The sequence below is a fragment of the Lissotriton helveticus genome, chromosome 5_1 (genome assembly GCF_964261635.1).
Source record: "Lissotriton helveticus chromosome 5_1, aLisHel1.1, whole genome shotgun sequence".
In the NCBI taxonomy this organism is placed as follows: domain Eukaryota; kingdom Metazoa; phylum Chordata; class Amphibia; order Caudata; family Salamandridae; genus Lissotriton; species Lissotriton helveticus.
In genome coordinates this window covers 74,004,485-74,248,277 of record NC_136065.1, presented here as the reverse complement: position 1 = coordinate 74,248,277, position 243,793 = coordinate 74,004,485, and the positions used below count along the sequence as shown (strand labels likewise).

Sequence of the window (243,793 nt, the reverse complement as noted above, 5' to 3'; positions counted from 1 at the left end):
GGGCCAACATTAGATAGCAGGGGTATGCACACTAGATGGCATGAGTATGCACAGCGTGTGTATCTACAGCCACAAATGCCTCGAACATTTATTTACAAAATGCACCTGCGAGTCATATTAGGTCTTGTATCTTATTAAAAAAATGAGTTAAAACTAAAATAAAACCACTCATGCTACAAACACACACACACATATATATCTCCAACCACACTACAAGATTTTCTCTCCAATTCCCTGGTGATGTCCTCAGAAAAGAATGCCAAGCGATAGAAAGCGCACAGATCTTCAAGAAAATGTAGACAGACTCATATCATACATATTTATTTCACAAGACACATGTGATGACATCAAATGTATGGCGCAGACCAAGGAGGAGGGCTGCCCTGGAGAGCTGGAGAGTGGAGAAAGGAGGCAGGCTGTAAATGTATTAGGTGGAGAGCAATGAAGAACCTGGGATAAACGATGAAGGGACCGCCATCTTGTATAGCCAAGCAAGGACTGGTGCTCCTGGGGGTCGGGGCAAAACTGAGGCCAGTGTTGGTGCAGAACAGCCACTGATTCATCTTACACTCCGGCCCCTCCAATGAATCTTACACCCCGCCTCAGTCCATCTAGTCAATCTTACAAAACCCAACCCCACCAACCCTCCGCTTAACTACATTAATTAGATCTTATCCCACCTCCCTCAGGGCAAGCTTTCCTACCTACTATTAAAGGCCTCACTTCTCCACACACCCAGTTTGTCCTACATACCCTTCGGGTGTGAAGCCCCACTCCTCCCACCACTCCAACTAGGGTTCTGAGTTCATTCATAGTGCCAGCACAGAGTTACAGCCCCTTACCCCGTTGCGATAGTACAGTCCTGCACCACCGTCCACCTTTCCCACCATTCTGCACCCCTCAGTTCTCCTTTGTGTCAGCAAAAGGCTCAAACTAAGATGAGAATTCTAGAGAGCGGAGAAAGGGCAGATCCTTGGGTGCTCAGTCAACATTTGGAGAATTCTGGTTTGTCATCTCTCTATATTAAACTCAGTAAATCTGGCACACTATGAATTATGTTGTACAACAATAATCCTAACACATGTATAGTCATATACAATAATATAAAAGACATTGATACATGTAATGTTCCTTTAAAAAGAAGGCTCCTTCCAGCTTCATAACCTGGAGACAGCGGCGCCCTCTGGTGGATGCTCCGTGTAAGGCAGGCAGGCAGAGACTCCAGCAGAACCAAGCACACCCCTGGCCACAAGGTGTCAGGCAGAAGGAGGGCGCAGAGAGGCCCCTCCACCCACGCCTTAAACCAAGATGGAAAAGGGGTGGGTAGAGATGGGGTGGCTTGTGATCTACCCCTGGCTGAAAGGCGTATTAGAGGGGCATGGATAGGAGTGGTCAGCACCCAAAATCAGACAATTAAAGGAGAAGGCAAAGTAGGCATGCAGGCTGCAGCTTTTACAATCCATGAAGCCCAAAACCGTGGTTGGTGAGAGGGGCCTGGAGGTGATATGGAGGCAAGGGAATAACAGTAAGCAAGCCAGAACAATCCCAGCCTTCTTTTGATCTGTCAGCTAAATTGTATGGCACTAAGGGTGGAAGTAGTGAGAAAAAAAAACATCAGAAATAATAAAAGCACAGATTCACATTGTAATTAGGGCGGTCGTGCTAGGTGTCGTGTGACCTTAGGGCAGTGGGTGTCATGTGACTTTAGAGCAGTGGGTGCAGAGGTGTGCCTGTGCACAGTGGTTACATTTATTCACAGAGGGGGCTGATAGGCGATGCTTGGGCTTGTGGGAAGGGTTGCCATGGGCCAGTTATAGCGGTAACTAGACTTGCGGGGAGGGTCGTTGTGGTCCTGAAGGGTGACAGCCCCATTGGATCCTTTGAGTGCTCCCCCAAGGCGGCATGGGTCCCATTGATGAAAAATGCCCAGTTTTCTCTGTCTTGGTCCCTGCCACCAGCTTCTGTGTAGGCAAACCTTAAAATGGTGAGAAGCACCGAGTGTTTAGGGTGGTCATTGTGTGGGATTCGTCATTCCTTCTTGTTCCTACACCTCAGAGTCCATTAGCAGTCACAGCAAATGGAGGCATTTAATACCCAGATGGTTAGCACACCATGTACAGTTTGGAAAAAAAGGGAATCCTGCCGCCCACCCCAGTTCTGTGACAGAGTGAAGGGGAAGTCTTTAGGAACAGACCGATTGGGGTCTTCAGAAAACATACAGGCCACAAGGGTTTGCAGCAGTTTGCACCAGGTTTAGCTGAGGTAGGGTAGTCCAGCAAGGGTAAACCACCTTTACAAGTGGGTTTGAGGGGGAACTCAGGAGATGCGGTAAAACCATGCACCCCCGCATGAGTTGCAGCATCCATCTGCGACCAGTCTGATGAGAACAGTCCCCAGGGGCCTGAGGGGTACTCAGTAAGGAACAAGTACTTTGGTGTGCACATACATGGGGTGGGAGTGGACATGAGGAAGGAGTCAAGGTACGTGAAGTAAGTGTGACGAGGGTTGAGGGGTTCACATGCATAAAGGCACCACGGAGACACCGCTGACACCTCCTTCATTAGGCCATCCTTCCAGGCTTCATCTGAGAGCACTGCAGAGAGAGAGAGATGGGAGGATAAAAGAACATTAGATCACAAAATGATATTCTGCAGACAACGTCCCTGGCCCTATGAGGAGGAGGATGGAAAGGAAACAGGGACATCTAAACAAGGCAACACATCCCATGATGTACAGCAGAAAGCCCACCAAAAACTCTGCTTCAAGAGGAGTTTGTGCAAGTATTTACAAAAGATAAAACAGTAGGAATGGTAACACGATGACAAAGAAAAAAGGATGGCTTGGATGGAATGCGCAACTTACACTGTAAGCATCTGTTTGTTGTGGGTAGTGCTGTAGATTCACTTGTTCTGCGTACTCCAGCCATCTAATGTTGGGCTCAGACGTTTTCAAGTTGTGTTTTTCTCAAATAAGTCTTTTGAGTCACAAGGTATATAGTGAATCTTCCCTTAGTTGGCAATGTGCCTAGGCACCGAAATCCATATTAGATTGTTTTTCGCACAGCGGGTGTGAGTAGTATGGAGTGATGAGTAAACACAGTATGGTGCTCATGAGAATTGTAAAATGAAGCTAGTCAATAAAGGAAGTGATCTGTGATCAAAGCTGCACTCTTCTGGAAAGCAGGATGAGCGCATGTGAATCTACAGCACTACAGGCTATGAACATATGCTTACAGGGTAACTGACATTTTCTGTTATAAGCATGAGATGCTGCAGATACACACGCTCTGCATTGGCTGTAAAGCAGTATCCCCTACAAGCGGCCAACCATAGCTTGTTGCCTTGCTAGGGATATACAGACAATAATACTAAGCAAAGGTGTTTGGGGTTGACCAAGTGGTATCTTTACATATGTCAGCTAAGGGAACATTTCCCAAGAAATCCATGGTTGCTACCGCTTTTGGCGTCGAAGAATCTCTCGGTTTCGGTGCCGAAGAGTCTTTTGGCTTTGGTGCCGAAGGATCTTTGGGCTTTGGTGCCGATGGAGGTGGTGGAATCGGCACGTGTGGTTTGCTCGGTGCCGAAGCACCTGAAGGCGTAGTTGTCTTCCTCGGAGCCGTGTTCGAAGTCTGGGCTTTAGGAGGGAGCACTTGGTCTCGACTGGGCCCCTTGGGCGGAGTGCTGACCTTCGTCTTTGGCTTGGGCAGTGTGTGCGGTGCAGGGGCAGAAGTACTCACGGGTTGACGTGATGGAATCGAGTCGTCCGAGTCCTCTGCCTCTGATATGATCTGGAGATCCGGCGAATCTTCTTCTGGAACGAGCAGAACCTAGCCATCGAAGATATTCTCCGGTGCTGGGGCTGATCTCCTCATCTCGTGTCGACGGGCCCTCCGATCCCGGATGTCTTCTATGATCGGAAGGACGCACAAGCTGTGCAGGTCGACTCGTTGTGATCCGGCGATAGACGGAGGTTGCAAACCTCGTGATGATCGCTATGCGGGAATTTTGCTGCCTGGCATTTCGGCATTTCTTTCCATGTGGTGTAGGCCGCTCGGCGTATATAGGCCCAGCGTCCCACGTCGATGATCCGGAATCGAGGTGATAGCGTCGAAAGTTGTATAGTCGACGTCGATATTGTTTGTAGGAAGTTTTTGCGCTTCGAAGTTGCTGGAAAAGTTTTTCTAGCAGGACGGAGAAACTTTCATCAGAACCCAGAGGCGGAAAAAAACAATCTAAGGATAGAGCCGATGCCCATGCGCAGTATTGTCCAAGGGAGAAGTCACCTATATCTAGACTACAAAGACTTCACCAAGAAGACAACAACATGCAATCATCCGAGCCCAACACCAGGTGGCGATCTGATGCAAAGTGTACGATCTGCAGCTCATATGCCTCGAACTATATGCTACAAACTAATAGTTACAAAAATTTCAAAGGCTCACACGGCAACTAAGAGGGCGTGCTTTTCTAACCCATGTGTGACATATGCACAATATGTAGCGATGAGGAAATGGGGTGTAATATATGGTGTGGTTGTGTGACCTCACAGTGTAATACACTACCAACCCCCTTTAGGACGAGTTCGGTTTCTTTTGTTAAACCTTAGCTCGACCCTGGGTTGCTGTGGCTCTGAGCAGGCAGACTTAAGCAAAGAAACAAGTGTAAATCATTTAAACAGTACCAAAACAATTGAAGAAGAAATAATTGAGACACTCATGGAATATAACGCCAATTGATAAGGAAAATGCTACTTACCAGTATGCATCTGTTCTTGGCATGTAGGGCTGCTGACATTCATATCTTTGCATAGATCGCCGCCTAGTGTTGGGTCCGGATGATTGCACTTTGTTGTCTTGGAAGAGTCTTCGAAGTATCACGAGATAGGTGACTCCTCCCTTGGACCACAGTGCGCATGGGCATCCACTCCATCCTCAGATTGTTTTTCGCCATTGTGGCAAAGATGGAGTATAGTAGAGTAAAGATGGCCATGCAAAGAAAACCTTGCAGGTGCGACAGGCCCCGGGGAGGCGGGTGGGCGATATGAATCTCAGCAGCCCTACATGCCAAGAACAGATGCATACTGGTAAGTAGCATTTTCCGTTCGAGGCATGTGGGCTGCTGAATTCATATCTTTGTATAGACTGTACAGCAGTACCTCCTCTAGCGGTGGACGCCTGTCCCAGCTGCAGCAATTTGAAAAAGAGTTTTGAGGACAGCTTGGCCTACAGCAGCTTGCTGCTTTGCTTGCACATCTACACAATAGTGTTTGGTGAAAGTGTGTATTGTAGTCCATGTGGCTGCCTTACAGATGTCTTCTAGTGGGATGTTTCCCAGGAAAGCCATAGATGCCCCCATTTTGCGCGTGGAGTGTGCTCTTGGGGGTACTGTTAGAGTGCGTTTAGCTTTTTGGTAGCATATTTGAATGCATTTAACTATCCATCTAGCTATTCCTGATTTAGAGATGGGGTTACCTTTATGTTGTGGTGAGAAAGCAAACAGTTGCTGTGTCTTTCTGACGGTTTAGTTCTGTCAATGTAATATAACAGCCCTCTTCTTACATCTAGTGTGTGCAAGGCGCTTTCAGCTACTGACTGCGGGTTTTGGAAGAAAACGGGCAGTTCAATGGACTGATTGATATGGAAAGTGGAAATGAACTTTGGCATGAATTTAGGGTTAGTACGTGGTACCACCTTATTTGCATGTATTTGCATGTAAGGTTCCTGAATAGTTAAAGCCTGTAACTCACTTACTCTTCTGAGTGAAGTGATGGCAATTAAAAAAGCCACCTTCCATATTAGAAATTGCAGTTCACATGAGTGTAGTGGTTCAAAAGGAGGTCCCATAAGTCTGGTAAGTACTATATTTAAATTCCAGACCGGTGAAGGTGGGTGTTTGGGAGGGATTATCCGTTTGAGCCTTTCCATGAAAGCCTTGATTGCTGGAACTCTGAACAGAGACAGGTGTTCGTCTGTTTTGGAGGTAAGCTGCTATAGCTGCAAGATGAAGTCTTATTGAAGAGTATGCTAGATTGCATCTTTGAAGATGCAACAGATAACCGATAATGTTTTGTATTGAAGCGTCTAATGGATTGATTTGGTTATTGTTGCAATAAATTACAAATCTCTTCCATTTGGCTGCATAGCATGCTCTAGTGGTTGGGCGTCTTGCCTCTTTGATAATGTTCATGCAGTCAGGAGGCAGATTGAGATATCCAAATTCTAAGACTTCAGGAGCCAGATCGCTAGGTTCAGTTGATTGGAATCTGGGTGCCTGATTTCTCCATGGTTCTGAGTTAGGAGATGTGGTGATAGGCGCAGTCTTTGGTGTGGAACCACAGAGTTCTAGGAATGTTGTGTACCATGGTTGTCTGGCACATGTTGGAGCAACCAGGATCAGTGTCAGAGACTGCTGACGTAGTTTGCGTGCCACTAGCGGATTCAGTGGGGCTGGTGGAAAAGCGTACGCAAATCTGCGTGACCAGTTCATCCATATCGCATTGCCCTGTGACACAATGGATGTGGGAACCTGGCGGCAAAGTACCGGCATTTTGAGTTTTCGTTTGCGGCAAACAGATCTATCTCTGGATGCCCCCATTCTTGGAAGAATGGTTGGAGAACTTGAGGGTGAATTTCCCATTCGTGTATCTGTTGGCTGTGTCTGCTTAACAGATCGGCTATTTGATTGTCTTTCCCTGGCAGGTGTTCTGCTAGGAGAAATATGTTCTTTGGAATTGCCCACCTCCATATGCTCTGCGCTAAGTGAGAAAGCTGTGGAGAGTGAGTCCTTCCCTGTTTTTGGATGTAATACATGGCTGTCATGTTGTCCATCCGGATCAACACCGGTTTGTTGTGTATGTGGTTTTGGAACGCTTTCAGTGCCAGAAAAACTGCTAGCAACTCTAATTGGTTGATATGCAGTGTATTTTGCTTGACTGTCCAGAATCCCTGGACTGTGTATTGATGTAGGTGGGCTCCCCATCCTGTTAGTGATGCGTCCGTTGTCAATACTACTTGTGGAACTGGCTCATGGAACAATCGCCCCTTGGAAAGGTTTTGTGGATTCCACCGCTGCAGAGAGCTGTATGCGTGACTGTCTACCAACACTAGGTCTTTTAGTTGTCCTTGAGCCTGGTTCCACTGCCTTGCTAGGCATTCTTGTAATGGACGCATTTGAAGTCTGGCATGGGGGACAATGAATATGCAGGAGGCCATCATGCCTATGTGTTGCATGAACACTCGAGCTGGTAAGGAGTGTCGTGGCTGAAACCTTTGGATTAGTGTCTGCATGTTGGCTATCCTGACTGGATTGGGATATGCCTTTGCTACTGATGTATCTATTGTAGCTCCCAGATACTGTTGTATGTGGGAGGGTTGCAGATAAGATGTTGGATAATTTATTGAGAAACCCAGACTGTGTAGCAGCTGGAGGGTTTGAGACGTATGACTTGCACATTGGACGTCTGACTTGGCTTTTATGAGTCAATCGTCGAGATAGGGAAACACGTGGATGTGTTGCCGCCTGAGGTGTGCTGCCACTACAGCTATGAAAAAAGGGAAGTTTACCTAAGCCTCTGATATCAATTTAAACAATAAATGCGAAAATACGGATAAACACAACTTTATTGGTTTATCCTGACATTGATTTATGTCACTTTTTTTTTAATGAATCATCACATTTTTTTTTAATCTAGGCAGCAAAAAGAACGTAATCAACTTCATGTGTTGCTATATACATTTTAGGGTACATTTCAACACAAATAAAAAAAATATTTACACTCGTGAAAACATGACAATGAACATGAGACAACAATGTGCATACAATTTACAAAAACAAGGAAATATTTACAAGCTGAATCATCAAGTATAAATCTTGAAGGGATGAAGGCTAGTGGAAATCACCCCATGATGGGGTGATTTCCCTTCAAGATTTATACTTGATGATTCAGCTTGTAAATATTTCCATGTTTTTGTAAATTGTATGCACATTGTTGGGTTCGTCATGAGCACAGTGGCGCCTCAGACCCCCTCCGCACTGTGAGGGCATTACCCCTGCAGAAAAGGGGTTAAAGATATCTGGCGTGTGCTTGAGGACCCCTTTAAGCATTGGAAGAGTTCTGACATTTTTCTCAGAAGTGGGGAAGGTGTCGAACAAGAAATCTTCCTCTATAGGGTCATTGTACATATCTACCTTGTGTTATTTAGCTGCCCTATCTATAAGCTGATTAAACATGATTGTGTCGTCTGTAGGTGACGGTTTTGTTGGGTATGGGGTGTCATGTATTCCTATCGGTTCTGAATCGATCCCCCTATTCCTGACCCTATTCTAGTTAAACAAACCAACAAGTTAACTAGCAGTCAGCCCATGAGGCAGAAAACCCCCATGATGCAGATACCGTTATCTGACGCAGTCACACTACGGCACAGGATTGTGTTATCTGATTAGGTCATAACGCTTGCGATCTAATTAGACAAGCGATATTCCTCCAGCCCCTGATAAGGCATACGGAGTTCTCATAACAAATCAAACCTATGACAACCTGGGCAAAACCCTGCGGCCATTGTTTTGATTTCACCGAGAACTTTAGTAAAAGAATGTGCTAACGAGCAAATCGTATGACATCTTTATTGACGTATCTATGTCCATCCGTACGTCAATCTCGGCACCTTAAAGGTATAAATATTACCGATCTTGCCATATGCAACACACGCGTGGTGACGAGACGGAGCAGCCATACTTGCCGAAGCCCAGAGCAGAGCAGACCCCGCTGGCAGCAGCCCCGCCTTTCTGACGCGCTGAGAGAAGCTGCTTTCTCCTGCCGAGAGACCCAGCACCGGCGTTTCCGGGTAGCCCTCGCAGGCAGCCTGGAATATCGAGGCCAGAGAAAGAGATACCATTCCTCATTCATCCTAACTTCCAGGTACAGAACTGAATAACCCCTCACAGAGAATTCTTTAGTTATTCACTTGGCAAAAACAAACTTAACTTAAACTGTAACTTTCTATTCCCGCCCACGCATTAGACTTAGGTCAGGTACACGGGGTAGGCGTATTTAGAAACACCAGTTGAGTACGTTTAGTCAAATGTATATGTGTATGTAATATATTTTATTCATTTTAAACATCATATGGCTTAGAAACCATATCAATGTTTTTACAGTATTACTTTATACTATTGCTTTTAATGTATGCACTTTACTTAACTATAAGTATTGCAATAATATCGATCCATTTCTCTTGTATGAGAAAAGAGACTGATCAATAAATAACACCTTTTTATTGAACACGCCCGTCTCTTCCTTTTCTCTACATTCTGATGAGACTAAGAATGCACGTACTGACTGAGTAAAATAATTTGCCTTTTGTTCACACGACTCTCGAGATTGACTCTTGATTAGGGGAGAGCAAAGTTGTCATGTTCTATGGTTGTCGGAAACTAAATCCCTTCTTGTCTAATCAGGGAAGTTAATTCCTCCTTGAACATTCGAGAAAGTTTCTAGCGAACTCTGAGCTATGCTGGCAAACCCAAAACTTAAGTCTAGTATCGACAGTAGTAGACCTAGTTAACGTCTGGCCTAGGCCTTTACTGCTGTAGGTATTATTCCAATGCGCAGAGCCTATTGGGAAGATAGGAACTACACTACATGGCGCGCAACGCGTTTGGAAAGGGCGATAAAACTAACGTAAGACATTTAGAGTAACTCAGTCGTGCTTTCTCACTCAGACCCCTTTTCCCATTATACTCCAAAGACGTCTGGAGTGGGTGAAAGGTAATATCCTCCAAAACCTCGCAGGAGGTAACTCCTATGTATGGTTCTTGGTATAGTCAACGTTGAAGGATACACTGTTCCAAAATATTGTGCATCTAAATTTTGTTCCATAAGAAACCTGATCTGCAAACAAACTAAATAACCTTCCTGTCGGTAAAATGGCAGAGAGTGATGATGAAAGAGAGGCAGTTAGATTAGCAACTGAACTCGCAGCAGCTGATGCTACCATGCAAGCAGCAGACGAGGATATAATACTCATCCCGGTCATCAAAAGGAGATCTATAACTCTAAAACTTATAGAAAATGGACTGACACCTAGAGGTGGCACAGTCATATTCGTAATTGAGGCACACTAATATCGGCAGACAGAGGTATATTATTCATGGATACATTTTCCAGCAGCTAATGCTGTAACAAAGTACTTCCACTATTACAAAATAGAGGAACCTCCTAATGAGTACACTCCTTTCGAGGAGGTGGAAGTACCACTCAAATTCCAAGAGCATTTGCTCTTATTTGATGGCGCCCTAAAACATAATAATCACATCACCAGGCTCGGTCCTTTAGGTAGACCAGGAGCAACGTGGCCGGTCCTAGCCGGATACACACCACATCCAGACTTCGAAAGAATGCCTGCAGCAGATCTTTTAGTACAACTAAAACAATTAATAAAAATACAAAACAACCTTGGACATCTCCAATGGATTCTTTTGTCAAAACATAGCACCAGAGAGCAGATATTTAACTGCATTCTCAGTAAATGGCACTCAAAAACAATTCTGTCGGTTAGCCCAGGGGTACAAGAACAGCCCGGGAGTATTCTCAGCGAGAGTAACAGAATTACTACAACTATATGATGATGAAGCATTATCTTATGTCGATGACATTTACTTAACAGATGATGACTTGGAGACTCACTTGAAAAGAGTGAACACCATAATACTTGGGTTCGCAGCAGAGGGTTACAAATTCAACTTTAAAAAATCCAGAATTGCCCATCTGACAGTCCTGTTCTTAGGATATGAATTATCAAGTGAAGGCAGAAGCCTGGCTGACAATTTCCTAGAGAAATGCGCCGTAATCCAAGCACCTAGAACACTAAAAAATCTTCAGTCGATTCTAGGCTTCCTAAATTTCGGAAGAACATACATTGCAAATTACGCAGAAAGGGTCAAACCCCTTTATGATCTAATTAAACCAGATTTTAAAAGATCCAGTTGGACTCAAATACACACAGAAATTCTGAGATCCTTACAAACAGACATGCTAATTAAAACAAAATTAGAAACACGTGATAACTTTTAATTTTTTTAAATTTAATTTTAATTTAAAAACATTTGTACAGCGCTCGTTTACCAGGCGGTTTCATGGCGCTAATGGCGGACGGTGGGCGGCGGTGACAAGAGAGGTCTATGTCAGATGGGCTTGCGTGAAGAGGAAGGTTTTAAGGTTCTTCCGGAACAGGAGGGAGGAAGGAGAAGTGCGCAGGGTGACAGGGAGGGAGTTCCAGAAGGTAGGAGCCAAGACAGCAAAACTGGATCCACCCGCTTTCTGTTTTTTAAAGCGGGGAATAGCAAGAAGAGCTGAATAAGTGGAGCGGAGTTCTCTGCCGGGAAGGTAGGGCTTAATGGCCGAGCAGATGAACTCAGGGGCAGTGCCTGATCTGGCTTGATAGGTGAGGCAGCCGAGCTTGAAAAGGGCGCGTTCTTTTATTGGAAGCCAGTGCAGGGTTTTGAGCAGTGGGGTAGCCCGATGGTATTTAGGCTGGCCATAGATCAGGCGGGCCGCCTGGTTCTGTACCAGTTGCAGGCGGTGGATTGCATAAGCCGGGGCCCCATTATAGACTATGTTACCATAGTCTATACGGGACAGAACCATGGCCAGCACGATGATTTTTAGAGCAGGGGTAGAAAAGAAACGGGAACCTTTCCTAATAGTTTTAAGGGAAAAAAAACAAGAGGAAACTACGGAACTAACCTGTGAATGGACAGTGAGTTGGGAGTTAAGGTAGATGCCCAGGGTTTTCACCTTGGGCACAGGGAGTGGGGGGGCACCAAGGGAAGGGGGCCAGAAGGAGGGGGACCATGGACTGCAACCACCTCCAGTCAAGACCAGCTCGGTCTTGTCTGGGTTAAGCTTGAGGTGGTTGCAGTTCATCCAATCGTGAATGAAAGTCATTACTGTCTGGACGTTCAAAGCAGATGAAGGTGAGTGAGATAGGTTGAAGATTAGCTGGAGGTCATCCGCGTAGTTGAACACAGTGACCTCCAGCTGCTGTAACATAAAAATGAGGGGAAAGATATAAAGGTTGAACAAGAGGGGGGAAAGTGATGAGCCCTGGGGAACCCCGCACTCTACTTTGCGTGAGGCCGCAGCATAGCCGGCCAAGCGTACCGCTTGGCTTCTCCCCGCAAGAAAGGACTCAAGCCATGAAAAGGCCAGGCCTTCTATGCCCGCCGCCCTGACACGATGGAGAAGGATGGAATGGTCCACCGTGTCAAAAGCGGCGGACAGGTCTAGGAGTATCAGGGCTTGCGGAAGGTTGGTGTCAATACCTCCACGCAGTTTGTCCATTACTGAGACGACCACCTTCTCAGTAGAGTGCATGGGGCGGAAACCAGCTTGACAGGGGGAGAGACAATGATTTGTCTCAATATGTGTAGTTAAGGTAGTGGTGATGTGGGTTTCTAGGACTTTTGCAAGGTAGGGCAGGAGTGAGATGGGACGATAGCTGGCAGGAGCCGATGAATCGGCGTCTGGTTTTTTTAAGAGTGGTATGACAATCGCCGATTTATGTGAACTGGGAACGGAGCCGTATGTGAGTGAGTCGTTAAGGAGAGTGAGAGGAGGTGTAGGACAGACTGAATAAATTTCTTTAAGAATGTGGGCAGGAGCAAAGTCCAGGGGGGAACCGGATTTGACCCGGTGAAGAAGGGGAAGGAGAGTGTCATTGGTCTTGTGATTCGAGTCATCCCAGGGAGATGCGGATTCACATACCTGACCTCTAATGAGGGAGAAAAGGTACCAATTGCATTCAAATCACACTTGTACACAAAAGCTGAACAGAGATTCAGCAACAAAGAAAAAATTGTTCATGCAGTTCAAACCGCAATAGCTAGAGAAAAAGATCAAGCGGACGGTAGACACATTACAGTCAGAACAGCAGAACCAGCCTTTGAGGCACTAACAACACCGTGTAATTTACCAACAACAACATTGAATCCGGAATGGATACAATGGGTGAATTCTATCACAACGGACAAAGTATACTACTACTTTGATCCAGAACTAGAAGAATTGAAAAATCTAGAATATGAAGAAACATATCCTCTGCCAATCGACATTCTGCCTTTACGACATTACGCCTGTGTAATCTATACAGAGGGACATGCTCAACCGTCCGTTTGGGGAGAACAAGCATACAACCCCACATGTGAGATTACAAAAGAAGTGTGGCGCGGAGGTAAACTAAAACCTCTATTAACAAAATCACACTCAGTAGAAACTAATTCAGAAAAACAAACTGAAATAATAGCATTGAAGATGGCGCTAGATAATGCGGATCGCGAATTCCCGACACTTATAGTGTCAGATTCATATTACTGCGTCAAATCATATAACAGCGATTTGCAGGCATGGATTCAAAACGGTTACAAAGATGACACAGATGCACCAATAAAGCAGAAACTGCTCTGGGAACAAATAGCTCTTTTACAAAAAGAACTACCAAAGACTCACGTGACTCACTCACTGAGTCATCAGCGTGATGGTGTTCACGTTGTAGGGAATTCATTGGCTGAAACAGCCGCAGCGGCAGCCACTAAATCGGCTCCCGTAGTTCGAAAAAAGCGTACATTAAAATACATTGACGGTGAAACAGTGCTGGCGGTGAAAACGTCATCAAAAGGCGACTGCTCAGCGTTACCGATCAACTATCCACTCAATTATACATACATAATAGATGCAAACTCCGTCCCTTTTGCTCGAATCCCTGGAGTGGGGGATAGAGTGATCCCAAACATGGACAGGAGAAACTTGTTAATCGCAGACGCACACATGGGCGAGGGTCTCAGACACCTTAAATTAAAAGATTCTCTGGAAGAATTACAATCACGGTACTGGTGGCCAGGCATGAGCCTGCGTCACACCATGTTTGTAAAACGCCGCCCAAACTGCAATAGAGATCGCAGTGGGGAGAGAAACAGTTTGACACCTCGTCGTATTACGGCAGATAATATTACCAGTAAAAAGAATGGCTTGCGATTAACATATACAGGCTAGTTTCCACTTATAATGTAAATCACCAGCACTCGGCTGACGTCCGGACTGTTATACAAAGATTTGCGAGTCTAAATGGCATATACGCTAAGAGCATGCTACGTTCGACCATTGTTTTCACTCAAGCCCACCAGCCTGGGGGGAAACATGGCCGAATGAGCACAGTCCAGCGGGAATCTTCTCACTTCCTTCCTGAGGGTACGGGATGGTGTAAAGAAAAAACCAAGGCATAAAGCAATCTATAGCAGAAAGGATATTAGGTTCGGGAGCTGGGTGGGTCAAACATCTAATAAGTGTCCAACGTAGTCTAAATAACTTGCCAAGAAATTCTCTGAAGGGATTCAGTGCGTACGAATTATTATTCGGAACTAGGATGATGATCTCTGACATTGATAGTCAGACTTCAGTGGTGAAAGAAAAAACCTTTGATATCAAAGACCGTTTGGCTATTTTGCAGGACTTAAACAAAACAAGAAAAGACCTGAGCAACATAAAGTTGAAACAACAGCCAACAACCACTGAAGAACCACCACCTGTCCCAGCAAGACCTGTCTGGATTCCAAAAGTCGGGGATCTAGTCAGGGAAAAGATCGCGGTAAAGAAGGAATTTGGGCCTTCTTACAGAAAAGCAGTTCCTGTCTTGTCTGTCAACGGGACAAGATCAGTTGTACTACCGCCACTTGCTGGTAAAAAGGAGAACCGAGTTGTATCCATCGACCTGGTAAAACCACAACATGTGGCCGATAACAAACAGTAGGCCAAGTGGACTCCCAATAAGTAGCAGAACACCAAGGTTTGCTACCAGTACAGAGGTCCTAACGAAGAGGCTCATCACATTCGAAACGCCTACAGAAGAACAACAAGGACTATGCAACAATGCAATAGAACTCAGACCTCTGAAAACCCAAATAAAAACATTTAGCAGAGACACACCAATCTATACTGAAGTACCAAGTGACAATGCAAGAAACAAAAATCCTGAACCAATTGGAACAATTGACAGAACTGCATCCGGCTACTTCATAAACTTCGATGATTCCTCTGAAAACTTCAGTGAATCAAAGACACAGCCATCATCAAACTCCTTTAAAGACAAAGCTAAGGAACTTTTGAAACAACTGAAAGAAACATATCTGATTTCTCCATGGATTGAATTTTGGGTGGGTTTTGGTGCATTTATCCTCATACTTTGGCTCATCATGATACTAACATTGGGACGCTTCATTGAGGGAAAATATGCTAAAATGGACACAGCAAGTCAGAAAATCAACTTGATCCTCAAACCACACACATCTTCACACGTCGAGAAAAGAGAACTTTCTTCAGCCAACTTCACAGCCAATCCGATACCTGGTGGGGTAGCCTGGGACAACACTGACTATGAAATTTATGGTCCGGTCGAGATCCTGAAATATCCACACCAAATTAAGATCTCCTTGAGTGACTTTGCAAAACCAAACTCATTTGCTGATGATTGGGACTTCGAAAGCATTAATAATATGATGTCTGACTTAGTAATGTCTGCTAAATTTACCAAACATGATTATTTGCAGGGTTCTACAAATTATGACAGTATGTATTGCTATAACCACTATGGTAACCGCTTTTTACATAGATCTGCACAACCTAGAAATGTTTTAAATTATAATCAATGGGAACATTGTGCAACACCTCCAAAAGGGAGCTCAAGAACCGCTTACGACAAATATTCATATTTTTCAGGTTTTAACACAAGTAATGCTGAAACATTTTATTTTAAATTGTCAAACAAGACAGGGACCAAGACCATGATAACCAACACAAAATTGATATATTCAGACTCATTTTTTGAACAAATGAATACTTTTGGATTTGATTATTGGGACAAAAATGTTGAATTGAAAAGTGTTTGGGGTACAAAAGAATGGCAAGTACAGGGTATAGAAGCTTTGTTTAGAGCCTGCATGATCCCAGAACAAATGATATTTTTAAATGACACTGTTCAACAAACCACCTGTCTTGGCCTAGCCAAAATCAAAGATTTAAATAAACCGTCTATTCCAAATCCAACAATATTTAGCAACACTTCTACAGATGAAGAGATAGACGTAAACCATATATTAAACCAAAACAGAACACATCCTGATTGGAAACAGTGGTTGATCTGGCCCACAGATACTAATAACTGTCAAGACAGATTCCTGAACAAAACACAGGGGTTCAAAATGACCAGGCCAGACCCTAGATATCCCCAAAGACATCACCCAGGGATAATAACCACCTACAGTGTGGGCAAATTATGCCTTCAATGGCTACAAACCTCCACACTGGCAGAAATTAAGCAACACCTAACTTTACTTACTGATGGTGCTGACTTGCGTGATTTCACTTTGGGACCACGCAAACAGCGTCAAAAGCGTTTCATAGCAGCCTCTGTATATGCAGCATACAATGAGGCCTGGAAGGTTACTCAAATTGAAACAGCAGAGAGAATACGGGAAATTGACCGTATTAATTTGGAAAAATCACTTTCTGTAGTGGACAATGGGTTAATGACTCTGTCCTCCAGAATTTTTTCTTTGGACAGCATTGTGTCTTCAGCAATCGATATATTATCGCAAGACTTACTGTTATTACAACACGGTCAGTCACAATTGCGCTCTATTGTACAGCTTGGCTGGACGTTACAAAATTTGCCTTCAGGCTATGTGCCTTGGCGTTTAATCAACACAACGTCACTATTCCAAATCTTTAACCTTACTGATAGACAAATCGGTATGGCGCAAAAGGGTGCTGATTATACAATCTTGAGCATTGAAAAACTAGAAAGATTACCAATGACAATGTCAGAACGACCTGTCAGTGAATGGATAATACATGGAATCATAAATATTCCAATCTCAACCTTCAGGTTTCAATACTGCCAAAAATATATACAGGCTGGCATGTACGAGAAATTGGGAAAGGGGTACCTTAAAACAACATGGAACCTGCCCTATTCACATGCATGTGTCAGTAATAAAGGACAGAAAGTGTTTCTTAGTGGCAACAATTGTGCGATGTCACTAAGCGGCACGCTTCTGTGTAACGGAATTAGTTTGCATGGAGCCTGCGAAGGGAATTCATACAACCTTTCATGTCACCAGCAAGGCGCACCTGCAACTGAGATAGAACCATTCTTTCAAAGACTCTATAATGGGAGTTACATTCTTATTGTAGACCGCAGATGTTGTAGTCTTATGCCCGGGACTCCTTATCTAGTAACTACGACTGCGAAGGTCAAGTGCTGTGGACGCTCATTGTTCCCCAGCTCCTTTCCAGACAGGGAGGCAAGGGCATGGCCCGATTTGAAAATTACTTCTATTCGAATAGATACTTTAAGCAGAATGAAAACAGTCCTTCTTCAGACGCCTACCAGGCTCTCGTCATCAAAAGAAACGTATGATCTACAAGTCGCAAGGACGACTGCAGAGATACATACATTATTATCAACTAATTCCCCCGTACATTTCGCGGAAATCCTGAATGAAATCTTAAATATTTCGGATACCAATGGGATCTCAGGGGTATTTAAGACAGTATTTTCGATGGCATTAACACCATTCAAAGCCATACTGGGTATTTTTCCAGATTTCGTCCATTCGATTTTTGGCGGACTTCCCCTGATCCTGGGACTAATTGCAGGAATCCTATTCTTAGTCCTTATTTTTCGTTATGGCAACCCATGTCACAGACAAAACTCTTGCGACAAGGGAAGAAACAATCCTAGCCATTGGATACCGGGACCGGATATCAAAAATCCTGGGACTCTCCCGGCTTAGAGACCTGAACATGACTTGGTTTCTATCATTTCGACCAATGTGGCAAAGATGTGTTTTACCTGTATTGAGGTGTCTGCTATGCGGAGAAGAATGCGTGTTAGACACCTGTCTGACGCTACAATCGGATGCGCCGATGGATGCAGAAACATTGTTGAGCCCGATCAAGGTTCATGCTTTGTGCTGCCCTCAAAGGCTACCAATCCTGATGACGGCATTCGTGGAAGCTTCACCACTACGATTGATGGGTAGTGAAGTTCAAGATGAAAGCAGCATTGAACAGGTACGACCTTCTGTCAGTAATGCAAATCAGAATGTCAATGGAGACAATCATGCGCAAGAATGCATGATTACACCTATTTCCGAGTTAGTGGAACTTTCCCAGGAAGCTGTTGACAGTTTTTTCGAAAGCCTAAATGATATGATGTTCTCACCCGAACAGAAATAGAGACTTTTGAGCAAGCTCGCACACGGCGTTCCCTGAATTCGGCCTTCAACTTTAAAAATAAAGTCACATGAACATTTTCGCTCCAGTTCACGGACAGCAGTTTTTTCAGCAGCCCCAAATATTTTTGCATATTTTTCGGGACACTATCTTCTGCTTAAAGTAAGAACTATTCTTAGAGAACTAAGGTTTCTAAAATTTAGATAGCTTATAGACATTAGCTGCCCGCTGGCATGTTCATAAAGATATTTTATTCTGTGATGGAATGGTCTCGAAACTTTTTTCTGTCAGAAACCATTTCATGTGTAATTCTCATATACCAAATAAGCAATAATGTATATAAATGCAATTACTTTGGCATTTTTCTACAGCTTGAGTGCATACCATATATATATGTCTGCAATTTTCCGTATATTTGAAAATTTCAAAATGCATTTATGTATTTTGGGGTGGTAAGGTATACACACTACTCTATAGTATGTTGTACTATGTTATACTATGCCTAGATTAGTAAATATGTCCATAGTTAGCGTGGAGTGGGTGTCATGTATTCCTATCGGTTCTGAATCGATCCCCCTATTCCTGACCCTATTCTAGTTAAACAAACCAACAAGTTAACTAGCAGTCAGCCCATGAGGCAGAAAACCCCCATGATGCAGATACCGTTATCTGACGCAGTCACACTACGGCACAGGAACGTGTTATCTGATTAGGTCATAACGCTTGAGATCTAATTAGACAAGCGATATTCCTCCAGCCCCTGATAAGGCATACGGAGTTCTCATAACAAATCAAACCTATGACAACCTGGGCAAAACCCTGCGGCCATTGTTTTGATTTCACCGAGAACTTTAGTAAAAGAATGTGCTAACGAGCAAATCGTATGACATCTTTATTGACGTATCTATGTCCATCCTTACGTCAATCTCGGCACCTTAAAGGTATAAATATTACCGATCTTGCCATATGCAACACACGCGTGGTGACGAGACGGAGCAGCCATACTTGCCGAAGCCCAGAGCAGAGCAGACCCCGCTGGCAGCAGCCCCGCCTTTCTGACGCGCTGAGAGAAGCTGCTTTCTCCTGCCGAGAGACCCAGCACCGGCGTTTCCGGGTAGCCCTCGCAGGCAGCCTGGAATATCGAGGCCAGAGAAAGAGATACCATTCCTCATTCATCCTAACTTCCAGGTACAGAACTGAATAACCCCTCACAGAGAATTCTTTAGTTATTCACTTGGCAAAAACAAACTTAACTTAAACTGTAACTTTCTATTCCCGGCCACGCATTAGACTTAGGTCAGGTACACGGGGTAGGCGTATTTAGAAACACCAGTTGAGTACGTTTAGTCAAATGTATATGTGTATGTAATATATTTTATTCATTTTAAACATCATATGACTTAGAAACCATATCAATGTTTTTACAGTATTACTTTATACTATTGCTTTTAATGTATGCACTTTACTTAACTATAAGTATTGCAATAATATCGATCCATTTCTCTTGTATGAGAAAAGAGACTGATCAATAAATAACACCTTTTTATTGAACACGCCCGTCTCTTCCTTTTCTCTACATTCTGATGAGACTAAGAATGCACGTACTGACTTGAGTAAAATAATTTGCCTTTTGTTCACACGACTCTCGAGATTGACTCTTGATTAGGGGAGAGCAAAGTTGTCATGTTCTATGGTTGTCAGAAACTAAATCCCTTCTTGTCTAATCAGGGAAGTTAATTCCTCCTTGAACATTCGAGAAAGTTTCTAGCGAACTCTGAGCTATGCTGGCAAACCCAAAACTTAAGTCTAGTATCGACAGTAGTAGACCTAGTTAACGTCTGGCCTAGGCCTTTACTGCTGTAGGTATTATTCCAATGCGCAGAGCCTATTGGGAAGATAGGAACTACACTACAGGGGAAGTATCTGGGATGTGCTGTTGCTCGTCATCATCTTGGTCAACCCATGTGTTATCTTGTTGATCAGGATCCCCAGTGTCATCATAATTGTATTGAGGATCTTCCCCCATGTACTCTCCCTCATTGTGATCAGAGTGTGTGGGAGAGTAAGGAACGAAAGGCATATCAGGCAGAAAAGGAGGAGGAGTGAAAGGCCTTGAGGGGGATCTGCCACAGTCTTTTCTTTGGAGGAACTGGAGAAGGAGGGTCTTGTGGTAAAGGCCTCTTCTTTCTGTGGTAGACTATGACGTGTCCTGTATCTGGATCGATATATAATTTAGCCTGCTCCTCGGACACTGGATGTGGGTGGAGTAGTTCTTCCTCAACAGTCCGTGGCTTTGGCGTCGAGGGTTTAGGTTTATGAACCTTTTTTGGAGTCTGTGGCTCTGTGTTTTTCGGTGTCGGCGCTTTATTGGGCTCGACAGCTGAATTAGGTCCGATAACCTTTTTCGGTTCGACTCGTTCTTTGTCTTTAGAGTCTTTCTTTGGATTGGTGGCCTTTTTAGGCTCGGCGACTTGTTTTGGATCGACCAGGGCTTTTGGTTCGGTACGTTTTTTGTCCGAAGCCTGGTGTTTTTCCGGGTCGATTGTCTTTTTTGTGTTTTCGGCAGCCTTTTTAGGTTAGCTTGTATCAGTTGGATCGACATACCTTTTTCGGTTAGACTATTTTCTTCGGTTCTGATGGTTTTTTGGGCTCAACTGCTAAGCCTTTTGGTGCCGAGTGTTTTTGCGGCGTGACGCTCTTTGGTGCCGAGGGTTTCCGTGCCGATGGTTTGTCGGCGTCGACAGCTTTCTTAGGCTGTACACCCTTTGGATCGAGGACCTTACTTTGTGGGTCGATGATCTTCGGTCGGGCCGCCTCTTTTGGTTGTGCGCCCTTCGGGTCTACCAGTTTTTTTGGTTCGATGACCTTTGGCTGGAGAACTCTTTTTGGCTCGATGACTCTCTTCGGGCCTAGGCAACCTGAAGGCGTTTGTGCTTCGGAGTTCGGCCGAGAGGTGGGGTCTCTGAAGGAATGTCTCGATCTTGGCTAAGGCCTTTCGGCGATGCTTCGACCGGAGCCTTCTTTGTCGGGCTGGGTGGAGTGGGGGGCTGGGTACTCACAGTTTTTTGCCCCGGCGTGATCTGGTCATCGGAGTCCGATTGGTCCTCAACGGTGACGATCTTGAGATCGGAGTCGGCAGCTTCGGGAAGCTCTTGGTCGTCCTCGACGATATTCTCCGGTTCCAGTGCAGACTTCTGCATCTCTCGCCTGGCAGCCCGTCGATTCCGGATCGTTTTCTTGGATCGAAATTGGCACACGCCGGGCAATCCTCTTCTTTGTGTTCAGGTGACAAACACTTGTTGCATACTGTGTATTTGTCAGTATGTGGGAACTTTGAGTGGCATTTTGGGCACCTTTTAAAAGGACTCCTTTCCATCGACGGAAGTCGCACGTGGGGTCGATAAGGCCCAACGGCCCGCGTCGACGACCGGATCAAGATGAAAATCTGGATGGAGTCGAGGGATACCGAGCGAAAACAATACCATCGAGTTTAAAGGCCTTTTGTCCTTAAGGAGTAGCTAGTTTCGATTCCGAGCTGGAGTATAGGAAATAACATCCGAACCCAATGGCGGAAAAAAACAATCTGAGGATGTGGATGCCCATGCGCACTATGGTCCAAGGGAGGAGTCACCTATCTCGTGATACTTCGAAGACTCTTCCAAGACAACAAAGTGCAATCATCCGGACCCAACACTAGGCGGCGATCTATGCAAAGATATCAATTCAGCAGCCCACATGCCTCAAACATATGAATTCGATTTTTCCAAAGTGTTTTACACCTACATGAAAAAGAGCCACCAGAGGGTTTCGAAGATACAGAATTTACAAGGTATAGTAAATCACAGCTTTTTACTTAACCATGAACAAGCATTGGCAAATTCAACAAATTTGAAACTTGGGTAAGTATCAATGCGGTTACGTAAGAGTAAATTCTAGGAGATCAACTCTGGCAGTGAGCCAGTCTGGGGCACCAGCAAGGTCCACAGATACAGTTACCTAAATAATAAAAGCAGTTTTCAGTCCAGTTCCAGCATCAGTGATTCTTTGCTATTGACTTCTATAGAGTTGTCCTGATGCAAGGGATGCATGATGCTGTGCGATCGACAGGGTTGTTCCTGTGGCTACGCCTCAGTGAGGCGATCCTGGCCACAGGAGGAGGGGGCAGTGTCAATATTCATCTAAGTCCTCTCATACTTGGCAGAAGTCCAGTCGCCAATGGGCTACCAGTCGCCGGTACAGTGGTTTCAGCAGTTCTCTCATTTTGGTGGTAACTTGCCTTCTGCACAACCAAGATGCACTCAGACGACTCCCCTGGGGTCCAGCAGACGCTGGGGTAACTTTTGACTCATTGGCCACCCGATGCAGATTTGCACCCTGCACCCAGCCGTCTCGTGCTGCTGGTGGAGTACTGTTGGTGCTCCCTTGAACCTTGCCCACCACTCACCTTAACTCCAGGAGATTGGTCTTGTAAGTCGATGTACTAAACACGTTTGCAAAATTTGTTCTACCTTCCATAGGATAACACTGCAGAACTCAGAAACTGTAGTTTCCACTTTTAAAAGTGAAAATAATGTATATGTAATAACGTACTTACCTGAACGATTTTTCTCTGATGCCTAAACATATATAAATATACTTGGTATTTTTATAAATTGGAGTGGATCTCCTTCTCAAATTGTGTGTGTCGTCTATTAATCATTGTGTGTATTTGCAAATGGCTTTCACTCCTCTGTGTTAAGCCTAAGGGTGTACGAACACACTACACCCTAATAGAGTACTTTAGGATTGCATGGCAAGGCCCTGTCCACTCAAAAGGGAACACATGGACTCTTTACATGGTATATAAACTGATTGATCTATCTCATAAAGAGCCAGCTTCCTACACTTTTCTTGGTTGGAGTAGGCTTTTATCATTAGCATTTAGGAATGATAAGGGTTGGCCCTACTGCGGTGAAGGCTTGATTTTTTTTAAATGATTGTGAATACCTGGCTGCAGAGTAGGAGCGACACGGAGGGTGTTTGAGTCAGTGATAGGCATTTCTTTTTGCAGCTTCTCTTGATCAGTCAGTAATCTACATACAAAAAACGTGACTGGTGTTTCTGTGCCGATGCACCACCGCCAGCACCAGTCACTCCGTGACCACCCGTGGAGCCGTAGTGACCCCGAAAGGCAGAACTTTGAACTGGTACCTGAAAGTATGTTCTACAAGAATGGAGAATAAAGAACGCCAGCCGTTAAACAATGAATTATTCCTAAAAATCCTAACTTCAAAAATATCTATCTGCAACCAATCCTAAAATCACATTTTTGCTATGATGTGCTAGGACTGAAGTTGGTCATTGGTGGTGGCTGGGTAACAGGTTTTTCCGAAAGGGGCTTGGGTGGAGATCAGTCCAGTGTTCAGCTCACTGATGAGGTTAGATTATAAAGAGTGGTTCGATTGAAAATGTGAGTTGCTGAAAGATTATGGATTACTTATTAGGTACTATTTCATTACATAAACTTCTTAATTTGTCTGGGCAGGTTGGAAGATACATTTTTTAGATAGGAGAAGATGGGCGTGGGGAGACAGAGTCCTGGGATGTAGGAGGTTGAGGTGTGGTGGATATCTGTAATATTAGAGTAGAGAGGTGCAGTGATTTCCTAGGTCTCACTGCACACCCTACTGGATGAATGTGCTGAAAGAGGTATTCTGGTTCTGCCGCTCGGACCTTCTGCAAGTTGTGAGTGGAGGTGTTTTATTGCATGGGGGCCAGTGAGCAAGCGTAAAGGCACCTTCTGACCTCCCCCACAGGGACACACTTTTGCTCAAGCCATCAGACTATACAAGCTCTTCCTTGGATGTGAATGTGGGTGTAGTAAATGAAAATGGGACCCAAAGTATCAAAACTGAGTGAACCCCTTCCTAAAGGGCCACACGTCCATGTTATGGACAAACACTAACTTGCGAACACGCGCACAGATTCAGAAAACTGGAAGACAAGCACTGATGGTGATAAGTTTAAAAATTTGTATAGCGCACTACGCACCCAGAGGGTCTCAAGGCACTTGAGGGAGGGGGTACTTTACTTATCGAATATCCAAGTTTTTAGTTGTTTTCTGAAGGAGAGGTGGTTCTGTGTAAGGCGAAGGTGGGTGGGGAGAGAATTCCAGGTCTTGGCCGCTAAGTAGGAGAAGGTTTTTCCCCCCATGGTGGATCTTTGGATGCGTGGAATTGCGGCGAGGGCTTGATTGGACGATCTTAGTTGGCGGGTGGGGGTGTAAAAGGACAGGCGCGTGTTGAGGAATTCGGGTCCTAGGTCGTAGAGGGCTTTATGTGCGTAGGCGAGGAGGCGGAACGTTATTCTCTTGTTGACGGGGAGCCAGTGGAGGTCTCTCAGGTGACCGGAAATGTGAGCTTGGCGGGGGATGTCTAGGATGAGTCTGGCCGAGGCGTTTTGGATGCGTTGGAGTTTTTTCTGTAGTTTGGCTGTGGTTCCGGCGTAAAGGGCATTTCCATAGTCCAGTCGGCTTGTGACCAGTGCATGGGTGACCGTCTTTCTTGTTTCGGTGGGGATCCAACGGAAGATTTTTTTGAGCATACGTAGGATGTTGAAGCAAGATGATGAGACGGCGTTGACTTGTCTGGTCATCGAGAGGGAGGAGTCCAGGATGAAGCCCAGGTTGCGTGCGTGGTCCGTCGATATGGGTGCGGTTCGCCACCATGAGTCGTCCCAGGCGGAGGGGGATGATCCTAAGATGAGGACTTCCGTTTTGTCAGAGTTCAGTTTTAAACGGCTGTTCATCATCCATTCGGCTACTTCTTTCATCCCTTCGTGTAGGTTGGTTTTGGCGGTGTTTGGGTCTTTGGTGAGGGAGAGGATCAACTGGGTGTCGTCTGCGTAGAAGATGATGTTGAGGTTGTGTTGGCGTGCGATGGATGCGAGGGGACTCATGTATACGTTGAAGAGGGTGGGACTCAGTGATGATCCTTGTGGTACGCCGCAGATGACTTCGGTGGCTTCTGATCTAAAAGGGGGAGGCGGACTCTCTGCGGTCTTCCGGCGAGGAACGAGATGATCCAGTCCAGTGCTTTTCCTTGTATTCTGACGTTGCTGAGGCGTTGTATAAGGGTGCTATGACAGACTGTGTCGAAGGCTGCGGAGAGGTCAAGTAGGATGAGGGCAGCTGTTTCTCCATTGTCCAGTAGAGTTCGAATGTCGTCTGTTGCTGCGATGAGGGCGGTCTCGGTGCTGTGTTTGGCTCTGAAGCCGGACTGTGAAGGGTCGAGGGCTTTGTTGGATTCGAGGAAGGCGGCGAGCTGATTGTTGACGGCTTTTTTGATGACTTTTGCAGGGAATGGGAGGAGCGAAATGGGGCGGTAGTTCTTAAGTTCAGTAGGGTCTGCTGTGGGTTTCTTCAGGAGGGCGCTGAGTTCGGCATGTTTCCAGCTTTCCGGGAAGGTAGCGGAGTTGAGGGAGCAGTTGATGACGTCTCGGAGATGGGCTGCGATAATGGAGTCAGCTTTGTTGAAAATGTGGTGGGGGCATGGGTCGGTTGGCGATCCTGAGTGGATGGTGTTCATCAGGCGGATGGTGTCTTCAGTGGTGATTGTGTTCCAGGCGCAAAGGTTGTTGGAGGGGGGTTTTAGTTCGGAGGTGGGTGGGGTGGACTGGTCTCCAAAGCTGTTATGTATGTCAGCGATTTTGTTGTGGAAGAACGAGGCTAGAGAGTCGCAGAGGTCTTGGGAGGGAGTGATGTCGTTGGGGTTGGTAAACTCTTTGACGATGTTGAATAGTTCCTTGCTGTTGTGGGCGTTGTTGTTGAGTCGATCCTTGAATGCGGATTTCTTGGTGGATCGGATCAGTTGGTGGTGTTTGCGGGTGGCGTTCTTGAGGGTGGCCAGGTTGTCAGTGCTTGGGTTTTCTCGCCAGGCTTTCTCGAGGGTGCGACAGATCTTCTTGGATTTCTTAAGGTCATCATTGAACCAGGGGGCTTTTTTGCTACCTTGCTTGGTTTGATTGTTTTTCAAGGGTGCTAATTCGTCAGCACTGTGGGTGATCCATTGTGTGAGGTTGGTGGCTGCTTGGTTTGGGTCCGATGAATTGGCAGGAGGGTTTTGGTGGAGCGATGTGAAGAGCTGGTCGGTGGTGATTTTGTTCCAGTTTCTGCCGGGAATTGGTTGTGGGTGGTTGTGGGTCGTAGTCTTTTTGTAGTTGAAGTGAACGCAGCTGTGGTCCGTCCAATGGAGAGCTGTGGTGTGATTGAAGGAGATGTGCTTGCTGGAGGTGAAGATTGGGTCGAGCGTGTGCCCGGCATAGTGGGTGGGTGTGTCAACAAATTGTTTGAGTCCGAGATTGGCGAGGTTATCCAGAAGGGTGGTGGTGTTGCTGTCGTTGTTCTTTTCCAGGTGGAAGTTGAGGTCTCCCAGTAGAATGTAGTCCTCGGAGGGGAGGGCGTGTGGGCTGATGAAGTCAGTGATGTCTTTGCTGAATTGTGTGCGGGGTCCTGGTGGCCTGTAGAGGAGGGTGCTCTGAGTGTGGACTTGGGGTCGGTGTGGATCTGGAAGTGAAGGTGTTCGGCAGCTGCGAGGTTATCGTCGGAACTGGTCGTGATACGGATGGTGTTCTTATGGACGATGGCGATGCCTCCTCCTGTTTGGTTGATGCGGTCTTTTCGGATGATCTTGTAGCCGTCCGGGATGGCTATGGCGATGTCGGGCGCTGATGAGGCGTTCATCCAGGTTTCTGTGAGAAAGGCGACATCCGGCGATGTGGTGTCGAGTAGGTTCCAAAGTTCAATGGCGTGTCTGTGGACCGAGCGGGTGTTGAGCAGGATGCACTTTAGGTGGTTGTTGTTAGGGTTCTGTTTGGAGTTTGTGGATTTGGTGTGGGTCCTGATGCAGTCGAACTTGCAGGAGTGGCAGGTGAAGGGTCCATGGGTGTGTCTTGGTAGCAGTTTGGGAGACGTCCTGTGTTGAGCGCAGAGAGGGTTGCGGCGTCGTACGTTATGCGGGTGGAGTGGAGTTTGCGGGGAACAGGGGGCCTGGCGCTGGGCGCGGTCCAGGCGCGGACGGGCGTAGACGGGCTTACCTTTGGCGCGCCTTCGGCGCGCATAGGGCGCATCCGCTGCACGTGGACGCTGCGCGTCTGTTGCTCTGACATATGTAGATAGTGGAGGGGGCGGAGCGAGGGAGGAGCAGCTGGGAGGCGGGAGCGGGGTGGGGGGACGGGCTGGGAGGCAAACAAACAACAAAGTGGCAGCAGAAACGAAAGTGAAACAAGGCGAGATTGGGGCACAGTCCGGGAAGTCGCAATGATATGGGCAGAGGCACCGGCACAATCTGGCAAAAATTATTAAACAAGCAGTGCAATCTAGCGCTACGATATAAATCTGGCACAAGTCAATATGTAGTCAATGCGGTATAGCGCTACGAAATAAATCTGGCACAAGTCAATATGCAGGCAATGTGAGCAATGCACAGAATGCTTAGATTTAGCAGTGAGCAGTCAAGCGCTACGATACCGGGGAGCGACCGCTTCTGCACGAGTCAGGACGGTCACTTAAGAGAAAGTTAAGAGAAAGTCCCTTCCAGAAGAAGGTACCTTTGATATACAATATCTGAATAACCCAAGAGAACCTAAAGGCAAACCATGAAGAAAGCCATGAAAAGCTGGCAGGAATCTCAGATGTGGAGTTTCAAAGACATCCAAGAGAAACTGAGATCCCAAATGAGCATTCAGAGGGATTGGATGCAAACTCGTACCCCTACTGCACCACCTCCTGCACACTTAATTGCCCAATTGACTAATAATATCCTTTAAGAAATGGAGGAGGACATATCACGGGTACTGAGATTTTCAATTCTGACAGGAGATGCATGGGGTGTTCCACTGGTTGCACCTGAACAATGTACAGTTCCTGTGGAAGGCCTGGCGGATGGTGTGCAGGTAAGTGTCAGTGCGACTGACAGCAGAATGACAAGCGGAAGAGCCAGGCAAGAGGAGGAAACAACAACTCCATATTTTCCACTCTCTCTGCACCTTTATAGTGGTCTAGATCACTGCCCAACCAATCTGAAACGCATGCCCGGGACAGTCAGGCACACATTGTAACTACTACCCAGGATCGTCTGACACCGACAGGATGGTGAGGAGCGAGAGACGCGTTAAGGTGTGCACGGAGTCTAAAGAAGGACACCACCTTCCACTGATGAGGAGAGCGATGATTCCAATGACCTTATCCACATACAGACCGGTGCCCTTCTACCTTTGTAATAATGCCCCCCCCACCCCCCTCACCCCTCCGGGTTAGGGGCAGTTCAGATCCCCATTCGCATCCCATGGTCCACATCTGATCTTTCAGATACCATCGTTAATGTTCCGAAACACGAGAAAACCCACAGAAATTCAAAGAAGCATACCAAATGATTTTTCAAAGTTATAACCCTAACTGGGCTGATGTGACTCAATAGTTACATGTTATTGTGTCTGGGGAAGAGAAAAGTGAAAGTCCAATCGGCACCAAAAGTCAACTGGCCACAAAATTGCTTTGGACAATGCTGCTTTGATTACTGCTAGAGATGCTGTGTGAATGTGCTCACTGTAGTCTATCCTACTAAAAAGAATTGAACCAAAATGAACCATCGTGAACAGAAACAAGCATTGGCAATGCAATAGGTCTCGCATTAGAAAAGTTGGAGCTATTGGTCTTTTAAATGTCAAATATTTTATTTATGTGTTGGTTTTTAAAATAGCTAAATGGATAGCTTTGTCATTTTCAATGCCAATAGTTATAACTTTCGCGAATGTGACACCTATAGCATTTGGAATGCAACATGTTTTGTATTTACGTGACTTAGATGGCAGCTCTGGTCGTTAGGCCACATCTCTAGAGAGCACGAGAGTGCAGCAGGGGAGAGAAGCACAGAGAGGGAGCAGAGATTGCAGCAAGGAAGAGAAGCACGGAGAGGGAGCCCAAGAGTGAAGCAAGGATGAGATGCACGGACAGGGAGCCTGAGAGTGCAGCAGGGGACAGAAGCATGGAGAGGGAGTCTGAGAGTATAGAAAGGGAGAGAGTTGAGCATAGAAAGGGAGAAGATGAGTTTGGGAGAGAGGCATGAGAGGTGGAAGGCAGAGCAATGGAGATAGACCTGGGAAAGGAGTAACCATGGGGGAGATGAAGATGGGAACAGGGAAAAACTAGTGGTGTTGACTAACGCCGAAATGGTATAAATGATGCTGTGTTAGTGCTCATTGACAATCGTGTGTACCTTGAGGAGAGATGGGAGAGGGGAGGGGAGAGAAGGGAGAGTGAGGAAAGAGGGGAGAAAGGGAGGAGAGTGTGGAGAGAGAGGAGAGAGGGTAGAGGAGAGAGAAGGAAGAGTGTGGAGAGAGATGGGAGATGGTAGAGGGGAGGGGAGAGGGGGAGAGAGAGAGGAGAGAGAGGAGACAGGAGAGAGGAGAGTTGTGAGAGGGGAGAGTGGTGAGAGTGGTGAGAGGGCAGAGTGGTGAGAGGGCAGAGTGGTGGTGAGAGGGCAGAGTGGTGGGGAGAGGGGAGAGTGGTGGGGAGAGGGCAGAGTGGTGGGGAGAGGGGAGAGTGGTGGGGAGAGGGGAGAGTGGTGGTGAGAGGGGAGAGTGGTGGTGAGGGGAGAGTGGTGGTGAGAGGGGAGAGTGGTGGTGAGAGGGGAGAGTGGTGGTGAGAGGGGAGAGTGGTGGGGAGAGGGGAGAGTGGTGGGGAGAGGGGAGAGTGGTGGTGAGAGGGGAGAGTGGTGGGGAGAGGGGAGAGTGGTGGTGAGAGGGGAGAGTGGTGGGGAGAGTGGTGTTGAGAAGGGAGAGTGGTGGTGAAGGGGGAGAGTGGTGAGAGGGGAGGAGAGATGCAGGCCTGGAGAGAGTGAGGAGAGGGGTGAGTGAGGAGAGGGGAGAGAGGAGTGAGTGAGGAGAGTGGGATTTGAGAGAGGGAGGGGAGAGTGGGGAGAGGCGAGGGGAGAAAGGGGAGAGAATGAGGGGTGAGTGAGAAGAGAGGGGGGTGGGGAGGTTGAGGAGAGAGGGAAGATGGGAGGGGGGAGAGTTATTTTTCACTTTTCAAAAAGCCTTTTAAAAAAATCTCGCAACCTTTTTTTATTTGCACCTTTCTAACCAGTCCTTGGTTCGAGGGCAGCTAAGGTATGCACCTATCCCTGTCAAATGTCTCCGTGCTGAGAGGGCGGAGTCCATTGCTGGGAATCTCTTGGGCGTAACTGCTCTGTGGTTGTTGCATTGTAATGTATTTATTTATTTATGCAGGGCCTTTTGCCAGATTGGAGAAACCTCTATGCGTGAAGGCAAATTTAAATGATGTGTTTATAAGTTGTCTTGGGAGGAAGTACACAGCTGTCCTAATATTCTGCCCCCTCATTTATTATGGACTTCTAATTTAGCCGAAGACATGTACAGTGACAACCGTAGAGAGGTTACTGGCGCGAGATGTCACCACGTAGGTGCCCAGTGTTCTCCATCAACTCTGCAGAATGTAAACTCAAGGTGATACGCTGCACCAAAGTGGCACATTTCCTGTGGTTAGCAGTTTAGGTGCCCATGTATGTGTGCGTCAGTTGACCATGACAAGCATACTTTGCATCATAAAATAATGTGATTTTTTTGTAGGAAACAATAAATCAAGTACACTTAATTCAGTGAAAAAGTAAAAATTTTCTTATTTTCAAGTGCCACCGTACTATCAGCGTTGGTATACACATGAGCCACGCGCAGAGAATCACAAGTCTACAGGCACGTGCTGACTTACCGAATGCATAGGAAGATTAATGAGGCCTTGACTGACAAAAACCCAATGAACTGTATTAGAGTACGTCTCTGCAAGCATTTTTAAGCTGAAATGCCCCGAATGAAACACCAATGACACTAAATTTGTACCGGCTAAGTTATTCTAAACGTGTGTTTTAATCTCCTGGGACCATGAAGGCCGTTCCCACAAAAAAACAAGGCAGCGCTGGAAGGAAGGAGAAATGCGAGTCACGGCCGGAGGCCGGCCGTGAAAACAATGCAGCGCTCCTGAAACAGAAAGCACGGCTGGCCGGCCGTGAAAGCCTTTGATGCCGCAGGGGGTGGAGCGGCACCAAGCTGGGCAACAGATGGCTGACGATTTGATGCTGTGCACGCGCATTTTAGGTCAATGCGCTTGCGCATTGACCTAAAAGCGCACGGGCACAGCATCAAATCGCCAGTTAGTTAAAGTCTGTTTAAAGCCCTATATATCTCGCTCCCGTTCAATGCGCATGCGCATTGAGATAGGTCGCTCGACCTAAAAAGGGGAAAATCCCCATCATTTGACAGATGTTTGTTTGTCACTCTGGTTCTGGAAATGCTGCAGAAACAGCTCAAGAAGTGATTGATGCTTTTGTTCAAGGGATATTACCAAAGGTTCAAGAGCAGTTAAGAACTATTTGAACTGGATGGCAACAACTATTCCATGATTGTTTTCTGTTACTTATCAAGGTGCAGTGGGTTGAGTGCAAGAAATAATCAGCTGAATCTAGAAACAATGTCATTCCAAGTTAAATCTTTTCATCAAATATTCAGGGGTGGGGGCTCTTGGGGGAGCGGGGTGACAGGGTGAGCCAAATGAGCAGGGATGACAAATGTGGACAAATGTGGACTTTACAAGATAAATTGTTTGGATAGGAGAAGGTGGGAGTGGGGAGACAGAGTCCTGGGGTGTAGGAGGTAGAGGTGCGGTGGATATCTGTAATATTAGAGAACATGAGGCAGGCGAGGGGGCAGGGGTGAAGAGCAGTGAAGGGGAGAATGGGCTCCACCTAGTAACTGGGAACATAGTTGCCCAATTCTGCTCCAGAACAATCTAATTTCCTTCTTCCTCCACGGAACAGCTGCCTATCATTTACGTACAGCCCCGGGGGAGCCCTGTGCACGTTTGAGTCCCATCAGATGAGAAAGGGCTGTATGACCCAAGTGTTATTAACGCAAAGCCCACTTCCAGCCTTACTGATTCCAGGGCCAGTCGATCCGCTCAACGAAACTCTGGGTTTCCAGCTGTTCCTCTTTTGGGCAATTTGATTGGTGCATTTGCATTTCTAACATGTTCTCAGCCCTCTGCTTACAGACAACACGCCTTCCACATTAGTCCCAACACTCCAGCAAACCTGCTTCGAGGGGGCTCCTTTGTAAACTGAATTGTACTGTGTACTGCAACAGTTGTACTCTTTACTAGTATGGTAAGATTCAAAATGAGAATGCTGCGTTACCAGGATGATTTGTTCATGAGAGTATGAATACATCTCCCAAAACTACGGCACAAGATCCACCCTCTTTTGTAGTTCCAACGCACTATGTGGGTTGCATTTTAACTGCAGATCCTGTCAAAATTAGGTTGAACTAAACGAATACACTGCTTCGTCTACCACAATGTCAACTGCATCCTGTGGCAGACGCAGAAATCCACCCAATTAATGCTGCTGTTGTAAAGTAAATGATTCCGTTACTCAATCTAAGCAACTGTAACACCCCAATCCTGCCTATCAGAAAGGCTGGTAAAGTTACATGTTGATTTGTGCAGACTTACGTGCTATTAATGCTATTGTGTTGCCAAGTTGTCCTGTTGTGGCAAACCCTGCTATGATTCTATCATTAGTTCCTCCTACCTCCATCTGGTTTACTGTTGATCCACGTTCTGTCTTCTTTACCCCATACATCCTGACAGTTAGTTCACTTTTACATTCTCTTTAGTCAGGCCTCAATTGACATGGATTCTACTTCCTCAAGGATACACTTTTCATACAAACTTAAGAACAAATTAGATAATGGTTCTGTGCTACCTGTGCATCATGTTGCACTCTGGTCTCTGGCACATCCTGACTCTGCCAGTCAAAAAAGAATGTGAGTGAACTTTGCCAATGCAGAGCAGGCTTGTTGCTGATCTGCGCCCATACACAAATGATTGACGGTCAGCCACTGCTAGGATCGGGTGCCACTATTGAGCGATACACACCTGATTAATGCTGATCCCGGTCAGCCTCTCCACAGTTTCTGGCAGCCGGTTGAGTATCTCTAGGACTTCTCCAGTTAGCTTGGCGGCTCCCACTTCTCCGTTACCGCTCGACACCATCGTCACCTTCTTGACTTGGGTCAAAGGTTTACTGATCTCCTCTGCCATCTGGAAACACCAGAGAAGAATAATAAGACAAAGCACACGGGCACAAACAGAGAAACGGGAAGCTAGGTCAGAGGCCGTGCAGGTGTAGGGTTCCAGCTCTGAACTCGCAGGGGTGTGCAGAGTAGGATTTAGGAGTATTGGTAGGGCTCTGTGGGGGCACTTGTACTGGAATCGCAGAGGTGCACAGCAGGTCAGTGTTAAGTGATATTAGGGAGTTCTGTATGATGTACATCGTAGGAGGTGGGAAAGTCTGACGGGGCATTATGAGCCTGGTGTTGTGCGGGTCAGGGCCCTATGCTCCTACTGCAAAATGTATGCAAAGATTTCTAAACATATAACATAACGTGTATTTGAAAAGCCCATGTTCACCCAGAAGGGTATCTCGGCACTGAATAAAAGATATTTATTGCAATCCAACTCAATGGTACTCATTTTATCAAACTCAGAAGGATGAGTGGACCCACAGGGATTTGTACCTATGACCATGAGGTCAAACACAGAACCCTACAGTGGACGCATTACACCACTAAGCCACCAGACCCCGAAGCCATCTTTTTTATTTATAATAAGGCAGCTTTTATGGGCATGGCACCAGAGGATGCCAGATATAGAACTACAGTATTTTATTCTCACTAGCGGACATGCACTTTTTTATATTTAAAATCAGGTGTTCATTGCAACTGGCAAAAAGAAGAAGAGTCCAATGCCCCACACATCCAGATTCTAACCCATGCACCTACAAATGTTTGAAAGAACTGAAGTGCTTGGTCAGTGCTGGGCATGGACTCGTGCGCGGTCAGTGCTGGGCATGGACTCGTGCGCGCTCAGTGCTGGGCATGGACTTGTGCGCGCTCAGTGCTGGGCATGGACTGGTGCGCGCTCAGTGCTGGGCATGGACTCGTGTGCACTCAGTGCTGGGCATGGACTCGTGCGTGGTCAGTGCTGGGCATGGACTTGTGCGTGGTCAGTGCTGGGCATGGACTTGTGCACGGTCGGTGCTGGGCATAGACTCGTGTGCGCGGTAAGTGCTGGGCATGGACTTGTGCGTGGTCAGTGCTGGGCATGGACTCATGCGTGGTCAATGCTGGGCATGGACTTGTGCACGGTCGGTGCTGGGCATAGACTCGTGCGCGGTAAGTGCTGGGCAAGGATTCTGGTCCAGCAATCACCGCGCATCAGTATAGCTACATCTCAGCCGAGGGAGCTGTAGGACACCCCGCTCGCCACCTTCAGCGTCTTGTCCTCTCACCAAGGGAAGCTTCTCAAGCAGCATGTCCACCATGGCCACATCCTGGTACTGCTGGAAGGCCTCTCCTTTCTTCGCCATCTGCTCAGCATCAGCTCGGGCCTTTGCTTCAATGGCAAATGCTTTGGCCTCACCCTTCACCTGGAGGGAGAAGTAAGAGGGTCAGCGCATCCTGAAGAACAGCCTGTAGGGAGCGGGCCGCATGCGCAGAGCCCGAAGGAAGCAGGAAGGGCGCAGCATTCACAGAGGGTGAAGGAGCAGGGAGAGCGCGGCATGTACTGAGCGTGAAGCAGCAGGGAGAGCGCGGCATGCACAGAGCGTGAAGGAGCACGAGAGCGCAGCATGCACAGATCGTTAAGTAGCAGTGAGGACACAGCACACACACAGTGTGATAGAGCAGAGAAAGCATGGCATTATTATTATTATTATTAATTAGCATTTGTTAAGCGCATGGTTACCCTTAGGCATTCCTGCGGTAGCAACAACAAACAAATGAAGGCTGAATGGTTTAAGGCAGATTCTGGAACAGCCAAGCCTTCTGCTACTTCCGGACGGAGAGGTGGTGGGCAGTTGGGCGCAGCTGGATGGAGATAGTGTTCCATAGACTGGCGGTATTGTAAGAGAAGGTGCAGCCCCTGAGCAAGCTCTCTTAATTTTAAGTACCACTGCCAAAAACAAGCTGGCTGACCGGAAGCATCTTGAGGGGCGATGGAAGGCCATTAGAGAATGATCTTTCGACCGATCCCTCAGAGTGTTTTATGTGCTATGCATAATGACTTAAACCTTAGCCGTTCATTGATTGGCAGCCAATGTAGTTTTTTTAGCGTCGACTTGGCCGAATGCGAGTAGGGGGTGTAATGAAGCAGTCTGGCTGCTCCATTTTTCACAACATGCAATTTCCTTGTTGTAGACTTTGGGGTGCCAAGGTAGAGGGGTTCCCGTAGTCCAGATGGGAGAGCACCAACGCCTGGACCATCACTCTTCGAGCTAGTATGTGGAGAAGTGGGAGATTTCTCGCAGCATTCTGATGATACCAAAACAGGAGGCAGCTAACTTGACTGCTTGGCAGTTGAAATTGAGAGACTTATTCAACCAGACTCCCAAATTTTTTATCTGATCTTTGGGTGCTGGCGGAGGGCCAAGACAGTTAGGCCAGTTCAATCCAGCTGTGGCGATGGGATAGTTACCCAAGATCATTAGCTCGGTCTTTTCTCCATTGAGCTTAAGACATGACTGGTCCATCCACGTGGCCTGTTTCCATTCAGGATTCTAGATTGACTGGCATATTCTTCGGGTGTTTTAAGGCTACCACTAGCTGCGTGTCGTCTGCGTAGGTAAAGACCTGAATCCCATATGGGAGGAATAGCTCGGCAAGCAATTTTAGATTAATGTTAAATAGAGTGGGACTTAATGACGAGCCCTGAGGGACTCCACACGTTAGTGGCACGCGCTTGGCGGTGCAGTTGCCCTTGAATACCTGAAATGCTCTCTCCTTCAGGAAAGACTTGATCCATGCCAAAACCTTGCCTGAGACTCCCACCATTCTAAGTCTGTCAAATAAGATGCTGTAGTTAACAGTATCGAATGTGGAGCTCAGGTCAAGTAGGATGACAGCCACTGCACCTCCCTGGTCGAGGATTTTCCTTGATTCCTCCATTACTGCTAACAGAACTGTTTCCGTATCAAGGTTAGGACGTAAGTCCTCCCAGTATGGCGTAGGGACTGGGTTTCTAAGTATTCTGAGAGAATTTTGTGGACATATTTCTCCAGTATTTTGCTGGTCCCAGGGAGGAGTGAGACTGGAAGATAGTTACCCCATAACTCAGGGTCGAAGTGTTTTTTTTTTAAATGTAAGGGTGCTCTTATCATTGCATGTTTCAATGACAAAGGCACCTGACATCTGGATATAGAGGAGTTTAGCACCTCCAGAAAAACAGGGAGTACAGCTTCCTCTACCTTGCGGAGTTTATAGAGAGGGGCGGGATCAAGAGAGGAGCTGGATTTGACCTGGGCAAAAAGTTGTGATAAGGTGGGCAGGTCCATGGTTGGAAGGTACTCCAGTTGGGGGTGCTACCCCTTGGGGTGTCCACTTCCTGACCCGAATTGTCTACACACGAGGGAAAGTATTATATATGTCTAGCATTTTTATGTAGAAGAACTCCGCGAGTTCGTTACATCGTAACTGAGAAGAGTCTAAAGGTAGCTCGGGTGAGGGCTTTGTAAGCTTTTTTGCTATTTGGAATATTTTCATGGGCGCATTCGCGGATGATGTAATTTTTTCCTCAAAGAGTTTGTGCGCTCTTTATTTCTGATTAATAGGTTTTAATCCTCACTGTATATCAGTTTTTTTGGTATTGCATTCTTTTCTCCAGGCTCTCTCTAGTCATTTGCAGTTTTGTTTAAGGTCCCACAGTATAGGTGAGTACCACAGTGCCTGTTTCTCCTTGGGCTTTTTTGGCTACATTTGCGGCATGCGCAGAGTGTGAAGGAAAACAGAGGGCACGGCATGCACAGAGTGTGAAGGGGCAGGGAGAGTGCAGCATGCACAGAGTGTGAAGGAGCATTGAGAGTGCAGCATGCACAGAGTTTGACAGGAGAGCGCAACATGCATAGAGTTGAAAGGAGCAGGGAGAGCGCAGCATGAACAGAGTGTGAAGGAGCAGGGAAGGCACATCATGCACAGAATGTGAAGGAGCAGGGGGAGTGCCGCATGCACTGAGCGTGAAGGAGCATGGAAGGCACAGCATGCACAGAGTGTGGAGGAGCAGGGAGAGCACAGCATGGACAGAGTGTGAAGGAGCAAGGAGAGCACAGCATGGACAGAGTGTGATGGAGCAGGGAGAGCGCAGCATGCATAGAGTGTGAAGGAGCAGGGGGAGCGCGGCATGCACAGAGTGTGAAGGAGCAGGGAGGGCACAGCATGCATAGAGCGTGAAGTGAGCAGGGCAGGCGCAGCATGCACAGAGTGTGAAGGAGCAGGGAGAGCGCGGCATGCACAGAGTGTGAAGGAGGAGGGAGTGTGCGGAATCATGCAAAGAGTGCGAAGGAGCTGGGAGAGCGCAGCATGCACAGAGTGTGAAGAAGCAGGGGCGCGGCATGCACAGACTGTGAAGGAGCAGGAAGGGCACAGCATGCATAGAGCGTGAAGCGAGCATGGTGGGCGCAGCATGCACAAAGTGTGAAGGAGCAGGGAGGGCACAGCATTCACAGAGTGTGAAGGAGCATAATACAAGCAGCGCCGAGGAATCCCAGGGCCCTAATGCCACAAAAGATCTTTCTGAGACTACAACGAATACCCCCCTCCGAGGATATTCCTTAATACCTCGATCCAGCTTCGACCTCCGCTACTCTTTTGAGGAATTTTTGTGATCCGCTGGGTACCTGTATATTTGTTTTTAATTCCAGCTCAAATGATGAACCTCTGAACACAGTGGCAGAAAACAAATCTAAAGGTGACTTTAGGGAGCAGTGTGGGCTTAGGACCAACACCTTGCACTTCCGGCCCAACCACTGGATGGTGGAATAATGCACAGCATGTGAATCCAGAAAACATTTCAAGCGCCAAAAGGGATCCATGGAGGGAAAGCACTATACACAGAGCCAGGAGTTAGGAAGGAGAGCACGGGACTGTATGCAGCATGCAGGGAACTGGTGTGGCCAGCAGGGACTACAAGTGAAATCAGGAGACAACGTAGTATGCAGGGAGTCTGCGGACAGTGGGATTCCAGGCTGCACTGAGCACCCTGGGAGTCAGTGAGGCCAGAAGTAGCACACATGAACCAGGAGTCACTAAAATCTGAAAAGAGGGTGCAGAAAGCAGGGTGTGAGAGGAGAGTGGGATACAAGGCTGCACAGAGCACCCTGGGAGTCAGTGAGGCCAGCAGGGACAACACATGATGCCAGGAGTTAGGAAGGCGAGCACGGGACAGAATGCAGCAAGCAGGGAACTGGTGTGGCCAGCAGGGACTACAGATGAAATCAGGAGAGAACAGAGTATGCAGGGAGTCTGGAGACAGTGGGATACAAGGCTGCACAGAGCACCCTGGGAGCCAGTGAGGCCAGCAGTAGCACACATGAACCAGGAGGCACTAGAGTCCGCAGGGAGGGTGCAGCAGGCAGGACATCAGGAGGCAGGGAGCACACTTTGTCATGGCTCAGTGAGGTCTGCAAAAAGCATGCAGCACCAGGGAGCTGAGGTGGACAGGAGAGAACACATGGAGTCAGGGGGTCAAAGGTGCCTGCAGCACACTGGATGACAGGGGTCAGAAGAGAGTACACATGAAGGATGATTTCAGTTTGATCCACAAGGTGCGCCATTCACAGAGGAACCAGGCAGCCCCGCAGGGAGACCACAGCATGAGTGGAACTAGAAGCTTGGCCCAAAGAAGTGACAACTTACCCTGACCGACTCCGCTTCTGCCTCCGCCTGCATGATCATCTGCAGTCTGGAGAGGAAAGAAGAGAAGGCAAGTGAACATCAGTCTCCAGGAGAGAGAGCACAAGGCAGAGGAAGTGCACAGGGGAGGTGTTCAGAGACTTGAGAGAAAGAGTAGAGGGAGGCAAGCTGGAGAATATCCAAGTGCAGGGAGACTTAAAAAGCCAACACATGGATGGGGGGGGGGGGGGGGGGAAATGGCGGGGCACACAGAGAAAAAGAGAAATAGAGGGATGAAGTCTGTTTCAGGGAGTAGCAGCGGGGGCCGGGGGGAGGGGGGTGCAGTATGACCAGATGGCTCCATGTCCAGTCAAAGGCTTTCCTTTTTGTCTAACCAAATGTGGGTGTTGAAGTTCAGCTGGCTCAATACATCATACACTGATTTGGTCAAATAAATTCTAGGACTAGAAAAGTAGTGTCTTGGTGAGTTGGGTGTCCTAGAGAGGAATGCACTGACTGTCTCAATGGCTGGTGAGAGAGAGACATATATAGGAGAAGCGGCTGTGCTATCCACATGTGCTCATGATGAGCAGAACTAAGATCATAAAAAGCATGAGCCAACACACATGTTGGCTGGGACCCTCGAAACGGCAATGGCTGCCCACCCTGCTGGACTTCAAGCAGGGTTACTGCATGGTGATGGAGGGAGGAAGGTGCACACAACACTCATCGGTCACCTCCAAGACACTCATGCCACAAAGTGCTCTACCATAAGACCGTACCCACTGCAGCCACAGCCTCCTGCACACTGGTACATGCGCTGCCACTGAGCGCAAGTGTTACGAATGCGGAAGTCGCACACGGCTAAAGGTGCACTGAGATACTCTGGCTCCTCCAGATAAGGGTGTCACATCTGAAGCCTGACAAGCCTAAACACACAATCCACCGAAAAGATGATAGGATAAACGCCTGTAAGTATTCCAACCTTTAAAAGGGCCAACAAGCTACCCCACAATGGTTCCAGCCTACTAAAGCCTTGTCAGTAAAGCATAACTCATATGGCACAGTGAGCAAAGGTTCCACGTCTGGGCGAACGCTTTGCCACTTACGTTGTTTCCTAAGACACAGAAAAGGTGATGGGAGGACGCTGCAAATAGTCTAACCACTGGCAATCTCTCGGGTAGCATTCCAAACCATATTTTTTCACCCATTGTGCTTCTCTAGACAGAGGCCTGTCTTATGCAGATCAGTAATGATACTTCTCTTGGGAACAGAAACTTCACCCAGATTAACATGACTGGCCTAGAGGGAAGGAACTCTCTTCTCACTGCCTCCATGGACGATCTATCCACAACAAAACACACCGCCCAACTACAACACAAACATGACATCCATTCTAGATCAAGTAGCCCCCTTAAAACAAAAAAAACAGGAACATCCCATCCAGATCTTGGCTCAACATGGACATTAACAATGAAAGAAGACAACTAAGAGCTACAAAAAGACTATGGAGGAGCAACCCCACCTCAAACCTACTCGAACAACTTAAAGCAGCCCGAAGGAAATACAAAAAACACATCAGCAGCGAAAAATCCACCTTCATCTGCCCCGCCCTGGACAACGCAAAAAACAGGCACAATGAACGGTTCAAAATCATCAGACAACAAACTTCCAAACCCCCGGAATCATCCCTACAGGCCTCCATAGACTTGTGTGAAAACTTCGCCAACTTCTTTGAAGATAAAATCACCAAGATTAAGCTCTCATTGGACATCAACGTCAACCTCGTCTGCAAAAACCTGCCTCCAGTGACAGTAGATAGCTCGCCCAAGCACCGCACAAAAACTTGGAAGTCCTTCAACCCATCCCGGAAACCGAGATCCTCAAACTGATCTCCACCTCAAAACCAGCCTCTCGCGTCCTTGACCCGATTCCCACCAAACTGACCAAAACACTGAGTCTCTCCATAGCCCCATTCTGGTGCAAGATCATTAACAGCTCCCTGAGAACCGGCATCATACCTGAATGCCTCAAAGTTGGACAGGTCACACCACTACTAAAAAAAGACAGGCCTTGAATCCAAGGAACTGAATAACTTCAGACCTGTCTCCTATCTCCCTCTCCTATCCAAAATCCAGGGAAAAAACGTGGATAACATCAACCTTCTTGACCCCCACCAATCGGGTTTCAGGAAAGGCTCCAGCACCAAGGCCGCGATCCTTAACATCACAGACGACATCCACAAATCCCTTCATACCGACCAATGCTGCCTCCTCATTCTCCTAGACCTTTTGGCAGCCTTGGATATGGTTGATCAAAAACTTCTACTCAAGGCTCTACAAGATAGGGTAGGAGCTGAGGAGGTGGTCCTACGCTGGTTCTCCTCCTTCTTACACAGCCGCTCACAAAGAATAAAAATAAAAAAACTTTACCTCTGACCTTCACCCTGGGAACAGGGGCGTACCCCAAGGTTCAGTGCTCCCACCTCAACTGTTCAACATATACATGGAACCCCTCACCACCCTACTCAAAAATGCTAACATCCCCTTCCGCCTCTATGCAGATGACACCCAAATCTATCTTGAAACCTCCTCCATTGATGACCACAGACTAAATGTCACTCTAAAAGAATTCCAACATTGGCTGTCGCTTAACCACTTGAAACTCAACCAAGACAAAACCGAAATACTCCTCATCTCCAACAAAGAGGAGAACCGTCACATCTCAGAATGGCTAAAAGCTTTGTATGCTCTTAACGGCAATCACACTCTGACCCACTCCGTTAAATCATTAGGAATTACCCTAGACTCAAAACTCGACATGGCCAATCACATCAAGAGCTCTGCAAAGAGTGCCTTCGTCAACCTGAAGTTACTTAACAAAATAAAACCATTCATCCCAACCAACTACCTCAAACAAGCCACCCAAACACTGGTGCTATCCAGATTCGACTATGGGAATGCCACCTTCATTGTTACAACAAAATCTCACCTAGCCCCCCCTCAAAACTACTCTCAACGTAGCAGCTAGAATAGTCACTGGAATCAGGAAATACGATCACATCTCATCAGCACTCAGAGAACTAAAATGGCTCCCAATCTGTGAGCCAGCTACAGAACTGCCTGCCTCACACAAAGCCCTGCACACAGGAAAACCTGAGTATTTGGCTGCTAAACTCGTCTGTGTGCATAATTATATATATTTAAATTTTGTATATGTTTTTAGGTACTATTTGGATGTATTTATGCTATTTTAGACATATGTCACCAGTGTGATAAATTTTACTTTTAAAGTCCAGGTGGTGGAAATAAAGAGTTTGGAACTGAACTGATGGAGGAGGACGAGGTCTGATTGGCATATGTCTGGGTTTAATTTTTTATTAAGGAGTTTTATATAGCGCTGGCGAGACCCAAGGGTATTGGAGCGCTCAGACGTGAGTCCCTTGCTCACTTTGCCACTGGATTCAAGCAAGCCTGGCTGAAGACGGCTGGAATGCCAGAAACCGGTCCTCGGAAGCTTGTTTCCGGTCCAGGGAAGGCATGGCTTGGCAGTTCGGGCTGGACTGTTCCCATGATGCACAGGGTCAGACTGATTTGCATATAGCCATGTCTGAACTGGGGTGGCATAGTGGGCTAAAGAACGGTGATGGATCAAACCCAGATCTTTTGACTGGGTGTGAGTGTTTGATTGGTTCAGATGCTCCGTCCATCATCACCCCCTTTTGTACCGTATCGGTTTGGGAAGGCACAGTTGAGGAAGAAGTCTTTTAGGAGTTTTTTTAATTATACAAAGGAAGGGATAGTCCAGATATCAACTTGGATTGATTTCCAGATTTTGGTAGCGTTTCCGGGGAAGAATCGTGCAAGTTTTTTTGTTTGCGTGTTTTCATAGGGATGTAGGGTGTTGTAGCTCCTGAGGTTCCTTGTGTGACCGGCCTTCTTGAGTTTGGAGGCCAGGTAGTCGGGTTTCCCTGTGTCCAGGGCTTTGTACGTGAGGCAGGCAGTTCTGAAGATGGCTCGTATTTCTACTGGGAGCCATTTTAGTTCTCTGAGTGCGGGTGAAATGTGAATGTATTTCTTAACTCCGGTGACCATTCTGGTTGCTGCATTAAGAGTTGTTTTGAGGGAAGCTAGGTGGGATTTTGCTGTACCAGTGAGGACTGCATTCCCATAGTCTAGTCTAGATAGCACCAGTGATTGGGTGGCTTGTTTGAGGTCCTTGGGGATTGTATTAATTTAACAATCCATCTTGCAATACCTGACTTGAAGATGGTTTGTTCGATGTGAGGTTTATATTAAAGCCATAAAGCATTGTTTGTCTTATGAAATAACTTAGTGCTTTGGCAGTAATACAGGAACACAGAAACACCCTTTTAATATCTAATTTGTGTAGAGCCAGTCCAGCCGCCGAGTCTGGGTGAAGGAAGACGATGGGCATCTGAGTGGTTAGAATGATGTAAAATGGTGAGACGACTTTTGGTGGAAATCTGGGATTGGTTTTCAGGGCCGCCCTGTCTCTTTGGACCTGAATGAAAGGTTCCTCTATTGTTAAAACCTGTAACAGCAATGCTTCTGAGGGAGGTGATTTATATAAAGGTGGCCACATTTCAAGACGAGAACTGCAGATCACAGAAGTGGTGGTTTGAAAGGTAGACCCAGGTGATCTACACGGGCGATGGAGACATTTTGCACCTAAATCTTCGATTTCACACATCGTTCTAGTGCCAAAACAACTCAAACACAAGAACAGATCTGCACATGTGTGGAGAAGACCCACACAAATCAGGCTATAGAGTGAGAGAGGCATCTTCCTCACCACATGGAGGACATGATTCATGAGTTGACAAAGTCTGCGATTAGCTGGAAGATTCCCTCCGCTGCATTGACACATTTGCCACACACATGGGCCCTTTACATACAGATGACTCTGCTTTGGGGTGCCCTCCGCGGTAGAGGTTTTCCAAGAAGTGATTAAGCGAATCATCAGAGGCGTTCCACGCTGCCCGAACTATCATGACGAAATAAGGATTGAAGATCAAGACAGCACGCTGGTAAGCTGTACGCAGCACCCTTGTGATGCACAAGTATAAAAACGACATTGGCAAACTTTTGCTCAAGTTTTATGCACAATTGTTCTCCACAGGCATCCAACCCTGACAAGGTTGAAGCTCTAACCTCAGTGCTTGCTTTTGACAATGCTTTGGGGATGCTCTGGGCATGGCCAGTTACTGCAAATGGTAAAATGAAACTTGCAGTTGCGCAACAATACTCAGAAATGTAGCAAGGCATGCTCGCCCTCTGGCCCTGAGCAAAGTGGAGTTCATTGATACCTCTAGAGGATCCCACAATTTGAGCAAAGGCCGAGCTGATCAGCACCCAGCTGTAGTACATCTACAAGTGACTCAAATGACTCAATCCTGTAGTTTCCACTAACTACTAGCCTCTATCAGGAAAGCCTTGATATTTCCAAAGACTTGAGTAAACGAGTTGTGGAGTTCACTAATGAAGAAGGTTATAAAAACATGGCAGCTAACAAGACACTCTTCATACAGAAGACGTGACTTCTATTTCTAGATAACCTGTTGGAGAAGGAGTTTAGAACCCATCATATTTTCTAGAGCTGTGGATTGTCTAGTTGATCTTGAGTCAATGTCGCAGCTGCCACGGGTAATCTGTAGCCGAATCAGCTTGGGTAAAGATCTTCTTGTCATGATAGATGAATTCTCCAGGTTCCCTTAAGTCATGGCTGTTCCTTGCATGGTGTTGGTCTATAAATAACATTCTCAACTTCTGATATTCCTTCAACAGTCAGGTTTGATTACAGACCACCATTCAACAGCAAGGGCTTGAAATGGTTTGCATCATGGCATCTGGTGGAATGAATTGTAGAGTGTAATATGCCATGTCAATTGACTATTGCAGCACCCTCTCAAAGCATGGGCGGTAAGTCGCAAGCTGCTGTTGGTCTTTAATCTGTGAACTGGTCCCCTGCTCACCATAACCCGGTCAAGTCCACACCTGGATGAAGTACGGCATCATGTTCATCACAAGATGATGATGATGGATTAAGCAAATTCCAAGTAGTTCAAAATACGGCAGCGCGTCTCATTTATAATCTTCCAGCTAGGAAGCCTCTGCCCCTCTGCTGTGCTTGCTTCACTGGTTACCGATTCGCAAAAGAATCATCTTTAAGGACTGCAGCCTGAGTTACAAGTCCTTACAAGGCAAGGCCCGAGCTATCTTTCAGCTACGCTCATCTACTATTGTCCTAGCAGAGCGTTGAGATCCAGTGAGAAAGCCTTGCTTTCAGTTCCACATATCTCCAAATCTCCTTCTGGGGGCAGATCTTTTTCTTACTTGGCTCCCTTTTTGTGGAACAAACGAGTTTACTTTAACTTTAGGGAACTTCTAAAAACATCAGTGTTATTTCAGGCTTGATCAGTCTGTACTTTGCTTATAACGTTGTTGCGCCGAAATAAGCCTTCCAGGAAAATTTGTGTGCACTATAAGTTAAATTAACAATAAGTAAATTAATAATGGACAACATGTAAATGATCGACAGACTGTCAAGGACACTAAGTGATAGCCCGATCAAAGTGTTCCTGCAAAGACGACCCCTCCTTTGACCCTCAACTATCTCTGTTAACAGACATGCTTACAGCCTGGAGACATGGACACACGGTCACCCTTAACCTCGTATATGCACATGCGGAACTGAGATTCTTCTGAACTCTCTTTGTCAGAGGAGCTGTCAACGACTGAGGTCTCAGAAAAAGCATGTGCTCTATCATCACAGCGCCCCTCTTCCCTTCACTTCTCCCAGTCAGTTCTGTAGCTGAAACGGTCTCTCAACATTCTTGCCATCGCAAACATATCCGGCACCCGGTTCAGTTACATGAAATGTGGCGTTACTTACGACTGCACTTCACTCCTGACACAGTGGGTTCAAAGCACCTTCTATGCACGTCCTTGGGACGGCCTCGCTATTTGCATGCAGTATACACTTCCCTGATCTCCTGCTTATAGGACAGCCGGTAAAGGATGATTATTGATTACATTCCAAGAATGCACTCTCTCTTCCAATTACCAGAGTATGCAAGTGTGTTGTATACAATACTGAGAGACTAAGAGAAAGGTGGAGAGAAAAAAAGGGAGAGAGTAATAGTGTATGTGTGCAAATAAACTGCCCATGGTTCTCTTAAAGCAGGGTTTATTTTATTGCTATTATGGGGCCATCTTGCCTGCTTGACCTCTGCCCAGAGTGCCATGCTCAGAGTAGAAGATAAGAAGGCCTACTTTTGCAGGCTTACCTATGATTTTAAATCTTGAAAGAAGGTGCAGTGCGTGGTGCAGCTGCTTCTATAAATGTCGATCTTGCCTGTTGTATGGTGCATTTGTGTTGGGTGGCACGTTATGCTAACAGTGCTCCTGAAATGCTAGCTGGAAGTGCGTTGGTCATGTCAGTGTGCGAAAAGGGGCCGTAAGTTGCTTTGGAGTGGTGATGAAAGGCTTGGTGTTGTACAGTAGTCCAAACAGAAATCAGCTGTCTGAGCTCCTCTTCACTTGATGTTTGATGGACAGGCTTTGTGAAAGGCTCATAAGTGTCTATGAGGAGGTAAACGGGCTCATGCTGTTGAGCCAAGCCTGGTCCTAAGCCAGAAGGAGTAGTTTCTGTCCTGTAACTCCAGTTCTGTAGTAGGGGTATCTCTGTTATAGTCATAATCTAGTGAATAGTCCCGCCCATGTGCGTGGACCCCGGAGCAATCAAAAATAATCTCTTACAGTGTCAAAAAATGCAGAAAATGCATAGACACTTAAGAGAGAATTTAAAGACAGATAATGCAGCCAAAAGGCTACACTGTCCAGTACTTCAACTAGAAATTTCCACCATAAAATCCACAAAACAGCAAAGCCTGTACAGATTTCCCTTGCTTAACAGCAAAATCCCTCAGGAATGATAGAGAGAAGAACCTGGACAGACAAGCCCCATAGGCTGCCATTATGTGGCTTAATTAGGATACTGTGCCTTTAAGAGAACCTTCCAGAACCTTCTCTCAGTATCCCAGAATGCATAGCAGGTCCAACTTAGCCTCAGTTCTTTTCGAGGGCGTAGGAAACGCCAGACCTGTAGCATTATGATCATGAACAACACTCCACCGGGGAGGCGGGAGGGCGCTTATGACTATAACAGAGATACCCCTACTACAGAACTGGAGTTACAGGACAGAAACTACTCCTTCTGTAGTAGGGGATCTCTGTGTATAGTCATAATCTAGTGAATAGAATGGCAAGCCCATCCCCACACCAAGCGGCGGTGGAGAATAAAATAACGCCACTACTGTGCGAACAGATTCCGCAGCGAAGCCTGCCCAACCTGAGCGTCTGCCCTGGCATCAGTGTCCAGGCAGTAATGCTTAGCAAAGGTATGGACCGACTTCCAAGTGGCCGCCTTGCAGATCTCTGCAATGGGAACATTACGGAGCATAGCTGTCGTAGCAGCTTTGCCCCTGGTGGAATGAGCCTTAGGCTTACCTCCTAAGGTCTTATTAGCTTTGTAGTAACACAACTGTATGCAGGACACAATCCACCTCGAGATGGACTGTTTAGAGGTAGCAAGACCTGTCCTGACTGAGCCATAATTGACGAACAATTGGTCTGACCTACGAATATCTTTAGTCTTATCAAGATAAAACTTCAGCACCCTCCGCACATCCAGGGAATGTAAAGACCTTTCCGCCGGAGATGAAGGATTCTGAAAGAACGTAGGCAAAGTGATAGTCTGATTGATATGAAAATCAGAAACAACCTTGGGAAGAAACTTAGGGTGAGTACGCATAACAACTTTAGCATTATGAAATACAGTATAAGGTTCTTGGCAACACAATGCCTGAATCTCACTCACCCTGCGGGCCGATGTAATGGCCACGAGGAACGCCGCCTTCCAGGACAGGTGCTGCAACGAAGCCTTATGAATGGGTTCAAAAGGCTCCTTCATCAATCTGGACAGCACCACATTCAAGTCCCATGAAGGCGAAGGAAGCCTGACAGGAGGGAACACTTTCTTCAAGCCTTCCAAAAAATCTTTGATCACAGGGATCTGGAAAAAGGAAGTCTGTGAAGGGCCTTTCCTGTAGGCAGTCAAAGCAGCCAGATGAACCTTAATGGAATGGACATTAAGGCCCGACTGCGCCAGATGAAGCAGATATGGAAGGATGACATCTTCCTTGCATGACGTAGGGTCATAGTTCTTAGACTTGCACCAGATGCAAAACCTCTTCCACTTGTAAGCATAGGAAGTCCTAGTGGAAGGTCGCTTAGACTCCTTCAGTATGCCCATACAATCCTCTGGGAGATTCAGATGGCCATATTGCACTATTTCAGGAGCCATGCCGCCAAACTCAAAGACGAGAGGTTGGGGTGCACCATCCGCCCCCCGAACTTCGTGAGAAGGTCCGGCCTGCACGGCAGCTTCATGTGAGGAAGGAGAGATCGGTGAAGCAGGTCCGTGAACCACCACTGTCTGGGCCATTCCGGGGCAATCAGAATCATTCTCGCCCTGGATTGAGACAGCTTGATGAGAACCGCCGGAATCAGGGGAATTGGTGGAAAAGCGTACAGAAAGCTGTTCGACCAGTTGATCCATAACGCGTTCCCCAGCGTCCCTGGCTGGTAGTACCTGGAGGCGAAGCCTCGGCATTTGCTGTTTTCGGCGGTGGCAAACAGATCTACGTCTGGAGTTCCCCACCTTGCGAAGACTTCTCCTAGTACTTCGTCGTTTATGACCCATTCGTGGTTTTCCTGCACGATTCTGCTCAGCTCGTCTGCCTGAACATTCTGCACACCTGGCAGATGGGTGGCCGTTATCGACAGTCCTCGAGCCAGAAGCCAGTGCCAGATCGCCTGCGCCTCCTGCGACAGAGTGCGCGATCTCGAGCCCCCCTGCTTGTTGAGGTAATACATCGTAGTCGTGTTGTCCGTCTGAACAAGCAGAGAGCTGGTCTGAAAGGACGGATGAAAGGCCTTCAGTGCCAAGTGAACAGCTCTCAGTTCCAGGAAATTGATGTGGTACGTGGACTCCGTCGGGGACCACGTCCCTTGAATCTGCAGATCTCCGGAATGCGCCCCCCAACCTAGGAGAGACGCATCCGTCACGATGGTCTGTGTGGGAATGTCCTTGTGGAAGGGAACGCCTCTGAGGAGATTCTCCTTCGAGCACCACCACTTCAGAGACTGAAGAGCATGTAGAGACAGTCGTATCCTGTCGTCCCAAGAACCTCTCCTCTGGTCCCACTGATCCTCCAAGCACTCCTGCAGAGGACGCATCTGTAGCCGTGCGTGAGGAGTGAGAAAAATGCAAGAGGCCATCGATCCCAGTAGAGAAGACACGGTCCTCACCGTCGTAGACGGAGTTTTCATGAGAGCCTGAGCCTTCCGAACGAGTGATAAACGTCGCTCTTCCGAAGGAGACACGCTTGCTGACAGCGTATTGATGGAGGCCCCCAAGTACTGGATGCACTGCACCGGAATCGGGACCGACTTGGACATGTTGATGTGCAACCCCAGCCTGTTCAAGAGAACGCACGTCTTCTGGAAGTGTGCTCGAGCTTCCGAGAAGGAGGAGGCTTTGATCAACCAATCGTCCAGGTACGGGTAGACAAACACCTTGTTCTTCCTCAGGTGTGCCGCTACCACTGCCATACATTTTGAGAATGTCCTGGGTGCAGACTTTAGTCCGAAGGGTAGCACCGTGTACTGATAGTGATTGGTGCCGACTTGAAAGCGCAGAAATTTTCTGTGTTTGCATGCAATGGGCACGTGGAAGTATGCGTCCTGCAGATCTATGGCACACATCCAGTCTCCCCGTTGCAGCTGAGGGTAGATCTGATGCAACGACAGCATGCGAAACTTTTCTCTGCGAATCCACTTGTTTGCCTGCCGCAAATCCAGAATGGGCCTGAACTCGTTTTTGTCCTTCTTGCGGACAAGAAAGAACCGAGAGTACAGACCTCTTCCTCTTTGAGACAGAGGTACGTCTTCGATCGCCCTTTTCCTTAGCAGAACGTCCGCCTCCGTCTGAAGCTCGCGCAGTTGATACTGCGAGCTGACGGGAGGAATCGATGGAGGAGGGCTGGTGAAACGTAGACTGTATCCATTGCAAACAATATTCAGCACCCACTTGTCCTGAGTAATTTTTCTCCACTCTGCCAGAAAAAATTGAACGCTTCCCCCCACCGGAGCGGGTAACGGACGAGGGGGAAGTAACAGCTCAGGGACGGGACCCGGCCGGGCCCTTGGTCGCGGTAGAGGACTGTTGACGACCTCTACCACCCTGTCGCTTCTGGAAGGGCTGCCTGTACTGCTGCTGCTGCTGCCGCTGTTGATGTTGACCAGCAGACTGCCCCCTTCCACGACCCTGCGCCCCAAACCGACGCTGGTACTGTCGGAAGGGTTTCTTTTCCTTGGGCTTTTCCAGGCCCACTGCCGTCAGGGTCTCCGCTTCGGCCTTCATCCTGGCCATCTCATCATCCGCGTGCTTCCCGAAGAGGGTATCTCCGGAAAACGGGAGATTCGCCACGCGTTGCTGTGCCTCCGGTTTCAACGATGTCAACCTGAGCCAAGCATGGCGTCTCTGGTGAATCCCGTGGCAATATCCGTGCGCGGACAGCAACGATATGTCTGCTGCAGCGCCGATGGCCTGATTAGAGACCAACATCCCCTCCTTGACGATCTCCACAAAGTCCTCCTTGCGGTCTCGAGGGACGAGGTCTGCGAACTGCTCCATCGAGTCCCAAAGGGACCGGTCGTAACGTCCCAGCAAAGCCGAGTCACTGGCTGCCTTCATGGACGAGGCGGATGTCCCACACGCCTTGCGACCAGCAGAATCGATCCACCGGCTCTCCTTGTCCGGAGGCACCGTGGACGCAGGGGAGGTGGAATGAAGCTTCCGAGCAGCAGTCACGATGACTGAATCCGGTACCGGGTCTTTCCACAAGAAGGCTGGGTCTGAGTCCGGAGCCCTGTACTTTTTCAGTATCCTGGAAGGGACAGATCTCACCGTCGCCGGCGTCAGGAATAGCTGTTCGGCGGGCTCAAGGAGCCCCGGCACCAGAGGTAACAGGGGGCGAGACAAGTGCCTCTTGTGTAAAGTCTCAAAGATTACCGAGGTAGAAGCCGTAGGCGCTTCAACCTCAATGCCCAACTTCGCCGCACCACGCAGGAGAACCTCCTGAAATGTGCTAATATCGTCTATCGGAGACACCCTAGTCTCCGGCGAATCGGACAGCGTGGGCGAGTAGGAACGGGTCCCAGAAGGAGAACGTGACCTGGACCGACGTCTCTTGTGATGATGCCTGGATCGTGATGAAGATCCGCGGCCACTCCTCGATCTGTCCCGTCTCCCCGAGCGAGACCTCGACCTCTTGGGCCTCGGACGCTCCTTCGGCCTCCCAGGGTCAGGAGCTCCAGGCTTCTTAGGAGTCTTCTTCGGAGGCGTCGGGAACTTAGGCATCGACACCTCCCTCCGTGGGATCGGGGGTGGAGGGGCAACCGGACGCGGGTCCCGCGGAGCCGGCTTCGGAGGCGGGGTAGGGGCCTTCGGAGGAGGACCCTTCGGCACAGCAGGCCGCGGAGGAGGCGTAGACGGCTTCATCGGAGTATCCACCCCGGAATGCGCCGGTCCCGGCGAGCCATCACCTCTACCAGAGAGTGGGGAGCCCCCCACAGTCCTGGGCCTGTCCTTAGGACCTACAGACGCTGAAGACCGGTGTCCAGACGACGACCGATGTCCCCTCGACGTCGAACGGTCCTTCGGCGTCGACCGAATCACACTCCTCGACGTCGAACCGTGTCTTCGTCTCGACGTCGACCCCGACCAGATCGACGAGCCACGAAACCTCGACGACGGGCGATGGTGCCTCGACGGCGACCTCGACCTCTTCGCCGGTCTCGACGTCGACTTCCTGGATCGCTTCGACGGCGACCCTTTGGATCTCCTCGACGTCGACCTCTCCGACCTTCTCGACGTCGATCTTCTCGACCGTCTCGACGTCGGCCTTTTGGAATGCTTCGACGTCGACCTCTTCGGCGCCGGAGATGCCTTTTGTCTCGACGGCGACCTTGACGACGAGGATCCCCTCGACGACGATGTCCTCGACGGCGAACGGCGGTGTCGCCTCGACTGCGAGCGCCGACGCCGGGCCCTCCGATGTCGATCACTCGACGCCGACAGCGACGACGAGGATATCGACACCGGCTTCGACGGCGGCCGGAACACGTTCCTCGACGTCGACGGGCGACGTTTTCTCGACCCAGAGCCCTGGGGAGACCTGGAACTGGCCGTTGACCGTCCCCTCGACGTCGTGGTCAGCGCAACTGACCCAGACGGAGACCTTGGGCGCGGGCTGGTCTTCCTGCCCCTGGGGAGCCCCCCAGAGGCCTCAGCATGGGTAGAAGGAGCCCCTCCTGACCCACCTCGTGCCTTCAGCTTCCTCTCCTCAAGCCCCTGAAGCCTGATCTTCTTCCTCTCCTTCAGGGTCCTTCCAGAGAAGCTTCTGCAGATCCTACACTCCTCAGGGATGTGGGAAGAGGGAAGGCAGAGAATACAGACCTCATGGGAGTCTGTCTTGGCCTTCTTTCTTGAGCACTCAGGGCACTTGTCGAATAATGCAGGCATTATTGGACAAAAAAGAGTGCAGAAACACAGAAAGAAAGTCACCAGAGTACTTTAAAAGTACCAAAAATCGAAATCAGTGTAAAACACCAACAAAAACCCTTGAAAGGGAGAGCTCAATGCTCCAGGGTCCTGCTTGCAGGAGCCGGAAAAAAGAACTGAGGCTAAGTTGGACCTGCTATGCATTCTGGGATACTGAGAGAAGGTTCTGGAAGGTTCTCTTAAAGGCACAGTATCCTAATTAAGCCACATAATGGCAGCCTATGGGGCTTGTCTGTCCAGGTTCTTCTCTCTATCATTCCTGAGGGATTTTGCTGTTAAGCAAGGGAAATCTGTACAGGCTTTGCTGTTTTGTGGATTTTATGGTGGAAATTTCTAGTTGAAGTACTGGACAGTGTAGCCTTTTGGCTGCATTATCTGTCTTTAAATTCTCTCTTAAGTGTCTATGCATTTTCTGCATTTTTTGACACTGTAAGAGATTATTTTTGATTGCTCCGGGGTCCACGCACATGGGCGGGACTATTCACTAGATTATGACTATACACAGAGATCCCCTACTACAGAACCTAGCCACCCTTAATGAAGACACTTTCTTGGTTGATGCGGAGTTGAAAGGAATATGCCTGGGTGGGACTGGTGCCCTGGCAGAAACAACGTCTATTGCGCTATCTGGCTGAGCACACTATGATGGGTATCGAGTAGTGTTGGACAGGCCTCGTAGCAGGGCCGTCCCCCCCTACGCACAACAGGGCCCGGACCCCGGCTCCCTCTGAATCCCCAGCAAGAGCCACCCCGGCAACCCCCCGAGGTAATCCACAACCCGTCCACACCGGGACTCCAGCTCCTGAACCCTCCCGTACCGGCTGGCCGGGTCCCCGTCAGCCCCATGGCCCCGGCCCGGCAGCCATCTTTGGACACTACAACACGAGGCCACGTGGCCTCGACTCGACCCCAACCCTGGGCCTGGCCCGGCCCCGACATCGAGGCACCAACCTCCACCCAGGAGGTAAAGAGACCACTTGGCAGGTCAATGAAAGAAGAAGGCGTCAACGGCTCTCCTCCGCCGGGTGTCGATCACCCCCGGCCTCCCTGGGCGCTGGCTCCAACCCCCTGCTGGGTGTCGGGACCCCCTCATTCCGGACCTCCCGACCTCAAGGCGCGAGGGTCCGGACATCAAAGGGAACCCGACCTATAACTGGGGCAGCCCCAGACCAGGAGGGCAGTTGTATCCTGGAGTCGAGAGACACCGAGAAGAACTCATCCTTGGCGGACTGCTGGCGCTGCCGCAGCCCTGCTCTGTGAACCTTCGTCTTGGCCTGCTGGCGCTGCCGCGGCCCTCTGCAACGTGAACCTTCGTCGTGGCCTGCTGGCGCTGCCGCGGCCCTCTGCAACGTGAACCCTCATCTTGGCCTGCTGGCGCTGCCGCGGCCCTTTGCAGCGCGAACCAACATCTTGGCCTGCTGGCGCTGCCGCGGCCCTCTGCAACGTGAACCCTCATCTTGGCCTGCTGGCGCTGCCGCGGCCCTCTGCAACGTGAACCCTCATCTTGGCCTGCTGGCGCTGCCGCGGCCCTCTGCAACGTGAACCAACATCTTGGCCTGCTGGCGCTGCCGCGGCCCTCTGCAACTTGAACCATCATCTTGGCCTGCTGGCGCTGCCGCGGCCCTCCGCTATTTGAACCATCGCCTCGGCCTGCTGGCGCTGCCACGGCCTGACCCCGCAGACTCCTAAGCTCGAGGATTGTGAGCTTCCCTCCTACCACCTCCTGTACCGAGCCAGTACCAAGACTGTCCCGCTACCCCCTTTCCCTACAGAGACTAGAATTGAGAGGACCCTCGAGTCCTGAATCTCCTGTACCGCTGATAACCTTGCCGCAAGAACCCTATATAAAGAGTGTTGATCTCATCCTTGTGTGGTGTCTATCTGTGGGGAGGGAAGTGACTTGTCTGTACGATCGCCGGAGACGGCCCTCATCGGAGGCCTCTCCCCCAGTATTCGGCCGACCCTCTGGGTCCCCGTCTAACATTGGTGGCCAGCGGCGCGATCCGAACCTATGCATAATCGTACAGAGGGTCACTCGCCCCACGACACACAACCACCATGACAACAAAAGAGAGCGGAGCAACAGAAAAATTCCAGATGGAAAAACTGGAAGAATACAACCACAGAGAACTGAAACAATTTTGCATAGAATTAGGCATTTCAACCACGGGACTGAGCACGAAAGAGGACTTCAAACGAGCCCTGGAATCTTGGGCGGAGACGGTTATGACCGTACCCCAAACACGAAGCCACGAGACACCCGAAACAAGCCCCACGCCGACGGAAGAAAGAAGATCGGGTCTCTCCCCAGAAGAGGTCCGGGAACGGGAAAAAAGCAGGCTCCATGAATTAGAACTGGCACGACTTCGCTTAGATGGAGAGCTCAAATTGGCGGAACAAAAAATAACGTTGGAACACTTACGGCTCCGAGAGGAGCGAGAAGAGAAACAAAGGCAGAGAGAGCTAGAAGAGAAGAAGCTAACCTACGAACATGAGCGCAACCTCAAAGAACTAGAGATTCGGAAGCAGAACAAGGAACTCGGGGTCCCCGAGCGCACGAACACTCCTGCCCCTACAGACCCCAAGGTCCACATACCCAAAGATGTCGTCAGAGAGTACTACAAGAACGATGACATCCAGCAATGGTTCAAAGCGTACGAGGTAGCCATGACCTCCCACCGGATCCCCCGGAGCGACTGGGGAGCCGGGTTATGGGGGAGGTTTGTCAACGAAGGGCGAGTCGCCCTGCTGCAACTCCCGGACCATCTGATGACATCCTACGACCACATGAAAGCCGCCCTCCTCACTCGATACGGACTCACACCAGAGATGTACCGCCAGCGGTTCCGCGACTGCAAACGGATCCCGGGTACAACTTGGGTGGAGTACGTGAACTTCTTTAGCCGGGCCTTCGAGGGGTGGATCAAGGGCAGCAACGTGACCACCTACGAGCAGCTCTTTGACCTTGTTGTATGGGAGCACCTTTCTAACAACTGTTTCATCGAACTCAGGCAGCACCTCCTGGACAGTAAACTAACGGAACCTCGGCAACTCGCCGCCGAAGCTGACCGATGGGAAAGCACCCGAGTTGGCCGAAACGGACCCAGCGAAGCGCACAGAACTGCCCAAGGGCCCCATCGCCCCCGTGGAGGAGGAGGCCAGGGTCGGGGTAGGGACACCGGCCCGGTGACTCCCGCCAGCAACCCCCCACCCCCGGTCGGCAGGGGAAACCCTCAGATGCAACCCGGCTTCCGAGCCAACATCACTTGCCACCGATGCCAGCGACCCGGCCACTACGCAAATGATCCCAACTGCCCAAAGAACCCGAACCCTTTACCCCGCCAGGTCGCTGCTGCAGCCCTGGGGGAAGAGCAAACCCCAGAAGACCAAGAAGAGTACGAAACCGACCAGCCTGAGTGGGAACCGGCCGCCATGTCCCTGGTTTGCTTAGGGGAACGAGACCTGATCCCTCGGGCCCCCCTTCCCGCCAACACGCAGAAGTACAGCCAGTGGGTCAACATTAATGGCCGCCGGGCTGAAGCCCTCCGCGACACCGGGGCCAGTGTGACCGCGGTCCGCTGCCATCTGGTGGCCCCGGACCAGATCTTGCCGAACATTCTTTGCCCTGTCCGGTCGGCCGACAACTCAGAAAGTATATGTCAAATGGCCTACGTCCCCTTCGAATGGGGAGGAGTATCAGGGATGCTGAAAGTGACTGTCCGCGATGATGCCCCGTGGATTGCCTCCTGGGGAACGATCTCGAAAGTTCTCCCTGGGCAGCGGTCGAACGGAGAGAGCACCTGGGGATGCTGGGCCTCCCCGCATGGGTCTGTGCCACGACCCGGTCCATGACCGCCCGTGCAGTCCCCAGTCCAGAAGAACCCGAGTGGCCGGAGCCTCCTCCCGCGATTGTCCCAGAGGAGGCCACCCCAGAAGCAAGTCCCCCGGCCCAAACCGAAGAAGGACCCGGTCGGCTCCCGGACCTCCCCGACCTGGCCCAGTGGCGTCAAGAGGGGGGTCCCACCCAGGAACAATTCCAACAAGAACAAAGAACCTGTCCCTCCCTCGAGGGACTCCGGCAGCAAGCCCTTGCCCAGAGCGCAGGGGACACCTCGGGGGCCCACTGGATCTACTGGGACAATGACCTGCTCTACAGTGAGCAAAGGATTGCAGAACTGGGGGCCAGTCGGGTGCTGGTGGTGCCCCTCCGCTTCAGAGATTTCCTCTTGAACTTAGCCCACGATATACCCCTTGCCGGACACCTGGGACAGGACAAAACGTACGACCGCCTGGTGACCCACTTTTACTGGCCCCGAATGCGAAAAGATGTCACCAACCACTGCAAGGCCTGCCCCACCTGCCAGGCCAGCGGAAAAAGTGGCCGAAAAACCAAAGCACCCTTGCAGCCTTTTCCCGTCGTCACCACCCTGTTCGAACAGGTGGGAATAGACATTGTGGGGCCCCTGGACCCCCGAACCGCCCAAGGACACCGGTTCATCCTGGTCCTGGTGGACCACGCCACCCGCTATCCCGAGGCTATCCCTCTTCGAACCGTGACGGCGCCTGTGGTAGGCCGAGCCCTGATGGGGATCTTCTCCCGGGTGGGCTTTCCCCGGGAGGTCGTCAGCGACAGGGGCACGAACTTCATCTCGAAATACATGAAGTCTCTCTGGCAACAGTGCGGGGTCACCTACAAATTCACGACCCCCTATCACCCACAAGGAAATGGATTGGTCGAGCGGTTTAACCGCACTCTCAAAGGAATGATCATGGGCCTAGAAGAGCCCCTCCGTCGCCAGTGGGACGTGCTACTCCCGTGCCTCCTGTTCGCCTACCGAGAGGTCCCTCAAAAATCCCTAGGCTTCAGCCCATTTGAACTCCTGTACGGGCACCCCGTCCGGGGTCCCCTCAGCCTAGTCAAAGAAGGTTGGGAGAGGCCCCCCCAGAAAACTCCCCCGGATGTATACAAATACCTCTTGGCCCTTCGCAACCAGACCCGGCGATTCAGGGAGATCGCCAAAGTCAACCTTGAAGCCAGTCAGAAAGACATGAAGAAATGGTATGATCAGCACGCCTCCTCCCTCGAGTTCGAGCCGGGACAGCAGGTCTGGGTGATGTCCCCGGTTGAACCCTGTGCCTTACAGGACAAATGGTCCGGACCCTTCAAGGTGATCGAACGCAAGGGGCCCGTCACCTACTTAATCGACATGGAAACTTCCCGGAACCCCCTACGGGTCCTCCACGCCAACAGACTCAAACCCCATTTTGTACGCTCCGAACTCAGTCTCCTGATGGCTACCGATAATGAGACGGAAGAAGACTCCGAGCCCCTTCCGGACCTGCTGAGGACCCTCGAGCAGGATGGCTCCGTGGAAGGGGTCAGACTCTCCGAGGCCTTGTCCCCGGAGCAACGCCAAGACTGTCAAGCTCTCCTGACACGATTCGCATCCTTGTTCTCTCTCACCCCTGGGGTCACCCCCTGGTGCCTTCACGATGTGGACACCGGGGACAGCCCCCCTATTCGCCACAGGGCGTACCGCGTACCAGATCGGGTGCGCGCCTGCATCCAGACCGAGGTGTCCAAGATGCTGACACTGGGAGTGATCGAACACTCGGACAGCCCCTGGGCCAGCCCCGTCGTCCTGGTCCCCAAGGCCGCCGCCCCGGTCGTTGCCCCTGAGCTCCGGTTCTGTGTGGACTACCGGGGACTGAATGCCGTTACCAGGACCGACGCTCACCCTATCCCCCGGGCAGATGAGCTAATTGACCGTATGGGGGCCGCCCGCTACCTGAGCATCTTCGATTTAACAGCGGGCTACTGGCAAATCGGCCTCACCCCCAGGGCCCAAGAACGATCCGCCTTCTCTACCCCGGACGGTCACTACCACTTCAGGGTGATGCCATTCGGCATGAAAAACGCTCCGGCAACATTTCAACGACTCGTGAACCAGGTACTGGCGGGCCTCGAAGGATTCAGCGCCGCCTACCTGGACGACATCGCTGTGTACAGTCACCACTGGACCGACCACCTCCTCCACCTGCGGGAAGTTCTACACGCCCTCCAGCAGGCCGGGCTCACCCTCAAGGCCAGCAAATGCCAGGTGGGCCAAGGGTCCGTGACCTACCTAGGACACCAAGTGGGAAGCGGTCTGGTGGCCCCCCTCCAGCTCAAGATCGCTGCCATCCAGGCCTGGCAACCCCCTACGACCCAAACCGAGGTCCGGGCCTTCCTGGGGCTCACCGGGTACTACCGGCGGTTTGTGAAGAACTATGGCAGCATCGTGGGGCCCCTCACGGAGCTCACATCCAAGAAGAACCCCAAAACGATCAACTGGACTCCGGACTGCCAATCGGCCTTCGAGAAGCTGAAGGCCGCCATGTGCACTGCCCCCGTGCTCCAGGCTCCCGACTACGGCCGGGAATTCATCGTACAGACGGACGCCTCCGATCATGGCGTGGGGGCCGTCCTCTCCCAACTCAACACCGAGGGAGTCGATCAGCCAGTGGCATTCATCAGCCGACGCCTGCTGGCCCGGGAACAGCGCTGGAGCACCATCGAGAGGGAGGCCTTCGCCGTAGTATGGGCCCTCAAGAAGCTCCGGCCCTACCTCTTCGGCACCCCCTTTCGGGTGCAGACAGACCACCGACCCCTGCAATGGCTGATGCAGATGCGGGGGGAGAACCCGAAACTGTTGCGCTGGTCCATCTCCTTACAGGGGATGGACTTCACTGTGGAGCATCGTCCAGGCCAGGACCACGCCAACGCAGACGGCCTGTCACGCTTTTTCCGCCTCGGCGAGGAGAGTCCCCAAGAGGATGGCTGACTCTCCCTGCCTTCAGCTGGGGGGGGACGCATGTTGGACAGGCCTCGTAGCAGGGCCGTCCCCCCCTACGCACAACAGGGCCCGGACCCCGGCTCCCTCTGAATCCCCAGCAAGAGCCACCCCGGCAACCCCCCGAGGTAATCCACAACCCGTCCACACCGGGACTCCAGCTCCTGAACCCTCCCGTACCGGCTGGCCGGGTCCCCGTCAGCCCCATGGCCCCGGCCCGGCAGCCATCTTTGGACACTACAACACGAGGCCACGTGGCCTCGACTCGACCCCAACCCTGGGCCTGGCCCGGCCCCGACATCGAGGCACCAACCTCCACCCAGGAGGTAAAGAGACCACTTGGCAGGTCAATGAAAGAAGAAGGCGTCAACGGCTCTCCTCCGCCGGGTGTCGATCACCCCCGGCCTCCCTGGGCGCTGGCTCCAACCCCCTGCTGGGTGTCGGGACCCCCTCATTCCAGACCTCCCGACCTCAAGGCGCGAGGGTCCGGACATCAAAGGGAACCCGACCTATAACTGGGGCAGCCCCAGACCAGGAGGGCAGTTGTATCCTGGAGTCGAGAGACACAGAGAAGAACTCATCCTTGGCGGACTGCTGGCGCTGCCGCAGCCCTGCTCTGTGAACCTTCGTCTTGGCCTGCTGGCGCTGCCGCGGCCCTCTGCAACGTGAACCTTCGTCGTGGCCTGCTGGCGCTGCCGCAGCCCTCTGTAACGTGAACCCTCATCTTGGCCTGCTGGCGCTGCCGCGGCCCTCTGCAGTGCGAACCAACATCTTGGCCTGCTGGCGCTGCCGCGGCCCTCTGCAACGTGAACCCTCATCTTGGCCTGCTGGCGCTGCCGCGGCCCTCTGCAACGTGAACCAACATCTTGGCCTGCTGGCGCTGCCGCGGCCCTCTGCAACTTGAACCATCATCTTGGCCTGCTGGCGCTGCCGCGGCCCTCCGCTATTTGAACCATCGCCTCGGCCTGCTGGCGCTGCCACGGCCCGACCCCGCAGACTCCTAAGCTCGAGGATTGTGAGCTTCCCTCCTACCACCTCCTGTACCGAGCCGGTACCAAGACTGTCCCGCTACCCCCTTTCCCTACAGAGACTAGAATTGAGAGGACCCTCGAGTCCTGAATCTCCTGTACCGCTGATAACCTTGCCGCAAGAACCCTATATAAAGAGTGTTGATCTCATCCTTGTGTGGTGTCTATCTGTGGGGAGGGAAGTGACTTGTCTGTACGATCGCCGGAGACGGCACTCATCGGAGGCCTCTCCCCCAGTATTCGGCCGACCCTCTGGGTCCCCGTCTAACAAGTAGCAATACCAGTGGCCCATACAGCCCAAGTGCTGTCTCTCCCCAAGACCAAAAGTTGTTTAAAAAACGATTTTCACTTTCTGTGTTTACTGTCTATGCCTGTGGTTGTTACAGTAAAAAATTGTAGTTTTAGCCTGCCTGTAATTGCATATTTTATCACCTGTGTTGTGTTTTAAATTTGTGGTTTTCCCTGCCCATGATTGCCTCCAATTAGTGTGTTGAATTGTGGGATTTGCAGTCCAACCTATGTAGTTTGTCCCTCTCATTTCTTGGTGATAAATCTGTTTTCCCTCCAAATTTCTTCTTTGCTCTGTGCTTAGACCTGTGTGCTAAAACAGTGCACCCCCAGCCACCATTTTGTGTTCACAAGTTCTCCTGCTCTACCCCTCCTTGCATCATCTGCCACCTCTTTTTTACTACAGCGATCCCCTAAAACAAACCTTTCTAAACTCCCCCTTGTGACTCCTTCTCTCCAAAACTCCTTTTTACTCATTCAAAAGCCTCTTCCTACTGCTAAGACCGAAAAAATGTTTTAAAAAATCCTTCACTCATTTATCCCTCCACTATCCTTTTCAATCAAAATTAACAGACACACATGTTCACTTCTCAAATTCCATATTCCATATTCAACTATCCTAATATACTGCCCAAATAACTGAATAACATATCTACTACTCAAATTATTTCATATTTATACTATACTAATTTTCAACACTAATCCTTTATGGGTTCCGGAGTGGCGTGCTACTCGCCAGAAAAGCGCTTCAACACCCATCAGGGGTAACAAGTGCTATATGAATGCAAATCTTTCTTCCCCTTTTATCCCTCCGCTATCCTTCTCACTCCAAGTAACAGACTAATATCCACCACTGAAATTACCTCATATTTCACCATATTAATTCACCACTAATCCTTTATGGGCTTCCTGAATAGCGTGCGTCAACAAGCGAGCGATAAATAAATACATACAAACCTTTGTCCTCCTCTATCCTTCTGCTATCATTCCAAATCCAAATAACTGACTAACCTATCCACCACTTAAAATGTACTTGCATGTTTCACTATACTAATTCAACTCTAATCGTCTATGGGTCCCGGAGTAGCGTGCTACCTGCCGAAAAAGCGCTTCGACGCCTCGTCAGGGGTAGTAAGCGCTATATAAATGCAATTACAATACAATACAATAGACTAGGTGGACTGGGGTGCCTGCATGGTCAAGATGCACAAGGAGCTGGTTGGCAGCTTCCCGCTCAAGAATTTGTGCTTGGATGGAAGGGTGGGTGATGGGGAAGAAAGTAGTTGAAACATTTGTCATAGTCGAGTTTGGTTCGTTGGAAACCACAGCCCCAAAGATCTACCTCTGACTCAAACAAGATGTACCTCCAGGCCCATCTTCTGTTCTGAGGCCATGCCTCCCCTCACCCACCTCTCCTCCCTCCCGTCCTACCTCTCAGCTTCAGCAAGCTTCTCTAGCCGGAAGCGTTCGGCCTCGGCCGGCTTCATGATGCGCGCCTCCAGCTCCTTCTCCTTGCGTGTGATCTCCTGCTCCTGCAGCTGGATCTGCTGCGTGCGCTCCACTACCTGCACCTGCATCTTCTGCTCCTCAATCTTCTGCTTCGTCTTCGCCACCTGCAGGGGCATTGACAGGAGGAGTCAGGTGGGGTCGAAGATCACCATCAGCCTCACACTACCCACTCATGACGCTCTCCTCTCACAGCAGGCAGAAGTGGGATAGGAACCACACAACACCACCAATCACTCAAATGACAAGGAGAACCCAGGAATGAAGTCTACGCATCAGCATCTCCCTCCTCCCCGCAGCATCCACCTTCTGCACGCAGCATCCACCTCCTGCACGCAGGATCCACCTCCTGCACGGAGGATCCACCTCCTGCACGCAGGATCCACCTCCTTCACGCAGGATCCACCTCCTTCACGCAGGATCCACATTTAAAACACTTGGAGCATGATTTAGATCTTGGCGGACGGGTTACGCTGTCACAACGGTGACGGATATCCCGTCCGCCGAATATAAATCCCATTATATCCTGTGGCATTTATATTTCGGCGGATGGGATATCCATTCCCGTTGACATGGAGTAACCCATCAGCCAAGAGCTAAAGCAGGCCCTTGGACTGGAACACAGAAGCAACTCAAAAAGCAGCCTTCTTAGATGAGATATGATTCACATGCACTCTCTCATGCACCGAACAATACACAGAAGTTGATGAAAGTTGGGATGTCACTAAGTGCAAAGAGAATCACAACTTGTCATTCACTGACCAACGCAGACGTGATAATATAAATCTGACAATTGCGAGGTCCACAGTTTAATACCAGACTTTAAAGTATTTCATAAAGGGGTGCGTTTACATGGGTTTATTGAACATGAATTCAAGGTCATGGTACGTGATATACTAAAGGGAAGAACTGAAAATGCCAACTCGAGTTTCACTCAAATGGACAGACTGAGTGGAACCATGATCACGCTCTCGTCCCTCCCCTTAGATTGTAGAAACACTTAGTCTAGACACCATCTTCTTTTAAAATATTCTATCCTGCTCACAGATCTCAGAAACGCTTGTTGAATATTTAACCAGAACCATGAACTTTGAACGGTCTAATTGAATTATTCAAGTATATCTTCTTAGCCCCGAAGAAGCAACATAACAGATTTTATAGGTAAAAATACACGTGAGGGCATTCCTTTCTTTCCTTTTGGATACCGAATGTCCCATGTACTTGTACTGATCTCCGAACCAGACGGCGGGAAGAAAACAATTTAACAATGGAGTTGATGCCCATGCGCATAATCACCAAGAGGAAGAGTCACTTTGTTTCGAGACTCTAAAGACTTATTCGAAGAAAAACGAAATGGTTACTTACCAGTAGGACTAGTTTTGCAGCTTGAAGAGTTTTCTGGATACACATGCTGTGCATTACTCCGCCATCTAGTGGTTGGGTCCGAAATAGTCATTTGTTTTGTTTGTTGCTTGGGGCATCGTCGATCACCATTTGGTGCTAGGTACATCCCCTGTGTGACGTCAGACAGCACCTGGTAAGTTCATGTGCGTGGTAGACATCTTCAGATTCTTTTTTCCCATTTTTTCTCTGGGCTAAGTCTTAAATGCTGTTGTCTTTAGATGTTAGTTCTTTGAGTTACGCGATCGTTTGACCCACCTGTTAGCATTCCTCTTCTGAGGGGGGGGTGGGTGGGTCGCATGTGATCCAGAAAACTCAAGCTGCAAAACTACTCCTACTGGTAAGTAACCATTTTGTTTTGCAGCGTGAATCCTTTTCTGGATTCACATGCTGTGCATTAGATTATGTACTGGTTTCCCCCTCCTTGGAGGTGGTTGTGGTAAGATGAGAAAGACCTTGCGAACAAGTGTTGAAGTACCTTTTGTCCCACTTGAGCTTCTTTAGTCATCTGTATATCCACGCTGTAATGTTTGGTGAATGTGTGCGGGTATGCCCATGTTGCCGCTGCACATAGGGTCTATTGGCCATGAAGGCCAGGGCTGCCCCATTTATCCTTTTTGAGTGTGCTTTTGGGCATGTTCCTACTGAGGCATAGCATATTTGAATTACCTCTACAATGTAACCTGCAATTGTCCCCTTTGTCACTGGTGCTCCCTTGTTGGACCTTGAGTGAGAGACGAACAATTGGTTGCCTTTACGGAATTGTTTCGTCTCCTGTAGATAGTATAGTAAAGCCCTTCTTGCGTCCAAGGTATGAAGGCTTCTTTCTAGTCGTGTTTGTGGGTTTGGAAGTAGACTGCTAGCTGTATGCTTTGGTTCATGTGGAATTTGCTGACTACCTCAGGTAGGAATTGAGGGTTGGTCCTTAGGATGACCTTGTCCTTGTGGATCTGCATATACGGTTCCTCAATTGATAACACTTGTAGTTCACTTACTCGTCGTAGAGATGTTATGGCTATTAAGAAGGCAGTCTTTATGGTGTTGTATTTGAGTTCTGCTTTGGCAAGGGCTCGAATGGTCCTGACATTAGTAGTGAAAGGACTGTGTTTAAGCTCCACATTGGGGCTGGAGCCTTCCTTTGGGGTGCAATCCTCTTGGACCCCTCAAGGAATCTTTTGACGACTGGTGCTGTGAAGAAACTTTTACATGAATCTCCCCTGGTGTAGGCTACAATTGCTGCAAGGTGCACCTTGAGGCTTGAGTAGTTGATCTTGCTGTCTAGCAAGTGTGTCACATATATGAGCGCTGTCTCCGGTGTAGAAATTGAGTTTAGGGTATGGTTATTTGTGCACCACATGGTGTACTGTTTCCGCTTAGCTGTGTAGCATTGTCTTGTGGTTTGTTTACTTGCTTCTTTTAGTATTTCCATTGTTCTTTGCGGTATGTTTAAATGTCTGACCTCTATGTATTCAGGCACCAGGCTGATACGCTGAGCATCGCTTGTGGGTGAAAGATTTGCCCCTTCTGCATTGTGAGGAGGTCCTTGTCTGCCTTGAACTTGATCATTTGCCCCCTGGACAGTTTGAGTAGGCTTGAGAACCAGGTTTGTCTTGCCCATTGAGGGGCTATGATTATTATGTTTGTTCCTGGTTATCTGACTTTCCCCCAGAACCCTTTGTAATAGAGGAATTGGAGGAAAAGTGTATGCAAATGTCCCTGACCAGTTTAGTGACAGGACATTCCATCTTGATAGATGGTGTTGAAACCTGGAGGCAAAGGATTGGCATTTTTTGTTATCCATTGTTGCAAACAGGTCTATTTCTGGAGTTCCCCAGTGGTTGAAGACCTGTTGCAAGCTCCTTTGTTTTATGTTTCACTTGTGCGAGCTGCTGTTCAGTCTGCGGAGTTGATCTGCTTTCGTGTTGTCCTTTCCTGGCAGGTGAATTGTCTGTAGGCTGATTTCCTTGAATTGGCAGCCATTTCCATATTTCCTGCGCTAGCTTGCTTAGAGTGAATGATTCATTTCCTTCCTGTTTGTTGAGGTAAAACAATACTATGGTATTGGCCATCTTGATCAATACGGTCTTCCTTTCTATGTGGGCTTGGAATGCCTTTAGTGCCAGGAACACCATCTTTATCTCTAGGAAGTTGATGTGCTTTATGGATTCTGCATCGTTCCACTGACCCCTTACCCTCCGGTTTCTTGAATGTGCTCCCCAACGTTTGTATATTTTCAAACAACAAGGGACCCCAATATCGTCAGCACAGGACCTCGGGGAGCAATGATTATGAGAACAACAGTGGTCCCATGCAACATTAATCAAGTTTCTAGATAAATACAGACACAATTGAACCTGTATTAGAATGACTTGTCCAGCCGGACAGTGGTCACAATCCTTTAATAGATTCAACTGGATAAATAGAGAATATCCTTCGACACTCTCACGTCGTGGGGTACAAGCCTGTACCACATTCAAACACACAAAACACTTTAGTACATTCAAAGTGCACAGAAAGGGCTTATAGGCAAAAAAGCGAAATTGTTCTTTAAATCATAATACGAACAAATATTTTCAAGATGCGCCATTACAACGACATGGTACATATTATATACACACAGTATATGGCACACAATTAAGTCGACGGCGTTTCGATCCCACTTTTTAAATCAAAGGGATCATCATCAGGACATTTTAATAAGTGCCTAATACTTTCAAGCCTCTAGAACCATACGGTAACGTGGCATAGGGTCAAGATAAACGGTCGCCGCGATGGGGACCAATCAGGCTGGAATGGAACGGTACCGGTTTAGTCGGTATCACGAGAGTCTCGGCATTGCGAGCTGGATTAGGCTTGCGGTCTTTATCCTTGTGATCCCTCGGCAGGCAGAGGTTACAAACATTGTGTGGATCGCACTGTGCCAACTTGCGGTGGCACTTTGTGGAGAATTTGAAAAGGGGCATTTTCCATGGCCACTACCTTGCCCTCTTTTGATCCATCTGCGTTGTTGCTCTGTCGGGGTCTCCCGACGGAAATGTGTCCAGATGGCCTTTCTCCCTCTCCAGTGTCTTCTCAGTCGATGATCAATGGTTTTTTCACTCAAATACCTTGATTCTTTAGTGGATTTCATCCAAAACTTCAGAGTGTCTCCTTTTGCTTCGAAACCCAACAACGGAAAAAAGAATCTGAAGATGGCTGCCACACACAGGAACTTCTGGGGCGCAGTCTGACGACACACAACGGATGGACCTAGCACCAATTGGCGGTCAACGCTGCCCCGAAGCAAAAAAAAAAAAAAAAAAAAAAAGAAGAAGAAAACCAAGAATATTCCAGCCCCAACCACTAGATGGCAGAATAATGCACGGTATGTGTATCCAGAAAATGATTCATGCTGCAAAACACCTTGCACAGGTTTGGACCCAACATTAGATGGCCGAAGAATGCAGAGCATGTCTATATCCAGCCACACAAGCTTCGAACACTAATTTTAAATCATTTTAAGAATTACTTTAGAGTCTGGTGTTAAACTATGGTGTTAGACTTGTGTCACTGCTAGACTAAAGTCAAGCACAGGTTTCCAACATTACTGGCTGTAGTGTGATAATACTGAGCGCTGCAAGGCACACAGGGATTTCCATGAACACTCTCTCACACAGGGATTGATAACACATTGGCTTGTTAGAAATGGGATCTCTGGTTGGCTAAGGCTTGCGCCAAAGCCAGGCAGAGACCACCACTCTAGTCAGGACAAGGGAGTTACACTCCAAAGATAACCCCTGCTCACCCTCTTGGTAGCTTGGCACGAGCAGTCAGGCTTATCCCGGAGGCAATGTGTAAAGCGTTTGCGCAATATGCCCACAGCAACAACATACCAGGCCCCCCACAAAAGGAACTCCACACAAGGTTATATCAAAAATAGCCTTTGTATTCTCATAAGACATTAGAATAGTAATCAAATAATATACATTGTTCCACCTGGCACTTGGTAATATCTACAAGGGATTATATACACCTGACAGGGCCAAGTGGACCGTGTCAGAACCATCACAAAGTGAACTTAGTAAATGTAGGACATATCAGAAATGTAGAACGCAACCAGTAATTACTGGCAAACACAGCCCCAAAACAAAACACACCGGGGACTCCAGCCTTCTCCTCCCACCACGGTGCTTCATCCTTTGGCTTCAATCACAGATACTCAGCCTCTCCCTTGATTCCCGCCAAGTTTCCTCAACCTGCAGGGGAGGGTACGGCGTGCCGGATCTGCAATTATATTACCTGGCGGCGCAGTGCAGCTTTGCACAAACATGGTATTACCCAGACGCCAGGATCACTTTCCTGAGGCCAGAATTGGATTTTGTCCTACCGGACACACTGGCGGACGTTCTGCCCATCGGCATTCCTCGTGATCCTGGGCACAGTCAACTGGTCTCCACAACCAGCTGGGCCTGGGATAAGCTGAGCAGTATTACAAATACCCGGACGGTTTACTCCTCTGACCTACCACTCCCCAACGCCAAATGGCTGCCCATCACTGGCGAAAAGTTGGTCCAGATGACCTGCACAAAATTCAATATCCTCAAAATGGGTGACTTTTTCCCTGCTGGCCATATATTGGACCCAGATGACGCGCCCTCTTTCCCGGACGCGACTTTCATGGACAAGTTTGTTCTGGCTAGACTTTGATCGGCGCTTCGGGCCCAGTTCCCAGATTACCCGTTGGAGCCTATATCATTCTCTCCACTCACAAGGGGGATCCATTTGATATCGCAACTCTACAGAGCATGTGCTGATTTAATCACATTGAATGATTGCAGGGTGCGCAACCCTTTGGAAACAGATCTGGGCAACTTCATATCCGACGAACCATGGGTAACTTGCTGCACAATGACAAAAACAGTATCCTTAAATAGCAGGCACAAGTTGATCCACTTCAAGTTTCTGCGCACAATGTACGTCACTCTGGCTAAACACAAGATAGACCCCAATAGATCTCATCACTGCCAGCGATGCCATTCACCTCAGGCTGCCTTTGCCCATTTAGCCTGGACATGCCCACGCATACACACTTTCTGGGTGGATGTTCACTATACATTGAGCAAGATTATACAGATACAGATGAACCCCCTGCGCGAGATAGCACTCCTGGGCTACGTTGTCCAACTCCCCCTTCAAGTTCGTCGATTTGCTGCCATCGCTTTGCTTTGGGCCAAAAGGGAGGTGGCGATACACTGGGGCGGTAGGAGAGTTTCCACGAAACAGGACTGGATCCAAAGTTCTGAGAAGTGATCAATATGCCGACACAATCCATCCCACTTTCAGACCTAGAGACATCTAGGGTCCCTTTAAGGCCTTCCTTACAGCACAACTACAGGAGCCCCCCCACACAACAGGAGCAGGGCATTGTCCCAACTGGAGTGGGTTAAATTGACACTAACACAGTATTACTGATTAAATTGTATGGCGCACCCACCGCCTATGGTTTTGGTCCATCTCTATTTTGAGAAAACACAGTTGGGTGGAGGGGACGGATGTTTTTATGGGTGAGATAAGTGTATTATCGCTCGAATCGGGCCTCTACAATATTGTATGTATGTTACTTCGCATTCTATGTCAGGAAGAGGAGGCGAGGATTATGCATGATCTTTCTTCATTTATTAAACAGCAAGTTGAAAGTGAAACAAAAAACACACTCCTTGAACTACATCTCCCATGAAACCAACCGGTAACCATGGGTACCAAGTATCCAATCACAGTCCATAAAGCCATTCCATATAAGCAATGGTCCCTCGTAGTCCTTCCTCTTTCTTCATTGCTGCCCCCGTCAGTTAAGTCCCTTCACGCATTTCTTTGACTTGGGGACTTGACGCATGGGGTATTTCCTTTGTACTGTATATTTTACTGTTTTCTGATTAGTGTGTCAATTCGGGTTATTTACCCGCTAGGTTGGATACGCGGTAGGCTTTTGGCCCGAGCGTTTCTTAATTGCTTTGTGCGAGTGCGCAGTGTGGTGCCGACTCGCGCTGCTGTTTTTCTCTGTTTCACCACAGCGACCTTTGCACGCGTGTGGTTGAAACGTGCAGGGGACCTCAGCTCTTCTGGTAGCTTTGTTTTTCTCCCCTCCCTCCTTTGCCTGACACAGCGTGTGCGGTAAGACCCACTATTTAATTTGTTTTTCATTGCTCACAGTTTCTTTGCATTTGCAAGTTTTCCATGTTATTCTGTGACTGGGCACTGGTGAAGGGGGGAACCCTTTTGTATTTTATTGGGTGTGTTGTACTTGTTTGGGTGCCCGGCCCTCTGATGATATGTAGTCTCATAAGGAGCATGATAATGTGGCCTTACCCTCACAGGGGGAACAGCCTTTCCAGGGACGCCCTCCTGCAGAGGTGGACAAGCTCCTTTCTTCGGCCATTGCCCAGGCGCTTGCACCCCTGCAGGACAGTGTCAGCACATGTATTTAAAAATAGCGCTGGCATCCTGGGTTATGTAGGGGCTGGGTCTAGTGGCATTCACACCGTGGTGCCACGCAAGGCTGTTGGGCGTGACGCGGGGCACCTGGAGGGCTTCAGTAAGCTAGCAGAAGCCTTCCATAAGAGTGCGCGCAAGCTGCGAAGCGCACCCTACCTGGAGGAAGAGTTGCCCGGGAATACTGGTGACTTTGTCACCCCGGAATTTGACCCTGAGGAGGGGTTTCCCGATGGCGGAGAGGGTTAGGGTGATGATGATGATGATGATGTTGAGGACGAGGATGATTCCTCTGATGATTTGCAGGATTCTAGCAGATCTTGGCGCCCCCAGTCTTCCTGCTCGGATGTGGGGGATGGAGAGTCACTTGCTTCTGATATGTTTGATCCGACCTGCATTTTTCGTCCGCGTTCTGCGGATTGGGTCCCTGATAAGAAGGTAGCTGATTATGTGGCGCAGAAAATTCGGCAGCCTCTTAATCAAGAAGTTAGGTCCCGTCTCCGGTGGGAGTGCCCAAGGCCTTCTCTTCCCAATGATGGCACAGCTACCCCAGAAATTGACCCAAAACTATGTACCTTTTTCGCGAAATATATGAAAGATCTTAAAAAGGGCATAGATAGGTCTTGGAGGGCTTGCCAAGGCAAGCTATTGGATATTGTTGGTCCCCTCACCAAGATTGAGCTGGCAGAAAGGTCACGCGAGTCTGGACAACCTCTCCCTACGGATGATGTCGCCGGGTGGGCGCAGAGGGCTATGTGCCTTTTAGGCAACGCCAACTGCGTAGTTTCGGCTGAACGTCGCCGCTCCCTGTTGTTGAAAATAGATCCAAAAGCTTGGAGAATCGTCATCTTCTGAGGCCGGACAGGTGGCACAGGGCTCCCTTTTTGGCGATCCATTTGTGAAAGAATTAGGGAAGTTTGTCACCACCTTTTCAGCTTTGGACAAGGCACAAGCTTCAATGAAGATCTTCCACAAAAAGGTTTTTGGTGGGCTGGACAAGGCAGGGGTCGCTCTTCCGGCCGACAATACAATCAAGGCCCCAACAGAGTGCAGGCCAAACGCAACAACGGCTGGAATGATGGTCGTCAAGGCACCTTCTACCCCTCCCGTGGTGGCAGAGGAAAGAACAGAGGCCGTGGTGGAGGTCAAGCCAATTCCAGAGGATACAATGGTAAGCATAGATCTCCTCTCTCCTGTTTGTTGGGGGGCAGGATTTCTCTGTTTCTAGCAGAAGGAGTAGTTTCTGTCCTGTAACTCCAGTTCTGTAGTAGGGGTATCTCTGTTATAGTCATAATCTAGTGAATAGTCCCGCCCATGTGCGTGGACCCCGGAGCAATCAAAAATAATCTCTTACAGTGTCAAAAAATGCAGAAAATGCATAGACACTTAAGAGAGAATTTAAAGACAGATAATGCAGCCAAAAGGCTACACTGTCCAGTACTTCAACTAGAAATTTCCACCATAAAATCCACAAAACAGCAAAGCCTGTACAGATTTCCCTTGCTTAACAGCAAAATCCCTCAGGAATGATAGAGAGAAGAACCTGGACAGACAAGCCCCATAGGCTGCCATTATGTGGCTTAATTAGGATACTGTGCCTTTAAGAGAACCTTCCAGAACCTTCTCTCAGTATCCCAGAATGCATAGCAGGTCCAACTTAGCCTCAGTTCTTTTCGAGGGCGTAGGAAACGCCAGACCTGTAGCATTATGATCATGAACAACACTCCACCGGGGAGGCGGGAGGGCGCTTATGACTATAACAGAGATACCCCTACTACAGAACTGGAGTTACAGGACAGAAACTACTCCTTCTGTAGTAGGGGATCTCTGTGTATAGTCATAATCTAGTGAATAGAATGGCAAGCCCATCCCCACACCAAGCGGCGGTGGAGAATAAAATAACGCCACTACTGTGCGAACAGATTCCGCAGCGAAGCCTGCCCAACCTGAGCGTCTGCCCTGGCATCAGTGTCCAGGCAGTAATGCTTAGCAAAGGTATGGACCGACTTCCAAGTGGCCGCCTTGCAGATCTCTGCAATGGGAACATTACGGAGCATAGCTGTCGTAGCAGCTTTGCCCCTGGTGGAATGAGCCTTAGGCTTACCTCCTAAGGTCTTATTAGCTTTGTAGTAACACAACTGTATGCAGGACACAATCCACCTCGAGATGGACTGTTTAGAGGTAGCAAGACCTGTCCTGACTGAGCCATAATTGACGAACAATTGGTCTGACCTACGAATATCTTTAGTCTTATCAAGATAAAACTTCAGCACCCTCCGCACATCCAGGGAATGTAAAGACCTTTCCGCCGGAGATGAAGGATTCTGAAAGAACGTAGGCAAAGTGATAGTCTGATTGATATGAAAATCAGAAACAACCTTGGGAAGAAACTTAGGGTGAGTACGCATAACAACTTTAGCATTATGAAATACAGTATAAGGTTCTTGGCAACACAATGCCTGAATCTCACTCACCCTGCGGGCCGATGTAATGGCCACGAGGAACGCCGCCTTCCAGGACAGGTGCTGCAACGAAGCCTTATGAATGGGTTCAAAAGGCTCCTTCATCAATCTGGACAGCACCACATTCAAGTCCCATGAAGGCGAAGGAAGCCTGACAGGAGGGAACACTTTCTTCAAGCCTTCCAAAAAATCTTTGATCACAGGGATCTGGAAAAAGGAAGTCTGTGAAGGGCCTTTCCTGTAGGCAGTCAAAGCAGCCAGATGAACCTTAATGGAATGGACATTAAGGCCCGACTGCGCCAGATGAAGCAGATATGGAAGGATGACATCTTCCTTGCATGACGTAGGGTCATAGTTCTTAGACTTGCACCAGATGCAAAACCTCTTCCACTTGTAAGCATAGGAAGTCCTAGTGGAAGGTCGCTTAGACTCCTTCAGTATGCCCATACAATCCTCTGGGAGATTCAGATGGCCATATTGCACTATTTCAGGAGCCATGCCGCCAAACTCAAAGACGAGAGGTTGGGGTGCACCATCCGCCCCCCGAACTTCGTGAGAAGGTCCGGCCTGCACGGCAGCTTCATGTGAGGAAGGAGAGATCGGTGAAGCAGGTCCGTGAACCACCACTGTCTGGGCCATTCCGGGGCAATCAGAATCATTCTCGCCCTGGATTGAGACAGCTTGATGAGAACCGCCGGAATCAGGGGAATTGGTGGAAAAGCGTACAGAAAGCTGTTCGACCAGTTGATCCATAACGCGTTCCCCAGCGTCCCTGGCTGGTAGTACCTGGAGGCGAAGCCTCGGCATTTGCTGTTTTCGGCGGTGGCAAACAGATCTACGTCTGGAGTTCCCCACCTTGCGAAGACTTCTCCTAGTACTTCGTCGTTTATGACCCATTCGTGGTTTTCCTGCACGATTCTGCTCAGCTCGTCTGCCTGAACATTCTGCACACCTGGCAGATGGGTGGCCGTTATCGACAGTCCTCGAGCCAGAAGCCAGTGCCAGATCGCCTGCGCCTCCTGCGACAGAGTGCGCGATCTCGAGCCCCCCTGCTTGTTGAGGTAATACATCGTAGTCGTGTTGTCCGTCTGAACAAGCAGAGAGCTGGTCTGAAAGGACGGATGAAAGGCCTTCAGTGCCAAGTGAACAGCTCTCAGTTCCAGGAAATTGATGTGGTACGTGGACTCCGTCGGGGACCACGTCCCTTGAATCTGCAGATCTCCGGAATGCGCCCCCCAACCTAGGAGAGACGCATCCGTCACGATGGTCTGTGTGGGAATGTCCTTGTGGAAGGGAACGCCTCTGAGGAGATTCTCCTTCGAGCACCACCACTTCAGAGACTGAAGAGCATGTAGAGACAGTCGTATCCTGTCGTCCCAAGAACCTCTCCTCTGGTCCCACTGATCCTCCAAGCACTCCTGCAGAGGACGCATCTGTAGCCGTGCGTGAGGAGTGAGAAAAATGCAAGAGGCCATCGATCCCAGTAGAGAAGACACGGTCCTCACCGTCGTAGACGGAGTTTTCATGAGAGCCTGAGCCTTCCGAACGAGTGATAAACGTCGCTCTTCCGAAGGAGACACGCTTGCTGACAGCGTATTGATGGAGGCCCCCAAGTACTGGATGCACTGCACCGGAATCGGGACCGACTTGGACATGTTGATGTGCAACCCCAGCCTGTTCAAGAGAACGCACGTCTTCTGGAAGTGTGCTCGAGCTTCCGAGAAGGAGGAGGCTTTGATCAACCAATCGTCCAGGTACGGGTAGACAAACACCTTGTTCTTCCTCAGGTGTGCCGCTACCACTGCCATACATTTTGAGAATGTCCTGGGTGCAGACTTTAGTCCGAAGGGTAGCACCGTGTACTGATAGTGATTGGTGCCGACTTGAAAGCGCAGAAATTTTCTGTGTTTGCATGCAATGGGCACGTGGAAGTATGCGTCCTGCAGATCTATGGCACACATCCAGTCTCCCCGTTGCAGCTGAGGGTAGATCTGATGCAACGACAGCATGCGAAACTTTTCTCTGCGAATCCACTTGTTTGCCTGCCGCAAATCCAGAATGGGCCTGAACTCGTTTTTGTCCTTCTTGCGGACAAGAAAGAACCGAGAGTACAGACCTCTTCCTCTTTGAGACAGAGGTACGTCTTCGATCGCCCTTTTCCTTAGCAGAACGTCCGCCTCCGTCTGAAGCTCGCGCAGTTGATACTGCGAGCTGACGGGAGGAATCGATGGAGGAGGGCTGGTGAAACGTAGACTGTATCCATTGCAAACAATATTCAGCACCCACTTGTCCTGAGTAATTTTTCTCCACTCTGCCAGAAAAAATTGAACGCTTCCCCCCACCGGAGCGGGTAACGGACGAGGGGGAAGTAACAGCTCAGGGACGGGACCCGGCCGGGCCCTTGGTCGCGGTAGAGGACTGTTGACGACCTCTACCACCCTGTCGCTTCTGGAAGGGCTGCCTGTACTGCTGCTGCTGCTGCCGCTGTTGATGTTGACCAGCAGACTGCCCCCTTCCACGACCCTGCGCCCCAAACCGACGCTGGTACTGTCGGAAGGGTTTCTTTTCCTTGGGCTTTTCCAGGCCCACTGCCGTCAGGGTCTCCGCTTCGGCCTTCATCCTGGCCATCTCATCATCCGCGTGCTTCCCGAAGAGGGTATCTCCGGAAAACGGGAGATTCGCCACGCGTTGCTGTGCCTCCGGTTTCAACGATGTCAACCTGAGCCAAGCATGGCGTCTCTGGTGAATCCCGTGGCAATATCCGTGCGCGGACAGCAACGATATGTCTGCTGCAGCGCCGATGGCCTGATTAGAGACCAACATCCCCTCCTTGACGATCTCCACAAAGTCCTCCTTGCGGTCTCGAGGGACGAGGTCTGCGAACTGCTCCATCGAGTCCCAAAGGGACCGGTCGTAACGTCCCAGCAAAGCCGAGTCACTGGCTGCCTTCATGGACGAGGCGGATGTCCCACACGCCTTGCGACCAGCAGAATCGATCCACCGGCTCTCCTTGTCCGGAGGCACCGTGGACGCAGGGGAGGTGGAATGAAGCTTCCGAGCAGCAGTCACGATGACTGAATCCGGTACCGGGTCTTTCCACAAGAAGGCTGGGTCTGAGTCCGGAGCCCTGTACTTTTTCAGTATCCTGGAAGGGACAGATCTCACCGTCGCCGGCGTCAGGAATAGCTGTTCGGCGGGCTCAAGGAGCCCCGGCACCAGAGGTAACAGGGGGCGAGACAAGTGCCTCTTGTGTAAAGTCTCAAAGATTACCGAGGTAGAAGCCGTAGGCGCTTCAACCTCAATGCCCAACTTCGCCGCACCACGCAGGAGAACCTCCTGAAATGTGCTAATATCGTCTATCGGAGACACCCTAGTCTCCGGCGAATCGGACAGCGTGGGCGAGTAGGAACGGGTCCCAGAAGGAGAACGTGACCTGGACCGACGTCTCTTGTGATGATGCCTGGATCGTGATGAAGATCCGCGGCCACTCCTCGATCTGTCCCGTCTCCCCGAGCGAGACCTCGACCTCTTGGGCCTCGGACGCTCCTTCGGCCTCCCAGGGTCAGGAGCTCCAGGCTTCTTAGGAGTCTTCTTCGGAGGCGTCGGGAACTTAGGCATCGACACCTCCCTCCGTGGGATCGGGGGTGGAGGGGCAACCGGACGCGGGTCCCGCGGAGCCGGCTTCGGAGGCGGGGTAGGGGCCTTCGGAGGAGGACCCTTCGGCACAGCAGGCCGCGGAGGAGGCGTAGACGGCTTCATCGGAGTATCCACCCCGGAATGCGCCGGTCCCGGCGAGCCATCACCTCTACCAGAGAGTGGGGAGCCCCCCACAGTCCTGGGCCTGTCCTTAGGACCTACAGACGCTGAAGACCGGTGTCCAGACGACGACCGATGTCCCCTCGACGTCGAACGGTCCTTCGGCGTCGACCGAATCACACTCCTCGACGTCGAACCGTGTCTTCGTCTCGACGTCGACCCCGACCAGATCGACGAGCCACGAAACCTCGACGACGGGCGATGGTGCCTCGACGGCGACCTCGACCTCTTCGCCGGTCTCGACGTCGACTTCCTGGATCGCTTCGACGGCGACCCTTTGGATCTCCTCGACGTCGACCTCTCCGACCTTCTCGACGTCGATCTTCTCGACCGTCTCGACGTCGGCCTTTTGGAATGCTTCGACGTCGACCTCTTCGGCGCCGGAGATGCCTTTTGTCTCGACGGCGACCTTGACGACGAGGATCCCCTCGACGACGATGTCCTCGACGGCGAACGGCGGTGTCGCCTCGACTGCGAGCGCCGACGCCGGGCCCTCCGATGTCGATCACTCGACGCCGACAGCGACGACGAGGATATCGACACCGGCTTCGACGGCGGCCGGAACACGTTCCTCGACGTCGACGGGCGACGTTTTCTCGACCCAGAGCCCTGGGGAGACCTGGAACTGGCCGTTGACCGTCCCCTCGACGTCGTGGTCAGCGCAACTGACCCAGACGGAGACCTTGGGCGCGGGCTGGTCTTCCTGCCCCTGGGGAGCCCCCCAGAGGCCTCAGCATGGGTAGAAGGAGCCCCTCCTGACCCACCTCGTGCCTTCAGCTTCCTCTCCTCAAGCCCCTGAAGCCTGATCTTCTTCCTCTCCTTCAGGGTCCTTCCAGAGAAGCTTCTGCAGATCCTACACTCCTCAGGGATGTGGGAAGAGGGAAGGCAGAGAATACAGACCTCATGGGAGTCTGTCTTGGCCTTCTTTCTTGAGCACTCAGGGCACTTGTCGAATAATGCAGGCATTATTGGACAAAAAAGAGTGCAGAAACACAGAAAGAAAGTCACCAGAGTACTTTAAAAGTACCAAAAATCGAAATCAGTGTAAAACACCAACAAAAACCCTTGAAAGGGAGAGCTCAATGCTCCAGGGTCCTGCTTGCAGGAGCCGGAAAAAAGAACTGAGGCTAAGTTGGACCTGCTATGCATTCTGGGATACTGAGAGAAGGTTCTGGAAGGTTCTCTTAAAGGCACAGTATCCTAATTAAGCCACATAATGGCAGCCTATGGGGCTTGTCTGTCCAGGTTCTTCTCTCTATCATTCCTGAGGGATTTTGCTGTTAAGCAAGGGAAATCTGTACAGGCTTTGCTGTTTTGTGGATTTTATGGTGGAAATTTCTAGTTGAAGTACTGGACAGTGTAGCCTTTTGGCTGCATTATCTGTCTTTAAATTCTCTCTTAAGTGTCTATGCATTTTCTGCATTTTTTGACACTGTAAGAGATTATTTTTGATTGCTCCGGGGTCCACGCACATGGGCGGGACTATTCACTAGATTATGACTATACACAGAGATCCCCTACTACAGAATGGGCGTTTCTCACGTCAGACCCTTGGGTGTTGGAGACGGTCCAAGGTTTTCACATAGATTTCTACGGGACACCCATTCAAACTTCCCGTCCACGTCCCTTAGTGTTTTCAGCCCTGGAAGAGTCTCTCATAGATCAGGAAGTTCACGATCTTCTTGCCAAAGGGACTATTTCTTTTTCTCGTCTCCATCCTCGAGGTTTTCTAAGCAATATTTTTCTAGTAGAAAAGAAAGGAAAAGGATTCAGACCGGTTATCAACCTCAGGTCTTTCAACGAGTGGCTGGTTTACCGTCACTTCAAGATGGAGGGGATTCACCTCCTCAGAGATCTCCTCCAAAACGATTGGTTTGTTTGGCTGGATCTCAAGGATGCTTACCTGTCAGTACCCATCTTTTCTTCCTACTCCAGGTTCCTTCAGTTTCAGTGGAAGGATCAGATATTCGAGTTCAAGACTCTTCTCTTCGGTCTTTCCTCAGCACCTTGGTGCTTTACCAAACTTCTCAGACCAGTTGTGGAACATCTACGGACGAAGGGCATCCGGTTGATCATTTATCTGGACGATATCCTTTTGATAGATCAGTCCAGGGACCAACTTCTCCTCCATCTGCGGACAACCACTTCTCTTCTGCAGAATTTGGGATTCACTATCAATGCTCAGAAATCAGATCTTGTTCCCCAACAGAGCATGATTTTTCTGGGCTTTCGCATCGACACGCAGGATGCTACCTTGAATCTTCTGCCTCAGAAGATTTGGAAGATCAAAAAGGAGATTCGGAAAGTTCTCCGTCGAGACAGGCTCTCCTTACGGCAGTTGGCCAGGATTGGTGGGTTGTTGTCGTCTTCGATACAAGCCATTTTTCCGGGGCCTCTGCATTACAGAGCTCTTCAGAGGTTGAAGGCCTCGCATCTTCGGAGGGGCCTCACCTACTTGGAATTGGTCTTCTTGACCTTGGAAGCCAGGTCAGAACTTCAGTGGTGGATAGACCACATGGAAGCTTGGCACGGGAGAGCGATTTTCGGTTCCCGTCTGGATCTGGTGATAGAGTCAGATGCCAGTCGCCTCGGCTGGGGAGCCAGTTGTGGCTCTCTCTCAATGGGAGGCAGATGGACGGAGGAGGAACTTCTTCTTCATATCAATTGTCTGGAGCTCCTGGCGGGCTCCTTTGCCGTCCGATCCTTCACAACGAACAGGGTCTCCTGTTGTGCTCTCCTCAGAATGGACAACACTACAGCGGTGCAGTACATCAACCGTCTGGGAGGTACTCACTCCAAAATCCTGGCGGAGCTTGCCAAGGATTTTTGGCATTATTGCCTTCAACGTCAGATTTCGGTGACGGCAGAGTATCTGCCGGGGGATCAGAATTGTGTGGCGGATTGGAACTCCAGACATTTCAGGGATGCCAGTGACTGGAGGCTGGACCCTGCCGTGTTCCTTCAGATTACGAGCCTTCTGGGTCTTCCTCTGGTGGATCTTTTTGCGTCCAGATGGAATGCACGACTTCCCCACTTTTTCAGTTGGAAACCGGATCCAGGAGCGGAAGCTGTGGACGCTTTCTTGAGGATTGGTTGGGGTTCCTGGCTTATGCCTTCCCTCCCTTCCTATTCATCCAAAGAGTCACAGCCCAGGTTCGTCGACAGAGAGCCTCTCTGATCCTGATTACCCCGATTTGGCGGGCCCAGATTTGATTTCCGTCCCTTCTGGAATGGTCTTGGGACAGGCTGCATCGTCTGCCCTCATTCCACGGAATCCTGTCAGATCCTCTGGGTCAACCTCACCCCCTGGTTCTCCAGGGCCATCTACATTTTATGGCATGGAGGATTTCAGGAGACGATGGACTGACAACTCGCTTTCGAGAGGCGCTGAGCTCCTTATCCAGCAAGCCTGGGCCCCGGGTACTACCAAGCGGTACAGATCCGCATGGAGGAGATGGGTTCGTTGGTGTGTGGAGAAACACCTGTATCCCGTGGGCGCCAGCTTTATTGAGGTAGTTAACTTCCTGGCAGACCTTTTTCAACAGGGTTTAGCTTATTGCACCATTAATTCCTTAAGGTCGGCCATTTCAGCAGGTCATTGTTTGGTGGATGGTGCCACAGTTGGTGAATGTTAGACCTGGCACCTTGGCGTGAGTCTCCCTTCCACTTTATGCTGATGTGCCTCATGTGTTTTGCTAGTGTTAGCTGCTCAGGGCACTGTGCCACTGCCAATCAGTGCAAGTGCTCCCTATGAAAAGTGTATACATTGATTGGTTTCCATGATTGGCTTATTTGGTTTACTGTCAGTCCCCAGTAAAGTGCACCAGGAGTGTCAGGGCTTGTAAATACAAATGCTGCGGGTGGGCCTGCAGCACTGGTTGTTCCACCCACAGAAGCGGCCTAGTAAAATGTGTCTAAGGTCTGCCATTGTAGAACCTGCGTGCAGTCTGGTACTGTCATGCTGGCTGGGCAAGTGCACCCACTTGCCAGCCCCTAAACCTTACCTTTACTTCGTGTGAGTCCCCCCTATGGTAGGCCCAAGGGAAGGGTGCATTGTAAGTATAAGGTAGGACAAGCCCTGATGTGTGTGGCATGTCCGAATAGTGAATTACAGCCATTTTCGTTTTTCACTATTGTAAGGCTACCTGCTCTCCATAGGACAGAATGGGCTGCTGGAATTATTACACTCTATAATCGTAGCAGACTCAGAGAGCATGGTAGAAAGTCAAGTTTAGTATGCCTGAACTCAGAATAATAAAATACATCTTTTAGTAAAGTTTATTTTAATATCCTGCATATGCAAATACTACTTTTAGAAAGTTAGTATTTGCTTGCCTAACCATTTCAGCCCGCCTCTGCTAGGATGTGTATCTGCTGTCTGGTTTCTGTGAGTGACAGGGCTGGGGCTGACAGGTGGTGAATAGAGGGATTACACCAGGATGGGTGGGGGGGGAGTGCCCCTTGACTCTGAATAGGGCTGTGCTCTGCCACCCCAATGCCGGCTCTGCCCCCTGGGGAGCTGCTGATGTCTCTGCCCTGCACCTTGTAAAGAGAGAGGGGAAGACTGTCAACAGAGTACACCTGGACTGTACTTGTCACTACAATGCTGCCTCCACCTCTTGCGGAGCGTCTGATGTCCCTGCCCTGCTCACTGAAAGAAAAGCCAGAGCTGCCCAAAACAAAGTGCTCAGGGCCTGGACTGGATTAGGCAAAGGCCCCCCTGGCCTGCAAGAACAAAGGATTTGTGGTATAAATGTAGGAGCCCTGCTCCTAAGAAATCAGATCCTGTTTTTGATCCAAGAAGAACTCTCTGCCTGAGGAGGAGGAACCGGGAAAGCTGAAGGAGGAAGACTGTTCCTATCCTGGGGGACTGGCCTGCAGTGGTTGCCTTGCTGCCAAAGGAGAGGAAGAAACCCTTATCAAAGACTTGCTTTTACTTTTCTACAAAGAACTTGTGCTTCAAAAACGATCTCCAAGGGCCTGGAAGTGAGCTTGCCCCCTGAACTGAGCCCCAGGACCATTGGGCTCTTCTCCCCCCTTCGAACTGAGCTGCTGGGCTTCCTGTGTTCGTGCCCCGCTGAAACGCCGTCGCTGAGTGCGCCCTGTTAATCCCGACCACCTTGAAGTGCCTTGAGCCGTGCTGTGGCTGCCCCGGCACCGCATGTCCCCGCTGTTCCCAGCCGCCACCAACACCGTGTCCCCCGGAGGCCGCCCGGCACCCTGCTCCAACCCCCCCTCAAGGCCAAAGCCGCACCGCCCGCCTGACAGCCGCCACAAACTTGTAATTGCATTTGCCCGGCAAGGTACGGTTCGTACGCTTAAAGTGTACCAAACCGCAACGTATCCATGCTTCCTGAGGCCGCGCCGCACTGGGAGAGCCGCCCTGTACGTCGCGTACAGGCCGCTCCGTGCCGCATTGCCGCCTCCGTGACAGCCAGCTCCGCTCCGGACCAGCCTTTGCATTTACCCAGCCAGGTACGGTGCGTACATTTGCCAGCGTACTGCACCGCACCGAGTGACACTCCCAAGGCCGCGCCGCACTGGGAGAGCCGCCCTGTACGTCGCATACAGGCCGCTCTGTGCCGCATTGCCGCCTCTCGGGAATTGGTTCGCCACGAAGGGACGCCTACGCACCCGGACTTCACCAGCGACCCGGACCTTCCGCAGCACCCCCCTCAGGTCCCGCTCCAGCGCCGTATGTCTCGACACCCGCCACGAGCCGGACCAGCTTCAGAGGCATTGCCGATCACAGTCCCAGGTACGCCGCTTCTCCCTGCATTGTCCGCGGCGAATCCCCCACAAAGGTACTGTGCGCAGCGCACCAAAGGGTGCACGTCTCGGACCAGAGGGTCCACACCGTTAGTTGACTCGTTGTTTTCTTGGTGACCATCTGAGAGTCGCACCAGTAGCGCGAGGCGCACCGAACTGAACATTAAGTACAGAATTCAACAGTAAGCATACTTTGCCAAGCACTCTTGACCCCAAGCAGTATTGTGTGCATTTAAAAACGTTATTTTGGTCTTGTACGTAAACCTGCATAGAAAATATATATTTACATAAAGTCTACATATCTTTTATAAAAACCTAGACTGGTGTCCATTTGTGGTGGGTCATATGATTACTGTGTACTATCATAAATGCTTAACCTAGAACGCTCGGGGATTAGCCTGGTCTGCTCGCGCCACGCAACCTAGACGGTGAGCAGGGGTTATTCACTAGAGTAAGTCCCTTGCCCTGACTAGAGGAGAGGGTCCCTGTTTGTCACAAGTGCATACCTGTGCCAACCAGAGACCCCCAAATCTAACAGTGAACATCCCTGGGTGTGTAAGCTTTTGAAGGGTATTAGACATTCTCGCCCCCCAGAGCCTCATTATGCGGGTCTTTGGGATGTTAACTTAGTTCTTCGTTTACCGACTTCTTGGCAAGATAACGAATTCCTGTCCAGGAAGGAGATCTTAGCTAAGTTGGCTATGCTCCTTTGTCTTATTTCCTGCAAAAGAGCGTCTGATGTCAGAGCGCTTGACATTACTGCTCGGATTTTTACCCTGGAGGGGGTTACATTTAACATTTCCAGGAGAACCAAATAAGTACAATGTCAGTAACTTATCCTGCTTTCCCTGATTCTCCAAAATTGTATGTAGTCAGATGCTTGAAATCCTACGAGGATATGACATTGGAGATTCGACCTCCTGGTAAATGGCAGCTTTTGATTGCCATTAAAAAACCGTTCAAGGCGGTATCCTCCCCGACCATTGCTAGGTGGGTCAAATGGATTATGTCGGAATCTGGCATTGACACCAGGAATATGGTGCACATTTTACTAGGGGGGCTATGGCTTGCAAGGCTGTCCAGGTAGGTGGCAGGCTGGAAGACATTATGAACGCGGCTAATTGGTCTTCGGAATCCACTTTTAAAAGTTTTATTTCAAACCAATTCATGAAGCCGCAGCGTTGGTGGTAAGTAAGCTTTGAACATGCATAATCCTCGCCTCCGATTCCTGACATAGAATGAGAAATTTCCTAGTTAGCACAAAGGAAAGTTTCAATTCTATTAAGGACGCGGAGGCGAGGATTATCCCCCCAGGCAATCTTCTTTGCCTCCCACCCTGACGATCTGTCTGGCTTGGACATTCTGATATATATTTCTACGTATCAGGGAAGTACTGTTGTTCTTATGATTCTTTGCTTTCAGTTCTTGGTACAATGGCCATTTGCATTATTGTTCTTGTTCTCTTTATGTATAATTTGAATCCTAATCATATTCATATGTACTTCATTCGTGTTTGCATTCTTGATTACATGGTATTCTGCCTGATAGTCCTTTGCTCTCTTTTTATTCATGTGTTTGCTGGGCCTGGATATTATAGTTTTTTCTGTTCTCATAGGAACTGATCCCAAAGCGGAATAGGAAGCGGATGGCTTAACTTCCTGCAGCAACGAAAGAGGAAGGACTAAAAGGGACCATTGCTTATATGGACTGGCTTTATGGACTATTAGTGGCTACTTGGTACCCATGGTTACCGGTTGGGTTCATGGGAGATGTAGTTCAAGGAGTGTGTTTTTTGTTTCACTTTGAACTTGCTGTTTAATAAATGAAGAAAGATTATGCATAATCCTCGCCTCCGCGTCCTTAAAAGAATTGAAAGTTTCCTTTGTGCTAACTAGGAAATTTCTCATTTTGCATTACCTGCTGTGCAACAAAGTTAATTGATATCGAAATGCCACATGATCTGTAACCGAGCTGTCTACTATTTGGGTTCAGTGCATTGCTTTGTTTTACACAAAAATGCTAAATAAAAAAAAAACTTGCTCACCTGCAGCTGGTAGGCCAGGTCTGACTCTGCCTTCCTTGTGTTCACCTCGATGTCATAGGTTGCTTTCTTCAACTCAAAGTCCCGCTGGGCCTTCGCCATCTCGATCTCGCTGATGTACTGTGCCGACACCTTCTCCTGCATGGCCTTTGCTTCCTGAAGAGGCAAGGAGGATGGTAGTGATTAGAAGAGGGACTTGACTTCCTGAAGAAACCACGGAGAAGGGCAGAGATTAGAAGAGGGACTTGCTTCCTGAAGAGGCCAGGAGGATGGCAGAGATTAGAAGAGGGACTTGATTTCCTGAAGAGGCAGGGAGGATGGCAGAGATTAGAAGAGGGACTTGCTCCCTGAAGAGGCATTGAGGAGGGCAGAGATTAGAAGAGGGACTTGACTTTCTGAAGAGGCAAGGAGGAGAGCAGAGATTAGAAAATGGACTTTACTTCCTGAAGAGGCAAGGAGGAGGGCAGAGATTAGAAGAGGGACTTGCTTCCTGAAGAGGCAAGGAGGAAGGCAGAGATTAGAAGAGGGACTTGCTTCCTGAAGAGACAAGGAGGAGGGCTGAAATTAGAAGAGGGACTTGTCCCCTGAAGAGGCAAGGAGGAGGGCAGAGATTAGAAGAGGGGCTTGCTTCTGATGAGGCAAGGAGGGCAGAGATTAGAAAAGGGACTTGCTTCCTGAAGAGGCAAGGAGGAGGACAGAGATTAGAAGAGGGACTTGACTTCCTGAAGAGGTAAGGAGGCAGGCAGAGATTAGAAGAGGGACTAACCCAACCATGAGCAGAAAATGTTCTCTCAAGAGTGGTCAACAGTAGAAACTGTGTATACACAGGACTGTCTGTGGGAAGAAGCAAAGAGAAGGCGGTAGGGTGAGTGGATTGGGTCCAGCTCTTGGACACTGTAGCTCAAGGCAACTAGGACAGATCCTAGAGCACCTAGTACAGCTCCTAGGAGGCACACATTCAAATCATCTGTATATCAGAATTGCTTGGCAGAAGTTCAAAAGAGATACATCTGGATTGTGTCCTAATTTTACTCAAAACAGGGTATGTCCTCAGGTTAGACTGACAAGTATTATGCTCCTGTGCTTTCTTTTAGGCAGCGATCGTGTCTCTGTGAACGATGTGTGCGCTTTCTCTCCGGGGTCATTGTAGGGTAGTCAAACTTCAGAACATCATTTAGAATTCCATAATGTCACCATGGAATGGAGAAAGTAGGCGAGCCAGGGTTTAAAAGAAGGCTTAGCTCACAGATCACAGACATCAGACGATATTACAAAATAAGACGAAGAAAGATGTGGTGATGGCGCTGTGGGAGGCAGGTAAGAAGGTCTGAGGGAGATGTGTCCTACTAGTTTCAAAGATCAGGATACCTAGATACAGGATTGAGCACGCTCGGTTTCCACAGCACCCAGATGATCTCACCTTAATGCCTGCATCACGTTTCGCTTCTGCTTCTCCCATTCTGGCATCTTTCTGAACTTGTGCCGTCCTGGCTTTTCCCAGCGAGTGCAGATAATCCTAAGAAAGTGGCGAAAAGAAGGAATACGTAAACAGCAGCTGAGAGAGTTCAAGCAATCCTAAGAGAGAGAAGGGCAGTGGGGAAAGGAATAAGCAAATATAGGAATGGCAAGTGAGAAGCAGTCCCTGAAGTGAACCAAGTCATAAGAAGTGCCTTCTACACCGTACAAACTCTTCGTACACCTAGAGTTTCCATAGAAGCTCCATTCAACCATCTACCTGGTCCTGTCACACCCGGAGTCCAACTTTGTGCCCCACTCTTCCTACAGCAAAGAATCCAAAATGCAGTAGCCTTATCTACTACTACACCTCTGCCCGTGTGATCATAATACAGTAGACCTTTACTGGCTACTCGTTGCCAGATACTGCTCTTCAAGCGGCTTGAAGAGTTTGGTGCTCCAAACCTCATCTCGGTAAAACTCGCAAAATTCTCCCACAATTAAACTCTTCATTCTAGACCCAAAACACCCTACTGATGATGCTGGGTCTGGTGGCTCAATGGACTAATGCGTCCACTGCAGGGGCCTGCATTCAAACCTCATGGTCACAGGTTCAAATCCCGACAGGTCCACTCAGCCTTTCATCCATCTGAGGTCGATAAAATGAGTACCATTGAGTTGGGTAACATTACACGTCTGTTATTCAGCACCAAGATACCTCCGGGTGAACATGCGCTTTACAAATACACGTTATGTTATGATCCAATACTAGAAAAAGTTATGCTTCAGTGGAACCTCCTTCTGCACACAGGCAGCACAATTATCAACCGCTCTCCCACCAAAGCTGAGAGTCCCTCAAAACCACCTGGAACACAAGAAGGTGATAAAAACAGGCAAAAGAAATAAACTGTCATCTGTGAGAGACACATTCCTGGCACCAAGTTTACAGACATGGCGTCCATCACCGGGTGGATTATGGAGAATTGATTACGCCTGAAGTAACTGGTGGTCTGTGTAATAATCAAAAAGTGGGGGAGATGGAGGTACTAGGTAGGTACACCCTCCAATGTACATGTAGTTCACAAAGCATCTGTAAATGTCAGATCCAAGAAACCTAACCAAGGGAATGGGGATTCCGCAGAATGTGCGAAAAAAAGACCCCTGTCCAAAGAATAGAAAATAATTTTCTCGAGTCCCCTCACTCACCCAGGGTGTCATCTAGGTGACATGCTTCATCATTGGGGCCATCCCAAACAGCTGCTGCTTGGGGCATGCTGCGACTTGCGGAACTACGTAGGAGCACTTTTTTGTGAAGAAATGTGTAGTGCAGTGTTCGTGGAGTGGTGAAATTGATCTTAAAAATACCTAGCTGGTGAGCTAATGTTTTATTCTCGCTCCTAGTTGGTATGGATAAAAAAGGGGGTTAAATAGTAGGGAAAAGATTTAAATATCATGTGTATACTGTCCCTAATATTCGGTCGACATGTTTCGTGGTATCCCCTAAACCTCTTCTTCAGGACCACACGGGGACCAGCCCCATGCGTGCCACTCCTTGTGAAAACATATTATAAAGTGAGGCTGCACAGCTAATGTGTGAGCATCCGATTCAAAATACATACGGTTTAGTCTTTGACTCGTTGTATTTATGCTTTGGCAATACTAAGCCTCATGGTCTGCCGGGGTAAAGGGGGTTGTAGTCATACCTTCATCGAAGCACACCTCCGTCTAATAACACCTACTGGCACCCAGGCAACACACAGGGGGGTCCCAGCTACACCGAAGCTGGAGTTCCATCCCTGGTGCTTTCATCTCGTTAGAAAGAAGTCACTGGAGAAGATAAACTGATCACAGTGATGGTTCTTTCACTTGGTCACACTGGGGCGCTGACGTGCACCTCCTGGAAAGAGGATCGCACTGCAGCTCAACAGCGTGATACAAACATGAGTGTGAGAGGGGCTGCGGCAGGTAATCCACACAGGTGTAGGGTGCATGCAATGCTCTTTCCTTCACTCCCTGTTTGCTAGTAGGGCAGACCTAAAGTAGGGCCCCTGCTGTCTGCTGGGCAGGATCCGAAGATGAAACCAGAACAGAAGATTAGCTTCTCACATTTCATACCACTGGGTGGGGATCCCTTATACCGTAACATTATTCTGTCTGCCCCACATTTGATGGGAGGAAACAGATATTGGGGGGTGGGGATCTGGTTGGAGAACTTTCCAAACCAACCCAACAAACATAACCTTTCAGCATCACAAGAAGGGTGGAACTGGAACAGGAAACTGCATCTGTCCTCCAAGATCTAGAACCAAACCTTCCCAAAAGGTATGGCTAGACCACACTCTCACTAACTATCGCTGCTCTCCAAGCATACGAGCAGATATATGACCACAGAGACACTAGGAAGACAACCCATTGCTTGGCACACATGGCATTGAAACATGTCACACACAGGCCAGACCATCAAACTGCATCATCCAGCCAAACACAGCATAAATAGAAAACTTAAACCCTCCATCCTCCTCTTTGATGTAGTACACGCTCAACGCAGCAACAAATGGCAAGGTAAGAGCACCACTCCGGCCATCACACACAACACAAAAAGCTTCCCACAGAACCCACACTGCCAGCCTACACTCTTCCAACCAAGCACAAACTACAGAGCAGAGTACTTCCTGCCCACGAATCACTGGAGTGCCTTGGTATGAGTAAGATGAGAGATAGAAATATAACCAAAATATAAGACAGGTGGGGCAAGGTAATATGTATCTGTCCCTGAGTGAGTGCAGGTAATATGGCTTTGAAGAACACTCGTCCTCTACCTCCCAAGAACCGATCAGGTGCCTCCAGCATGATCAACAATGGTGGTAGGGCAGTGTTCACCTCTAGACACCCTCTTCCCACTGTGGGCAAAGATGTCACCCCCCTACCTGGTCATCGTGAATGTCCTTCAGAGTGTAGCTGACCACGCTGATGCCCATGTTCACCAGGTCAGATGACGCCACCTTGAAAACCTGCTCCGAGAACTTCTGCCGGTCCTTGTAGATCTCCTGGAGAGAGAGGACCAAGAAAAGGTGAGGGAACAAAACCAACAGGGAAGAAGGACGAAACACATTTACAAAAGACGGGGGATGGACAGAGTGGATGCCATGTCAACGGGTTAAGGTTAGAGACCAGGCCGAGCTCACGGGGAGACGTTTTCAGGAGACTAGCCGACATGAGTGGACTGGAAGCCGACAGTGACCCACACAGTCTTGGCTCCTAGGGTCGAAGAACCTACTGTTCTAAGACCCAGAGTAATTCGGCTTACATTTCCAAACCACCCTGGAAGGAGATGCACATGGCTACCCCAACCAGGCCCTTTAGAACATTTGGGGAAATGGTGGCATGAGGGGTTTGAGATTTCTGTCTAACAATCCTGATACACTTATAAATACACACTTGCAGTAAGCTCTTTTATAGGCTCAGTATCACACAAGATTTGTCATTACTAGATGAAACGTTGCTAGAAGCGATCCAATGGGGGGGGCGATCTCAAACTCCCTTTGTTTTACAATGAGAGTGACCAGTGCCATAGTGTCTAAACCTAAAGGAAATGGTACGCCCCACGGTGACGATGAACCTTGTCACGTATGATCCCATCACTGCACCTCTGTTCCTCACAGTGGAAGAAGTAAAGATTGTCCAAGGGAAGTCCTGTGACCATCAAGAAAGAATGGATTAAGATCTACTCTCCTTTCCTGAGATACCAAGCAGTTCTGGTGGTTTAGAAAAAGAGCACTTCCCCTCAACCCCATCTTCAGAGTCAGGATTACTGTTAGCCGGATGAATCAAGGTTTGAGAAACAGCATCCAGTACCAGAGAAGCTTCAAAAGTAACAGTAGGGACCAGACTCTGCGTAGACACCGGCAAGACCTCAGTCAAAATGAATGCAACAGAGCACACAAATCAGGAATCTAAGATGAAGCATAACCAGTCTAGCATCTTTAATGGCACAGTCTGCTGCAGCCCTTTACATTTTGACCCAGACATAATCAGTCTGTATAGCTTCTACGCACGGTTCTGTGCATTCAGCTTTGCAGTCCAACTGCAGCCAACTCCGATGTACTTTTTTGTTGTACACCTTAATTCAATCTACTGTAGGACAGGTTTTTTTTAATAGTATCAGTAAAAACGTCCTTGCCCCAGGTCCGCTGGTACCAATGGACAGGCTCATTGACCCGGAGGGACTCATGCTCCACCGCCAAGATGTCTTAACGTCATTGGTGGATTTGGATTTAGGATGCTGACCAAACCCACAGATGCTGAGTCATGGGTAAAGGGGTGTAAATGGTAAACATCAGCGGTCCCCTATCAAAGCCTTTGCATGTAACCTGCAATGATACAACACATATGAAGGCTTTCAGGACCCTTGTTTACTTTTACTTGTACAGTTGTGCTTAAGGCTCTCACTGCACTGAAATCCAAGCTTTCTAGGGATGATACAACAAGCTGTGTGCTTCCTCTCACCCAACGAAAGCTGTGTGCTTCCTCTCACCCAACGACTGCTACAGAGAGAGCGCTCGCATAATAGCCACGATTCTCGCTCCCACAGATTGCCACAGCTCGCTAGCATCTGGTCTTAGCTTCCTTGCTCTTACCGATGTGTTAACCACAGTGCTAGTATCTCGTTCCTCATCTGTCCCTTTTAACGCGCTGCTCAAAATGACTCGCACTCCTATATAGTGTATGTTCGCCCTCATTCTTGCTAAACTTGCCAGACACTGAAACAAGCTGTCACCAGAGAGTTCTTAAAAAGACTCTGTTGCTGCAGTGTGACCACAGAGCTCTCCCCCCACATGGGACCTACTGTGAACTTACACCACGGTACAGGAAGAGGTGGTAGGAAAGCAGCGCTGGAAGCCAGACTCCTGCTGGACGGTCAGTCAGCAGATGCCACCGGCTCCTACATGGTAGTAAATAAGAAGGAGCAGTCTCCTCCTCCTGCTTCCACACCCTTGGGATGCTCCGCAAGATCTTCAGGTGGGTCCCAGTGAACACCAGGAAGACAGTCACGCAGGTGCTCATCACCAGTGGACTGGACTACGGGAACACACTATATAGGAATCACTGCATACCTCCCAAAGAGGCTACAAACAAAACTAAACGCAGCAGCAACATTCATCCTCAACCTCCCCAGAATGACCCACATCACACCCCAGCTCAGTAAACTCCACCGGCTCCCGAGTCACAAGAGATGCCAGTTCAAGATGCTGACCCAGGGTTACAAAGCCCTGCACAACGAAGGACCAGCAAACTTCAACAAACGTCTGACCTTCCACCAACCAACAAGACACCCTCGTTCCGCTTCTTTTCCCTCGCAGACACCCCTCGATCTCCCGAAACAACAGCGGAGGATGCTCCTTCTCGCATCTGGCAGCCAAGGCGTGGAACAGCCTCCCCCTGCACATCAGGACCGCACCGTCGCTCCAGCAATTCAGGAAAAAACTGGTTGTTCAAATGATCAAACCACCAGGCAGCAGCCTAGAAACCTACATGCATCGTGCTGTGCCCGATTCCAGCGCCACCTCTGCGCTCTCACTCTACAGTTGTCAATGATGGAACAGGCAAGCCTTGGAGACACCCCATGAAAAGAAGTAAAACATTAAGATAATATCTGCATGGTTGGTCACCACCAGAGAGGTGGTTCCATTGCAAGGCGCCTGCTATGAACCATGAAACAGATCAGGTGGAGGAGATGGACAGAGCTGGTGGGACGCCTCACAAGCAGCCACAGAATGCCTTACCTCGACGGTCATGTGGGCCATGATGGCTCTTTGGTGGCCCTCCAGCGTCTCCAGCGAGATGTGGGCTACCTCGTTCTCTGACTTCCCGAGGAACATCTGACAGGCGGCCGCCAGCATCTCTTTATTCTGCCCTTGGATCTTCACCTGTGATGGAGCAGGTGCCGTAGGGGTAAGAAAGGTGTGGGGGGGGGGGAGGGGGAGGAGGAGGGAGAGAAGGTGGTGAGAAGTTAGATGTGGAGCAAAGACCAGAAGCTTGAGTGTGTAAAATCCGAGGGGTAGCTCTGCTGTGAGCTTCTAAAATCTGAAAACCCTTATAGATAGTTCAGTTGTTCGAGTCCTAAGGGCTGGATAGCCAGAGGCATTCATGTGGTGTCTGCATAATATCTGTGTAATCTGAAAGAGCCTGTGAGATCTGAAATCTAAGTGTAGGAGATCTGGGACACCTTTTACCTGAACAGGAAGGACTCAGTTAATCCGAGGTCAATTTTGGCTGTTTTATCCTTTGGGCTCTGTATAACTTGAGGAATAAGTCATTAGCCAAGCTTCCTCTTTTATTTATATGTTTTGCCGTCTTATTCCAGAGTAGAACTTTACCAGAGTGTCCAAGATCTTACAGAGACTTGACCTAGTAAGGCAGCCTTGCATCCCTTTTTACGTAAATTCTACCAGAACAAACTGGGGTTACCAAAGTCAGTTTAATAAAGATTAATTTTGAATAAAATCACACAGGAGTGATCATGTCAATTTGAGTGGAGTTAAATCCAAATGTAGAGATCATCTATGGATTATAAATTACCATCCTCCTCCATAGGTGAACGTTAACCCGAGGAATAACTCCACTGTCGGCGCCTGTAAATACTGTGTCACCTCAGTGATATCTCCACTGTCAGAGCCCGTTGGATCAATGTAACAGGAGTGATAGCTCTGCTGCCTGGGTCTGTAAGATGTTTGTAACCTGTAATAGCTCTGCTGTCTGGGCTTGTAAGATCTCATAATATGAGCGACAGATATCCTGGCTGCGAGCATCAGAGCCTGAACCAATGCCTCGCGGCTCGCTCTGCTCGCTCTGTGCCCCATGTAGTCCAGGTTGACCCAAACACTTGGGCCTGGTGCACGAGCGCCTTACCTGGGCTATGCCAGTGACGGAGATTGGGACCCCGTGCCGCGTGTACACCTTCTCGCTCTTGACGTTCAGAGTCAGGGTGTTGAGGGAGATCCTGGATGGGGGTACAGAGAAGGCATGGTTAAAATAAGGCTCAGGCCACAATGCCTCATACCACTGGCCGGAACTGTATCTAAGCCCTAAGTGAAGGGCGGGGCCTGCCCTATGTGCCTGCTGGATCGGTCTGTCTAGAACACACTGCCTTATGTGCAGACGGCAATGGGACTGTAAACAGACGGCAGTGGGACTGTAAACAGACGGCAGTGGGACCCTACGCAGACGGCAGTCTGAGGATCCAGATGGCAGGGACTACTAAGCGTTGTGCCCTGCATCATGAGGATAGTGGGAAGTAAATCTAGAGAGTGGTCTGGGAAGGAAGACTAGAGGGGGGCACGGACGGTAAGGCCTTGGATGGAGGGCTGAAGAGAGGGGGATTGGAAGCAGGGCAGGAGGGGTGGACATTGGAAGTAGGGTACTGGTAGAAGGGTCAGAGGGGAGAGAAAGTATGTCTAGAGAGGGAGACGTGAAGAAGACTATAGAAAAAGGCTTGGGACGGAGACCTATGGATGGCGAGTAGGGGTAGAAGAGGGTAGTGGTAGGGCTAGAAAGATGACAGAGAATCAGAGGTAGGAAGGGCGGGGTGGAAAGTATGACTGGGGCAACAGGAAACAGAGCTAGAGAGAGGACTGGAAGTATGATAGAGAGATGGGCATGGAAAGTGTGGTGAGAGGGGTCATGGAAGTAGAGGCGGGCACACAGGTAGCAGGAAGGCATGGGAAGGATGGCACTGGAAGCAGGGCTTTAGCGAAAGGGACGAGGAATTATGGCTAGAGAGGGAGAGAGAGAGATAGGAAACAGCTGGGAACCGCAGTGCATGTCGAGTTGGAGAAATGAGCATGAGAAGTAAAGGTAGAAAGGGGGGCACAAAGTAAGGCTAGAGAGGGGCAAGATGAGTAGGTAGAGAGAGGACCATTGGCAACAGTGATAGAGGGGCCATGGGCAGTATTGATAGAGAGGGGCATGGGAAGTAGGGATAGAGAGGGGCACAGGCAATAGTGATAAAGGAGGCATGGGCAGTCCTCCTGCTCCTGCACCCCAAGCAAGCTTATAAGTCAACTTCATGCCAATTCCCACTCAGTGCATCAAGGACCACCACCTCCCTTCTCATCTACAGACCTCCCAGGCCAAACAAGGGCTTTATTGATGAATTCTTAGATCTCTTTGCCACCTTGTCAATTCGATACACTCATGCCAGCCTGTTAGGTGACGTCAACGTTCGAGACAACACAAGCTGAAATTAATACACAAGTATTCTTCAACCTCATCAATACACTCACCGTGGTGCAGCATGTTACACAACCAACACACTCCAAATGCCACATCCTCAACCTTGTCTTCTCACCACCACCAATAATCCAATGCAAACCAACAAAATCCCCCTGAACTGGACCGACCACTTTACCATCCCTATTTCCCTGCTCATTGTCCTACCCACAAACCAAGGTCAACCCAAAAGAAAAGACCAAACCTTTAGATCCTTTAAAGACTTTTCCATAGAGAACCTAATTCTTGAACACATCTCTCACCCTATGAACTCCACGTTCGAGGCTTCAACACCCTTCTGAACAACTTCAGGATTTTTTTGTGCGGACATCCAGACCCCAATAACAACATGCCAGGGCAAGCCATAGCATCTAGCACCCCGATACTCTAAAAACCCTGCTGACAAACGATCCAGCCACAGACAGTAAAATACACTGACAAAAAAGAAAACTCCTGAGGACCTCTTGATACTGAAGTCTCTCTTAGCAACATGGGGAAAACTTATCACGTCAGCCAAAGTAAAGTACTAGACCAACACCATCAATGAAGCCACCAACAGAAGTAGAATGCTTTAAAAAGACAATCCAGCACTGCATCAGCCCCCGTGGGACCGATATACTCCTCACTCAATAGAAAAGAGCAAAGCCATCAACATCTTCTTATGCAGAAGATCGGCGATGCCAAGTTGTTTCTCCTCCGACATCCACCCCCTGCTCATAGAACCCACAATGGCCATCCTTCAAAGCCCTGTCTCTCCCAGAACTTGCTGTCAGATTCAGCTCCCGCAAAGCCATTTCCTATAAAGAGGATGTTTAACGCTTGTCCTACATCAAAGCCCTCCCCCCTACTCACCACATTCAATGCCTAACTCACTCAAAGCATCTTCCCAGAAGCTCTCACGACAGGACCGATCCTCCCACTCCTTAAGTAACCTACACTAGACCCCGATGACCGAAGCAATTGCCAGCCCAATGCCGTCTACTAATTATCGGTACGATCATTAAAAAGCAGTCAATGTTCAACGCCCAGATCACATCAGTGCTCACCATCTCCGCACAAACCTGTCTGGCTTTCGGTTACGCTGCAGCACGGACACGACCAATGTACACATGGTAGACAATGCCCTCTTGACCACAGATGACCCCGTCTGCTGATATTGCTGGACCTCCCAGCTGCCTTCAACACAAACGCCCCCCACCCTCAAACGCATCCCGAAGTCTCGCATGGGATTCAAGGGCAAAGTCCATCACTGGTTCACCTCATACTTTATCAACAACCACCAGTTTGGTTACATGGGCACCTCCAGGTCACAGAAGATCCCCGTCACCTGCGGAGGTTCCAGGGCTACATACTGTCACCCGTCATCTTCAGCCTCTACATGGAGCTGATTGTGCTCTATTCACAGAAAACAGCATCGAGATTCACCAATATGCCGATGATGCAGAACTCTACTCCTCTACTTCAGACATCCAATTCCTCAAGCGCTGTCTCCACATCATCCAGACCTAGATTTCCAGCACCAACCTGAAGCTCAACCCAACCAAGACAGAATTCGTGTTATTTGCCAAGAACAACAAACAAGAAAGTACAGACCTGACTCAATGACATGAAGCTTGACGGCTTCAAACCTCAACTTTTTCATCCTGGACACCAACCTCACCCTTAAGGAACCCATTGCCAAAAAAACAAAGACTGTGTGGGACCAGCTCTCTCTTCTAACGAAAGTCAAACTATTTCATCTAGACAGTGACTTCAGAACTTCTGTTCATCCCCTCCTACTCTTACACCTGGAAGGTGGTACCCCCCCCCACACCATGCAGTCCACGACTCCACAATGGGAATCCATAGGGGCATTCCACACACTGCAGCAATTCTCATCCAGGACCTGAAGAAATATGATGACAACAGCCCTATCCGGATGGTACGCCATTAACTTCTCATGCCGGCCCACGTCTTCAGAACTAGCTGCACCATTTACAACGCTTTCCTGACCAGCAACTCTTGCTTGTCTTTCAGACTGGCACACCATCTCTGGGGGTTCTCAACACACCTGCCACCAGGTCACCATCAGACTCAAAATGAAAAGTGTAAAAAAGAAAAAACAAAAGACAGCAGGCCTTTTCGATCTATGCATCTATGATCTAGAACAACAACCCCATGTTCATCTGGACCGCCCCAATGCTTCTTTGACTCAGAAAAGAGTCGAAGTTTCACCTCTTTAAAGAACAGAACTTCACATTGCATTAATTGCCCAAAACCCAGCTTCCTCTCTTATTGTTGACATTACGCTCGTCTTTGACCATGTACAGCACTCCGCGGCCTTTTGTGCTACAGAAACTACTTACATACTTACATACTACGTACATACATTCTCATTAATGAATCTACAACAGGTTGTAACCGGTTTCGATGACCCACTTACTCAGTTTTTTTTATGATTTTCCTCTTGAATATCAGTCATGAGGCTGGTGAAACCAACCTGCCTGTGAAAACCCTTCTTTGCAAATATTTATAATGGCATAGCCGGGGTTTCGATTCACCCCTCCAACTTATGTTATGCCGGCTATGATTTTCTTGCCTTTAAACCTGCCCCTTCAGAACATTTTTCGCTATTCCTTATTTTGTTTTAAATAGTGAGCTTTTTCCTTCTAAATCCCCCACTGCAAACACGCTCTTTGTCCCCCTCATCCAGTTCCTACATTTTTTGTCTAATATTTTAGGAAGTATAAGAAGAAATATCGTCAGATAGATGATATTGAGAGCAAGGTATTCCATCCTGGTTACGGTACATTTTTTCCAAGAAAATCATCTAACATTCCAACTAAAGTTTCTACATATTGGTCATCATTGAGTGGATTCTCCATTTTGGAAATTCGTGAACACAAGGTCGCTTGGTAAGAGGCAGACAATGGCGCTTTGGGGAAAATGGTCTCCTGTAAATGTCATCTAGGCACTAGGCGTCTTAAATTCATAGATCTATGCGAATATCGGGAACTAGATTTCACCCATATAGATCCTTGTCGAGACCCTATAAGCAGGTGGTCCGAATAGTACTTCTCATGAGGAATGTGTTCTACAGATTCAGAGCAACTTACTTGGCTGTCCGTTGACCTAATTAATACAACCTTCCAAGATAGGGCTGGTTCTGCAGCTTCTGACTAAGTCCAGCCCCCTCCTTTGCAGCTCACTCCATCCTTGACTTGGTAGAAATAGAGCTCACGCGACACCACTCCTGACTGAAGCAGAAGCCCCCCGATTGTCAAGCGTAGTACCGGACAAAAAGGATAAGAGGGGAGTATCACAGTAGACATGAAGAATAGAGGTGGAGAAACAAAACATCTAATCTTCCTTTCATCTTCACAAGGAATTTCGCATGTATTATATATGCCTTTTAATAGCACAGACTTCCACAGAATTAAAAGTCTTTCTGAGAATGTTGAGTGAAGCTGGATTCAGTCTTTCATTAGGGCTGACATTGCTGCAAGAGATCTCAGTCACTTCGGCAAGCTTTGCTGTAAAGTAGACCTTATCCATCTTAGAGAATTGATTTGGTTTATCGGGAAAGAATCGAAAGACAATCCCACTGCCCTCTAGATCTGGACAATTGTACACAATTAGTTCCACCTCGCACAACAAAAACAGTGTGTGCTTCAGATGCCTTCGGTAGGCAGCAGCCGCAAACTTGATATAAGAGAATTGAAAAGTAATTGTGAAGACATAAGGAAAGCATGATCTTACAGCTACAGAGAGGTTCGGACAAGGAGCAGGTACCTACCTCTGAATCTGCTGGACACACGGAAGAACGAACACGCTTCCTCCAGCAACCATCACGGGTGGACTGCGACAGAGCCCTGCAAGAAAACCCCAAGAGCGTAAGACCCAGCAGACGGAACACACTTTTGTAAGACCAGCATTTTACTTAAAGCAGAAGAACTACCACTGAGATCGCGAAGAACCACCTTCTGCCCCTCCAAACTCCCCTCTTCAGTGGCCATGACTGGAGGAAAGGATTTGGTCCTCTGGAAGAGGAGAGATGGCTCCTCCTCCATTCTGGGATATTCCCACCAATGACACCAGCACCTGGTGGCTGAACCAGAGCATTTCTCCAAGGATGCCACAAACACATTGGATGGAGGTACCATCTGGGTGGTTTCTCACAGGCACACACAGAATTCTGGGGAAAACCAAATTTAAAGACCCTGCCCTTGATCAACCTTCCCCTCTAGGGTAGGGTACAGATACTGTAAAGGTGGCCTTTCTTTATCATAAGATGTCTAGGTACTCTACAGTCTATGGAAAACTTTTTAGGAGTTTAAGAACCTGCCTATTAGAAGGAAGTCAACAATTTTAAGCACAGCAGCATACATGAATGCACAACAGCACACAGCCACAAACAACCACCATGACAAGGGCCAAGAATAGAATGGTGTGTGAGACTCCGACCCCATATTTCACCCTCTCCTGTAGCAGTTTGGAAAGGAGATCTTACCGGACACCACCATGGCCTCGTTGGGCCCGCATGTGTAGAACGCCATCCTGGTAAGGGGGGTGGGGGGACCTGAAAAGAAAAAGATGAGATGGTTAGGTTGCGGTCTTTCTCGCACTCTTACATTTAGCACAGGTTTCTTGGTGCTAGCAACAATCACATTAGCCTGGAGGCTCAGTAAACCAGAAAGGACGTTGGAGGAGAAGAAAATATTGAGAAGTTTAATTAATCTAAAGTCACTGGGAGCTGACTGTGAAACAGGAGTAACACTGTGCCAAAGGGAGGGGAGGCGACGGAGACAGCAGAGGAGTAACACTGTGCCAGAGGGAGGGGAGGCGATGGAGACAACATGGGAGTAAAGTTGTGCCAGAGGGAGGGGAGGCCACGGAGACAGCACAGGAGTAATGTTGTGTTTCGATTTAGTTACCCGTATATAGGTTTCCCGAATCATGCCCTTGTATAGGCACACCTCTCATTGCCTGCATTTGGACATGGGATTTCAGCCCTTATTTAGGAGTCAGCCATGCAAACCGAATACAGGTATGGTCACCTACATCCATCCATCGCACGTCACAACGAGTTCTTGGAAAACCAGACTCTTAAGCCTTTAGGACTTCCCCTTGCTTGGATATGGATTTCTCCAAGAGCTCATTTATTGTGCATGAACATCTATTCCTTAGGGGTTCATTCATGATGTTCCTCTGCCCGACTTTTACATCAATACTGGCATTCCTAAACACCTTCAAGGTATAAATATACCTTCACTTACCAGGGCAAACCACGGCTCGCCTGCACAGCTTGATACGGCTCAGTCGGAAGGAAATCAAGTCCCCGCCTGATGCACTGACAAGACGTTGTCACCCTCTTCGCAGACTCTCCCTTCGCGGGGTGTTAGAGATCGAGACCCGGAAAGAGATTCCAGCCTCTCTTATTCTAAGGTATGGAGCAGACTAGAACCTATAGGGACTTCTGGCAAAACTATAGCTAAACTATGCTATAGAAAAATAGGACCTACTTCTTACCTCGTACTACACTTAGGTTAGGTACACTGGGGTAGAACTATTTAGAAGCACCAGACGAGTATACATACTTTAGCCTGTGTCATTTATGTATTTTATGAATATATGCCATAGCTATAAACCATGTTATTGCAGTATTATTTGATCCTACTGCTAACGCTGTATGTATTATACTCCGCATTCTTTCTTACGATTGTAGCAGTTTATATCTCTTGCACGAGAACTAAGACTGTTCAATAAACCCTTTTTATTGAAACGCCCGACTACCTATTTCTATGTAACTCTGTAGAAACGAAGCGTGCATGATTGACTGAGTGAAACGTATCTATTGTTTCCACGATTCTGAGAACAGTTCCGATTCTAAGGGAAACAAAGTTGTCATGTTTATGCGGTTGTCAGAGACTAATCCCTTCTTGTTTATTCGAGAAGTTTCTAGTGACCTCTGAGCTAGCTGTCACAAACAACTAATTAAGTTTAATGTACTCGATAGAGACATACTGACCTCAGTCCTATGTCAAAACTATAGTGTATATTATTCCAAGGCGCAGAGCCTACAAGGGGTATAGAGTAACACTGTGCCAGAGGGAGGGGAGGCGACGGAGACAGCAGAGGAGTAACACTGCCAGAGGGAGGGGAGGCGACGTAGACAGCACAGGAGTAACACGGTGCCAGAGGGAGGAGAGGCAACAGAGCCAGCACAGGAGTAACACTGTACCAGAGGGAGGAGAGGCAACAGAGCCAGCATGGGAGTAACACTGTGCCAAAAAGAGGAGAGGAGACATAGGCAGCGCAGCCTCCCCTCACATCAAACTACAAGACCACTGGACACAATAGTTAAGAGGAGGAATATCTAGACATCACAGAGCCTCTGCCCTTCTGGGTTTTCAAGGCAATCAGTGGACACCGATCCTTGACCCACGAACAGAGTGAAGTGTGTATGTGAACCCCACACAGGACCCATCCTATAGGGGTGCACTGGTTGTACTGGTAGCGCTGGAGGTAGGCTTCTGGGCACTCATCAGACAATGTCAGGTGTGACTATGTAGCCCCACTGCTGGCCGATTGTGAACTCACAGATGAAAACCAGCCAGTGGACCGCTTGCACCCCATACATGCAAGGACCTGTGGTAAAGATGGAAGACACAAGTCACCCCGGAAAGCAGTCTCACACCACGGCTCCCGAACGGCAACTACCACCAGGTTAGAACCACAGTCAACCAAAAATCTATCACATACACCACAAGAACAAAGAAAATACCATGTGCACGAGTGTGGTTAAAGCACAGGCAGACACTACACAACCCCATACCAAACAAAAACAACATCTAAAATGAAATAACATGAAATAACAAATAATGTAAGATCTATTCTTAGTTTACAATAGGCTTGGATATCAACATACAACAGGAAGGTTCATCCCGTGACATACTCCTCCAGTTAATTTAGAACTGAAATCACGCGACCAGATTTGGTTGTTCCTTCCACCATATTCTCACTTTTACCTTTCCCCGAGTTTGGAATGACACCTCGTCTGTCCCTCTCTCCGACACTACCTTGTCCTGCACTCTCCTACCTGTACCAGAATGTCCCTCGGCACGTGTACCAGTGCGCTCCTCTTCATCCAACCACCACTGCCTTTATCCAAGCATCCTCAGATGCTCTAGTTCTATCTCCCCTTTGCATCTCAAGAGCTTAGGAGAAGTATAAGGTCCTTCTACTGCTCGTGTCTCTCTCCGTCAGTTCCTGAGCTCATGCACATGAGCAGAATATTCCTTGCTAACAGCCTGAGTCTCTACAATATTCTTATTCATCCCATTCTGGAGACATACATCCCCATCTCTTTGCAGTCACACACCACAAGCTGCCCTTGTTACAGGCAGTCCAACCTCTCATGGTTGTGAGGAGCAGAACCCACCTAAAGTAGGAGTCACGCCCTACATTTTTTTCACTTCCACTTCCCAGCACTTCCCACTGTTGCTAGCCATTTGAACAACACCTTTGATTACTCTATTAATTCTCTCGACAGAACCATTATTCACAGGGTGATATAGTGTTTTGATCCTATGCACTATTCCATTCTGTTGAAAAAAGCTTCTAAGGATTCAGGGTTGAACTAAGGTCCATTCTTACCAAGGACCGACCTGGGTAACCCTGCCAATGGAACACTTTATCAAAATCCACTCTTTTCACAATACCAGTTTAAGGCCTTTTAGAGTAAGAAATCCAATACCACAATAATAAATGTAGAATACCAATTAACACCTTGTATGGGTCTCAAAAATGTCACTTCCCAACGCTTCCCAAGGCATGTCCGAGCACAATGTTGGGACTTATCTGTAGTATTACACTCGATACAATCCCAAATTGACCCTTCAATTCCACAGTTTGTATCCAAACCCCAGGATCAGACCTCAACTCTTTTCTTGTTTTGAACTACACAGAGGTGCCCCTCATGACTAAGTGACTAAATCCTAAATCTGAAACTTAAAGGACATACTACTTTACCTCTTCTCAGCAAAAATCCAGAATCATCAACTAATTCACACTTCATTTTCCCGTAACTCCTCAATTTGCCACTAAGAAATCTCATTTTAAGACATACTTCACCAATATACTTCAGCACTTTCAAGTAGGTGGTAAACTGCAAGTGTTTTGCGATTGCAAATGCGGTTGCAAAACAATAGTTCATAGGTGTCAGAGTTGTTATTCGGAAGGTACGCCGTTGACACACCTCTGCCTAATAGCGAGTCACAAACACTTTTTTGAGAGTAAGTGACTCGTAAAATAGCATTTGTACATGCCACCACCGTTTTTTACGGTTGCAAACGGGTTGATTTCCCTTTTGTGACTGCAAAAAACGGTTGTACATCTGGGCCTTTGTTCCAATGGAGCAAAAACTAGACAATCTCACCACACACGGTCGAAGTCCCCCAATAGTAGGTCACTGCTCCTCCAGCGGGGTGTGATGGTTGTATTGTAAAGTGTCCTCAGTTCAGTGGGGTGGAGATACTAATAATATGTGAACTTTTAATGGGCCTCCTCGGGTTCGCAGTTGGGCCCCGGCATAGTCATCTCTAAATCTATGTCCCAAAATGACTTGAATGACAGAGCGGGGGCTGGTTTTGATGTCAGTGAGAAATTAGGAAGAAACATGATCCGCCCTCTGGATTCTCCTGCACAAACATTTCCCTTGGAAGCAGGCCTCTGTTAGTGGCTTGTTCTATGGTCAGATGGGAAACACCGCGCCTGGAGTCGATCGGAGGCGCCCCGTTTCATCCAAATGAGATTTCCTTCTGAAGTCTTCCTTCTTCAAACCTCTTCCCAAATCCACTCCATGTGAGTCACCAAGAGCATGCGCCTGGTCCTCTCAGTGATCCAGCGCCGTCTCCACAGCGTTGGTTCCACCACCAGCCTCGGGTTTGGACAGCAGCCGTACAATGAACCCTGGCACTCCTTATGGATTGGGGGGTCTTCTCCCTGCAGAGCCAGGGCACTAGCACGGGCATCAGCCACACCCATCACACACACCACATCTGCACTGCAAAGGTCGTTTGCTAGGATGGGTCTTGCAGTTATCCCAGGACAAGCAAGAAAACTCTAGCCCAGCTGGGCTCCCGAGGTCCATGGATACCGGTACTATTAGGTACACTGACTCTGGTGGCCACACAAGGCACTTCAATCTTACAGTACTAATTGATTCCAGGCAGTTCTAAAGCTGCCCTCACCCACCAAAAGAAGAAACCTGCTCACCAAAGCTCCTCCAGTGACAAGGACACCTGTGCATCGTTCACAAACACTCAAGAGCAGGAATAGATGTTAGAATATCTTCATCCATGGCTTAAGCAACTCTCCGGGGATGTAGGGGAGGGGCGCCCGGCCATGGTCTGAGCTCACCCAGTCTCAGCCTGGCACCCTTCCAAGACCTGTCTTGGGGTCTCCAAGAGCTGCAGACCCTTCACAAGCCGCCCGCCCTGTAACCTTGTACTCTTTGCTCTCGCCCCCTTATGGACTCACCCTCCTACCTGTGCACTCAGTCCTTTTCGGCATCACCTCCAGGTTCATCTCGGTCACTCGCAGTGACCAGAGAACCTCAAGGACCAGGTGACGAGAGTTCCCCATTGTAACTCTTTCTTTAAGCTTTCATGCATTGGAACGCTATGGATTTGAAATGTTTTTTTTAATTCACCAGTCCCACCGATGAGCGACAGCTATAATGCTTTGTCTCTTCAAGGGACAACTCAGGAGGAGTTTAAGACGTTGCTTGTTGGAGTGGAATAATATAACTTATAAGGTCCAAGGTTGGCCTGATTTTTCAGAGTTGTCAAACGTTGACAAGGCTTTTTGTAAGGTTTGGCATGAATTAAGCATCATGGAAAAAAGTTAGATTGTTGGGACCACCTTGCACCTCCAGCGGCCTTCAGTAGGATAAGCATTCCTCGAGCTCACAGAGGACATCTAGGCAGGAAACTCACCAAGAGGAGAGTGTGAGAGAGACTGGTGGCCTAGTATGGTTAGACTAAGGTGGTTTGAAGGGTTGTTTGCAGTGCGCTACCAACGACAAGTCCAGGCTCATCAGGGCTGCTCCACCTTTCCCAGTAGCTAAACCTGAAGACCCTTGGAGCAAGATTGGTCTCCATATAGTTGGACCTTTTGCTTTGTTGTCACAAGGGTAAATCTTTGTTTTGGTCCTTGCAGGCTGCACTGCACCCCAACATGGGTATCAGCGGGTTGTGTAGGGTCTGTTACCACCCAGACGGTCTTCGAGTCTCCGAAGGATGCGTTTGCATGTGAGGGTGTTCTGAATACACTTGTCACAGTCAATGGTGTTCAAATGGTCTCAGATGACAGGACACATTTAATGAAAGATTTGTCTATTGAACATTAATCCACTGATTTGTACTCACCACAAGCAAATGGTCTTGTGGAAAGGATGAATCGGCCGGTGTAGGGGGATGCGTTAGTAGCAACTGAACGAAGGATGTCCGTCTGGGTGATTTTGCATTAGAAATTGTGGGCAGAAAGATATCTAAATTGGGAAAAACGGCTGGGACTACTTGTAGCAGATGTGAAGCTGCTGCTAAGGCTGTGCATATGTTCTTTGCTTGCCCAAAGTTAGTTGACTTATTTCTTTCTATTGAACAATTTTTGGGATTATTATTGGGTACACCGGTAACCATAACTGGGGAATTGGTTTTGATAAGTGTTACTTCAGATGTATGTTTTAATAAATTTTCTGAGTTTAGGAAAAGCTTTGTATTCATATGTATGGCGCTAGTGCTTGCATGTATTACAAACGACTGGATTAGTCCTGCTAATGGCGTGCTCGCCTTTTAGCAATGTATAATCTGGAATTGGCTTTATATAGGACCATGGGGCGGAAAAAGAGGTCCACTGTTATTAAGATTTGGCCACTGTTATTAAGATTTGGGCCCCAGTCACAGACTGGATATAATGGAAATTGTTTTCTTTGTATCTGTTTTTTTTTTCCCTTTCTTTTTTTTTTCCTTGCAGTTCAACATGTTTTATGTAATATCTGTTTTTCTACTCTGTCTTCCTTGCATAAAATGGGATAAAAAAATCTAATACAAATATTTTTTTTTTAATTAAAAAAAGAAATTGTGGGCTCAGCGTACAACCCCAAACCATCACTACATTCCTCCTTTTCAGTCATTAAGGAGGAGGCTGGTGGGAACTAAACTCAATCCTCTTTGGTTGGGTGGTCAAAAGAAGCTGTTGGTGAGAGATGCAAGTAAAGTGAGAAATTATCGAAGGGGATATTGTGAATGTTTTAACACCAAGCGCTGTGTGGCTAGGAGGAAGCGGAGGTGGACGAGCTGGTATTTATAGAACGACAGGGTTGGGTTCCTAAAGGGAGATCCAGTTACAAGGGACCTTCCAAAATTACGGAACTGAAAAAGAACGTGTTGGTTCTAGTGGCCACGTGTGTGCACGGAATGGAAGAGGGAGGTGCTCGCCCATGTAACACGCAGGTCAGGGTTGAGCAGCGAGGCACACCTATGATGTCACCTGAATCATGCACTGCGGATGCTCCACACAGATCAAGATCCCTAATTCGGAGGGCTGTCCCACCCAAGGTAAGATCCCCACATAAAAGAGCAACATGGGAGTCAAGAAAGTCAGAGGCAGACTGGTATTGCCTCAAACTTGGCCTTTCTAGTCAACCAATGATAGTTATTATGACAAACTATCTACACACTGTTTTTAGTCTTGACACTGTGGTAAGCCTTCAATAAAGTTACTTTTTTTTTATCATGGTAGTCAATTTTATATTACACTTATGATTTTTCCTCACATCTAGCAACACTGCACAATTCGTTTTTCAGCACCACAGAAGTTACATTCATGGCCTTATCCATCACTGGTGGTTTTGAGTTACGGCAGCTCACGATTATAAAAGGTGAGTTGCGCTACCATATACCAGTCTCTTTTCAAATCCCAGATGATGAAGTTCTGCCACCTGGTGGGCTGATGGGATTCCTTTCCAGTATGACACAGGTTTAGCTGATACAGACTCTTTGTTTTTTTTGCTGTATGTCACTTTATTGACAGACCAGTAGTATCCACTTTGTTTTGGTGTATTGGCTCAAACTTCTCAAAGGCACTAGAAGAAAGGTCGCCAGACATTGCTGGAGGCTGGTGAATCACGCTACAGGCCCTCGCCTGCATCCTCGCCCATCTTAGAAGCCTCCTGGACTGCCTACCTCAGGGAATGTTTGAGGCACCGAGATGGTACAGGCGAATCGCGTAAGGAAGTCAACAAACTTGGAGGCTGAACGATCTCAAGATGCCATTCTTCTGGATGTTGTGAAATAAATCATTAATTTTAGGGCGTCGTGAATGTGCCCCCAGCCCCAATGGTCTTCCTCAGGTTATTTTTATAGAGACTCTCTAAATTGGGTTGAACACCTGTGCCACCTTTACAACTATGCTTTTGGGGGTCGATCATAGCCCCGATCGACAAAGCTGGGAAGAAATCATTACCATCAAATTACCAGCTAATTGCTTTGTTATACGGAGAGCCAAAATACTCCGCCACTCTTGCTGGTCGAGCGCATCGATTGGGCAACATAAGACTCTCTGGTTTGGTGACCCAAACTGGGTTTGTCAAAAACACAGGTACAGTCACAAAAATACCCAATGCTTACCTTGCTAATTGCTGCGGGTGAAAGTCTTTAACTGAGCCATTAATTTAGCAGCTAAGAAGCTCACCTCACTTAACTAAGCGTTGATATCAAAAAGATGACGCGCTTGGATGACAATCAGCACATACAGTCTCTTAAAACCACAACCAAATCAAGGAGAACTGTTTGGGTTAAGGGAAAACACAAGCGGCTGAATGTCCGGCTAGGCAGTTTCCCAACACGATGCAACTCTCCCGTCTAGCTGAGAAAAACGACTGAGCCTGCATGCAGGCTGTGCCTATATACAAAGGGATAGGGCACAAGTCCTTAAAAAAAAATAAAAATGGGGGGACAAATCTAGTTAAGCAGTATGCAAGTCACATCACGGCGAGTGATATCATGGCGCGCGACTTCACGGCGCACAACATCAAGGCGCACATCATCACACATGCCATCACAGGAATTGACATAATAGAAAGTGGCATCACAAGCCACGACTTTACAGGAAGTGGCATCACAAGAAGTGACATATCTAAAGCCCTCACAAATATCTTTAGCAGGTCTATCGTGTACATTTGAGCGCATTGCGAGGCTAATAGCACTGTGAGCTATGGAAGATGATCTGTAACTTCTACACCTTGCAGTCACCCAGTTTTATGTAACACATCCTGTACATTCATTTACAAACGCCCAGCACCAGAACCCCTGGACCCTGAAGGCACCACGACACCAGACTGCACTACGTAGCCAGCACCCTCCACGCACTCAACCCCGGACGAGAACACACCAGCTACCGGGCCACCCCGAAGCGCACCCAAGGGCCCTTCACCTGCCGGAACTGCAGCTTCTCCAGCATCCGACCCGCGAAACTACCAACCAACGAACGAACCCAACCACCTGAGGTGCATCCTCCTCAACACTCGCTCCGCCCGCAAACATGCCGTTGAAATCTGGGACCTCCTAGACTCAACAGCCCCGGACGTCGCCTTCCTGACGGAAACCTGGCTGAACCCCGCCTCAGCACCCGACATTGCCATAGCCATCCCGGAAGGCTATAAGATCGCCTGCAGAGACCGCACCAACGGAACAGGAGGTGGAATTGCCATCGTCCACAAGAACACCCTCAGCATCTCGACCAGCACCAATGACACCCTCAGCACCGCCGAACACCTGCACTTCCAGATTCACACCGACCCCAACACCACCCTCAGAGGAACCCTAATCTACAGACCGCCCCGGACCCAGACTTCAGTTCAGCGACTCCATCGCCGACCTCATCAGCATCCACGCCCTCGCCTCCACAGACTACATCCTCCTCAGAGACCTGAACTTCCACCTCGAGAACAACAACGACGTCAACTCCACCACCCTGATCACCAACCTCGGACTTGTGTCAACACCCACCCACGCCGCTGGTCACACGCTAGACCCCATCTTCTCCGCAAGCCACCACGTCTTCTTCAACCACATCACCGAACCCCACTGGACCGACCACCGCTGCGTCCATTTCTCCTTCAGGAAGCCCACCACACACCACCGCACCCAACAGATGCCTCGTCGCTGCTGGGGCAAAGTCACCGAAGAACAGCTAGCTGCCACCCTCACCCAGAGCCCACCAGCCTACCCCACCGAACCCGACACCGCCGCCCTCAAGCTCCGACAGTGGATCAACGACTGCGCCAACACTCTCGCCCCACTCAAGACACCATCCACCAGCCACACCAGCAAGAAAGCCACCTGGTTCACTGAAGACCTCCAGGCCTCCAAACATGCATACTGGAAACTGGAGAATAACTGGCTCCGCGACCGATCACCAGACAACTACACGGCCCTCAAGAACGCCACCCGCAGACACCAACTCATCAGAACCTTCAAGAGGACCGCATTCAAGGACCGCCTGGATAACAACGCACACAACAGCAAAGAGCTCTTCAACATCGTGAAGGAACTCTCCAACTTGAGCTCCAACACCAACGACATCCCCCCTTCGCAGGACCTATGCGACTCACTGGCCACCTACTTCCACCGCAAGATCGCAGACATCCACGACAGCTTCAACGCCACCTCCGCCCCGCCAACCACCGAGACCTCCACCCCCGCACCCACCAGCCGCCTGATCGCATGGTCCAACGTCAATGACGATGACATCATCAAAATCATAAAATCCGTCCACTCCGGATCCCCGTCTGACCCTTGCCCACAACACATCTTCAACAAAGCCAGCACAATCATCGCCCCCCATCTCCGGAAAACTATTACCATCTCCTTCGAGACAGCAACCTTTCCGGAGAGCTGGAAGCACGCCGAGATCAACGCCCTACTCAAGAAGATCAAGGCGGACCCCAAGGACCTCAAGAACTTCCGTCCCATCTCCCTGCTCCCATTCCCGGCGAAGGTCACTGAGAAAATCATCAACAAACAACTAACCCGCTCCCTCGAGGACAACAACATCCTGGACCTATCCCAGTCCGGCTTCCGCAGCAACCACAGCACCAAAACCGCCCTCATCGCCGCCACAGACGACATCAGGACCCTACTCGACAACAGAGAAACAACCGCCATCATCCTCCTGGACCAGTCAGCCGCCTTCGACATGGACTGCCACCACACACTACGAACACGCCTACACGACGCCGGGATTCAAGAGAAGGCCCTGGACTGGACCATATCCTTCCTCTCCGGCAGAACTCAGAGCGTCCGCCTCCCACCCTTCCGCTCCACCGCCACCGAGATCATCTGCGGCGTACCCCAGGGCTCTTCCCTCAGCCCAACGCTGTTCAACACCTACATGGCACCCCTCGCCCACGTCGCCCGACAGCACAACCTCAACATCATCTCCTATGCCGACTCAGCTGATCATCTCCCTCACCAAAGACCCTCACACCGCCAAAACTAACCTCCACGAAGGAATGAAGGCCGTCGCCGAATGGATGAGGGACAGCCGACTGAAGCTGAACTTGGACAAGACGGAGGTCCTCATCCTCGGCTCCACCCCTTCAGCCTGGGACGACTCCTGGTGGCCGACCTCATTGGGAACAGCCCCGTCACCCACTGACCACGCACGCAACCTGGGGTCATCCCTGACTCCACCATCTCCACGACTAAACAGGTCAACGCCGTCACCTCATCCTGCTTCAACACCCTAAGAATGCTCCACAGGATCTTCAAGTGGATCCCCACCGAAACAAGAACAGTCACCCAGGCCCTCTTCTCCAGCAGGCTGGACTACGGAAACTCCCTCTACGCAGGAACATCAACCAAGCTCCTGAGACGGCTGCAAAGCATCCAGAACACCTCGGCACGACTGATCCTCGACACCCCTTGCCGCAGCCACATCACACCCCACCTGTGAGACTTACACTGGCTCCCCGTCAACGAGAGGATAACCTTCAAGCTCCTCCTCCACGCACACAAGACCCTCCACAACGCCGGCCCAGCATACCTCAACAGCCGACGGAGCTTCTACGCCCCCACCCGCAAGCTCCGCTCCATCGGCCTCGCCTTCGCCACGGTCCCCTGCATCCAAAGAACGACCGCCGGCGGCAGATCCATCTCCCACATCGCCGCCAAGACCTGGAACACCCTCCCCACCAACTTACAGCAGACCCAAGACCTACTGGCCTTCAGAAGACTCCTCAAGACCTGGCTCTTCGATCAGTAGCAGCAACCCACCCCCCCCAGAGCCTTGAGACTAGGCCTGGGCGTAGTTTGCGTAGCAGCACTACACGTAGCATACTTTGTACTTCGCGTAGTACACGTAGTCTGCGTAGCGTAGCTGATAACACTGTGTACTTGCCTGTACTGTGAAAAAAATGCAAATGGCATACTACACAGACACCCCAGGATATTGCGGCATAGATTTTCAAATTTAGCGGCACAAAAATGGAAATTTAGCGGCATTGTTGCGGCTCTTTATTTTACTCGTAATCATTCCTTTTCAGTCTTAAATCAATGTAAACTGAATTAGCAGAGTATTCCAGGCATGTTTAAAGTGTCTGCGGCTCTACGGAGGCACAGCTCCAATCTGCACCTTGTGAGAGGGGGCACTACTTCTCCCTGGGGTGTTCTAGCAACCATGAAGGCACCCCTGCCTGGGCACCTCTGCCACCTGGACCCGTTCAGAATGTGCCACGGGGTGTTACCACGGTAACGTATAAGTGTTCCTGTTGCTATTCCTGAACTCTGCTTTTTAACTTTCTCTGAAGGGTGAAAGGCTGCCACACCCAGAGCTTTGCTGCAGGTGCATTCACCTCTCTGCTAGCCGTGCGATGCAATACATCAATGATCTAGGAAGGAGGCAGCCTAAAATAAAGAAATAAGTACCCACATTACCGCCTGGTATGATTTTCACCCCTAATTAATGACAAAGTGAAGCTGCTGCGCCTCACAGATGCACCCAGTTATTTTCCAAAAGTTGAAATAGACCCTCCCCCTTGCGTTCTCAAGTTTTAGCTTTTTTTCTGCGGTTTTTATATAGTGAGAACTCGGCCCGAAGGTATTGGAGGGGTTTACATGAACACCGGTTATGTTGCACTAGAACACATTCATTTTTAGTAGGCCCGGGATATTAAGTGATCTGCCCAGAATCATAGTATAGTGGACGGCAGGCTCGAACCTGGCTCCCCAGCTCCAAGGTCAGCACCTTTGGCCCTTAGGCATAGTATACAGTTGGCCTGTCTCTAGCAGGACGGAGGGAGGGGTTTCATTAATTATGTTGAAAATGTGCTGGGAGTAATGCAATTACCAGTAACGAATTGAAGCATTGGTAGATGCAGCCGAATACTGAATGGATACAGGTGAGATGTAAGGGAAAGCAGCAGGAATGTACCTTTGCATAAAATGCACCGCCACTGAATGTCAGAGTACCAGTGTCCGATTGGTTGTTATTGACTGGTTTGCGCCTAGTGAACTGACCAGCATGTACTTCTAAAAGGTAAGAATGAAAAAAGGTGAACAGGGGAGTGCACAGCATGCAACTTTTGAAAACGAGAGTATGCACAAAATCAGAAAAAACGAATCTGGAGGCAAACTCGAGCGCAAGATTTTTTCTGTAAATATAGTACTGAATATTACTTAATATGTCGAAAAAATAGTGTATAGGCCCAAAGGTTTTCTTGGGAGCTGGCCACCGCTGCTGACAAACCAAAGCAGCCAAATATCAGAGCTGTCTCATGTTGATGCCACTCAACATTTCCTGTGGATCTGCTGTTGCCGGTTCTTACTTTATCCCAGCTTTTTTTCCCCCCTTTGTTGTCACTGTTCTCCTAGCTTGAAGTCTGGTAATGTTGATCGGCCCTATAGCTCTCACGCTTTCGAAAGGCCACTCTAAAGCACCATAGGAAAATTAGGTGCATAAAAAGAGAGGCGCTGCAGATAAAGCGTGATGAGACAGGAAAGAGCGGGGGGAGGCACTTTTGGTTGAAGAAAAGGGAGAGCCCCCTTCAAATGCAGAAATGGCAAATATGCCCCCAGAGTATCCGCTTCTCCTGTCTTCCACGCACTTCCAAGCTCGCAACCCCTCCTTAAAAAGGTCACCACTAAAGTTGTTTGTTTGTTTGCAGAGTTGTATATAGCGCGAACTAGAACCGAACCGAATCAGTTATCAGAGCGCTTTACATAGCACCAGTTACGTTACATGAGGACACACTTTCATTTTAGGCACGGGGAGATTAAGTGATTTGCACAGAATCACAGGGGGTTTTTGGCGTCGTTACCGAGACTCGAACCCAGATCCCCAGGTCCGAGGTCGAGCGCCTTAGCCGTTAGGCCAACCCCTCTCCCCTTGTATGCTCTCCTTATTAAAGCCGGGCCTCATGGCGCGTTGAAAGCAATATTTTGCTACGACAGACCTGTACTGGGTGTTGGGATTGAAGCGGAAGACGTCCTGGGAAGGAGAGATCCGGTGCACCTGCCATCGCGTCTCTCTGAGAGGTGCACCCCGACCGAGTTCCCAAGGAACAGAACGATGTGGCCACACGTAAAGATTATGCAGTTAATGCTGCGCACGTCTCCTCTCACAGCTTGGCCAGGAGGAATCAGATATTGGACGGTGCCACATAGTGACGTTTGCACGCATAGCCAATAAAAGGGCATTGTTCGTTTTGGTGTCTCCCGGTAGACACTTTTTGTAAATATCGCGGCCAATATTGCAAATATCGCAGCCATCGTGCTAGTTAGCTGATTTCGCGATTTTTTCGTGAATCGCGAAATGCTGGAGGGTCTGACTACACAGTGCCAGTTATAATAAAATAAGTATCTCTATCTTTATATGCTAAAGTCCATATAGTACTTTCACAAAAGTGAAACTGAAAAATTAGCAAGCAGTGAGACAGGTGATGATTTTTGGATCCTCCCTAACCTAGGGGGAGTACCAAAAAAAATGCCTTGAAAAGAAAAAAGCACATCTTATTGAATTATTTGGTGGTGGTCCCATCCTCTTAGGACCACCCCAAGCATAGTTATTGCCAACAAAACATTCCCAACCAAAGGCCCTGCAAAGCATTATGGGGTAAATGAGTGCCTATGAGGAGGGAGAAACTAACGGACTAAGAGGAAATGAAAGAAAGAGGAGATGAGAGAGAGAGAGACACAGGGGCAATGTGAGTGCGCGTGCACAGGCTCACACGTGGAGGCGTCTGTCACTGCATCCCCAGCAGCAGCAATGCCCTCATGGATTCAGCTCTCGCGTCAGTAATGCACCGACCCTAAAAGGCTGCGAAAGGAGCCCCTATGTGCCTGGGGTCCCACCCACTGCCCTCCTGGGCCACCCACTGGCACAGCCCCTTCGCCAGCCTGGCAGGGAGGGTGTAGATTCAGCACCACAGAGCTGCAGGAAGGGGGAGGGGGCATCAGCTTTACGCAAGCCAAGAAAGAGGCTGGGGGAGGGGTGCAGACACACCCCTCCATTAGACACCACTGCAGGGCTCCCCGCCACCGCTCATCCCGCTAATGGGCTCAGAGGCCGCACCGGGCCAGGCTGAAGGGAGCCGCGGCTTCCGGCCCGCTGATGACTGGGGCCAGCGGGGCTAGGGTCAGGCTGCGGCAGCTGACACAATGGCTGTGAGCTAGGCCTGCTCTAGAACACTGGCGGAGTCTAGGCCCGCTCTAGAACACTGCCTGGGGCCCAGGCCCGCTCTAGAACACTGCCTGGGGCCCAGGCCCTCTCTAGAACACTGCCTGGGGCCCGCTCTAGAACACTGCCTGGGGCCCAGGCCCGCTCTAGAACACTGCCTGGGGCCCAGGCCCGCTCTAGAACACTGCCTGGGGCCCAGGCCCGCTCTATAATACCGGTGAGGGCCTAGATCCGCTCTAGAACACTGGTGGGGGCCTAGATCCGCTCTAGAACACTGGCTCAGGTTTGGGTGCAAGGCTTGCTCTAGGACTAGGCCCACTCTAGAACACGGGCTGAGTCTAGACCAGCTCTAGAACACTGGCTGGATGCTAGGCCTGCTTAGGAACACTGCCTGGGACCTAGGTCACCTCTAGAACACTGATGGGCTCAGGCAGGACCCAAGGCCTGCTCGAGAATACCGGAGGGGAGCTGGAGGCTGGGTCCAAGGCCTACTCCAGAACACTGAATGAGACCTGGTCTGACTGAGAACACTGATGGGGGAGCTTGGGGCAGGGCCCTAGGTCTGCTCTAGAACACTGGCGTGGAGCTTCAGACTAAGTCTAAAGTCGATCTAGAACACTGGTTGGGACCTAGGTCTGTTTGAGAACACTGGTGGGGAGCTCAGCCATGGGTCCCAGACCAGCTCTAGAACACGGCCTGGGAACCAGGTCAGACTGAGAACATCGACAGAGCTCAGTCCCGGTCCAAGGGCAGCTCAGTAGCTCAGGAACACTAGTGGAGAGCTCAGGGCGGGGAGTAGGTCTGAGCAAGTACATAGGGGCACTCGGGGCTGGGGCCAGGGTGTGATTGAGAATGCAGGTTTGTGACCAGAGTCTGATCGAGTACACTGGCTGGGACGAGGGTCTCACCGAGAGAACAGGCTGGGGTTCTGGGTATGGAGAGCGCAGCCTGGGGTCCAAGGTATGATCAAGAGTGCAGATTGGGGTCCAAAGTATGATCAAGAGAGCAGCCTGGGGTCCATGATATAATCAAGAGTGCAGCCAGGGATCTAAGTACTACTCAGGAGTGCAGTCTACGGTCCTAGGTATGATCGAGAGACCAGCCAGGGATCCAAGGTATGATCGAGAGCGCAGTCTGGGGTCAAAGGTATGATCGAGAGCGCAGTCTGGGGTCAAAGGTCTGATCGAGAGCGCAGTCTGGGGTCCAAGGTCTGATCGAGCGCGCAGTCTGGGGTCCAAGGTATGATCGAGAGCGCAGTCTGGGGTCCAAGGTATGATCGAGAGCGCAGTCTGGGGTCCAAGGTCTGATCGAGAGCGCAGTCTGGGGTCCAAGGTCTGATCGAGCGCGCAGTCTGGGGTCCAAGGTATGATCGAGAGCGCAGTCTGGGGTCCAAGGTATGATCGAGAGCGCAGCCTGGAGTCCAAGGTATGATCAAGAGCACAGCGTGGGGTCCAAGGTATGATCAAGAGCGCAGCCTGGGGTCCAAGGTATGATCAAGAGCCCAGACTGGGGTCCAAGGTATGATCAAGAGCCCAGACTGGGGTCCAAGGTATGATCAAGAGCCAGCCTAGGGTCCAAGGTATGATCAAGAGCCAGCCTAAGGTCCAAGGTATGATCAGGAGCGCAGCCTGGGGTCCAAGGTATGATCAAGAGTGCAGCCTGGGGTCCAAGGTATGATCAAGAGCACAGACTGGGGTCCAAGGTATGATCAGGAGCGCAGCCTGGGGTCCAAGGTATGATCAGGAGCGCAGCCTGGGGTCCAAAGTATGATCAAGAGCACAGCCTGGCGTCCAAGGTATGATCAAGAGCCAGTCTAGGGTCCAAGGTATGATCAAGAGCGCAGCGTGGGGTCCAAGGTATGATCAAGAGCGCAGCATGGGGTCCAAGGTATGATCAAGAGCACAGCCTGGTGTCCAAGTTATGATCAAGAGCGCAGCCAAGGGTCCAAGTTATGATCAAGAGCGCAGGCTGGCGTCCAAGGTATGATCAAGAGTGCAGCCTGGGGTCCAAGGTATGATCAAGAGCACAGACTGGGGTCCAAGGTATGATCAGGAGCGCAGCCTGGGGTCCAAGGTATGATCAAGAGCACAGCCTGGGGTCCAAGGTATGATCAAGAGTGCAGCCTGGGGTCCAAGATATGAACAAGAGCACAGCAAAGTGTCCAAGGTATGATCAAGAGCGCAGCCTGGCGTCCAAGGTATGATAAAGAGTGCAGCCTGGCGTCCAAGGTATGATCAAGAGTGCAGCCTGGGGTCCAAGGTATAAACAAGAGCACAGCCTGGCGTCCAAGGTATGATCAAGAGCCAGTCTAGGGTCCAAGGTATGATCAAGAGCGCAGCCTGGCGTCTAAGGTATGAACAAGAGCACAGCCTGGTGTCCAAGGTATGATCAAGAGCGCAGCCTAGGGTCCAAGGTATGATCAAGAGCACAGCCTGGCGTCTAAGGTATGATCAAGAGCCAGTCTAGGGTCCAAGGTATGATCAAGAGCGCAGCCTGGGGTCCAAGATATGAACAAGAGCACAGCCAAGTGTCCAAGGTATGATCAAGAGCGCAGCCTGGCGTCCAAGGTATGATCAAGAGCCAGTCTAGGGTCCAAGGTATGATCAAGAGTGCAGCCTAAGGTCCAAGGTATGATCAAGTGCAGACCATAGCCTAGGGTTCATAGTATGATCAAGAGCACAGCCTAGGGTCCACCGTTTGATGAAGAGCACAGCCAGAGGTCCAAAGTATGATCAAGAGAGCAGCCCGGAGTCCATGATATAATCAAGAGTGCAGCTTGGGGTCCAATGAATGTGGAGGAGAGCTGCCTACGGTCCAATGTAGCTTCAAGAGCACCGCCTTGGGTCCAAGGTCTGATCGAGAGCGCAGCCTAGGGTCCAAGGTATAATCAAGAGCGCAGCCTAGGGTCCAAGGTATATTCAAGAGCTCAGCCGAGGGTCCAAGGTATATTCAAGAGCGCAGCCTAGGGTCCAAGGTATATTCAAGAGCGCAGCGTGGGGTCCAAGGTATGATCAAGAGCGCAGCCTGGCGTCCAAGGTATGATCAAGAGTGCAGCCTGGGGTCCAAGGCATGATCGAGAGCTCAGTCTAGAGTCCATGATATAATTGAGAGTGGAGCCTGGGGGCTCAGGTATGATCAAGAGCTCAGCGTGGTTTCCGTGATATAATTAAGAGTTCACCTTGGGGTCAAACGACTGCTCAGGAGCGCAGCCTAGGGTACAAGGTATGATCAGGAGCACAGCCTGGGGTCCAAGGTATGATCAGGAGCACAGACTGGGGTCCAAGGTATGATCAGGAGCACAGACTGGGGTCCAAGGTATGATCAAGAGCCAGCCTAGGGTTCAAGGTATGATCAAGAGCCAGCCTAGGGTCCAAGGTATGATCAGGAGCACAGCCTGGGGTCCAAGGTATGATCAGGAGCACAGACTGGGGTCCAAGGTATGATCAGGAGCACAGACTGGGGTCCAAGGTATGATCAAGAGCCAGCCTAGGGTCCAAGGTATGATCAAGAGCACAGCCTGGCGTCCAAGGTATGATCAAGAGCCAGTCTAGGGTCCAAGGTATGATCAAGAGCGCAGCGTGGGGTCCAAGGTATGATCAAGAGTGCAGCCTGGGGTCCAAGGTATGAACAAGAGCACAGCCTGGTGTCCAAGGTATGATCAAGAGCGCAGCGTAGGGTCCAAGGTATGATCAAGAGCACAGCCTGGCGTCTAAGGTATGATCAAGAGCCAGTCTAGGGTCCAAGGTATGATCAAGAGCGCAGCGTGGGGTCCAAGGTATGATCAAGAGTGCAGCCTGGGGTCCAAGGTATGAACAAGAGCACAGCCAAGTGTCCAAGGTATGATCAAGAGCGCAGCCTGGCGTCCAAGGTATGATCAAGAGTGCAGCCTGGGGTCCAAGGTATGATCAAGAGCTCAGTCTAGAGTCCATGATATAATTGAGAGTGGAGCCTGGGGGCTCAGGTATGATCAAGAGCTCAGCGTGGTTTCCGTGATATAATTAAGAGTTCACCTTGGGGTCAAACGACTGCTCAGGAGCGCAGCCTAGAGTCTAAGGTATGATCAGGAGCACAGCCTGGGGTCCAAGGTATGATCAGGAGCACAGACTGGGGTCCAAGGTATGATCAAGAGCCAGCCTAGGGTCCAAGGTATGATCAAGAGCCAGCCTAGGGTCCAAGGTATGATCAGGAACACAGACTGGGGTCCAAGGTATGATCAAGAGCCAGTCTAGGGTCCAAGGTATGATCAAGAGCGCAGCCTGGCGTCTAAGGTATGATCAAGAGTGCAGCCTGGGGTCCAAGGTATGACCAAGAGCACAGCCTGGTGTCCAAGGTATGATCAAGAGCGCAGCCTAGGGTCCAAGGTATGATCAAGAGCACAGCCTGGCGTCTAAGGTATGATCAAGAGCCAGTCTAGGGTCCAAGGTATGATCAAGAGCGCAGCGTGGGGTCCAAGGTATGATCAAGAGTGCAGCCTGGGGTCCAAGATATGAACAAGAGCACAGCCAAGTGTCCAAGGTATGATCAAGAGCGCAGCCTGGTGTCCAAGGTATGATCAAGAGCCAGTCTAGGGTCCAAGGTATGATCAAGTGCAGACCGTAGCCTAGGGTCCACAGTATGATCAAGAGCACAGCCTAGGGTCCACAGTTTGATGAAGAGCACAGCCAGAGGTCCAAAGTATGATCAAGAGAGCAGCCCGGAGTCCATGATATAATCAAGAGTGCAGCTTGGGGTCCAATGAATGTGGAGGAGAGCTGCCTACGGTCCAATGTAGCTTCAAGAGCACCGCCTTGGGTCCAAGGTCTGATCGAGAGCGCAGCCTAGGGTCCAAGGTATAATCAAGAGCGCAGCCTAGGGTCCAAGGTATAATCAAGAGCGCAGCCTAGGGTCCAAGGTATAATCAAGAGCGCAGCCTAGGGTCCAAGGTATAATCAAGAGCGCAGCCTGGGTCCAAGGCATGATCGAGAGCTCAGTCTAGAGTCCATGATATAATTGAGAGTGGAGCCTGGGGGCTCAGGTATGATCAAGAGCTCAGCGTGGTTTCCGTGATATAATTAAGAGTTCACCTTGGGGTCAAACGACTGCTCAGGAGCGCAGCCTAGAGTCTAAGGTATGATCAGGAGCACAGCCTGGGGTCCAAGGTATGATCAGGAGCACAGACTGGGGTCCAAGGTATGATCAGGAGCACAGACTGGGGTCCAAGGTATGATCAAGAGCCAGCCTAGGGTCCAAGGTATGATCAAGAGCCAGCCTGGGGTCCAAGGTATGATCAGGAGCACAGCCTGGGGTCCAAGGTATGATCAGGAGCACAGCCTGGGGTCCAAGGTATGATCAGGAGCACAGACTGGGGTCCAAGGTATGATCAGGAGCACAGACTGGGGTCCAAGGTATGATCAAGAGCCAGCCTAGGGTCCAAGGTATGATCAGGAGCGCAGCCTGGGGTCCAAGGTATGATCAAGAGCACAGCCTGGTGTCCAGGGTATGATCAAGAGCGCAGCCTAGGGTCCAAGGTATGATCAAGAGCGCAGCGTGGGGTCCAAGGTATGATCAAGAGCACAGCGTGGGGTCCAAGGTATGATCAAGAGCGCAGCATGGGGTCCAATGTATGATCAAGAGCCAGTCTAGGGTCCAAGGTATGATCAAGAGTGCAGCCTGGGGTCCAAGGTATGAACAAGAGCACAGCCTGGTGTCCAAGGTATGATCAAGAGCGCAGCATGGGGTCCAATGTATGATCAAAAGTGCAGCCTAGGGTCCAAGGTATGATCAAGAGTGCAGCCTGGGGTCCAAGGTATGAACAAGAGCACAGCCTGGTGTCCAAGGTATGATCAAGAGCGCAGCCTAGGGTCCAAGGTATGATCAAGAGCGCAGCGTGGGGTCCAAGGTATGATCAGGAGAGCAGCCTGGGGTCCAAGGTATGATCAAGAGCACAGCCTGGCGTCCAAGGTATGATCAAGAGCCAGTCTAGGGTCCAAGGTATGATCAAGAGTGCAGCCTGGGGTCCAAGGTATGAACAAGAGCACAGCCTGGTGTCCAAGGTATGATCAAGAGCGCAGCATGGGGTCCAATGTATGATCAAGAGTGCAGCCTAGGGTCCAAGGTATGATCAAGAGTGCAGCCTGGGGTCCAAGGTATGAACAAGAGCACAGCCTGGTGTCCAAGGTATGATCAAGAGCGCAGCATGGGGTCCAATGTATGATCAAGAGTGCAGCCTATGGTCCAAGGTATGATCAAGTGCAGACCATAGCCTAGGGTTCATAGTATGATCAAGAGCACAGCCTAGGGTCCACAGTTTGATGAAGAGCACAGCCAGAGGTCAAAAGTATGATCAAGAGAGCAGCCCGGAGTCCATGATATATTCAAGTGTGCAGCTTGAGGTCCAATGACTGCTGAGGAGCACTGTCTAGGGTCCAAGGTAGGATGGAGAGCACAGTATGGGGTGAATGTCTGATCTATAACACTGGGAACTCATGGCCAGGACCATTATCTGACTGATCCGTACCTCTCCGTTCATATATACCCTGCCTAAAGTTCATAAGTCCATGGAGAAACTACCCGGGAGGCCAATAGTGTGAAGTATACGCAGCCTAACGGAGCATCTATCTGAATTTGAAGATCAATTTTTGAAACCTTTAGTGGTGAATTTGCCCTCATATATTAGGGACACAATGGATGTTCTAAATAAATTACAAGATGTAACATGGGAACCTGGTATGAGTTTTGTGACTCTAGACGTTGTTGGTTTATATACCTGTATTGACAATAAAAAGGAGGAGTTGGCGTGGAGTAATTTCCTGAGAAGTCGCAGTGCCAGTTTACTGGATCATTCACAAATGATTTTGTGAAGGAGTTCTACGATTTAAAAAAAAAAAATGTTTTGTTTGAAGGCGAGTAGTACCACCAGATCAGAGGGACTGCTACGTGCTCCAGGTTTGCTCCTTCTAACGCTAACCTATTTATGAGTTGGTTTGAGAGGGAGCATGCCTGGAGTCGCAGGGCTTGTAAATGGATGCATTTAATTTTATTTTGGGGACGCTTTATTGATGATATTCTTTTAATCTGGAGAGGTACTGTTGAGGAACTCCGGGAATATTATGAATATTTCAACAATAATTGTAACGTCGTATTCACAATGAATCATCATTGTGATAAAATTGACTTTTTGGATGTGGAACTGTTTGTAATAGGGAACACAATTAACAGCAGGCTATTCAGAAAAAAGACAGCAACTCACTCGATACTGAGGGCTGATAGTGCACACCCCTGGCAGTGATGAGGGGTATCCCTTTTGGGGAGATGGTGAGAAGTCGGAGGAGTTGTAGCACGGAGGAAGATGTCAGGCTGGGACTTAATGATTTGCAAGTTTGCCAGGGGCTATACGCATGATTCACTAGAGAAAGCGAAGCATAGGGTATTGTCCATTAAAAGGGACACTACGCTCACTCAGAAGGTTAAGCGTCGCATTAATGACAGGGTATCATTTATCACAACATATAGTACGCATCACAATAAGATTTTCAAAATTTTGAGTAAAAATTGGCACCTGCTTACAGGGATACCTGGCTTGGTATATGTTATTGGAGACAAACCAGGAGTTATATACAGGAGATGCCCCACAATCAAAGATCTGATTACGAGGAATTATCTGGAACCCACCAGGCCACAGGGGGAGCATTGGCTTCCTGACCCACCAAAAGGATTTTTTCTATGTGGCTCTTGTAATATATGTGAATTGGGTTTGAATCGAATTAAGGAATTTCAATACAATACGAAGGCCTTTCGTATTAATGAATTTATCAACTGCAACAGCAGTTGGGTAATATATGCTCTTCAGAGTGAATGTGGCAAGGTTTATGTAGGAAGCACAAACAGGATGCTAAAGTTAAATATTCCGGAACATAATCATGCGATACTTAATCAGGATATCAAGTCACCAATTTTTCAACATATTAGAGATCACCTTGAGAATAGAAAAGGGATTAGGTTCCATGGGATTCAAAGGCTTATTCCCATGGCGAGGGGTGGTGATCTGTTGCTGCATTTGCGCCAGCAAGAATCAGGTTGGATCAGTATATGTAGGTTTGTAACGTTCGGCCTGAACAGCGACAGTGAGTTTCACTATTTTCTGGAGAAATAATTGGTATAGGACCTGGTTACATGTGGCCTTTTGCGAATAGGAGTAGAATTAACAGATCTTGCAACAGATTTTTGTTCGCATCAGTTAAATGGAGTTCATTGGGTGTTAATAGTTTTGATTAATTGTTTTTTAGAAGGAACAGATCTTGCCATGGATTGTCGCTCACATTTGTAAAATGGAGTTTATTGGGTGCTTGCAGTTCTGATCATTTGATTTACTTATTTAATAATGTAGGACCCCCTTTATGTTGGGGACAGCACCGGAGAAGTTTGATGTTTAAGGTTTGGTTTATGTATAGGATTATAGCTTAGTACCCCTTTTGTTTACGCAATTGAATTTATTGTGGGATCCAGTGGTACGAATTAATTGACAATGAAATTTTGGGGAGGAACGAGGTGTTGTATACTGATGTTGGATATTGGGTGAAGCAGCATCTCGTTTTAAACTCACTTACCTTTTGCCGCCACCGCCGAGAGTCCTGAAAAGCGGAACCAGGGTATTGCCGCCACCGCCAAGAGTCACGAAGGCTCCAACTACTGCGCCGCCGCTCCGGGGACTACCAATCCCGGCAGGCCACGCGGCAGCGCTCAGGAACTGACGCCGAAGGCGGGGAGAACGCGCTAGGAGGCGCAGATAAAGACCAGAGACCCCCGCGTCGCGGGACGCGAGCGGGACGCCCGGGGCTAAGCCCGGGCAAAGGGCGGGCCCTCTACGGCCCTCATCGGCACGAGGAGGCAGGGACAGGGCCAGAAACGCTGTCAAGTTGTATCCAAGTAAGTGAAAGATCCCCTCCAAACTTTGAAAAAAGCCTGGATTACTGCTCTGACTAGAAGCCCTTAAATTTGCCTTGTTGTCACCTCGGAAAATGTCTAAAGCTAAAGCATCTTCAGCTCCACTGAATACAATTGACAATTATATGGTACAGAAGGTTGCTAAAATTAACCAGCATAGAAGATCATCTTTGGGCCTTAGCTACTCGCCAGACATGCTTATTGATAATACGCCACTATCTACTTCAGCTCTTGATATCAGTAATGAGGTCTTCCAGGCTCCAGAAACTAATCCATTAACGCAACTATTAGTTGCTATCAACGAACCCGTACCAGAATCTACAAATGACACTGACATTATCACGGTAGAAGAAGAAACCCCTGCACCAGTCCCAGCTCCTAGAGTAACAAAGGGAGGGGGAAAGAATGTACCAAAAAGGGGGGGGCTTCGATCAGGCAAGAAGTATACTGACCCTTCACCCCAGAGGAACATTGAAGATAAAACGGGGGGTAAGGGGGAAGCAAAGGCATATCTGGACGAAGACCAATTCAAGAAGCTATTGAATGCTATAGATAATAAAATCAGATCTATTACGAAACCACTACTAAGCAAAATTGATCAGCTCACGGAGGAGGTCACTAGATTGGGGTTACTCCTGCAAGAAATAACAGAGGAAAGTCCAAACATCGCTCTATTGAACCCAGTTATAGCTGACCCACAAATTACCAACATTGTATCTGGGTCAGATCTCCAACCAAGTACTTCCCAGAATACTATGAGGAGGTCAGCCCAAGGAGGAGTAGGGCTAGGAGCAACAAACCAAGATATTACTAATAAGGACCTTACAGGGCCTACTTCTAGAAGTACAAAAGATCTAGACAATGTAGAGAAAGGCCCGGTTGAACTAGTAGTGGAAGCTTCCCCACTAATCTTGGTTCTGGCAAATGTTCCCCAACTTGAATCAGGACACACAGAGAACACTTCGTCTTTGATTAATAAATCACTCCACTGGTTATCAAAGAACATGGCATTTAAACCAGGAGGCAGGGACCAGCTGGCACAGGAAGTAGTAAAAGCTAGAAGGGTTGCATGGATCGGGGGTGGCAATAAAAAGTTCAGGGGAGACTGCGTGGTGCTGCACTTCTCGGATCCTGAGGTTCTACCAAATATTCTAGCCAATATATATCCCCCTCAGCGTAGATCTACTGAAATAGTGCCATTAACGTTGGATTTCTTTTATATAAAAAAGGGAAGTATTCTAAATCCAACTTTATTAAAAACAAAATGGAACCCTGTAATAAGAAAAGCCAAAATACCTGAAAATGTAAATAATTGGGGAATCACAACAGAAAATAGGTTCTTGGCCCTTTCAGGTCTAAGTCAATGTGATTGACTGGAAACAATGACCATAGGGAAGACGAAGAAGATCATAAAGGTTAAACACAGAAACATTAGTATCCCAAGTACATTAGGATTGGATTGTTGCGAGGGCCTGACTCCTGATCCCAGGGACTATGCCTCTAATGTAGTAAATAATACACCACTAACTGATTCTAGTAGCACTAATGTTGTTGTATCTAGTTCTCTACCCTGTCCGTCTTCTCATAATCTGACTACTCCCCCAAAAAAGAGAAGTGTGGAAAGTGGAGGTAGCATTAAGTTTCTATCATGGAATATTGCGGGTATCCAACATAAAATAGAGACCCCAGACTGGTGTGAGTTCATTGACAGTTACGATATTGTGTTGTTACAGGAAACATGGTCAGTGACACCAGTCTTTCGACAGGGCTTTTTGAACTTTTATGTGCCCGCGAAAAAGAATACTAAGGGTCGCCCCTCAGGGGGTTTACTCATATGGATACGCCAATCCTTGCAATGTACAATTAGGCACACTCATATTATCAACAGTGACCTATTCTCTATTGTGCTCAATTAGGGCGATGGCCACAAGATGGCAATATACAATATTTATGCAAGGGGAACCAAAGGGGGCACATCCTCTGATATAATAGGTGCCTTAGATAATGATTTAGAGATTTTAGCTACCCAGTACATTATCTTGGTGGGAGGAGACCTAAATACAACATTTGAACCCCTAGGTTGTGAGGATAGTGATCTGACTCAAGAGGAAGATACTAAGTGGGGAATTCCCCAGTTGGATCTTCCGATGGTAACAAAGTGGACGGAAGTAGCCGTCCAGACTAAAAGTCTATGCCTATCCAGAGGACTGAGGGCTGCCAATGGCCGCACCCTTTCTGACCTACAGGGTAGGCATACCTTTGATAACCTAAGATCGAGTAGTAGAATAGACTATATCTTGGTAGATGTCAGAGGATGGAACAAAGTTGTCGATATGCAGGTTATCGCAAGGTTAGAGAGCGATCATAACCCCTTGTCATTGCTTCTCAACATAGAACAAAAAGCAACCTGCGAAAATCTAGCTAGGAACCTGACGAACTTAGAAGTTGTTCCAACCAACAATCTCCGCCATATTAGATGGATAACTCTAGCAGATAATTTAGAGGCTAGGCAGGCGCTTAAGGGGCTAGTCATTGATGAAGTAACCAGACTACAGGTTTTAACGGATGATATAAATTTTAAAGCACAGATTGAAGAGTCTCAGCCAAAGTTTTTTGATAATATACAGAAGCTATTCTTGAAAACATCCAAGAAGAGCAAGGGTATTGGACCACCCATAAAAAGGGGTTGGTATGATCGATCTTGCAGAATTGCTAGACAAAATCTTAGTATAGCACTAAGATCCAAAGTAGGAGTTTTAAATGCTAGGGACAAATATAGGAAAATCCAGATCCAGGCAAAAAAGCGGTGGGATGAGAATCTTTGGCTGGACCTGAAGAAAGCATGTGTTGAGAAACACCAGAAAGAGTTTTGGGCCATACTAAAGTGGGGATCAGGGGGCATTGCAGACCGTCCAAAAAATCATGTAGCAAAGGAGTCCTGGGTGGACTTTTTCAAACCTCAATATGCAGACAATTCAGGGTCGCATACTGATTTCCCCATAGAGATGGTATTCTTTACTAATGAATTATTCTCAGTGAAAGATGTACAGGAGGCAATGGATGGAGTGACCAGAGGTAGGGCACCAGGTATTGATGGAATACCGGCGGATGTTTTCTTAGCGGACAGAGAAAGCTGGTGCAAATACTTTGTGTGGCTTGGAAATGCCATAGCACAGGGGGCAAAGATTCCAGCAAAATGGAAAGGCGCGGAAATAATTCCAGTCTACAAAAAGGGGGATAAGGCTTTACCAAGCAACTATAGGCCCATCAGTCTCATTGATTGCGCCCAAAAACTGATGGGCAGGATGGTACAAAACAAGATTCAAGCCTGGATAGCCGATAAGGACATCCTTTCCCATATCAAGCTGGTTTTCGCCCCTTAACTTCCTCTGTCGACCAGGTATTCCACTTTTTAACCATATACTGGAAAAATTTAACCCTGCTAAAAGGTCCCCTTTTTGCTGTTTTTGTTGACTTAAAGTCAGCTTTTGACCTGGTCCCTCGACAAAAACTTTGGACTGTCCTAAGGGAACTAGGAATAAGCCCCGAATTATTGACCTTGCTTGTAAGGCTGCATGAGAACAACTATGCCCGGATTAGGTGGGGTGCCCAGGGCGATGTCACAGAATCATTCCCTGTGGAGAGAGGCGTGAGACAGGGCTGCGTCCTGGCCCCCACCTTATTCTCTCTTTATATTAATGGCATAGTTGACTTCTTGAAGCAATCTCCAACGGATGCTCCAATACTAGACGGGAAACGAGTTCCAGTACTAATGTTTGCAGACGACACCTTGCTGGTCTCGCGGACCCCTAGCGGCCTACAAAAGACATTAAATGCCTTTGGTGAGTTCTGCCGGATTCGGGGCTTGGAAATAAATACATCTAAGACTAAATTTATGAATTTGAATCCCTCCATGAAATTTAAGGGGAAAATGGTCTACAACGGAGCTTATTTGGAAGAAGTGGATGCTTTTATCTATCTAGGCATCTCTTTAAATGCTAATATGAACTGGAGATCACATATGGACTCTGTGGTGTTAAAATTTAACCAGCTGGCAGGGGCAATTGCCCAGAAACATAAATCCTCTTTCACTAAACCAATCCAGCCCATATTGGAGATCTATGGCATGAAAGTGTTGGGTGCATGCCTTTATGGTTCAGAATTATGGGGCTTTTCCAATTTGAACAACCTAGCAGTTGCAGAGAACAAATTCTTACGGCGCATAATTGGTGTTCCTCAGAGTACTCCCTCGACCCCACTCCATTACGATCTCGGGAGGAAAAGGATCGAGGATATGGCCAGACTGCGTCCCCTTTTGTATTGGAGGCGCATAAAAACCACTCCCGAGTTGAGCCATTACGCAGCTGCCCTCTTGGATGTTGATAATTCTGATACCTTTCACAAAGTACCATGGCTTAAAGAAGTGAGGATATTGCTTCAAAAGTTGCACCTTGAACACTTATGGTCTGCAGCAGACCCAGGCGATTTCCCGTCTAAGAGTATATTGAAAAAAATTGTACTGGGACATGATAAACAATGCTGCATTGACTTCTGATCAATCATCTGCCTTGACATCCCAGTTTTTGGAAGTTAAACCAATCCCGAAATTTGAACAGTTTTGGGATCTGATCTCCAAGCCCCTAGATAGAAAACTGTATTTTCAGTTTAGAATTGGCTCTTTACCTTTAAATGCTTTCACAGCCAATTGGTGTCCGGATAATGTAAACACTTGTTTTTATTGTAAAATTCATGTTGAAGATATCCCACACTTTTAATTTGTATGCCCCTTATATGCTGCCCCAAGGAATAGATGGTTGAAGCCTGCCTGCAGAAATTTGGGCACAAGGAAATGTTTGGATGCCTTAAGGATTTTAAGATCAAACTGTGCCCCTAATCTTGCAATTGCAGTGGCTAAATACATGGGGTGGGCATGGATAATACGCACGCGCACTTTAAAACTCCTATGAACTGCACTACTAGACCCTGCGATTTAAACTTTGTGCTGTGTCTCCTTTTTAAAAAATGAGTATTCCTTGTTTTATTCGCCAACAAGTATAAACTGCTTAGAATTTAATACTTTTTTATTTTTAGACTAGTATTTATATTTGTATAGCTTAGGGATTTGCTTTTATGACAATGTTGTCGAATAAAGTATTCAAACTTGACTTGAAATTATATTTTTTTTAATCATGAGATCAAAAACAGGGGCATTTAATGATGTAACAAGCACCAGATGGCTTTGGTTACACTAGTTAGTAACAACAAGAGTCATGCATTGACACACTACAGTGTGGGTACGTCAATTTTGTTGAGAAATTCAGGTGGATGTGAGTCAGAACGAATAGAAAGAGTTTGATTGGAGAAAACTGTAAGGCGGACCAGAGAGGAAACAGGTAACTTGTAGGCAGGAAGATTTGAAGTGTACTTGAGCATAATTGGCTCTAGGACGGGAGGCGGTGTAGCCGCAACAACCTTTTTATAACAGGATGGATGTGATTGGTTGTTGGGTGTGCACAAGTGTAGCATGCACTGACGAAATGGTGTATTGTGTATTAGCCGAGTGCACCCAAACACTATGCGCTGACTTCCATGGACCGGAAATATGAAAAGAAGGGTTGTCATTGGTCACAGAGGTCTGTGCAAAATCAGGATTCTGAAGGGCTGGTTTTCGAGCACAGGAAATATCAAGAAGGGCTTTCATTGGTTGGAAGGTGAGGAGGACCACAGTGGAAACAGTACTGGTTTGCGCAAAAGCAGGATTCAGTGCTGGTTTCATGCTAATGAATGAGCTAAAGGGACTCGCTCATGATTGGTTGTGATTAGACTTTTAAGGAGATGGACGCGGGAAGTGCTCTGACAGCAGTATTTATTTGTCCGGCTGCGAGGAATGAGGTCGTCTTAGCTGAATGGGGCTTTAATTGAAGGTGAGCAGGTTTTGGCGTGGATTGGAGGCTTTATATAATCTTGGACTTGCGTCTTGGACCTTTGAGTAATAGGTTTTTCTATTGTTGTTTCAATTGTACGGATTGGACTGCAAATAAGTAAGACGATTTTACAAGACCATTGTAATAGCTGTGTACAGGGAAATCGTTGTTGATTTGGATGCAGATATATGTAAGGTGAGCTCATAATAAATATGGAGGGTGGGTTCAATGTTGAAACCTTTGTATGATGAAAACTTTAGTGGACTTTGGTGTAATAGGTTCAATTTGATTTTCGTGCAAAACTGCTTATTGGGAATTTAGTAGGCACGAATGACCTAATGAAATACGGTGCTCATGACATTTTGTAAACCATTATTTTAGAAGGTACGTTTAATGGGCCATGAGGTTATCAGATTAGGAACGGTTGGCAAGAGATAAGAGGATTGGGGCAGATGTAATAATCATATTTTATGTATCTCCTTTTATCTTCAGAAAAATCAAAATAAAAATCAGAACCTTTTGCGTGATAGGTAGCAATTACACAGAAACAACACTGAACTATAGGTAGGTGTTTTACTTTTCTGTCCTAATACTGTAAAGAGGAATTTAGGATAGAGATAGTCAAGTCAAGTCAAGTCATAAAATTTATATAGCGCACTACATACCCAGAGGGTTTCAAGGCGCTTAGGAAGGGGAGGAGGATTATTTGTCAAATATCCACGTTTTAAGCTGCTTTCTGAACGCTAGGTGATTCTGGGTGAGGCGAAGGTAAGCGGGGAGTGAGTTCCATGTTTTGGCAGCCAGGTATGAGAAGGATCTGCCTCCCATGGTGGTCTTGTTGATGCGAGGTACAGTGGCGAAGGCTAGGTTGGAAGAGCGAAGTTGGCGGGAGGGGGTGTAGAAGGACAGTCGAGAGTTGAGGCAATCTGGTCCGATGTCGTAGAGTGATTTGTGTGCGTGGGTAAGATAGAACTCTGGCACGTAATAATGTCTCAGGTTGAGCTAAATAATAAGTGAATGATCAATGTCAGGAAATACAATTAGGGGACATGAATGAAGTGGTCAATGTACAGTTACGATTCAATAACCATGAGATTATGTTTTGGAGGGTCCAGTTTTTCTACATATAGGATGAATATGTTTTTCTCCCAGTGTTTAGTTGTTTCTAAAAATTGTTTGCAATTTGCTTTATATGATCGACTTTTGTTGAGATTGTTATATAGGCAGGCTTCATTCTAGAGGGACATTGTTAATGCTGATGACAATGACATATTGGGGATGTTGATGATAATGTGAAGAATTTAATGCGTAGGAAATCATCTTGATTGTGTCAATCAAGATGATTTTAATTATGTGGTATGTGAAATATGAACAGTGTTTTGTTTTTCTTTTCAGCCCTGATGACGTCCTACATTGGACAAAGCGCGTTGGCTGAATTTATTAGGAACTTCTGTTGATGAACTGCTACAAGCTTGTCAATTAATATTGATGAACTATCATAATCTTTGTGGAAACACTATCCTAAAGTGATGTGCAATAAATTGTGGATCTGTGGATTCAAGGAAATCTGTCTTTTTGATTGAATCAGTTGGGAACACATTAGCATTTGCAAATACTGATTACTGAATACGGTGTTCTCTTCATTGTGGTATTTCCCATTGGAGGTGGTCCTGCACCGGTGGTCTACAGAGGTTGGGTGCGATTGATTGGATTAATAACATTGAATTGATATAGCAATAATCCTGTCCTGTGCACACCAGATTGAAGCCCTCACCGCTAGGGATTATTATTGATATTCATTTTTAAAGCATAGTAAATGATGACCTTAACAGTGCACCAGGGTACAGCAATCTTTATTGGTGCTCTTCAATTATACCCTCCCTATTGCCCCCAAAAAGTGCCTCTAGTCTTTCCATAACACCTCCCTCACACATACTTAATTTGTTTTATAGCACCTCTCATACAAGTGCAGGGTGTCTGAGCATTTTACATCACACACACATACAGAGACAATGAACCATATGTGTGTAAATCAGTTTATAGAAAATGTTACATAAGAAAGGGCACTACAAGGTGTAGGATTCACGTCATTCATACTGATAGGCATTTTTTAGGTTGAGCATTCGAGACCTCTTGTATATATTTTAGTATATACTTGTAGGTATATGTACTTTGTGGGCTCTGGAGATCAGCCCTAGGACTGGTCTGCTTCCGCTTAGGGACTTTTTATTTCCTGTTTAATTGCCTCTATTTAACTGACTTGATAGAAAACAACCAGCAGAGGTCAGTAAAATACCAGAATTGCTTTCTGCTGAGAGACTTTCTTTTTTTAATTTTCTGGCAACTGTCTCCATTTAACTTTCTTGATGGAAAACGGCCAGCAGAGGTCAGTAAAATCCCAGAATCACTTTAGCATTCTCTAGATTCCAGTCCATAGCAATTGTCTTCCACGAGCATCCGTAGACAATCATTTTTTCAAATATTTCATTTTAAGTGATATGACCACCGAGGCCCTGCTTTTATACTAAAACCAGAGTTTGGACTATACCATTTCCAGCTGAAAGGCAAAATCTCTCTTCATGTGTTCCCATACCTGGCGTGTCACACACTTTGGTGCCTACTTTCCCTCCATGTTAAAGAACAGTAGATGTTTCAGCATCCAGACTAAAGTGCTGCATAGCTAAATGTATATAAGGTCCCAAAGACGAGCCAATTGCATTAGAAAATACTTGTTTTAAGAGTTCTTGGTCTGGGGAAGCACAAACTCAGGATTCACAACATTACACAGTGGTTAGGGTCGTCTTTTCTAATAAGAATTTATTTCTACCCAAACAAGCCCTTTTCAGCAAAATTAGGATAATGAAACACTGGAGAAAACATAACTTTATAACCTCAATTACGACTGTAATTTATTAACTGCACAGTAACAAAAGGATCTCTGTGATAAGAGCAGTAACCCACTGAGTTATGCACATAAAACACTGTTCAGTGATCTGCATAGTACATGCTCTGTGCAGCAGGCTTATTAACCCTCTGCGCTACCTCAGATGAGTCAAAGCTGCCACTAGACAAAACTCTGATCAGTAGGTACATTAATCACCAGAGTTATCTTGTCACTTTTATGGTTGCCTGAAAACTGCTGGATATACAAGGAACTCTGCAGTGCTTTTAAAACTGCTGCAGTTCTACAAAACCGGACCCCAGTAACAAAAGCAGCACCATGTGGGGGGAAGCAACATGGTCGGGGCACGGAAGCAACACAGGGGCCAGTTGGCGCTGAAGCAACACGGGGGCTAGAAGCAGTATGGAGAATGTAGGTGAGTGGGAAGCAAAACAATAGTCGCCAGGGAAGCAAACAGTTAAAATGGAGGGCAAGATGGGAGAAAAAAGTACATGGGTGAGAGAGAGATAGCTATGTAGAGCAGGCAGGGGGAGAAATACTTGGGCAAGAAAGCAATGTGGGTGCATGATCACTTAAAGACAAGCGTTTCACAGCAGCGGGCAGAAAGAACCATACGAGCGAGACAGAGCAGCAGACAGAAGGTAAGAGAAGCACACTAGGGAAACATCTGGAAAACGCATGCTCTCTGGATGACTGCTTAAACATAAAGAAAAAAGTAGTTCCTGAAAAAGCGAGCAGTTTGAGGACACAGTTATGCATCCCTGCTCCGAAGGAGGGACAAACACAAGAGGAAGGAAATCCCACACATACAAACGAATTTGCAGCAAGCAAATGAGAGTGACATATGGTAAGAAATGGTCAGGCTCTAAGCCCACTGTAAGCTAACAATACGTCTCACAACAGACAGCGCATGTGCGATCTAGTAGGCAAGAGCTAACAAGCATTTACAATGCAATGGTTTCGCCTTTGGAAAAGTTAGAGCTATTGGCATTGCTCATGACATTTCTTATTTTTTTTTTACTTATAAATAAATGGCATTGTTATTTACATTGCCAACAGTTCACAGCCCTCACAGCCCTCACAGCGCTCACAGCCCACACAGCTCTCACAGCCCTCACAGCTCTCACAGCCCACACAGCTCTCACAGCCCTCACAGCTCTCACAGCCCTCACAGCCCTCACAGCCCTCACAGCCCTCACAGCCCACACAGCCCACACAGCCCTCACAGCTCACACAGCTCACACAGCCCACACAGCCCTCACAGCCCTCACAGCCCTCACAGCCCTCACAGCCCACACAGCCCACACAGCCCACACAGCCCACACAGCCCACACAGCCCACACAGCCCACACAGCCCACACAGCCCACACAGCCCTCACAGCCCACACAGCCCTCACAGCCCACACAGCTCTCACAGCCCACACTATGCTGCTGTCTCTAAGAGAAGCACTTCCCAAATTCAAAACAGATCTCAGTTTCAGAGATTCATTCCCCAAATGCAACTACAGACATGTGCTTTCCCAAGGAAATATACTGCAAAAATAAAACAAGCATTTACAAGTGGGGCCGGAGACACGGACAGCGGGAGGGGGGGGCGGGAACAGGCACAGGCACAATCAAAAGGCAGAAGGCAAGAAAAAACAAAACCAAGTTGTATCTGTTATTTTGGTGCAGGCTAGAACCCACTTGCATGAGCTAGCTGCACAAAGGCGGAGTCTCATTTCAGGCCTGGAGGGACTCCCTGCACAGGGAGGGAGACTGGGGACAGGCCTGAAGGGACTCACTGCACACAGAGGGAGACTGAGGACAAGTCTTGAGGGACTCACTGCACAGAGAGGGAGACTGAGGACAAGCATGGGGTGACTCACTGCACACAGAGTGAGACTGAAGACAAGCCTGGAGGGACTCACTGCACACAAAGGGAGACTGAGGACAAGCCTGGAGGGACTCACTGCACACAGAGGGAGACTGAGGACAAGCCTGAAGGGACTCACTGCACACAGAGGGAGACTGAGGACAGGCCTGGAGGGACTCACTGCACACAGAGGGAGACTGAGGACAAGCCAGGAGGGACTCACTGCACACAGAGGGAGACTGAGGACAAGCCTGGAGGTTTAGAAATGGTTAGAAACTGCGCAGAGTATCTCTCTCGGACTTCTGTGTAACTGGAGCTTCGCAAACAATGGGCAACATAGGAAAGCAAACATTAGCAAAGCCAATCCATCTAGCGTTGGGTTCCAGGCTTTGGGTTTGGTTAATAGTTGTTCTGTATTGCCATCGATTGCATAAAACGCCGCCGTTGAAGTTGCCAGGCCTTCACTAATATTTTAAAAAAATATAAACACGCATTTTTTCTCGAAACAAACAGTGTCAAAGTGGCCCCTGAGGGGGTGCTACTTTGCGTGTGGATGTGTTCATTTTGACAGGGTTTGCTTTTGCCCTCGCTCAGGATGCAGTAAGCCAATGGCTGAAGTGGGCTGGGCCAGGGGGTTCAAAGCAGCGAGCAGAAGAGAAGTGTGAATGGCACAACAGCAGACCAATGGGTGAAGAGGGCTGCCTGAACGCCCTATAAGTAAGAGCGAAATATATGATATTACTAGAACGAGAAGATCTTGGTTCACACCACACCTGAAAAACAAACCATAGATGAGGCTTCCTCAAATATGGTAGTCTAAAATCGTCGCAATGTATCCTCTTCCGACGACCTGCAACTACTACAATTGATGTGCCCTACAGAGACGTGTCAGCAACGACCCTTGCACTGCAAACGAAACCCTGCTAGCTGCACGATTAATGCACACTCTTGTACTCCCTCGCTGCACTGTACACCCCCTACGGCACTCCTCAATTGCACTTTACTACATCACCGGAGCACAAGAGGTGCCTGCTGCGTTCGAAAATCATGCACCAGTGCTGCACTTTACATACTGCACCCTCAAACATTATTTGTTGCACTTTAAATGGACGCACTGTCCCTCTGGGTGAGGACCTGGCTCCCTTCTCATAGCACTTTACTCGAATACACCCTTCTGCACTTAAGGGCACCTATGTCAGCTGCGCGTTATTCAGTAACGTATTTAAACGTACACCCTGCAGCACGTTCAAAGCACATTACTCATTTGATTTTCACTTTAAATTCACACACTAATTCAATTTAAGCTTGTGCACAATCACTGGACTTTAAATCCATATACCCGGGTCATTTTGTGTGTACAGATGTCGCCTACACTTTAACTCATTCCAACCGTAAATACTATACTAGACAGCACCGCTGCACTTCGGATGAACACGTTAGCACACATTACGCGGTACACTTATATTGTGAAGCTGAAGTGCAGGGAATCCCTTTCCTTCCACTGCACTTTAAAGGACATTTTTTCGACTAAAGTCTCCTAAACGTTCCCGTGGCATTTCGAGATCACACCCATCTGCACTTTGCTATTTATTAATAGGTTACTGAATGTATTTAAGGATTAACCGCCCCAACTTTTTTATCAGCTCCACTTTCACTTATTTATTTCCCCTCTTCATTTTTTTTAGGGGGGGGGGGGTAGCCTAATGGCCAAAACTGTCGACTTTGAATCTGAAGAACCGTGTTGGAGTCTCAGCGTTGGCACAGCGTCCTGTGATTCTGGGCAAAACACTCACTCTCCCTGTAGGTATAAAAAATGAATGTGTCCTTGACTGTGTAATGTAGCTGGTGCTCATGTAAAGCGCTCTGATACCTTCAGGTCGAGTTCATGCTTTATAAACCTGCAACAAAAAACAGTTCTTGCAGCGAGACTTTGGACACCACTTGTCTGCTATGCAGGGAATAAAAGCTTCAGGTCACACTCAACATCCAGACCCTCTCCAAGTTACATTTTACATTGCACTTTACAGCGGTAGGTACGGGTGGCACTTTGAAGGGATATACCCGGGACCTCCACAGAGCTTTGCACTGGTGGTTACAGGCGGCACTGAATGGACATCGCCGCACAACCCTCCAACCCCAAAGACACAGCACTTCACTCCAGTAGTTATGGCGGCACTTTGAATATTGCTGCTGTTAAAGCTTTGACTCCGTCCTTCAGACCTGAACTTGGACGTCACACTCCACTCCACAGCACTCGGGGTCGTGCTCACTTTACTTTTCCCGAATTATAATTACAAGAAAAGGACGGCGCAGCCGACAACACCAATAAAACCCCAGAAAGGAAGCAGTAAATCAAAGGCTCCGACCCAAGTGAAAATCTGACCTGGAGGCGCCTAGAACCCCATCTGACCCACCCTAAATGACACAAACAGAAAATGATTCACTGCAACAACAAAAGCATTTTAAAAACAAAAATAAAGCAATGCCGAGATAACAGACAAACGGAAAGGGAATATCAGCGTATTTAAGAAAGACAACTGAAAAATTAATTTCGGAAAAGACAACTAGTGACTCAAACGCTCACGCGCGTGTGCACCCGAAACACAAACATACCCCGTCTCCGTTTCCAAGCCTCTCTACACCCCCACCCCCTACACTGCTCAGCTTATCTTCCTCTCCTCTGTGCCTCCGTCCCTCACTGCCTCTCTCCCTGTCTTCTTTCGCCCTCCGCTCTCTTTTCGTTCACTTTTCTCACTCATTTTCGACATCTCAAACTTTCCCACTTCTCCTCTCCCTTTCGCCCCCTCTCTCTAGGACGTGAAATGGGCAGTCTGACCTCCGTAAGGGGCGCGCCATCCTCAACGGTCATCTCTCCGGGTGTCCAGGGTCACACAGGGCGTGCTTCAGATCTCTCCGGGTGCCGAGGGTCACACAGGGTGAGCTGCAGATGCGGCTCTCCCCGGGTGCCCAGGGTCGCACAGGGCGTGCTGCTGATGCAGTTCTCTCCGGGTGCCCAGGGTCACACAGGGCGTGCTGCGGATCTCTCTGGGTGTGCAGGGTCACACAGGGCGTGCTGCAGATGTGGATCCCTGAGTGCCGGCGCCGCCTGCGCTCCCTGCAGTCCGTCTCGTCTCTGGCTGCCGCATTTGGCAACCCCGGCCGCGCTCCTTCCTGCCTTGAATACCGCGCCCTCATTATTCAGGGCTCTGTCATTAGCACCCGTCCCCGCTGCCGGAATTATAAATGAAAATCCTTGTTGTCCTTTACAAATAAACCAGGCTCCCTCAGTCAGTCAAAGTCAAATGGAAGTGACTGCCAGACAAAGCAGCCCCATGACGGACAGTGCTCTCAGCAAGGGATCAATACACACAGGAAGTTTCCCGCCGCACAATGCAGATAGCAGCGTCGTGCTCACTTCCAACGGGGAGCGCAGGGAGTGTTTGCTGGCACTTTAAAATAAAATCCTCAAGATGCTATAAAGCCGCTGAGGTATAAAATGGAAAGAGCTTAGCCTGCCTGTACGGAAATATCTCACAGCGCGGCAGAGGAAGTCACGGACGCCGGGCACTGTAAATCTCCGGGAGTTTAGCTTGTTTGTTTACACCATGACGATGATCTAAAGAGAAGGCGAGTGTGATAGAGGGGGAATCTGCGGGCGCGCCACCGTCCCTCCCACTCGCCACACACCACCCAGCAGATCACCAAACCAAAGCGATAAATCCAGCCCCTCCCTCCGTTCGCCCCTACCGCCGCTGCAAGCAGATTCCATGCTTTTCGTAAACATTTAACCTCAGCTTCTCGATGTGAACGCGTCAGGGCAGGGGCCGGCTCAACTGTGTGTGCACTCGGCGCTTTTTGTGGCCGCCACAATGCTGCGCATAATGCCCGAAAATCCATCTTTAACATCTCGACGTGTGGGTAGTCAGGCTGGGCCCTGAGAATGCCAGGCATGCCAGGGGGAACAAAGGTACTAACGCCGCGCAGAACCTGCTGAACGGTGGCGGAGATCCTGCGCGAGAGGATGGAGGGGCCGAGGGGGGGGCAGCCTGGCACCCGGGGGGAGAGTGCCTGTTCCTGATTGACCTGGGAGTAATTTAGCTGCTTACCAGAGTGTGGGCTGAGCTTACCTGCAATTTGTTCCGCCACAGCAAAGAAACCCGACACTTCAGCAAACGCAGGTCCCGGCAATGCCGGACCAGACTCGGGGGCGTTCCCGGCGTCGCGTGACGTCGGCAAAAGGGAAAGAATGTCAGGAACGCCCCCGTGTCTGGTCCGGCATTGACGGACAGGCCCCTCGTCCAATGGCAAGGCTCCGTTTACGGAGCCAGCCAATCAATGACGAGGGCCGACCCAAAGCACCCTACAGTTCTCAACAGGATTTCGCCTGCGCGAAAAAGCTGCGCAGAGCGCAGCTTTCGCTAGGCAAAACCTAAAAAGCAAGGCAGCAGGCCTTTTCATCTAGCACAACGTCTCTGTATCCATTAGCCCCGTCTCAAGGCTGCCCAATTAAAGAAAGAAGTGAAGGCTGCATCGTTGCCTTTGAAACTGTATGGCGCCCCGCTGCCTTTTGAAAACAATGGAGTCGTAAAAATTGAATATTTGCTTATGCTTTGATGCCTATCAAGTCCTAGCAAATTAGGTAGCTATACTCAAAACAAAACACTGCACCCACAGCGGTATATACAAATATATATTAACATATCCCTGTATTTAAGGAAATCTCATCCTGTTTTTTTTTTTAACTCCCCATGCGGTCTCCGTGCTCATCTCTTGGTCTGGAATTCATGATGGGCAGCATGGAGAGGTCACTCACAAGAAGCAGGATTCTCTGTATTTTTCCACTTTAAAAAAAATACAGGGAGGAAACCCACCGATTTGTGTCTGCATTTATCTGTAAAAATAAGTATATTCGGAAAACTGGGAACCTTATTTATGATCAATATCAGGGGTAGGAAACTATGGTCTGATAGCAATCGTAAGCGGGGATCAAAGTGTGAGCGAGAACGAGGGCTGGGACTAAGGTGCGATCAGAGACATAAATAAGTTGGGAGCAGAGGCTTAGAACCAAGCGAGCACGAGCTAAGAACAGGTTCTGATTGAGAGCACTGGCCAGAACCAAACATTGATTAAGAAAGTGGCCAGAGATGAGGGTCTGATTGAGAATGCAGGCTGGGATGAAGAACGCGGCTGGGACCAAGGTGTAACGAGGAAAGGCGGCTGGGAGCATGGTGCGGTTGAGTACGTAAGCTGCAGCCAAGCTCTGCTGGGATCAACAGCTGGTCAGAAAACAAGGTGGGCCCACGGTCTGATTGAGAACATGGACTCGGAGATCAGTGCTGTAACCATCTCAAGGTCTGATTGAGAACACGTGCCAGCAGGTCATAGTTGATAAACTACATAGGCTGGGAACAAGGTTTCATTGGGAATATTTTCTCAAAGACCATGGCTGATCAGGAATACAAGTTGCGGCCAAGGTGTGATAGAGAAATCTAGCAGTCACCAGGGTCTGATTTAAAATGCAGGCGAGGATCACAGAAGTGCACGGGAACATCAGAGTGGCACTGGGGTCTGATCGAGAATACCAGCTGGGATCAAGGTCTGATCATAACCGGCAGCTCAGGCAAGGGGTAAATATGTGATCGAGAACATGGTTTGGAAAATCTGAAGTCAGATCAGGGATTCAAGGGTTCTGCTCCTAGCTGTGGCTGAGGGGACATGGAGTGGTGGCGAGTTCATGGTCTCGAGTCCAGCTGTGGAAAAGAGGTGGATCTAGAGGAGGAAACGCAGATCTCAGGCGGAGACGAGAAGTTCCAGGCCAGCTGTGAAGGAAGTGATGGGCGCAAACACTGGGAGTTCAAGACTGGAGTCCTAGTCTAATGACATTGTGGATGAGGAAGTCAGGATGGGAGGAATGGGGCAAAGGTTCTTGCCCAGACATGAGAGAGGAGGAGTGAGCCGCAAGGAACAAGCACACGTGTAAATGTGCAAACCACTACACACGCAATCCTCAACCCTTCAGGCAGGAGACGGCAAACAGTGACAAGACCAGTCCCCTAAAGCAATAAGATACAACACGACCTGCAGATAATAGCCAAGAGACACCCAGCACGCAGAGATCCAATCTCTAAACACAATTCTGAAAGAAGAAATGGTGATTCGCAATAACACAATTATTCACATGAATTTCACATCGGTTGCTGCCACTCTAACCCTGTGGAGATGACCCAGTGCAAACGTCTCGGAAAAACTAGGTATTTCAAGGAAAAGATCACAAATTAGAATAGAGGGGATTTTTTTAAATAAAATTTGGTCTTTGTTATTGTAGTCTTAATTCTTTTTTTTGCAGTCATTACAGGTTCCAATATCAGAGAGATCTCCTCCATGAGTTGCAGCATGCAAAGGAGCCCCAGAATTTTAAAATCACTGTTTCAAAGTCACTCAAGCCCCAGGGAGTAAATCGAGGGAAGAGTCTGATCAAAAGTTAACACTTTAAGACAGGATATCACAAACTCTAATGTAGCGAGATTTCTTTTTTTCTTTTTTGGAGTTTTATATAGCGCGAACTAGAACATAACCGAATCAGTCATCAGAGCGCTTTACATAGCACCAGTTACGTTACATGAGGACAAACTTTCATTTTTTTTTATTTTTTTTTAGGCACGGGGAGATTAAGTGATTTGCCCAGAATCACAGGGGGTTTTTGGCGTCGTTGCCGAGACTCGAACCCAGATCCCCAGGTCCAAGGTCGAGCGCCTTAGCCGCTAGGCCAACCCCTCTCCACCATTTGTTGTGGTTTTTGCAATATGTTTTTGTATCGTCTAATCAAGTGATATTTACTTTCTCTGCCAATACAAGGTCCATGCTGAGGGACCTCTCCCCTGCAAATCAGGGCACATGAAAGGCCCACAGAGATTTCCGAGCCCTTCTTACCAAAAATCACTTTGGGACATGGAAAAAGCCTAGTAAAGACTTCGAATTAAAAAAATTACTTGCATATATGTATATATTTTAGCAGTTTTGTAAATTTGGTTTTGTATGAGAGATATGTCAACTTTATTATTTTTACTCTTTCTAATTACGGGCTCTGTTTTCCGAATTTCTCCATGCACTGCTGTGAATCCCTAAGAGAAGAACGCATGGGAATTTCCAAGGTGTTCCTCCTCCTCTTTGTCACTTTAGTTTATATTCCCAGAGATCTCCATCCATCTTCTAATCCCAGACCTTTCTGATAGATATCTGATTTGTGGAATAATCGAGGAGTCCAGGGAATAGCTGATCTGGAAGGCTTATCTTTCTGCAAGACTATAAACCTGCAAATATTGTATGCAAACTTATTCAGAGCAGGTTGTTACATTCCTACCTGGGCATATCACTTCACCTGGTTGAATCTGCCACAAGGCGCTTCACCAGGGTGAACCAGAGCTTCACCGTCCACAGGCTGGCCTGGCGCCAGAAAACCTCCATCTCTAATCCAGGCGCCTAGAAAAAAACATCTCAGAGCCATTCCTTCAAATCCAATCAAGCCTACAGAGATTACTCGGAGAATATTTTGGACCACATGTCCCACGGAGGTAGGGTCCTCAATTATATTTATATTAAGGGTTTGGAAGATTTTTTCCATGGGTGGAAAGTAAGTAGACATCATGTATTTTCTTTTTTCTTTGGTCCACGGGTACTGAACTCATATCAGAGACCTTTGTTCGTGGATCTGAACAAGGGGATTGTATCTGGAACTTAAGAGCCGCTCGCATCAAGGCCACTCCAGTCCTACAGAGATGCCCACGAAGAACGAAGACCTTCATCAAAAGATGTTCTTTCATGTCAAAGATCAGACTTGTTGAGGAAGATGCATGTATTTTTTCCTTGCGATGTGTAAGATTTTTTAACAAATGATATATGTAAAAGGTATATCTTTATTCTCTATTATAGCAGGTTCTACTCTGTAAAAACTCATGGTTGTAAATCTGCAGCAGAAGAATGCACACGGATCTCAGACCTGATCTTGCTCTATACTGAAATTATAGGTTTTTTGACTGTGTATCTTCTAGTCCCAGAGACCCCCATCTAGCGCCTTCCCTCGGCTTCCCATTAGATTTCTGTGAAGGCGTGCAGCAGTGGATATCTTTACACCTCGTGTGAGATGACCCCGCATCGGAGAACACATGAACTATGTAGAAGTGCAGGTGAGTTGGTGGAACAATAAACATTTGTTTATATATCAGGAGCCCAAGACACCCCCTTGGGCTAAGGGTGCCCTCAGAGTATACATTAGTTTTGTTACAAGCGTTAAAAAATCTTACTTTTCCCATATTTCACTGCAAATGAGCCCCTGGTACTAGTTAAGAAATGTTTTGTGACTGGTTGGGAGCCATGAATAGGGGCACTTTGTAAAGTGCTGGTCCCAATCTTGGCCTCTCTCTGACCCTGTGCAACACTCACCCAAAGGGCCACCAATTTGCTGGACTAGGCTTGGAGGTAGACCACACACCCTGTGAAGACACACTTGGACTTGCCCACACCACAACCACCAGAGAGCATGCTGGTGGCATGGACACTGAGAACAAATCTGGAAAGACGAGGAGACTAAAGAAGCCACATGATGGAAGGAAAGCATCCCTCATCCAGGCACACGCCACCCAGGATCTGCGAGACGACCAATGACACGTAAATCACAATCCACCCTCAGGTGGACTCAACACAAGTACCAAGGCCTGCAGCACTGAGACCCAGAGTAAGAGCACACAGCCATGGAGAGGGCACATGACTGATCTGGACCCCCGCAACCCTGCCTGGTGCCACACCCACAGTGGGGCAAACCAGTACCTGGATCGGACACGGAACAGCAGCAGCAACTAGTGGAAACAGCAAACACTGCACTATATACAACTGTGTAACATGACAGAACATACCACGTCAGCGACCATCAATACAACTGTGAGCAACATGACAAAACTTACCAACTCCATGCCCATTATTACGACTGCATAACATGAGAGAGCGTACCACCCCGGCAACCATTCATACAAGCGTACAATAGGACACAAAATACATGCCCGGCGACCATTAATACGACTGTAACATGACTGACCATGTTAACCCCTCAACCATTAATACAACTGTAAGATGACTGAACATACCACCCCGCGACCATTAATACGACTGTAACATGACTGAACTTATTGACCCCGCGACCATTAATACGACTGTAACATGACTGAACATATTGACCCCACGACCATTAATACGACTGTAACATGACTGAACATATTGACCCCACGACCATTAATACGACTGTAACATGACTGAACATATTGACCTCGTGACCATTAATGTTATGTTATGTTATAGTGGATTTGTAACGCGCACTAATACTCTCGAGTGTCCTGGCGCGGAAGTTTGGCTGGGGCAGAGGCGGAAGGCAGATTAGATGGCCTGACTGAACAGGTGTGTTTTTAGGTGCTTTTTAAAGAGTTGGAACTCTTGTATGAGTTGCAGATCTGGGGGGAGCGCATTCCAGGCCTCAGCAGTTTTAACAGAGAGTGACTGGCCTCCCAAGCAGACTCTACGGAAACGCGGGATGATCATCCGGCGGAAAGAGGCAGATTTTAGAGGACGGTTCGGCACATAGAAAGCAAACCGCTTCCTGAGGTAAGTGGGACCAGAACCGTGAAGGGCCAGGTGAACCAGGGTAGTTGCTTTAAACTGCACTCGCTGGGCCACCGGCAACCAGTGTAGTTCTCGTAGATATTGTCGAGCGCTGGATCTCCTTGAGGCGTTAAAGAGGAGTCTTGCCGCGGCATTCTGTATAATTTGAAGTTTGTGCAGAAGATAGCCGGGCATGCCTATTAACAAAGCATTGGCATAGTCCAGCCTCGACAAAATCAGGGCACGGGCGATAGTCTCTTTGGCCACTGTCGGAAGCAATGGGAAGATTTTTCTGAGAGCCTTGAGGGTACCAAAGCAGACTCCCGTCAGTTTTTTTTACATGGTCAGCAATCCGCAGGTCCTCGCTGAACCATACCCCCAGATTTCTTGCAGGTCCACCCTCGGACCGCGGGATAGGGAAGTTTGGAGGCCATAGGCAGTGTCTGAAATCTAAAGGAAACTGACCATACAGGAGGATCTCCGATTTATCCTCATTACATTTGAGAAAGGCTTGGGCCAGCCAGCGAAATACTGATGCTAGGCACGTCTGAGCAGCATCAGTTGCCAGGTCCGAGCCCCTACAAGTAAATAGCATCTGAGTGTCGTCAGGATACGCTATAACTTTTGCTCCCAGCTCCTCTGCCAGATAGACCAGAGGGGTTAGGAATATATTAACAAGCATTTACAATGCAATGGTTTTGCCTTTGTTAAAGTTAGAGCTATTGGCATTGCTCTTGACATTATTTTTATTTATGTTTTTTTTAACATAAACAAATGGCATTGTCATTTACAATGCCACTAGCTTTATCTCTCGCAAATGACACACACAAACACACACAGAGCCCCCCCACACACACACACAGAGCCCCCCACACACACAGCCACACAAAGCCCCCCACACACACAGCCACACAAAGCTTCCTACACACACAGCCACACAAAGCCCTCCACACACACCCACACAGCACAAGCGGGCAACAGGGGCACACGGAGGCACAAGCAAACCACTTCATAAAGATATACTGAACTCTAGCTACAAACTTTAATAGAGCCACCCGCGACCAACTGCATCAAAGAGATTAAATACAACCCAGCGTCCAAGGCAACCAATTTCTACGTACTGCAGATTTAATCCACAGCATCAAATAAAGCAGGTTCTCTCCCGCGACCAACTGCATCAAAGAGATTAAATACAACCCAGCGTCCAAGGCAACCAATTTCTACGTACTGCAGATTTAATCCACAGCATCAAATAAAGCAGGTTCTCTCCCATGTCCAAGTTGAAAACCTTATTACAAGCCAGCAATGAGACAGTACAATTTAAGAGAACACTGAAATTTACCTGCAACCAAATTTCAGGAAACCATAGCGAAATAGTTTAATTCGGTAGCAGCAGATACAAAATAGCATGGCCAGTCTAGCACTGTACCTCAGGATACATGTAGGTCTCACACTATAAATTTGAGGGATTCTGTCCCCCTTGGACACGGCCGGCATGGTGCTGGTGGGGAACGACGGCAGCGGGGCTAGGGCTGTGGAACGGGGCCGGGAAGCAGCGGAGGAAGATGAGGGAGGCAGGGGGGCGGGGTTACAGCAGAACACGCAGAGCTTCTGAGAACTGTGACAGGAACTACACAAACCAGATTGCACATATGGACGTGGATACGCGCCACCGCTATAACCATGTTAGAGTCAGGCAAATGCTTTCTAGTTTGTCATTTTCTCCGTTAGTATAAGGGCGTGACCAATTAAACTGACAACCCGGCAGTTTTACCGCCTGACCTTGAGATGGCAGCCAGACGATAGCTTGCACAGGCACCAGAAGAATGTTTATATAGAACAAAGAAACTTGCAAATGCCTTCCATCAGCGAGGCCAACCCAAAGCAACGACCGCGTTCCCGGCCAATCAGACACATTAACAGGAGGATGCATACCTCGCACTAGGCTCGCCAAGCGCTTCGAAACGCGGCCTCGGTTGAAATGCCCCGAACGCCAGCGTCTACACCACCCGGCCCGCTCTCCCTCCCAATGTCCCAAAAAACCTCCGCTCCTCGTCTCCTCCCGCCATCGCAGAACACCCGCAAGCAGAGTGGTGTGTGGGGGTTCAGCTTGGTGTGTGTGCGGCAGATACTGTGTGTGCAGTGTGGATTTTGAGTAGGTATCAGTTCAGTGGGGGCAGTGAGATGTGTATGCCATGGAAGAGTTTTGTGAGTGCAGTGTGGCATGTGTTTTTTAACTCTCCGTGGGTGCGCTCTGGTGTGTGGCATAATTGTGTGTGCAGCGTGTTGTACGTTTGCCATATTTTTGTTGATAACGTATGTGATGTGTACGGCAGAATTATTTAGTTGCAGTGCAATGCGTGTGTTTTTGGCACATTTAAGCCCTGTGGCATGTGTGAGAAACAAGTCTGTGTGCACACGGCGGTGTGTGAATGCACAGTTCTGTGGGTGCTATGTCGTTTCTGTGGTGCTCAGTTTGTGGGTGCAGTGTGAATGGGGTACAGTCCTGGGGTGTTATTGCATGTTTAAGACATTGTTAGTTATGTGGGCGTGTGGTGGGTTCGGTTCACTATTTGCAGTGCACAATGTGGGAGCACAGATTGGCAGGTGGATTGCGTTGGGGACACCGTTGGTTGTGGTGGTTTGTGCGGTGCCAGAGTCAGTGGAAGTAGTGTGTTGTGTGTGGACAGTGGGTACAGTTCTGTGTGTGCTCTCTGGATGAATTGTGGTTTGTCTGGTGCACAGTTCGGTTGGTGCTGTGTTGATGTAGAGTGGTTTGCGTGTGCTCAGTTCTTTAAGTACTGTGTGTTGTGCAAGATTGTAAGTGCAGTGTGCTGTGCGTGAACACAGCTCCGTGGATGCAGGCTGGGTTTTGGGATGCACAGTTCTGTTGGTATGGTGTGGTGTGCAGGTTTATGAATTGTGTGCATTAGCACAGTTCTGAGGGTGATTTGTGGATGCAATGGGGTTTGTTTGCTGCGCAGTACATTCTGTGCTGTGTTGATGTAGTGTGGTGCGCCGCTCTGAGGGTGCTTTGTGGTTTGTGCGGTACACAGTTGAGTGGGTGCGGTGTGTGGCATGCAGTTAGGTAGGTAGGTTTGTGAATGAGGTGTACTGTGCGCGAGCCAGGACCGGCATGTGCAGGTAAGAGCGGTGGGCTGTAGGGTCGAGTGGGGGTTGGTTGGGATTTCGACAGAAGACGAGGGAGTATTAATTATTCATTTAATTTCCCCTTGTGGTCGTCTGTCGATCTCCCCCAACCCGGCCCCGCCGCTCTAACCTGCACGGGCCGCTCCTGGGCAAGCACACTTCTGTGGGTGCTCGGTGGGTGCAGTCTGGTTTATGTGGGCGCTGTGTGGTTCCGTGGGTGAGTGGCTGCACAGGTCGGTGGCCCCTGTGCTTCTTAAAGGGCTAGAGCAGGGTTCTTGCACCACACCTGCCGTGCCCGGGGTGTGCCCAGTCTCTCTCACCCCCTCCAGCGGCTCAGGGCACCGCCTCGCTCGCCCTGTTTATTTGTCACACGTTACCCCGGGGGGCAGCGCACCCAAGGCCGGTGTCATGATTTAAGCTGCTCGGACAGATTCACCAGGACTTTGTGGTGAATTCCTTGGTCGGAGCGCCGGGTCCCTGCTGAATGACGACTCAAACCAGCAGTAACCCAGCAGCACTGCAGGAGAAAGCCATGGGAGATGCTAGCGACCTTGGCTCAACCGGGCCTTTAAAATATACTACAAAAATAAATACTGCTTCTAAGATGGGTCCGCGTGGGGTGTTTCAGATGCTTGTGTATGTTGTTACACACATTTAATTTAATAAACCCTCCCGCCCACCGGTGGTTTGACCAGGGCGCTGTCAGCGGCCCTGTTCAATGTTTTACAGATTCCATATGTACCGTATCGATAGGTGGAAGGTTGTTGCCGATTGTCTCAGATTACCGGCAGCAGCACGCGCCTGTCACCCTGTCAATCAATGTAGCTTCGGAGGGCGACCCTCACCCCACGCCCTCTCCCCCCACTACACACACACACACACAGTGGGAGGGGTGACCTGTCGCGCTCTCCGCGTGAGATATTGGAACACGGACATTATTTACACACTGGCAGCGCACCCGAAGCGCACACAGGCGCGGACACACACGTGTACAAAACACACGGACACTTATACACAGGTATAGCGCACGCACACGGACAGCCAGCCACGCACACCTATGCAGGTGGGAGCACACAGTCACGGGAGGGGGCAGAGGTATTTTACACCCCTACAACCACATTTCCTTTCATTTTGCAGCAAGCCCCTCCCAGTTCCAGGCCTTGGCACTGGGGGCCTTCCTTGCTGGGGGTGTGTCCTTTTCTGGGGTTGGGGTTGGTGGGGGGCTCTTGGAGGGCTCGATCTCCCCGCGTGCACCGCTCATGAGCGTTGCCCCCTCGGCCACCCGAGAGAGGGGTACCCCGGTGCTGTTTTTGGGGGGCTCTGATCCAGAGGGGTGGACGGCCTGTGCCCACTCCTGTGTCTGCTTCCGTGCCCCCATTCATCCCCACCGAGCCCCGCCCGTGAGGGGGAGGGGGCCCCTGTGAGAATTGTTATTTTTCACCAATCACTTGCAATTTGTCTAAGTGGCCGGGACAGGACACCGGCAGCCCTGCTGGCTGAGGTCACAGCCGCGGAGACGAGCAAATTGTGTTCGCTCGCAGCCCCGCAGATCCAAGTGAGGGGGGATGTGACATGATGGAAATATGAGGGGCTCGGACAGCTCCTAAACGGCCTGGCGCCAGCACAGGGGTCTGCAGGCTAAGAATAGAGGCCGGTGAGCGCGGATGGGCAGAGATCACGGCCGCTTCCTCTCCGCGAGACACCGGCCGGCGCGGTGGGCAGCGAGGCGCTGTGCTAGCGGCTAATTGGACGTCACTGGCCCCGGAGAAAGGAATGCACTGTCCGCACTTAGCACTTTCACACCCGGGGCAGAGCAGGGTCACGAGCAATCTCGGCTGTCTGCGCCGCGTGTATATATAGGCGCATGGCAACAGTAAACATTTTCCTTTCATAACTAGGCGCTATAGCACCCCGAAGTATTGCAAGAATTCAATCGGCGCTTTTTAAACTACCTCAAAGTGTGTATCACAAATACATTCACCCACTCCGCCCCTCACTCTCTCTCGCACACGATTCAGCCCCTTACTCACCCTCACTACTCCCCGCCACTAACTCACACTCACTTAATCACAAGAACAGCTGTACTTTCACTTTCTACTAATACTTTGACCTATGACGCTGGACAGAAATAGCAGTGCTTCTGTGGGGAAAAAAATATTTTGTAGTAGCTTAATAACAATGTCTGCCTGTGGTTAGTCCAGCAATAGCCCTGATTAAAATGGTAATAATAAAGATAATAATTGTTGTCTCTATTTAGGACAATAATAGAGTTACCTAAATAACAATAACAATCCTAACAACAATAATAAAATTAGTTGAAATAATAATAATAATAATAGTAAATATATTAATTCTCATCTATGCTAAAATGATCTGTCCTTACATACAATAATATCTGCACGTATCACAACAGCAGCTGCTATTACAAGCACCTCCGTAGTATAATACTATCTACCATAAAATATGTACTTACATAGGCTAATACCGGATGCTGTATTAATGGATACGAAGACGTGTACCCAGTTAGCATACTTCTAATAGCACTATAGATATAGAGCACATGTGACAAGGCTACTTGCACTTATATCTTATTAACATACCACGCGTACATGTGTGCATGTCTTATTAACTGTGCCCGGCATACTGTCACAGACATTCTTCGAGAAATACCGCAATAAGGGCACTTATATACTGTAGCAATAACCATAGCAATCGGTACTCTTATGTAGTGTGAAAGAACGTGTGTTGATAGAATAAAACTCAATACGAGCTTTACTTTATAGCGCACTACTCCCCCTTTGCGATATCTAAGCACTTTATAAAAAATACTCTTGCAATACATTCTCACTCCTTTTACAAATCCGCGAGAGCACAGATCTCCACAGCTGACAGCGACACACGTGTCATGGTCTCTTACCTCAAAGCTGCCCATGCTCCCTGCAGCGCGTGCTCCGGGTGCTGAGCTGCCCAAACCACGCGTCACACACGCAGAGAGTAAATCACATGCAGAGTCAGGGGTCGCGCTGCGCATGCAGTGAGAGAATAGGTAATCACGTGTAATACACACGTTCAGAGCGTAAGATGACTGAAGGGACAGAGACTGTATTTACTTATGTATTTACTTAAGATATAGAATCCGGAAGTAGATCAAGATTATGTGGGCGAAAAGTAGAAAGTGACCTTTGCAAAACATAGTGGCTCAAATGAACTGAACCTTGGCCGTGGTGCAAAGTGGAGCGAAGCGTGGTAAAGGGGCGCAAAGTCTCTGAAGGCCATTTATTATTCAGCGCAAAAGGTGCTCGCTCTGGAAGCCCCCCTTTTCTCAGTGCACGACTGCAGGCACGTCTTTGCTTTGCTTCAAGGGCGCGTGACTGGGACCCCCGAGTGTGTTTGGGGGTGTGTAGCACCCATCCAGTGCCTGGGATCTTCCCGAGTTTGCACAGGAATTTACCCTGAAACGCAATGTTGCCGCTACTACCCCGATGCTAAAGTGCGCACACTGCCCTCTGCACCCTGGTGAGAGGCAGTCCAGCATCAGGAAACAAGCGGGAGGAGGCGGGAAAGGGGGGTGGAGAGACGCAGAAGTGCCGGCAATGCCGGACCAGATTCGGGGGCGTTCCCGGCTTTCGGCTGACGTCACGTGACGTCGGCAAAAGCCAAAGAATCTCGGGAACGCCCCCGAATCTGGTCCGGCATTGACGGACAGGCCCCTCGTCCAATGGCTAGGCTCCATTTATGGAGCCAGCCAATGAATGACGAGGGCCGACCCAAACCCACACTACAGTTCTCATCAGGTTTTCGCCTGCGCGAAAAAGATGCGCAGAGCGCATCTTTTCGCCAGGCAAAACCTAAAAAGCAGGGGACTTAAAGTGGAGACCTGCGGAACCCCCGTTGCAAGGTTCCCGACAGAGGAAGCACATGGAGCCATGCAGACTTGCTGTGAGCGAGAATCCAAAAAGGATTTCACCCATTCCCGATCGCAGAAAGACTGGCCAGGAGCAGCTAGTGGGGCACTGTGTCGAAGGCGGCAGAGAAGTCGAGTAAAATCAGGGCCGCCCTGCCGCCCCCATCAAGACACTCTCTGATAGCCTCCGACATTTCCACCAGAGCAGTCTCCGTGCTATAGGCAGACCGAAACACAGACTGAGCAGCATGCAGAGCACCAGATGCTTCCACAAACGTCTCCAGCTGCCGAAAGGCCACCTTTTCGCAGACTTTGGCCAAAGCTGGTAACAGCGAGATAGGACGGTAGTTAGCAAGGACCAAAGGGTCCAGTGAGGGTTTCTTCAGAAGGGGTAGCAGTTGAGTCCGTTTCCATTGGGCCGGCACCACAGCCGTCTGAAGAGAAAGATTGACAATGTCTACTACCACTGGACAAACCTCCTCAACTACGCCGGCTAGTACACGAGCCGGAGAGGGGTCAGAGGGAGAGCCAGACTTAAGAGAGCTAAGAATGGCCAGAATGTCTGACTCGGAAGCGGGCAGAAATGAGGTAAGCCTAGCAGCGACCGCACACTGGATGTGGGGGGTCCCCGAGGAAGGGGTCTCCTCAATTCTGAGATGTGAACTAACACTATCCTGGATCTTTAGTCTCTTGTCCACAAAAAAGGTGGAAAGGTCCTCACACCATTGTTGGTACACCGGTAGCGATCTCTGTTCTGCACAAGGAGATCAAAAACTCCGGACAATAGCAAAGATCATATTACTATTGTTCCGAGCCAGCACAATTCTCCCGGCAAAGTAGAGAAGGATGGGAGATTAATCTTCCTGGCGAGTGGATCAGGAGTTAAGAGGGGACTTCTGAAGGTCCTGCCAGGCGACCAGGAGAACCTGATTAAGTGATGGTCAGACCACGTTACCGGCTCAGGATCATTGACTTGGATAGGGAAGTTGGAACAGACCAAGTTAATGAGGTGTCCACCCACATGGGATGGCAACATTACATGTTGTGTCAGCTGAGCTAGGCCTAGGGAATCCAGGAGACCCCTGACTTCGGAAGCGGCGGGGGTATCCAGATGGATGTTAAAATCCCCTAAGAGGAGAAATTTGGGGCAGTGGAGGGCACGTGGGATAATAATATCGTCAAATGCCCTAAGGAAAGCTCCGGGAGGACCCGGTGGACGATCGACCAGAGTCCCACCCAGTGTAAAATGAGGGGAGAGGGTAAAAGTAAAATCCAGGGCCTCCCCCTCCGCCCAATCACCAATTACTTCACTAGTGAAGGACCATGAGTCTCTAAACACAACCGCCGTCTTCCCCCTCTCCCGGATCCCCGATCACCCCTGGCAATTTTGTAGCCCCTTGGAATAGAGAACTCCACTCGAGGAGCACAGGACTCATTAAGCCAAGTTTCGGTAATGAAAAGAGCGTCCAACTTGGTATCCGATAAAAGCTCAAAAATGTCAGACGCATGTTTGACCATCGAGCGCGCATTGATGAGTGCTGCCAGAATCCTAGGTTCGCCTGACTCAGAGGGATTGGGCAGGTGGTTGTGAAAACGGAATTTGCAGGCCGGGCATATCCTAAAAAGGTTATCAAGGACATCCCACTGCCTGCCCTCATCACAACATGAGCCGTTCAGCTTTAGTGGATCATTGTGTGAATAGATATTAATACGACTGTAACATGACTGAACCTATTAACACCGGGACCATTAATACAACTGTAACATGACTGAACATACCACCCCGAGACCATTAATACGACTGTATCATGACTGAACATATTAATCCCGCAACCATTAATACGACTGTAACATGACTGAACATATTAACCCCCAGACCATTAATACGACTAACATAACCGCGTGACCATTAATACGACTGTAACATGACTGAACATATTGACCCCGCGACCATTAATACGACTGTAACATGACTGAAGTTATTAACCCCGCAACCATTAATACGACTGTATCATGACTGAACATATTAATCCCGCAACCATTAATACGACTGTAACATAACTGAACGTATTAACCCCGCGACCATTAATACGAATGTAACATGACTGAACATATTAACCCCCAGACCATTAATACGACTAACATAACCGCGTGACCATTAATACGACTGTAACATGACTGAACATATTGACCCCGCGACCATTAATACGACTGTAACATGACTGAACATATTAACCCCGTGATCATTAATACGACTGTAACATGACTGAACATATTAACCCCGTGAACATTAATACGACTGTATCATGACTGAACATATTAACCCAGCGATCATTACTACGACTGTTACATGACTGAACATATTAACCCCGCAACCATTAATACGACTGTATCATGAGAGAACATATTAACCCCACAACCATTAATACGACTGTAACATGACTGAAGTTATTAATCCCGCAACCATTAATACAACTGTAGCATGACTTAACATATTAACCCCGCGACCATTAATACGACTGTAACATGACTGAACATATTAACCCCTTGACCATTAATACGACTGTAACATGACTGAACTTATTGACCCCGCGACCATCAATACGACTGTAACATGACTGAACATATTAACCCCGCGACCATTAATACGACTGTAACATGACTGAACATATTAACCCTGCGACCATTATTACGACTGTAACATGACTGAACATACCGCCCAGTGACCATTAATACGACTGTAACATGACTGAACATACCACCCGAGACCATTAATACAACTGTATCATGACTGAACATATTAACCCCGCGACCATTAGTACAACTGTAACATGATTGAACATACCGCCCAGCGACCATTAATACGACTGTATCATGACTGAACATATTAACGCCGCGACCATTAGTACGACTGTAACATGACTGAACATACCACCCCAAGACCATTAATACGACTGTAACATGACTGAACATATTAACCCTGCGACCATTAATACGACTGTAACATGACTGAACATATTAACCCCGCGACCATTAATACGTCTGTAACATGACTGAACATATTAACCCCGCAACCATTAATACGACTGTAACATGACTGAACATATTGACCCCGCGACCATCAATAGGACTGTAACATGACTGAACATACCACCCGCGACCATTAATACGACTGTAACATGACTGAACATATTAACCCCGCGACCATTAATACGACTGTAACATGACTGAACATACCACCCGCGACCATTAATACGACTGTAACATGACTGAACATATTAACCCCGCGACCATTAATACGACTGTAACATGACTGAACATACCACCCGCAACCATTAATACGACTGTAACATGACTGAACATATTAACCCCGCGACCATTAATACGACTGTAACATGACTGAACATACCACCCGCGACCATTAATACGACTGTAACATGACTGAACATATTAACCCCGCGACCATTAGTACGACTGTAACATGACTGAACATATTAACCCCACGACCATTAGTACGACTGTAACATGACTGAACTTATTAACCCCGCGACCATTAATACGACTGTAACATGACTGAAAATATTAACCCCGCAACCATTATCCTCCTGCAAATTATACCCACCCCCTCCTATGAAAGCTCTCATACAATAATGTACTTACTAGTTCCATTACACATTTCTCTTTACTAAAAGAAAAACAGCCCACTTTTCAAGTTAACTACCCCGAGACAATGATGCAATATAAAGACTCAACCAGTGTTGTGTAATATGGGCCCACATTGCCTTCTCTGTGTTCTAATGACATTTAGAAACCGTGCAGGCCTCAGCCATGTGGTTTAGCATGTCACAAGAACACCTCAGTGGCAACACTGCACCATGGCACATGGTCCAGAGTACCACATGCACCTCATTACTCGTTATCTATCCATCCATCCATCCATCCACACTGGGGGCTGGAAGAACTGGAGAGTAGATGGGGAAGCCGGGCACCTAGACGCTACACCAGCGCATGCAGGAACAGGAAAGTGCGCCGGATCACTATCTATCTAGCTATCCATTCATACCTAAGCAGGAGGATGTCTCTCTCCTACAAATGTGTATATGCACACACTCACATACAGTAGGCTCTCTCTTTCTTATGAATGTATACACACACTGGCCGCCACTCTACCCAGACTGTTTTCACACATACACAGTGGGCTGTTCTTTATTTCCTAAGACCGTGTAGACACACAAAGTAGAGTGTTTCCCTCCTAAAAATACACACTAAGAACGTTTTACACACACAGCAGTCTGTGCAGTACACATTGACAGAATGTAGTCTCTTTCCCAACAATATACGCACACAATAGGCTCTCTCTCCCATGGGTGTGCACACATACATAGATAGGGCTATCCTCCACAAATGTGTGCAAACAGAGTTTGGCTCACACTACAAAGGGCCTATGCAGGAAGATATTTCCCTGTAATGTACACACAAAGAAAGGTATCTCTCTATCACATACATACTCTGGGGGTGTGCACACACACATGCTTGCTTTCCTAGGAAGTCACTAATAAATACCCTGCTACGCACTCTGGGGTGTGTGTACCCACGCAGCCAGCTTCTTCCTTTTCCTTAAGAACCTTTTATTAAATGTAATGGTACACGTATAGGTGCAACCACATAATATCTTCCTGAATTTGATTGTTGAATACAAACAGTGCTTCAACCAAACTATCTTTACAGTGGCAGTCCAGGATGGGTGCAACCCCCCATCCCCCATATTTTTGAGTGTTTCTTAGGGCAGCCAGGGGCCTCATAAATTGGTAGTTCTTGTTGCGCACACCAATCTACGCCAATCTGCCACACCCCAGAGGAGGGGCCTCTGTGCGCCTCCAGCAGTGAGCAATGCCTCTTTTGGCCAATGTCTCTTTTGGCCACCAAAGGTGCCACCTCAATAAATATCCTCTCAGCACAGGACTCGCCGGTCCCCTCCAACAGTCCCAGTAACGCCTCCCTGGGACCCAACTCAACATGGTGACCGAGTACCTCAGAGATCTCCCAGGTCCCTCCACTCCAGAAGGGTGTTCCGTGCGGACAAGACCACGCCATAGGAAAACAGGCATTTGCAATGCAATAGGACTCGCATTTACACGAGACCTACTGCATTGCAAACAGTAGTCATCACGGACAACAGTAGGGAGGGTGGGCAGGGGGGAAGGCATGGACAATGGGCGGGCTGGGCCGAGAAGGCACGGACAATGGGAGTGCGGGCGGGGGGAGAAGGCAAGGACAACAGGAGGGCGGGTAGTAGAGAAGGCAGTAGAAGAACCTCATTTAAGAAAATATTGCTCACAGTCTAAATAACACGTACCGTGTAACACTCCAAGCAAACGAGCCAGTCGCCATGGGAGGTGACAAATGAAGAGGAGGCGTTACTAAGGAGGGACTAACAAGCCTATTGATGAATCAGAAGCCAGCATTTAGGACAGACAATGACACAAGCCAATGGCAAACATAGGCAGAGAGTGGACGGGGCTTCTAGTTGCTACTCGTCTACAATAAGTCTCGCAGAGCAGCGCGTGAGTGCTGGCTCAGGCTCGACTTAAAAAAAAGACACTTGGGGCTTGGTAGCGTGCCCGCCCACCCCCTGTAGGTGCCTTGGGGACAAGTATGTGTCCTGAACAGTGCTTAATTTGAGCCAGTGGTTTTCAGTGCTCTGCACCGGTACATAATCATGAACACCAGCGCTCCAGCACCAGTTAAATACACATTAATTTTTGGTGGGCACAGGGATATTAAGGGATTCACCCAGAGTGACAGGCTGTTGAGCTGCCCGACTTGAACCCGGTTCCCCAGTTCTGAAGTCAGCAGCTCTGGCCATTAGGCCACATCTCCTCCCAACTTGTGGGGTTTGTTGGTTCTGTGTAAGGCAGGGCTTACAGGAGAAAGGGTCTGGTCAAAGCCGACTCCTGAGGAGAGCCCCGGTACTTCTTTTTTTTCTTCAAATTCACCACTGGGTGTCAAGGTAGTTGACTTGGACCATCAGCAATTTTTAGGAAATAGCTAGTTCCCTGGGGCTGGGCAAGCATCTTTCCAGTCCTCGTCCTCCAGCCCTCCCTTTTACAGTGGAGATGCGGGAAGAGATTCGGGGTATTGATCCCAAGGGAACGACAGACTGCAGAAATCACACCTTTACCCTGGCGGCCTGTCATGAGCTTTGCTTCAAGAGGGCTGGACAGCCAGCTTCTTTTCAGCAGGTGTACATACACAAACACACTCACACGCTGCTTCTCTCCTGGGTGTACGTACTCACACAGCCCGCTTCTTTGTAGCAGGTACACATATACTGCCTGTCTCTCGCGTGTGTGTACTCACAAAGCTTTCTTTCCAGGCACTGATGCTTTCCTGGGGGGGGGGTGTACTCACACAGCCTGATTCTCTCTATGGGGGACACGCTCAGACACCTGCTGCTCTATAGGTGTATGTAGTCCCACAGTAACATAAAAAGATGACGGACCCAATGCTGAAAATGTTCAAACATTCACAGATCTGGGTTAAATCCATCCACTGATTTGCATATGGCTGGGTCCAAACTGGGATGGCAAGGTGAGCAAAAAAAACAATGGATTTAACCCACGTGTGTGATGGTTGACAGTTAATGATTGACATTGTTCAGCATACCGTCCATCATCTTTTTGTCTTGCTATATTGGTCCTAAAGGCGCTAGGTATGCCCAGACGTGGGTCCCGTGCTCACTGTCCTACTGGGTTCAACCTAGCCTGGCTGATGAGGGGTGATACTTTGAAACCCGTCCCAGGATGCTTGTTTCCAGTCCACGGTGGACCCGACTTGGCAGCTCAGGCTGGACTGATACCATGAGGAACAGGGTCAAAACTGATTTGCACATGGCTGGGTCTGAAATGGGCTGGCACAATGAGCACAAGAACGATAGATTAAACCCAGATCTGTGACTGGGGCGGGGTGTCTGAAAAGTTCCAGCGCTCCGTCCATAATCTCCTTGTGTTTTCTTTTTTTGCACTAAATTGGCAGGGTGTGCCCAGACCCGGGTCCTGTTGCTCACTTTGCCACTGGATTCAAGCTAGCCTGGCTGATGAGGGGTGTTACCCCAAAGCCGGTCCTGGATTGCTTGCTTTCGAGTCTAGGGAGGACCTGACCAGGCAGCTCGGTGCACACACACAACACACACCTTCTCTATTTAGTGTACGGTACTCACACAGTCTGCTTCTTTCTGGTTGTACACACACATGTTGTTGCTTTTCTGGGTGCCTGTCCCCGGGGTGTATGCACTCACAGACCCTGCCTGTCTCTGGGGTGTGTGCACTCACAGACCCTGCCTGTCTCTGGGGTGTATGCACTCACAGACCCTTGTGGTATATAAATAAATAATACCGGATCTATTTTTGAATGAATGAATGAACAACAGATAGCTCAATAAAATAAGAGTCAAGATTCGAGGTAGTAGGAGTTTCTGCAGGTTTATTACAGCATAAGGACAGGATCGGGACAACCTGCATAGGAACAGGGGCCCAGCAGCTGCTGGGGCTGGATCTGGGATGAGCGCGCTAGCTTTTTAATAACAATATATCAACTTATATACATAGCGCAAACACATAGCATTACATTGCAGTAGGCGTAACAGTGGGTGGAGCAGAAGGCGTGACGCGTAGCAGTCGCGAGAGATAACAGTAAAAGTAGGTGTAACTGGGAGTATACATAGACATGTGGTGCAAACGTAACAGAATATGTCATGAATGGGCGGAAACATAGGAGGAGGCTACCTAAGGAGCCGGGACCTCTAACCTAATGGTGCGCGTAAACTGGCAATGACGTGTTACTAGGAGACGCTGGGGGCTACGAACTCTGTGCTAGGAGCAGAGACTTGAGTCTGGAGGGTCGGAGCGACATGTACCTAAACCCTATCTGGTATCTGATGTTTAGGGAACATGTTGATATAAACTAGAAGTCATGAGGGGAAAAGGCTAACTTGATTCTAAGACTGGACCATGCATTATTCTACATGTAGTGCGTGATGAAGAATATTAAATGACCATTAATACAGTATTTCTCTAACGTGGAGCCGAATAGGCTAGACAATGACGGAAACTATTGATGCAGTTCAGTAGCTTAGGAATGCAGAGAAGAAGGACTGAACTGATAGCTGGAATCATAACATACTCTTGGCAGACTCAGAGGCAGAGCCAAGCTGCACCGGGCACTGCGAGGCAGGAAGTAAGTGAAGGGTCGAGGATACAGGTGGGGGCTGTATCGCTCCTCAGCGAGGCTTTCAGGAGACAGGAGCTGAATCTGATGTCCGGGCCCTTTTGAGGCCTAGAAACGGGGACTTTATAATGAAATAACGTGCACGCTGGGAAACGTGGCAATATAACTTTACATAGGCCTGATATTCGTAGTATTCACGAGGACTGGAAACTGACATACCAGAGGTGGACACAACTGTAATTGCGTCATTAATCAGACATGGGGGATAACATATGCATATTGGTCATGCACACATAACCTATGATGGATGAGGCGTAGGGACACAGAACATGGCAAAATTTACTTTTCCACATTCCCTCCTTGTCACTACGTTTCCATCAGGAAACATCAATTTTCATGATACCATCTATCATTTCATACAGTATCATTTGCTCGTCTCGAATTATCTTGGAACGGGATTTAGAACGGGGCTTGGGACTAGGAATACAAGAGGTAGCACACATACTGCAAATCGCAGGGCCACATTGTATACAGAGGCAGCAGCTAAATATGATCGCTACTGCAATACCTAGAAAGGACAGGACTTTCCATCCCCATACGGAAATTATATTCCAGAACCAACCGGACCATGTCCAGGTGCCTGGATCTTGGTGTAACAGATGGGCAATTTTATGGAGTCTGGTTATAGCTGAATAAACAGACGGCGCGTTATTTGGAATGAAAATGCAGCAACTAGATCCGATGACTCTACAGGCCCCGCCCCTATCGGCCAGTATGACGTCAAGGACGAGACGATTTTGCAAAACGACAAATCTCATAGCAGATTGTTCTTCGGTTAAGTTACCTAGAGCAGAGGCAGTCTCATTTACTACAGCTTCAAGGGTTCTTGTTAACCTACGGATCAGTTTACTATTCTGGACAGGTCCTACAAAGAAGAAGAAACCTTTATTGAAATCTGTATACTGTTCTAGAGTAGTTTCAGTATAATCGACAATTGGGGACTCCCTTCTATGTCTAGTGTGTACTAGATGTGTGTTTCTGTGATAATCAGATGGAGCTAGGAAAACAGGTGGCAGTAGGAAAGCAATGTAACAGGTTCCCTCCCAATCGAGGGGCAGACGGACATATGCGGTTTGACCACAAATAAAATAAGAATGACGTGAAGCTTTGAAAACAGATTTCCCACTGTCACTATACTGGATAACAGTAGTACAATCACTATGTCCTACATGTACAGAACCATAACTATGGACACATAATTCGCCTTTGACAGGTAGTACTGAAATAGCAGGTAAGTCTGGAGTAGTATCAGACTGAACATTCAGGACCATAAAATTCGACGAATAATTACCTAAATTATATACTTCATTTTCTAGATCTAAACCTGTTCTGTGGGGGAGACCTTGCTTGTCTGGGAAACATGTACTGTTAAGAAAAGACATATCTGTTGAGGATGACGTTAACGTGGACCATGCTCCACACGAACCATTATGTGAGAATGGATAAGGAAAGAGTGGCAGAACTCCCTTCGGTGTCTGGAAAGGGGGGAGTCGACCACACACCCAACAATTAGTGGCATTGCTGGTCTGGTGTGAGTAATGTAACATACGGATAAATGTGTTGTTGCGCATAGCGAGGCGGTATGAATATTCGTGAGGAGGCAGATCACTAAACGTGTGCTCTACTGTAGCATTAGCAGACATATTTACATGAGGAACTGGAAAATACAGATAGAACGCATAGCTGGTGCAGGAAATCAAAATACTGATGAATAATACGAAACTCAGAAAAACGATACATTGAATTGAACTTTGACTGACTCTCTCACTATGGGGGTCTATTTTATACATGTCAGAAACAGTCTAACCGTTTCACCTAGGGGAGGACTTATACAATCAAACTGACTGACTTATTTTACTAGACCTGAGCTTTAACTTATAATCCTGTTGCGGAGTTTTCTCTAACAAGGAAGGGGTTGTAGTAATGTCTTTTGCGGGACAGTCCTTAAGAGCAATGTTCTGGCAATCTTTCGAATCCTGGGAAATGTTTTTAGAAACGGATTTCAATCCTTTAAAAAGTTTAATATGAGAAAGGTGGATCCATCCTTTTCTGCCTTCCAACTTGACGGCTGTACGGGTGGTGAGGAGGACCTGACGGGGCTCCTTCCAACGAGGCTCCAGCGGACTTGATCTGTCAAAATTTCGGACCATCACAAGGGAACCTGGAACGATTTCGTGTGGTGCCACCTCGGTATTGTCTGGAAAGGCGGCAGCAACCTGTGAACGACATGAGTTGAGGGCAGACATCAAGGAAGCTAGGTAATCTGTCAGCATATTACATGAAACATCGGTAATACTTCGGGGTCTAGGAGTACCCCACATGTTAGGGGGGCGGCCGAATACGACCTCATACGGGGACAGACCTGATCTGGAATGTGCGACCATGCGCATATAAAACAAAGCGACTGGCAGAGCTACTAGCCAGTCCACACCTTTTTCTTTACAGACTTTGGCAATACGGATTTTCAGGGTCTGATTATGTCTCTCAACTAGACCAGCTGCTTCAGGATGGCGTACACAATGGAACTTCCACTGGTACCCTAACAACAGGGAAACGTGCTTCATGAGTTCGGATGAGAATGGCTGACCGTTATCAGAATATACGACTCTAGGGAGTCCATATCTAGGGAAGAATTCACGAACCAACTGCTTGGCAGTGGTCGCGGCTGTGTAATCTGGAACTGGATATGCTTCTGTCCATCTGGACAAAGCGCATACAACTACAAGGACATACTTGAAACCTCGACATCGCTCCATCTGAATATAATCCATCTGGAGGACCTCAAAAGGGTGGTCAGGGGGCTGGAAACCACCTTGTTCCACCGGGACACTTTTACCTGGATTAAACTGACAACATATCATACAGGTACGGACTTTCTGCTTGGCTGCAGCTCGTAAATGCTTGTTGAACCAAATGTTCTGGATACTGTCTAACATAGCTTTTTCTCCTAAATGTGCTGGACTATGTGCGGTATTAATAATGACTTGAACCATAGAATCGGGGAGAAACCATGTGGCTCTACCCTTCGTTAACCATCCTTGATCTGTCTGGACCCCTCCTTGTTCAGACCATTTCTTGATTTCATCGGGAGTAGCATGTAACTGGATATCTATGACATCTTGAGTAGGGTCCTTAACTGTCATACATGTCATCGGATCTGGAGTATGTGTCTGATTAACTGGAATGTCTGGAGTCTGTGCTGTAAGCTTGGCTGTGCGATCTGCTAGATCGTTACCTTGGGAAATAATGTCTGTAATTTTCGTATGTGCTTTGCATTTCATGATGGCAATGGATGTCGGTAAATGTATGGCATCTAACAGGGCTTGAATAAGGAGACCATGCTGAATCTTGGTTCCATGAGAAGTCATGAAACCTCTCTCCTGCCAGAGCACTCCGAAGTCGTGTACAACTCCGAATGCGTAACGTGAATCTGTGTAAACATTAACTTTCAGGTTCTTGGCATGTATACAGGCTTGTGTCAGAGCGACTAGCTCTGCTGCTTGAGCGGACAGGGTATCAATACGGTGTGTTTCAATAACTTCAGTGTCAGTAGTCACTGCATACGCGGCGACTAGTTCTCCTGTACTAGTTCTCATACATGAACCATCCACATAAAGTGTCAGGTCGGGGTCTGGTAACGGAATGTCTGTCAGGTCTTGTCTTGGCTTTGTCGTAATGTTAACTACTTCCACACAGTCATGTGTGGCTGGATTTGAATTAACTGATGGTAACAGTGTAGCAGGATTCAGGACGTTGCAGCGTCTAATTTCTATGTGTGGCTGGAACAGTGTCAATTCATAACCTGTTAAACGTGCAATTGTCAAGTGCTGAGTTTGTGTTCGGTTTAAAAGAACTTCTACTGAATGTGGAACTTGTACTGTCAGGGAATGTCCTAAAACTATGGAATCACTTTGTCTGATAGCTAGTGCTGTGGCTGCAACTGACTTGAGGCACGCAGGCAACGCCTGGGCGACTGGATCTAATGTACTCGAAAAATAAGCACAGGGCTTGGATTGTCCTGCTTGATCTTGTGTGAGAACAGATAATGCTGTACCTTCACGTTCTGTAACAAAAAGTGTAAAAGGCTTACTGTAGTTCGGTGTAGCTAGAACTGGAGCTTGGCATAAAGCTTTCTTTAACTCGTTGAAACTCAGTGTATGTTCAGATGTCCAAGGGAGGACAGTCGATACGGCTGCCTCCTGTGTCGTTAACTGTATCAGTGGCTTGGCTAGAAATGCATACTGGGGAATCCATTGTCTACAATAAGAAGTAAGGCCGATAAAGGCACGTACCTCCTTCTGGGTTCTGGGCTGGGGAAGACTCGCTATTAACTGGATACGGTCGGGTGTCAACTGCCTACCCCTCTTGGACAGCAAGTGTCCTAAGTATACCACTTGCTGGACACAGAATTGAAGCTTCGAAGGGGACACCTTGTGCCCCATCTCGGCTAGGAAATACAGAACTGTCAGTGACGCTCGCTCGCAGTCACGTTCAGAACGGGCTGTGATCAGTAGATCATCGACATATTGGAGCAGGGCAGTGTCAGTTGGCATGTGAATGTTGTCTAGTTGTCTCTTGAGTGCTTGACTGTAAATACTAGGACTTTCTGTGAAACCTTGAGGAGCGCGTGTGAACATATAGCTCCTTCCATTTAAACAAAATCCGAAAAGAAACTGGCTGTCTGGATGAATTGGAACACTGAAAAATGCATTCTTGAGGTCTATGACAGTGAAAAACGTGGCTTCGGAATCAATAGCTGTTAACAGGGAAGAAATGTCTGGGACAACTGGGTACTGAGGAATAATACATTTATTAAGCTCTCGTAAATCAATCACTAATCGATATACTGGGGGTGCATTTGGATCAGTACGTTTCATGACTGGAATGATCGGAGAATTACATACATTGGAGTCAGTTTCTACAACTACTCCTTGAACAATGAGCTCGTCAATAATTTTGGACAAGGCTGCTACAGCCTCAGGTGGCAATCTGTACTGTCTGATTCGGGGTAACACTACACCTGGTTTGAGAGTCACACGATGGGGTGTGATTTGCATGTAACCTACATCAGTTGGACCTTGCGCCCATAAATGCTGCGGAACATTAGACAGTCTGGAATCAAAATCTCGTAATACATAGTGACCCTTAAAGTCACGTAGGAACAATCGTATTCCCTCTGGGGAACAGCAAATAACTGCACCTAATTCTTTCAGTGTCTTAATGCCTAATAGATTTTCTGGACATGACTTAGTAAGTAACAGATCAGTAGTGCGGGACAATGGACCTACTTCTAGAGTGACTGGTTTTGAAATCTCATTAACTATTGGTTTTCCTGAAAATCCAAGGGAAACATTTCTTGAGCCTGAGAGCGGAGCCCCTGGAACTTCGGCGTGACTGATTGTGGTCCTACTTGCCCCTGTATCGATCAAAAACTTTCTGTCTTTCCCTAATACTTGACTGTGAACATAGGGACCTTCTTGATCTACAGGTATCTCGATGAGAGGCAAGCCTACCTCCCTCTCTAGGCTGTTTCATGAATATGGCTGGTACTCTGGATACTCTGTCTGAGCATACTGGTACATCTGCGATGTAACATGCTGTGTTGCAGCAATGGGCTGCGGTGCGGGAACTGTCTGTTGTGCATTCTGTGGCTGAGGAGTCTGTGAAACTTGTTCTTGTCTAGGCGGGCGTGGTCTTTCTTTAGTCTTACCAGTAGCTATATTATGTTTCAGAACTGCACACTCATTTATAAAATGACCTGGCTGTTTACAATAATTGCAGTTCCCTTTAACAGGAGCTGCAGGATGACTGGCTTGATTCGGACCCCTCTTCTGACTGTCTTGAGGAATAGATTGTGCAACTAGCACTTTCATTTTCGTGTCTTTCATACGTTTTCTTTCGTGTTCTTGCTCTTCCCTGATTCTATTCTGGTGATACTGGAGCATCTGGAGCATCTGGGACGGAGTGTTAGCTTGCCAGGTGCTTTCGACTTTCAGAACTCGGTTTTTAATTTGTGGACTTGAATTCTCGACTAATTTAGTAACAAAAAGGTGAGGGTATGACTCACTACTTGTCTTGAGACCACTATTGATACTGAAACATTTCTCAAATCTAGAGTAAAAATCACTAATATCTTCGTCTTGTTTCTGTTTACAGGCTGAGATTGCATCCCAGTCTTCTTTTCTCGTTGTCAATAATCTGGGTAAAACTTGAATCAATAATTCTGGTAATTCTTTACATTTATCTCCTAGACCGGTACCTGGTACTCGTGCCTTGTCTTCAGCTTCTAGAGCTGCCCAATCTATCTTTTTCTCTCCCACCTCCCATTCTTTTTCCTTTAGCTTTTCATACACCCCTGCGGGTAACAGGACCTTTAACATTTTAATGATATCTGGGTAAGTATATTCTCCCATACGGAGCATGTCTTTTAATTCTCTATGGAACCCTGCTGGATCTTTGTCATGACAGGGGATTAATTTCTTCATTTCAAGAAGTTCCATCTTTGTGATTGGAGTGTATACAAACACTCGTTGCATTTCGCCACCCGTTCCTTTAACTGGGTGGACTTCTCGTAACGGATTCTGTCTATCTATGTAGAATGGTTTACTTTCTGGGGGTGAGACATGAACAAAATGCGGGTTCAGAAACGTTCTATATTTGTGACGTTGTTCTAGAATGACACTAATTAAATCGGTACCTAGACCTCTCCATCTATACTGGAGTAACTCGTTCAGGATATCGTGCAACGGACCTGGATCAGAGTGCTGACCCTCATACAGAGTAATGAGGTGCTGGATCATATACGTACCCACCAGTCGCTGCTCGGCTGGGGGCAATTTCAGAAACATTTGTGCCACTATTTCGTCTGGAAAAGTGGTAGAATCAGTAATCCATCGGACTGCTGATCGGACTAGTTCTTGTTCATGCATGGTACTTAACTCACTATAACCGATTCGTGATTTTAGGATGTGATCGGTAGCTTGGAATACTTGTTCTAGAGAACCTTGTTCTGGTGCTGGATGATGAACAATAGACTTGTGTTCTAGACGTAAATGGCGATCTGGAAATCTAGATTTTCCTACATACGCTATTCTGGCGGGATTCTCGTTCTCTTCCTCTTCAGGATCAGAGATACTTTCTTTCTCGCTTACTTGTGCTACTTTACGCTGGTCGTGTAACCTTATTATTTCTTTACGGATTTTCTTGTACATACTCTCCATAGCACTGACGGTCTTGTGCTTACCCTCGGCTATATTATCACTCCACCTTGTCAGAATTCTCATTTCGGCTTGATCTTTAGACGGGTAATCTTGTTCTCTTATTAGACAATTGATCAGGAACTTTAATATCATGAGCTGGATCTCGGCTTTCCTTTGAGACATAATCTCGCCAATACTTTCTGGATCATCCCCTGTACGGATGAAACGATATATTCTGTCTAGATCTTCTTTCATATTCGGTAAGGTGACTAGATACTCGGTCACTCTCCTTACACGTAAGGAATATAAAACCATATTATATTCGCCTGGAACTGGATCATAGACACATTCGTTAAGGGTTTGCCTGATTTCTGTAACAGACTGATGTTTAGGCGTGCGCTGTAACGCTTGAGCATGTAATTCGAGTAATGTTAAACGCTTGTGTGGCGGCGGGGTTTGAGGAAGACCTCCTCCTGCGGCCCCTAGACTGGAATCGTCTACTGATGCCTTTTGTGCTGGCAAGGTCGGTAATTGTAACGTGGGCTGGACTTGTATGGCAGGCTGACCCGGGGGAGCTGTTAAGGGCACCCCGGTGCCTGGAGGAGCAGGAAGTGCCTGATTTACAGGGACTGGCGGAGCGCGAACGGGATTTGCATATTCGGGGACTGTATCGTCCAGATAGGACGAAATAAAAATATCAGCTGCGGTCGGTTTGTGACGTAGCTTGGTCGGAACTAATGGTGGCGGGCAATTACTAGATGCCTCTGGGGTCGCTTTTGGCAAACCTTCGGCAAGAAGAGGATACATACCCTTAATGAGGGCATGCCTCTGTCTGTCTGACTGTTCGGCTTTGACTTGTTCACCTATCTCGATTAATTCTCTTTCTTGGGCTCGTTCCTGGGATTCTCTACTTAACTCTGACTTTCTGACTTCCTTTTCGGTTCTTTTATGAGCTTCCTTGCGCCATAACTCGATGGCATCTTTCTGTGACTGTCTGGCTTTCTTTTTCCATAATGCTTCTTCTACTCGCATGATACATTCGGCATCCCATGTACCCGATACGGGCCATCTATACTTTTCGTCTAACTGTTTGGTATACTCTACCCATAAATCTAGATACAATATGGCACTTATGCCATGTTTCTGATACATAAAATGACCTGGACTGTCCCTAGGCGGAACAGGAACTGCTTCCTCTAATAAACCCTTTCTAGTTTTTAACTGACGTAACTTGGAAAAGAGCGGCATTGTAAACTTGAATCGGAACACAATACAATACACGAAAAACAATAACAATTGGGAAAACAATTCAGGCATACCACGACATTGGAAAGACATTAAACAACATTATAAATAACAGTTCGAACAGAATATTACCTGGAATACTGAGAACAGAAATACAAGAATTTTCTCGAGAACGGAACAGACTAGAGTTACTGGATGCACTGCTGTAACAGTACGGAACATACCGGTCCCATAAAAGGGACGCATCAAGACCCGTATCCACCTAGGTGAACACTTCGTTTGTGAGTCTGGGCACCACCAACCCACGGACCAGGAGTCAATTTAGATTGGTCCTGTCTAGATACTACCCCAGCAATGGTACTCACCGGGCAGCAAGAACGGAAGGCCTCAGACTGGACTGGACGACGGACGACAAACTTCGGACTTCAGTTACGGGTGGGCCTCCGGATACCTCGGACCTTGGACTCTTGGCTTGGGCTCTGGTCGGGACTCGCCGCGTTCCTCCACCGTCTCGTTTGGATGCTGGACCGCCTCCTCCGTCTCCTCCGTGGGCCTGAGGGATACTTGAGGCAGAAATATCTGCACGTGGCCGGTATGGTTCCGTCACGGCTGCAGAGGGTCAGGGGGTCGGCGTGGCTTCACCGACGCGTGGGGAAAGGGCAAGTCCCTATTCGGGCGCCATTATGTGGTATATAAATAAATAATACCGGATCTATTTTTGAATGAATGAATGAACAACAGATAGCTCAATAAAATAAGAGTCAAGATTCGAGGTAGTAGGAGTTTCTGCAGGTTTATTACAGCATAAGGACAGGATCGGGACAACCTGCATAGGAACAGGGGCCCAGCAGCTGCTGGGGCTGGATCTGGGATGAGCGCGCTAGCTTTTTAATAACAATATATCAACTTATATACATAGCGCAAACACATAGCATTACATTGCAGTAGGCGTAACAGTGGGTGGAGCAGAAGGCGTGACGCGTAGCAGTCGCGAGAGATAACAGTAAAAGTAGGTGTAACTGGGAGTATACATAGACATGTGGTGCAAACGTAACAGAATATGTCATGAATGGGCGGAAACATAGGAGGAGGCTACCTAAGGAGCCGGGACCTCTAACCTAATGGTGCGCGTAAACTGGCAATGACGTGTTACTAGGAGACGCTGGGGGCTACGAACTCTGTGCTAGGAGCAGAGACTTGAGTCTGGAGGGTCGGAGCGACATGTACCTAAACCCTATCTGGTATCTGATGTTTAGGGAACATGTTGATATAAACTAGAAGTCATGAGGGGAAAAGGCTAACTTGATTCTAAGACTGGACCATGCATTATTCTACATGTAGTGCGTGATGAAGAATATTAAATGACCATTAATACAGTATTTCTCTAACGTGGAGCCGAATAGGCTAGACAATGACGGAAACTATTGATGCAGTTCAGTAGCTTAGGAATGCAGAGAAGAAGGACTGAACTGATAGCTGGAATCATAACATACTCTTGGCAGACTCAGAGGCAGAGCCAAGCTGCACCGGGCACTGCGAGGCAGGAAGTAAGTGAAGGGTCGAGGATACAGGTGGGGGCTGTATCGCTCCTCAGCGAGGCTTTCAGGAGACAGGAGCTGAATCTGATGTCCGGGCCCTTTTGAGGCCTAGAAACGGGGACTTTATAATGAAATAACGTGCACGCTGGGAAACGTGGCAATATAACTTTACATAGGCCTGATATTCGTAGTATTCACGAGGACTGGAAACTGACATACCAGAGGTGGACACAACTGTAATTGCGTCATTAATCAGACATGGGGGATAACATATGCATATTGGTCATGCACACATAACCTATGATGGATGAGGCGTAGGGACACAGAACATGGCAAAATTTACTTTTCCACACCCTGCCTGTCTCTGGGGTGTGTGCACTCACAGACCCTGCCTGTCTCTGGGGTGTGTGCACTCACAGACCCTGCCTGTCTCTGGGGTGTATGCACTCACAGACCCGGGGTGTATGCACTCACAGACCCGGGGTGTATGCACTCACAGACTCTGGGGTGTATGCACTCACAGACCCGGGGTGTGTGCACTCACAGACCCTGCCTGTCTCTGGGGTGTATGCACTCACAGACCCTGCCTGTCTCCGGGGTGTATGCACTCACAGACCCTGCCTGTCTCTGGGGTGTATGCACTCACAGACCCTGCCTGTCTCTGGGGTGTGTGCACTCACAGACCCTGCCTGTCTCTGGGGTGTGTGCACTCACAGACACGGGGTGTATGCACTCACAGACCCTGCCTGTCTCTGGGGTGTATGCACTCACAGACCCGGGGTGTATGCACTCACAGACCCGGGGTGTATGCACTCACAGACTCTGGGGTGTATGCACTCACAGACTCTGGGGTGTATGCACTCACAGACTCTGGGGTGTATGCACTCACAGACCCGGGGTGTATGCACTCACAGACCCTGCCTGTCTCTGGGGTGTATGCACTCACAGACCCGGGGTGTATGCACTCACAGACCCTGCCTGTCTCTGGGGTGTATGCACTCACAGACCCTGTCTGTCTCTGGGGTGTATGCACTCACAGACCCGGGGTGTATGCACCCACAGACCCTGCCTGTCTCTGGGGTGTATGCACTCACAGACCCTGCCTGTCTCTGGGGTGTATGCACTCACAGACCCTGTCTGTCTCTGGGGTGTATGCACTCACAGACCCTGGGTGTATGCACTCACAGACCCTGCCTGTCTCTGGGGTGTATGCACTCACAGACCCTGTCTGTCTCTGGGGTGTATGCACTCACAGACCCTGTCTGTCTCTGGGGTGTATGCACTCACAGACCCGGGGTGTATGCACTCACAGACCCTGCCTGTCTCTGGGGTGTATGCACTCACAGACCCTGTCTGTCTCTGGGGTGTATGCACTCACAGACCCTGTCTGTCTCTGGGGTGTATGCACTCACAGACCCGGGGTGTATGCACCCACAGACCCTGCCTGTCTCTGGGGTGTATGCACTCACAGACCCTGCCTGTCTCTGGGGTGTGTGCACTCACAGACCCTGCCTGTCTCTGGGGTGTATGCACTCACAGACCCTGTCTGTCTCTGGGGTGTATGCACTCACAGACCCTGTCTGTCTATGGGGTGTATGCACTCACAGACCCGGGGTGTATGCACTCACAGACCCTGCCTGTCTCTGGGGTGTGTGCACTCACAGACCCTGCCTGTCTCTGGGGTGTATGCACTCACAGACCCGGGGTGTATGCACTCACAGACCCGGGGTGTATGCACTCACAGACCCTGCCTGTCTCTGGGGTGTATGCACTCACAGACCCTGCCTGTCTCTGGGGTGTATGCACTCACAGACCCGGGGTGTATGCACCCACAGACCCTGCCTGTCTCTGGGGTGTATGCACTCACAGACCCTGCCTGTCTCTGGGGTGTATGCACTCACAGACCCTGCCTGTCTCTGGGGTGTATGCACTCACAGACCCGGGGTGTATGCACTCACAGACCCTGCCTGTCTCTGGGGTGTATGCACTCACAGACCCTGCCTATCTCTGGGGTGTGTGCACCCACAGACCCTGCCTGTCTCTGGGGTGTATGCACCCACAGACCCTGCCTGTCTCTGGGGTGTATGCACTCACAGACCCTGCCTGTCTCCGGGGTGTATGCACTCACAGACCCTGCCTGTCTCTGGGGTGTATGCACTCACAGACCCTGCCTGTCTCTGGGGTGTATGCACTCACAGACCCTGCCTGTCTCTGGGGTGTATGCACTCACAGACCCTGCCTGTCTCTGGGGTGTATGCACTCACAGACCCGGGGTGTATGCACTCACAGACCCTGCCTGTCTCTGGGGTGTATGCACTCACAGACCCTGCCTGTCTCTGGGGTGTGTGCACCCACAGACCCTGCCTGTCTCTGGGGTGTATGCACTCACAGACCCTGCCTGTCTCCGGGGTGTATGCACTCACAGACCCTGCCTGTCTCTGGGGTGTATGCACTCACAGACCCTGCTGTCTCTGGGGTGTATGCACTCACAGACCCTGCCTGTCTCTGGGGTGTATGCACTCACAGACCCTGCCTGTCTCTGGGGTGTATGCACTCACAGACCCTGCCTGTCTCTGGGGTGTATGCACTCACAGACCCTGCCTGTCTCTGGGGTGTGTGCACCCACAGACCCTGCCTGTCTCTGGGGTGTATGCACCCACAGACCCTGCCTGTCTCTGGGGTGTATGCACTCACAGACCCTGCCTGTCTCCGGGGTGTATGCACTCACAGACCCTGCCTGTCTCTGGGGTGTATGCACTCACAGACCCTGCCTGTCTCTGGGGTGTATGCACTCACAGACCCGGGGTGTATGCACTCACAGACCCTGCCTGTCTCTGGGGTGTGTGCACTCACAGACACGGGGTGTATGCACTCACAGACCCTGCCTGTCTCTGGGGTGTGTGCACTCACAGACCCTGCCTGTCTCTGGGGTGTGTGCACTCACAGACACGGGGTGTATGCACTCACAGACCCTGCCTGTCTCTGGGGTGTATGCACTCACAGACCCGGGGTGTATGCACTCACAGACCCGGGGTGTATGCACTCACAGACCCTGCCTGTCTCTGGGGTGTATGCACTCACAGACCCGGGGTGTATGCACTCACAGACCCTGCCTGTCTCTGGGGTGTATGCACTCACAGACCCGGGGTGTATGCACTCACAGACCCTGCCTGTCTCTGGGGTGTATGCACTCACAGACCCTGCCTGTCTCTGGGGTGTGTGCACTCACAGACCCGGGGTGTATGCACTCACAGACCCTGCCTGTCTCTGGGGTGTATGCACTCACAGACCCTGTCTGTCTCTGGGGTGTATGCACTCACAGACCCGGGGTGTATGCACTCACAGACCCGGGGTGTATGCACTCACAGACCCTGCCTGTCTCTGGGGTGTATGCACTCACAGACCCGGGGTGTATGCACTCACAGACCCTGCCTGTCTCTGGGGTGTATGCACTCACAGACCCTGCCTGTCTCTGGGGTGTATGCACTCACAGACCCGGGGTGTATGCACTCACAGACCCTGCCTGTCTCTGGGGTGTATGCACTCACAGACCCGGGGTGTATGCACTCACAGACCCTGCCTGTCTCTGGGGTGTATGCACTCACAGACCCGGGGTGTATGCACTCACAGACCCTGCCTGTCTCCGGGGTGTATGCACTCACAGACCCTGCCTGTCTCCGGGGTGTATGCACTCACAGACCCTGCCTGTCTCTGGGGTGTATGCACTCACAGACCCTGCCTGTCTCTGGGGTGTATGCACTCACAGACCCGGGGTGTATGCACTCACAGACCCTGCCTGTCTCTGGGGTGTATGCACTCACAGACCCTGTCTGTCTCTGGGGTGTATGCACTCACAGACCCGGGGTGTATGCACTCAGAGACCCTGCCTGTCTCTGGGGTGTGTGCACTCACAGACCCTGCCTGTCTCTGGGGTGTGTGCACTCACAGACCCTGCCTGTCTCTGGGGTGTATGCACCCACAGACCCTGCCTGTCTCTGGGGTGTGTGCACTCACAGACCCTGCCTGTCTCTGGGGTGTATGCACTCACAGACCCTGCCTGTCTCTGGGGTGTGTGCACTCACAGACCCTGCCTGTCTCTGGGGGTGTATGCACTCACAGACCCTGCCTGTCTCTGGGGTGTATGCACCCACAGACCCTGCCTGTCTCTGGGGTGTATGCACCCACAGACCCTGCCTGTCTCTGGGGGTGTATGCACTCACAGACCCTGCCTGTCTCTGGGGTGTATGCACTCACAGACCCTGTCTGTCTCTGGGGTGTATGCACTCACAGACCCGGGGTGTATGCACTCACAGACCCTGCCTGTCTCTGGGGTGTGTGCACTCACAGACCCTGCCTGTCTCTGGGGTGTGTGCACTCACAGACCCTGCCTGTCTCTGGGGTGTGTGCACCCACAGACCCTGCCTGTCTCTGGGGTGTATGCACTCACAGACCCTGCCTGTCTCTGGGGTGTATGCACTCACAGACCCTGCCTGTCTCTGGGGTGTGTGCACCCACAGACCCTGCCTGTCTCTGGGGTGTATGCACCCACAGACCCTGCCTGTCTCTGGGGTGTATGCACTCACAGACCCTGCCTGTCTCCGGGGTGTATGCACTCACAGACCCTGCCTGTCTCTGGGGTGTATGCACTCACAGACCCTGCCTGTCTCTGGGGTGTATGCACCCACAGACCCGGGGTGTATGCACTCACAGACCCTGCCTGTCTCTGGGGTGTGTGCACTCACAGACACGGGGTGTATGCACTCACAGACCCTGCCTGTCTCTGGGGTGTGTGCACTCACAGACCCTGCCTGTCTCTGGGGTGTGTGCACTCACAGACACGGGGTGTATGCACTCACAGACCCTGCCTGTCTCTGGGGTGTATGCACTCACAGACCCGGGGTGTATGCACTCACAGACCCGGGGTGTATGCACTCACAGACCCTGCCTGTCTCTGGGGTGTATGCACTCACAGACCCGGGGTGTATGCACTCACAGACCCTGCCTGTCTCTGGGGTGTATGCACTCACAGACCCGGGGTGTATGCACTCACAGACCCTGCCTGTCTCTGGGGTGTATGCACTCACAGACCCGGGGTGTATGCACCCACAGACCCTGCCTGTCTCTGGGGTGTATGCACTCACAGACCCTGCCTGTCTCTGGGGTGTGTGCACTCACAGACCCTGCCTGTCTCTGGGGTGTGTGCACTCACAGACCCTGCCTGTCTCTGGGGTGTATGCACTCACAGACCCGGGGTGTATGCACTCACAGACCCTGCCTGTCTCTGGGGTGTGTGCACTCACAGACCCGGGGTGTATGCACTCACAGACCCTGCCTGTCTCTGGGGTGTATGCACTCACAGACCCGGGGTGTATGCACTCACAGACCCTGCCTGTCTCTGGGGTGTGTGCACTCACAGACACGGGGTGTATGCACTCACAGACCCTGCCTGTCTCTGGGGTGTATGCACTCACAGACCCTGCCTGTCTCTGGGGTGTATGCACTCACAGACCCGGGGTGTATGCACTCACAGACCCTGCCTGTCTCTGGGGTGTGTGCACTCACAGACACGGGGTGTATGCACTCACAGACCCTGCCTGTCTCTGGGGTGTGTGCACTCACAGACCCTGCCTGTCTCTGGGGTGTGTGCACTCACAGACACGGGGTGTATGCACTCACAGACCCTGCCTGTCTCTGGGGTGTATGCACTCACAGACCCGGGGTGTATGCACTCACAGACCCGGGGTGTATGCACTCACAGACCCTGCCTGTCTCTGGGGTGTATGCACTCACAGACCCGGGGTGTATGCACCCACAGACCCTGCCTGTCTCTGGGGTGTATGCACTCACAGACCCTGCCTGTCTCTGGGGTGTGTGCACTCACAGACCCTGCCTGTCTCTGGGGTGTATGCACTCACAGACCCGGGGTGTATGCACTCACAGACCCTGCCTGTCTCTGGGGTGTGTGCACTCACAGACCCGGGGTGTATGCACTCACAGACCCTGCCTGTCTCTGGGGTGTATGCACTCACAGACCCGGGGTGTATGCACTCACAGACCCTGTCTGTCTCTGGGGTGTGTGCACTCACAGACCCTGCCTGTCTCTGGGGTGTATGCACTCACAGACCCGGGGTGTATGCACTCACAGACCCTGCCTGTCTCTGGGGTGTATGCACTCACAGACCCTGCCTGTCTCTGGGGTGTGTGCACTCACAGACCCTGCCTGTCTCTGGGGTGTATGCACTCACAGACCCGGGGTGTATGCACTCACAGACCCTGCCTGTCTCTGGGGTGTGTGCACTCACAGACCCGGGGTGTATGCACTCACAGACCCTGCCTGTCTCTGGGGTGTATGCACTCACAGACCCGGGGTGTATGCACTCACAGACCCTGCCTGTCTCTGGGGTGTATGCACTCACAGACCCGGGGTGTATGCACTCACAGACCCTGCCTGTCTCCGGGGTGTATGCACTCACAGACCCTGCCTGTCTCTGGGGTGTATGCACTCACAGACCCTGCCTGTCTCTGGGGTGTATGCACGCACAGACCCTGTCTGTCTCTGGGGTGTATGCACTCACAGACCCGGGGTGTATGCACTCACAGACCCTGCCTGTCTCTGGGGTGTATGCACTCACAGACCCTGCCTGTCTCTGGGGTGTATGCACCCACAGACCCTGCCTGTCTCTGGGGTGTATGCACTCACAGACCCTGCCTGTCTCTGGGGTGTATGCACTCACAGACCCTGCCTGTCTCTGGGGTGTGTGCACCCACAGACCCTGCCTGTCTCTGGGGTGTATGCACCCACAGACCCTGCCTGTCTCCGGGGTGTGTGCACTCACAGACACGGGGTGTATGCACTCACAGACCCTGCCTGTCTCCGGGGTGTATGCACTCACAGACCCTGCCTGTCTCTGGGGTGTATGCACTCACAGACCCTGCCTGTCTCTGGGGTGTATGCACTCACAGACCCGGGGTGTATGCACTCACAGACCCTGCCTGTCTCTGGGGTGTATGCACTCACAGACCCGGGGTGTATGCACTCACAGACCCTGCCTGTCTCTGGGGTGTGTGCACTCACAGACACGGGGTGTATGCACTCACAGACCCTGCCTGTCTCCGGGGTGTATGCACTCACAGACCCTGCCTGTCTCTGGGGTGTATGCACTCACAGACCCTGCCTGTCTCTGGGGTGTATGCACTCACAGACCCGGGGTGTATGCACTCACAGACCCTGCCTGTCTCTGGGGTGTATGCACTCACAGACCCTGTCTGTCTCTGGGGTGTATGCACTCACAGACCCGGGGTGTATGCACTCACAGACCCTGCCTGTCTCTGGGGTGTATGCACTCACAGACCCTGCCTGTCTCTGGGGTGTATGCACCCACAGACCCTGCCTGTCTCTGGGGTGTATGCACTCACAGACCCTGCCTGTCTCTGGGGTGTATGCACTCACAGACCCTGCCTGTCTCTGGGGTGTGTGCACCCACAGACCCTGCCTGTCTCTGGGGTGTATGCACCCACAGACCCTGCCTGTCTCCGGGGTGTGTGCACTCACAGACACGGGGTGTATGCACCCACAGACCCTGCCTGTCTCTGGGGTGTATGCACTCACAGACCCGGGGTGTATGCACTCACAGACCCGGGGTGTATGCACTCACAGACCCTGCCTGTCTCCGGGGTGTATGCACTCACAGACCCTGCCTGTCTCTGGGGTGTATGCACTCACAGACCCTGCCTGTCTCTGGGGTGTATGCACTCACAGACCCTGCCTGTCTCTGGGGTGTATGCACCCACAGACCCTGCCTGTCTCCGGGGTGTATGCACTCACAGACCCTGCCTGTCTCTGGGGTGTATGCACTCACAGACCCGGGGTGTATGCACTCACAGACCCTGCCTGTCTCTGGGGTGTGTGCACTCACAGACCCGGGGTGTATGCACTCACAGACCCTGCCTGTCTCCGGGGTGTATGCACTCACAGACCCTGCCTGTCTCTGGGGTGTATGCACTCACAGACCCTGCCTGTCTCTGGGGTGTATGCACTCACAGACCCTGCCTGTCTCCGGGGTGTATGCACTCACAGACCCTGCCTGTCTCTGGGGTGTATGCACTCACAGACCCTTCCTGTCTCTGGGGTGTATGCACTCACAGACCCGGGGTGTATGCACTCACAGACCCTGCCTGTCTCTGGGGTGTGTGCACTCACAGACACGGGGTGTATGCACTCACAGACCCTGCCTGTCTCTGGGGTGTATGCACTCACAGACCCGGGGTGTATGCACTCACAGACCCTGCCTGTCTCCGGGGTGTATGCACTCACAGACCCTGCCTGTCTCTGGGGTGTATGCACTCACAGACCCTGCCTGTCTCTGGGGTGTATGCACTCACAGACCCTGCCTGTCTCTGGGGTGTGTGCACTCACAGACCCTGCCTGTCTCCGGGGTGTATGCACTCACAGACCCGGGGTGTATGCACTCACAGACCCTGCCTGTCTCCGGGGTGTATGCACTCACAGACCCTGCCTGTCTCTGGGGTGTATGCACTCACAGACCCTGCCTGTCTCTGGGGTGTATGCACTCACAGACCCGGGGTGTATGCACTCACAGACCCTGCCTGTCTCTGGGGTGTGTGCACTCACAGACACGGGGTGTATGCACTCACAGACCCTGCCTGTCTCCGGGGTGTATGCACTCACAGACCCTGCCTGTCTCTGGGGTGTATGCACTCACAGACCCTGCCTGTCTCTGGGGTGTATGCACTCACAGACCCGGGGTGTATGCACTCACAGACCCTGCCTGTCTCTGGGGTGTATGCACTCACAGACCCTGCCTGTCTCTGGGGTGTATGCACCCACAGACCCTGCCTGTCTCTGGGGTGTATGCACTCACAGACCCTGCCTGTCTCTGGGGGTGTATGCACTCACAGACCCTGCCTGTCTCTGGGGTGTATGCACTCACAGACCCTGCCTGTCTCTGGGGTGTGTGCACCCACAGACCCTGCCTGTCTCTGGGGTGTATGCACCCACAGACCCTGCCTGTCTCTGGGGTGTATGCACTCACAGACCCTGCCTGTCTCCGGGGTGTATGCACTCACAGACCCTGCCTGTCTCTGGGGTGTATGCACTCACAGACCCTGCCTGTCTCTGGGGTGTATGCACTCACAGACCCGGGGTGTATGCACTCACAGACCCTGCCTGTCTCTGGGGTGTATGCACTCACAGACCCGGGGTGTATGCACTCACAGACCCTGCCTGTCTCTGGGGTGTGTGCACTCACAGACCCTGCCTGTCTCTGGGGTGTGTGCACTCACAGACCCTGCCTGTCTCTGGGGTGTGTGCACTCACAGACCCTGCCTGTCTCTGGGGTGTATGCACTCACAGACCCTGCCTGTCTCTGGGGTGTATGCACTCACAGACCCTGCCTGTCTCTGGGGTGTGTGCACTCACAGACCCTGCCTGTCTCTGGGGTGTATGCACTCACAGACCCTGCCTGTCTCTGGGGTGTATGCACTCACAGACCCTGCCTGTCTCTGGGGTGTGTGCATTCACAGACCCTGCCTGTCTCTGGGGTGTATGCACTCACAGACCCGGGGTGTATGCACTCACAGACCCTGCCTGTCTCCGGGGTGTATGCACTCACAGACCCTGCCTGTCTCCGGGGTGTATGCACTCACAGACCCGGGGTGTATGCACTCACAGACCCTGCCTGTCTCTGGGGTGTATGCACTCACAGACCCGGGGTGTATGCACCCACAGACCCTGCCTGTCTCTGGGGTGTATGCACTCACAGACCCTGCCTGTCTCCGGGGTGTATGCACCCACAGACCCTGCCTGTCTCTGGGGTGTATGCACTCACAGACCCTGCCTGTCTCCGGGGTGTATGCACTCACAGACCCGGGGTGTATGCACTCACAGACCCTGCCTGTCTCTGGGGTGTGTGCACTCACAGACACGGGGTGTATGCACTCACAGACCCTGCCTGTCTCTGGGGTGTATGCACTCACAGACCCGGGGTGTATGCACTCACAGTCCCGGGGTGTATGCACTCACAGACCCTGCCTGTCTCTGGGGTGTATGCACTCACAGACCCTGCCTGTCTCTGGGGTGTATGCACTCACAGACCCGGGGTGTATGCACTCACAGACCCTGCCTGTCTCTGGGGTGTATGCACTCACAGACCCGGGGTGTATGCACTCACAGACCCTGCCTGTCTCTGGGGTGTATGCACTCACAGACCCGGGGTGTATGCACTCACAGACCCTGCCTGTCTCTGGGGTGTGTGCACTCACAGACCCTGCCTGTCTCTGGGGTGTATGCACTCACAGACCCGGGGTGTATGCACTCACAGACCCTGCCTGTCTCTGGGGTGTGTGCACTCACAGACCCTGCCTGTCTCTGGGGTGTATGCACTCACAGACCCTGCCTGTCTCTGGGGTGTGTGCACTCACAGACCCTGCCTGTCTCTGGGGTGTATGCACTCACAGACCCTGCCTGTCTCTGGGGTGTATGCACTCACAGACCCTGCCTGTCTCTGGGGTGTGTGCACTCACAGACCCTGCCTGTCTCTGGGGTGTATGCACTCACAGACCCTGTCTGTCTCTGGGGTGTATGCACTCACAGACCCGGGGTGTATGCACTCACAGACCCTGCCTGTCTCTGGGGTGTATGCACTCACAGACCCTGCCTGTCTCTGGGGTGTGTGCACTCACAGACCCTGCCTGTCTCTGGGGTGTATGCACTCACAGACCCGGGGTGTATGCACTCACAGACCCGGGGTGTATGCACTCACAGACCCTGCCTGTCTCTGGGGTGTGTGCACTCACAGACCCTGCCTGTCTCTGGGGTGTATGCACTCACAGACCCTGCCTGTCTCTGGGGTGTGTGCACTCACAGACCCTGCCTGTCTCTGGGGTGTGTGCACTCACAGACCCTGCCTGTCTCTGGGGTGTATGCACTCACAGACCCTGCCTGTCTCTGGGGTGTATGCACTCACAGACCCGGGGTGTATGCACTCACAGACCCGGGGTGTATGCACTCACAGACCCGGGGTGTGTGCACTCACAGACCCTGCCTGTCTCTGGGGTGTATGCACTCACAGACCCGGGGTGTATGCACTCACAGACCCGGGGTGTATGCACTCACAGACCCTGCCTGTCTCTGGGGTGTGTGCACTCACAGACCCTGCCTGTCTCTGGGGTGTATGCACTCACAGACCCTGCCTGTCTCTGGGGTGTATGCACTCACAGACCCTGCCTGTCTCTGGGGTGTATGCACTCACAGGCCCTGCCTGTCTCTGGGGTGTGTGCACTCACAGACCCGGGGTGTATGCACTCACAGACCCGTGGTGTATGCACTCACAGACCCTGCCTGTCTCTGGGGTGTGTGCACTCACAGACCCTGTCTGTCTCTGGGGTGTATGCACTCACAGACCCTGTCTGTCTCTGGGGTGTATGCACTCACAGACCCTGTCTGTCTCTGGGGTGTATGCACTCACAGACCCTGCCTGTCTCTGGGGTGTATGCACTCACAGACCCGGGGTGTATGCACTCACAGACCCGGGGTGTATGCACTCACAGACCCGGGGTGTATGCACTCACAGACCCGGGGTGTGTGCACTCACAGACCCTGCCTGTCTCTGGGGTGTGTGCACTCACAGACCCTGCCTGTCTCTGGGGTGTATGCACTCACAGACCCGGGGTGTATGCACTCACAGACCCGGGGTGTGTGCACTCACAGACCCTGCCTGTCTCTGGGGTGTATGCACTCACAGACCCTGCCTGTCTCTGGGGTGTATGCACTCACAGACCCTGCCTGTCTCTGGGGTGTATGCACTCACAGACCCTGCCTGTCTCTGGGGGTGTATGCACTCACAGACCCTGCCTGTCTCTGGGGTGTATGCACTCACAGACCCTGTCTGTCTCTGGGGTGTATGCACTCACAGACCCTGCCTGTCTCTGGGGTGTATGCACTCACAGACCCTGGGTGTATGCACTCACAGACCCTGCCTGTCTCTGGGGTGTATACACTCACAGACCCTGCCTGTCTCTGGGGTGTATACACTCACAGACCCTGCCTGTCTCTGGGGTGTGTGCCTCCACAGACCCTGCCTGTCTCCGGGGTGTATGCACTCACAGACCTGGGGTGTATGCACTCACAGACCTGGGGTGTATGCACTCACAGACCCTGGGTGTATGCACTCACAGACCCTGGGTGTATGCACTCACAGACCTGCCTGTCTCTGGGGTGTATGCCTTCACAGACCCCGCCTGTTTCTGGGTGTATGCACTCACAAAGCCCGCCTCTTTACACCCACACTCTGCATCTCTCTCAGGGCTGCGTGCACACACAAGGCCTGTTTACAGTTATTTCCATCTCTGCCAATCACGTGTTTACACAATAACAGCTGACTCGTCCATGCCCCTTGGCATATGCAGGCCGGGGTGTGGCGAGCCCCACGAGGCAGGAACAATAACAGGGGAGGGGGGGGGGGGGGGGGGGCACGAAGCTCCCGCCTGCTGCATGCGGCGCTGGACTGCCCCAGCCACCCTCCTGCCAGGCCCCAGCCCATGCTACTACCCAAGCCACCCTTCTGCCCAAGGCTGTGTTTCTGCCCCAGCCCCCTCCATCCGAGGCTTACGCATAAATCTACTGCCCCACCCACTCTCCCTCCTGCCAAAGCCCATCAGCGCCTCCCGCCGCCTCCTGATACCTCAAAGCCCTCCAGCATCAGCGCCCCTGCGTCTTACACAGTAACATTATACTGCCCAAAGCATTACTGCCCGAAGAATCACACATCGCCCCTGGGTTCAACGCCTCGCTGCTGCCCACTGCCCCCCCCCCCGCGCCCCCGGGGTGCAGCCCTCACCTTCCTCTGATGCAGCAACACACAGCGGCGGCAGGAAGGAAGCAGCTCCCAGTGCCAGCCCCGCTCCCTCCCTCCCTCCTCCCTCCTCCGCCCCCTCCCGGGCCTCTCCCTCCCTCCCTGTCTCCGCCCCTTCCAGGCAGCCGGGCTCCTCCTGCTCCGGGAGGGGGGTCCTCCAAGCCTCTCCCTGCTCAGGTTGCCCGGGGCCCCGTTAGTCCAGCCCGCCCGGGGCCCCGCATCCTCATTGAGACACAGCCCGGCCCCACCCAGGGCCCCGCCCGAGGACGCAGCCGCAGGCGCCATCTTGGGAAGAAGGAGAGGCACAGGGGGCAGGAGAGGACAGCAGGCACAGGGGGCAGGAGAGGACAGCAGGCACAGGGGGCAGGAGAGGACAGCAGGCACAGGGGCAGGAGAGGACAGCAGGCACAGGGGGCAGGAGAGGACAGCAGGCACAGGGGGCAGGAGAGGACAGCAGGCACAGGGGCAGGAGAGGACAGCAGGCACGGGGGGCAAGAGAGGACAGCAGGCACAGGGGGCAGGAGAGGACAGCAGGCACAGGGGGCAGGAGAGGACAGCAGGCACAGGGGGCAGGAGAGGACAGCAGGCACAGGGGGCAGGAGAGGACAGCAGGCACAGGGGGCAGGAGAGGACAGCAGGGGCAGGAGAGGACAGCAGGCACAGGGGGCAGGAGAGGACAGCAGGCACAGGGGGCAGGAGAGGACAGCAGGCACAGGGGGCAGGAGAGGACAGCAGGGGCAGGAGAGGACAGCAGGCACAGGGGGCAGGAGAGGACAGCAGGCACAGGGGGCAGGAGAGGACAGCAGGCACAGGGGGCAGGAGAGGACAGCAGGCACAGGGGCAGGAGAGGACAGCAGGCACAGGGGGCAGGAGAGGACAGCAGGCACAGGGGGCAGGAGAGGACAGCAGGCACAGGGGCAGGAGAGGACAGCAGGCACGGGGGGCAAGAGAGGACAGCAGGCACAGGGGGCAGGAGAGGACAGCAGGCACAGGGGGCAGGAGAGGACAGCAGGCACAGGGGGCAGGAGAGGACAGCAGGCACAGGGGGCAGGAGAGGACAGCAGGCACAGGGGGCAGGAGAGGACAGCAGGCACAGGGGCAGGAGAGGACAGCAGGCACAGGGGGCAGGAGAGGACAGCAGGCACAGGGGGCAGGAGAGGACAGCAGGCACAGGGGGCAGGAGAGGACAGCAGGCACAGGGGGCAGGAGAGGACAGCAGGCACAGGGGCAGGAGAGGACAGCAGGCACAGGGGGCAGGAGAGGACAGCAGGCACAGGGGGCAGGAGAGGACAGCAGGCACAGGGGCAGGAGAGGACAGCAGGCACGGGGGGCAAGAGAGGACAGCAGGCACAGGGGGCAGGAGAGGACAGCAGGCACAGGGGGCAGGAGAGGACAGCGGGCACAGGGGGCAGGAGAGGACAGCAGGGGCAGGACAGGACAGCAGGCACAGGGGCAGGAGAGGACAGCAGGCACAGGGGGCAGGAGAGACAGCAGGCACAGGGGCAGGAGAGGACAGCAGGGGCAGGACAGGACAGCACGCACAGGAGAGACAACAGACAGGGGCAGGAGAGACAGCAGGCACAGGGGGGCAGGAGAGGACAGCAGGCACAGGGGGCAGGAGAGGACAGCAGGGGCAGGGGGCAGGACAGGACAGCAGGCACAGGGGCAGGAGAGGACAGCAGGCACAGGGGGCAGGAGAGACAGCAGGCACAGGGGGCAGGAGAGGACAGCAGGCACAGGGGGCAGGAGAGGACAGCAGGCACAGGGGCAGGAGAGGACAGCAGGCACGGGGGGGCAGAAGAGGACAGCAGGCACAGGGGGCAGAAGAGGACAGCAGGCACAGTGGGGGGGCAGGAGAGGACAGCAGGCACAGGGGGCAGGAGAGGCACAGGGGGCAGGAGAGACAGCAGGCACAGGGGGGCAGGAAAGGACAGCAGGCACATGGGGCAGGAGAGACACAGCAGGCACAGTGGGGAGGGCAGGAGAGACAGCAAGCAAAGGGGGAAGGAGAGACAGCGGGCACAGGGGGCAGGAGAGGACAGCAGGCACAGGGGGCAGGAGAGGACAGCAGGCACAGGGGGCAGGAGAGGACAGCAGGCACAGGGGCAGGAGAGGACAGCAGGCACAGGGGGGGCAGAAGAGGACAGCAGGCACAGGGGGCAGAAGAGGACAGCAGGCACAGGAGGCAGGAGAGGACAGCAGGGGCAGGAGAGGACAGCAGGCACAGTGGGGGGGCAGGAGAGGACAGCAGGCACAGGGGGCAGGAGAGACACAGCAGGCACAGGGGGGCAGGAGAGGACAGCAGGCACAGGGGGCAGGAGAAACACAGCAGGCACAGTGGGGAGGGCAGGAGAGACAGCAAGCAAAGGGGGCAGGAGAGGACAGCAGGCACAGGGGGCAGGATAGGACAGCAGGCACAGGGGCAGGAGAGGACAGCAGGCACAGGGGGCAGGAGAGGAACAAGCAGGCACAGGGGGCAGGAGAGAGCAGGCACAGGGGGCAGGAGAGGACAGCAGGCACAGGGGCAGCAGAGGACAGCAGGCACAGGGGGCAGGAGAGACAGCAGGCACGGGGGCAGGAGAGACAGCAGGCACGGGGGGCAGGAGATACAGAAGGCACGGGAGGCAGGAGTGACAGCAGGCACGGGGGCAGGAGAGGACAGCAGGCACGGGGGCAGGAGAGGCACAGCCGGCACAGTGGGGGGGCAGGAGAGACAGCAGGCAAAGGGGGAAGGAGAGACAGCAGGCACACGGGGCAGGACAGGACAGCAGGCACAGGGGGCAGGAGAGGACAGCAGGCACAGGAGAGACAACAGACAGAGGCAGGAGAGACAGCAGGCAGAGAGGGCAGGAGAGACAGCAGGCACAGGGGGCAGGAGAGGACAGCAGGCACAGGGGGCAGGAGAGGACAGCAGGCACAGGGGCAGGAGAGGACAGCAGGGGCAGGAGAGGACAGCAGGGGCAGGACAGGACAGCAGGCACGGGGGCAGGAGAGGACAGCAGGCACACGGGGCAGGACAGGACAGCAGGCACACGGGGCAGGACAGGACAGCAGGCACAGGGGGCAGGAGAGGACAGCAGGCACAGGAGAGACAACAGACAGAGGCAGGAGAGACAGCAGGCACAGAGGGCAGGAGAGACAGCAGGCACAGGGGGCAGGAGAGGACAGCAGGCACAGGGGCAGGAGAGACAGCAGGCACAGGGGGCAGGAGAGGACAGCAGGCACAGGGGCAGGAGAGACAGCAGGCACAGGGGGCAGGAGAGGACAGCAGGCACAGGGGCAGGAGAGGACAGCAGGCACAGGGGCAGGAGAGGACAGCAGGGGCAGGAGAGGACAGCAGGGGCAGGAGAGGACAGCAGGCACAGGGGGCAGGAGAGGACAGCAGGCACACGGGGCAGGACAGGACAGCAGGCACACGGGGCAGGACAGGACAGCAGGCACACGGGGCAGGAGAGGACAGCAGGCACGGGGGCAGGAGAGGACAGCAGGCACAGGGGGCAGGAGAGGACAGCAGGCACAGGGGCAGGAGAGGACAGCAGGCACAGGGGCAGGAGAGGGCAGCAGGGGCAGGAGAGGACAGCAGGGGCAGGACAGGACAGCACGCACAGGAGAGACAACAGACAGGGGCAGGAGAGACAGCAGGCACAGGGGGGCAGGAGAGGACAGCAGGCACAGGGGGCAGGAGAGGACAGCAGGGGCAGGGGGCAGGACAGGACAGCAGGCACAGGGGCAGGAGAGGACAGCAGGCACAGGGGGCAGGAGAGACAGCAGGCACAGGGGGCAGGAGAGGACAGCAGGCACAGGGGGCAGGAGAGGACAGCAGGCACGGGGGGCAGGAGAGGACAGCAGGCACGGGGGGCAGAAGAGGACAGCAGGCACAGTGGGGGGGCAGGAGAGGACAGCAGGCACAGGGGGCAGGAGAGGCACAGGGGGCAGGAAAGGACAGCAGGCACATGGGGCAGGAGAGACACAGCAGGCACAGTGGGGAGGGCAGGAGAGACAGCAAGCAAAGGGGGAAGGAGAGACAGCGGGCACAGGGGGCAGGAGAGGACAGCAGGCACAGGGGGCAGGAGAGGACAGCAGGCACAGGGGGCAGGAGAGGACAGCAGGCACAGGGGCAGGAGAGGACAGCAGGCACAGGGGGGGGCAGAAGAGGACAGCAGGCACAGGGGGCAGAAGAGGACAGCAGGCACAGGAGGCAGGAGAGGACAGCAGGGGCAGGAGAGGACAGCAGGCACAGTGGGGGGGGGGGCAGGAGAGGACAGCAGGCACAGGGGGCAGGAGAGACACAGCAGGCACAGGGGGGCAGGAGAGGACAGCAGGCACAGGGGGCAGGAGAGACACAGCAGGCACAGTGGGGAGGGCAGGAGAGACAGCAAGCAAAGGGGGCAGGAGAGGACAGCAGGCACAGGGGGCAGGATAGGACAGCAGGCACAGGGGCAGGAGAGGACAGCAGGCACAGGGGGCAGGAGAGGAACAAGCAGGCACAGGGGGCAGGAGAGAGCAGGCACAGGGGGCAGGAGAGGACAGCAGGCACAGGGGCAGCAGAGGACAGCAGGCACAGGGGGCAGGAGAGACAGCAGGCACGGGGGCAGGAGAGACAGCAGGCACGGGAGGCAGGAGATACAGCAGGCACGGGAGGCAGGAGTGACAGCAGGCACGGGGGCAGGAGAGGACAGCAGGCACGGGGGGCAGGAGAGGCACAGCAGGCACGGGGGCAGGAGAGGCACAGCCGGCACAGTGGGGGGGGGGCAGGAGAGACAGCAGGCAAAGGGGGAAGGAGAGACAGGCACAGGGGGGGCAGGAGAGGACAGCAGGCACAGGGGCAGGAGAGGACAGCAGGCACAGGGGCAGCAGAGGCACAGCAGACACGGGGCAGAAGAGACAGCAGGCACAGGGGCAGCAGAGGACAGCAGGCACAGGGGGCAGAAGAGACAGCAGGCACAGGGGCAGGAGAGGACAGCAGGCACGGGAGGCAGGAGAGACAGCAGGCACGGGGGCAGGAGAGACAGCAGGCACAGGGCAGGAGAGGACAGCAGGCACGGGGGGCAGGAGAGGTACAGCAGGCACGGGGGGCAGGAGAGACACAGCAGGCACAGTGGGGGGGCAGGAGAGACAGCAGGCACAGGGGGCAGGAGAGGACAGCAGGCACAGGGGCAGGAGAGGACAGCAGGCACAGGGGGGGCAGAAGAGGACAGGGGGCAGGAGAGGACAGCAGACACAGGAGGCAGGAGAGGACAGCAGTTGCAGGAGAGGACAGCAGGCACAGTGGGAGGGGCAGGAGAGGACAGGGGGCAGGAGAGGACAGCAGGCACAGTGGGGGGGGCAGGAGAGACAGCAGGCACAGGGGGCAGGAGAGGACAGGAGGCAGGAGAGGCACTGCAGGCACAGGGGCAGCAGAGGCACAGCAGGCACAGGGGGCAGGAGAGGACAGCAGGCACAGGGGGCAGGAGAGGACAGCAGGCACAGGGGGCAGGAGAGGCACAGGGGGCAGGAGAGACACAGCAGGCACTGGGGGGCAGGAGAGGACAGCAGGCACAGGGGCAGGAGAGGCACAGGGGGCAGGAGAGACACAGCAGGCACAGGGGGGCAGGAGAGGACAGCAGGCACAGGGGGCAGGAGAGGACAGCAGGCACAGGAGGCAGGAGAGGAAAGCAGGCACAGGGGCAGGAGAGGACAGCAGGCACAGGGGCAGGAGAGGGCAGCAGGCACAGGGGCAGCAGAGGCACATCAGGCACAGGGGGCAGGAGAGACACCGCAGGCACAGTGGGGGGGCAGGAGAGACAGCAGGCACAGGGGGCATGAGAGGACAGCAGGCACAGGGGCAGGAGAGGACAGCAGGCACAGGGGCAGCAGAGGACAGCAGGCACAGGGGGCAGGAGAGACAGCAGGCACAGGGGCAGCAGATGACAGCAGGCACAGGAGGCAGGAGAGGACAGCAGGCACAGGGGGCAGGAGAGGACAGCAGGCACAGGGGCAGGAGAGGACAGCAGGCACAGGGGGGGCAGAAGAGGACAGCAGGCACAGGGGGCAGAAGAGGACAGCAGGCACAGGAGGCAGGAGAGGACAGCAGGGGCAGGAGAGGACAGCAGGCACAGGGGGCAGGGGAGGCACAGGGGGCAGGAGAGACAGCAGGCACAGGGGGTCAGGAGAGGACAGCAGGCACAGGGGGCAGGAGAGACACAGCAGGCACAGTGGGGAGGGCAGGAGAGACAGCAAGCAAAGGGGGCAGGAGAGGACAGCAGGCACAGGGAGCAGGAGAGGACAGCAGGCACATGGGCAGGAGAGGACAGCAGGCACAGGGGCAGGAGAGGACAGCAGGCACAGGGGCAGCAGAGGACAGCAGGCACAGGGGGCAGGAGAGACGGCAGGCACAGGGGCAGCAGAGGACAGCAGGCACAGGGGGCAGGAGAGACAGCAGGCACGGGGCAGGAGAGGACAGCAGGCACAGGGGCAGGAGAGGACAGCAGGCACAGGGGCAGCAGAGGCACAGCAGACACAGGGCAGAAGAGACAGCCGGCACAGGGGCAGCAGAGGACAGCAGGCACAGGGGGCAGAAGAGACAGCAGGCACAGGGGCAGGAGAGGACAGCAGGCACGGGAGGCAGGAGAGACAGCAGGCACGGGGGCAGGAGAGACAGCAGGCACGGGGCAGGAGAGGACAGCAGGCACGGGGGGCAGGAGAGGTACAGCAGGCACGGGGGCAGGAGAGACACAGCAGGCACAGTGGGGGGGCAGGAGAGACAGCAGGCACAGGGGGCAGGAGAGGACAGCAGGCACAGGGGCAGGAGAGGACAGCAGGCACAGGGGGGGGCAGAAGAGGACAGGGGGCAGGAGAGGACAGCAGACACAGGAGGCAGGAGAGGACAGCAGGGGCAGGAGAGGACAGCAGGCACAGTGGGGGGGCAGGAGAGGACAGCAGGCACAGTGGCAGGAGAGGACAGCAGGCACAGTGGGGGGGCAGGAGAGACAGCAGGCACAGGGGGCAGGAGAGGACAGGAGGCAGTAGAGGCACTGCAGGCACAGGGGCAGCAGAGGCACAGCAGGCACAGGGGGCAGGAGAGGACAGCAGGCACAGGGGGCAGGAGAGGACAGCAGGCACAGGGGGCAGGAGAGGACAGCAGGCACCGGGGGCAGGAGAGGCACAGGGGGCAGGAGAGACACAGCAGGCACAGGGGGGCAGGAGAGGAGAGCAGGCACAGGGGGCAGGAGAGACACAGGAGGCACAGGGGGGCAGGAGAGGACAGCAGGCACAGGGGGCAGGAGAGGACAGCAGGCACAGGAGGCAGGAGAGGAAAGCAGGCACAGGGGCAGGAGAGGACAGCAGGTACAGGGGCAGGAGAGGACAACAGGCACAGGGGCAGCAGAGGCACAGCAGGCACAGGGGGCAGGAGAGACACAGCAGGCACAGTGGGGGGGGCAGGAGAGACAGCAGGCAAAGGGGAAGGAGAGACAGCAGGCACAGGGGGCATGAGAGGACAGCAGGCACAGGGGGCATGAGAGGACAGCAGGCACAGGGGCAGGAGAGGACAGCAGGCACAGGGGCAGCAGAGGACAGCAGGCACAGGGGGCAGGAGAGACAGCAGGCACAGGGGCAGCAGAGGACAGCAGGCATAGGGGGCAGGAGAGACTGCAGGCACGGGGGCAGGAGATACAGCAGGCACGGGAGGCAGGAGATACAGCAGGCACGGGAGGCAGGAGTGACAGCAGGCACGGGGGCAGGAGAGGACAGCAGGCACGGGGGGCAGGAGAGGCACAGCAGGCACGGGGTCAGGAGAGGCACAGCAGGCACAGTGGGGGGGCAGGAGAGACAGCAGGCAAAGGGGGAAGGAGAGACAGCAGGCACAGGGGGCAGGAGAGGACAGCAGGCTCGGGGGGGCAGGAGAGGACAGCGGGCACAGGGGGCAGGAGAGACAAGCACAGGGGGCAGGAGAGACAGCAGGCCCAGGGAGCAGGAGAGGAGAGACGGGCACAGGGGACAGGAGAGACAGGCACAAGGGGCAGGAGAGACAGCAGGCACAGGGGGCAGGAGAGACAGCAGGCACAGGGGGCAGGAGAGACAGCAGGCACAGGGGGCAGGAGAGGACAGCAGGCACAGGGGGCAGGAGAGACAGCAGGCACAGGGGGCAGGGAAGGACAGCAGGCACAGGGGGCAGGAGAGGACAGCAGGCACAGGGGGCAGGAGAGGACAGCAGGCACAGGGGCAGCAGAGGCACAGCAGACACGGGGCAGAAGAGACAGCAGGCACAGGGGCAGCAGAGGACAGCAGGCACGGGGGGCAGAAGAGACAGCAGGCACAGGGGCAGGAGAGGACAGCAGGCACGGGAGGCAGGAGAGACAGCAGGCACGGGAGGCAGGAGAGACAGCAGGCACGGGGCAGGAGAGGTACAGCAGGCACGGGGGGCAGGAGAGGTACAGCAGGCACGGTGGGCATGAGAGACACAGCAGGCACAGTGGGGGGGCAGGAGAGACACAGCAGGCACATTGGGGGGGGCAGGAGAGACAGCAGGCACAGGGGGAAGGAGAGGAGAGCAGGCACAGGGGGCAGGAGAGGACAGCAGGCAAAGGGGGCAGGAGAGACAGCAGGCACTGGGGGAAGGAGAGACAGCAGGCACAGGGTACAGGAGAGGACAGCAGGCACAGGGGGCAGGAGAGGACAGCAGGCACGGGGGCAGGAGAGACAGCAGGCACGGGGCAGGAGATGAACAGCAGGCAGGGGGGAGAGGCATAACAGGCAGGGGCAGGAGAAAGACAGCAAGCAAGGGTAGCAGAGGCACAGCAGGCAGGTGTAGCAGAGGAGAGGAGAGGCGTAGCAGGCAGGGGCAGGAGAAACACAGCAAGCAGGAGAGGCACAGCAGACACTGGGCAGGAGATGAACAGCAGGCAGGGGGGGAGAGGCACAACAGGCAGGGGTAGCAGAGGCACAGCAGGCTGGAAAGGCACAGCAGGCAGGGGCAGGAGAAACACAGCAGGCAGGAGAGGCACAGCAGACACGGGGCAGGAGATCAATTCAATTTATTTATTATGATTTAGAATTCCGAAGAATTCCCCATAAAATACATGATTAGAACACAATTCCGTACATCAATAATTTCAAGTAAAATTACAGATTCTCATTTTCATTTAAAAAGACATGAGCTTTAGGTAATAAAGTTATTACCAATTTATACAGATTGTTTAAGCTAATTCTATCCAAAAAACATTTAATAAAAGGAGAACAATTTTTCTATTTACTAAACTATATCTACGGCCGACAACTTAATTGCAATGCAAGTGGTCCTTTAACATACACACGCTTCTTTCGAATTACAGCACACTAGTTTATCGAAAATACCTGATTAAGTAAGGTACATCAAAACCTAAAAGGTCAGTAACATAGACTTTTATAATGAAACTTAAGCCTAATTCCGACCTAATTTATTGACCATCTCACCTCTAAAACATGATAACTTAGCAACAGGAAAATTACTATATAGTTGTAATCTGGAAATAAATATCAAACAACACAAAACATTTAAAAAAGTGCACATGCTTGGTTGTAAACATAAGGACTTGGACTTGAGGACTGGAAGTCGGGAAAAAGTGCAAGTGCTCTGTGCATCTTCTTTTGGAAAAACTATCCCAATTAATACTAGCAGCAAAAAGTTTTTTATAAAGTGTGCAATAAAGTGAAAATGTTCTGAGCATCCTCTATAGAGAGCTCTTTACCAACCATTAACTAGCAGCAAAAAATATCTTGTAAAGTGCACGTAAGAACTTGAACAAGACGACTGGAACGTCGAAAAAAGTGCAAGTGCTCTGTGCATCTTTTTGGGGAAAATCTTTCCCAACCACCACTAGCAGCAAGAAGTTTTTATAAAGTATGCAATAAAGTGCAAGTGCTCTGTACATCTTTGTAGAATGGTCTTTACAACAATAACTAGCAGCATAAAGTTTCTTGAGAAGTGCGCATACACAGTTGTAAATTTAACGAATCATACAGAATAGCCAGGAAAGTGCAAGTGCTATAGACATTCAAATCTCAAGAACTTTTTACGATCTTAATAAATATTTAAAAATTCTTTTAAAAAGCGAAAAAATTTAAAACACATCAGTTCGGATGTAGGGGACAGGAGGCGATTTTGGGCCTTTTCTGCTGTGGTAATGTACTTTAAAAAGCCAATCCTTAAATGTCTATGTCGTATTGAGTGGAGTGCAGGACACACAAACAAAACATGGTTCAGATCTTGTACACCAAAATTACATAGCTGACGATACCTTTCTTTTTTAGGAATACCCTCCCAGGAACCTGTTACGATTCTTAGGGGTAATAAATTCAATCTTAATAACAGAATCATCCTACAAACTCCATGTTTCAGGTTCCATAGACATAAGGTTGGGGATTTTTAACAATGCTACTCCCCACAATACAATCCATGCTTCTTTTCATTGAGTACAATTTAAAATCTCTTTCATGAGAAACCACATGTATTGTTTTCTTAATTATCTTCTTTAAGGCTGTTTTACAAAGAACCACTGCCCCATCCATATCTAAATCAAACATTCTTAATGCTTTTAAATAATTTCTAAAAATAGCACTTTTTCCTATCATATTTACAAATATTTCCCTGTGCAACTCTGCCCTTAGTGAATTGTCAGAACCATTTATCAGAGCATTACACCACCTTAAGCACGCAGCCATTGATATCACGTACGTGGAAAGGAGAACAAATTCGAGTCTAAGAGCTGCAATCGGTGGTGCACGATTTAGGTTACATATTTGGCGCCAGATCTTTCCTTCCACTTTCTCATATTTGGCCCACTCTTGTGCATCTATTGTTTCGCTAGCATAGCTCAGAGTCGGTGGGATCTTTATTTTATAAACTGAAATAATATGTGAGAAATGTCTTTTCCCACATTGCGTGTACAGACGATTAATTGCAGAGGCTTGTGAAATCGCTTTACCTTTGCAATGATCCATGTGTCTATTGGCTGAACACCTGTTAGTAAATATTTTTTCTAAATATGGATAAAAAGTTACTACTTCCAGTTTTTCCTTTCCCAAAAACCAATTCAAATTTTTTCTGACCTTACAACCTTGGTAACTAAAAATCATAACTTTACTTTTTAAAATTTTATTTTTAAATAATACTCTTCTGTGTACCTAACTAGCTCAATCAGTCGTCTCTGCACTTCAATTGGTGTTAAATCCATTATTATTGCATCATCTGCATATAACAGACAACTCAGTTTTAGGGTACCTAATTGAGGGGGGGTCCCCTTTACTCTGCCCTACTTTGCTCGGCAGATCATTGATGTAAATAGAAAAGAGTAAAGGGGCCAGGAGACACCCCTGCTTCAACCCATTATGTGTTCTTATTTTCTTTGAGAGACCTTGTGTCCCCCCCAATAAAACCTGTGTCCAGGTCGAAGAATGGAGAGCAATTATTAATCTTAGGAGGTTCCCTGGTATCCCCATTGTAACCAATTTCCTCCACAACTTCCCCCGGTCTACCCTATCGAACGCTGTGGCGCAATCTATAAAGGCTGAGTATAATGGTACCCCCCGACCCACTGGATATTTTTCGGTTAAAGTTTGCAAGATGGAGATGTTATCCAGTGTGCCACTATTATTACGGAATCCTGTTTGTTCCACAGGAATATAGTTATTAACAAATGCCCATTCTTGAAGGTGGCCAAGGATACTCTTTGCAAACAGTTTCCCCATTGCATCTAAAAGGGAAATTTGTCTAAAACTGGCCGGGGAATTTTTGGGGCCCTTCTTATATAACGGGACTAATATACTTCCCTTCCAAGATTGTGGGATATCCCCATCATTATAACAGTGGACAAACAACGGATGTAAAAAATGTTCCCAATCTTCACAGTCCTGTTTTATTATGGCTACAGGTACATTATCTGTCCCCATTGCACTAGAGTATCTTGCCCCTTTAATGTATCCTTAAATCTCCAAACATGTCGGTGCTCCCACATCATCCCCCGTTGGTGGAACATTAATGACCTCTTCAATCTGTTCAACTGGGTGATTTAGCACATAAAGCTGGGAAATATATATAAACCATTCGGCTTCTGGGATTAAAATAGGTTTTGATTTTTCTCTCCCATCACAGAACTTTGCTATCAGTGCCCAATACTTCCTAGTATCCCTGGATAAAGCGACTTCTCGTAAGCTAACCTATTTTTCATCTTCAGCACTCTTCCGATCTGATGCTATTTTCCTTTTCTGTACCTGTTTTAGCCTATATATCTCTCTCTGCCTTTGTTACCTGGGCTCTCTAAATTGGTCCCTAATTAAACCATTAATCTACTTGTTCAGTTTTTAGGTCGAGCGACCTATCTCAATGCGCATGCGCATTGAGCGGGAGCGAGATATATAGGGGCTTATCGAGAGTTTACCTAACTGGCGATTCCACTGGCGATTTGATGCTGTGCCCGTGCGCTTTTAGGTCAATGCGCAAGCGCATTGACCTAAAATGCGCGTGCACATCATCAAATCGCCAGTCAATCACCAGCAGCACTCCTCCCACACCTTTGAAGTGAAGCTTAGCTTCACTTCAAAGGCCCCTGCAGCTTCACACCCTCATGCCGCTCTCCCCGCTCCGCCCCCTCCCCTGCCCGCCGTGTCGCATTTCTCCTCCCCCCTCCCCACTGCAATGCCCTCCGCCGGCCGTACTTTCACTTTGACGGCCACAGGCCGTCTCTCGTGTTTCTCCTTGTTTAACATGTGGTTGGAAAGTTGGAAACTGAAATCGCCACCACCTTTTAAAAAAATGACACCTCGTAGCCGACTGTTTGATTTGAGATATGAAGAGCGTCATACACATATTTGTTTCATCCCCTTCGTTTTCTCTGGCATGGAACCAGAAGAATTTTCCACATGAGAGCCAACTTTAATTCCCTGTGAGGTCATGGAAGCGTACGTCGCTGTAGCTGTCTACCTGCACTCATTAGCTTGTTTACATTGAAGGTGAGCAAAGCGTGACAGTCTAAACGGAACGAAAACTCAACCTTTTCTGCAGGCATATTTGGAAAGGTAAAGAGCATGCTTTTTCTGTCAACCATTAACAGACTAACACTGTAAAACACGATCGTGCTTGAAAGGAACTGATACCAGCTTTTGCCTTGTAAACAAAAGGAGTCAAGGTCAAAACACAATAAGACAACGCCACTAAAGATAATGTTTATTTTTATCAACTGTATCAGACAGGGCAGCTAAACGGGACTCACAATGCATTCTTAAAGCAATAATGTCAAATTTGTAGTCTTTTAAAACACATTTCAGTTTTTGAAAACATTTCCTGCTGCCGCTAACAACATACTCTTCTTGCTTTGAGCAAAATATTTTAAACAAATATTTGAAACTTTAGGATGCTAAACGTCGGCCGTAGTTTTCTGGTTGTACAGAACGTTTCCACTTTCTTAGAGTTGCTTCCTAAAGAACCCTGCAAAGGACTCTGTGAATCTCCTTTCACTAAAAGACAAACATTGACATAGCCAATAGGTCTCGCCTTTGGGACCTTATAAGTGTTTAGTTATCCAGCACAATCTCCTCGGTGCAACAACATTAACTGTTGCATGCCTAAACACTTATAAGGACCCAAAGGCGAGACCTATTGGCTATGCCAATGCTTGTTTAATTTCCCATGGTATTATTACTATTGGGGGAACTCTCGCACCTTGCGTATTCCTTCCTAATGTTCTAATTGCTGCCAAAACCCTCTCATACCTCAGAACCGGTGTATCTGGACTTGGGCTAAAAGCAATATTCTTGAAAACCCTCTTAAAGTTTGTGTTAGAAAGGCGAACCCGGGGGAAGCAGAAGGTGTCTGACTGACCACCCCTAGGTCTACCCCTCCTTCAGAGAAGGGACCGAGCGATGTCGAGAGGCCTCCGACGGGAGGGCCCTCTCCTAGAATCGTACAGCAGAGTAACCACACCACTACAAATATACACCACACGTAGATACAGTTTTCAATCTTTATCGGGCAATAAGTATCGTTTCAATATATACAGCAGATCCATAGATCTGGAAAGTCTCGTGGCAAGGGCAAGGTAGCGGGACAGTCTTATAGATGTTCGGTTGCAATGGGACCCTACGCACAGCTCTCAATCCTCGAGCTGGGGGGTTCCGTAAGGTTGGGCCGCGGCAGCGCCAGCAGGCTCCAGGATGGTTCAGCGAGCGTGGACCGCGGCAGCGCCAGCAGGCTCCAAGATGATTCAGCGAGTGTGGAGCGCGGCAGCGCCAGCAGGTTCCAAGATGATTCAGCGATTGTGGACCGCGGCAGCGCCAGCAGGTTCCCAGGTGGTTCAGCGAGTGTGGACCGCGGCAGCGCCAGCAGGTTCCAAGATGGTTCAGCGAGTGTGGACCGCGGCAGCGCCAGCAGGTTCCGAGATGGTTCAGCGAGTGTGGACCGCGGCAGCGCCAGCAGGTTCCCAGGTGGTTCAGCGAGTGTGGACCGCGGCAGCGCCAGCAGGTTCCGAGATGGTTCAGCGAGTGGGGACCGCGGCAGCGCCAGCAGGTTCCAGGTAGAACAGCAAGGGGAGTTCGTCTCAGGGTCAGCCGCGACAGCGTCAGCAGGGCTTCTCGACTCCGGGATACAACTGCCGTCCTACTCCGGGGCTGGCCCAGATATAGGCCTGGAGTCCTTTGATGTCCGGACCCTCTCGCCTGGGGGTCAGAGGGGCCGGGATGATGGTGTCCAGACACCCAGCTGGGGGGTGGAGCCGGAGCCCAGGGAGGCCGGAGGGTGATCGAAACCAGGCATCCGGGGATGGTTGGAGAGCCATCGAAACTCCCCTCTCCTTGTCTCTGGTGGAGTGGCCACTCTACCACCCGGAGGGTTCTTGGTGCCTCGATGGCGGGCTCGCTGGGGCCGTGGCTGCGGCTGGTCTGGGACCACGTGTCTATGACGTGATGGGCCCAAGATGGCGTCGGGCCTGGAATGAGGGTCCGGGGTGGGCACCGGACCGGTAATGCTGGGGCGGCCCGAGGGTGCCGTGTCAGTGGTTGTGGGCCGCCGGGTGGCGGATCTGGTGGTTTGGAGGGCGTGCCCGAGGCCGACCCGGGCTGGATGGAGGGCCGATGTCGTCCGGGGCCCGCCATGCGGGAGGGGTAGGACCACGCCACGAGGCCGGGTCCAACAGTTTGGAAGTGACTTATATGACCAGCAAGTAAGGCCATTATTTCGGGAATAAGTGACATTTTCATTTCCTGGAGGCAGATTATTTTGGGGTCTAATTCTGCTAAAGCTTTAAGCTTATTACTTGATTTTCCTAACCACATTCCAGGATATGATGTTCCCCAAGTGGCTACCCCCACTCTATGGTCTTTATGGTGGATGTTTTTGCCCCATACAGAGCACCTGCAACCCAGCTCCACTTTGCTACCTCATCCTCTCCATTAGTACTAGGGACCCACCGAACTTAAGGTGCTAAAATATTGATTTCTCTAACACCCACGTTTCTTCCTACTGTTATCTCTATATCCTTGTAATTTATGGGGGTATTTACGCCCCCATAATCAGGGGAGCCCTGCCCTTGCACCTGATATTTTTTTCCAAGGTTTTCAGAAGGAACACTGCAAGGGGCTACACTAGGGATCACATCTATTCCTCTTTTCCTAAAACCGTCGGCGTTAGCTAAAACCAGGGCTGACACTACCCCTGATGAGAAAGTACCTTTAGTGCTGTGGGGGGGCACTCCTCCAGTCTAAGTATACCAATTCAACATCTTTGCTGGTGATTAACCCTAGATCCTCTATTTCAGTCAATATCTGAAGGAGGGCACTTCTATTCAATAACATTGGTTCCGCTTCGAACAGGGAGCTAAAAGTTAAAACCCTACTCATTCTTGGACCAGTATTCCTTATTTGTTTGATACCAGGTTGTCCCAAGATTAACAGCCAGATTCATGAAGCCAAATTGCGCTCGCAGTTGCTGCGAATTCGCATTTGCGAGCGCAATTTGAGGAAAAGGAATTCTTGATAGTGAAAACTCTATAATTGCGAATTCGCTAAAGTAAAAATGCGAGGTCGCAAATAAATTCGCAGAATCCAGGAAGAAGCCCATTAGCGAATCGGAAATTGCGACATACCATGGATTCTGCGAATCAATTTGCGAAATCGCAAAATATTCGCAATCGCTATTCAAGAATAATCACAAAATGCAAAAAACCCAAAAATCGCTACTTGCGAGGCGCAATTTAAGGAGAACCCAAACCAGGTGGTAACCATTAAGGAAAAAAAAAATTCAAAAAACTTTAACAAACTACCAACAGGTGCAGCTCTGACCAAACACACTTAAGGGGACGCAGATGGAGCATGAGGAGTCTCACAATGCCAGGACTCTACATGGTGGTCAGGCGGCGAAGGCTACAGCGAGCAGCACAGAACAGACGCAGGATCCAGGAGCGAATATTCCGCCAGTGGATCACCCTTCTGGGCCAAACTGATGAGCAAATTTACTCTAAGTACCGCCTGAATGGGTGTAACAGGGCGAGGCTGAGTGACAATGAGGGGTGGTGGACTCCCGGAAATGACCCCGTACTGCCTCCTTCGTTACAGACGGACTCCTGGTATTCAGATCAGGACGGACTCGAAGAAGAGGGAGACGGCGCCTTTAACTGGGAATACACGGAGGAGGAGGACACACCTTCGGCATACGTCAGGGACACCGGATTGGATAAACCCCAGGAAGTGATGTACGTGGGGTGTGACATCGCCCCGGAGGAGAAGGCGAGGAGCGTTGTTGGAGAGCGGAGGACCGAAGAGCCGAGCCACGAAGAAGTGAACCGAGGAGGCGGAGAAGCGACCCACGGAGAGCCAGGAGGCCAACGACCCCGTGAGCCGCCGTGCCACTCTCCCGGGGGAGGAGCGTGGCTATCCCAGGTACGGGAGCGGATGGCAGCTTGGGTGGGCAAGCGTGTGTGAATAGTGTACAAAAACCCCGTGTTTGTTCTTCCTCGTCTCCCCCACCTCTCGTTTCCATATCCCCGCGTTTATCCCTCACTGTCTGGAAGAACCGCCACACTGCACTCTTGTATAGCAGTACTTGTTCACCGGTGATTCCCTCCAGTCACTGCACACGGTCCCAAGGGAATACCCCAGTAGACAGTAGAACTAACGGCTCCCTCTCTGTTGGTCTTCCTTTGCATGGGTCACCGGAGCCAAGAGGTTTGCCACATCGACCAGACCAGAGCTTGAAGTTCCCATACACGTCCAACAGGAAAGACGAACAGTCCAACACCAGAACGCCAAAACGGATCCCAGTCAGTTTGCAAAGGAAAGACTCACCTTCAGAACCAGAAGAACTTTGATGTTGCCATCGAGACGTTTGATTCCAATAAAACCTAGTTTACCCACTCGACCCGGTGTTACTCTCGTTCCTGACCCGCAGCCTGGTATAGCAGTCACCCCAGAACCCCAAGCCCAGGTTACAGTGGTGTCAGAAGTGGGATTTACTCCCTCAGAGCAAGACCCGAACATGGAACAAGTCATCCAGACATTAATAGAAGGACAACAGAAACTGGAATGGGCCGTCAACCAACAAATCAGCACCGCAGACGCAGACAGAGCGCTCTTCCGCAGCACAATGACGCAGCAAATGGACAATCTACACAAAGTAGTACAATCTCCAGGGACCACCGTTGCACTAGATAGAAGGCCTACAGGACCTCACCCTTCAGGAGTGGCCTTACAGAAGTACGTCGTAGGGGAAGATCCGGACGCCTTCCTTGTTAATTTCGAGAGAGCAGCCCGCGCCTGTGGGTGGCCGGAGGAGAAATGGCCCTTCTTCCTAGCGCCTTTGTTGACGGGCGAAGCACAGACAGCGTACCAAGTCGCGGACCATGCGGGTACATCCACGTATAACGAGATCAAGGGGGTGATTTTGGATCACCTGGGTATGGATGCAGAGGCATACCGCCTCAGGTTTCGGAAGGAGAAAGGAGTCACAGGAGAAAACCCGAAAACTCTATATTTGCGACTCAAAATGGCAGCAGAAAAATGGCTAAGACCGGACATAAGGAACAAAGACGACGTAATGACAAGCATAATCCTTGAACAGTTCATGGAGGCGCTGCCCTATGGTACTCAACGGTGGTTGAGACAACATCCAGGACTGACTGCATCTCAGGCGATTGAGATGGCGGCCAACTATACGAGGGCAGCACCGAGGACATTTCCGTGGGACACCGAAAAATCCTCAAAGACACTAACCCCTCCCGCTAAGACGGAAAAAAAGAAGGCCGTCTATGAACCCCTGAAACTCCGGCCTTTCCGCCCGGATGTGACACCATTAAAAGGACCCCAGTGTTTCGAATGCGGGGAGTGGGGCCATATAGCACGGTTGTGCCCCAGAAAAAAACCCAGTGAGGAGCCCATGGAAGTTGGGTATATACCAAAAGCCGTGATGTACACCGCAGAAATGGGACCGTCCTATTATGTAAGGGTACGGGTGAACCACGTCATGGTAAAAGCTCTCCTAGATTCGGGGTGTAGACAATCAGTAATACGGGAAAAACCACTACATCCCTCTCAGATAGGGCAGGAAGGGGAAGTACACATCCGGTGTGTTCACGGGGACGTCAAGACCTATCCCGTTGCACGCATCACTATACACCCCATAGGGAGGGATCCGTGCACAGTGAGAGTAGGAGTGCTAGGGTCCCTGCCCGAAGAACTGATCTTGGGGGTAGACAATCCACAGTTCCTGGCCTTGTTTAAAAGAGAGCTAGATAGTCATCCTGCTGAGGCATACTTGTCCACCGAACCATGGGTTATAGACAAGGGGTTCCGGTTTGCACAAGCTAACGACCCTACCCTTCTGAATGCGTGGGAGGCCGCACACATTGCGCTAACAACTGACACTACCCAAAGGTACCCCCGGTTTAGTATAGTGCATGACCTGCTATACCGCGAAGGAAAGGAGGGAGACCAGAGACAACTGGTGGTGCCAAAAGACTTCAGAGAACAGATATTGTTCTATGCACATACTCACCTGACAGCAGGGCACAGCGGGGCTGAAAAGACCACCCAAAACATACTGCGTCTGTTTTTTTGGCCTGGCATATATAAAGAGACGGAGGCATACTGCCAACACTGTGAGGTGTGTCAGAGGAAAAATTTGACCAAACCTCCATCAGTTCCATTACAACCCTTGCCCATTATCGGCAATCCTTGGGAACGCGTGGGGATGGATCTCATAGGGCCCCTACCACGCACCTCCAGGGGACATACCTATGCCCTAGTGGTGGTGGACTATTCCACCAGGTTTCCCGAGGCGTTTCCGTTAAGTGCCCCAACCACCAAGAACATAGCTGAGAAGCTAGTTGAACTGTTTTCAAGAGTAGGGTTTCCCCGGGAAATCCTAACAGATCAAGGGACACCCTTTGTGTCTCGGATGATGAGGGAGGTTTGCAAAACTCTGGATCTCCAACACATCCGCACTTCTGCGTATCACCCACAAACAGACGGTTTAGTGGAAAGATACAACAGGACGTTAAAGAACACCCTAAAAAAACTGTTGAGTTCAGAAAACAAGGACTGGGACAAAATGCTCCCGTTAGCGCTATATGTGGTAAGAGCACAGGTCCAGAGTAGCCTCGGTTACTCCCCCTTCGAACTCCTGTATGGCCGGCAACCGAGGTCCTTACTCGAGATAACCAGAGAGACATGGGAAAGAGAGGAGGCAAATGAGCAACGCTCCCTGCTAGACTACACCCAGCAGTTAAGGTCTTGTTTAGGTAAACTGCGAGACTTAGCCTATTCTAACCTGAAGTCGGCCCAAAGCCACCAAAAGCATAACTACGATAAGGGAAAACGGTGGAGAACGCTGAACAGAGGGGACTGGGCTCTGGTATTGCTCCCTTCCACTACGCAAAAGTTCAGGAGCGAATGGAAGGGACCGTACTAAGTGCTTGAGAAGTACGGCAATATCACCTATAGGATACACATGTCACCCAAACGCAAGCAAACCTTCCACATAAACCTCCTGAAAAAGTGGTTAGGACCCGCACCACGATCGTCTAATCTGGTGCTACCTGAAGATAGCACCGAGTCAACCCTAGCCTCCCTACCCCTCAATCCAGAGCTCTTCGATTCAGAAAAACAGGAGTTGCTTAACGGACTCCGCCGATATTCTCACTTGTTTTCAGACACTCCTGGGTGCACCCACCTGGCAGAACATGAGATACATACAGCCAAAGGGCAAACGGTAAAACAAAGAGCATATCGCATTCCAGCCGCAAAAAGGGCAAACGTAAGACATGAAGTCGCTAGCATGTTAGAACTCGGTGTCATCAGACCATCGAAGAGCAGCTGGTCATCCCCCATAGTTATGGTCCCCAAACCGGATGGGTCCACCCGGTTTTGCATGGACTTCAGGGCGTTAAACGCCATTTCCACATTCGATGCGTTCCCCATACCCCGGGTGGATGAATTGATAGAACGAATAGGGGAGGCCAAATACATAACGACTCTGGATTTGACGAAAGGATATTGGCAGGTACCCCTCAGGGAGGAGGACCGCCACAAAACAGCGTTTGCCACCGAGGACGGTTTATATGAGTTCAATGTCCTTCCTTTCGGCCTCCACGGGGCACCTGCCACGTTCCAGAGGCTTATGAATAAAGTATTGGCTCCCCATAAGAGATACAGTTCAGTGTATCTAGACGACATCGTCATCTTCAGTCACACCTGGAAAGAGCACCTAGAGCACCTAACCGAAGTACTGGCGTCTTTGGGAAATGCCCGGTTGCATGTCAACGCCAAGAAATCACGAGCGGCATTCTCCAAGGTGAAATATCTCGGGTTCATGCTCGGAGACGGAGTAATTGCACCCCAGGAGGAGAAGATAAAAGCGATCACGGAGACTCCCTTTCCATCCACGAAAAGGGATCTCAGGGCATTTCTGGGCCTTATGGGCTACTATCGTCGGTTTATTAAGAACTTCGCCGAGGTAGCCAACCCCCTGACTAATTTACTGCAGAAGAACGTCAGAAACACACTACCGCGTCCTCCTTCCGATGAAGCCAGGAAGGCCTTCCTCCTACTGAAGAAAGCCATTACCACCAGTCCTGTGCTTATGCCACCTGACTTCGAAAAACCCTTTTCACTTGCGACAGACGCTTCTGAGACAGGTATAGGAGCGGTTCTGTCACAAATAGGGGATGACAATGCAGAACACCCAATATTGTACATAAGCCGTAAACTCCATCCTCGGGAACAGAAATATCCCACCGTGGAAAAGGAGTGCCTTGCCATACGGTGGGCTGTTGAGAAGTTGCGATATTACCTGGAGGGGAGGGCGTTCACGCTCTACTCCGATCATGCCCCTTTACAGTGGATGCAGAAGAACAGGACACAGAATGCCCGAATACTGAGGTGGTTTTTGTTTCTCCAACCCTTTGCCTTTACGGCGGTGCACAGGAAGGGGAGGGACAATGGGAACGCTGATTTTCTCTCTCGAATGCCCATTCTCCCCAATCGGGAGAATCCAGGGGGGGAGGAGTGTAACAGGGCGAGGCTGAGTGACAATGAGGGGTGGTGGACTCCCGGAAATGACCCCGTACTGCCTCCTTCGTTACAGACGGACTCCTGGTATTCAGATCAGGACGGACTCGAAGAAGAGGGAGACGGCACCTTTAACTGGGAATACACGGAGGAGGAGGACACACCTTCGGCATACGTCAGGGACACCGGATTGGATAAACCCCAGGAAGTGATGTACGTGGGGTGTGACATCACCCCGGAGTGAGGTGCCGGGTTTTTAGGAACCCGGTGGTGCCAGGGGGTAGCACCCGAGGACCTCTGAGTTCTCCCTTGTTCCGGACCACAGAAACACGGAGTCTTCTAGTTACCGTCAAAGATCAAGTTTTATTGGTAGCTACCAAGTAACACGTGTCCCAGAAGTACACCACACGGAGTGTAGGTTCTCGGGAGACTGTTCGTTTTTACAGAACCAGCCGTCTCCTTATATACAAAAATAATAGCTGCAAGCAAGAATTCCTGAGTTTATGATATGGCTATACACATATTTCTACAATAATACAAAGAGCAGAGTCATGTAAGCAAGCCCATATTTTAGATGTCCAGTTTGTTGATAGATTACCCAGTTAGGCCTGGAACTCCCATCAGATATCGATGAAACCTTAATAAAGGAAGGTACAACCCAGTCATAAAACTGGCCATAAACAAGGAATGTGGACAGGTGCATGTTTGCAGAAAGCATGGTCTGTATGTCGTGAATGGTTCGTGGAATGTTATGTATTGATGCTATCGTATTCGGCCACTGGGCGAGGAGCTGCCCAAACAGGTTTGGCCGAAGGCAATGGAGTCAGTTGGGACAGGTCAGGGGGAAGTCACGAAAAGGTGGACGTGTCCCTCTTGATCAAGCTCGACCTTTAATTGACTTAACATGAGGGCAAGATGCAAGATGGATGCCGTTCACAAAATGGAGTTTAAGGGATGGGGACGGAAACTACGATTTTGGGGTGTTGGCAACCCTCGATTGTGACGCAAATACATAGGAATGATGTCCTAATTATTATCGGTTCATAGATACCAAAATCGTCTTGGTGCGTTGAGGTTTTGTGACACGGGTATTGGACCTCGATATCGGGAGAACACCAGGGTCCGGATTTTTTGAGAACCACAGGAGGAGAAGGCGAGGAGCATTGTTGGAGAGCGGAGGACCGAAGAGCCGAGCCACGAAGAAGTGAACCGAGGAGGCGGAGAAGCGACCCACGGAGAGCCAGGAGGCCAACGACCCCGTGAGCCGCCGTGCCACTCTCCCGGGGGAGGAGCGTGGCTATCCCAGGTACGGGAGTGGATGGCAGCTTGGGTGGGAAAGCGTGTGTGAATAGTGTACAAAAACCCCGTGTTTGTTCTTCCTCGTCTCCCCCACCTCTCGTTTCCATATCCCCGCGTTTATCCCTCACTGTCTGTAAGAACCGCCACACTGCACTCTTGTATAGCAGTACTTGTTCACCGGTGATTCCCTCCAGTCACTGCACACGGTCCCAAGGGAATACCCCAGTAGACAGTAGAACTAACGGCTCCCTCTCTGTTGGTCTTCCTTTGCATGGGTCACCGGAGCCAAGAGGTTTGCCACATCGACCAGACCAGAGCTTGGAGTTCCCATACACGTCCAACAGGAAAGACGAACAGTCCAACACCAGAACGCCAAAACGGATCCCAGTCAGTTTGCAAAGGAAAGACTCACCTTCAGAACCAGAAGAACTTTGATGTTGCCATCGAGACGTTTGATTCCAATAAAACATAGTTTACCCACTCGACCCGGTGTTACTCTCGTTCCTGACCCGCAGCCTGGTATAGCAGTCACCCCAGAACCCCAAGCCCAGGTTACAATGGGGCAATGATCATCAAGCTGATCCGGGACCTAGACCCCCTGATGCAGCACCCAACAAGGAGGACCAATGCCGTGCCCACCCATGTCCAGGTATTGTGCAGCCTGCACCTACTGGCCTCCGGAATCTTCCAGGGGATAGTCGCTGTTGCAGGGGGGATATCCCAGCCCACCATGTCCCGCTGCCTAAGGAGTTTCCTGGATGCAACGCTGACCCGGCTACACCACTACATCTCATTCCCCACCACCCAACAGGACTTGAATGACACCAAGCTTCATTTCTACAACATTGCACAATTCCCACATGTAATTGGATGCATTGACTGTACCCACATCCACATCTGCCCACCAGCACAAACGGAATACATGTACCGCAACCGCAAGTCCTACCACTCCCTCAATATCCAGATGGTGTGCAACGCCACGACTTTCATCACGGACATAGTGGCACAATATCCGGGGAGCACACATGACTCCTTCATCTTCCGGCACAGCGGCATGCACACACGACTGGCCAGGGGTGTCAGGGTCCAGACGGTTAGGCACCCCAATACGTTCGGAGTTACCACTAACCTGTCTTTTCTTGCCCGCGGGGACCAGAGTCTGAAGAGATACCTCCCAATTCCCTTAAATGCCAACCCTCCCAATGCGGTAGACACACTGGAGACAGATAGCACTCCGGGGGAAGAGGGAAGGGTTATTTCCTGGGGGGCACCCTCTTGGTCTGGTCTAGCGTGGTTCTTTGAAACTAGGAAAATAAAGGACACCGTTACTACGTTCAGAGGAAGAGGCTAGACAACAATTCAGAAGGGTACGTGGGGAACCACTCACTGTATGCCCCACAGCGTTCGAGGTCGGGTCTTTGCGTGGAAAGGGTCAGGAACTCTGACGATGCTCCTCAGGCTGTTACCGCACAGGACTCTGAGAACATCACCGAAGTTCAGGAGGAACCCACTAGGCGTCACTGTGCATGCTGTTTGTTCGTCAACACACAGTTACTAGCAAGTCGGGGATGGCAGACCGGGAGAGTCACTCCGGTGCTACGTAAACATAAAGTTTCAAACGGGAAACAAAAATAGTTACACAAGGTTGTTTGCACGGCCGTGCTAGGTCTTACCTCCACTCAGGTAGCGGGAAGGAAAGCGTCCGCGGGTTCAGCTGGCTGGATCCAATTAGCGGGAAGGAAAGCGTCCGCGGGTTCAGCTGACTGGATCCAATTAGCAGGAAGGAAAGCGTCCGCGGGTTCAGCTGGCTGGATCCAATTAGCAGGAAGGAAAGCGTCCGCGGGTTCAGCTGACTGGATCCAATTAGCGGGAAGGAAAGCGTCCGCGGGTTCAGCTGACAGAATCCAATTAGCGGGAAGGAAAGCGTCCGCGGGTTCAGCTGACAGAATCCAGGTAGCGGGAAGGAAAGCGTCTGCGGGTTCAGCTGACAGAATCCAGGTAGCGGGATGAGGTCGGGTACAGGCTCGGAATCCGGTAAGATTGACAAGCACCTCCTACTTCCTGGGAGGTGCTTTTATACCCATCTCCCTGTCGCCGGTTCCAGACTGCTAGAGCCCAGGGCTTTCTGGGACTTGTAGTTTTATAGCGTCTTCGACGCCCCTCCTTATGCCATTTGCTCAGAATCGCTACAAGGGGAGACTTTGGCGAAGGACACCAACTAGGTAAGTACACATGCCCCCAAATAGTACACTGTGATCATGTATCTGCGCAGAACAGGCACTCACCCTGGCTTCTTACCTTCAGGTGACAGCGACTACGGTCTACGTGAGTACCTCCTCACCCCTTACCTCAACCCTGCAACACCACAGCAACGGCGTTACAATGCTGCACACATACGCACAAGAAATTGCATAGAGAGGACATTTGGCCTATTGAAGAGCCATTTCTGCATACTTCACAAGACTGGTGGGGCCATCAAATACACACCTGAGGTCTGCTGCCGCATCGTGGCGTGTGTGCAATACTCCACAACATTGCTACCAAGCGCAGGATACCAGTGAAGATATCTGGCAGTGAGTCGGAAGGGGACAACCGCCCACCTCCACATGTGCGTCATGCACGCGGGGAAAATCCTGCTGAAGGACACAGGCGCCACAAGCACATCACTATTAACTGTTTCTAGTGCACACACACCCCTCACATAACACTGCACTCATGCATGACAAATGTAATAATGACATGAGTTTGATTCAAGTCAGACCATAAATCTTTATTGTTAATGCACAATAAAGTGGCCTTTTGTTTCTTTGGTGTCACATGAGGACAGTATTTCTTCATACCTCCCCATGCAGGGGTAGAGGGCTTGCAGAGGTGTCCAGCCCTACCGACAGTGTCCAAGTTCTCACTGGCGGCTGCGACGAGACGCACCAAGTCGTCTCTCTGGGTCCTGAGGGACGGTGTTGGCCCGAGATGATGCTGTGGGCCTGCTGCTGCGGCGACGTACAGGCACAGGAGGCAAGGATATGCTGCTGTTTATCGACGCAACCTCGCTCACATCGTCAGGCCCCCCTGGTTCTCCATGGGCAGTGGGCTGGCTGCCGAGCACTGCTGCTGTTAGCAGATCAAGTGACCTGGCCACATCCTAGCAACACTGTACCATCTGGCCCTGCATGGCAAGTGACCTGCGTGACAGCTGTGACGTCGCATTACCTACAATGTGGTTCGACCTGGTGTAGGCCGACAGGCGGGCCAGTACTTGACGGTGGCGGCGGCGGGTCATGTCCTGCTGAGCTACCAGCAGCTGGCTGTTCTCCCTGACTGCAGCGGTCATCTGGGCGACATTCTGGCCAGTCGCATACAGCTGTGTATGAATTGCTGCCAGGTGACGTGCCTGGGTACGGTGCACCCCCAGCATGCGGCGTTCAATGGCCAGGCCAGGATCAGGAAGATGGAGTGCCCTACCCGTGCCTGTTGAGGCCTGACGCTGCTGGCGCCTCAGTGCGCTGGAGTGTGTTCTTGCTCCAGCTGTGCGCCTCGTCTGTCTCCTAAGCGCTGGTGGTGGGGCCTGTACCACTGCTGTGGGTGTCTGTTGGGGTGTTGGCTGGACACCTGTGGCTGCAGGGGTGGCCCTGTCCACACGGGGTGGTGGTGGTGGAAGCACTGCAGGTGGCTGTGATGGACCGGGTTGTTGGTTGGACTGGCCCTCACCCTCAGTGTCCTCCTGGGTCTCCGCGATGTGCAGGGCCTCGCTATCAGTGCTGGGTTGGTCGACAGCACCTGTGATGTAAAAGGGTGCATGATTAATGTTATGTCTCTTGCACATGAGATGTGGATACATGCATGCAGGCTTGCTTTCCCTGACTGGCTTTTGGAACTACTTTGATTTGACAGGTCTGGCTGTGTTGAGCAATCTGGGGATTTATGATTTCACTGCAACTACCACAATGCAATGGGGCATTTCAGGTGTGCATGGCCTGCATTACTGGGGATGTCATATTGCTAGCTCAGGAGTCATGGGCATTGTTGGGGGACAGGGTCGCAGTCGCATGGCACTTACCTTCTGATTGTTGGCTGGGTCGGGACGAGTCCAGCTGGATTACCCCCACGCAGGCTTCTGGTGCGAGGGTGTCCTCCATGAGGTCCTTCAATGGCGTGTTTGGTGTGGCAATAGGATCCCCTCCACCGGGGGCCAGTCGCTCCCCAAGCCTCTCGGCAATGCGCTCCTTTGAACGACCTCTCAGGTCGTACCAGCGCTTCTTGAGGTCATCAATTGACCGCTGGGTCACCCCAACCGAAATTACTTTCGCGCGGATGCGCTGCCAGATCCGGCGCTTGTCTGCCTTTGGCACCCTCCGGGAGTCTTTGCTGAAGAGGCGTCTATGGTCCTTGGATACCCCCTCAATCAAATACCCTAGTTATAGTTCAGAGAACTTGATTTTTCTCTTCCTCCCTTGCCCACTGCTCCCTGCTGCTTCCTGGGACATGTTGAGGATTTGTGTCCTGCTGGGGTGCTGCACAATCAGAGGTTTGGAGCTCTTCAGAATGCTGCTTCCACTGTCTGGCTCAGTGTTCTGTTTGTGGGTGGGAAAAGCCTACTTCCTGGTTGTGATGTCATCAATGGGCTCGAAATGCGACTTCCCGTTTTTGCGATCTCGCAGTCTGCGAGATCGCAAAATGCGATTTCGCTAATTGCGAGATCGCAATTTCTACATGGAAAAATGCAGATTCTGCGAAATTTAAGCGATTGTGGCAAAATCGCAATCGGCAATTGCGGCTGAGTGCGATTCGCTTTTTTCTATCGCATATCTACATGAATGCCATTCTGCGATTTTCAAATTGCGATTCGCTATTTCTCGCAAATTGCTATTCGCAGAATGGCACTTTCATGAATATGGGTGTAAGTCTCTTTCTAACTTACCCCCTTTACTGTTAACAGCCGTAGTCACTCCCCATCCCCCAACTATCCCCTGACTGGACTCAGGCCTCATTGGTGACAGATCCTGCCCGCAGGGGTGCCGTACGACACCTCCTGGAGCTGTATTTAGATCTATTACAGGATCTGTTACTGGATAACCTAAATTATCCAGTATACTTCTTGATATACGGTCACTGCTTGTATCCTGATTTGCCCCACTTTCTTCCTGACCCTCTTGGTTCGATGGGGCGATCAACACTAAATTCAAGCTATTCGGCTGATTATCATTTTCTTGCCCATGTTTTTGACTCCCATTCAGTGAAGTTTGACACAAAGTCCTTATATTCTTTTTAATAGATGGGGATGTAGAGCTATTTGTTATTTCGCTTTCAGGATGGAACCGCAATTTTTTCTGTTTACGTTTCGGAAAACGGCGATTCTTCATCTTCTTCTTCCCCATACGGCCATTTTTAGCGTTACCTTTACTCACTATTGAGACCTCTCCCAAAGGTGCACTAACTGAGATGTTAGCTAAATCTTCAGTAAACTGAAGGCTTGAGTTTTTTAGATTACTTTTTTTAAAAACTGGATAAACACGTAATGGGTTAGGAGCTGAGGATACCTTTAATTTTAACTTTTCCCCTATAGTAATGACCTGTGCACTCTTGTAAAGATTAGCTCAAAACGAGCTTATACTTGGATTTCCTTCGGGAGAAGCACTTTCAGGACCCGCACACATTTCTTTTATTTCCCCCTCCACTGAATTTGTATCACTATTTTGCATCCCACTGTATATTTGACATACTTGACTGGGTGCTAGAGGAGTCTTCTCTGAGTTTGTTAGGACTTGCTTAATCTGCTTAAGGTCTTGAACCCCTACCAATATGGGCGAGAGAACTTCCAATATGTGATCATTATTTAATGTGCTTTTTTCCAACAAAGATAAAATTGCGGAGAGGGTTCTTTCTAATGCATAAAAAAACTCCATAATCCCCCCCCATCCAAGCATTCTCATTTACGTTAAAAAAATTCCCTGCCCGTTTATCTTCCCCCTTAAACACTGAGACTCCTGGCATCCTTTCAACTGAAAGATCTAATAAATCAGCAGCTTGGGATAGATTAGTAGGTGTACTGCTGTATATAGTAGGCATGTGTGTTTGACTCATGTTGGAGCCGGATACACTTCTGAATCCGGGTACAATTCTGGATCCATCTGAAGGCTGCATTCACAGCAGCAGACCGATAGGATATCGTTCCTGCGTCCACAAGAAACCCCAACTATAACGGAGACATCGTAATTTGAAGGTGCAGCTTTTTACAAAACCCCACATCGCATACGGCACGAGGATATAAGACCTTGTTTCTCTCGGCCCCTGAACCCCTTCCTTTTCGTGGCCAGTACGTCACGCCGATGCAGCGTCCTCACCACGGAAGACCTGCATTGTAACCAGATCCTTAGAACGGAAAGGCAGAACCCCCAACCCGAGGGCTCTGAAAACCGTGTTGGTAACCATATGCTCTTACTATTGAGAGCCAACGATCGGTTAAACCCTCCGCGTACGAGCGGTTGTTTAATAATTATAGGCAGGCAAATGTTTGTCAATTGTTGTCCTGATGATGATCCCATGTAATTGGAGCATAAAGGGATTGAAACGTCGACTTTAAATAGTGCTTCCACAACCTAACCATTGTGTTATATTTTAGTTGTGCTTAGTACTGACTGGCAAAAACTTTAATTGAACACTGATCTAAAAGTGGCCAGTATTGCTCCTTGTTGCCTGTGGAATTTCCCCCCCCCCTATATGTTGTTTGTCCTTTCTGAGTAACGTACAGGACTGTGCCTATGAACCATAATTGTTTTTCATTGTGTCGAAAATAAATACCCTGTCCGGCTGGACAGAGGATAAATATAGCTTCCTATTATGGCCTATATTTTATTCTTTATCTTTATCAATTTAAGCTTAGGACCCTTGTTTTCCAAAGCATAATACCCCACGGTCCTCAGCCAACTGTTTGGGTTCCCTTGTTACATTTAAGTTCCTTTTTTTCAACGTTCTTCTCCAGAGGGGGGCCTTCTACTTTGCCCATTGATGAGTCAATTTCCATTTCCGGAATGCTACCCTCCCTTTCTATTTGTCGCACATCAATTTCACGTGGAGGTTGTAACACATCAATTTCACCCCCATAATTCTGATGTACGATTACAGCGGGGTAAAGAGCTTCCGGGTTTATGCATCGACTCTCCATCCTATTCCCTGCTGTTACATGGGTGTCCATTACTTCTTCACCTGAAACCTCCTTTATCTCTTTCTCTTTTAACCCCTTTCCTCGCTTTGAGCATCTTACCCCTTTTGTGAAGATTGACATCACAGATGGGTATGTTTTCAAGAGTGAGAGGTGATCCCCGTGTCTCCGGCGACAAATGGTTTTCTGGAGCTTAAGGGTACTCTTTTCACTCAAATTACAACTTTCTGAGTCTACTACTATTTTTGCTTTTATCTTTGAGCGCAAACACCTAGATGGCATTACCAATGCTTAGAAGACTTAGAAGACTCTTACTACTTGCTGCTTTTCCGTTTGTGGAAAAATAAAGGATGGAATGGGATAAAGAAGTAGGAAGGTTACAGTTCTACCAAGGAATCGCAGGGTCAGCTAGGGGAAGCCCTCGGTAGCCACTGCACTTATTTATTCTCTTGCCTCTCTCCAAGGATTTGTATCTTCGGGCCGCGTTCTCTCCAATCTGTTTCTGCTCTGGGCACAATGTAAATGTAAATGACAATGTGGCAATGTGGACACGACCCCACACAACACTGCTCCCGAGGCGCCGGAGAGCAACATCCACTGTGCTCCGTAAAGCCTTAAAGTTCCAGCACTAGGAAGCACCAGAGACTCATGCCCACTGGCTCTCGCAAGCTCCCACCGTCGCCCTCAGCAAACCACTCTTACTCTGTCGTCGCACCAGTGTATCCTGCTACACACAAGGGAGAACACCCTGCTCCACCGCCGTACTCCGCTGTGCACCACGCTCTCCTGCACACGGTTGGCGGCGAATGTGCCAGGCCAGGTTTGGCATTTAGCGGCTCCGTGTAGCTCAAGCGTCTGGCAACTTGTTCACACCGTGAAGCACCCGGAAGCACCCCTGCGGGACTGGCAAAGAAAATATCCAGCTCTGACCTCACTGAGAGAAGATTAAAACGGCCCCTGCCTCTGCCCCTGCCTCTGCGTGCTGCATGCAGGATCGAAAACTGAAAGAATCAGGAGTCTTAAGTGTCCCCTCCGCTGCCGGCCGCCTCTGTTCCCCACCACAGCAACCTGACCCGCCCTGCTGCCCTAAATGGCCGGCTTCAACCACCTCAGTCGCTGCCTTTACAACCATCAACCAACATACGGCAGCATACGGCAGAGCGGCGGGCAGGCAGTGGGCGGCGGCTCTCAGCGGCGGCGGTTGCGGCGGCTCTCAGCACGGCTCTCACGGCTCTTAGCACGGAAGCCGGGGCAGTGCCTCTGAAAACCCCCCGCGATGTAGCTCAGCTCTCAGGGTTGGCTCAGAGTCGGCTCTCAAGAGTGGCGGGCAGCGGCTCTCAGCGATGGCGGTTTCAGTTGCGGCGGCTCTCGACACAGCACCAACTCCGCAGCACCAACTCCAAGTAGATGAACAGCAGGAAGGGGGGAGAAGCACAGCAGGCACAGGGTTCAGGAGAGGACATCAGGCAGGGAGGACAGCAGGCAGGGGAGGAGAGCCCAGCAGGCAGGGGCAGGAGAGCACAGCAGGCACAGGGGGCAGGATAGACAGGCACAGGGGGCAGGAGAGGCACAGCAGGCAGGGGGCAGGAGAGCACAGCAAGCAAGGGATAGGAGAAGCACAGCAGGCAGGGGGCAGGAGAGACAGCAGGCAGGAGAGGCACAGCAGCAGGGGTAGGAGAGTACAGCAGGCACAGGGGGCAGGAGAGGCTCAGCGGAGGAGTGTGGCTCAATTTTTAGAGCGGCAGACCCTGATGCGGGGTTCTGGCCAAGGACCAGGGTTCGATTCCCGCCTCGGCGGGGTCTCGGGCTCAATTTCCCCGGACCTGTTAATTCTCGCCTCTGTGCCTATTCTAATCACGGGCCCCACGCTGCAACTCTGGGCCATAGCTTGTTTAGCCTCCACACCGGCCCCATCAGCGCTAAGGATGCCTGGCTTCACCCTGGGGGTGTCCAGGAGTGGACACTTCACGGGGAAAGCCAGGAGGGGTTCCACAGCGGTATGAGTATCAGCGCCAGGAAGCCGAATAGGCGACACCGCAAGGTGACCATCTGGTGACAGTGCGCTCTATAAGTACCATGACATTTACATTTACATTTACAGCAGGCACAGGGGGCAGGGGAGGCCCAGTAGGCACAGGGGGCAGGAGAGGCCCAGCAGGCACAGGGGGCAGGAGAGGACAGCAGGCAAAGGGGGCAGGAGAGACAGCAGGCACAGGGGGCAGGAGAGGCACAGCTGGCAGGGGCAGGAGAGGCACAGTAGGCAGGAGCAAGAGAGGCTCAGCAGGCAGGGGAAGGCGAGGCACAGCAGGCAGGACAGGAGAGCACAGCAGGCAGGGGGCAGGCAAGGCACAGCAGGCAGAGGCAGGAGAGGCACAGCAGGCAGGAGCAAGAGAGGCTCAGCAGGCATGGGCAGGAGAGGCCTAGCAGGTAGGGGCAGGAGAGACACAGCAGGCAAGGGTAGCAGAGGCACAGCAGGCAGGGGCAGGAGAGGCACAGCAGGCAGGGGCAGGAGAGACACAGCAGGCAAGGGTAGCAGAGGCACAGCAGGCAGGGGTAGGAGAGGCACAGCAGGCAGGTGTAGCAGATGAGAGGCACAGCAGGCAGGAGAGGAACAGCAGACATGAGAGGAGAGGTGTAGCAGGCAGGGGAGGAGAGGCACAGCAGGTAGGGACAGGAGAGGCACAGCAGGCAGGAGAGGCACATCAGGCCGGAGAGGCACAGTAGACACAAGGGGCAGGAGAGGCACAGCAGACACGGGGCAGGAGAGACACAGCAGGCAGGGGCAGGAGAGAAACAGCAGGCGGGGGCAGGAGAGGCACAGCAGGCAGGGGGCAGGAGAGGCACATCAGGCAGGGGACAGGAGAGGCACAGCAGGCAGGGGTCAGGAGAGGCACAGCAGGAAGGAGGCAGGAGAGACACAGCAGGCAGGGGACAGGAGAGGCACAGCAGGCAGGGGACAGGAGAGGCACAGCAGGCAGGGGGCAGTGGAGGCATAGCAGGCAGGAGCAAGAGAGGCTCATCAGGCGTGGGCAGGAGAGGCACAGCAGGCAGGGGACAGGAGAGGCACAGCAGGCAGGGGACAGGAGAGGCACAGCAGGCAGAGGGCAGGAGAGGCACAGCAGGCAGGAGCAAGAGAGGCTCATTAGGCGTGGGCAGGAGAGACACAGCAGGCAGGGGCAGGAGAGTAACAGCTGACAGGAGAGGAGAGGCACAGCCGCAGGCGTGGGCAGGAGAGGGACTACATGCAGTGTGGTAGTCACATGAAGGAACCTGAACCGGAAACCTTCAGTACCAGCCTGAAAGGGCCGTATCCCAAACCCGCAGAAGAAAAAAAAACATTCTAGCTGACGCATCAAGAATGTTCGATTTTATCGGATGGCCGCATTTACATTGGAACATTCATCATAGGCAGAACGATGGTGTTTCGTGGTCTTTGGAGGCCAACGTCACCCGCGTCCGCACCCGCACTGTTGTAGGGTTGTTTTTTGACACGATAGGTACTGAAGTGCCCACACCCGGAGTGACTGAGTTCGAAATATCATTTGACTGGGGCTGCCCCGGATTAAACGCACACAAGCTGGAGCATGGAGCGGGGGAAGGGCACCGGTACTAGGGGAGTGAAGCCTGTCCAATCGAATAAACTGGACAGATACACCGTCACTAAAGATATGCCCAAGGGAAGATTATCGGAAGACTCAGCAGGGGGGGGGGGCGCAGGTTGGGGACGGATCGGACCTGTCTCTCAAGGATGTCATGGACGCTATATCTGGGGTCAAGACCTCACTTGAACACAAAATGGACTCAATGGCTGTTGGACCCGGCCTCGTGGCGTGGTTCGCCTCTGTCCCTCCACACCCTGGGAGCGTAGGCCTGTGCCCCGAGTCCCCTGCGCAGCCTCCCCGTTAGTGTAGCCTGCACCCCAAGCCTGGTCGTCCTACTCCAGTTAAACCTAGATCCCCCTAGAACCTCGACCAGGCCTGCCTTTCCCGCTCCACGCCCGGCTCCGAGCGCCTAACCTTGCATGCCCCACAAGGCCCGGACGCCATCTTCCCTTCCCGACATCCCTGTCTCCCTGGGCCGAGCGTGACCCCGGCCCCAGCGAAACCCAGACTCCAAAGGCGCGCCAGTCCCGGCTGGGGGGTAAAGGGCTCCCTGAGTGAGATAAGCCAGGGAGTTTCGATGGCACCTCCGGCCTCCCCTGAGGGGCTTTTTTTTCTGTCACACCTTTGGCCCTCCCCTGTGGGCCAGTTTCGATCACCCCTCTGGCCTCCCCGAGTGCTGGCTCCAGACCCGCTGGGCGTCTGGGAATTCCCAGACCCATCTTTCAAAGGGATCAAAGAGCCAACCGCCGGACCTCACCAATGACCAGCCCCCCCCGGGCAGGAGACCTTTGCCTGCGAGGGTCCGGAGATCAAAGAGCCAAGGGACTATAACTGGGCCCGCCCGACAACTAGCGGGCAGTTGTATCTTGGACCTGAAGCCCTGCTGATCTGATCGCGGCTGACCTTAAGAAGACTCATCCTGAACCTCTGAGCCCTGCTGACGCTGTCGCGGCTCAAGCTGAACTTGTAACCATCAGAGCCCTGCTGACGCTGTCGCGGCTCAAGCTGAACCTGCAACCATCGGAGCCCTGCTGACGCTGTCGCGGCTCAAGCTGAACTTGCACCCATCGGAGCCCTGCTGACGCTGTCGCGGCTGAAGCTGAACCTGCAACCATCGGAGCCCTGCTGACGCTGTCGCGGCTCAAGCTGAACTTGCAACCATCGGAGCCCTGCTGACGCTGTCGCGGCTCGACCTCTAAGACCACCCGAGCCCTGCTGACGCTGTCGCGGCTCCTCAAGAACCTCTCCAGACCGAGCCCTGCTGACCTCGTCGCGGCTCGAGGAGTACTCTGGTCCAGCTGGACTATCGAGACCACCATCACGACCGAGCCGACTCGACGGAGGTGAGGCAGCCAGTACGACCATCCTCCCGTACCCCCCGGCTCGAGGATTGAGAGCTGTGCGTAGGGTACGCCGCGTACTGACCCAGAGACTAAAAGACTGTCCCGCTTCCCCCTTCCCGAATCCTCCAAGACTTTGTGGTCCCTTGACCACTGTGTATACAAGAGTGCTTCCTTCGTTATTTGCTATATAAAGAACTTGTTGCTAGAATCCAACGGTGTGGTGTCTGTTCGTAGTGTGGTGTGAGCTCAGTGTGTATGATCCTAGACCCGAAGTCCTCCCCGGTGGGGACCTCCCAATCAAGACTCGGCAAGTTCTGTGGGAGAGGTGGATCTTGGGGTGACCGGGTGAGCACAACCTGGCCCTCGGAGATCGCCCCCTTCCAACATTGGTGGCAGCATCGCGATAAGAACCTACGTCTAGGGATCGTACAGCACTGACACACTACCCGAACGAAGAGCAACCATGAGCCTCACGAGCGATAAGACCACCTTCCAGATGGAGCTGCTGGGAGACTATTCGCACCGTGAGCTCAAGCAATTCTGCAAAGATCTCCGTATCCCGTCAACGGGATTAAACACCAAAGAGGACTTTCAACAAGCTCTAACAGCCTGGGTAGAGACCGGAGCCCAACCTCCAGCACCGACAGAAGCCGATGGAGGGGGAGCACCACTGATCGAAACCCACGCCCCAGAGCAGGAAAGAGCAGAGTCCCCGACGCGGACTCACAGCCCGGAGAGAGGTCTATCTCGAGAAGAGATGACCGACCGAGAACGCAACCGAAGCCACGAGCTAGAACTAGCCCGTTTAAAGATGGAGGTAGAACTCAAGCTGGCTGAGAAAAAACTAGCCATCGAGCAGCTACGGCTGCAAGGAGAACTGGAGGAGAAGAAACTCAAACGAGAACATGACGGAAAGAAGCTCCAGCTGGAGCACGAGCGCAGCGTATTGGAAATAGAACTCAAGGCCCGGAACGAAGGCAACAAAACAGCAGCGACCCGAGAGTCTGTTCCCCCAGTGGAACCCAAGGTCCACATCCCCAAGGATGTGGTCAAAGAATATTATAAAAACGATGACATCCAGCAATGGTTCAAGGCCTACGAGGTAGCTATGACCTCCCACCGAGTTCCGCAGAAAGATTGGGGAGCCGGGCTGTGGGGTCGATTCCTGAGTGAGGGGAGAGACACCCTACTCGACCTACCGTCTGCCGAACAGACCTCCTACAGCCACATGAAAGAGGCCCTCGTCACAAGGTACGGGCTCACCCCAGAAATGTACCGCCAACGCTTCCGAGAATGCAGGAAGATCCCCGGCACCACGTGGGTAGAATATGTCAATTTCTACAGCCGGGCCCTGGAAGGGTGGATCAAGGGCAGCAAAGTATCCACCTTCGAGGGGCTCATCGACCTCATTGCCTACGAACATTTGTCCCTGAATTGCTTTGTGGAACTCCGACAGCACCTCCTGGACAGCAAGTTGGCTGACCCCCGGAAGCTGGCCGTCGAGGCCGATCGCTGGGTGAGCACCAGAGTCCCCCGGGGGCCCGGGGGAGATTCTGGCCGAAATGAACAGGGATCGTCCCGCCAGAGGGGAGGGGGGAATCAGAATAGACAGAGGGGTTCCCAGGTAGGGTCCCCGCGTAGTCCCCCCAGAAACCAGCCCGGCACCTCGCCTCCCACAGCGCGCGCAGGGTTTCCCCCAGCTAAGCCAGGGCCCGAGTCAGCCAAGCCTGCTACCATTGCCAGAAACCCAGGCACTATGCCAATGACCCCCGCTGCCCCTTGTTCCAGAAGCCTGCCGCTGCAGGGCTCCCAGTGCGCCACATTACCTCAGTAGCTCTAGAAGAGGAGGGGGAGGAAGAGTTCGAGGGAGCAGACCCCGCAGCTATGATGTTAGTCTCCCTGGGTGATAGGGAGATGGTCCCCGGAGCTCCCCTACCCGACAACACAGAGAAATACCGACAGCAGGTGACTGTCAATGGCCATCACATAGGGGCGCTCCGAGACACTGGGGCCAGTATCACCGCCGTCAAACGGCATCTAGTCAGCGAAGCCCAGATTGTTCCCCACATCTCCTGCAGGGTGATCGCAGCTGATAACTCCGTCCGCACCTGCCGGATAGCTCAAGTCCCGTTTGAATGGGGGGGCGTCTCGGGGGAGTTACGAGTGGCAGTCCGCTCCGACATGCCTGTGGACTGCCTGCTCGGCAACGATCTAGAGAGCTCCCCATGGCAGCGGGTTGAGAAAAGGACCCACTTAGAGATGGTGGGCCTACCCGAGTGGGCCTGTGTGAGTACCCGGTCGATGACCGCCCGAAGGACCACCCCCGAAGGTCCCTGAATCCTTTGAGACCCCTGAGCTGTTCCCCAGGGAGAGCTTCCCCCCCGACGCAGGTCCCCTCGGCCTTGGTGTCGAACCGACCCCGAGCTTGGACGACCTTCCTGAGCTGGCCCAATGGCGCCAGGAAGGGGGACCGTCCCGAGAAGAATTCTGCCTAGAGCAGACAACCTGTCCATCCTTGGTGGGGCCGCGGCAGCAGGCCGCCGCCCAGGCCGCCGGTGACCAGTCTGGCTCCCACTTTGTCTATTGGGAAAACGGCCTCTTATACAGCGAGCAAAAGTCCGCCGAACTAGGGTCCGGCCGAGTGCTGGTGGTCCCCCTACGCTTCCGCGGCTTTCTCCTGAACCTGGCCCATGACGTGCCCCTGGCGGGACACTTGGGACAAGACAAAACGTACCAGCGCCTGGTCACCCACTTCTACTGGCCGGGCATGCGCTCCGCTGTGGAGGCCCACTGTAAGTCCTGCCCCACGTGTCAGTCCAGCGGAAAGAGTGGAGGGAAGCGCAAGGCTCCTCTCCAACCCTTCCCCGTGGTCAGTACCCCCTTTGAGAGGGTGGGAATCGACATTGTGGGCCCCCTCGACCCCCGGACCTCCTTGGGGCACCGCTTTATCCTTGTCTTGGTGGACCATGCCACCCGATACCCCAAAGCCATTCCTCTCCGAACGGTGACCGCCCCCGTAGTGGGGCGGGCCCTCATGGCCATCTTCTCCCGGGTGGGATTCCCCCGAGAAGTCGTCAGCGACCGAGGGACCAACTTCATCTCGAAATACATGAAGTCCCTTTGGCAACAATGTGGGGTGACGTACAAGTTCACCACCCCATATCACCCCCAGGGTAACGGTCTGGTGGAACGCTTCAACCGGACCCTCAAAGGAATGATCATGGGACTGGAAGAGTCCCTGAGGCGTAAGTGGGACGTCCTCCTTCCCTGTCTCCTCTTCGCATACCGCGAAGTCCCCCAGAAGTTCCTGGGGTTCAGCCCCTTCGAGCTGCTCTACGGGCACCCCGTCCGGGGACCCCTTACCCTGGTCAAGGAAGGGTGGGAGACGGCGGCCCCAGAGCCCCCTCCCGATGTGTTTCGATACATTTTGGCCCTCCGGAACCAGACAAGGAAGTTCCGAGAGCTGGCCGAGGCAAACCTCGAGGCCAGCCAAGAAGAAATGAAACGGTGGTATGACCAAAATGCCACTCTGGTTGAGTTTCAGCCCGGACAGCGGGTCTGGGTGATGGCCCCCGTGGAGCCCTGTGCCCTGCAAGACAAGTGGACAGGGCCCTTCAAGGTGGTAGAACGCAAGAGTCAGGTGACTTATCTCATCGACGTAGAGTCCCCCCGGAACCCCTTGCGGGTCCTTCACGTAAACCGCCTCAAACCCCACTTCGCCCGATCCGAGTTGAGCTTACTCCTCGCCACGGACGATGGGGAAGAAGAAGAAACGGAGCCTCTCCCCGATCTCCTGTCCACAAAAGAAAAAGATGGCTCCGTAGAGGGGGTGAGTCTCTCCTCCTCCCTCTCTCCCGAGCAGCGAGAGGACTGTCGCCAGTTACTGGGACAATTCTCAGACCTTTTCTCCCTCACCCCCGGCGTCACCAACTGGTGCGTCCACGACGTGGACACCGGGGACAGCCCACCGGTACGGCACCGAGCCTACCGCGTCCCTGACCGAGTCCGGGCCTGCATCAAGGCCGAGGTATTGAAGATGCTAGCTCTCGGGGTGGTCGAAGCCTCTGACAGCCCATGGGCTAGCCCCGTGGTCCTGGTTCCGAAGGCAGGCGCCCCCGGTGCTGTTCCCGAGCTGAGGTTCTGCGTTGACTACCGCGGGCTCAACGCAGTCACCAGAACCGATGCTCATCCCATCCCCCGAGCCGACGAGCTTATCGATCGCCTCGGGGCTGCTCGTTTCCTCAGCACATTCGACCTGACCAGTGGGTACTGGCAGATCGCCCTCACCAAGGGAGCAAAGGAAAGATCCGCTTTCTCCACCCCGGATGGTCACTACCATTTCCGGGTGATGCCCTTCGGAATGAAGAACGCCCCCGCCACCTTCCAGCGACTGGTGAACCAGGTCCTGGCGGGGTTGGAAGAGTTCAGCGCTGCGTATCTGGACGATATCGCAGTCTACAGTTCCCATTGGCCTGAGCACCTCCAGCACCTCTGGGCGGTACTGACCGCCCTGAGGAGGGCGGGTCTCACCATTAAGGCAAGCAAGTGCCAGATCGGACAAGGGTCCGTAATCTACCTCGGGCACCAGGTCGGAAGCGGCCTCGTAGCCCCCCTCCAGCCCAAGATCGATGCCATCGTGGCCTGGGAGGCCCCCACGACCCAGACGGAAGTGCGGGCGTTTCTAGGGCTCACAGGGTACTACCGCCGGTTCATCAAGAGTTACGGCAGCATCGTAGCCCCCCTCACGGAGTTAACCTCCAAAAACCAGCCGAAGAAAGTCAGCTGGACCTCCGCCTGCCAAGAGGCGTTCGAAACGTTGAAAGACGCCATGTGCACTGCCCCCATCCTACAGGCACCCGACTACTCACGAGAGTTTGTAGTCCAGACGGACGCGTCCGAGCATGGCATCGGAGCTGTCCTGTCCCAGGTGAACGAGAACGGCCTAGACCAACCAGTGGCATTCATTAGCCGGAGGCTACTCCCCCGAGAACAAAGGTGGAGCACCATCGAGCGGGAGGCCTTCGCGGTGGTTTGGACCCTGAAGAAGCTGAGGCCCTACCTGTTCGGTACTCACTTCCGGGTCCAAACCGACCACCGACCCCTCCGGTGGCTAATGCAGATGAGAGGGGAGAACCCCAAATTGCTGCGCTGGTCCATCTCCCTCCAGGGGATGGACTTCACTGTTGAACACCGGCCTGGCTCTGACCACGCCAATGCAGATGGCCTGTCCAGATTCTTCCGCCTCAGCGAAGAGAACCCCCAAGAGGATGGGTAGTTCTCCCCGCCTTCAGCTGGGGGGGACGCGTGTTGGACCCGGCCTCGTGGCGTGGTTCGCCTCTGTCCCTCCACACCCTGGGAGCGTAGGCCTGTGCCCCGAGTCCCCTGCGCAGCCTCCCCGTTAGTGTAGCCTGCACCCCGAGCCTGGTCGTCCTACTCCAGTTAAACCTAGATCCCCCTAGAACCTCGACCAGGCCTGCCTTTCCCGCTCCACGCCCGGCTCCGAGCGCCTTACCTTGCATGCCCCACAAGGCCCGGACGCCATCTTCCCTTCCCGACATCCCTGTCTCCCTGGGCCGAGCGTGACCCCGGCCCCAGCGAAACCCAGACTCCAAAGGCGCGCCAGTCCCGACTGGGGGGTAAAGGGCTCCCCGAGTGAGATAAGCCAGGGAGTTTCGATGGCACCTCCGGCCTCCCCTGAGGGGCTTTTTTTTCTGTCACACCTTTGGCCCTCCCCTGTGGGCCAGTTTCATTCACACCTCTGGCCTCCCCGAGTGCTGGCTCCAGACCCGCTGGGCGTCTGGGAATTCCCAGACCCATCTTTCAAAGGGATCAAAGAGCCAACCGCCGGACCTCACCAATGACCAGCCCCCCCCGGGCAGGACACCTTTGCCTGCGAGGGTCCGGAGATCAAAGAGCCAAGGGACTATAACTGGGCCCGCCCGACAACTAGCGGGCAGTTGTATCTTGGACCTGAAGCCCTGCTGATCTGATCGCGGCTGACCCTAAGAAGACTCATCCTGAACCTCTAAGCCCTGCTGACGCTGTCGCGGCTCAAGCTGAACTTGTAACCATCAGAGCCCTGCTGACGCTGTCGCGGCTCAAGCTGAACCTGCAACCATCGGAGCCCTGCTGACGCTGTCGCGGCTCAAGCTGAACTTGCACCCATCGGAGCCCTGCTGACGCTGTCGCGGCTCAAGCTGAACCTGCAACCATCGGAGCCCTGCTGACGCTGTCGCGGCTCAAGCTGAACTTGCAACCATCGGAGCCCTGCTGACGCTGTCGCGGCTCGACCTCTAAGACCACCCGAGCCCTGCTGACGCTGTCGCGGCTCCTCACGAACCTCTCCAGATCGAGCCCTGCTGACCTCGTCGCGGCTCGAGGAGTACTCTGGTCCAGCTGGACCATCGAGACCACCATCACGACCGAGCCGACTCGACGGAGGTGAGGCAGCCAGTACGACCATCCTCCCGTACCACCCGGCTCGAGGATTGAGAGCTGTGCGTAGGGTACGCCGCGTACTGACCCAGAGACTAAAAGACTGTCCCGCTTCCCCCTTCCCGAATCCTCCAAGACTTTGTGGTCCCTTGACCACTGTGTACACAAGAGTGCTTCCTTCGTTATTTGCTATATTAAGAACTTGTTACTAGAATCCAACGGTGTGGTGTCTGTTCGTAGTGTGGTGTGAGCTCAGTGTGTACGATCCTAGACCCGAAGTCCTCCCCGGTGGGGACCTCCCAATCAAGACTCGGCAAGTTCTGTGGGAGAGGTGGATCTTGGGGTGACCGGGTGAGCACAACCTGGCCCTCGGAGATCGCCCCCTTCCAACAATGGCCATATATATCAACCTCATTCATGCAGATATGGGGAAACTAAACGAAAAAGTGAAAAAGGTCTCGAGGAACTGTCAATGAAACAGGACTGCTTTCTCAAGCACGCAAGAAACGCATCTGTCCCGCTCCACAGTTTCAAAAGAAAAATACAAGCAGCCAACAAAGCATTTGAATCCCTGAGATGCATTTGCGGCGTATACCATTTAAGTTCCACCATGAAAGTATGACTGATACATTAACCTGTTGCATGAAACAAAATATAAAAGATACTAAGCTCACTGATGCAGCAGCAAAGAAAGAGGACGGACTCTGGTGCTCTAATGTTACATACCCTATGGGGGGCACTCTGATTGGTGGAGTGATGTCATACTAAGCATCATGGGTTATGTAGTTTAAAGTTTATTGGCTGCTGTTTTGGCTTCAGTAAAGAAAGAGAAGCATAATCAGAAGCCTCCGTTTCCTGACACAGAATCTCTTGAATTTGCCGGAGACCCAAAATAATCTTATTGAGCCGCTCTACAGAACCCTAATGCAAGAGCCAGCGAGTAGGAAAGGGCCTTCCCAGGGACATGGAAAAAGTGGGAAACATCCTAAACAACGACGTTTTTACACCGAGTTAACTGAACAACGAATTCTCAACAACGACAAATTCTAAACCACGACTACCTAAACCACGACTTCTAAAACAATGTCTTACCTAAACCACGAATCTCTACTCGGCACCAGGAGATGTGAGAGGCCCCTGGAAAGCGAGCACAGATGAGAAAGGAAATAAAGACAGCGTTCATCTTGCCAGGATGGTAAAATGTTGTGGGCAATAAAAACTACGAGTCTCTCTTCTCCACCTCCCCCCCCCCCCAAGACAAGTTCATGGCCCCCTATTACTCACTCAGCAGAAGGAAAGCGGAAACTGAGGAAATGCAGAAAATTAAAAGGTCTGCAGTGAGTAACTGACAATAAACAACCCCTGAAAATCAACAATAAGAACAAAAGGTGCCATTAACTCTATCGAACATCTACAAACATTCAATAGCGAAGAAAAGCGTGAGATTTGTTTTACATGCTGTGTTTATGTTGTTGTTTTTGATGAGAAATTATCAAGGTAAAAGGGAGAGAAATTAATATTAAATCACTCATGCTTTAAAGATCAATCCTTGCATAAAACCATTAATAAGAGCAGCCAAAAGAAAATGCTGTAAGATTAAAGATCAAAAGAACATCCAGCCTGAATCACAACTATCTTTATGTAACTTAAATGTGTTGGTTTCTACGCAACCTGTGTGAAACTGGAATGAACAGATAGGATTATTGTGATGCAACACTACCATCTTGTGGCCAAAAGTTTTTATAAGAAAATACGTTAATTTAAGGATTATTCACTAATAATTGTTTATTATAAAAATAATGTAATATTACGTTTCTTTAAATGTCAAGTGATGTGTATTTCAAAGAACATAGTGGCGCAAAATGGTAAAGAGCAATGAATAGATTTTTCGTGGTTTAGGAACTCGTTGTTAAAGGGAAACGGCCATTACAACGAAGCATTTACAACGAAATCGTTAACCACGCATGCAGTACAACGCATGCGTGGTTAACACGAAAGCCTTTACCACGCATACCTTTACTACGAGGTTTGTAGTAAAGGTATATGTGGTAAAGGTAAAAAGTAAAAAAAAGGGGGGCTTGGGGGGGTCTCCCCCCCAAAAAAGAAACGTACCTGAAGTCACGTCGGGTATCAGCGTCGTTTAAGAGAAAACGGAATGTAAACTTCCGCTTTCTCTTAACGACGTATAACGTCACCACGCTAGTAATTGTGGTAAATGTTATGCGTGGTAAACGAATTCCGTTGTAACGCATGCGTGGTAAAGGCATGCGTTGCAACGGAATTCGTTGTAACGTCTGTAATCTAGTCAATGGACAGTGCCCAGTGACCACACTGGTCAGGCACTAGGACCAGCCCGAGGGAAGGCCGAGGGCGGGAGGAAAGGGAGGAGCTGGGGGAAGAAAGGGCAGTTCACTGCTGACCACCATGCTTGTAGGTCATGAATAAAGAAGCTCCTTACTGAAGCCATTGTCCGCGTGGTTACTGAGTCACCAACGACTCTACAACTGGCGACGAGGGTAAACGCAGCCTGCGCGTGTGCATAGCCACTGCAGCGACAGTGCACTGCAGTGAAGCGCCCCGGCGGACTAGAAGCGCCCACCGAGTGCCCACCTCGGCGGCGACGGCGGACTAGAAGCGCCCACCGAGTGCCCACCTCGGCGGCGACGGCGGACTAGAAGCGCCCACCGAGTGCCCACCTCGGCGGCAGAGCGCCTACCGAGTGCACACCTCGGCGGCAAACGAGACCCTGGAGAGCGCCTACCGAGTGCCCACCTCGGCGGCAAACGAGACCCTGGAGAGCGCCTACCGAGTGCCCACCTCGGCGGCGGAAGCGTGGCAAGACCACGACCCACCGAGTGCCCACCTCGGCGGTGAAAAGGAAAGAAGACTGCCTGTTACCTGTGGCGTCCCCAGCGGCGGATCCCCGGTCCCGGTGAGTGAAGACGCCGACCCAGCCAGCAAAAACGAGACTCCCGGCTGCAAATTGAATGAGATCGGCCGAAATCCCGCCAAAAACGAGATTCCCGGCGGCCATCTTGAAGTCAGGCGGTCTCGACCAATCCCCTGCGAGGGATTTCCGGCGGCCATTTTAAGGTCAGGCAAAGGCCCTAAAGTAACGAACAAGCACTGGCAAGTGCAGCGAAGAAAATAAACAAGCACTGGTGAGTGCACCGAAGAAAATAAACAAGCACTGGCGAGTGCAACACAGACAATAAACAAGCACTGGCGAGTGCAACAAAGAAAACAAACAAGCACTGGCGAGTGCAACGAAAAAAAACAAGCACTGGCGAGTGCGACGCAGATACCAAACAAGCACAGGTGAGTGCAACGAGACCGGACAAGAGAGTGTACACGGACTGAAACAGACGTCAGGCACTATGAGCAAACAATGGCCGACACTGCCCCTGAGAGCACGTCGAGAGCATCTCTACTGCGGCGCCCCGAACCCCTCATTATCGAATCTGGCAGGAGCATGAGCCTACGGTGGCAAGAATGGATTGAAGACTTTGACGACTTCATAAAAGCATCCAAGATAACTGACGAGGAAGGACAACTACTTTTCCTCAGGAACCTGATTGGCAGGGACGGAGGCCGGGTCCTGAAAGAACTGCCAGCAGAATCGCTGGAGTCTTACACAAAAGCACGGGAAGCCCTGGACGGTAAATTCCTACACAAAAAGAACGTCGACTATGAGCGGTACACCCTCAACAGAGCTGTGCAAGAGAGAGGTGAACGAATGGAGGAGTTCGTGACTCGTCTGAACCGCCTAGCGAAACACTGTGAGTTTGACAAGTTTTCAAAGGAAGACGCTCTGCCACTAAGAGTCATAGAAGGCTGCCTCTCCGAACCATTGAGACGTAAGCTACTGAAGAAAAGCTACACACTAGCACAAATCGTGGACATGACGAGAGTAGAGGAGCAAGCTGACGATTACGCAAAAAGCATGGAAAGCGGGAAAAGCGAGAGACCGGAACAAGCCTTCAGGATGCAATCTCGGCACGAACATAGGCGGTCTCCGCCACGTGATCGCTCGTCCAGGTTCAAGAAACACCACCACCAGTCCCACAAAGGGCACAAAGACACGAGATACACGAAAGGACGCTCGGACAAGCACACCAAATGTTCCCGATGCGGCTACGACTATCCACATGCAGATGCATGCCCAGCGCTGGGTGAGCAATGCCGGAAATGTGGGAGGGACAACCATTTTGAAAGTATGTGCGGGGCAGTGCCGAAGAGTGATCACAAGGGAAGCCACCGACGATACCCAGACAGTCGCCATCATGTCAGGGCTGTCGAAGCCAAACGTGACTCATCTTCTGGGTCGTCACAATCAAGCGACCGCTCCTGCAGGACATGTCAGTCTCGGCGATCATCCTCAAGAGGATCTCAATCGTCACCCGTTCCCCGAAAAGAATACCTCAATCGGGTGGCAGACCTTGACCAACTAAAGGAATACCCGCGCCTGGATATCAACATTGGCTCTCACCCCACGCAGTTTGTGCTCGATAGTGGGGCAACGCTAAACTATCTACCAGCCGCTGAATATCACCGGATGAATCCTCCGCCCGAACTAATGGAGGCCCATGTGCAGGTGTACACGTGGATGGCTGAAGAGCCACTGACATGCCTGGGAAAGTTCGAAACTGACCTTTCATATGAAGGTCAGACAATACCAGCGTACATCCATGTCATTGAAGGGCCCGAAGCCGACTGCCTCCTGAGCCTGGCAACTGCCGAACGGCTGAAACTGGTAGATATCCTATTCAGAGTCACTGACAAACCAGCACTCATCCGAAAATTCCCAAAGCTGTTCCAAGGCCTAGGAAAACTGAAGAACTGTCAAATAAAACTACATATAGATGACCAAGTCACGCCGGTGGCGCAACACCACCGTAAATCCCATTTCATCTACAAGAAGCCGTGGAGAAGGAACTCAGAGACCTGCTAGAAGCAGACATCATCGAGAGAACGGAAGGGCCGACCCCGTGGGTTTCCCCGGTCGTGGTAGTCCCAAAGAAAGGAGAAACGGGCCGAGTTTGTCTGTGTGTAGACATGAGAGCACCCAATACGGCCATCGAAAGAGAGAGACATCCTGGACCACACATCAGTGACATGATCACGTCCCTCAACGGAGCAAAGGTATTTTCAAAACTGGACCTCAACAAAGGATACCATCAACTAGAGTTGCATGAAAGGTCTAGATACATCACAACATTCTTGACACATCTTGGCCTATTCAGATACAAGAGACTAAGTTTCGGAGTGTCATCAGCGGCACAGATATTCCAAGAGGCCATCAGGAGAACAATACACCACATCCCACAGGTTCTGAACTACAGTGATGACATCCTCGTATACGGAGCAACGACAGCTGAACACAACAAAGCGCTGAATCAGGTCTGTCAAGCACTGATGGACGCGAACCTCACACTTAACGAAGCTAAATGTGAACTGCACAAACCAACACTAAAGTTCTTTGGACACCTATTCTCTGGAAATGGAATGAAACCTGACCCAGAAAAGGTAGCAGCGTTAAACGACACTCCAAGCCCGAAGGACGTGGGCGATATACGCTCGTTCCTAGGTATGGCCAGCTACTGCTCCAGAGATATTCCCGACTACGCTAAATTGAGCTACCCGCTGAGGAAGCTCACTAAACAAGGGCAATCCTTCCAGTGGTCCACCCAGTGTGAAGGAGCATTTCGTGAAATTAAGAGAACTGTTGAATCAGCAAAGAACTTAGCATACTTCAACCCCACAATGAAGACGGAGATAACGGTAGACGCCAGTCCGGTAGGACTAGGAGCCATCCTAGCACAGTATGACAGGGAAGAAGACCAAAGGCACATAGTAGCGTATGCGAGCAGAAGCCTGACGGACACAGAGAGAGCCTACTCGCAACCAGAAAAAGAAAGCCTGGCGGTTGTCTGGGCGTGTGAACACTTCCACATCTTCATCTTTGGGAAGCACTTCACACTCATAACTGATCATCAGGCCCTAATCACAATCTTTGGAAACCCGAAAGCAAAAATGCCACCAAGAATAGAGCAGTGGGGCCTAAGACTGCAAGAGTACACATACACCATTATCCACAAGCCAGGCAAAGATGCAAACCCGGCCGACTACATGTCACGACACCCCATCAAAGACAACAAACCAGAACAATCAATAGCGGACGAATACATTCACTTCGTAGTGAATCAAGCGAGGCCTCCGGCTGTACCTCTGGATGCCATCTGCGACGCAACACAAACGGATGCCACCCTGCAAGAAGTGAAAAACATGATCCAAACCAACGGCTGGAGACGCCAGTCAAGCAATGGACAAAACGACACGGACATGGCGGCATTCAAACATGTCCATGAAGACCTGTTGATCGCCGCCAATGGACTCATTCTACGAGACAAGAGAATAGTAATACCACGACAACTTAGACAAGGAGTCATCAACTTAGCGCATGAAGGACATCGGGGTGTGGTAGCTACAAAAAGAGCACTCCGCGAAAGGGTCTGGTTCCCAACCCTAGATCAGATGGTGGAGGCGACATTGAAGGACTGCCCGCAATGTCAACTCGTAAGTCGTCCGGACCCCCCTGCACCGCTACAAATGTCCCCACTACCGGAGGGCATCTGGCAACACATTGCCATTGATTTCTTCGGGCCAATCAAATCGGGCCAATATGTCCTAGTTATCATGGACGAATACTCCAGATTCCCCATCGCCCAACTGTGCGCCTCCACGAAAGCATCAAGTACCATACCCATCCTAGATGAGGTCTTCGCCGCATGGGGAATCCCCCAAGTGGTGAAGTCGGACAATGGACCACCGTTTAATAGCCACGACTTTGCTGAGTTCGCACAACACCTCAACTTCACACACCGCAAGATCACGCCACTATGGCCACAGGCCAATGGAATGATTGAACGCTTCATGGCCACGATCAAGAGGACCCTCCAGCAAGCAGAAATCACCGGAAGGCGCCTACAGACAGCACTTGACGAGGTGCTGCGGGCCTATAGAAACACGCCCCACTCTACCACGGGCAAATGTCCCGCTACCGTCATGCTAGGACGCCCAGTGCGCACCAGAATACCGATGATGAACCTGACTGCGCCAGAACTGGATACTGACTCTGATCACGAAGAGATCGCGGCAAGAGACAAAGAAAAGAAGGAAAAGATGAAAGACTATGCGGATGAGCGACGTCACGCGGCCCCCCCGCAAATAAAAGAAGGAGACTGGGTGCTGGCGAGACAAGAGCAGCACCGGAAGACAGACTGTCGATACAACGAGGTTCCCCTCAAAGTGATCCAACAAAAGGGAACCATGATCACAGCGGAGGCCGAAGGGAAGAGACTCACCAGAAATGTGACATACTTCAAAAAGTGCGGACCCAATGTCACCGAGTTACTGGCCGATCCCAAACTGGAGCCAGAAGACCTCGAGACACTGACAACCAACAGCTCATTGCCCAGGGGGATCACTGACGAGAATGAGAGTGACAACTCTGACCCCCAAGCACGCCCCAGACGTGTGATTAAGAAACCATCGCGTCTGATTGAAGAACCTTAAAGAAACTAACTCGTGACTTGACCAGGGACAATGTCCTTGTGTCATCATCCACCGGGGGGGGAGATGTAATGTAGTCAATGGACAGTGCCCAGTGACCACACTGGTCAGGCACTAGGACAAGCCCGAGGGAAGGCCGAGGGCGGGAGGAAAGGGAGGAGCTGGGGGAAGAAAGGGCAGTTCACTGCTGACCACCATGCTTGTAGGTCATGAATAAAGAAGCTCCTTACTGAAGCCATTGTCCGCGTGGTTACTGAGTCACCAACGACTCTACAACATCATATATTCGTTGTTAAATAAGTAGTGGTTTAGGATTGATCGTTGTTTCGTCTTCGTGGTTAAGGAATTCGTTGTTTAGACACTCGTTGTTTAATCATACATCCGTAAAAAGTGACCGAAAGCAGGGTGACCGGAAGTAGTGTGATCCAAGGCTTACAGGGGAGGGGATGTGAGGTCGGACACTCAGAATTCGGTGTAAACATTAATAGGACGCTGTAGGAAGCTCCATGGAGCACATCCTACCACCACTGTGCAAACTGACACCTAGTCGGGCAAAGGCTGTTTTTCCAGGCCGCCCTGGTCTACCCCTTAGTAGTGCAGGACAGAGAGGGAAGGCAGCTCCAGAGAAGGGCATTGTCGCCACCTTTCCCAGCAAAAAAATACCAGCCATTTCTCCTGCAGAAGGCCAAGAGGTCGGATTCCGGCGGGAGATTCCTGATTCTCAGAGCCAAAAATGGTTTTATTTTGGCTATCTCTGGCCTAAAATTGTCTCTTCTTCAACGAAAGTCAAAGGGGGAAATACATTCTCCTGATTATATATTTATTTTAAATCTTCTACTTTCCTCTTCTAAAGTGCTGGTATATGAGATGATTCTGTAGTAGAACTTTGTATGAAATCATATATATTCATTCTTAACACGGCCTTTCTGTCTTGGTTCCTCACCCACGCACACAAGTCTCTCCACGACCTGGGCCCCAAGTACCTCAACGACTGCCTGACCTTCTACAAGCCCACCCGCCAGCTACGGTCTACCAGCCTCGCCCTCGCCGCCGTACCATGCATCCGAAGAGCCACCGCCGGAGGCAGATCCTTCTCCTACCTGGCGGCCAAGACATGGAACTCCCTCCCCATCCACCTTCGGCGGACCCAGGACCACCTCGCCTTCAGGAGACAACTCAAGACCTGGCTGTTCGAGCAGTAGCGGACCCCTTCCCTCAAGCGCCTTGAGACCCTTCCGGGTGAGTAGTGCGCTATAAAAATACTATGATTGATTGATTGATTGATTGATTGGTTTACTTTAATTATCAGCCAGGGGTCGTTAGGGCAGCCGTAGAACACATTTTACCATGTCTTATCCTTACATTTGCTGTTTAAAGGCTGTACTGCTGAGTGGAAAAAATACCATCTTCAGGTGATTTTACTATTTTTTTGTTTTACTGGCAAGACATTAAAATGACGTTCATAGCGACATAAAACTGTCCGGTGGCAGCGGTGGTTAGGATTAGCCTTTTTACCACAACACGTGGATCATGAAGCCACTCATTAATGCTCCTAGACTATTTTAGAAAAATCAAAACGTATTTTATGATTAAAATAAGGACAAAATGACAAAAGTTGGATCAGCCACTGCAAATTTATAGCTTCTTAAGGAGACCGTTCCATTCCACGAGGCTCCTCCATTCTACACGGACAGTCAGTGAAGGTTCCTTCCCAGGACTCACAGGTGGCGGCTGGAGGTGTCTCCCTTCGTTACACACGGCCATTCCCAGCTCCAACCTAGCCTTCAGTCAAGCCAGAGAGGCTTGGTATGGGTTATTCGTCTTGTGCAGACAGGCAGTTCCTGTAGGGATGTATCTGGCTTGCGTCTCCATATCAAACAGTCTCTCTGGTGTCTGCCTATGCCATTCAAAAGTACCCTCTACAACTATTCGATGTTCCCAGCCCATTCCTTGGTGTTGACTCCAAAGCCCTTGCTTCCGGATACCAGTTCATAGTGAGTGTAAGGTAGACTGGTCACTCAGTTCCCAGTTCCAAAACCGAATCTACACCAAGTCCAGTGCCAGACCAGTTGCAACTGGTCTGCTTCTAAAGAAGAGTCCTTGGCTGGCACGGTGCAAGTATATTGGATCTGCTCCTAAGTGCTGCACCACGTAAACTTATATTGTACTCTCGGTTTGTCTCTTTAGACTTCCAGCTTTGTTCGAGTCTGGTCTCAGTAGCTTTCCAGCCCCAAACAACCTTCACCCCCACTTTAGAGGGTGTGTGTGTTTCCGCGGCTCGCAGGCAAGGGGCAAGCAGCAGCAGCAGCAGCTCGCCTGCCTCCAGTCCCATCCACAGCTTCCTACTGAAACACCAAAAGATATAGCTCCTAGAGGTGGGGAGTGCCCTACTGTAATTTCCCACACCTACAGCGTACGACAATCTCTCCTCTACTGCCAAGATCTCTGCATCTCAGTGGTCAGTTCAAGCTTTTTGAATGTTTATACCACTAACGTACAAAATCTGGGCTGCCATTTTTATAGCCCATTCACATTGGTTTCCTCCCATTGTATACCAAATTATGTCTCACATAAACCTGTTTGGTAACCTCTGACCCTAGGCTTCTGTGGAGGGCAGGATGAAACAAGCATTTGCAAAGGTAAGGTCTTGCCTACGCGAGAGCTATTTTCTTCGTCAATGTCTTTTAGCCATGTTGTACAGCAGCACCGGTGAAAGTTAAGAAAAAAGTGCTAGGATGCGGCCAGGGATGACCATGAGGGGCAGTGATCTGTTTTATTAATATGCACATTTTCTGTACCTTGATAAAAAAAGAAATTCAGGCTCAAATGATAATCACACCTTGTCAGCAAATGGCACAAGAAATTAAAATACACAATTATGCATCAGTTTTTAATGGCAGCAGCGAATGTGAGCCAAAGGCAGAGGGTGCCAGGGAAAGCACAAACTAAGCAATAATTTAAAAAAAAATGAAAACTTACTTCCATAAAGGAGTGTGAGGGCAGCAATCTCCTTAAAACGGTCTGAAGTTGTCAAAAGCGAGAAGGATCATGGCACAGCTGTGATGTCAGAAACCCACAAAATACATAAAGGGTATTAATGGAAAAAACTCACTTGTTTAATTATCTTACCTCCGACCTGAAGTTCACTGAGTTGGTCCAGCATGAAGACGGCGCCAAAAATTCCACACAAAGCAGGGAGCGCAGCGCCGACTACATTTTTGTAGCATCATGAAATCTGTTATCTTGACTTCTGGGTGCTCTTTTTCTGGCCAAAAGGGAGGGGGCACGCAACAAAGGGGGAGGGAGTCGGACATGGCAAGCAGCAATGGGGGAGGGAGCTGCGCAGACAGCGCGGGATGGGGTTGGGGAGGGGTCAAGCAGCACTGCGGGAGGGGGAAGGGGTACAATTAAAAGACAAAAATACTGCTGAAAGTAGCAAGCAATGGAAGGACGCTGCAAGAGAACCAGTATCTGGGCCATACTTCAGTCTAAGGATAAACAGAAGAGGAGGAATCGAAGCCGGCACACACTGACCAAAGGTAAGCAAGGAAATGAGCGGGATGATGAAGGCAACCAATGGTAAACAATGGGCGGGCTCTAAGCCAAACGTAAGTAAACAAAATGTCTCACAGGCAACAGCTCATGTGCTATTGTTGTAATCTTCCTTTCTCATTCCTATGGTACAATCCTTCCCCCCCCTCCTCCCTCCTTCCCCTTTGGAATGTTCCTTGAGAGTTCACTTTAGAATGTTGGGGAGCATGTCAGTTACGGAGAGTGGATGACAGAATAAAGACGTTCTTACTTACTCTGCCTGAGTAAGATTCCTCATGACAACACTGGCAACAAATTGGCAAAGGGGGCCACATCTGTCATCTCCCCTTTCTTTACTCTGGCCTTCCTGCGTGCCTGCTTGGTTATTCTTCGTTTTCTGAGAAGTATTCTTATCTGAAGAAGAAGTACTCCACGGTCAACCCCTGGACCTGTTTTTACGTCCTGTGAAGTGGAAAGCTTAACTATATTCCTCTCATCTTAAGGCGTGCCTATACTCCACAGTACTTTGGCTACAGTGACAGGACCGTCGCTGCCACTGGCTCTCTGCTTTACACCCCGCTGTGGTACCGGCGCCGGTACTGCCTACCCCTGACGGCTGTGCCGTTCCCCAGAGGTTGAGTTTTCCCGCCGGGGTCAGGTGCGGTCATCTGCTTGTGGCTGTGGCGTCCTTTGATCCACGCTGTTGTCTGCTGCTTACGGTGGCTCCTCAACCAGCACTTCGTTAAGCACAGTCTGGGAGTCAGATGCTCATTCTTAGTTCTTCTCACAGGAGGGATCCGCTCTGCCTGCTCTGTGTACACGCCTTCAGAGGATCATTCCATCAAGTTTCAGCGGCCTTGTGGTGATTTCGGCGCCTCCAGCCCTTGTTGCCCTGCTTACTGCACCGCTGCAGTCGGTGGTTTCCTGTCAAGAGACGCCAGCAGGTTCTTGTCAGGAGGAGCCAGCAGGTTCCTGTCAAGAGGCTTACTGCCGGCGCACCAGCTACGTTGCAGCCGGTCTGTTTCACCTCATCAGTTTTGTTCCTGAATTTGTGACTGGCGGTGTTTCCTGTCAGGAGGTTTGTTGCCGACGCACCAGCTGCGTTGCAGCCGGTCCTTTACCCCTTGTCAATATCATTCCGGCCCTTTCCTTTTCTGGGCAGATCGTCAAGCTTCCTATCTGCACACCAGCCTTACCTCAACCAGCTCTGGAGCACTTCGTGACTTTCAGAGTTTGTCCCTCACTTGTTCTTCAGCCAACACCTGAGCAGTTAGACGTGCTTTCTCTACTCTTCGCGAGTGCTCCATCTTCAACCTGCTGTGTCCAGGATTTCTTCAATCATGTTACAAGTAAGACTCCTCCTATTGTCGTGAGGTTGGTTGCTCGTCAAGATACTCTCACTTCACCTTTTGTGTGTCATCACGAGAACTACGGTGACACACAAACCTTCCCATACCTGTTACTAGTGTCCATTTTTGTTGAAACCTCACCGTCGGACAATTGGACCACAATTGGGTTGGTTAAACATCTACCCTCTGCCTCCCTGCTATCCATTTTCACCTTTCCTGTACTATTTTGCCACCCTATTACTGTCCCTATACACTGCTGAGTTGTATTATCCTACTGTGCACTGATGTAAAAGATCCTGTTTTCATGCTCCAATATTTAGTGTGAATTTGATGTATTTTGCTTACTAAGTACCTTTTTCAAGCAACGTTTTTGCATGCTTCAATTAGTGAGGTTCTGAGATATTTCTTTACTTACTTCTTGTTGATACTTACAGAGGCTAACAGTCAGACAAATCTCCTGCCTTCATGCTTCAATATTTAGGGTGAATCTAATGTATTTGCTTACCAAGTACCTTTTCACAAGCAATGTTTTGCATGCTTCAATTATTTAGAGTCATTATAGTCTAAGGTGATGCTAACAGTGCAGTTGTTGAGGTTCTGAGATTGTCTTTACTTACTTCTAATTTATATTCACAGAGGTAACTTTTAGTAAATATTCTCCTGGTCCGAGTAGCAGACCCCATTCTCATTCCACAGGTAATGTCCCTGCTGCCCCTTTCAGTCATTGGTAAATCCCCTCTTGCAGAGTCTAGTTCAGCTTTCCCTCACCACTATGGCCGGGCAAGCTATGTGTCAATCCACTCCATTCCTAAATGAGATCAGAGAACCAGAAATCCACTGGAAGGAATGGATACATTTATTCACCTCTTACCTCATTGCCATATGAGGCGAAAGGTATTTGGCACTCCGCAATCAACATATATTGCTGCATAACCTAGGTATACAAGGTAAGAACATTTATGACACCTTACCTGAACCTGAGTTAGAGGAGGACGAGGATGATACAGATGAGTTTAAAATTACCCTTTTAAAGTTAGAAGCACATTTTGGTGACAGGGTGAATGTAGTTTTGGAACGACATAAGTTCTTTGCCCGCATCCAAGGCAAACAGGAGTCTGTCATTAATTATATTGCGGCACTTAGAGGCCTGACACAACTATGTGACTTTGGTGAACTTACTGACTCACTCATCAGGGACCAACTAGTCAGGTGCACTAACAATAGTCACATCCAAGAAAAGCTTCAGCAAAAAACCCACATTAAAAGAAGTGGTCAATATAGCAGTCTCGGTAGAACACACAGCTAAATGTATTAAAGAGATGAAGGCTCCAATTGAGCTTGTTGCCAATGTTCGTAATAGCAATGATGTGCAAGGCAATTACAGTGATAATGAAGTGCCCAAGTTCAGATCGGGAAAGGTCAAGGATTACCATCCAGTCAAGGGAAAGGAAAGGTTAAAGTGCTATAGGTGTGGCAGCAGCAATCATCTTGCCAATGATGTGCGTTGCACTGCCCGCAATGCCACGTGTGTTAAATGTAACAAGAAGGGGCATTTGGGTAGATTGTGTAATAACAGTGAAAACTACCAAGTGAAAGTAGTACACAGTGAAGGTGATGTAGCTCCTAAGTATGTGTTCCAAGTAAAAACTAGAGTTTGTCAAACTTCCCCAAGTACAATACTGTGACCACAGGTCCATTGAATATCCGAATTGTACCATCCTTGTGAATAATAAGCCCATTGAAGTGTTTGCTGATTCGTGTGCCCCAGTTACCTTATTTAAAATGGATGTCATAAATGGGATATTTGATACCTTCAGTCTCAACATTGTGGAACCTGATATATCAGCTGTAGGGTATGCTGAAGAGAACATCCCGTTAGTGGGGATGATGATGGCGGGTATTCAATTCAAAGGGAGAACCACGTGGGGAAAATTGTACATGGTAAGCAAAGGTGATAATCTATTGGGCTGGCACCATCAAAAAGATTTGGGGATTGTGCTCGACCCAAATAATAAGAGCAGGTCCAATTAGCTGAGTGGGAGGAGGTAACCAGCAGTAATGTATCTAATCTATCTGAAGATTTTCCCGGAAGAGGCTACCAAGTAGACAGTAATGCCTGCGGTGTACTTCCCACAGATGTGAACATAATTAAAAAACAAAATTCTGGTTCTGGATCTGATGGTGTTAATATGGGGCCTGGAGAAGAAATCAATGCTCTGGGGGGAAATCCTACTGCTATTCCTAAAACACCTTGGACTAAGTTAGGATTAGAAATAATCGGCCCCATGGAACAATTAGGAGTTCTGAAGAGATTTCTGATCATACTTGGGGACTACACTTCTCACTGGATCAGATACAAGTTTGTTCCAGGGGTATCGACCAAGTCCCTCATCAATTTCTTAAGAGATTCATTTGCATGTGAAGGTTCCAGATTTCATAATCACCAACAATAGTATTAAGTTCTCTTCTATTGAAATGATGGCATTCCTAAATGATCTGGGCATCAATCATGAGGAATCCACTTTGCAAGGTCAAGGGAACATTGACCTCATGAGTAATTCTGTAATCCTGATAAGAAATCTCACACAACTAGCTTTTGCCACTAATATGGATGTGGACAAAACGGTATGAGAAGGCATTTGGGCATATCACACCTCTTCCGACTTGGTAACAGGAGTAACCCCTTTTGCTTCCATCAGGGGAAGAGATCTGATTGCTAAATTAAGTATCTAGCCTTTCTCATAGATGTAACCTTTAGTATTTTTATCCTTCTCACAGATGAGACCTATATTATTTTATCCTCCTGAGCAGCAATGTGTTCACCCCTTTTAGCATCTGCCTGGTTCCATTGTATCATTCCCCTGCGAAGGGAGATGTGTTGTAATCTTCCTTTCTCCTTCCCTTAGTACAATCCTTCCCCCCTCCTCCCTCCTTCCTCTTTGGAATGTTCCTTGAGAGTTCACTTTAGAATGTTGGGGAGCATGTCAGTTACGGAGAGTGGATGACAGAATAAAGACATTCTGCTCATTACAACAGCTATCTTAGGCGAGACCTAAAGTATAGGGTGTGGGAGGTGCAGAGAGGGGAGAGAACTGTCAAAGAAGTGGGGGGATCCACCAAACATACCGAAGCATGTAAAGAAACCCCAAAATATTTAGGGGCGCTAGAGTCAAGGCAAAAGAGTATTTAAGGAGGTGGCGCTAATGTGTTCTGTCTGAGTCGAAACACCGTTTACCACGTAGTACCTTTACCACACAGGTATGTTTTTAAATTTAAAGAACATACTTTTTATGTTATTTTAAAAAAAAATGGTTAGGTTCGAGAATGGGTAGCGGTAAAGGGAGGTAAGTGAGATTTTAGGGTTCGGGAATGGGTGAAGGTAAGGGGAGGTAAGTGAGATTTTAGGGTTTGGCAATAGGTGGAGATTAAGGAAGGTATGGGTGATTTACGTTTCAGGATGGGTAATGGGAATTAATGGTCACTTTAGGGTTTGGTCTGGGTAAAGGAAGGTAAGGGGGATTTGAGAGTTTGGGGGAGTGTCGGTGTGGGTTGAGGTAAAGGGAGATAAGAGTAATTTTTGGTTTCAAGGTTGGGCTGAGGTAAAGGAAGGTGGGTGATTGGGGGTTTAGGAGTGGTCAGAGGTAAAGGAAGGTATGGGTGATTTTAGGGTTTAGATGTAGGTAGAAGTAAAGGGAGATAAGGGTGAAACATAAACCTTTTGAAAACAGTGTTTGTTTGGTGATGAATAAAACATCGTCTAAATTATATATTATGTGACCAACAAATAGGTAAATGTAACACAAACGCCAAATTCTAATTCTAAAAAAACTCATACTATACGGCAGCATTCTTAAACGATGGGAGTATGTTTACAGCTTCATCCGTTAATAAAAGTGACAGGTGGCCAAAATGTATGTTTCAGGAAATTGGCCACATGGACAAAGCTTCGTTATTGATACCTGTTTGTGCTGGGTTCTCTGAAATACCAGGAAGTGCAAGCTTCAACACTGATGTTGTCCTAAAAGGAAAGCAAAAAGTACCACAATCTGTGAGAAAGCAGCAGAGAAGAACACTAATCAAGAAATCAATCAGTTCTTGGTCCATGCTTGAGGGAAGAAAACAAACACACAGAGATCAATTGAAGCTGACATGCGCTGACATGCATTCACCAATGGAAAGGAAGGAAATAAGTGTGACAATGAAGTCAACCAATGTTAAGTAAGGGTAGGCTAAACACCCCTTTTTAGAGGTGTTTTAAGAAACAAAATATTGTTGCAATGCGCTATCTCATGCGTATAATATAGCTTTCCCCATCTCAAATGCCAGCCCTGCTAGTCCCTTTGAAGGTTCACTGACAGACATTCCATTCTTATCTCCACCAGGCCTACTAGGAAGGTGCCCACCGCCCTCTGTCCCTCCTCTGTCGACCCCTGTCAGGCCAGAAGGTCTGCAACTCTTTTCTGCAAAGAACAGGCAGGTTGTGGCTGAGAAACTTAATGCAATCAACTTATACACCTTAAAGGAAACACACGAAGGCACTCTGAAACCAGTTAGTGGGTTTTCAATGCGCAGAATCAAGATACCAGGTGTGTGTTCCAGAGATAAAGGCCAATGCAAAAATGTGGATTTCCTACACGGGTAACAATAAGTCAATGCCTAACTAGCGCTTATGTTTATTCAAAGAAAAATGCGTTATTTTAGCATCAGCATGATACTATCTGTACATGTAAGTACAGAGAACAAGATACTCACTATGAGGAAATCCTAGGGTTACCATTACAAGCCTGGAGGCATACCAGAACTTGAGAGTCTGTCTGCTGTGGGCCCAGCTCCCATCTTTTTGAGATTCTCCCCAACTCTCGAGCATCTTTCAGTTAACGTGCTCTCCTTCTGTATTGTGTTTGCGTGCTGGCCATGGTTTCGGGTGGCTGTGCTGCTCCTTTGCAGCACCGCTTCGATGTTGCACTGCTCTGACACTGCACTGAACTGATGCAGTGCCGCTGCAATACTGCACTACTCTGATACTGCGCCGCTCCGATGCTGCACATGCATGCATTGATAAATCTGGCTACCTACGCTCTGCCTCACTCTCACTCCCACATATTTCCTGCATCCGCAAAACTGGAGGTCGCTCATTCTCCTACATTGCACCCAAGACATGGAATAATCTCCCTCAACACATCCGAGCCTCCTCCTCACTTCATGAGTTTTCACAAGCTGGGTACCTCACGCCTACACACCTGCCCAAGCGCCTGGACACCCTCTTGGGTGATTAGTGAGCTATACAAATCAATATAACATCATAATATAACATAACATGCAAGCTGCAATCTCCCCTTGCATGCCACCCACACTTGGGAGCACAAAAAAAAGCAGCTTAACGGAGTGCTATTGCAGTCCTTCACAGGGTACAAGTCGGGGGTACACCGGGGTAGACGGCGTCCACCCACTGTTTTCACAGGGTGAATGCTGTCCACCCTGCTCAGAAGTTGGGCCCCACTGAACTATGCTGAACCCATCCCCATGTGATTTTCTGACACCTGGACACGTTTAGCAGCACCTGCACATTCTCTGCTTTCCTATCCCAGCAACAGAGCGCAGGCGGCTTTGTTATTTTAAACTCGAGCTGGGGCCAAAACAAAGTTTGAAGTTAAGGGGGCATTGGGTCTCTTTTTGTTCCAGTATTCTGGCTGGGAGCTATCCACAGCCTCAGACATAGTTGCAAATGCAGCAGAGGGGCAACAAAGGCTCACACATTGTTATCACTTCACAAGTACTTAGGAGAGGCACAGGGAGGGGCAACAAAGGGTCACAGCTTGTTATCAGTTCACAAGTACTTAGGAGAGGCTTGTAGAGGGGCAACGAAGGCTCGCGGCTTGTTATTACTTCACAAGTACTTAGGAAAATCATGGCTGGCAACAAAGGCGCACAGCTTATTAGTAGCTCCCAAGTACTTAGGAGAGGCATGGGGAGACGTACCCAGCCGTCCCCTCGCATTATTCTCCGCCCACGGGTACAGACACCTCTGAACCGCACTGTCGTGCTTTCCATACCCCTGACATGTCCAACCCACCACGGCGCTCGGCGTTGTCAGCCGTCTCCTCCCCCTCTCTTTGTTTCTCTAAGCGGCTACCCTCTTTGCTCCCCCCCCCCCCCCCGGTGTTATGGATCCTTTTTTATGACAATTTCTTGTGATATCTTTTGCATTTTGCTAATCATATCTTTACTTCCCCCAGTAGAACTCTTGAATGTGCCCTTCTCAAGGAGACCCCACCCACACATGACCCATTGGAGTCAGTCTTCGTTATTACACATGGTATGTGCCCTTGTACGTCTCTATCCCCTCCATCCAACTATTACTGTTAATCTTGCGATTTTACACGTATTTATTTCCCTTCCCCGGAGCCTTTGTGATCTCTTTGTCAGCAGTGCTCTTCAGCTTGGACCCTGCTTAGATGTGTGCCCATTTGTCTTCTGTAGCATATTCTTTCTGCTTTGCGTATTCGCTCGCAAGTGTTTCATGGCACACAGCATTGTTTTCCCCCACAGCTCTCATATATGGGGTACACATAGGTCCAACATTCTGATGCCGTACACAGTATATATATCGGAATTTAGTCACCACTATAAAAGACTTTGAACTTACAAACTTGCGGGGATACACCAGCGTGTCAAGTCCTGTTGTTTCCTGATTACTGGATCCCAACCAACAATCCCTCAAGGGCGCTCATAGTGAATTGTCTTCCGAAATGACCAGTTTTTATTTTATAGGGGTGTGAGATATCCCTGTACAAACTGGCCTGTTCTGCAGCTCATTCATGCCACATGTGCACTGTATTGCATTTTTGTTGTTATTATTTGTGTATTGTTTCCAGTGTAGGCATTGACCCAATGTAAGTGCATTGTGTAACTTTGGGGTCATGTCCCGTGTTGACATAGTGGTGTTATTTTAGAGTATGTTTTAAATGTACACATTTATATGTATTTTCCTGCGTGGGCGGATTTTGCGGATTCGCAATCCGCGAATTTGCGTATTTGCGTATTTGCGGATTGCAAAAATCCGCAAAATCCGTGAATTCTCGCGGATTTGCGTATTTTTTTTTGGGGGTGTGTGTTCGCACGGGTTTCTGCAAGTTCGCGAGGGTTTTGTACAATTTTGCAAATTGTGAACTTACTTGTCGGGTCGCCAGTTTTGCGAACTTGTTGTTTCTACGTGCCCAGCCTGTTTGCAAGGCTTTCTTCATCACTGCCACCCTCTGTCACCACTGGCACTCTCTTTGGTCACCCATGCCACCCTCTGGCTCACCCATGTCACCCTCTGTGTTATCACAGCACCCTCTGGTTCATCAGTGTACATTATTGGGGCAAAGCAAAGCACTGCCATCCTCTGTCAACACTGGCACTCTGGTTCACCCATGCCACCCTCTGGCTGGCACACCCATGCCACCCTCGGTGTCATCACAGCACCCTCTGATTGACTAGTGAGTGTACATTATTGTGGCAAAGCCAAGCACACCTGCACTAAGTTTTGCAAACAAGAACACCTGCCCTGCCCCAACTGACATTAATGAAGGCTGGCACCTGCTTGTCTGCTCCCTTTCCTTTTTGTTGCAATAACAGGATGCAATGGCATACTTGTAACTATTCTGTGACTGTCAGAGCAGGGTCACACAATAGTTGCAAGTAGGCAACCGGATTCTGGAGGGCCCCTTCAGGAAGCACTACAGGTAAATGGTTACAAATGATGAGCTCGAACTTTTGCACCTGCTCGTTGGTTTTGCTTTTGCAAAACTCGTTTTTCGGTAATTTTGCCCTATTCGCGAGGCGCGGCGTCGTGCGAAATCGACCGTGGAAGCCGCGAACTTGTGCGAGTTGCCCCAAGGTTGAGTATGGGCGCCGCCATTTTGTTTGCGTGACGTATTTCCGTTTCCGCCCGCTATGTGTAATCTCGCGCAATGAGCGCCTTGCGAATGCAAGTTCGCACGAGTTCGCGAGAGAAATCGCGTGCGAACTTACTTACACGCACGTGTTCAGGCCGCCATCTTGTTTTTCATTCATTCCTATGTGTCTGGGCATGGTGTTTCTATCCTCTGTATATCTCTGCCATCCTTTGCTTGTTTTAATATTTTTTTGATCTATTTAACTTTTTTTCTATCCCTCTATTTTTCTAGGTCTATATTTTTGTGTTTTAGGCTACTTTTGTTTACTTTTCAACTACTTTTTTAAACTTTTATTTCCTTCTTCCCTACTCTTATTCTTTTTCATTTTGTCTCCTTACTGCTAACACCTGCCCAGAACATGGTGAAGACAGCTGTCAAGCTGCCCAAGACGGGCACCGCAGCCCGTGCCCGGCTCCCGTGTGGCCGCTTGAGGGCGGAAATGGTGGTGCCCCGGGAGATCTTCAGCCCTGAGGAGGTGGGCGAACTCGTTTTTTATGTGCAGCGCCGTCTCCCCAGGACCATCGCGGCAGGCGGCAGGATCGCTGCTGGTTATACCAACAGCCAGGAGCGACGGAAGCGGTGGGGGCAGGTGTGCCGGGCCCTTTTTAACATCACGGGGGTCCAGCGCACCTACAATCAAGTGACCCACCGCTGGCCGATATCCTGGACCGAGAGCGCGACCTGCTAGACGTGCTGGGAGTGGAGGTCCCCGGGCTTGGTGAGTAGTAGTAGCAATTTTTTCATCACTCACTACTCTGTTTTTTCTCCTGCTCTGTGTGACTGTGTTATATTGCAA

General features: G+C 50.2%; 1 protein-coding gene across 1 annotated transcript; it reads right to left on the bottom strand.

The window, feature by feature from the left end:
- Positions 1–305: 305 nt before the first annotated feature.
- On the bottom strand, positions 306–181,413 carry LOC144754144 (flotillin-1). Its single transcript, XM_078641723.1, has 13 exons — positions 181,246–181,413; positions 98,589–98,657; positions 97,875–97,950; positions 92,741–92,831; positions 91,615–91,758; positions 88,759–88,878; positions 85,797–85,892; positions 84,380–84,532; positions 62,345–62,526; positions 39,079–39,124; positions 34,683–34,820; positions 33,269–33,433; positions 306–2,593 (listed from the first exon to the last, which is right to left on the bottom strand). Exons 2-13 carry the CDS (start codon positions 98,632–98,634, stop codon positions 2,561–2,563), a joined length of 1,290 nt encoding a protein of 429 aa, XP_078497849.1. The 5' UTR covers positions 98,635–98,657; positions 181,246–181,413; the 3' UTR covers positions 306–2,560.
- Positions 181,414–243,793: the final 62,380 nt, after the last annotated feature.

What these genes read in the sequence shown, in the direction of transcription:
- LOC144754144 (XM_078641723.1), bottom strand. Translation starts at nt 98,634, where the DNA reads ATGGCGTTCTACACATGCGGGCCCAACGAGGCCATGGTGGTGTCCG. An exon ending in TGTGTCCAGCAGATTCAGAG is followed by an intron (nt 92,832 to 97,874) that starts GTAGGTACCTGC and finishes ACCCCCATCCAG; the next exon opens with GATCTCCCTCAACACCCTGA. An exon ending in CAGAAGCGGAGTCGGTCAGG is followed by an intron (nt 34,821 to 39,078) that starts GTAAGTTGTCAC and finishes TTCTCCCTCCAG; the next exon opens with GTGAAGGGTGAGGCCAAAGC.